Source organism: Felis catus, chromosome C1 (assembly GCF_018350175.1).
Source record: "Felis catus isolate Fca126 chromosome C1, F.catus_Fca126_mat1.0, whole genome shotgun sequence".
In the NCBI taxonomy this organism is placed as follows: Eukaryota; Metazoa; Chordata; class Mammalia; order Carnivora; family Felidae; genus Felis; species Felis catus.
The window spans coordinates 92,756,581-93,044,938 of record NC_058375.1 but is presented as its reverse complement, the minus strand read 5'-3'; the positions used below and the strand labels follow the sequence as shown (position 1 = coordinate 93,044,938).

Sequence of the window (288,358 nt, the reverse complement as noted above, 5' to 3'; positions counted from 1 at the left end):
GGAAATGAACAAAGAGGGGAAAAAGAGAGAGAGAGGCAAACCAAGAAACAGACTCTTAACTATAGAGAACAAACTGGTGTTTTATCAGAGAGGACGTGGGTGGGGGGATGGGGTAAATAGGTGATGGGGATTAAGGAGCACACTTATCACGATGAGCACAGGGTGATATATGGAAGTGTTGAATCACTGTATTATATACCTGACACTAATATAACACTGTATTTTAACTATACCAGGATTAAAATTTTAAACTTAATAAAATTTTTTCTGGGGCGCCTGGGTGGCTCAGTCGGTTGAGTATCCAACTTTGGCTCAGGTCATGATCTCACGGTTTGTGAGATCAAGCCCCGCATTGGGCTCTGTGCTGACAGCTCAGAGCCTGGAGCCTGCTTCACATTCTGTGTCTCCCTCCCTCTCTGCCCCTCCCCTGCTTGCACTCTGTCTCTCTGTCTCTGTGCCTCTCTGCCTCTCTCTCTCTCTCAAAATAAATAAACATTAAAAAATTAAAATAAATAGAACTTAATAAAATTTTTAAAAATGTAAGTGTATTAAGCATTTACAATATAGGATTTTCAATATTCTAAGTTTTGTTAAAAATGAAGCAATGTCAGTTGCTAAATCTGGTGGTTCTTAGTTTATTTTTTAGAGTGTAAGAAATAAGGAACATGAGAACAGAAAGAAATCTGTACCTTATGGTAAAACAAAGAGTTATTTTGTCTTTGAAGTGCCAGTCTGTCGTGTGACAGTACACAGTAAGCATTTCTGAAAAGATAAAAGGAGCAAAGAAAAGAAGGCAATCTCTCCAAACTCCACATCTTCATCGCCCTTCCAGCTCACTGAATGAAACTTTTACTACATGGTCTTCCTTTAATCAGTCTCAATTCCTGAGTTACCACTAACTCACTGTGGAAGCTTCATTTTAACTTCTTCAAAGACTTTGAAAGACAAGATAGAGACATGTATCTCGAACTTTCCATAGATTAGTTCTTTCCTTCCTTCCTTCCTTCCTTCCTTCCTTCCTTCCTTCCTTCCTTCCTTTTATTAAGACATAATTGCCATAGAATATTGATTTGACACAAGTCAAATTTTTTTTGCACGCTACAGAAGGTGGTAAAAGCTGTGCTGTGTAAAGGCCTCACTGCTCACAGGGTGTTATGAATAAGGTGCTCACAGGGTCACAGACTAAAGGCTCAAGATGCTCTTTATTTTGTAACATTTGAAACTAATAACTCTCCAACTATGAATCCTGCCTTGTTTGTGACTTAGTTAAGTGCAGTAGTGGTGTGATTGCCCTTTAATTTCTGCCTTTGAATTTTTGATCCAAAATATTTGCAGCAGCATGAAATGGCTGAACATAACATTCTTTTAATATCCTGTAAAGCCTTTCACATTACTTTCTTTTATACTGTCAGCAAAGGTTCACAGGGATGAACTACAAACAGTTTATTTTATCCAGCCTTAAAATTTTTTTTCAACGTTTATTTTATTTTTTTTGGGACAGAGAGAGACAGAGCATGAACAGGGGAGGGGCAGAGAGAGAGGGAGACACAGAATCGGAAACAGGCTCCAGGCTCTGAGCCATCAGCGGGGCTCGAACTCCCGGACCGCGAGATCGTGACCTGGCTGAAGTCGGACGCTTAACCGACTGCGCCACCCAGGCGCCCCTATCCAGCCTTTAGAAAACAAATAACAGGGAAGCCTCTGGCACTGTTAGTGGGAATGCAAACTGGCGCAGCCACTCTGGAGAATAGTATGGAGGTTCCTCAAGAAACTAAAAATAGAACTATCCTATGACCCAGCAATTGCACTGTTAGGTATTTATCCAAAGGATACAAAAATACAGATTCAAACTATTGACAATTTAGCAGCATTATCAACAATAGCCAAACTGTGGAGAGAACCCAAATGTCCATCGATTGACAAATGAATAAAAATGTGGTATATATATACAATGGAATATTACTCAGCCATCAAAAAGAATGAAATCTTGCCATTTGCAGTGATGTGGATGGAGCTAGAATGTATCATGCTAAGCAAAATAAGTCAATCAGAGAAAGACTAATACCATGTGATTTCACCATATGATGGAATTTAAGAAACAAAACAGATGAACGTATGGGAAGGGGAGGGAAGAGAAGAGAGGGAAACAAACCATAAGGGATTTAAAAAAAAATTTTTTTTTTTACATTTTATTTACTTTTGACAGAGAGAGACAGAGCACAAGTGGGGGAGGGGCAGAGAGACACAGAGACACAAAATCTGAAGTAGGCTCCAGGCTCCATGCTCCATGCTCCAAGCTGTCAGCACAGAGCCTGACGGGGGCTCAAACTCACAAACCGTGAGATCATGACCTGAGCCGAAACTGGATGCTCAACGGACTGAGCCACCCAGGCACCCCTGTAAGGGATTTTTTATTTTTATTTTATTTTAGTTTTTAATTCTTTTCTTTTTTTAGTTTTTTTAACGTTTATTTATTTCGGAGAGAGCACGAGGAGGGAGGGGCAGAGAGAGAGGGAGATACAGAATCTGAAGCAGTCTCTAGGCTCTGAGCTGTCAGCACAGAGCCCAATGTGGGGCTCGAACTCACGAACTGTGAGATCATGACCTGAGCTCAAGTCGGTCGCTTAACCGACTGAGCCACCCAGGCGCCCCTGTAAGGGATATTTAAAAAATTTTTTTTTCAACGTTTATTTATTTTTGGGACAGAGAGAGACAGAGCATGAACAGGGGAGGGGCAGAGAGAGAGAGGGAGACACAGAATCGGAAACAGGCTCCAGGCTCCGAGCCATCAGCCCAGAGCCCGACGCGGGTCTCGAACCCACAGACCGCGAGATCATGACCTGGCTGAAGTCGGACTCTCAACTGACTGCGCCACCCAGGCGCCCCAAGGGATATTTTAAATGATAGAGAACAAACTATGGGTTGACAGCTGGAGGTAGGTGGGGGATGGGCCAGATGGGTGATGGGTACTAAGGAGGGCACTTGTGATGAGCACTGGGTGTTGTATGTAAGTGATGAATCACTGAATTCTACTCCTGAAATCAATGTTGCACTGTATGTTAACTAACTAAAATTTAAATTTAAAAAAAGGGGGGGGGAAGAAAACAAATAACAAGTTCCATGATTAGTGAAGACTGCTTTTTAAAGGGAACAGAATCTTCCTTCTGCATTGTTTTTACATATTCATTTTGAAAGAATAAAAGTCAGGTAGGAGTAAACGAACATCTTATCTTGAACACCTTTATTTTCCTAAATGTTTATAAACCAAACATCTGATTTTATAGGAAAAGGTCCTGAGGGAGAATAATAATCACTTAGAAACCTTTCAGTTTCCTAAACCGCCTGATGCCTGTTTTGTTTTTTTGGCTTTGCTCCTGTGTCATCTCTGGCTCTGACCCACTGGTGTCCTCTTTCAATATGATGCCATCAGCTCGCGTACACCTTACCTGGTTTCCACACAGACTGAGGGTAAAGTGATGGAAGTATTTCAGCCCTTTGGAAGTGAAGCTTGGCCCTCCAGCCAGAGAGACGGTTTTTGCCAAAGCCAGGAAGTTGTAGTCCAAAACCCTGGTCGGAGTGCTGATCGAGAAGGTGCAGTCATTGTAGCACAGAGAGTGGATCTGAGGGGAAAGGGTCCGTCAGGCCCGCTGCGTGGGCAGCACTTGGAGGAGACTGTAGTGGAGAGGGGTGGCTATCGTCCCCAGCCTGGTCGAGCCCAGGGGTGAAAGAAGCGGACGTACAGATTGAGTGGACATTAAAACAAGGCAAATGGGCTAGTGGGGGTCATGTGCATCTCACAGTTCAATTATTAGCACATATATGATGTACAAACGCAAATCTACTGTTTTCCAGTAAGGAATTCGGTCAGATTTTTATAGCCTTGTCCCTCAGCCTGGATATAGAACTCTCTCAATACACAAGGTAGCCCGTCTTGCTTTTAAGCAGAAGACAAGAATTGCTAACTGGTAGAAGGGTGTTCAAGATGGCAGAGGAGGAAATACAAGCCTTGCTCCCTCCCCATCTAAAACTCACTGAACCCTGCCTCCTCTCTCCCAGGTTCTCTGCAGGACACTGAGCTTCAAAAGTGGACTTATTTCCCATAACCACCCCCCGCCTTGCTCTGTTTTAGGGTCCCCGTTCAGCAGCAGCCACATGCAACTGCCACTCCCTCCCACAACGGCAGAGGGAGCCCCAGGGGAGGAAGTTAGTGGCAAAAGTCTAGGGTGCCCAAAAGAGGTTGTCTGGGATCTGCAGAATTGTGGCTTTTTACTGCACAGCTAAACTGAGCAGCATTCATGGGCTGCATAAACAATGCCTTACAGATGTTTGTGTGTTTGTGTGGTTGTGATCAATAAAATACAAATTCATTTAAAAGCATTAATGAACACCTAAGAGCTTTCTGTCACAGAACTTTCTTAGCTTTAGAAAGTACATGGGGGCAACAGCACTGCTTTTCTACTTTAGAAGAAATCTCTAGGATAAAAGAGAGCAATGCCAATTAACTGCATGTCCCAGCAAAGGTGGGTTGCCTTCCCAAAGGACTCAGGGCAAATACCCATGACAATTGTCTGGATTGAAGTAGGCTGAATGTGAACCCGAGCTCCTATTCCTTTCCTTTAAGTCTCTGCAGAGATTCCAAATAACCCTCTGGACCAGACAGTCACAGATCTCCCTAACCCATCTCTTGAAGATGAGACTTGTCCTTGACTGAGGCCTAGACCCTGAAAACCAATGTCTACAGCTAAGAACTTGCCGTCCATGGTCACAGCCTGGGTGGGTGTCCTCAAGGACTTAACTGGGAGTAAGCTACAGGGAATGCTTGGGTATCAGCCCCTCAAAAATCCCACCCAGGTCGTGGAACCCTCTGAGGTGGTTCATCCAGAGGGCCAAGGTTAGGATGCATGACACATTGCTGGCACCTTGTTGCTCTTGGTCCCTGGACCACAGGGCATGCAGGCCTGGATGCCATAAGGCTGGTGTGCTTTCAGGATTGTGTTAGGGGGGCAGGAGTGGCAGGTTCCTGAATCCCGATCAATGTAGTAGCCAGCAGGACAAGCGGTGCAGGAGGAGCCCATGTCAGAGGCTTCCAGGGCACAGGGACGGCAGTAGGAGGCCACCCCATCCATGACGTTGGTGACATTGATGGAGTAGATCTTGGCAACGTCATTGGTATACTTCCTGCCCTGGAAACAAGAGGAAAGAGGGCAGAGGCCTGAGACACCAGCAGCAATTGAGTTCTCTAGAAATAGCAAATTACTACTTAACCCTCTTTTACCCTGTAATACTTGAGAAAAGTCTTGGAAGAATCCTTTTTTTTTTTTTTTTCTCACTAAATAGTAGCTCTTTATGTACATTTTGTGTCACATTAAACCAAGACTAACCCACTCTAAATGTTGTATAAAAATATTAAGTGCCATGGGGGAAATATGCAGTAGATAATGATATATGAAAAAAAGCAGGTCTGTTCCTTGTGAAAGGGGAAAAAAGTATTAGTACTTAGAGTGTCATCTTCCCTGGAAGTCATTTGGACAAGGCTGGGTGCTTCTCAGGGGCTGGAGTAGGCAGTTCCCTGCTGGACTCCTTAAGATCCTTCTAACCCTTGGATTCTGAACCTCACACTCATACTTAAGCTAATGCCAGGGATCATCCTGACTCAGAGGTGTCTCCTGGGAGCCAGGGGTCTGCGGAAGGGGAGGAGCTTACTGTCTCATGAAAAGTAGTCCTCTGGAAGGCCCAGGTGAAGCTCATAGTAGCATTCTCCTCGATGATATAGGTGTAGGATTGTTTGCCCTTGGAACCTTTCCATGTCTCTACGGGAGTGTTGGTCCTAGAATTCACACCCTGAACCCAAGACAGACAAGTGAAGACAGTACAATTGCTGGGTGGCTGGTGAGGGGCAGGGCGCCCATGCTGCTGCCATCCCAGGGCCCATTACAGTTGGTCAGACCCATGTTAAACTGTTAAGTTCCTGATGGACAGTCCAGGCCCTTCCTCTGTGAAGTCGCTATAAGCAGTTGTCAGTTATGTTCATGTGCCAATGGGGAAGGGGGGGGCAACCCTCCCCATAGTCCCTGGAAGCCCCATAGCAGACAAGGAAAGGGAAACATACCACCATGAAGTAGAGCTCACAGTTCACAGAACAGATGGTCTCAAAGACAAATGTGATCCTGGCCACCTCTTTATTCTCTGTGTCTGCCATCACTGACTGTGGAGGTCTATGGCGCAGAAATTAAAAGTCAATTCCAGAGGTCAGGCAATGCTTATTGAAGAGCCCAGACAGCAGCAAAGGGTCTGCTGGGGGGACAGGATTAAGTTCTGAGTATGTTGGAAACAGCATGGATTAGGTCCAATTCTGCCACCTAGCTATGTGACCTTGTCCTAGCCAAATTGTAGTTTTCTCATTTGTAGAATGAAGGTGATAATATCTTTCTTATTTACCTTCCATCATTGTGGTGAGATCCAAAGGCATACCAGATGTACGAGTGCTTAGTAAAATGCTATATAACCTCACTGGCAGAGTGGGGTCCCCAGACCAGCAGCATCACCCTAACCCGAGCTTATTAGATGCACAGAACCTCAGGCCTCTCCCCAGACCCACTGAATCAGAATCTGCACACTAACAGGATTCCTAGGTGATGCATAAGCACATTAAGGTTTGAGAAGCTCCACCATCATAAGATGTAAATTACCTACATTCACTTAGCAGCTCATTCTCTGGGGTGGTGGGAGCTTTTCCTGGGTCAAATGAGCGGATATTTCAATTTATCATCTCTTCAAGCCAAGTTTTTAGTCTGGTCCTTCTTTTGGGAAAGAGATCCATGCCCAAGGGGGCAGGTAAGGGGTGGTGGTGAGTGGGTGATTTGAGGAAGGACTTTACCATAGCAATCAGATTTTAAAATTGATACGTACTTTTAGGAATGTTATCCCCCCAAAAAGCCTAAAAATTTTGCTCACCTTGCAAATGGGATATAACTGCTCATCTCTGAGTAGTGTAAATTAAGGGAAAGGAAATGAATACCTTTTGAGCAACCACTGTGGGCTGAGCACTGTGCCAGGGATGGAAAGGAGGGAGTTTGAAGAAGGTAGTGGAGAAGACAGACTGGAAATAAGGAAACTCTTCAGTGGTCCCCCCCCCCCCATCCTGAAAGCACATATGGGTACAAGAATTCACTTTGGCTTTGGAAATCCTTTTATGGCTTTTCTTTTGGCTTTGGCCATTTGCTCGTATTCTAAGTACCATCAGTCCCAGCTCCCGTCTATACAGTTGTGCCAACCACTGGGCTGGAAGAATCATCTCAACCTGAGTTAGTCCAAAGTCACAGAATGTGACTTGTTTTACAGATGAGGAGTCTGAAGCCTATAGGGGGAGCATGGTGACTTTTCCAAGTTCACAAAGCCAATAATTGGCAAAGTTCAAGTGTCCTGTCTTCAGCCTATTATTCTTTCCACTGTACCACACTGCCTGTAGTATTTTTTTTTTAATGGCAAACAAATTGCTTAATGTCCTAGGTCTTCTTGGGATATGGGGATCAATATGACAATGAGAACAATCCATCTCAGTCTTCTTACCCCAAATAAAGATGAACTGTCTATGGGTATTTCTGGCTCTCCTTTTTAAAAAGGTTTTTGGTTTTTTGTTTTGTTTTGTTTTGTTTTGTTTTGTTTTTGGTAACATTTTATCTAGATGCCGTGAGGAGGACAAATTTATTTTTATTTATTTTGAGAGAGAGAGTGTGTGTGCGCACATGTGCAGTGGGGGAGGGGCAGAGAGAGAGAGGAAAGAGCACCCCAACCAGGCTCTTCTCTGACAGCACAGAGCCCCATGTGGTGCCTGAACCCACCAACCATGAGATCATGACCTGAGCGGAAACCAAGAGTTGGATGCTTAACCAACTGAGCCATCCAGGCACCCCCAGGAGGAAGAATTTGAGTAGCATGTGGCCAATAGATGAGAGAAGCCAGATGAGAGGGAGCGCGACCAGTAGGTCCGCCAGCATGGGCAGCAACTAAGAAGCCATATTAGCATTCAGATTATCTTTGTCAGACCATTACCATTGCTCTCCTCTATTCTGAACTCATACTTCTGCATGCCAGAAGCCCTCTCCTCTACAACCTTCTAAGCTCTGTGGGACTTGATTGTGGCCAAGGTGGTGTGGGATTCCCCTGGGTTTTGTATTCCTCACCTGAATCCTGGCACAACCAGAGTGAGAATCATGAAGTCATTGTCTGAAGCTCCAACTGCTGTATAAATGTGATCACCAGCCACCTCCCAGCCTGGAAAAAGAGAGGGGAGAGTTAACACCCCAGTGGTCTCAGATGAAGGGCAAGCATACACCCAGATGACATGCTGAGAGAACACTGTCCTTTGAGGCATCCAGAACCACTAACCCAACCAAGTCATGTTATTTATCCTGCTACTTGGGTCAAAGCCTCTGAAACTCTCAGAGCAAGCTCTTTGGAGTGTGCACTTTGCTTCTAGTTCTGGCTTTGTCTCTAAGACTAAGTTTTGGAGGATAAATGTCTGCAAGGAGTGGAACTTTAGAGAGAATGCATGGCATGATTAGCTCATTTCGTTGTAGACATCACTATTATGAAGAAATGTGAAGTGGAGGAGCCCCTGTAGGGCGAGCAGGGAGCCGGCAGCTCACAGTAAGTGGGGACGCACTTACCGGTCATGCCCTTGTACTCAAAGTTGATCCCACTGAGAACGGTGGTTTCCATGTTTGAAGGCAACGTGTTCCACCATTTGTATTCGAATCCCACAGCAGGCTCAGTCCCGGCTGGGCAGTGGGTGCAATCTGGGGTAACCACAAGATCCACACCTTCAGCGGGCAGGCCGCGGCCACCCTGACCAGAGCTGCTGTCACACAGATTAAGTGGCGACAAGGGCAGGCAGCCAAAGGAGGGTGATGCTGAGCACCATAGCACGGTTATATCGAGTTGACTCAAAAACATTCTGACAATGTATTTAACAAACTCAGGACGTAAATTCTGACCCTGAATTCCAAAACTCCAGCTGTCCTACTTGCTCACCAAGTTCTTCATTTTGAGACTTGAATGTGTCTCCTAGCCTGATGCATGTAGTTCATATTATTTGTCACATTATTATCAGTAAATGCATTTACATGAATAGGCACACAAATCCTCCCAGCTCCTTTCTGCAGCATGGCTTATGGCTCTGATTGTTTCAAGCTGGCCACCCCAGCTTCCCAGACCTTCTGGTTAGCATCCCTGCTGCATGCTAGCAGTCTCTGTGGTGAGGACTGGGTACTTCAAGCCCGAGTCACATTCGCAGTTGGAATAGGGAGGAAGGCAGGCAGTTCTCAAGTATGACTCTGACCTGCAGACAGGTCCCACCCTGCCCTCTCTTCTCCTGAACTTAGTCCACAGAGTGGCCCAGTCCTTACTGCGTCCTTGGAAGGACAGAATGCACATTCAGCTGACCACCCATGTGGGTGATGTGGGAATGGGTAGAACGCAGATAAAGAGGTTACCAGAGCCGTTGGAGTAAGAGCCATAAGGGCAGGGCTCGCAGGCGCTGTTGTTGGTTTTGGAAAAGCCTGGGTTGCAGGGTGGGCAGCGGGTCTTCACGCCAGAAGCGGGCAGTTTCACGGCCCCCTTGAGATCTTCACCACAGATTTTCGGCTGGGCCCATTTGTACATGAGCTGTGTCTGCAGAAATGGATTAAGAACGCTCAGCCTGTGTGGCATTTGGCACATCTTTAGGAATTTATCTCGAGAATGGGGTGAGGTGGGAGGACTCTGGGCTATAACGAAAGTTCCACCAGGGTGGGGAACTTGTTTTGGTTACCAGTGCCTCCCATGACCCTAGCCCAGAGCCTGGCACATGGTTGTGCTCGACAAATATTTGCTGAATGTTGACTGGATGAAGAGGGAAATACTTAATGAGGACTTGTGTGACAGAAAGAATGGTCATGGGAGGACCAGCTGTCTCCAGAGAAAGCTCTGATTCCAATGTAGAATCTTATCACTACTAAGGTCACAGGAAAAGTAGCTGGTGAAAACCCCAAAACATAGAAAGGGGTGTCCCAATGTGTCTTCCAAGTATTTTCTTTGCCTTTTCATTTACTCAATAGACATTTTAGAAAGCCTAATACACCTGTGTGCCAGACCTGGTGGCTCAGAGATGAATGAGACATGGCCCCCTGCCCTTAAGGTGCTCACCATCTAGCAAGGGCAACAATCACATAATAACAATCTATGGCTACTGTGTTCTCTGAGATCAAGGCAGAAGGGACAATGTTGGCCAAAGGGTATAAACTTGTAGTTATAAGACCAATAAGTTCTGGGGATCTAAGGTGCATCAAGGTGGTTACAGTTAGTAGTACTGTATTTCTGTATATACTTGAGAGTCGCCAAGGGAGTAGATCTTAAATGTTCTCACTGCAAAAATAAAAAGGGTAATTAAGTGATATAGTGGAGGTATTAATTAATGCTATGGTGGTCATCATCTTGCAATATACAAATACATCAAATCAACACACTGTACACCTTAAGCTTACACAATGTTATATGTCAATTGCATCTCAATAAAGCTGGGGAGGAGGGAAGAGGAATGGTCAGCTATCACATCAGTGGGGAAGGGAAGCATTGTATCTGTCATTCACTAGGGCCATCCCTACTCTTCTGATAGAGGCATCTATACAGAAGAGGGGTTGACCTACAGGAGGGTCCTGGTTCAGCAGCTCCAAGCCTCCTATGTGGTCCTTGGGCTGAGTCAGAGACAAAAAGTACTTCTGTGGATTACGCTGATGTGATAATCTGTGCAGCACTACCATATATGTGAAAAGGTGGATGAATAAGGCATCTTTCCATTCTATTCAGGATAAGAAGTGACAAGTCTTAAAAGGAACCTGTGCTGTCTTTGCTGACAGTGAGTGCTAGAGCTCCTCCTCTCCCTGCTCAGCTCAGCTGTGAAGAGATTCCTCCCTTGGAAGAGCAGCTAATGGCCAGAGTCCTCGGCTTGTGCTCTAACCTAGGCGCTCTCAGCCTGTCCCCTTGAGTCTCATGGAGAGAAGGGTCTGGGGAGCAGGAAGACTGACTTGGGCCATCCCTTAGAGCAGCACATGCAGCAGCCCCAGTGAATTGGCCAATCTAGTCCCTGAGAAACCGCCGAGGCACGGCAAAGGTCACCAGGGCAATCATGCGAGTCAGCTCGAGTTACGAGTTACAGCCCTTGATTTAAAAATACAGTTTAGGGGCGCCTGGGTGGCTCAGTCGGTTGAGCGTCCGACTTTGGCTCAGGTCATGATCTCACGGTCCGTGGGTTCGAGCCCCATGTTGGGCTCAGTGCTGACAGCTCAGAGCCTGGAGCCTGTTCCAGATTCTGTGTTTCCCTCTCTCTCTGACCCTCCCCCATTCATGCTCTGTCTCTCTCTGTCTCAAAAATAAATAAACGTTAAAAAAAATTTTTTTTAAATACAGTTTAGGGGCACCTGGGTGGCACAGTGGGTTACGTGTCCGACTCTTGGTCTCAGCTCAGGTCATGATCTCATGAGTTGGAGCCCCACGTAGGGCTCTGGGTTGATAGCACAGAGTCTGCTTGGGATTCTGTCTCTCCTTCTCTCTGCCCTTCCCCCGCATGTGCTCTCTCTTTCCCTCTCTCAAAATAAATAAACTCTAAAAAATATTTTTAAAAATACAGTTTAGAAGGCAAAGTGAAATCATGAGACTCAGCAGAACCAGTGTGGGCATGAGGCACAAATCACAAGAGTTCTGTAAAGCATTCCTGATGAACCCATGTTCATGTGCACTCATGCTTCAGGGCTCCTCCCCTGAGCCTTAGCTGGGCTGCTAAGGCAGAGCACTGGTTCTGGCCCTACTGAGCATCCAAAGGCAAGGGCAGACAGCCAGGCTGGCAGGCAGCAGAGCTCACTACAGATTTAGGGGGCCTTGGCCTGGGCCTGGGAGGGGAGAGACTGGGGCAGAAGGAAGCAAAGAGCCACATTCAGTCATATGTTATGCCAAGCGGGGAGAAGAGGAGCAGGATTAAGTGTCCTCATTTAATTAGTGAGTCAACTGATGCCAATAAAATGAAAATAATTTTTTCAAGGTCATACAGAACCCCAAACACTGCAGAACTGAATGTAAGGTACAACTGATGATATGTGCAGCCATTCTCCCTTGGCTGTTGGGCAAGGGAATGGTGCTCCAAACATGAAGAAAGGGGTGGGGGAGGGTGGAGAGTAGGAGATGATTATGAAAAACAGCCACTGCTAAGGACCAGACTTTATCCCGTGCTTATTTGGCAAAAGGAGAATCTATCCAGCCATCCAGCCGGCAAACACCTATGCACCCTAAGAGCCATGCACGTGCTTAATGCTGAATGCAGATTTCCCAACTTCTCATTCTCTCTGCCTGAGAGGCTGTGGTTTAGGGATACAGATACAGACAACTCATCTAGAACGTCTAATCTAAGACAAATCGTCTTAGGACCTCCACACCTGCTGTGCCCTCTGCCTGGAAAGCGCTGGGGCCCCCACTCATCTCACTCAGGTCTCTGTTCAAATGTCACCTCCTCAAATGTCGATCCCGACCCTCTCTAAAATAGTATCTCCACCCTCTGTCATTCTCTGTCTCCTAATCTTTTATTTTTTTTTTCCCTCCACTTACTGATATAGTCTAATTTGTTGTTATTCTGTTGTCTCTCTCTCTCTCCACTTGTGCCCCAGCAAGAATTAAGTTCCATAAGAGTAGATGTTCCCTCTGTTTGGTTGACTGTTGTATACGGAGTGCTTAGCACCATGACTGACTGTTGAAATGAACACATGACCGCTGAAAGGCCTTCCTGGACCCCCAAGTCCTGGTCACTCCTCTCCCGGTTTCTCCCAGGGCCCTGCGCATCTTTCTTCTTGCTTTGGTCAGGCCCTGTTCTCCTCCCTCACCCTCTTTCTTAGGACTGTGAGCTCCCCGAGGGCAGGCACTTCTGTCACCGCAGAGTCCCCAACTTGAGCACCAAGCCTGGCACTGCATTAATACTCAAAACACGGCTGCTGACTCAGTGGCGATGCAGACTACAAAGGAAAGTCTTTCTGAGGCAGAAAGCCTGGGGGAAAGAGGGAACCAGCAAAGACCGAACAGTCAGGCCATTCTCCAGTGAGCCAGGAAGTAGGAATCAATTCCCTTTGCCAGCCCACAAAAGCAGCACCAAGGGGACAAGTCTGATGAGTTCCATGAGGAAATAAGTGTACATGGACAGGCAGTCATTGCCCAGAGGGGCTAATAAGCAAATGGAAGAAACCAAGCAAAAGAAAATGAAATGGCTTTTTGCAACAGAGCACATGTAACTAAGGAGCGGAACAAATGGGGCAAAAACAAGTCTCTGACCTGAAAATGAATGAGGCCGTCTTGTTTTGCTTCCCCCCTTGGCCCCAGGGTCACTGCGGAGGTCTGTGGGGTTTTCTCTGGTGCCAGCTTCGCTGACCTCTGGAACTCCAAGTGTGGTAAAGCCCAAGGAGCAGGCAAAGGAACTATCTGGGACAAAGGGGTTCCAAGATCACGCTACCCACCTCTCCGTTGGCATCACAGGCTGTGTGAGTGTAGAAGTAGTCTTTGTCTGTGCAGGCTGGGCGTACTTTGCAGGAGGAAGATCCTTTTTCTAAGTTGCAAAAGTAAGGACAAATAGTTGAAGTTATATAAGAAAGCAGAGCTCTTGCCCACTTGCTCATGACCTGTGACCTCTAAGACCCAGGGGTATAGCACAACACAGGTACTGACGGGAGTAGAACACCCTGCATACCCCCCCTTCCCTTTGTTTCACTTCCGGTCCCTAAAGCCCTGCTCAGATACCCCCTTTGCACCTCTCCCTAGTGCTATGAGAAGCCACTGGGCCCGCACAGTGGGGAGGGGCAGAGAGAAGGGGACTGGCCAGGGGACCAGTGAGGAGGGCGACTAGCTGGAAAGAGCATCTTACAGGTTAACCGCCATTAACGTAAGTTCCTGAAACCCGCATCCTGTTTTCCCTTTTCCATGCAACCATCCTACACAAATGAGCTGATAATTTCCTCTGACTCCACTTAAGACATGGAGCTCTTGGGGTGCCTGGGTGGTTCAGTCAGTTAAGCATCTGACTTCAGCTCAGGTCATCATCTCACGATTCCTGAGTTCAAGACCCACGTCGGGCTCTGCTGACAGTTCAGAGCCTGGAGCCTTCCTCAGATTCTGTCTCTGTCTCGTTCTCTGCCCCTGCCCTGCTCGCGCTCACTCTCTCTCTTTCTCAAATATAAATAAACATTAAAAAAAAAAAAAAAAGATATAGAGCTCTTCCCACTTTCCCTACCCCCAAACATCCTGGTGCCATCTCTAACCCTGACCTGTTCCTAATAAAAACCGTCTTAACTATCATTTTATTTATTCTACTCTCTGTATGTCAGTTTGCTTTAACCCTATGAGTGCCTTGATAGCAAGAACTATTTCGGTGTATCCCTCTTTGAAACAATGAATTTCACCTTTTCTGAATTACAAACATGTTGAGAATTTGCAAAAAGACCTGTTTCTTCTATCCAGAAAAATATACATAACTTTTGAAAATAAATTTTTAAAAATTTCCAGGGACTTTACTTCCCCAAAATAAAAGTCATGGCTTTATAGAGTGCCAGTACAATACTACCACTACACCTGTCTCCATCATTTCTACAGTGACTATTGTTGTCACCTGCAGGTAAACATTTAATACAAGCGAGACCTCCTAACTCTATATGTTATCTGACAGGCTGTGTGATAGAGTGGACTGAGATTTTAAGTTAGACAGAACTGGGTTTGGATCCTGCTTTATTTCTTTAAAAAAAATTTTTTTTAATGTTTATTTTTGAGAGAGAGAGAAAGAGAGAGACATGGCGTGAGTGGGGGAGGGGCAGAGAGCCGGAGACACAGATCCGAAGCAGGCTCCAGTCTCTGAGCAGTCATCACAGAGCCTGATGCGGGGCTCGAACCCACAAACCCTGAGATCATGACCTGAGCTGAAGTCAGACGCATAATCTACTGAGCCACCCAGGCACCCCAGATCCTGCTTCATTTACCAGCTGTGTCACTTCAGGCAAGTTAATGAACCTGAGGCTTAGTACTCTCATCTGTAGAGCAGGAATAATAATATCCACCTCACTGGAGCCAGCACATCCCTGGCACATCGTAAGTAGGGACTCACTAAATGCCAGTAACTATTATTACCTGGGTTTGTGCGAATGATTTCTATCTGGTAACTGTCATGGGATTTTAAATAAGGATTGAGGAATTTCTTTCTCTCTTTCCCAGCGAAGGCTTATTTCCCAACTGATCCCTTCTTCTTTCCAAGGCACCAAATGAGTTCCTAGATCAGAGAATCTCCTAGTTACAGCTTCCTTGGCCTGCCCTGGGGGGCTTCCTCAACCACGCATTCTCACACCTCTTCTGTCCCCGTCTTATTAGTCTGGGCAAGAGGGAAATACTGCCTGAGAGACAGCTGGAGTCTTCTCAGCTCATTGACTTGGCTAACAAGCAGAAGGCCTCATTCAGCACAGAGAGATCCAGGGACTCCTGCTTTTGACAAACTGGGCCAGGAGAAATTTGGGGGGAGATGCTGAAAACACACCAATTCCTAGGACCTTGCATACTGGGTCTAGCAAATTGCAAGTTGCATGGAAGAAAGTACATTCTGCGCAAGGACTTTTCTCTGTTTGTCAAATATTTGCTCAACCTGATGCCCTAGCTCCAGGTTTCAGCAAAAAGGGTCCAGCTGTTTACACACTGACAACTGCTAAGGTAGTTTTAAGAAATGATTAACCCAAATGCTGAGACGGACCTTACTTCCCTAGCTCAGGTTTCATCAAAGTGTTTAAGTTGGGTACTAGTCAAGTTTGAAAGATCGGCCTAGACGGTTGGTGAGGGAGTGAAAAGTGATTCCTATAGCATTGGCCCCAGGGCAAAACTGTGAGAAGATAAAGTTTATCATGGGGGCTCCAGTTTCTCTCTTTGAGCCTCCCACCTCCTTCCAGGACCTTCTCCCCACCTCTAGGAGTACAAGGTCTTGTCATCCTGATCCACTGCATCACAGGAAAACATTTCCCCTGAAGGTTCAAGCATCTAATGAATATTTGGCCCAGGTCAGACCCCACTTCAGACTCTGGGCAAATCCCTCGAATTCTCTGTGCTGCCCTTTGTTCATTTATAAACAGGGAGATCAGTCCTGCACTCTGCTGTGAGTAATACATGAGAAAATGTTTGGTAAATTGTAAAGTACCATCCAAGTGACGTGTTACTGTTGTTACCTATGCTAAAAGTACTTTCATATTAAACGAAGACAGCTGGGACTAGCCTTGACGGAAATGAACACAGTTGACCCTTGAACAACACAGGTTTGAACCAGGAGGGTCCACTTATATGCAGACTGGGTTTATACATATATATATATATATATATATATATATATATATTCAGTATATATACTGTAAACGTGTTTGCTCTTCCTTGTGGTTTTCTTTTTTTTTCTTTTTTTATTAATATTTTATTTATTTTTTAATTTACATCCAAGTTAGTTAGCATATGGTACAACAATGATTTCAGGAGTAGATTTCCTTGTGGTTTTCTTAATAACATTTTTCCTCCAGCTTCTTTTATTTTAAGAATACAGTATATAATACACAAAACATACAAAATATGTGTTGATCAATTGTTTTTGCTAGCAGTAAGGCTTCCAGTCATTAGTAGTTAAGTTTCTGGAAACTCAAAAGTTACATGTGGATTTCTGATTACCTGGGGGGTGGGTACCCCTTGTCCCCATGTTGTTCAAGGGTCAGCTATGATAAAATACGTGCTTACTACATACCGGGCACTGTTCCAAATCCTTCATCTGTAGTAATCAAATGATCCACACAGTAACACTATGAGGTAGATAGGATTATTGCCACTCCCATTTTATACATGAGGAAACTCAGGCACAGACAGGGGACTTGCCCCAGGTGACACAGCTAGTAAGTGGTGGAGCAGGGATTTGAACCTTAGTAATTTAGTCCTGGAGTCCATGCTCTTAAACCCAAAGCTGTTCTACTAGGAAATAAGTCCCTAATATTCAATGTAACACAAAGGAATTCATCTTAATGATCAAATTTTAGTTATCAATAAGAAAGATGCGTTTAGTCAAGTCTTTGTCCTTAACAGATACAGGCCCATCAGCTCCTAGTCTAGGTCCTGGATACCGGCAATGATGCCTGTTGCAAAATCTCTGGACTGTGGCGTCCACCTCCAGTTGTTCCATTCCTCATCCATTTTCCAAATGGCAGCTAGAGTGGTCCTTCAAAACCACAAGCCAGATCATGTTACTCCCCAGCTAAAATTCTTTAATGCCCCACCCCCACCCCATCCCTGCTGATAGGATCAAATCTCAAATGTTTAGCCATGACACAGAAGGGCTGGTGGATGGCCTGTTGCCTGCCCACCTCTTGGCCTTGGATGCTAGGTCTCTCCAAGTCAGTTCCTGCCATGCCAAGTTTCTTCAAGATCCCTGAGCCTTCTGGCTTTGGCTACACTTCTAGAACATCCATCAAATCACCAACTCATCTTTCAAGACCACAGCCACTGAACCCTTTCCTGTCTCCACAGTAAAGGACTGACCAGTTCTCTTCTTTGCCTCTACTGTGTGCTACACTCAGAGCTCCTATCCCAGCAGCTACTGCACCATGGGGTTACTAAATTTAGGTGTTCCTATAATAGCGTTCCTACTTTCTGACATAAGGTAGAGGGTAGGCACCAGCTCCAACTCTAGCACCAAGCCCAAGCCCTGGCACCTGGCCAGCACTCAGGACTTAGTTGTAAATAGATGACTAAATGTTCACAGGGTCTTCTGACCTCCCTTTACGCATAGTCCATCATAGGCTCTGATCTCTCCCCCACCCCCACCCCCGCCTCTCTCTCTCTGTCTCTCTCTGTCTCTCTCTGCATTTCCCTAGCCTCCCACTGACCCTGTATTCTGGAAGAGTCAAGTCATTGTAAAAACTCACTTTCTAGTCAAAGAGGTGGATTGAGAACCTGGTGGCAAAAGTTCAAAAACTCAGACTCCCAACCGAACACTTTCGTAACAGTTGTCTGGATGACAATCAGTTTACATACAGAGTTGATCAAAACATTCCCAGGCGGTTTCTCTAGAGCCACCTTGCCATTCAAACTCTTGTACAGCTGCTGGGCTGGAAAGGCAGCTGGAGACTAAGACCAACAAAGGCTGCCATTGATAGAGCAGGGAAGGAGAATGAGAAATGCAAGTGGAAAAACAGGAATTTAGACTTATGGATTAAAAACATCCCTCAAGATCTCAACATTCCTGTTCTTGCTGAAAACTATACTCATTTGGCAAGATCTGTGTAGATAAACAGGACTGTTGTTTTAGGAATAGTGTAAAAAACAAGCGGTTCACATGGTCAGTGGCTCGTCTTGGCCGAGCAAACACATAGTGTAACACCTGCTGAAGGGTGTGTCTGTGGACAGGTTTGAGTGTCTGCTTGAGAGAGAGCCTTGAGCTTGGTGTGTATGTGAGTCTGGGTAAGAAAAGGAAACTGGAATAATTATGAGTGTTTGTAGGGAAAGCGAAGGGACTCCTTCTCCCTCCCGGCTTATTTGTTTAGAACCTGTCTTAGAGATTGGCCGCTGTGCCAATGCCTGGGGTGCCTGAGCAGAGGGTCCTCTGGGGAGACTGCCCACCTTACACCATAGCCCTGCTACCCTGGGACTCCCTCAAATGACCAGTTCTGTTTCTCAAGTTGTGATGCTTTAGGAAGCTACTCAGAGACTAGCAACAGCCTGCTACACCTGTCCCCTTATTTTCCCTTAGAACACTCGTTTTTAAACTATGTTCCAAGGAACCCTGGATTTCCTGAAAAGGCCTCCCTTGAATTCAATGGATGCTCAGGCTGCTAAAAGTAGTAAAAAGATTGTAACTTCCATCTTTAGCCCTTGCTATCAAAAATGTTTTGCTCATCAATACAGCCTCATGGCTCTTCTAAATTAACTTTGATAATAATTGTTAAGAATTAAAATATATAAACATATACCTTTTACTTACAGTATCTATTATTTATAACTATAATCTTTTTTAAATGTTTATTTATTTTGAGAGAGACAGCATGAGTGCAAGGGAGGGGCAGAGAGAAGGAGAAAGAGAGAGAATCCCAAACAGGCTCCGCACTGTCAGTGCAGAGCCTGACACGGGGCTCGAACCTGTGAACCACGAGACCATGACTTGAGCCGAAGTCAAGAGTCAGACGCTCAAATGACTGAGCCACTCAAGCACCCCAACTGTAATCTTATATAAGGTTTCGTGTCTACAAATTTCACTGCTTAGGAAAAAAATAAAAAGATTGCAACCCCTTTCTCCAACTTTCCTAATCCCTGTAACCCTGAACTGCTTTTTCTTTTTGCCACAGCCCCCTGCACATTTTACTGTCTAATGTACTATAATTTATTATATATTTATTATCATTACTGTTTATTGTCTGGCTCCCCCGCCCCCCCCCTCCCCCCCGCCACCAGAATGTAAATTCCATGAAAACAGGGAGCTTTGTCGATTTTGTTCACTGGTGTATTCCAAGCACCTAGGACCTGGCACATAGTAGGGGCTCAATAATTACTTGTTGGATGATTTCATTTTTGTTTCCAGAGTGATCAGTGGAGTGTGGATCAGCAAGGCTCTTCCAGTGTCCAGGAAACCAGGGTTTAAGAAGCATCGTCTTTAGCATGGTCAGAAGGATGCTCTCCTTCCTGTTTTCTCCCCATGTTTGTTGGTTATCACCCCCTCCCCACCTCCACCAAACTCTACCCACCCTCAGAAACATCACCTGAGTATTTGTCAGGGTCACACTGGTGGCAGGAAGTCTCTCCCTTATTTGAGTAAGAGTTGGCTGGGCAAAGTTCGCAGAAAGAGGAGCCCTGCTTGTCTGCATATGTGCCAGGTTTGCAGGGGAAGCATTCTGAAGTGTAGGCCACCCCTAGGGAGGATGAACAACATAGAAAAGCAATGGTTGAGCCTAGAGACTGAGGCCTGGACACCGGCCCTCACCAGCACCCCCCCCCCCCCCAGAGTTAGGAAATCAGCAGCAGATGCTGGACCCAACTCCCCCTTGGTACCTGTTATGGCGATGTTTCTCACCAGCACAGGCTTGGAAACTTTGGACCACACTGAGAAGGCTGTGGTTCTCCAATAGAGGACATTATTGCCTCGGTTTAGCTCGACCTAGAAACCGCAAACAGGAAGTTCATTTAGCTGCTGAGATGGATATCCCTAATCCATCGGATTAGCCTGTTGTGGGGATCCTTCTCCTTACTGTCTGCGTGGAGGCACCTCTTCTGATCCCTTCCCTCAACTTCCTCAGCTCTGCCCTTCCTCCCAAATCAGCTTAGCTCCTCTCTGCCTTGACGCCTCCTCTTACAACCCTCATGGCCTCTCCCTCACCCACATATACCACGAGTATCTCCAAGGTAAGACCCATGGAGGAGCCTGAAGGTGCAGACAGGAGGGTGAGTGGACTTCCCTCACTCTTCTCTGGTTCTGTGTATCCCCAGAAGACCTGGCTCTTAACCCTACGAAGCTGCTGGTCCTTGGGGTCGAGCCATGGGAGCAAGTCGGCCCACACCCATATTCTGTCAACTCAAGAGGACAGAAACTATGGCATCCTCATCATGTCAGACCCCTGCCTTCTAGGGACAGAGGGGTGGGAGGCCCAGACCAGGAGGAAACTGTCCTTGGAGGAAAAGCCCTTGATCCCTTTTCTGGTATCCCCAGGAAAGGCTCCAAGAAGGCTGGTATGATACTTACACTGTGGAATTCCCACCCTTTCTCTGTGGTTTTCATCCACCTGGAGTCATCCACGTTGGGCTGGCACTGGTCATTCTGAACCTGAGGCGGCAAGAGTTTGGGGACAGAGTCAAAGCTTTCCAAGAAAATGGGTTCTTCACCCCCCCCCCCCCCCCATGCTGCAACAGCCTTCCAGAGGGCTCTTCTTATGGGGGAAGAGTTTCCAGTTTCCTTTGGGGACTGAGCTCAAAACACGAGTCCTGAAGCAGGGCAAGAGCTAGTTATACACACAAAACGTCAAAGCAGGGGTGCCTGGGTGGCTCAGTAGGTTAAGCATCTGACTTTGGCTCAGGTCATGGTCTCATGGTTCGTGGTTCAAGCCCCGCATTGGGCTCTGTGCTGACAGCTCGGAGCCTGGAGCCTGCTTCCGATCCTGTGTCTCCCTTTCTCTCTGCCCCTCCCCTGCTCACACTCTGTCTCTCTCAAAAGTAAATAAACATTAAAAAAAATTTTTTTTTAAAGGCAATGCATCAACACTGAAAAAATAACTCATAACTCAGAAGCCTTTACATGCTGTTTTCATGTCTGAGCAGGCGGAATGCCTAGGGTCTCCTGCCCCTGCAGAGTCCCCGAACTTCTGCCTTTCTCCCCACATCTTGAAGTCTCAGCCCATTTGTCCATAGTTGTCTCCAGAGGGAAGACAACTGTGGAAAATCCCCAACCGGAAATGTGCTTGTGATCCTGTAAATGAATCTGAGCCTTGGAGAGCCTTTACCTCCCAGCCTCCCCATGGCCAGGGGCTTACAAAAAACTCGAAGATGATGCTGGAGTCTGGGTAGTAGTACTCGAAGTTGACGGAACCAGACTGCTTCAAGTTGACAGCATACATCAGCGTGGCTGTGCATTCATCTGTGTTGGAGGAGATGTAGTCACCCAGGGGAACCCACTTGGACCTGTGAGGGAACGAGAGCCAAGTTCACTGGCAGGCGCACGGCCCATCATGCTTTGTGGGAAGTGCAGGTCTCATGTCCTGCTGGGTCTCGGTGGAATTCCAGACTCGTGACTCGCAAACGGGAGTTTAGTCACAAACATGCTCAGTAAAGAATGACCTCTGGATCAAGGAAGCTGGAGATACAGCCGACATGAGGAAGACAGGTAGGTGTACCCCCACCTGTCTTCCTCCCAGGTACTGAACTACACGTCTTATATTCATGATTTCCATTCATTCCCACTTAATGGATGGTAAAACTGAGGCTCAGTGAGTACCTTGCCCGGTATCACTCAGCCAGCAAGTGGCAGGGCTGAGATTCAAACCCAAGTCTGCCTAATTCTGAAGCTGTCAACGAAATTTAGCAGACACTGCTGTTTTTCAGAAACCAAGAGTCCATCCAATCTATCCCACCTGTTTTTCTGGAAATGCCCACTTTTAGATGCTGCATGTAACTGGCAACTGGGAAGAGGGAAGGGCAGAGAACCTTCTAGACTCCAGCCCTGCAGCATTTCTTTCACTTTTTTGCCAAACTTTCCCTCCCCCTGGGTATTCCCACATGCTGTTCACTCTTCCTGGAACAAACTACCTCCTCTCCCCCTCTGTTTACTTCCTCCTCATGTCTTAAAATAACATCACCTCATCTGAGAAGTCCCCCTTGACTCTACTGGCCTCTGCTATGTGTACCCTGAGCTCTCACAGATTCTCTTCTGGTAGCCATAACTCTCCGCTACTTCACTTACACATACTATGAGAGATTGAAGACCCCCACCCTGCTTAAGAAATACAATATAGCAGAAGCCTTGGTGTACACCCAGCTAATCTCAAGCCCTTGACTACCACCTGCTCCTTTCAGCCAAGTAACAACTTTCCAGAATATGGTGCTTACCATCTGCACATGTTCCTTATCCTTTAATAATCATGCAGGTATTTCTAAACAATATGCCCTACGATCATGGTTTTGCACGTTTTCAGACCTCATGTAAATGGCATCATATTTATGTGTGCTGAAACTTACTTTTTTTGTTCGTTTCAGTGTGATGATTGTGGGATTCATCCCTATTCACACAGTTATGTTTTCATTTCTGCTACTCTATAATATTGTCTTGCATGGTTCTACCAGAGTTATTTACCCATTACTCATTGGTGGACTTTTAGGTTGTTTCCAGTGTTTTGCTCTTGTACCCACTCTGTTAGAAACAGTCTTGCTCTGCTCCTCGTACGCATGTCTGAGGGAGGTGGTTGGGAGAACAACCGCTGGGTTAGAGGGCGTGTGAACCTCCAGCTCTCCCAGCTCCTGCCATACCGTCTCCAAAGTAGTTGCTACCAACTTGCGCCCGCCAGCACGTGAGAGAGTTCCTGTTCCTCTACGTCCTCCCCAAATTTGGAATGGTCAGACTGTAAAGTTGTTGCCAATATGACGTAGTAAGAGACAGTGTCTCATTGGGCTTTACATCTTATTTCTTTGATTATTAGTGAGGCTGAGCATCTTTTCTTTATTTGCAATTCGGCTTCTTCTTCTGATTATATTCATTTTTTTTTTTTTTTTTTTTTTTTAGAGAGAGAGCATGAGCAGGGGAGAAGGGCAGAGAAGGAGAGAGAGAAAGAGAGAGGGAGAATCTTAAGCAGGCTCCAGGCTCAGCACAGAGTCCAACAAGGGGCTCAATCCCATGCCCCTGGGATCATAACCTGAGCCAAAATCAGATGCTCAACCAACCGAGTCACCCAGGTACCCCCTCTTCTGATCATATTCTAATTCTTCTTTAATTCTTCTTTAATTGTCTGTCTTTCTGGCTGGCTTACAGATGCTGTAAGGGCAGAGACCAAACTTATCTTGCTCACTAATGTAGCCCCAGGACCAAGCCCTGTGCCTGGCACATAGGAGGGACTCAGAATTATATAGATTAATGTAGAAAATGGTGACCAAAGATAATCCCACTCTTTCATTGTTTTGCCTGAGACCAGCCCAGGCAAGTATTAACAGTGGTCTGTTAAGGGGACCTGTGTTTGTTAGAATAATAGCATGTATTTCAAGTTCCTTATTTATTTATTTTTTTAATGTTTATTTATTTTCAAGAGAAAGAGAGAGAGAGAGAGAGAGAGAGCAGGGGAGGGGCAAAGAGAGAGGGAGACACAGAATCCAAAGCAGGCTCCAGGCTCTGAGCCGTCAGCAAAGAGCCCCATGCAGGGTTTGAACTCAAGAACTACAAGATCATGACCTGAGCTGAAGTTAGACACTCAACTGACTGAGCCAGCCAGGTGCCCCTCAAGTTCTTTAATAGTGTTATTCTCAGGGCACCTGGGTGGCTCAGTTGGTTAAGCGACCAGCTCTTGATTTGTGCTTAGGTTATGATCTCACGGTTCGTAAGATCAAGCCCCGCATTGGGCTCTGCCCTAACAGCCTGCTTGGGATTCTGTCTCTCCCTCTCTCTCTGAACTCCCCCGCTTTCTCTCTCTCTCAAAATAAATAAGTAAACATTAAAAAAAATAGTGTTATTCTCAAATACCTACGCTGAGCTCATCCCAGACACCCCAACTAATCGAATGGTATTGATTTCTCCTGCTAAAAGAGACAACGCTTAATGCTGATGTGCTCCATGGCATCTTCCATAAGTAACTCCTAGAGTGAGATGAATAATTAAAAGGATGCCATAAGTGGGCTACATTTGCAAAAGGCATCACGATTCTGGGTTTTGTCAGAGTTGTCTCTAGTGAAGATCATTTCACATTCAATAATAACAACATGTGTTGATTGATTTCTAGTGGCAGGGATTGCTCTGAATTCTTCACATGGATCGTCTCATTTAGTCCTTACCACAACCTACAAGAATACTATTTTTAACACTGTTTTTTTGTTTGTTTGTTTGTTTTGTTTTTTTTAGGATGGGGAAATCGAGGCATGGAAGTGGTTAGGAAACTTAACTAATCGCACAATTGATCACATAGTAATAAGTCTGCTAAGTGCCATAAGGAGAAATACAAGATGGTGCAAGAGTGTGTATGTGACGGGAATCTGTGGGGTCAGAGCCGGCGTCTCCGAGGAAGTGACCTTCAGGCAGAGACCTGAGTGTGAAGCAGCAGTGAGCCAGAAGAGCTGGAGAAGAGCGTGTCCAAAGGCCCAGGAGGGAAGGAGTATGGCGGCCACGTGGCTGGAACACAGTAAGCCAGAGGGAAGGCATTTGGGTGAAGCTGGAGAAATGGGCAGAAGGCAGAGGCCAGACCAGGCAGGCCACGCAGGCTGCGGCAAGGTATTGGATTTTATTCCAGGAGCAACAGGAATCCACAGAATCTGGAGTTTCGAGTGGGGAAGTACGGTGGTTGGACTTGTGTTTTTTCGGTCTGGCTGCTGGCAGCCAGTGGCATGCAGAGGCTGGAGCAGAGGCTGAGACGAGTTGGGGGCGCCGGAGGCAGAACAGCGGGGAGGCTGGCTCTGGTCAGGTTGGAGACAGTGGACATGGGTTCGGGTAACATCTCGGTACTAGCTCAATCATTGCCTTTCTGAGGGCGGTGAGGAAATCACACAGCCTCTCTAGATGGCCATTTCGTCTCCATTTCTACAGAGGAGAAACATTCTTTCTCCCCTCCCAGGGATGTCTTGGATGCCTTAAGATCCAGGCCCTGAAGCAGTGTGTGCTATGGAAACACAAGTTGTTATTAACTGGCCCACATCCTGTCTTGCTGAGAGGTAATGATTTCTGGACTCTCAGTGAGGTCCCCAGAGAGAGAAACCCTTTCTTCAAGCGGGTAAGAATTGATTGGGTGACCGGGCCTGCACCTTGTTGCAGGGGTGGGGAGGTGGAGTCAATTACATTCTCTATTAGGACGTAAATGGGTCTCCTTTCAGCTTTAATCCTCCCTGGCTTTATCTCTGTTGCCAACGTTGTCATGCCAATGATTTTGACACATAATATTAAACTCTAAAGTGACATTAAAATCGGACTATAAAATACCTGTTGCCTGGCTCCGCTAATGGGCCTTCTTTTTAAGTGTAGGAACGGGACACATTGGTCCCAGTTTTAGAGACCCAAGTGTAAACAATCATTAACTCCTTTTATCCTTTTGATTACTTGGGGGTAAGAGAAACTTTCAGGTACTTTCCTCGCATCTTATTTGTCAATATTTAACAAAGAGCATCTGTGCACCCCTCTGTTTCTCCTCCCTAGGACCCGACATTGCCTAGCATACACTAAATGTTATCTGAGGGTGGCTTCATGGGGCAGTAGAGAGCTTGGGACTGGGTTTGAATTCCAATGTCACCAGTTCTAAGCTGGGTAACAAAGGACAAGTCACTTAACCTTGCTAAGCCTCCAATTCCTCATTTGTGTAAAGGAAATAATGATAACCAATTTCAGAGGGTTCTTGAGAGAATTATAGAAAGTAATATATGTAAAGCATCTAGAATAGTGCCTGACACATAGAAGGCACATCATTTAATTCCTGTCCCTGGAATTAAATATCGAAAGATATGATAAGGGTCGCTCACCAGTTACTCAAGCACCTGGGGCTGAGCTTTTCAAGTACTGAAAAGATCTCCTTCTGAGCTAGAAAATTTTTTCTGGTCACCAGGGTCTCAAGAGGTTTGGAAGATCCCACCCACCACTGACCAAAGATCTGGCCCTAGTCTATCTCCCTCAAACCTAAAAACTCAGGTTGGGCTGACCAGTTTTAGAAGTTAGCACCAAAGCCAGGAAGATACCTAGCGCTTTACACATTGGGTTGCAATCAAGTTGAGGCAGCTTATTGCTGATCCAAAATCCCATGGCAGAAATCCAGTTAGGTTCTATTTTAAGTGGACGGGGCCATTTAACCCTTATCCACCGTATCCACCCCTCTCTATTTCCCCCTGTTCTTTACCCCTCACCAACGCCTGTCAGTCACTGTAAGCTTGGATCAGTAAGAGTGGGCTGAGGTGGGCGTTATGTCCAACAGTCCTGTGCGAAGCTGCTCCAACCTAACCCTTGGCTGCTTGGCTCCCTGGTTTCCATCCTCCCCAGCCCAGCACAGGGGAGGGGACTATAGGGGGCACTCACGCAGTACAGTTCTCTGTGGACTCGGTGGTGGTGTCCTCGATCTCCATGTTGGTTGAGAGGCTGGCAAAGCCATGGGGCAGCTCATCCCACTCGTCAAACCGGATTCCCGTGCCAAGGGAGTAGCGGCCCTCAGCGCATGGCTTACAGGACTGGTCCTTCATGTCCAGAAACTCCCCGGCTTTGCAAGAAAAGGCTGGAACGCAGAGAAGGGACAAGGGCAGGGTGGTGAGGCCACTGCCACCAGGAGGAGTAGGCAACCTGTGGGCACCCTAAAATGAGGAGCAGAGGATCAAGATCCAGAAGTTGACCCACTAAGATTTAAAACATCTTGTATGATTCCCGTTATATGGAAAGTCCAAAATAGGAAAATCCACAGAGACAGAAAGCAGATCTATGGTGCCAGGGGCTTGGGGGGAGGGGACGTGGGTAGAGATTGTTCACGGATATGATGTTTCTTTTGGGGGTGATGAAAATATTGTGAAGTTAGATAGTGGTTGTACAACTGTGAATATTCTAAAAACTAGACTTTACACTTTAAGGGGGTGGATTTTATGATATACAAATTATATCTCAATAAAGCGGTTATTTTAAAAAATAAAATTCGGGGCGCCTGGGTGGCTCAGTCGGTTGAGCGGCCGACTTCGGCTCAGGTCATGATCTTGCGGTCCGTGAGTTCGAGCCCCGCGTCGGGCTCTGTGCTGACAGCATAGAGCCTGGAGCCTGCTTCAGATTCTGTGTCTCCCTCTCTCTCTGACCCTCCCCCGTTCATGCTCTGTCTCTCTCTGTCTCAAAAATAAATAAACGTTAAAAAAAAATTTTTTTTAATAAAAAATAAAAAATAAAATTTAGGGCTGTGGGAGCTCTGCTTTAGTGAACTTGTCCCTGACGGTTTCGTTTCCTGAGGGACAGCCTTGGCCATTCCGAGAGCTCTCCAGTAGAACATACCATGGTCTTCTGAACGGTGCCCAGCCCTTCAGCCATGAATTTCCCGAGTCTCTGGTCTCTGTCTCCTTTCTGGCTCCACTGCCACCATGCTGGTTGGGATTCTCCTGGCTGTTAGCTCAATGATTACAGAGTCCTCCTAACTAGTTCCCTGTTTCCTGCTTTTGCTCATTCTGTGGTCAGAGGTATCTTTCTAAAACACGGATAGGTACTATTATTCCTGTTATTTAAGAGATCATCAGGCACTCCCCTTGGGTTATAGAATCTAAGCTCTCAGCCAGGCATTCAAAATCTTCTGCAATTTTTTCCTCAACCTAACTTTCCAGCTTGATCTCCCACTACAGGCTTTGCTCCACTACAGCCCCATCTGTCACCGTCACCTTCCATGCGTTGCCTCCACCCCAGACCACATGTTCTTCCCTGAATGTGTCTGGTGTTCTTCCACCTGGAAACCTCTGCCCAAGTAGTTCCCCGAGCTGTTCCTGAGCCCTAGGCACCCGTACCTCCTGTCCTTTGTCATCTCATATGAATACATCATATTGGTGTGTGCCTGCTGCTAGGCTCTGAGCTCCTCTGGGGACAGTGGCTCAGTAACTGGCACAGACATAGTAGGGGCTCCATATAGTTTTGCTGAAAAAATGAATGGAGGAATGAATGTCTGCTTCTTCCACCAGACGTTAAGCTTTTGAAGGCAGAGACTGTGCCTTATATATCTCTGTGGTTCACAGTGCATGCACATAAGAGCTCGGTTAAGCTGGCAGAGTTACCTGAAGATGGCTCACTTGTTTGCAGCAGTCACACCTCAGTCCCGCTCAGATCTTCACAATATCTGTTCAGTAGTTTAACAAGCATTTATTTGCTCACCGACTGAACCAGGCACTATGTAAGTTTTTGGTTTTTTTTTTTAAGAATTTAAATGCCCTCGGGGTGTCTGGGTGGCTCAGTTGGTTAAGCGTCCTACTTCAGCTCAGGTCATGATCTCGCGCTCAGTGGGTTCGAGCCTCGAGTCAGGCTCTGTGCTGACAGCTCGGAGCCTGGAGCCTGTTTTGGATTCTGTGTCTCCCGCTCTCTCTGCCCCTCCCCTGCTCATGCTCTGTCTCTCAAAAATGAATAAATATTAAAAAAAAAAAAAAAGAATTTAAATCTCCTTTCCAAATCTCCAAGTATTCCTTGATTCTAGTCCCTGTTTTATCCCTTTACACTGCTAAGAAGAACAGTGGAGGGGAAATAGCTGCCAATTGTAGAAAAATTGTGACTACAGAGTTGCAGAGGTGGGGACAGAGCTGCAGACAAGTCACGGCTTTTCTGATCACATAGTCAGCTCCACAGCTGGGCAAGGTTCTTGTTCCCTGAAGTGATGCCCAGTGCATTTTAAAGGTCTGTCTGTGCAGAAATTTATCTTCTCTGGCTTCCTTTTCAAGAACAAAAGCAAATCACAGTCTTTTCCTAATGCCTGATTGTGGCTGGTAAGTGCAGACTGGAGAGAGATGCACAGGCACAAAAGAAAATGTATGCAAACAGAAAGAAATCGCTGACTGGCACACAGCTGGAATTGCTCATACTTTATCCCCTGATGGGATGTAAATTTAAAAAAAAAGAAAGAAAGAAAGAAAGAAAGAAAGAAAGAAAGAAAGAAAGAAAGAAAGAAAAGAAAAGCAAATTTAGATACCCAGTTTGCATCCATGAAATCACATTTCTGTATCAAATCTCAAAGGGGCTGGGGACTAACTGGGGGAGAGATCTGATTCCTTAAGGCAGCTGCGCTGTCAGAGAGGGCCTGGCTTGGATGGCAGGAGGCTCGGGGCAGAGGCCAGAGGTGAGCGGCAGGAATGCTTACAGCACTCAGTGCCCTTGACAGGGTCGGGGAGGCTGGTGCACAGGCCCGGGGTGTGCGGCACGGCGACCCTCCACCTGGATCCCGTGCTGTCACACGCGGTGTACTCGTAGTGGTACTCAGACTGCAGGGGAGACAACAGTGGGCAAAACGTGCATTAGCAGTGACCAGACATTAACAGCTTTCCACCCACTTCCCGCCCAGCATGAGGGCGCCTGGGGCCCAGCGCCTGGGGCCCCAGCAGGGAGCAAGGATCATGGTGCCCGAATGTTTGTTAGGAAGCCCACAGGAGCTGCAATGATTTGGATCACTCCTCTCCACCCAACCACAGTCCAGTCCTTAGAAAGCCTTTCTGTGTGGTGACTCTCTTGCTGTTGCATATAGATAATGACCCAACGGACCAAAGGAATGTGAGAAGGAAACTACAGAACAGGCTGGAAACAGGTGCTGGCTTTCTTGTCCTAAACTGTAGAATTATGAGCAAGAACTGGTCTGTGAAAAATGTGCAAAGGATTGTCACAGAAGCTGTATTTTCCTGTTCTTCACACTCCCTTCTGCCTGGAAAGATGATGAGTTCCCACCTTACATTTTATGAAAACATCCTATCTCACCCAGGCAGCTCTCATCACCTGAACCTATTCATGCCTAATTTCTCTGTGCAGTGGGACACTCACAGTTCAGTTGCTTTACTGAACTAACAATAACCTAAATAAGAGCCACAAAACAGCCCAATCAAGCATTAAATAGAACAACAGTAACAACAAAAGTAATAAAAAGCACTACTCGGGAGGATAAAAAAAACCCACAATAGATCCATCAAATGCCCTTAAACATTTCTCACTCTTCTAAATCTCGTAATAAACAACAGATCACAGAACTATTATCATTTTGGCTCTGACAAGTATTTTATAATCCGCCCTTACCTAAATCTATATTCAAGTGCAGGGAAGTACTTGGTACTATTGTGTCCATAAGAAAAATCGATTTAATGTCCCCTTTCAACCCACACAAGAGCATGATTGCATACCACGTGTAAATGCAAGGAGCTGAGACTAAAAATGAGACCATTTTGAAGTTTGCTAACCTAAGAATGCATCAGAACGAAAAGCAGGAAGCTTTACCTTTTGGAAGAGGTAAACACGCTGCATTTCATTTATTCTAAAATGCATATTTATTTCACATTTTAACATCTGTGAAATCAAATAACGAAGCCCTGTGTCATATTTTAACTGATAAAGCTTTTCCTCTCTTTGCAATACGTAAAAAACGGTGGGTCTAAGCAGCAATGGCATCTCAGATTTGTGGAAATATAGTGAACATGTTGTTTCTCGAGCTGTAGTTTCAGAAACTCAAGATGATAAGAGAACAATTTTATGTCCCTCTCTTTTAAATATTTACCAAATATATATTCTATGCCCAGCCATTAGAGTTACTAAGTGCTGTGCCCAGTATGGCTCAAGATAGCAACATACAAACTCAGCAATTTCATCCGAAGGGAGAAGATGCGGAGAAGGGGAAAATTGGGGGAACTGTTTTGGGAGTTCTAATTTTTTTATGTTCGTTTATTTATTTTGAAAGGGAGAGAAAGTGCATGCAAGCAGGGGAGGAGCAGAGAGAGAAGGAGAGAGAGAATCCCAAGCACGTCCTGTGCCGTCAGCGCAAAGCCCAACACAGGGCTCAATCCCACCAACTGTAAGTTGAAATCAAGAGTCGGATGCCTAACTGACTGAGCCACCCAGCTGCCCCAGTGAGCCTAATTTTGATGAGAATCTTCGGCTTTGGACTTAGACATCAGTGTCATCTAGGAAAGAAAAACGTCAGGATTCTTCGTGCCCTTGGGCTACCATCTCTCTGGGTCTATTCCCCCCACCCCCAATTCCAGTCTTTTCCTTATCTCAGAGGACTCTAAGGTGAAGAGAGCAACTACACATATAGCAATTCCAGGTCTAAATATGATACTCCCCAAAGGGTTTTACTGCAAGAATGAGGGGTAAAATTCACAGTATGTACATTAAATGCAGAATTGAGTGAACCGGGCAGAAAGGATTTGATGTCCCCACTGTGAGCATGATTAAGCTGGTCATCCGCATAGTGATTTTACGGTTCCCAAACACGGTCTCATTTGATCTTCAAATTCCCCATAAGGCAAGCAGAGCAGGAGTGCTTCCCTCACTGTACAGGTGAGGAAACACTCACACAGGGGTGAAATGGCCTAAGTTCACACAGCTGGTAAGTCACTGAGCTAGAACCCAGGCCTTCCCACCAGAAATCCACCATCCCCATACACCCAATCAAACACAGACTCACCCTGGGCCAAATTTAACAGCCAAATCTAAAAATTAAATAAGACAGTGTTGGTTGTGTGCCAGCTGACAGGCTTGCTTCGGAGGCCTGCGAATTGGTGTTAAAATATCTAATCTGTTCGGGCAGATAATTTCAGTTCACTCTGACTACATTTGGCGTTTTGGAGACACACGGGCCAAGTCCATTTCTTTTCATCGCCTTTCATTTGGTGTCCCCTGGGTGCCACTTGGGTGGGGGGTTTGCCGGGAAAATGGTGATTCCAAGCCTTAGAAAATTCCCTTTTCAATATGTGCTAATTGATTTCATGTCACTTGGGGATATTTCCACCATCCAAAGTGGCTGGGTCTACTGCAGCTGTTTCAAATCTAAACTATCCTTTGAGATCTCACTATTCACAATATAAGCTTAGACAGATAGTTAAATCAGAGATATAAATGGCAGCGCTCCTGGGCTATATTCAGCATTCTGTGAACAAATCAAATCCCCAACAGTACCTCAATTCACCCAGTGATCTTTGAAAGCGTACAGTCTGCATAACATACAGATTCACAAAGGAGACCCACAAATATATTCAGCATGTATGTCTAGCACACAGTTCCTCACTCCCCCCGTGCACATATCCAACTCACAATTTCAAACAGGGCACAGTAGGCAGTGGCTGCTGCCTGTCATCAGGAAAAGAAGGGTAAGGTTTGGAAATGAGGGGTGGGCACCTTAGTTAAGCTGCCCTCCCCTAAATCCTCCAGCCACATGCGATACTCCTGGGGAATATGAGAGACGAGAAGAAAAAAATCCCTAAGTTGGAACTTCCTTGGTCAAATGCTGAGCTGTCTGTTGCTACAGGAAAATTATGCCAATTGTATTAAGCCACTCACCAAAGGACAAATAGTGTATGATTCCACTTACATGAGGTACCCACAGTACCTCTCAAATTCATAGAGAGAAAAAGTAGAATTAGTGGTTGCTGGGGACTGGGCCCCTGAGTACAGAATTTCCGTTTTGCAAGATGAAAAGGGTTCTGTCAATGGATGGTGGTGATGGCTGCTTAATGCCTGACCTGTTCAGTTACAAATAGTCAAGATAGGGGCATCTGGGGGGCTCAGGCAGTTAAAGCGTCTGGCTTTGGCTCAAGTCATGATCTCGTGGTTCGTGGTTTCGAGCCCCACTTCGGGCCCTGTGCTGACAGCTCAGAGCCTGGAGCCTGCTTCAGATTCTGTCTCTCTCTCTCTCTCTCTCTCTCTCTCTCTCTCTATCTCTTTCGCTTTCTGCCCCTCCCCCACTCACGCTCTGTCTCTAAGATAAATAAACATTAAAAATTCTTTTTAATGTTCAAGATAATTTTATGCTATGTGTATTTTACCACAATTTAAAAAAAAATAATTAAAAAAAAGATTATGCCACAGGAAAATGCCCAACCTCTGATTTATCCTATTAAGTACCCCAGAGAGTAGAAATCTGTGATCTGGTAGTTGCATTTAAGAAATATCCTCCCAGGGGTGCCTGGGTGGCTCAGTTGGTTGAACGTCTGACTTCGACTTAGGTCATGATCTCGCGGTCTGTGAGTTTGAGCCCCGCATTTGGGCTCTGGCCTGACAGCTCAGAGCCTGGAGCCTGTTTCAGATTCTATGTTTCCCTCTCTCTCTGCCCCTCCCCTGCTTGTGCTCTGTCTCTCTTGTCCTCAAAAATAAATCAAACATAAAAAAGAAATTAAAAAAAAAAGAAATATCCCCCAAAGTGTATATCTCTCTCTATATATGTATATATATTTTTAAATATATATATTTAAAAAGTATATCTACCTATATATATAGGTAGATATATATAGATAGATGCCAAATTCAAAAGACACCAAGAGGGAGGAGTGGAGGAAAAAGTGGAAGGCAACAGACAGAGTGGACATCATGACAGTCTCACTGGATATGCCCATGGCAGTTCCCTGGTGCTTATGTGTTGGCTAATGACAACTGTTTGGAAGCATCGTGTCACAGTTGTACAAATAAATATTAAGTGCTAAAAAATAACTGTTTTTCAAACATTCTGCTCTTTTGGAACTAAAATGTTTAAACTCTGGGAATACCGTTAGCTTGGAACATGTCGGGTCTTCCACATTCTAGGAAAATGGTGTTTACTTATATACCGCGTTCAACGAGTAGTTACTGAGGGTCTCTTATGTGCTAGTTTCTGGTGAAGCAGTGGTATCCGAGACAGTCACCGCTCTTAAGGGTGTAGATGTGGGCATGGTGGGGAGTGTGCTGGCAGGGATGGCACAGGGAGGAGACGGACCATAAACACGTAGGTAGGCTTATTTCTGGTCTTCCACCATTCTCTACAGTTAGTTATCATTGCATACTCCTGCTTGCCCCCACGTTCTCCAGAGAAGGTTTTGATAACTGTTATGGGCTGCACATTTGTGCCCACCCCCAACCAATTCATATGTTGAAGCCCTGATAAGATAGTATTTGGAGGTGAGGCCTTTGGTGGGTAATTAGGGCCTGAGGGTAGAGCCTTCAAGAAGAGATTAGTGTCAGGACACCTAGGTGGCTTAGTTGGTTAATCGTCCCACTTCGGCTCAGGCCATGATCTCATGGCTGTGGGTTTGAGCCCCGCATTGGGCTCTGATCCTCTGTCTCCCCCTCTCTCTGCTTCTCCCCCGCTGGCACTCTCTATCTCAAAAATAAACATGAAAAAGAAAAAAAAAAAAAAAGAGGAACAGAGCCATGTGAGGATACAGTGAGAAGAGGGTTATCTACAAACCAGGCAGAGTGCTCTCACCAGACCATGAATTTGCCTACACCTTGATCTTTGACTTCCTAGTCTCCGGAACCATGAGTAAGAAACGTTTGCCTTTTAAGCTACCCAGTCCGTAGTGTTCTGTTATAGTAGCCAGAACGGACTAAGACCATGTGTAAGGACTCTGGCAAAGACTGTAACACGTCTCTTGCCTCCAACGTGACACTAACCTTTGAACTGCACTGTTTCTTTTTCAACTCATGATGGCCTGAAAGCCACAAGGCCAGACCCCACCAACATTTAACCTCACTCCTTAGAAGTAACCACAGGAGAACCGAGTAGGCAGGGATAGTTGGCTGGAACTGTCAGAGCGAGAGGCACTGAGTGGCTGGCCTTCTTCCTGTCAGGTCATTTCTGCAGCTCCGCTGGCCAAGGACGCTGGCAACGGGTGGCCTAGACTGGAAAGACAAAAGGCTGCTCCCCAAGCGGGGCCTGCAGGGGTTAACACGGCACACTCTGGAGCTGCGAAGTTCCTGGGAGGGAAGTAAGGGCTCCGTGTGGTGCTAAAACAAGCAGTCTGGGAGACTGACAACAAAGAGCCGAGGGGGTCGAGGGGGTCGTTTGACTCTTCTGGGCCTCAGTCTTCTCATCTGTAACTGAGAAATTTGGATTTAGGCCACTTGCAAGATTCCTTCCAGTTCCAGTACCTTACTATTTTACGGCTAGGACCTGCATGGAAATCTGTTCTTTCTTCCACCTTTTCCTCCTGCTTCCTTCAAAATGGCACTTCTCAGTCTTTAAAATAATTGTCAAAGTGCTCAATGTGCATTGTAGAAAAGATGAAAATATAGGCTAGAATTAAAATGAAAATAAAAATCTACAAGCCCAGCAAACAGAGATCACTACTTTAAACCTATGATTGTATTCCTTTCCACATTCTTTTTCTATACATGCACCTGCATTTCTAAAAACCAAATGAAGATCATACAGTGTGGAGTTTTGTACTCTTTTTTTTTTTTTTTTTTTACAATTTCGGTCACAAGCACTTTCCCGTGGCTTTAATGATTGCACTGCAGTTCCTTTAACATGGAATTTTGTCCAACTTTTTCTTATTTTAAATAGCACTACTATGAAGCCTTCTGTGCATCTCTCGTTATTTGATTTGGATACATTCCCAGAAGTGGAATTACTAGGGTAAAGGGTATGAGTTTCTTCAAGATTCTTGAGTGGGGAAGGGGCATGTAGGGAGACTTCTAAGAGAAAACAGACATCTCTAAGTACTTTTTTTCTTTTTATTGTGGCGAATGTCAAAACAAGAATTTTGGAACAGAATATGATGACCCCCACCCCCCCAGCTTCAATTCTTAATTTCTGTCATTCTTCATCTACCTCTACTCATTCCCCATTTACTTCCACCCACTCCTCCCTTCTGGAAGTTGTTGCTGTTTTTTTTTTTTTTTTATTTTTAGGTAAAATTTATACACATTGGAATGTACACATCTTAACTGTTCATTTTGGATAAATGGCTCCACTTGAGCAAAACATTGACAGGAGGAAGGATTACTGCAGCAACTACAGTGGGGGGAAGAGGATACATCCCCCACCACAGGCAGGAGAGACAGAGCCAACCAGGGTCTCATATCCCAAGTCCGAGAACCACCAAGTCACGCAGCATAAAGTCACAACCACCCAAGGAAGCAGGAGAGAAACACGACTTGGGTTTGTCTTGGCTGGGATAGGGCCTGCGTCAAGAAACAGGTTCTTAAGTAAACCCGGATTTTGACTACAGGCCTTGGGGTCTGGAGGAGGCCGCCTCCTGCTCTTCCCCCAACTGCAGGTTCATCCCCCTGTCCTCTCGCTGTCCCTGAAAACCAGATCCTCCGAAGAGAATGTCAGGATGGAGGCGAGGTAGACCAGTTAAAACGCCCCAAGCTTGGTACAGCGGGATCAATAGGTTATTTGTTGACTCAGTGGCGAATGCTTCTTTGCTTGGAAAGCACCTGACCCAGATGGGAGCAGATCCCATTAAACAATCCTGACTATTAAGGAGACACTAACCCTTTGCTAGGAGGGAGGAATGACCTCTCCTTAGTACAGAACATAGAAAACCACAAATATCGGAATTTGAACATCAGTGTCCCAAATGAGACTCTTTCTTAGGCCCAGTCTTAGCTGGATGGTGTCCTGAAGTACTGGTCTTTGTTCTTTTTGCTTTGGAGTGCCCTATTTGAATTTTGAGTGAAGGGCCTGGCTGAGGCTCAGGGGCACAAGTAATGTCAGTTTCCCATTACGAAGGGCAGGATGGAGAACACAGGGTCTTTCCCATTCTCCAGCTTGTCAGACTAGAGGGGGAAAGCAGGGCTTCTCTCTCTCTCCCTCCCTCTTCCTCACCCTCATAAGGGCTGCCAACTCACAGCAGTGTCTCCTGGGCCTTAGGGGCTAGACAAACCACCTCCAGAGCCCTGATGCCCATGCCTACCTGATCATCACAACTGCTTGGAGATCATGTTAAAAATACAGACTCCATCCCCAAGATTCTGATTCTCCTCCCTCCCTCCTTCAAAACTCACTCTTCTCAAGACTTTATTGTCCCATTTGGAAGTAAATCAGATAAACAAATGTCCTGAAAGACAGAGAGCTCCTTAATCTATGGTCTACGGACAACTTCCCCAATACAACCAGATGCAGAATTTCACGTATGTGCATTTTCCTGGGCAGAGGGTGTACAGATTTCATCAGATCCTCAGAGGAGTCTGTTCTCCACCATCCCTACCCCAGCAGAAAACCATGAAAATCTATCATAACATATTAGTAATTTTTAAATAGCTTAATATTGGGGCACCTGAGTGGCTCAGTCGGTTAAGCGTCTGACTTTGGCTCAGGTCATGATCTTGCTGTTCCCAGGTTCAAGCCCCGTGTCAGGCTCTGTGCTGACAACTCAGAGGCTGGAGCCTGCTTCAGATTCTGTCTCCCTCTCTCTCTGCCACTGCCCCACTTACGCTCTGTCTCTCTCTCAAAAATAAATAAACATTTAAAAATATAAAATTAAAATAAAATAAAATAAAATAAAATAGCTTAATATTTTGCTGAACAAAGGCTGTTCACTTTTTAACAGGGGGCTGAAATACTTTAAGCCAAGGATTTTCAAATTATGGTTCAGAATCTAGGGGTTTAGAAAGCCCCTTCAGCCGGGAGTGGGGATTCCCCCCTTTAATGAAGCAACATTTCCCCCCCTAAAATCTCTTCTGCATATTTATTCTTCTCAGTTAAGATTTTGTTTTAGCCCCCAAAAAGTTTGACACCACAGACTTTGCTTAAAGGAGCAAATTGCTAAAGGTGGAATTGCAGGCCCTGAGGCCGGCTCAGAGTTAAGGATGGCTTTTTGGCTTTCCTTTAATAACCCTACACAGTCAGGTGTTTGCTTCCAAGTGACACAGTCTCTCCCCCGGAACAGGTACCAGACCCAGCAGCAGCCAAAGCAAACAGACCCCAGGCAGGCTGGCCCCTGCTGGCTGCCCTCAATCTGTGTGCTGTTGCCTAGCAACACGGAGCTGGGAGCCCCGGGGCTCCCAGTCTGAAGGAGGATGGGGGAGCCTTGGCCTTCCGCTGCCCCTTCTTTCGGCATTTTCTATTCGACTCTGGGGTTTTCAACTCCCATTTTGATCAAAAACCGCAGACGGCACTCGGTCACCCCAGCTCATTTGACCATGGGCACATTACACAAAACTGGTTGCTGGGTCTTCACACCCAGCTGGGGCAGTTTGTGCCACCAGGCCCTGGGTCAGGCAGGACCCTGCTGTCCAGCCTGTCTGGAACTAGAGCTGCCTGTCCACTTTGGGCACAGGAGATGGAACTGGTGTGGTAACGACAGCCGCCATTAGTGACACTACAAGCACCCTTGCACCCGGCTCTGGGGCTCCTCTCTTTACGTGCATCCTCCCCTTCAGCCCCTACCAAGGCCCCTGATATTATTCCTCCTGCTTCCACCTCCCTATTTACAATTGTAATTCCTCCCCTCCCACCCTATCGATTTTCAAATCCTAAGAGACTCCTTTCTTCTATACACTTACCACCTTCAAACACACTTTCTAACTTAACTTTTCGTTGTGTTTATCGTCTATTTCTGCCCTTGCCCTCACTGCAGAGCAGATGGAAACAACATAAGAAGAGGCATCTTTGTTTTTGTTCACTGATGTAGCCCAAGGGCCCAGAACAGTGCCTGACACAATCACTATCAATTAGTATTTGTTGAGTGACTGAATGGTGGCAAAAGGGCAGACTCTAGAGTGGTTCTGGAGTTGTGCAAGGCGCTCTGGATTAGACCCCAGGGATCCAGACTCTCATCTTGTCCTGCACAACCGCGGACCCGTTGTTAAACCCTGTGCCCATAAAACAGGGATGACAATGCCCTGCTAAGATGATTGAGTGGATCCCACCCACCCACCCAAACTGAGTAACATCAAATTCTCAGGACAATTAGGAGATTATGTTCAGCTCTTTGTAAATTGGCTAACAAAAAGAAAAAAGAAAACAAAGCCAGCTGACCCTGCCTGCAGAGAGCTCATGGAGGGAGTGCCCAGGCTCTTCACTCCTCTTTCTGTGAGGGCTATGAGGAAGGAGCCATTTCTGGCCTAACAGCAATGATGACAGCAGCAGTTAGACCTCCCTGGTTCCCCTTGCTGTTTACCACCCGTCTTGACTCACCCCCTAATCCCAGTCTGCTCATACATATGAAATAACATCTGTCCTTTTTCCACTTTTTCTCCCCCAACAACTCCTCCAAAGCTAATCTCTCCAAGAGAGAGGCTGGTCGCTGACATTTAGACACTTGGTACCTGCAGCCAGTCTGTCAGGTGCAGAGAGCTTTTTGGTATTGCTTGTAAATATCCCTAGGATTGAAATGGCTTTGTCGCCAGGAAACAAAATGTCCCTTTATAAATTTCAATCCCTTTCTGATAGGTGAAAATTTGGTACACACATCTGTCTACAAGCAGGGTTTTATGAGATTATATTTCAAAGATGTGCTTTTCTTGGTTTTTAATGAGATCAAAATGTTCCATCAAATTTTTTTCACCTGAGCTTTTAATCATGCATGAAAGACACAGGCCAACTAGGTTGGCCTATGCAAAGCTCTCCAAGGACAGCTTCATATTCAGATGTGTTAGCTGTTTGTGATGGAGAACTTGACCTGGTGGAGAGACTTCCAGCCTGGAGAGCCAGGTCAGCAGTCAGGGCTTCAATAATTCCAATGAAGCAAACATATCTGAACAGCTGCCATGCCACAATCTCTTAGAATATTGTTTCTCAAACTGGGGGGTTAAGAGTCCTCAAAATCTTACCAATCAACATTCACTCTCCATCTTCCCCTCCCCCAGCTCCTGGCAACCACCAGTCTACTCTATGTGTCATGGATTTATCTATTACTGACATTTCACATAAATGGCATTATACAATAGGGTGCCCGTTTTATTTTATTTTATTTTATTTTATTTTATTTTATTTTATTTTATTTTATTTGTAATCTCTCCACCCAACATGGGGCTTGAACTCATGACCCAGAGATGAAGAGTCTCATGCTCTACCAACTTAGCCAGCCAGGCGCCCCCAATAGACAGCCTTTTGTATCTGACTTCTCTTACTGAGCGTAAGGTTTTCAAAGGTTCCTCCATGTGGTAGCTTGTATCAGTATTTAATTTCTTTTTATGGCCCAAAAACATTCCATTGTATGGATATACCACATTTTATTTATCCATTCATTACTCGGACATTTGGGATGTATCCACTCTTTGGCTATTGTTAATATTGCTGCTATGAGTATTCATGGACAAGTTTTTGTGTTAACATATGTTTCAGTTCTCTTGGAAATATAGTTAGGAGTGGAATTGCTCAGTCATATGGTAACTCCACGTTTACTTCTTGAAGAACTGCCGAACTGCCTTCCACAGTGGCTGCACCATTTTATATTCCCAGCAGCACTGTATGAAGGTTTCTACACTTGACCTTGGCCAAAAGGCCGAGAAGCGATGTATGAAGGTTTCGATTTCTCCACTTCCTTGTCAACACTTGCTGTCATCTGTCTTCACAGCCACACTAGTCGTTCACTTTATCTTCAATGTATCCAACACCACTCCCAGATAGAACCCTCCCTCTCCATCAGGACTGCGTCTAGCTGTGGGCTAAGTTCACTTGCTCACAACATGAGCTTACAACAGCTGATTGTGCTCATCTGTTCCCAACCCCATGCTCAGTGACGCTGATAGCTTGCCAGTGACTCTAATGGGAGCATTTATACCATGGAAATCAGCAAACGCGATAAACCAGGGTTTCCCTTCACCTCTGAAGAGCAAGTTGTTAAACACTGGCCAGCGCACGGCTAACAGTATCCACTTAACCTTAACACCATAGCTTTCTTTGCTTTGCTCTTTTCCTCAGTTTGTAAATCCATCCTTCCACCTACACATCTTCTAGTTCAATTAAAATCCTAGACTTTCCTAAAGCTCAGTTCAAATCGCTTACACAAAGCTATTTCCAAAGTTTCAATTGCCTTCATGGACTGATAATTCCAAGTTTATACCTTGAGCTCAGCCCTTACCCCAGAGCTCCTGATCCTTATCCTTATTTTTTTAAGTTTACTTATTTATTTTGAAAGACAGAGAGTGCTCACATGAGTGGGGAAAAGGCAGAGAGAGAGGAAGAGAGAAAAATCCCAAGCAGACTCCGTGCTGTCAGAGCAGAGCCCAAGGCCGGGCTTGATCCCACAAACCTTGAACCGTGAGATCATGACCTCAACCAAAATCAAGAGTCGGATGCTTAACTGACTGAGCTGCCCAGGTGCCCCCGACCCTTAGCTTTAATTGCCTATGCAGGTGTTCGTCAGGCACACCAGAACCAACATTTTAAAATAGTTCTCAGGGTGCCCGGGTGGCTCTATATGTTGAGCATGTGACTTTGGCTCAGGTCATGATCTCATGGTTTGGTTTGTGAGTTCGAGCCCCAAAACAGGCTTGCTGCTGTCAGCACATAGCCCGCTTCAGATCCTGTGTCCCCCTCCCTCTCCACTCCTCCCCCACTCATGCCCTCTCAAAAATAAATAAAACATTAAAAAAAATAATAGGGGCACCTGGGTGGCTCAGTTGGTTAAGCATCTGACTTCAGCCTGGGTCATGATCTCGTTGTTCCCAGTTTGAGCCCCGCGTCGGGCTTTGTGCTGACAGCTCAGAGCCTGGAGCCTGTTTCAGATTCTGTGTCTCCCTCTCTCTCTCTGCCTCTCCCCCACTCATAGTCTGTCTGTCTGTCTGTCTGTCTCTCTCTCTCTCTCTCTCAAAAATAAATAAAACATTAAAAATTTTTTTAATAAAAAGTAAAAAAATAAATAAATAAAAATAGTTCTTAACTACCCTCCCCACCTGGTGTTCCATACCTAACTGAATGATACCGTAATCCACCTGTGGTAGCAATAATGGTCTTTAGGGTTTGTTGAATAATACTTTATTTTCATTAATTTTATCTGCTAACAATTTATATGAGAATGATAATAATGTTTATATTTTTATGAATGTGATTTACTTAATGTGTTATAGAAGGTGCACTTGAAAAGTCTGACTATTTAGTGGGGTGCTTGGGTAGCTCAGCTGGTTGAATGGGGGAGCCTTGATTTCATCTCAGCTCATGATCTCATGGTTTGGGAGATCAAGCACCGAGTTGGGCTCTGTGCTGACAGCGCAGAGCCTGCTTGGGATTCTCTCTCTCCTTCTCTCTCTGCCCCTCCCCAACTCATGTGCACATGTCCTCTCTCTCTCTCAAAATAAATAAAACTTCAAAAAATGTTTAAATATTTAGTTTTACTTATTTCTTTAAAATATTTAATAAATTCCAAACACTTTTTTAAAGTAGGGTTTTTTTTTAAGTTTATTTATTTATTTCAAGAGAGAGAAAGAACATGTGCTCGTGCACATGTGTAGGAGGGGCAGAGACAGAATCCCAAGCAGGCATCACACTGCAGAGTGAGTCAATGCAGAGCCTGACTCAGGGCTTGATCCCATGAACCATGAGGATCATGACCCGAGCAGAATTCAGGAGTCTTATGGCCAACTGACTGAGCCACCCAGGCACCCCCCCCAAAACACTTTAAAAGATAAAATACCAGTCTTGGCATTGTCTTTTTGCTCTGATATTGAAACTGCTACATTCAGTACTTGTTCAAGCCAGCAACTGTGTTCCTGACACCTCTCTTAGGCCCCACGTAATCACTGAGACCTATCTGTTTTCTACCTCCACAATATCTTTTGAGTCAGTCCACCTCTCTCCATCCACACTGCTACCAATGAAGACAAAACACAATTACTTCTTGCCTAGAGGAGCCTCCTCACTTGTCTCCTGGGCTTGGCTCCCTCCTTTCCTCCAAGCCACTCTCCAGGCCACAGCCAGAGTGACCCACTTGAACCACAAAACATAACGTACCACTGCCCCACCATTGCCCTCAGAGTAAGCACCGGATTCCCTGCAAGTTTCACTTCACTCCCTGGCCCCTGCTTACTTCTACCGTATCTCTATTCCGACCCTATGCCTTCACCATAATCCTTTGAGATGTTTCCTGCTTTACTTCAGAGTAATTCAGCTAAAATATTTACTATGGATATGGTGAGGAGATACCAATATGATCAAGGCGGTCCCGGCATATATAGGCACCAGTACAGTTTTCATTTTACAGGACGAGAGAGGGAGAATCTGTTCCATGCCTCCCTCCTAGCTTCTGGTGATGGCCGACAACTTCTGGGATTTCCTTGGTTTGCAGCAACATAACCCCAATCTTTGCGTGGCATTCTCCCTTGTGTGTGTGTGTGTGTGTGTGTGTGTGTGTGTCTGTGTCCAAATTTCCACTTTTTATAAGGACACTAGTCATATTGGAATAGGGCCCACCCACATGACCTCATCTTGACTACAGTCTGCCAAAACCCAAATTTCACATAAGGGCACATTCTGAGGTGCTGGAGGACATCGGGGTTACTCCAAGGTACATATGAGTTTTGGAGGACACGACTAAACTGACACCAGTGCCCATACCTCAAATTTTCTATCTAGACAAAGAGAGAAGTATGACTCTAGGCCCTATACTATAAAATTTGAGGATGACTCTTTTGGACACCCCCTCCTGAAAAAAGTAAAAGCAGCATCATGTGACCTCCTCTGAGGGAAATGAAATGAATATTTAATAGACATCTCTCAGGGTCTTCAAACTTTGCAAATTTTCTCTTTTTAATCTTTACAACTACCCCAAATCCCTTGACATCAAAGATGGTCTCATTCATTGTCATGTCCCCACCAGCTAGCTTAGAACCTTGGTACTGCAATAGTTATATGACAAATATGTGTTGGATCAATGAACTGTGGGGTAGATATTATTTACCCCATATTAAGAATGAAGAAATTAGTTCAGAGATGCTCAGGTATATGCCCCAAAGTCACATGGCTGGTAAGCTGCTGGTTTGGGACTCAGGCCCAAACCCACCTGTCTTCAAAACTCTTATCCTTTCTATTAAATTTATTATTATTTTTTCAGAGCTTATTTATTTTGAGAGACAGAGTGTGTGCAGAGAGAGAGAGAGAGAGAGAGAGGAAGAGGGAGAGAGGGAATGCCAAGCAGGCTATGTGTTTTCAGTGCAGAGCCTAATGCAGGCCTCAATCTCACAAACTCTAAGACCATGACCTGAGCCAGGCGCCCCTCCTTTCCATTAAATTTAAAGCAGTGGTTCTCAAAGTGTGGACCTAAGACCACCAGCCTCAATAAGTTCATGTGAGAAATGCAAATTCTTAGGCCTTTTCATTGACCCACTGAATCAGAACCTCTAGGGTGGGGCCAGCAATCTGGGGTGTAGCAAGCCCTTCATGTGCTGCTCATACCAGCTGCAGCGGGGAGCCCCTTCACTAAACCAGGAAGCTGGCTGGGAGATGTTGAGAGTGGGTGGGGATTGGCTTAGAGATTGGCTTGGTCATTTTTTTTTTTTTGAGTCATCTATGCAGTTATAGGATTTCCAGAAACCTCGTCTTCCAATTCCCACCATTGTCACTGCTTTTTATGCTGAAAAGTTACATGGCTCCAGTGTTCTTATTTTTTTTTTATTGTTTTTTTATGGTTTTTAAATTTATTTTCAGAGAGAGAGAGAGCACACGTGCAAGCAGGGGAGGGGCAGAAAGAGAGGGAGCCAGAATCTCAAGCAGGCTCTGAGCTGTCAGCCCAGAGCCCCACGTGGGGCTCAAACCCACAAATTCTGAGATCACGACCTGAGCAGAAATCCAGAGTTGGATGCTTAACCGACTGAGCCACTTAGGTGCCCCTACTCCAGTATTTTTTAAAAGGAGGGAGGAGAGGGGTGCCTAGATGGCTCAGTGGGTCAAGCATCAGCTCAGGTCATGATCTCATGGTGATTCCTGTGTTCGAGCCCCAAATTGGGCTCTCTGCTGTCAGAGTGGAGCCCACTTCAGATCCTCTGACCCCCCCTCTCTCTACTCCTTCCCCCCCCCCCCTCAAAATTAATTAATTAATTAATTAAAAGGAGGGAGGAGAGTGCCTGGAGGTAAGTGTTTAAATCTGAACCCTTTCTTCATGTTTCTTTGCTCTGCTGGAAGTGATGAGACATCCCTGGGAGAAACTCTGATGAAACACCATGGAGGACTTTCCACTGGGAAAGAAGAGCTGACAGGCCTCTCCAGGGCAAGAAGCTTTGAAAGCTGCCAAAGGACTTCAAAGCTGCATGAAGTGAAGATCCAGGTGGAACCAACTAGCTGCACAGCTGCATAGTCATGAAGAAAAGACCAGAGCAGGAGACACAGCAGCCAACTGAACAGATTAACTGCTTGTTATCGGTAAACCGAGGAGACCATCATAGAGGCCATCTGTTCATGGGACAGAGGGCCAGGACTCAGCAATCCTTTGCAAGAGTGAGCTGATTCTTAAAGGAAGTCACTCTTCTTTCTAAGGGTCTTGGTGGCAGACGAGGGTGGCAGCCAGATGCCAGCCAGGGAGAGGTCCCGGAGCCCTGTGAGGTGGAGAAGGCCTGTGCGTGGCCCAAACCAGAGTTCCACCGCTGGGCTCTGCCTGGAGCAGGCTGTGAGGCTTTGTCGAAGAAAATCTGAAAACCTAAAGCTAAAGCAAGAGGCTGGAAGAAAGAACAGGGTCCAAAGCAGAATGCTCAACTTCAAGCCATTTGCCTAAATTCACTTTTTCAGATGGCTTCTGCTAGGAGGTAGAAAATGAAAGGCTTCTTTATGCGGTACTAAAATTGGTAACAGAGTTCCTCCCGCCCTCCCGCATCCCCCCACCCACGGCCAGGCACCTGATGGTGCCTGAGGTTCTGGCAACCACTGCATACAACAATCTCGAAAGGTTCCCCTGGGGCCAGCCTGGAGCACCATCACTGGGAACACAGCTCACATCAGCACCCCTTGCTTTGCCAAAGCAGAAATGGCCTGGGTCCAAGAGTGAAATCTGATGGAAGAAATTAAAGCAGGATGCCATTCTCTCTAATTTTCAGGAAGGCCTCAGATGATCCTGCTTTTTAGCAGGAGAAATCAGGACAAATCCCCTACTTCTTTATTTTTACACTTACTGATAAACAAGCCATCTTGTTTTTTCCTCTCACTCCAAGCAGTACCAACTTCTGTAATGGTTAATAGATAGCAATCAAAACACTGTATCCCCTGCGATTTCAATTGGAGACCAAAGGAAATTATCTTGGCTTGAAAAGAAGATATATTCCATCTCTATATCATATACATATATACAAGAGACAAATAATAATCACTGGTCCCATAACAATCTCCAAAGATACTGAGAGATAATATCCACAGATACTATAGAGTCTCAGTAATATATTAACTAATCAATGAATCTCTCTGCAATGTCTTCCTCTGATGTTCCTAATCCTTCCCATTCTCATGCCACAGCTGCCCTATCAGTACCTCTTTCTGTTGCATCTTCCCGCTAAGTAATTTTCTCATGTGTTTTCTTAATGGGCTCTGAGAATGTTCTGTAACGTTTTCATTTTTTACCTTGGCCACCAGGAAGCTCAGGGTCAAGTTTCCAGTCCATTTGCTTGCATAGGGTTCATATATTCATTTAATTATTTTTTCTGGATTTGTCATTCTAAATTGTATTTTTCCTGCCATAATCTTTATTTTATATTTGGCTTTTACTATTTTGATGGAATATTTCCTGAAAACTGAAGTCCTTATAGGTGGAGGCACTGCTAATTACTTAATTAAAATAAGACCATTCATGGTTTGATTGACTTCCTTTCCTTTCTTATTTCTCACCATGTTCTCCTTCCCTGCTCCTTACACTATACTGGCCTTCTTTCAGTCCTTTGTACTCACTTCAGGGCCTTTGCATGTGCTGATTCCTACCCCTTCATGGCTTATTACTCCTGGACATCCTTCAGACCCTAGCTGGGTTATCACTGCCCTGAAAAGAGTTACCTGAACTTCCTGCTTAAGTCAAATCCCCTAATAGGTGCTCTCATTGCACCGTGTACCTTCCCTTTGTAGCACTTGTCACAGTTGTAATTTTATCTCTGTGATGATTTCAGATATGTGTATATCCCATTAGACTATAAACAATGCCTGGCAACATAGCAGGTCTGCAGTAAAGTTTGTTGAATGAATGAATGGGTGAATGAATTAGTGAATGAATGAGTTCATACATACAGCTACACTGGTTTCTCTGGTCTAACTTTTTCTATTCTCCAAAACACCTATCTAAGCATTCGCTACCCTCCTGAAAAAACTCCAGTGTGTTCAGAATCAAGTTCAATCTTTCTCCCTAATACTGTCTATTCTATAAGAGCCTCTAAGACCGGCCTCAATCCATCTTCCCATTCCCTTTCCTTCCCCTTCCATGAAAGCCACCCTGGACAACCTGAAAATCCCCCATACAAACCTTGCACATTCCCATATCCTGGCCTAGAATGTCCCTCCCCAAAGACCTTCCCAGCATCTACTCTATACCAAGAGGTGGCTAGGCTTGAGGTGTTACCCTAGGCCCTCAGATACCACCTACCCCTAAAAGCCTTCTCTGATTTCTGCAGTTTCCTTCTTATAGTGCAAACGCAAAGCCTTTTGTTTATATTCACTTTTGTCACTTATATAAGAGCATTATATTTATGACATAGTCCCTCTCCCACTAAACTATAAACTCCTTAGAGGCAAGCATTGGACCAATGCATTCCAAATCTCTAGCTGCAAGCAGTGTCTGGCATACTGTCAGAGTTCAAAATGATTATTGTATTAATACATAGTAATAATAACAACATGGAGATTTAGGAACATCAAATTTAGGAAACTAGTCCAACAGTTAAAGGAATGGATGATTTCATGATGTACTATGATGTGGTGGTTTTAAAACATGTCCACACATTTTTGAACGCTCCTCCTTCCAAAGGAAGAAAGAGCTCAATCCTCCCCCTGAGTTGGGGCTGGACTCAGCGATTTGCTTCTAAAGAACAGAAAGAATATGGCAAGAGTGATAGTGTGTGACTTTTTGAGATTAGGTCATAAAAGGGTCCCTGGATGCTTCTTTGCGCTCTCTGTCTCTCACTCTCTCTCTGACTACCTGCTCTGGAGGAAGCTGGCTGCCATGTGGTAAGGGCGCTCTGGCAATCCTATAAAGAGACCCATGTGGGAGGAACTTGCTCCTGCCAATAGCCATGTGAGTGAACCATCTTGGAAGCTGATCCTCAAGTTCCAAACAAGCTTTTGGGGACTGCAACACGGGTTGACATCTTGCCTGTAACCTCATGATAGACTGAGCCAGAATCACCCAGCTAAGCCACTCTTAAATTCCTGACCCACAGAAACGGAGATCATGAATGTTTGTTATTTTTAAGCCACCAAGTTTTAGGGTCATTGCTTATAAAGTAATAGATAATAGATAACAATAGACAATATATGTGCTTATCCATTCAGAAAAAGATTGTAGTTGTTAACTCCTGTTGGAACAAAGGAGATTTGTCTCATTAATAGCTGATTTTACACGGTTAATAGTCCCATTGTTAAAATATTGATATGCCGTTCTCCTCCCCCACCATACCTACACCTTCAGTTCTTATCTAAATTTTACCACTTCTCTAAAGCCCTGCTTGGCCTTCTCACATCTTTGGAGAAGCTCTCCTTAACCACACCAGCTTGTACTGAAATCGCTTTTCTCGGTTCGTTTGCACTTTGGCTCTTGGTAACCATAATCACTTCAATTTACTGAGTACTTACTGTGTGCTGGTGTACTGGCTGAATAGTGTCCCTCCAAAAGTCATGTCCACCCAGAGCCTCAGAAGGTGTAACCTTATTTGGAAATAGGGTGTTTGCAGATGTCATTGGTTAAGATGAGGTCATACTGGAGTAGGACAGACCCTTGATTCAATAACTGATGTCCTTATAAGAAGGCCATGTGAAGACACAGAAACACACCAGGAGAAGACCATGTGACAAAAGAGCAAGGATTGAAGTGATGCTACCAATCAAGGAGTGCCAAGGATTTCTGGCAACCACCAGAAGCGAGGAAGAGAAGGGAAGACTCCTCCCTAGAGCCACCACAGAGGCACCGCGACCCTTTGAATTTGAACCTCTTGCCTCCACAACTGTGGGAGAATAAATTTCTGTTGTTTTAAGACATCCAACTTGTGGTACTCTGTTACTGCAGCCCTAACAAACAAATACAACTTGTCACTGTGCATATCTTATTTCTCATTTCTAATTTCACAAAAATCTTTCAAATTACATATGATTAGTTCCTTTGACAATTGAGTCTGACAGCCAGTGAAGCTTCACCAGGGATATGAACCCGGCTCCAGGGGCAGTGCTCTGCCCACTGCTCCTTCCGATCTGGCCTCATCCTATCATGCACTGATCTCCGTTTGTAACTGCTTGTTCCTTGAAAGACTGTAGGTGGCATCGATGTCAGTTTCATGTCCTATCATTCTTCCAGGGTTCCTTCAGTGCATGATGTTCAATAAATACTTGGTATGTGAATTATTTTAAATTTCAGAGGATTAAATATGTAAGAGAAAAAAATAAGTATTTGGTGGAGAAAACTTGACGATGGCCCATGATCTCTAGAGGAAATCTGTCATTAATGTTTTCAAACTGTGAGTACTCTAACGATAACTGTTCTCTGGGCCTAGGTACCAAAAGGGACAGTATCTGTCAATCTTCCTAAAGAAGGAAAAAAACAGAAAGGGTCTAGGGTGGAGGAAACGAGTGTCATAAACAATAGGGACATCAGAGGACCAATTATGTTGCTTCATAATTACAAAGTTTAGAAAAGAATACTTTTTACCCCAATAGTAGGGGGTTCACTCTAGAAATAGTGAGCCTCTCATTATCTGGGGTGAAAAGTACTTTTTTAAACAATTGTAATTGTTAAGCAATATAACCCACCTGAGGATAAGCACCATTCTACTATCTTAGGGAGCTAGTCAGGATGCCTTATGTCTGGATGGCTACTGAGATCCACCTTAACAGCAGTTTTTTGTGAGGTCACAGTTTTTTTTATATCTAAACAACACTCCCCAGAGTGAACCAACCTGTTGATCTCCTTGGGCCTCAGTTTCTGCACATATAAAATTAATATTTTAATGGAAATGGGGTGATATCAATAACTTCAAAAACAAAGCCTGAGATTTTTAAGTTATCTAAAAATTAAGAGGATGTCTCCTCTTTCAGAGAAGCTCCTGAGAATCTGTTGCATATTCCCAGCGGTACCACCTTTTTCTGCTCACACTCATTCATCCCCACTCCGTTTGGTCACTCATCATCTGACTAGAATGAGAGTTACATTGAACACAACCAAGTACATTGGCCACAATCACACATTCTTCTGAAACCTTACCTGAATCTATCCCCACCTAAGAAAAACTAGCTGGTGAATATAAAAATCAGGAGTAGTCTTTTAGATAACCTAGGGCTAAAAACACATGTGATTGTTTAACAACATGTCTTCCCCTCCACCCCCCATAGTTCTTTGTTTTCTTACGACTTGCTGCTAAGCTGTTATTTACTTTATATTTGGTCATAATCCCATCTTTTCTTTTCTTTTTTTAAGTTTTTAAAAAATTTTTTTACATTTCAACAATAGCCAAAATATGGAAAGAGCCCAAATGTCCATCTATGGATGAATGGATAAAGAAGATGTGGTATATATATATATACAATGGAGTATTACTCAGCAATCAAAAATAATGAAATCTTGCCATTTATAACTATGTGGATGGAACTGGGGGGTATTATGCTAAGTGAAATTAGTCAGTCAGAGAAAGACAAAAATCATATGACTTCACTCATATGAGGACTTTAAGAGACAAAACAGATGAACATACGGGAAGGGAAACAAAAATAATATAAAAACAGGGAGGGGGACAAAACAGAAGAGACTCATAAATATGGAGAACAAACTGAGGGTTACTGGAGGGGTTGTGGGAGGGGGGAATGGGCTAAATGGGTAAGGGGCACTAAGGAATCTACTCCTGAAATCATTGTTGCACTATATGCTAACTAATTTGGATGTAAATTTAAAAAAATAAAAAAATAAATGAATAAATAAAAAGAAAAATAAATTTACGTTTATTTAGTTTTGAGAGAGAGAGAGACAGAGCATGAGCGGGGGAGGGGCAGAGAGAGAGGGAGACACTCAGAACCCAAAGCAGGCTCCAGGCTCTGAGCTGTCAGCACAGAGCCCAACTCGGGGCTGGAACTCGTGAACCGCCAGATCATGACCTGAGTTGAAGTCAGACACTTAACCAACTGAACCACTCAGGTGCCCTGTTTAAACATTTTTTTTCTTTAATGTTCATTTATTTTTGAGAGAGAGAGAGTGCACGTGTGCAGGAGTGGCAGAGAGAGAGGGAGACAGAGGAGCTGAAGCAGGCTCCGCACTGACAGCAGAGAGCCCAGTGCGGGGCTCAAACTCACGAACTGCGAGATCATGACCTGAGCCAAAGTCAGATGCTTACTTAACTGACTGAGCCACCCAGGTACCCCACAATCCCTTCTTTTCTTTTACAGATGATTTATACATACAGCTGAATGTATGCAAATGGGAGCTCTAGCACTGATTTATTAAAACAAATGTTTTACAAGGAAAGTAAGTTGACCCATTAATTCAAACTTTATGGAGCATCTAGTTCAGCACAGGGCTTGGCAGGCCTGACTTCCAAAGTGCTATCCTGAGCCAGCACCATCCTTATGAGAATCTGAACCAAGTCAGATGAACAGATACAATTGATGCTTCCTTTATCTTTCCTCTTGGTGGATTATTAGCCACTCTTTTATTTTCACATGATTGAGGTTGGAGGGCAAAGTAATCAATTTCAAGCAGAAAATTAGCCAATTTCAGTTTCCTTTCTAATTCAGAAACAGGTCTCCTTGACTGTTGTGCATTCAGTAAAGAGAGGATACTCCAATTAGCACACGGGCTTATTAAAGTCCAATTATTATTACTAGTTTTGCATTTTATTTTGTATCATCAGTACAATTCCAATTTAGAAAATCACATTCTAGGCCTGTGAAAATCAGCGTATTTATTTTTTCACCCCACATAGTTCTGTGGGTCTTTTATAAATGCCTTTAATAACACATGTCAAATTGAAAGAGAAGAATGGGTGATAACCTCATATTATGGCTCTCAGACTTAAAAAGATTTTGAAAAGTGGAGAGCTCGGAAGTATGAAAAATATATTTTCTTTTGGCAGCTGTCAAGCACTAACTATAATTATCTGTTCTGTGCTTTATCTGGTATGACATAGAAGGAGAGCTTAAGAAGAAATGTGACAAATGGCACAATTTTTGTCACTTACAAGAGGAATGATACAGACTGAGAAAAAGCTATAAATTGGACCAAATTATTTTCTGAAAATCTGGCAAAATTAGCCATCAGGCCCATCTGCCCTGACTCGGAAAAGCTGGCAGCTTGATAAAGCTGACAGGCTCTTCAACTCTGCCCTCTGGGTCTCAGTGATTCCCAGGGGGGGGAATAAATTGGCAGCAGTCTTACCAGGCAAGGCCTCCCTCTTCCTCCATCTGACTGCAGGTGGAGAAGGCTAATGCTAGCTTTAAAAACCCATGCTCCCAACCTGACACACATCTATTGAAATGTTAAACACTTGGACTCTTTGACCCACTATGTCTACATTTAAGAATTCATCTGATGTTTATACCTGGGATGCAGGGCTGGTTCAGTATCCACACGACAATTAATGTGATTCATCACATCAATAAAACAAAGGACAAGAACCATATGATCCTCTCAATAGATGCAGAGAAAGCATTTGACAAAATACAGCATCCTTTCTTGATAAAAACCCTCAAGAAGGTAGGGATAGAAGGAGCATACCTCGGGATCATAAAAGCCATATATGAACGACCCAACGCTAATATCATCCTCAATGGGGAAAAACTGAGAGCTTTCCCCCTAAGGTCAGGCACAAGACAGGGATGTCCACGTTTGCCACTGTTATTCCACATAGTATTGGAAGTCTTAGCCTCTGCAATCAGACAATACAAAGAAAGAAAAGGCATCCAAATTGGCCAGGAGGAGGTCAAACTTTCACTCTTCACAGATAACATGATACTTTGTATGGAAAACCCAAAAGATTCCACAAAAAAAACTGTTGGAATTGATTCATGAATTCAGCAAAGTTGCAGGATATAAAATCAGCGCACAGAAATCAGTTGCATTCCTATACATCAACAATGAAACGACAGAAAGAGAAATCAAGGAATTGATCCCATTTACAGTTGCACAAAAAACTATAAAATACCTAGGAATAAATCTAACCAAAGAGGTGAAAAATCTATACACTGAAAACTATAGAAAGCTTATGAAAGAAATTGAAGAAGACACAAAAAAATGGAAAAAGATTCCATGTTCCTGGATAGGAAGAACAAATATTGTTAAGATGTTGATACTACCCAAAGCAGTCTACATATTCAATGCAATCCCTATCAAAATAACACCAGCATTCTTCACAGAGATAGAAAAAATAATCCTAAAATTTGTATGGAACCAGAAAAGACCCCAAATAGCCAAAGTGATCTTGAAAAAGAAAACCAAAGCAGGAGGCATCACCATCTCAAACTTCAAGCTATACTACAAAACTGTAATCACCAAGACAGTATGGTACTGGCACAAGAACAGACACTCAGATCAATGGAACAGAATAGAGAACCAAGAAATGGACTCACAAACGTATGACCAACTAATCTTTGACAAAGCAGGAAAGAATATGCAGTGGAATAAAGACAGTCTCTTCAGCAAGTGGTGCTGGGAAAACTGGACAGTGACATGCAGAAGAATGAACCTGGACCACTTTCTTACACCATACACAAAAATAAACCCAAAATGGATGAAAGACCTAAATGTAGGACAGGAAGCCATCAAAATCCTTGAGGAGAAAGCACGCAAAAACCTCTTTGATCTTGGCCACAGCAACTTCTTACTCAACACATCTCCAGAGGCAAGGGAAACAAAAGCAAAAATGAACTACTGGGACCTCATCAAAATAAAAAGCTTCTGCCCAGCAAAGGAAACAATCAGCAAAACTAAAAGGCAACCGACAGAATGGGAGAAGATATTTGCAAATGACATATCAGAGAAAGGGTTAGTATCGAAAATCTATAAAGAACTTATCAAACTCAACACCCAAAAAATAAATAATCCAGTGAAGAAATGGGCAAAAGACATGAATAGACACTTCTCCAAAGAAGACATCCAGATGGCCAACCGACACATGAAAAAATGCTCAACATCACTCATCATCAGGGAAATACAAATCAAAACCACAATGAGATACCACCTTACACCTGTCAGAATGGCTAACGTTAACAACTCAAGCAACGACAGATGTTGGCGAGGATGCGGAGAAAGAGGATCTCTTTTCCATTGTTGGTGGGAATGCAAGCTGGTGCAGCCACTCTGGAAAACAGTATGGCGGTTCCTCAAAAAACTAAAAATAGAACTACCCTACGACCCAGCAATTGCAGTACTAGGCATTTATCCAAGGGATACAGGTGCGCTGTTTCGAAGGGACACACACATCCCCATGTTTATAGCAGCAATATCAACGATAGCCAAAGTATGGAAAGAGCCCAAATGGCCATTGATGAATGAATGGATAAAGAAGATGTGGTATATATATATACAATGGAGTATTACTCGGCAATCAAAAAGAATGAAATCTTGCCATCTGCAACTACGTGGATGGAACTGGAGGGGATTATGCTAAGTGAAATTAGTCAGAGAAAGACAAATATCATATGACTTCACTCATATGTAGGATTTAAGATGTAAAACAGATGAACATAGGGGAAGGGAAACAAAAATAATATAAAAACAGGGAGGGGGACAAAACAGAAGAGACTCATAAATATGGAGAACAAACTGAGGGTTACTGGAAGGATTGGGGGGGGCTAAATGGGTAAGGGGCACTAAGGAATCTACTCCTGAAATCATTGTTGCACTATATGCTAACTAATTTGGATGTAAATTTTTAAAAATAAAAAATAAAACAAGTTAAAAATAAAAAATAAATAAAATAAGTAAATAAAAAAGATAGCAAAGACAAAAAAAATTCATCTGATGATGTGGAGAAAGGGGAACTCTTTTGCACTGCTGGTAGGAATGCAAACTGGTGCAGCCACTCTGGAAAATGGTATGGGGATTCCTCAAAAAATTAAAAGTAGGACTACCCTACAACCCAGCAATTGCACTTCTAGGTATTTATCCAAAGGATACAGGTGTGCTGTTTCAAAGGGACTCATGCACCCCAATGTTTATAGAAGCGCTATTGACAATAGCCCAAGTATGGAAAGAGCCCAAATGTCCAATGACAGATGAATGGATAAAGAAGATGTGGCATATATGTACAATGGAGTATTACTCAGTGATCAAAAAGTGAAATCTTGTCGTTTGCAACTACGTGGATGGAGCTAGAGGGTATTATGCTAAGTGAAATAAGTCAGAGAAAGACAAATATCATATGACTTTACTCAGAATTTAAGATATAAATTTAAATTCTATATAAATATAGAACAGATGAACATAGGGGAAGGGAAACAAAAATAATATAAAAACAAGGAGGGGGACAAAACATAAGAGACCCTTAAAATATAGAGAACAAACTGAGGGTTGCTGGAGGGGTTGTGGGTAGGGAAGGGCTAAATGGGCAAGGGGCATTAAGGAAGATACTTGTTGGAATGAACACTGGGTGTTATATGTAGAGGATGAAACACTAGGTCCTACTCCTGAAATTATTATTGCACTATATGCCAACTAACATGGATGTAAATTAAAAAATAAAAGTAAATAATAAAAAATAATAAATTAATTTAAAAAAAAAGAATTCATCCGATGAGGGACGCCTGGGTGGCTCAGTCGGTTAAGCTTCCGACTCTCGGTTTCAGCTCAGATCATGATCTCACAGTTTCTTGGGTTCGAGCCCTGAGTCGGGCTTTGTGCTTATAGTGTGGAGCCTGCTTGGGATTCCCTCTGTCTGTCTCTCTTTCTCTCTCTCTCTCTCTCTCTCTCCCTCCCCCTCCCTTGCTCACACTGTCTCTCTCAAAATAAATACATAAAAACTGAAAAACAGAAAGAATTCATCTGACAGACTCAAGCAAACAATTATGCCTCAAAACACACAGGAGGATGTTCACTGTGGCACTGTTACCATAAAAATGACTGGAATTGACCTATTCATCAAGTTTCTGTTTCAATAAATCATAGCGCATGCTTATAATGAATCACAATTCAGTTGTTAAAAATAAAGACATGGGCCTAAAGTAAGGAAAACAGTAAATTATAGAACAGGACAAATATTCTGATCTGATTTGTATAGAAGGTAAAAAGAAAAGACAGATGTGCTTGTACAGGCATAAAACATTTCAAGAAGAATATATTTAAGCAGGAGTTGACAGAGGTTAGCCTTTGGGGATTTGCAGGGAGGAGGGGAAACCTTTACTTCTCAGCTCATACCCTCTGCACAATTGGGACTGACATGCAGAAAACAGCACGGTGATTAAGAGCTCAGCTGCCTGACTTCTTGCTCTCTTACCAGCCAAGTGACCTCTGGCAGTCTCATCTCTCTGTGGCAGGCACTGGAAATGTGGCAAGGAATAAAACATACAAGAATACCAGCCCTCAAGAGTTTACATTCTAGTCGGAAGATATGGACAATTTAAAAAATCTGGGTGTGGGGCGCCTGGGTGGCGCAGTCGGTTAAGCGTCCGACTTCAGCCAGGTCACGATCTCGCGGTCCGGGAGTTCGAGCCCCGCGTCGGGCTCTGAGCTGATGGCTCAGAGCCTGGAGCCTGTTTCCGATTCTGTGTCTCCCTCTCTCTCTGCCCCTCCCCCGTTCATGCTCTGTCTCTCTCTGTCCCAAAAATAAATAAACGTTGAAAAAAAAATTAAAAAAAAAAATCTGGGTGTATATGCACACATATGTTTATATGTAAAATATATGCCAGATGGCAGAGAGTGCTGTAGAAGAAAGTGAAGCAGGTAAGAGGACAGGAAACCATGGGAAGTGGAATGGAGGTTGGGTATTAACAGCCTACCTCATAGAGTTCCTGTAAGGACCAAATGGATTGCTTAGAGTTCCTATAAGAACCAAATGCCTGTAGGTCACTTAGGGCACTCAATAAATGTGAATGATTATTATGAGCATATATTACCTTAAAATGCAAAAGTAAATAACAATTGTTAAACAAATCCATGCCAACAAGGACTTTTAATTAAGATCTCGTGTCTTCCTTTAATAGTTTTGAAACTTCGAAATGGGGATATACATTCTTCATTTTGCAAGTATAAAATCATGTTGTCAGGCCCTCTGGCCCTCTCTCTGTCCTGAAGCACAGACTCTTTCCTGCCTGCAAACTTGTCCACTCATCTTCACCTGCCAAACTTCTCCAAACCTTCAGCTCGCCACTTAAACCCACTCCTTAGAGTGGCCAGCTCTAACCTTCCCAATCTATAATCTAGGTTAGGCCTCCTTGCCACAGCTTTTGCTTTTCTTTCTTACCACTTAACCAAATTTGTAAGTCAATTGCATTGGTAATTTGGGAGTATACAGTCTGCCTTCCAAACCCAGTTCCACCTCAGAACCATTTAGGTGGGGAAATGTGAAAGAGAGTTTTCATTCATTCCTGGCTGGTGGAGGAAGCAGCTGTGAAGCGACTTGGATGATGTGTAGGGATTTGTTTATATTGTTTGCTATAGAATGAGGAAGATTCTGTCTCTCAGTTGCAGTAATAACTTCCAGAAACACTCTAAGGTAGGTTGGGAGCTCTAGGTGGGGTCCTTCTTGAAACAGGAGGGGTCCTTCTGCTATGGACCAAGCAAAACCAAAGGGTGTGTTTGTGTTTGTGTGTGTGTGTGTGTGTGTGTGTGTGTGTACGTGTGTGTGTTTCCTACTGATTTGTCAAGTTTGAAAGGACTGACAGTATTGCCAAAGGTATGAGAAAAGGTGAGGACATTTACTGGGAAATAAAATTGGTGCAATTTCCTCAAAAGAGAACTTGGATAATATAGAGCAATATAAAATATATGCGCTCTTGGGGCACCTGGATGGCTCAATTGGTTAAATGTGTCTCTTGATGTCAGCTCAGGTCATGATTTCGTGGTTCGTGAGTTTGAGCCCCACATCAGGCCCTGTGCTGACAGTGCAGAGCCTACTTGGGATTCTCTTTCTTTCCCTCTCTCTCCCCTTCCCCCGCTCTCTCTCTCTCAAAATAAATAAATAAACCTTAAAAACATATTTTAAAAAATATGTGCTCTTTGATCAAGGAATCTCCATGTCTAGCAATATAACTTAAGGAGTTAACAGGATAACAACTGAGCAAGTATTTACAGATATATGCAAAAGCATTCATTTCAGTATTGTACATAGTAATAGAAATTAGAAGTCATTTGAATTGGTTAAGTTGATTAAATAGGTTATATTATATACATGCTACAGAACTCTATGCAGCCTTAAAAATGATGAAGTCAGGCCTATATTTATTAACAGAAATGTCTCTTGTAAATTATTGCATGAAAAAATTAGGTTATAACACAGCATGTGTGATATGATTCCACTTTTGGAGAATTATATACTTATATCTATACATCTAAGTGTAGAAGTATAGAAAGTCTAGAAGTATAGAAAGAAGTCTGGAAACATGCAACAAAATGTTTATGGTGATTTTAGCTGGTTACAAACTTTTGGGTAAGTTTTGTGTCCTTGTATGCATTCTATATTTCTTGAAATTTTAGAATAAGAATGTATCATTGTTACAAAAATAATAAAGCTATTTAAAAATAGTATTCAAGGGGCATCTGGCTGGCTAGTCAGAAGAGCATGAGACTCTTGATTTCGGGGTTGTGAGTTCAAGCTCCACATTGGGTGTAGAGATTACTTAAATAAATAAACATTAAAAAATTCAGTAGGACAAAAGGGAAATTAAAAAGTATTCAATAGGACAAAAGGGAATAAAGTATTCAGTAGTATTCAAAATAGTATTCAATAGGACAAAAGGGAATAAAGCAATCTGGAGTTCAGTCCCATTCCTAAGTTTTTAACAAAGATTTCATAAAACAGTAACAAACACATTTATTAAGCACTGACTATACACTATGCATTGTGCAAAGCACTTTAATCCTCCCCCAATCCATAAAAGGTAAGAACTAAATTATCCCCACTTTCCAAATGAAAAAACTGAGGCAAAGAGAGGTGAGTATCTTGCCCAAGACAATGCAGTTGAAATGGTAACTAGGATTCAACCGCAGGTGACAAACTCACACAGCCATCACCTCCAGGCCACCATTGTCCCTTAGAAACACTATGCTAGCCACATGCAAGATTTTAAAATTTCCAGCAGGCACATTTGAAAAAGTAAAGAGACACAGGTGAAATTAATGTTAATAAGGGGCACCCGGGTGGCTGAGTCAGTTAGGCATCTGACTTTGGCTCAAGTCATGATCTCATGGTTCATGGGTTTGAGCCCTGCGTTTGGCTGTGTTGACAGCTCAGAGCCTGGAGCCTGCTTCAGATTCTGTGTCTCCCTCTCTCTCTGCCCCTCCCCGACTCGTGATCTGTCTCTCTCTCTCTCTCTCTCAAATAAATAAACATTAAAAAAAAAGAAGTTAATTTTAATAATACACTTCAACATGCAATCAACATGCAATATTACTGAAGTATTCTGCATTCATTTTTTGTACTAAGTTTTCCAACTCTGGTTTGTGTTTTATACTTTATCGTACAACCGAACTCAGATGCTACATCTTCATCAAAAATACTTGATCTCTATTTAGATTTCATAAATTTATGGTTATGAAAGTACCCAAGTAGTTCCAAACACAGCCAATAATTTTTCAATGATTGAATAGAGTGTGCATTTTAATTTCAACTTAGGGGCGCCTGGGTGGCGCAGTCGGTTAAGCGTCCGACTTCAGCCAGGTCACGATCTCGCGGTCCGTGAGTTCGAGCCCCGCATCAGGCTCTGGGCTGATGGCTCAGAGCCTGGAGCCTGTTTCCGATTCTGTGTCTCCCTCTCTCTCTGCCCCTCCCCCATTCATGCTCTGTCTCTCTCTGTCCCAAAAATAAATAAACATTGAAAAAAAAATTTAATTTCAACTTAATTAAAATCACAAAAATTAAGAATTCATTTCCTCACTGCACTAGCTGCATTTTTATTTCTTGGTAGCCACGCACGGCTAATGGCTACTATATCTAGATAGTACAACTCCAGACCCTTAACTGCTATGCTTTCTTCCCTCTCTTGGCCAAATTCTACCAACTTTGTCCTCAGAATATCTTTCACATCTACTCTTTTCCCCTTTCCAACACTTTTACCACCATTAAATTCTTATTAATTTTTTACTACCTTAAGACCATGTTAATCATAGTTCCACTAAAAATTCGTAACAGCTAATGTTTATTGAGTACTTATCATGCACCAGTAACTGTTCTAAACACTTTACATGTATTAACTCACTTAACTGTCATAATATAGTAATTAAGTGGTCTTTATTAATATTCCCACCACAATGATGAGGAAGTTGAGTCCTGAGGAGATTAAATAATTTCCCCAAGGTCATACAGTTACTGAATGGAGGAGCTGGAAACTGAACCCACCCCACTTAGTATATCCAGACCCCACTCTCTGTACCACTAGTCTGCCTCCCTCTCACAAATACATACATAAAAAATGATGGTTTGAATGCTAGGATTATAGGTGATTTCTACTGTCTTCTTTTTATTTATTTTTTCCAAGTTTTCTGTAAATGAAATGAGTCACTTTTACAATTTTTAAAGTTTTTCTATTAAAGTAAGGCAGATAATGATCAGTCTGGTTCAGTTTTATACTCCTACCTTGAGACAGGAGAGTAGACAAAATGACTTCCTAACTGTCTTCAGATCTCAAGAATTTATTACTCTTTAGCGCCCTCTGATATCAAACAAAAACAGAACCTCTTGCAACCCTATAAATACTTCATGATGAATGGAGACTTTCAATTTCCCCTGTCCACCAAATATGGCAGGATGTTTTAAACATCCAACCTTGATGATTCCCAATCAAAGGAGTCACTTTAACTCTTATGCTTTCAGTGAAATATTTCCTGAAAGCTCAGAGGTCCTCAATGTTTTCTAGATCAACTTGTTTCCCTGTGGAGTTCAGACCTTGAATAACGAGTTAGAAGCAAATACAGGAGGAAATATAGAAGCCCAGAAGCTATGATCAGAGGGTAAAGTGTGGTGCCAGGGTCTCAGGCTATTCTCCCTCCTGGTACAGGGGCTGACTCTGGGGAAATCAGAGCTGCAAAAGGCCATCACTCTGATTCAAGAGCTGTTCTCTCTGCATCTCCCATGCCCACTCTAAAACCCTGACCAAAACCCTCAGCTTGCCCCTTTTCTTCACCCTGCACTTAAAGTCAGTCGCCAAACCCTCTAGCCTTCAGTGTATTTTTCATATCTACACCTCTATGTGTCCCATTACCACCAGCCAGCACAGTCCCTCTGTTAGCCCCCTCCCTGACCAGTCTCCTTGCCCCCATCTCCTTCTCTCACCTTTTGGCCTACCTCAACCATGTTTACTTTTCTTTTAAAAAAAATTTTTTAAGTTTATTTATTTTTGAGAGAGTGACAGAAACAGAGTGTGAGTGGGTGAGGGGCAGAGAGAGGGAGACAGAATCCGAAGCAGGCTCCAGGCTCTGAGCTGTCAGCACAGAGCTTGATGTGGGGCTTGAACCCACGAACTGTGAGACCATGACCTGAGCCGAAGCGGGACTCTCAAACCGACTGAGTCACCCAGGCACCCCAACCATGTTTACCTTTCATTCATGCTAATCTGCTCTGAGCAGGCCACTACCTCCGCCAGAAATCCTTCAAGGATTCTGCACTTCAGGTTTCTAACTCTCCAACCTTGATTTCTACTGTACCCCACACCGACTCCACATTCCAACCTTATCTCCCATTGTACTCACACCTACTTCACATTTCAGCCACCTGGTCTACTTGCTCTTCCCAGGATCCCTTGCATTTTCCTGGTGTACCTTTCCACAGGCCCCTCCCTCTATCTAATCCATCTCTGCCCATTGCAGTCCTACTGATTATTCCAGAAGTAGGTCAAGTGCTAACTGTTCGAATATGTTTTCTTCTTTTCCTATTCACGTCTATATTGCCACTCTTGCATTGTTCACCACATGTTAACCTTATGTTATCATTTATGTATCATTATTTGTGTACTTATTTCTTCTGCCTACCAATATTTCTCTTTTTTTAAAGTTTATTGATTTATTTTGAGAGGGAGAGAGAGAGGGAGGAAGGAGGGAGGGTCAGAGAGAGAAGGGGAGAGAGAGAATCCCAAACAGGCTCCGCACTGTCAGTACAGAGCCCAATGAGGGACTCGAACTCAGGAACTGTGAGATCATGACCCGAGCTTAAATCAAGAGTCAGATGCTCAACTGACTGAGCCACCCAGGTGCCCCTGCCTACCAATATTTCTTAAGCACCTATGACATGTCAACGGTATGCACTAGGCGTTTTTACATGTGTTATCTAACTTAATCCTCACAACAGCTTTGTGAGAGTAAGAATAATGAAGAGTATTATCATCCCCACTTTACAGATCGGGAATCTGAGGTTGCAAGAAATTAATTAACTTGTTCAAAGTAGCATCCTTACTAAGTGGCAGAGTCATCACTCACTCAATTGAATTTTATTACAATCCAGGTATGCCAGATTCCTAAGCCCTACAGACTTTTCAGTATAGATTGGGAAGTCCCTTTGGGGCAGTTAATGCTGGAGCCTCAGGACAAGGCAGATCTGTTAAGAAGGTTTTCTGCTCCTCTCTCATTAGATTGGGACTCATCGTACTATAGGAAATGCTCCTTTGGCTCTCAGTCAGCACTTGGCCCAGGTTAGCACAGGGCTAAAGAAATGATTCATGAAAACAAATACCATACAGGATTCTTAGTTCCACTGGTGACCCTGATTATTATAAAACTGTGAAAGGAAACGCACGCCACACCCTGGCCCAGGTTTAGCAACCTAGAACGCCCAGTTCTCTGTCACCTTAGTCTAGGCCTCATGCTAAACCTCTCTGTCTCCTGATTAGATCCAGAGGGATACCTCAGATTTGAGAAACAAGGCTGCAACAGTACTGTTGTTATTAGGGTTGGCCTAATGACTCTGATAAGAGTCCCTGTCAGTAATACCCAAATTGGACAAACAAGAAATTCATATGAAGATTAATAGTAGAGAAGGGTTAGTCTACCTTGAATTGTTTTTTCACCATTTAGGGTTGGAAGCCCCCAAACTTGTTGCGTCAGTTCATATTGCCAAATGAAGAACATTATAACAATGGGCTTATTCTCTTCCTTATTATTTTGGCATCACGTGTGTCCAACAGCCACTGTTTGCTCAAGGAGAGTCTCAACAGGACTTGCTGATGCTTGTGGCCAATAAGCATGGTTCCTAAGCCACTTTCACTCTGGCACGGGGTGTGGATCTAATGGTAAAGAAGCTGAATGGGAAAGGAGGTTAGGTAACGCAAATTTATGTTTTTATTTTTACTCTCTCTTTCAGTACTCAAAGCAGTCCTTTTTCAGGTAGGTAATACTGAGACATCCATCCTACAAATCCTGGTAAGTGACAGGCAGGGAGTGGAACCCTCGTATAACTGAGTTGCACGGCCTTGCACTCTCCTAAGCTCGTGCTCTGTGGCAAGACCTTTTGTTTAGGCAAATGTCAGCCATTTAAAAAGGACTAAAGGCTAAATTTGTACCCAAGTTATAGTTCTCAAGTGTCAATATTCTTCCCTCCCTCCAAACCAAGATGATACAACATGTTTAATTTCTCGAATGTCTCATATTTTCCAGAGCTGACAAGATCTCACCAAGAAGTAGTCACTGCACTGTAAGACTCTTACCTTTCACTCAGAAGACTCCCATGTTGGAGTCTTAGGTAAGTGGGCTTGCTTGAACTAGTTATCTCAGTTGGTTAGACCACAGGCCACCAAGGACAGTCAGCCACAGTCACGGACAAAATCATTCTGTTCCCAGCCATCTTTAAAACAGGTCATGGGGCGCCTGGGTGGCTCGGTCGGTTAAGCGTCCGACTTCAGCTCCTGTCATGATCTCACAGTCCGTGAGTTCCAGCCCCGCGTCAGGCTCTGGGCCGATGGCTCAGAGCCCGGAGCCTGCTTCAGATTCTGTGTCTCCCTCTCTCTCTGCCCCTCCCCTGTTCATGCTCTGTCACTCTCTGTCTCAAAAATAAATAAACGTCAAAAAAATTAAAAAAAAAAAACAACCAGGTCATAAAGTGGCTGAGTGGCAACACAGATGGCCCAGGGCAGGTCATCAAGGGGACTGACGAGAGTTACCAGAACTGCCATTAACTGCAGCCACTTGTATCATGTTCATGAATTAAGTAAAAAATTCTAAGGGGTGCCTAGGTAGCTCAGTTGGTTGAACATCCGACTTCAGCCTAGGTCATGATCTCGTGGTTCACAAGTTCAAGCCCCATGTCGCACTCTGTGCTGACAGCTCAGAGCCTGGAGCCTGCTTCAGATTCTGTGTCTCCCTCTCTCTCCGCCCCTCCCCTGCTCACACTTTGTCTCTCTCTCTCAAAAATAAATAAAAACATTAAAAAAAATTCTCTCTCTTCCCATCCCTTCACTTCTTGATCTGTTATGTTGTAGACAGTGTAATGAATAGAGCACCTTCATAATAATGTATGTCCATATGGGAGGGGGTTATTGTTACTAATCAGTCAACATTGACAACTTACAAAAAGTATTTCAACCTCTCAAAACTCTAGCCAAGTATGACACTGGAGATTCCTTTTACGGGGCTAAACTATTGGTGCATTACAATTCTTTCACATTTCACAGAAATAACAGAACAACTTTTATTTTGCCTTCCCCAATGCAGTTCTTGTATTTTGTTACTGTCTCTGCCATATGGTTAAAAAGGGTTACTCAGAGAACAACCAAATATTGTTATTTCAACACTATAGAAACTACTGAGTTTTGTTACTCCTTAATACCTTGCGTATCCCTCCAAAAAGAATGCTCAAAGACATTTTTAATTGGAAGACATTCACTACCTATTGTCTGAATTGTGTTGGCAACGTTTGAGTAGCACCTTGAAAAAAACTCATGACGTACGTCAGCAGAAGTCCAGAAAAGGAAAGTAGAGATTTGTGGAAAGCGAAATATTACAGGACTCAAAGTGTGGTCAGAGGTGGGTCTTGTGCTATCAGGTATACTAAACAAAGCGCACTGGGAAAGGCAAAGCATTTAGCAGTCTGCAAGGTAAATGGATGTTTGACACGGGGCGGGGAGAGAGAGGTGATGGGTTCCTTCAGTTCCCCTCACACATCTTCCACCTTCACTCTCCTTTTTTGAAGCCATGATGAAACCACAAGGATTCCCACTTTGCTCCCCTACTTTCCTCTGGCCTTCCTAACTCTTCTCTTACCCCACTTCTTCTCACTCACTTTCCATTTTGCCCCTCTGTACATAATCTTTTGTTTTCAACTAAAGGTAATTTCATTGCAGCTGGAAAACAACCCATGCCTTCTTCTTCCCTCATTCCCGAGTCCAGGGACCTGGGTCCCTCCTGGGCTCCTTGGAGCTGGGACCTTCCCCCCTGAGCTCAGCAGCCCAAGCTGTGAGGATGATCTATTTCGTGAGTCCTCCAGTAGGCTGGCCTCTCCATGACGCCAGTCTGCTCCTCTTCCCTCCCCCAGCCCCACGTCTCATCCCCAAAGAAACCTAAACTCCGTGGCCTCTGAAACTGTCTGTGCCTGGGTCCTCAAGGTCTCCGCCAGGATCCAAGATTTTTCTAACCAAAGTGGGGTTGAATCGGGGAAGACAGTACCTCTTTGCAGGCGTGAAGCTCCGGTCCCGCTGCCTGGGTCACCTGGAAGGCGGTCCCAACCCAGAGCAGCAGCCGCAGAAGCCGGAGTGTGCGCCGCTCTGTTCTTCCCCTGCGTCCGGAAGAGGGATAGAGGCTGCGCCCAGGCTCAGCCATAACGTTGTCCTGAGCGAGCGGCAGCAGCGGCTCAGGTGCTGCGGCTGCTGCTACTGCTGGCAGAAGGCGGAAAAAAAGGGGAGGGAGGTTCACAGGGGGAGGATGCAAGGGGCTGGGCTCGAGTCAGTCACCTCCCTGCGGCTACGCCGAGGCCGCCCATCCTTCCTCCTCCCTCCTTCCTCTTCTCCTCCTACCCACGTCGCCTTGGCAACCGCCTCCTCTTTCCCTCCGCGCGGGTGGGTCAGGGACCACGAGCTCCTCTGCCGCTCACCTGCCGGTCGCCATGGCAGCCGCCGCCGCTGGCGCGCGCCGCGTGGGAGGGCGCGCGCCCGGGGTCTGCAACCGGCCCAACAGGCGGGCACGGGGGGCGTGTAAAGAACGCAGTAGAAACATCCTCCAAGCCATCGCCACCAAATCCACCTTTTCCATTGCCCTTTTGTGCCATGGGCCTTTTATGAGCACCTCTAATTTTGCAGACGTGGCGTTCGACAAATACTTATTTAGCACCTCCTGTGTGTGGAGCGATAGAAGGAAGATTGAGACGCCATCTCACCTCCAGAAGTTACAGTTTGGAAGAGTGGCCCCGGTACGTGTTACCTACTGCAGCAGCCTCTTCTGGAGATCTTAACTTCCGTCCCACCAAATTCAGCGGTGCCTTTACAACCGGCTCTGTGAGAAGGCTTGAGACTGGCATAAACGGGTTTAAGCAAGGAGTGTTTGTGCAAGACACTTGGGCTCTTCCGTCTCCTGACATCCTCATTCTCTCATTGCTTTGAAAAATCCTTCTGTTAGATGCGAGGTAGAAGGAAATTCCTGGGTCATCTTTTAGGACTTCTTTCCCCAGATGAAGTCTTTTGCAGAAGTCCTGCACGCCAGGAGGCCGGCGTTTTTCAACTAAGCCTCCCGAATGCAAATTCAGGGCTCCCTGGTACACTCGGTGACACTTTCCCTCTGCGTTCCCAGGAGCTACCTCGCAAGGGGTCTCCCGCGCTGCACCGCCAGGTGGCGCCCTTCTCGAAGGGAACTCACCTCAGTCACAGACGGTGGGGCAGTTGCTCGGCAACCGAAACTGGGCGTTCCAAACAATTGGGACCCGGGATCCTCCGCGTGCGTTGTGTGCGGCTGCGCGGGCCCCCCGTCCTTCACACCAGCGCCTTTTTGCCATGCCTTTCACGCGAGACCCTTTCCAGCACCCTACGTTGGATAACGATGATTCCTACTTGGGAAAAGCCCGAGCTTCCAAGGTACTGTGGTTTCTTGCGCAAATTCCCACCAGGGTCGATGGCACTCTTCTTTCTGTTCGCCTAATGGGCAGAGATGGTAACTTAAAGGATTCTGGTGAGGACACTGAGTCAAGTACCGGATAAGTTTGCTTTCTGCCTGCCTCCTTGGCCCCATATTCAGGTCTGCTAACGTTTCAGAGGTGCTTTTGAGGAGAGTGAAGTAGAGCTCTAGCCCAGAGGAACAAGGGGCTCTCGTTGCCCAAAGCAATGCTGTGTAGTGTGGCTTAAACAGTGGCAGGTCCCGCCACACCACCCTTTGCCCTGTTTGGAAAACTGTTCTCTGAAGAGACATGAGATATGGAATGGGAGAGAATCCTCTGGAAGCCACCAGGTCATGCCTTATACATCTGCCTTCACACCATCTCTGTCTTTTGGTTAATACTGGAATGTGTGTGTGTGTGTGTGTGTGAGTGATTTGGGAATTTAGATGATCTTTTTTTTTTTTTCTGGCAGGGGTATTTGGGATGCTTGAAGTGGTGTGAAATACGGTGAATTAAATAGTAATTGTGGCTTAAATAACAGGATCAAAGAGCTTCCTTTGGTTTATTCAACATTTATCATTTACCATATGCCAGGCAATCTGCTCAACACTGAGGATATATAGATGAATTAGATATGGCTCCTGCTCTAGAGGAACTCTGGTAGAAAAGCTTACTGACAACCACAACAGCAAGAATGCCTGCACAATAGCACAGGTGTTATGACAGAGTTATATGTTGTGTATCAGGAGAACTGGGAGCTTAAAGGAAAGCTTCCCAGAGCAGGTGAGTTTTCACATCCAAATAGCTGGGCCAGGTGAGGGAGGAGGTGGAATGTGAGTTAGGAAGAAGGAAACAAGAACCAGCTGTTCAGGGCAGAGGAGGCAGCGGGTGCCCATACATGGAAAGGAGAGAAAGAGTGGCCTGTTGGGGACCAGAGTCCAGAATGGCTGGAGCATCAATGTGAGATGGAGGAGGGGAGAGAGCAGGAGCTGGAGTGACCTTGTTGGACTGGATGTGCTGTGTACACCATGCTAGTGAGCTAGGATTCCACGCTGGAGGCACCGGGGCATCATGTCAGGATTTTAAGCACTACAATGACACAATCAATGGATGTTTCAGAAAACACAGTGACAGTGGATTGGGTAGAATGGGAGTTAGGACAAGAGGAATCAGCAAGGAGGCAAGAGCCTCAGGAGGCAGCAGTCTCCAGGAGGAATAACGGATCTAAAGCAGGGGGTGGCAATATGGTGCAGATGTGAAAAAGATGCAAAGGGCAGGACTGATGAGACTTTGTGGCTGGATATGGATGCGCCCAAAAGAAGGGACAAGTCTAGGATAGCTCCTAGGTGTCCGAGGACTTAATTGATGACATTACTGAATGAGGGATTCAGGGGAAGCAGGTTTGGGGAGAAAGATGTTCAGATAAGTTATGTAGATGTTGTTTTGTGGTGCCTGTAAGACTCTTTAGTGAACATGAATAGCAGGCAACATGCTTGAGAGTTCTAGGTTGAAGATGTATATCGGGAAATCAAAATAGCCATGTGGGGTTGAAGCCATAGGAAGGAATGAGCTCATCCAGTGAATGTAAGAATACAAAAAAAAAAAAAAAACAAACAAACAAAAAAAAACAAATAAAAACCTTGGAGAATGCACTAAGGGGCAGAGAAAGAGAAAATAGTGCTGACAAAGGAGCTAAGCAGTTACGACTAAACTCAAGAAGAAAACAAGGAGGAACTGGACCCACAGAGCATGGAGAGAACATTTGAGGGAATCTGAATCATGGTTCCAGAAACTGCAGAGGTCAAATAAGATCAGGTCTGGAAAGGATCCTCCAAACCTAGCTAAAGATAAAGATCACTGGTCACTAGCAAGAGCAGCATCAGTGCTAGCTTGAGAAAGAGGCCTGACTGCAGTGGCTAAAGAGGGGACGGAAATGGGGAGGAAGTGGAGATAGTAAATGTCAACTCTTGAAGTCTAGTTCTGCAGGGAAGGTGATAGAGTGGTAGTGAGATGGTGATAAAGGAACGAGAGAGAAGCTGAGTACAGGGGATGCTAGGATGGTGTAGGTCTCTCTGAAGCACAAGGCTAGGTTCAGGGGGAAAAGGTTATTCCTTTTTATTATTATTTTTGAAGTATAGTTGACATACAGTGTTATATTCATTTCAGGTGTACAACATAGTGATTTGACGATTCTATTCATTACTCAGTGCTCACCACAGTAAGTGTAGTCAACACCTGTCACCGTACAACATTATTACAATATTATTGACTATATTCCCTATGCTGTACTTTTCATTCCCGTGGCTTTTTTGTTTTATAACTGGAAGTTTGTATATCTTAATTTTTTCATCTATTTCACCCCTCTCTCTACCCACCTTCCTTCTGGCAACCTTTAGTGTGTTCCCTGCATTTATGGGTCTATTTCTGCTTTTGTTTTGTTTTGTTTTTCAGGCTCCACATATAAGTGAAATAATATGGTATTTGTCTCTCTTTGTCTGACTTCTTTCACTTAGCAGATATCCAGGCTCCAACCATGTTGTTGAAAACAGAAAGATTTTTCTTTTTTATGACTGAGTAACATGCCGTTGTAGGTGGATGGATGGATAGATAGATAGATAGATAGATAGATAGATAGATAGATAAAGAATAAAGATATAGGGGCACCTGAGTGGCTCAGTCGGTTAGGTGTCCGACTCTTGATTTCGGCTTAGGTCATGATCTTACAGTTGGCAGGATCGAGCCCCATGTTGGGCTCTGTGCTGACAGTGTGGAGCCTGCTTAGCATTTTCTCTCTGCCCCCCCCCCACTTGCACTGTCTCTCGCTCTCAAAATAAATAAACATTAAAAAAGAATAAAGATATATAGATATATAGATATCACATTTTCTTTATCCATTCATCTATTGATAGGTGCTTGGATTGCTTCCATGTCTTGGCTATTGTAAATAATGCTGCAGTAAACATAGTCCATATATCTTTTTTAATTAGTGTTTTCGTTTTCTTTGGGTAAGTACCCAGTAGTGGAATTATGGAATTGTATGGTATTTCTATTTTTAATTTTTTCAAGGACCTCCATACTGTTTTCCCCAGTGACTGCACCAATTTACATTCCCATCAACATTGCACAAGGGCTCCCTTTTCTCCACATCCTTGCTGACACTTGTTATTTCTTGTCTTTTTTTTTTCTGGTCTTTTTGATGCTAGCCATTCTGACTCGTGTGAGGTGATACTTCATTGTGGTTTTAATTTGCATTTTCCTGATGATTAGTGATGTTGAGCATCTTTTCGTGTGACTGTTGGCCATCTGTAGGTCCCCTTAGGAAAAATGTCTATTCAGGTCCTCTGCCCCCTTTTTAATCAGGTTTTTTTTGTTTTGTTTTGTTTTTTGGTGTTGAGTTGTATAAATTCTTTATATATTGTGCATATTAATTATCAGATATATTATTTGCAAATATCTTCTTCCATTCAGTAGGTTGTCTTTTCATTTTGTTGATGGCTTTCTTTGTGAACAAGCTTTTTATTTTGGTGTACTCCCAATTGTTTATTTTTCTTTTTGTTTCCCTTCCCTGAAGAGACATATCCATAAATATTTTGCTAAGGCTAATGTCCAAGAGATTATTGCATATGTTTTCCCTTAGGAACTTTATGGTTGCAGGTCTCACATTTAGGTCTTTAATCTATTTTCCTTTTGTTTTTGTTATGATATAAGAAAGGGGCTTAGTTTCATTGTTCTGCATGTAGCTGTCCAGTTTTTTTCCCAGCATCATTTATCAAAAGAACTGTCTTTTCCCCATTGTATATTCTTGCCTCCTTTGTCATAGATTAATTGACCATAAAAGCATGAGTTTATTTGGGGGCTTTCTATCCTATTCCATTGATCTATGTGTCTATTTTTGTGCCAGTACTATATTGGGTTTGGTTTTTTTTTTTTTTTTTAGTTTATTTATTTGTTTTAGTAATCTCTACACCCAGTGTGGGGCTTGAACTCATGACCCTGAGATCAAGAGTTTCATGCTCTTCCAACCAAGCCAGCAAGGCACCTAAAGTACTATATTGTTTTGATTACTATAGTTTTGTACATGTCTTGAAATCTGGGATTGTGGTACCTCCAGCTTTGTTCTTCTTTCTCAAGATTGCTTTGGCTATTCGAGGTCTTTTGTTCCATAAAATTTTAGGATTATTTGTTGTAGTTCTGTGAAAAATGTTATTGGTATTTTGATGGGGATTGCACTGAATCTTTAGCGTGCTCCGGGTAGTATGGACATTTTAACAATATTATTTCTTCCAATCCATGAGCATGGTATATCTTTCCATTTGTGTTGTTTTCAATTTCTTTCATCAATGTCTTAATAATTTTCAGAAAAGAGGTCTTTCACTGCCTTGGTTAAATTTATTCCTAGCTATAATATTATTTTTGGTGCAATTGTAAATGGAATTGTTTTCTTAATTTGTCTTTCTCCCACTTTGTTATTGGTGTATAGAAACAATGGATTTATGTATATTAATTTTGTATTCTGCAACTTTACTGAATTCATTTACTAGTTTCAATAATTTTTTGGTGGAATCTTTAGGATTTTCTATACATAGTATCATGTCACGTGCAAATAGTGACAGTTTTACTTCTTCCTTACCAATTGGGATGCATTTTATTCCTTTTTCTTATTTGATTTCTGTGGCTAAATCTTCTAATACTATGTTGAATAAAAATGGTGAGCACAGACATACTTATTTTGTTCCTGATCTTAGAGGAAAATCTTTGAATTTTTCACCATTAAAATTGATATATACCTTTATGATGTGGAGATACATTCCCTCTAAACCTACTTTGTTGAGATTTTTTTGTCATGAACAGATGGTGTATTTTGTCAAATGCTTTTTCTGCATCTATTAAGATAATCATATGTTTTTTATCCTTCCTCTTGTTAATGTGATGTAACATATTGATTGATTTGTGAATACTGAGCCCCCTTGCATTGCTGGAATAAATCCCACTTGGTCATGGTGAATGATCCTTTAAATGTATTATTGAATTTGTTTTGCTATATTTTGTTGAAGATTTTTGCATCTATGTTCATCAGGGATATTGGCTTGTATTTTTTTTTTTTTCATTTGTATTGTCTTTGATTTTAGCATCAGGGTAGTGCTGACCTTGTAGCATGAATTTGGAAGTTTTCCTTCCTCTTCTATTTTTTTGGAATAACTTGAGAAGAATGGGCATTAACTCTTCTTTATTTTCCTAAAATCTTTATTTTTGGGAGAGAGAGAGAAAGAGAGAGAGAGAGAGGTAGACAGAGAATCCAAATAAGGCTCCTTGCTGTCAGCACAGAGCCCAATGTGGGGCTCAAACTCATAAACTGTGAGATCATGACCTGAGCCAAAGTCAGATGCTTAACTAACCGAGCCATCCAGGTGCCCCAACTATTTTTTAAATGTTTGGTAGAATTCACTTGTGAAGCCATCTAGTCCTGCACTTTTGTTTGTTGGGACTTTTAAATTACCATTTCAATTTTGTTACTAGTAATTGGCCTGTTCAAATTTTCTATTTCTTCCTGATGTAGTTTTGGAAGATTCTGCATTTCTAGGAATTTATCCTTTTTTTCTAGATTGCCTAATTTGTTGGCATATAGTTTTTCATAATATTCTGTTGTAATTATTTCTGTTTCTGTGATGTTGGTTATTGTTTCTCCTCCTTCGTTTCTGATTTTATCTAAGTCCTCTCTTTTTTTTCTTTTTCTTGATGAGTCTAGCTAAAGGTTTGTCAATTTTATGTTTCTCATGGTTTCATTGATCTTTTTGTGTATGTGTGTGTATGTTTTAGTCTGTATTTCATTTATCTTTGCTCTGATCTTCATTTTTCCTTCCTTGTACTAACTTTGTTAGTTCTTTGTTAGGGTTTGTTTGTTCTTCTTTTTCTAGTTTCTTTAGATCGTTTGATTATTTTTCTTGTTTCTTGATGTAGGCCTGTATTGCTATAAACTTCCCTCTTACAACTGCTTTTGCTGAATCCCAAAGACTTTGGACAGACAGCTGTGTTTTCATTTTCTGTTTCTTGATTTCCTGATTTCTTAGTTGACCAATTGGTCATTTAGTAACATGTTGTTTAGCCTCTGTGTGTTTGTGTTTCTTTCAGGGTTTTTTTTTTTCCCCCTTCTAATTGATTTCTAGTTTCAGCACTATTGTGGTCGGGAAAGTTGCTTGTTGTGATTTCAGTTTTCTTAAATTTGTTGAGACTACGGCGCCTGGGTGACTCAGTCAGTTAAGCTTCCAACTTCGGCTCAGGTCATGGTCTCACAGTTCGTGAGTTCAAGCCCCACATCAGGCTCCATGCTGACAGCTCAGAGCCTGGAGCCTGCTTCAGATTCTGTGTCTCCCTCTCTCTCTGCCCCTCCCCTGCTTGCACTCTGTCTCTCTCAAAAATAAAAAATAAAACATTAAAAAAATTTTTTTAATTTTTTTAATTAAAATTTTTTTTTATTGAGACTTGTTTTGTGGCCTAATATGTGACCCGTCCTGGAGAATGCTCTATGTGCTCTCAAAAAGAATGTGTAATTCTGGTGCTTTGGATGGAATGTCCTGTATATATCTGTTGGGTCCATTTGATCTAATATGTCATTCAAAAACATCATTTCCTTGTTGGTTTTCTGTCTGGATGATCTATCCATTGATATAAGTGGGGTAAAGTCTCCTAGTGTTATTGTATTACTATCAATTTCTTGCTTTTTTTTTTTCAATTTCTTCCTTTATGTCTATTAAGATTTGCTTTATGTATTTAGGTACTCCTGTGTTTGGTACATGGGTAATTGTAATTGTTATATCCTGTTGTTGGATTGATCCTCTATCACTATGTAATGCCCTTATTTGACTCTTGATACAGTCTTTGTTTTAATGTTTGTTTCGTCTGATATAAGTATTGCTACCTGGCTTTTTTTTCTTCCATTTGAGGGGAATATGTTTTTCCATTCATAAGGGTTATTCTTGAGTAAAAGGGACATCTCTTTCTTTGAGATGGAAGGACATTGGATGTGAGGATGGTATTCATGCTCAACAGTCTTGACTTTCTCAGTGAAAGACAGTCTCATCCACTGAATGAGGACATGACGAGACTTCTGTAGCTTTTGAAAAGTGGGAGGAAATCTGCCTATGCTTGCCTCATATATTTGTAGTTTTCTTGTTTCATTTGTCATCTTTTTTGCTGGTGGCACACTGCCTGGAACATAGTATTCAATTAATGTATAACTGACCTGAGTCACACAGCATTTCGCCATATATAGAGGGGAGGAGGGCTTCAACATTGGATAGGTTGAATTTGATTTCTACTAGGTTGGAGTTGTACTCACTAGAATTCAGTCATCATTCAAACAGTATTTCATTTTTGAATGCCATGTGTTAGGTTGCTGTTCTAGACACTAGGGATACAATATAGCTTTACATACAATGAAGAAAATCAGTTATGTGCTTTTCACATTCATGCTTATGCGGTTCTATTTAGAAGATTGACTAACCAGTGTACTTTTTCTTTGACATTTCTGCAGTCACAATAACCCTTCCCTGCTGATATTTTTCTCTTCCTGCTTAGACACTGCACTCTTCTGATTCTCCTGTCTCTGATTGCCTTAGTGTCCTTTCTCTTTCCTCTCCACCCGCCCCCCCCCCCATTATAATATTATACAGTCATGAGCCCTTTTGGCCACACTCCTTTTGCAGGCTTCAGCTACTACTTCATGCGGACGACCATCAAACCTCTATTACGTGTTCTGAGCTCTCTAACTTGCACACTTCCCATTTTCTACCTGTTGACTGCAATCAGATGTCTTGCCTATTCTTCAAACTCAGGACATCTAAGCCTGAGCTCATCATCTTACCTCCTCTGCACTCTTTACCCCCTGTCCCACTTCACCCCTTTCCCTGTATTCCTGGCCTACTTCTGCCAGTTCTAAGATTGAAAACTTAGGAGCATCTAAAGTCTAGGAATCTTGCCTCATATTGTTCCTCCCTTGGAAGATATCTGAGGTTCAGTTAAAATAGGATGGAATAAGGAGATGGTGTCACTGAAGCCATCACATCAGCAAGGCCTCCTGTAACCAGGTCCTGTGTGTGGTTTCTCTTTTGCAGAAACTGCCATATAAGAACCCAAATCACCTTGCTCAGCAACAGGAACCCTGGAGTCGGCTCAACTCAACTCCCACAATCACCTCCATGAGGCGGGAAGTTTATTTTTTTGATCCTGAGGTACCTAGTATTGAAATGCTATTTCTCTTTACATCCGCTTAAGACTCGTGACTATCATTTTTGGAAAGGTAGTCTGTCCTTAACTGCATCACCATCTTTATTTTGTCCCCAATCCAAGATCCTACCAAATCCAAAACCAAATATTGATTTATCTGGCCCCTGGGAAGTTGGAAGGCTTCGGTTTTTTCTCCAGTTGATTATCTGGAGCAAGTTGTTTTCTTACCAGACTTCTCTTCTGATTGTAACCATAAATGAAGTAAGGCCCATTAGGCCCAACTAAAGGACAGTATAATTATTTCCATATCTCCAGTAAGAACTCACCCCTCCTTAGGCCTAACCATGACACAATTCTATATTGACAAGAGTTAAGATGTCTTTGGTGTGTAAGGAGTTGGTGGGTCTCAGGCACAAAAAGGGTTCGCTCTGCTTTTGGGGAAAAGTAGAGCCCAGCAGAACTGACTAGAGTTGGAGTAGAGGTGGCAAGTTAACCCTGGGGGTGGGGCGTATTGACTTCCTCTGTAGATACCCAAGGATGACCTGGATTTCCGCTTAGCAGCCTTGTACAACCACCACACAGGGACATTCAAGAACAAAAATGAGACACTCTTACATCAGGAGACCACCCAGGATACCCATGGGTAAGTGGTGGAGGTGGAGCCTCTCCGTCCTAAGGACAATGCCATCCAGTCAAGTAAGGTAATGTGTTACCTGAGAAATAACAACGATAACCAAGAGGTGCTCATTTGTATACAGATTTCTATATTTTTTACATCTGTATCTGTAATGCAATTTCTATATTTTTATTATCTAAAATGAATAGCGATCCTCCAGGATTGTTCTTATCTGTATAAACAAACAAAAGCTTCAGTTGATTCCACTGAAAAAGATAAAAAGGATCTTTGGCTGCATTATTTCTGAGGCTGCATGCAACTCTTTCCCTCCTCACCTTTCTCCTTCTGATTGATTTCACTCTCCCCTGTTCTTCCCCATACCATCTTCCAGAATCATCAAGACCCAATTCCCTGGAGAACCTTTACCCCCTCCTCTGCCACCTTCCATCACTTCCCAGGCTAACATCAGACACTGGATCAACCCTAAGAAGGAGTCTATCCACAGCATCCAGGGATCCATAGGTAAGGGTTAGAAGACTGGGGGGCAGATGGGTGGTACAAGAGTTTTTTTAAAATGGACCTAGGAATCAGGGAGTTGAGGTGATTGGCCATTAGAGAACTTAAGGGATAACTTAGGATCTAGGAATAGCAGTGACTAAGTTGACATACATCAGGCTAAACCCAGGGGACATGCTGCCTATAAGCTAGGAAATGAGTTCAATTTTTCAGAGCCTTTAACTCAGCCTTAGGTCTAGAGAACAAAATTTCTAGCAAAGGGCGGAAACCTGGGAATGAAAGACCTCTAGCTATCTCCCATTAATCCCCTATATGCCAGTTTCCCAGCTGTTACAAGACAGCTTGTTACTGCTCCACAGTACCCAGAAATGTATGGATGATTACAGGTTCCCAGAAAAGGCAAACAATTGAAATTCACAACCTACTCCCTCTTCTCTTTTCTCCACAGTGTCCCCTCACACTGCAGCCACCAATGGAGGCTACTCCCGAAAGAATGATGGTGGCTTCTTCTCTACCTAGTGTTGACAGGCCCCTGGACTAATTAATCATAGTGGAACGTCCTTTCGCCCACCTCCATTAAATAGATTTGTGCTGGATGAAGCTTGAAGTGTGTTGCCCAAGGACTAAAAGTTGACACTTGACTACTCTTAAAATATGGAAGTTTCCCAACTTCTAGAAGTTAGTCCTGTTGGACATATTTGCAATTTGGAGTCATTTTGCTGAGAAGATAAGGATTTAGAAGTCATTCCAAATATTGATGTATCCATTCAACATTTCTTGCGAACTTTTATGTGTCAGGCACTGAGCTAAGTGTTGAGGAAACAAGAATGGACGTAGCTCATTTTCTTAATGAGCTCACACTGCCATGATTCTGGTAGTTCTATGTGGCATTAATGGTTATGATGAGGTCACACTTAACATACTTCGGACCAAGTGGATTTTGTCATCTACTGGACTCTACCTTGCCATGAGGGCTCGATCTGTCTGGTCCAGGCTCCTTGCCATTGCTCATTCTCTGACTCTGCGGTCTTCTTGCCGGGGAGTCAATTCCCTTCTTTGTCAATTTGTGCCGTGAAATACAGGCAGTTCTTCTAAACATGGTTCAATAATCTGGTGCTTGGGCTTGAGGGGACCTAAAAACTGATGCAGTAATGTGGTTTCTAAAATTACAAGTCACTCAGGGGGACCTGCTGTTAAATTGGGCAAGAAATGGCAGACCTTTTAGAATACTGTAGGGTAAACTTCCATTTCTAAGTTTGGACAGCATGTGCATTATTGAATAATGCAGATATGAAAAGGACTTCTTCCTGTTACTTAGGTACACACGGTCCTTAAATCCCACCAATCTATCACAGCCCCTCTTCCACAGTTACTCCACCTATTCAGATAGTATCTGCTGCCAAGTGACAATATGAAGTTTCAATTCTCATTATTTATAATGGCTGAAAGCGGCAGAGATGGGTGACTCTCCAGATAATCATCTCATGCAGGTTATTTGATACTGAAATATTTAAAAATTTAATACTGTGACCCATACATCAAGGTTTTTAAAAATACAGACTCGTTGACCTCCCTAATAAATCTAATTCAGTAAATCTGGGGCGGGTCCCTGGAATCTGAATATTTACAAGCTCTCCAAGTTCTCTTACGGATACTCACACACGCGATATACACGCGCGCGCGCACGCACATATAGGCGTGCATATATACATAGAGCCTTTAGCGACAGACGCTGTAGTGTGCTTCTAGATCAGCGGGCACCAGTGTTGGTACCATACAAACGGTCATCACAAGGCGGGACTAAAGGAATAAAGGGAGGGGTGCTAAAGAAAAACACTGAAGCGGCAAACACGACTTCGTGCCCTTCCAGCTCCAGGGGGCGGAGCGATGTCTCCTCAACCGCGCCTTCCCCACCCGTCAGCGCCCCTGCCGCCGCCTATTGTAAACGCTTAGCCCCAATGCCACGGGTGGCCGTGCCCCAGGGCCGGGCTCAGATCAGAATCGCCTCGATAATCAGTGGCCCGGGACTAGCCCGGCCTCGTCTATCTGATCAATTCATCATTTCTGAGCGCCGGGCCCCGTAAGACCGGCTCCGGGGCCGCAGCGTCGCCGCCGCCAAAGGGGCCTCGCTGCACAGCGCCCCAGAGGAGGGGGCTTCGCAGGAGGGGAGCTTTTCATATCGGGTCGGCCCCGCGGGGCAAGGGTCACGACCCGATCAAATAAGATCAAGGTGTAGGCGGGGGAGAGTGGCTCAGGGACGGGCGCACACACTCGCCTTGCACGCCCCACGCGCACACTCACAGTCACGCACCCACTCACACTCAGCCCATACGCGCCTTCCATTCAACACCAAAGCACCACACAAACCACCTCGCCCTAGGCCGCTCTCCCTCCGGAAAGAGAACGGAAGTCCGCATCCTCTTTTAAATCCCTCCGCCCCTCCCCACCTCGGAGGATTCTGGGAGGAACCACTGAGCATAGGCCCTCGTGACGGTATGCGTTTTGCTGCCCTCGCGTGGCTCGGAGGGGAACGAACCCAGGTCCGAGGGAAAGGCTGGACAAAATCCTGCAATCCTAAATCGTGCTTGTCTTTTGGTCTTTGTGCAGCAGCATATTTATATCCATATCTCTAGTTTTTCTTTGGTCTTTGACCCAAGTTCTGGATATAAGATGATTCAGTCTCAGATTTATAGGTGGCTACTTTCCCATGGAGAAGGCAAATCCCGGTCATTAACCAGTATCAGGTTCTGCAGGAGTTCCTCCCCCAAGGGAGAAGGAAAACATCATTTTACCAAAGGGAAGGGTGAGAATAGGTTACTTAAATCCAAGGGCTTGGTAGTCATGATAATTGTGAGATGAGTAAAAGTAGGAAGGCACATCCCTATCCTCATTCACAAGAGCCCTCTTGCTACCTGGAACTTGGTTCTGTGGCAGTCATATTGCTGAACCTTCATTAACTTGCATGTCTGTTAAAGCATGTCTAACTTTCCAATTCCAGAATAAGTAGTGAAAAAAAAAGTAGTGATTATATAATTAGTATTAGCTCCTTTCATATCAAGGAACACAATTTTAATGTCTGTTACCTTCTCTTTTTTCAGTGAAAAAGGTATGGATGAGGGTAAACCAGAAAAATATTGTTAATTTATAATTTGTAACTGTACCAATCCCACCGTGCACTTATAAACAAATAGGGGGAAAGTATCCATTTATGTGCCAGAATCCCATTGGCTCAAGGATTGCCTAGGTTCATAGCTGGTTAACCCGATAACCTCATTTGAATGAAGGAGTTTATGACTGGCAATGGCAGGTGATACTTGTATTTTAATAGTAGTGGTAGATAAAATGTTTTGAGGAGTGCTATTTACCTTATTTAATACACCTCAACACTTATTCATGTATATATGCTGATATATATGAATGCTGATGCATGTATGAGCTCCCTCAAAGGAGAAAAACACATGCTCATAAATTATGAACTATATCGTATATGCGGTGACCATCACACTAGGTTAACAGGAATGATGGTATTCACTATGATGTAAACTAAAAAGGTATATACCATGGGCAGAACCCAGAAGAGTATTGAACAAAGTTCAATGAATTCATGTGACAAATAAAATGGACAAAAACGGTAGGGAAAGGAATTTTATTTTCAAGGATTTGTGCAGACAGTGGTGAATAAAAAATTGTATTTCAATTATAAAAGGCTGACTTCATTCCACCCTGGCATTCAGGGTTTATGGTGATGCCAGTTTGAATCTGAGGCAATATTGCTATCCCCATTCTCCTACCCCTAAGACTTCCTTAGGGGAATAACGTCCTACAATTTTCAGTCAAAAAATATATGACACACCAACCAAAGTAATGAATTAAACAGGTTTCTGCTTATCTGCTTACATAAACACAAGAAATGAAATAAGCTGTGTTATTTGTTTCTTGCTGCAAATTACCTTCATTCTGTACACTTTTTGGTACATTCTCATATGAAAACACCTCAAAATATAACAATTTAGGGCAAGATGACCCACCCAGGAGGCTGTAAAAATTGGGTTTGAACTGGAACTGTGAAATGAGTTTAAAATGGAAGCAGCTCTATTCACCAAGCTTAGAGACATTAGCCCTGTTGGAAAACAAGTCATTAAAGCTACAGAATAACAAGTGCAAAACATGCTGAACCTGTATTTCCAGGGAGTGGCACTCCTGCTGGCCAACAGGTCCCAAACTCACACCTACAAGGTGTAACTCTTCCTTTCTGTTCTAATAGGTTTCCTTTCCCTCATGTGAAAGATCCTCAGGAGGGACACTGGAAACCATATTAATCAGTGAAATGTACCCTCTGGGCCAATTCCTGAAGAGAAAAAAGCACAACTCCGAGAGGATGAGATGTGTAGTGTTTACTTGGTGACCTGCTACACCTCTAGAAACCCTCAAAGCACTAAACTGCCTGTTTTGAAACCTAAACTTCCTAGCAGCTTTTCTTTGGGGATAAGACAAAAGACGATTTCCTGCCACACAGAGGTCAACTACAGCTAACTTGTCCACAATCACGTTTTACTGTATGGGTGATTCAATTGGCTCCTATGTCTATGCCTGTTTTTTACAATAATGTAATTTTAGACCAACTCTTTTTCATTTTTTTTAATGGAGAAGTCATCCCTTCAAATGTTGAGTCATCTAAAATGATTTGCGCAAGAGTTACCACATTCCATGGGAAAGCCCATCAATCTCCCTTGCAAACATCTGTTTTCCTTTATTCTCGAAAACACCCTCATTTCAATCATGGATTCTGTGAACTATCCAAACATGCCTATGCATATCAGCAACTTCTCTCTCTCACTTGAATTTATCATGTTCTTGTAACACAGAATTTCCAAGGGATAGCTAAAAAGTACTGCAATATGAGGCAACCTAAGAGTTGCCCAAGAAAAACAAGTAATCAATTAAAAACTGCCATTATAAGCCAGACTTAAACACAGAATAAGACTGTGGATAAGTCTTGGATAACGTGACATAATGTGGATAATCCAGTAAGTCTTGGATAACGTGACAAAACGTCCATCTAACATCACAGTAAATTCTTATACTAGATGACTTTACTAGTGTATGAATTATATACTAGATTTCTTTTACCCTAACTGCAAATATATTAAAAATTATTTCTTCAATACTTTCTCTTTCCCCTACCGATGGCATTTAACACTGAGTGACACTTATTCAGCACTCAGTAATCTAAAATATATAAAAAGGCTTTAGGAAAATTGCAACACTAGATTCATTTTCCATCTACCATTTGATGGGGTGAAGTCTCCTTTGGGGGATACTGGTGAACAGAACATTTTTCCTTATCTAAGTTACTGCTTTCTGGTCTCATCACAGATAAATCTTACACAGGCCCAGATTTTCTTGGCAAACTCTTAAGCTGCCAGCACACAGCACAGCTATATCATCTGTTCTCCTTTTGCAATGAGGACCATGCCTCTCTCTTATGTTCCCATATGAGTATATGAAAGATAAATTTCCAAAGTCAAAAATTTTCTTGGCATTGTTTAACTCCTCTTTCTCCCACCCACCCACCCACCCACCCCGTTCCCATCAATTTGCCAAATGCAAATCAAACAGTGAAAAAGAAAAGTCAAGTCTTGAAAATTCTCTCTCCTTCCAAGAGGTGTGAACACAGCCTATGTCCTTCCCTAATGAGTCTCAGTTTGAAAAGCTCCTGATGAGGGACTGAAGAACAAAATAGGTGACAGGTTTTTATGCAGGAGGTATATGTAATCTTATCACCGTGGAGTGTAATTTATCTGGACATTATATGCTCTCTGCTGAGGACTGATTCACACACAGATCAAAGGAAGTTGGCTTCCTCGAGTCCCCTGAAGCATAAATAATGTTTGTAACCATGAGGAGTTTTCCCCACATATGGTAGGAGCAGATGCTGTGGTGTCATCTTGGGGACTTTGATGATTTTAGCTGAGCTCTCTCACGTTGGGCCCAGGCCCGGGACAGGTTCTTCACCCTCATCCTCTTGGTTGGCAGCTGATGAGATGGATGCGTTGGAATTCATTTTACAAACAGGACGTAAAAGGCCATTACAACACAGGCGATTGCCACAGCAGCATGCAGCCTGGTTCCAATCACAGCGGCTAGCAGACAAAAGCAAAAAGAGAAAAGAAATCAAACCCCGCCCTTCATGTAAGTCCCCAATTTCAAGGTGATGCCCTGAAATCTCTAGTTACACGAAGAGATCTATCAAGATTTTCAAGAGCCCACCCGGGAATGCATTTAAAGACTATCCTTAAGCTATAGGTTCTAGGTGGATATACTGTTTGTTTATATTTTGCTCTATTTTGAAAAGAGATTTAGATAGGTAGGATTTATCTATAATAAAAAATAAAAAAGCCTCTGAGTTAACGAAATCAAAACTTAAAAGAGACTCCAATATATTCTTCCCAGAAATTCAGAAAAACTTTTCACTGGGAAAATATTCCAACAATTCTAGTCCAGTCTAAAATTCTTTATCTATTTTTACTCCGTGGAGAATATTAAAATTACCTTGAAGCTAAAATAAACAATTACATAAATGTGGAACCAAATACAATGCCAGCCTATCCCCACCCCCACTTTGTAGCACCTCACTGTCCAGAGATGGCAATCTCCATTCACTGTCTAGCTATGATCTTACCTTTGTAAAACACACCCCAAACTCCCTTCTTCTCTGATAGCAGCCAGGTTTTGAGACGAGGTACTTTCTTGAAGTAAGCACAGGTGCAAACAAAGAGCAAACCAAACACCAGGATCCCATCCAAGGAGTACACTGTTACAGAAAGAAAACAACAACAACAAAACCTTTGATGCTAATCTAGTTTGGGACAGGTGATAGGTGATCCCACTTGAGAACTCAAGAACAGAGTGTGATATAATATCAAGACAATAAACACAACTGACAATGCCAACCCTTGATAAGAGGGAGCCCAAATCCTGGGAGTAATGAGGTTACTTTATTGTTCCTCAAACTGCTTGTAGACAACCCCCGTACAAATATTTCACTGCACCCTCTCCTCCCCTTTCAAGAACTACGAGTTCTGAGAAAAGGGTATCAGTTTTACGTGGAATCAACCTCCTAGGAATGGCCAGTAGTGGTAACAGGTTGAGAGAGGCATAAGAATCCTTGGAGCCTGAGCTAACAAAAGTACACATGTTCTTATGATCAATCACTCATGTGATAAAGGAGAGCCAGATGTTTAGCCAAGTCTCCCCAATCTGCATTTGTTGGTGAAGAATATGTTAAAGCAAAAAGTAAAGCTTAATGGAAATAGCAAGAGTTAGAATTCAGGGATGCCTGGATGGCTGTCGGTTAAGCGTCCGATGTCAGCTCAGGTCTTGATCTCACAGTTTGTGGGATCAAGCCCCGTGTCAGGCTCTGTGCTAAGCCCCGCGTTGGGCTCTGTGCTGACAGCTCAGAGCCTGGAGTCGGCTTCGGATTCTGGGTCTCCCTCTCTCTGCTCCTTCCCTGCTCGTGCTCTGTCTCTCAAAAATAAACATTAAAAAAATTTTTTTTTTTTAGATTTCCTAAAACTACAATTATCCTATGCTCATTTCACACCTCAGGCATAGTACTCTACTTACAAACCAAATTGCTGGTAGAATAACAACAGACTCTTGTAAAAAAAAAAAAAAAGTATCTGAGGTTTCAACATAGCGAAACAATTGTGGGAATAAAGCTTTCAACAATTAGTTCTATTTCTTACATATATAAAACAAGCTATTTCTTGCACACGTAAGCACAATGAGGCACCTAAAAAAATAATCAGATAACAAAAGGAGGGAAGGTTAAAAATTACTCAGTAATTATTCTGTATCAAACATTATTATTCTATTTCCTGGTCCAGATGATGTCTTCCTCCAGGTGATGTAACTTCTGGTACTGTGCTTAGTAACCTCATACCTATGACTTACCCAGGAAGCTCCAAAAGGATATTTTACACAGTATCTGCCAGTTCTAGACCACTCTATCTCCCTCCAGTAAAACTACCTCACAGCCAGGTGTCGTATGACAAAGGGTCCAGTAAGTCAACACATACACTAAGTTCTTATGAAGAATGATACCTTAGTGTGTTCTTTCACTCTCACAAGTTCTTGCAGACAATGCCAAAATTCACAAGGAGGTGAAATTTGAGTCACCACTGCCAGGCTTACAGAAAATGTACTTTTGAGAAATACTTTCCTGTACCCCTCAAATCATACCAAGAGGCCTTCTCTTCTTTCCTGTAAAGTTGACTCTAAAGACCATAAAATCCCTGCTTCCTGCCCTTCCCTGGAATTCCGGAAATCATCTCTATCAAGTGTATGAAGACGTTTGGAAAACTAGTTTGGATAAACAGGGCTGCAATTGCCACATCGTTTAGAAGAGGCAGTGTCTAAATCCAACCCTTGCAACACTAGCCAGGGTCTCCAGATGGGATCACCCAGGCAGGACTTTAGACATAGCTTTCTGGAGAACTTTTTTTTGTTGTTGTTCCAATGGTCTATATTTGCATCCAAAAAATGTGAGACTTGACATCCTCTGTGATTTCTTGGTCCTCCCAACAAGCCTACGTAGGGGGCTGGGAGGAGGATCCTCTCTTTTTCCTGGTGCTAAAGCAATAGTTCAACCGGGACTGGCCTGCCCAAGAGTCTTGTAATGGCCAAAACGAACTTCTAGGAAGGAGAAAGAGAAAGTACGGGGTAGAGACCGAGGACCCGGCGTGTGGGCACATGAGACATATGTATTTCTAGATGCGCACGGGACGGGGGAACCTGCGGAAAGACTTGGGGGATGAGCGACAGGGGCAGCAAAAGGCCATGGTGGGGCTGGGCTGGGAGGGGGCGGGGAGAATGGCCACGTCAGTCCGGGTCCCGCCCGCCACGTTTCCCCTCGTCCTTTACTCCCATTCTCCACTCTGGGCACTGGCTCTCACCGTTCGTCATGGCGGCTGGGCCCGGGCCTGGTTAGGGGGTCCGGGATCGGCTGAAGGTGGTAGCCGCGAAGACTGGGGAACCCAGCTCCGTGTTGACACTTCCCGATCGGGGCCGCGGCGACGGGTACGAGGCGTAGTACGCAGGCGCAAGGGCAGACAGGCGAGCGCCGAACGCAATCAGGAGTGGCTAGCTGATTCCCAAGCTACGGGACTTGTGTGGGTAGTGGCACTTGCTTGCCAACGCGAGCGTAAGAGTGCCATCCGGGAGGCTTCCTAAGTGGCCATGGTAACCAACTTTCCTTGGTGTCCTGGCAGCAGTAGTGCTGGGGGCGTAACCTGACCTTTCGCGTCAGTGTAGTTGGAAAGGTAAAGCTTGCAGCTTTGCACTTTATTTTGCGCTGTGGCAGCTGGTGTGTGTGTGTGTGTGTGTGTGTGTGTGTGTGTGTGTGCGCGCGCGCGCGCCAGCAGCAGCCTTCCTGTGATGGGGAGGTCTCGGTCCCGCGCTTACAGTTAAGAGAACCCTGACAGCGGAGGTCATGAGGCGGTCCCTACGGTCTCCAGGAAGGACTTCTTTTGCTTCGCGGCTCCTTTCTTTTCTTTCTTTCGTTTTTTCCTTCCTTTCTCCCTTCTTTTTTGCTACCGGGTATACCAGAATCTTCCCCCCCCCCTCCATTTTTTATTGAGAAATAATTGACCTCATCACTTCTTTCTTACTCCTTATGGAAATCAGAATAATTAGGTTCCGTCTGAACTTTCGGAGTGAAATAAGAAACATTATAACAGAAACAAGTCACATATTTCAGATCCTAAAGCTCCAGTCTGTCGGGAAACATTCAGGTAATTGCCTGTTTGTTTCTGTGGATATTTCTTTAAACTTTCAGTAGAGTCTCGATGATCTCCTGTGTTTAGTTAAATGGTAGGGTCAACTTGGCCACTTTAACCAAGAATTGGCAATATCTGGACAGCGCTTCTCACAAAACTTTCACACGCTGAGGAAAGATACCAGTTTAATGATGAAGGAGAGTGGAGGAGACAAAGCCACAGATTCCATTCTGTAAATCGAAATCTTTAATTGTGCACAACCCGACCTGCTTTATTAAAATAAGGGCGAAAGTGCGACTCCGCCTTCCCAGGCTGAAATTACAAGTTAGGTTCCCAGTCTGTAGTGGTTGACAAAGGTCCTAAAGGAACTCTGTGCCTCTCTTGCTGCAGTGCCATCTGCTGACTGCAGACGGCTTGGTTACAGGAAAAAAAAACCTACCAGAATGCCTCCTTCTAAGAGCTGGAGTGGAGAGACAAGCTAAAAAAAAAAGTCTGATGGAAGACAGACTCCTTGCAAAAATATGCATCAGTGCACGAAAAAAAAAAAACAGGAAAATATAGGGGACAAAATCTAAGATAAGGCCAGATATATTTATGTACATATACACACAGACAAATCCCCCTGCCCAGATGAACTGCTCAGTACCACTCAAAAACAACTGAGTTTCCCCTAATTGTCTTGGCGTTTGAACCTTTCATCAATTGTTATCTAAAACAACATCAGTACTAATATCATCACTAGCAACTGACTGTTAATTCCCTGCACCATGGCTGGATAGAACTCAAACCAAGTCCTAAATAAATTCATGTTCACCAATTTAGTTTGAATCGTGTAGCTCATCTTCAGCTAAAGAAAGTCTCCTGTTTTTTGGATCCTATTGAACTGTGCTAGCCTCGCTGACCTGCACCTAATTGTTCTCTTTACTTTGGTTCTTCTATCTAAATATAGATGTTCCTAAGAAACCTGCATCCTCTTTTTCTCATTATTAACTCTCACTTGGCGACCTATTCTTTCTGTTCATGGTTTCAACTGCTACCTCTTTGAAAAGTTCTTTCAAAATTTTTTTTAATGTTTATTTATTATTTTTGAGAAAGAGACAGAGTGCGAGCAGGGGAGGGGCAGAGACAGAGAACAGAGAATCTGAAGCAGGCTCCAGGCTCTGAGCTGTCAGCACAGAGCCCGATGTGGGGCTTGAACTGACAAACTGTGAGGTCATGACCTGAGCCAAAGCCGGATGCTTAACCAACTGAGCCACCCAGGCACCCCAAAAAGTTCTTTTTTTAAATATATTTTTTGACACCTGGGGCTCAAACTCACAAACCATGAGATCATGACCTGAGCCGAAGTCAGACACTAAATCGACTGAGCCACTTAGGCACCCCGTCTTTGTAGACTTCTTAAATCGATGTCCTATCCAAGCTCCAATCCTACATTTCTAATAGATGTTCTTCTGATAATCTGTAATGTTTAAAGCCAAAAGCAATTCCTTCTCACCAATTTCCCAGTTTCTAGGGTTAATATGCCTTTTCCCCTAATTACCAAAGTTTAAATTTGTAAATTATCTTTGAGTCAATTAACTTTTTTCAGAACGTCATTCAGATTGTTCCCTTTTCAATCCTGCAGCCATCATGTTAGTGATTTTACCATTTCAGTCTTCTTTAAGCATCAATTTTATCCTCCAGAAGTGAAAATGTACATTTGTATGACATTTTGACATTTCAAAAGCCAAACACACCTTGTTGTATGATCTTATTTAATCCTCACAAGTGCCTTATTACCCTGTTTTAGAGATAAAGTGAGCTTTAGCCTAAGACTACCCAGTATCACACTCAAACAATAATACTGGTCTTCTGAACTGAGGACTGGAAAATTTTGCTCCAAATCACAACTGTTGTTTCTTGTAACAGCAACCACCACCTGGTAAATATTGTTGAACTCCTTAGCTGTTATCATGGCCTTCTTGCAGCATTTTCCACTGTTCTGTGTACACTTTAAGCTTCAACTGTGAAAAAACTTTTCTGTGTTCTTCAAATGTGCTCTTTGCTTTCACAGTTTTTGCTCATGCCATTTACTCTTTTTTTTAATATATATTTTTTAATGTTTATTTATTTTGAGAGAGAAGCAGAGAGACAGAGTGCAACCAGGGGAGGGGCAGAGAGAGAGGGAGACACAGAATCCAAAGCAGGCTCCAGGCTCTGAGTTGTCAGCACAGAGCCCTACACTGGGCTTGAATTCGTGAACTGTGACATTATGACCTGAGCCAAAGACAGATGCTCAACTGACTGAGCCACCCAGGGGCCCCTCATGCCATTTACTCTTTTGGTGATAACTTTATCTCCTCATTTTGTACTAGATGGAAACCACTCCAATTTTTTGTCATTCTCTGAAAGACGTCTTTTTTCCCCCATCACTCACAGAATTTAGGAATAAAGTTTGAGGACAAAAGAATCACAGTTGAAGGGCAGAGAAGAGTAATTGAGTAGTTGGCTAATTACTATTTCAAAGGACAGTGATACACCACAATGTCTTACTCTGATTAAGTAGTTATTTTTTACACTGCTCAGAATTTACACATTTCTGTTTCTTCTTTTTCCATGTGTCTTTCTTCTTCTTCCTACTCTTTCTTCCCACTTTTACATTTATGTCCTTTCTTCTCTCTCTACCACATTTGTTCCTTTCCAGGTTTTATAAAGCATTTTATGTTTTTTTATTGAATAAAATTAATCTCACCAGATTTTTGTTTAAAAATCTGCTATATTAGGAATTTTATATTTAAAAATATTATATTCTGTTCTCTCTCTTTAAAATTGGGTTGTATTGGTTGCTCCTTTCTAGGGTTGTTGAAGTATTAAATGAATTACTATTTATAACAATAGCTAGCATGAAGTAGGTGCCCCATAAATGCTAGTTATTACTGTTGTTGTTGTTGTTGTTGTTATTGTTGTTCATTTGTTTAAAATATGTGTACTATGTGTGTACATAGTGTGTACAAAGTGCTGAGCACTTTGCTAGATTTTGCAGGAATAGAGGCAAAAAGGAGTCTCTGCTCTCAGGGAACAAACTGTATTGGGGATGATAGATGAATAAACACATTTAATAAAGCACAGGCATTATGTATGTAAAGACATTATCTTTGATCTTCACAACTGTTTTGCAGGTTATTTTTATTTTTTATTTTTTTTATTTAAAGAGAGAATACGAAGTGGGGAGAGGGGCAGAGAGAGAGAGAGAGAGAGAGAGAGAGGAGAGAGGGACAGAGAGAGAGAATCTTAAACAGGCTCCACACTCAGCATGGAGCCTTATGTGGGGCTCGATCCCATGACCCTGGGATCATAACCTGACCTGAAATCACCAGTTAGACACTCAAATGACTGAGCTACCCAGGAGCTCCTGCAGAATATTTTTAAAATGAGAAACCTGAGACTTAAAGAAGGCACATGGGTGACATCACATGTCCAGTTAGGATCCAGACCCAAGTCTATCTGACTTCAAAGCCCCCTTCCCCTTGTCTTCACACTGCCTCAAATTAGGATAGTTTCCACTGATGCTAATCTTTGATGGTTTTGTTCCAAGCATTAGTGTTTCTGTCACTGTGGAAAGCATCATAGCCTCACATCAGGTCAAATCCGGGCCATTGGCTCTTGCAGCCAAACTGCAAGGAATAAATAGAGCCCCACTGACTAGGGACTCAGTTCAGACAGTCCTTCCTCAGTTCATTTCAGCCTCCATGAGAAGACAGGCAGTTGTTGCCAAACACCTGCCAGTCAAGAACAGTGGCCTGTTTGTTAGGGTTGTTGTGGTCACTGTGGTGAACACTAATCAGTATTGGGACCATGACTATGGCATTCTGGTCTAACCAAAGAGTAAGTTTATTCCCAAAGGCACAGCTTGCCACAATAGCTTCATTTGAATTACAACATATTTGAAAAGGGATGTCAAACAGGCATTAATTTATGCTACAAATATTTGTTCCAGGACTTCTAAGCCTAAGGAATGTGCTAGCTGTTGGGAGCTCAAAGATGAATGATAAACACTCTGTTTTTAATAAGATTTACTAGACAAGATAAGCTGTGTGTACAAATAACCAGAAAATACAGTAGAAAGTGAGAAGGAAAATGAAAATTAAGCGCTGTGGGAGTGTAAAAGAGAAAGTGCTTTGAGCTGGAGAGCCCAGGGAAGGCTTAGTGGAGAAGCAGATGTTTTAGCTGGGCTGAAAAGGCATGTAGCATTTCAATAAAAAAAGAGGTATTCTAGTGGGAAAGGAGAACAGTGATCAAAGGCCTGGAGAAAGGAAAGCACAGGACAAGTTTGCGGGCACAGCGTATTCTTCCCTTTCTCCTTCACTGACTAACTCCATTCATCCCTCAGGTCTCAGCTCAAACCTCACTTGCTCAAGGAAGGCATCTCTGACCTTCTTGGGCTGCCTTCCCCCATCATAAACTATCAGAGCATACAATATCTATTTAGTTCATGTCCCCCTGCTACAGTGTAAGGTTTGTGAGCCTGGGACTGTGCATTTTCATTGTTTTTCATTTTATCCACAGTCCCATACAAGCGCTGCACACTTTATAGGTGCTTGTTAAATATTTGTTGCGTGAATAATTGAATGTGGTTTTGTGGAACTAGAATGTAGAGTTCATGAAGGAGAATAGAAGATACTGCTGAAAAGATAGGTTCTTGAACAAAAACAGCTGACACTCACAGAATGTTTACTACCTGCCAGGTACAACTCAAAGCGTCTTATGGGTGTTAACGCATCCAAGCCTCATAATAACCTTATAAGGTTAGTAACTGTTTAAAGCTCCATCTCACAGATAAGGAAGGGATGTATTGAGAGGTCAAGTAAGTTGTCTCAAAAGTGACATAGCTGGTAAGTAATACAGCTAGGATTTTAAAACCAATTTATCTGACCCCAGAGCCTGCTAGTTGAACCAAGGAGTATAGGTGTTCTTTAGTAAACAAACATGTGGTTAAGATTGCACAAGATTATTGTGGAAGTTCTGAAAGCCACTTAAAAAAAAAATGACACTACTTCCCTAAAGCCCCTAACAGTGAGTAGCAGAGGTCTGTACCCTGGGGTGTAGGGGTGAGAGTGGGGGCGGGGTGAGTGTGGGACTGCACTGCTTCTGGATTTGGGGTCTACTTGGTACTCCCTGCCTGCCCTCTCCCATCCCATCACTACTACATGCCTCAAGCGCGCCACCCAGCCTCTGCTTTCCTCATTTCTGATAGCCCCTCCTACTGCCTTTCTGTCCAAATTTTTCTCCCACAACTCAGCTCTACTGCTTCTTTCTGTCAGCTACTGCTGTCGGCCTCTCTATGGACTCCATTCTTTTGTGAACAGATCTCTTTTGTCATTAACCTTTTCTTTAGAAGCTCATTCCATTTCTTTGCCATAACGAAAACCTGGATTTCCTAGCAGTTACGTGTCTGGTGCAAGTTCACGGCCTTACTCATTCGGTAGTCATTTATTTAAAGTCCACCTTCCTTCACCCTACTGCCCTCTAAGGCTATTTTCCTCTCCTTGCTTTTCTACCCTTCACTGTCCAACTATACACTCATTCCTTAACCACTTATAATCTGGCATCTGCCTTCACTATTGCCCTCAAACTATTTTGTCCAGATTATTCCACCACCTCCTAATTGTAAAATCCAAGGCGTCGTTTTAAATCTCTTAAACCCTTACTAATTTGGATGTAAATTTTAAAAAATAAAAAATAAAATTCAAAAAATATAAATCTCTTAAACCCTTAATCTCTGTGGCACAGAGCACTCCTGACCACTTGCTTCTTTTTGAATTTTTTTCTTTTGGCTTTCAGAATATATTCTTCTTTTCATCATTCTTCTTTTATCTTTTCCTACTATTAAAGATGATTAAAGAGATTTAGTAAAAGGCCTTGGATTTGAACACTTAATGAAGTAGTCTCCTTTCAAAGAACTGCAAAATGGGGTGGCAGGAAGAATGCTTTTATAGGATGAAGAATAAAGAACAAGAAAGAAAAATTAAAATATCTGATTGGCTGGCTGATAGTCAACCTTGGTTGGAGTAAGAAGGCCCAGAGTTTGCTTGGCATTTGGGGATTGGCTGAGGAATATGCTGCATTTCTGGTAAAATAGAGCATTTAAGTTTCCGTTTGCTGACATGGCACCAGGGGCGGGAATGGCTCCATCGTGGGCCTAGAGATTTATTTCAACACTACCTCCTGAACCATTCCTTCTGTCTTTCTGTTTCCTGATGTACTGTTTCTAAGGATCTGCTCTTTGGCTCCCTTCTTTCTTAGACTTTGTTCCTGTGCAGTCTTTTTTTTTTTTTTTTCTATATTTATTTATTTCTGAGACAGAGACAGAGCATGAGCAGGGGAGGGACAGAGAGAGAGGGAGACACAGAATCAGAAGCAGGCTCCAGGCTCTGAGCTGTCAGCACAGAGCCCGACGCGGAGCTCGAACTCACAGACCGTGAGATCATGACTTGAGCCGAAGTCGGCCGCTTAACCGACTGAGCCACCCAGGCGCCCCTCCTGTGCAGTCTTTAAACTATCACCTTTGTGTTGATGTCTCCAGTGCCATTTTCTTTGGTTCTAATTTCTCTGTGGATTTCCAGGCCTGTCTATAGGACATCTCTAGACTCTTAGACCGAGTTCATTTTATTCTCCCCACCCCACCCCCAGTTGCTTTCCCATTTTACTTTCCAACTTATATTAATAACACATTCCATCTATCTGTATGTAAACTTCTCCACAGCTCTCAGATTCATTCAGACACAAAGTCCTGCAAATTCTACCTTTGAAAGTTCCTTCTTTGTAATTCAGGTTTTAATCATCTCTCATCCTAGGTCTCCCTGCTAAAGTGATCTTTTTAAAAAAGATAAGGTCATATGCCTCTTCTGCCTAAAGACCTCCCAGGAACTCTGCAGTATGAAGTTTAGTCTCTGAAGAGAACATTCCAGGCCTTTCACACTCTAACTCCAGCTTCATTCCAGCCTCATTTCCTGCATCCCCACCTAACAAACTTGACTCTGGTAATCCACCCAAAACATCTTATGGAAGCACACCAGGACTTTTCACTTTCTGTGCTTTATTTCTGATCTGCTCATAACTGCATGTTCTTCCCTATATATTCTGGATCTCAGGTTTTGAAGTCTGAATTATTGATGCTCTGCAGTTGATGACATAGTATTGAAATTGGCCCTTCCAAAGTCCTTCACTTGCTGTTTATCTGTGCATTGCCCCACAACCTTTCAATGTATTTAATCTCTATGCTTTTTCATTTGTTCCTATTTTTTGTGTGTATGTATATTTAATTTACATAAATGGTATTGTTATAGATCTCATTGTGTTTCTTTTTAAACTTAGCGCTGTGTTTCTAAGCTCTGTCCATGTTGTTAGTCTATTGCTTCTGATTGCTGCATAGTACCTCTTGGTCTGCATCTGGCACATTTTATCCATCTGCTGACACTATGAATGTTTTATACTCAAACCCAGAGTTTCATCACTACCTAACACAGAAGTTCTCAACCTATCAGACTCAATAATCTTTCTTAAATAACAAAAGTATTATAATGTCTCCTTTATTATTCTGCAATGACATTCACAGATAATATAACCTACTGTGGTGGGCAGCCTCTCAGAGAGCCCCCAGTGATGTCTGCCTTCTAATATACTCATCCTTATGTAATCCTCTCTCTTTGTGTATGGGCTGCAATTATTGATTTCTAGTAAACAGAATAGGACAGAAGTGATGGGATGTCACTTCCAAGGTTAGGTTACAAAAGAGCAACAACAACAACAACAACAACTGTGGCTTCTGTGTCTTGGATGTTCCTGGTTCTCTCCCTCATCTGTGCTAATTGAAGCCAGCTGCCATGTTGTAAGCTGCTGTGTGGAGAGGACCATGTGGCAGGAAACTGAGGGAGGCCTCTGGCAATAGCCAATGAAGAACTAGGCCCTTAGTCTAACAACCTAAAGGAACTGAATCCTGCTGACAACCGTGAGAGTGATTTTGGAAGTGCATCTTTCCCCATCAATACTTCAGATGAGACTGCAGCCCCAGCCAACACCCTGACTGCAATATAAGGGACCTTGAGCCAACTAAACTGCACCCAGATTCCTGAACCACAGAAACTGTGTGATAGATGTTTGTCTTAAGCCACTAAGTTTGGAGAGAATTTGTCACACAGCAATAAATAACAAATGTATTTAACTACCCAATAATTTAAAAATAATATATAATGCCCTAATGTAATATAAAGGTAAAATACAGACAGTGAATTATAATACGTGTTTCAATATGTGAATGCTCAGGCATGACTACAGTAGGGGGTATAATGGTTTCAGATGCTTGGACCTATATGTAGAATCACAATGAATGTGGGAGCTACAAAAGCATTATCACCCAGTGAGTATGGGCTACCCAAATTATTACAAGTGATTTGGCCTTTGGTGACGTTATTTCCTGAAATGGTTCACAGCTCTTGGTAAGTTTCAAACAAAACAAAGTATACACGTCTCCACTTCTATGGTACTTGCTATTTTGGGAAAAACCCTGGTTCATTCTTCCCTGTATCTTTCCTCTTTACTTTCACACAGGACACTTCACTTCTGACACTTCTGGTCACTAAATGTGGGTTTTTTTCCCACAGCAAACAATTCTGTGACACTGTTGGGTGTCCTACAATTTAATTCAAGTCTAATTTAATTCAATTAGATCCCACGAGTTAAGGGTGCAGTTCCACCAGACTGCTTCCCACTTTAGATGCCAATTACAAGTAGTAGGTGCCAGAGTCCCCACCTTCTGTCCAACTTGGCTATAAATCAGAGGTTCCCATGACTTCCTCCCCCTTGGATTTATTTGCTAGAACACCTCACAGAACTAATGGAAACATTTACTTAGATGAACAGCCTATGATGAGAGCGAGGTCTGGAAGGGTCCTAAGTGAAGAGCTTCTCTGTCCTTGTGGAGTTGGGGGTGTGTCATTCTCTTCGTAGGTGGGTATGTTCCCCAACCTGGAAGCTCTCCAAAACCCCTACTATTGGGATTTTTATGCCTCATGTAGGCATGATCAATTATTAACTACATTTCCAGCTTCCCTCCCGCGTCTGGAGAATGGGAGCTGGGGCTGAAAACTCCAACCTTCTAATCATGGCTTGGTCTTTCTGGTGACCAGCCCCCATCTAGGATCCCATCCTAAATTGCCTCATAAGAACAAAAGATGCTCCTATGCTCTTATCACCAAGGAAATTGCAAGGGTTTTAGGAGTTCTGTGCCAGAAACTGGCAGCAGAGACCCATAAATATTTTTTTCTATTATCTCATAGTTTCATTCCTAGAAAATTAAATGTAAGTTAAAAGCATAGGACATGCTTTGTGTCTATATTTTAACAAAGGTTCTAGGTTCAGATAATTACAGAGTTTTCACTTGCATGAATGTTTAGCAGGACATTCAGAAACATTGTGGAACAACTTTTCCTTGCGTGGTATCGTGTCTTGCATTGCATAACATTTTATATCCCTACCTTTAGCCTTCTAACGCCGGTGTTTTTCCCAATTACTGTTCTGATCAAAAAACTCCGCACAAATATTGAATCCTCAGTCTAAGGGGTAGTATCACCCCCTTAAAAACTAGTAGCGAAGAAAAACACACCCGATAACCGGTATAGTGCTTGGCAATTAATAATAGTGTAACTGAAAGTTGTTAAAATCGTTTAAGTACACTCTTCGGGCAGCCCAAGGACTGCTAGGACCCCCAACGATGCATAACTACACAGCCCCAAATCAGGAAGAGGTGATTCGATATATAGAAGCAAATTCAGGGTCACAAGGAGATACACGTCCCCTTTACTTTGCGAATGTTTAATTAATCTGTGATCTTGAACACAGAGCCTAGAGCTCATCCCTCTCTCCCTAAACTCGGCTTGGGTCCCCCGTTAGTTTGTCTCCGCGCATTTTCCACCCCAGCTGGCCGGCCGGGACTAGGCTCCGTCTCGTCCCGCCCCTCCCTGCGCGTCACCGGAAGTGAGGCCGCGGATATAGTAAAACCCGCTGGGAGCGAGGCGGCTGAGCCCTGTAAGCTGGCTGGTGGCATGGCAGACGAGGAGGAAGATCCTACCGTGAGTGACCACCACTGTTACAACCCAGTCCTTTCTTCACTCCCTGGGGTGCAGAAGTGGAACTCGAGTTCAGAGTCACTCGAGGTTTTCCTTCGCGAATTCACTGGAGAGAGTTCGGGGACTTCACGCCGTGCTAGCCCTTCCCTCCCGATTCATCTCTTAGTGTGTGGGGCAGGACGTGAAGAGTGGGAAGGTGGCCCCTTGCCCTTTGCTTTTGGTCTCTATTTGTCAGACACTCTTTGAATCGCCTGGAGAATCATCATAGGACGAAGCTAATTATTTTTAGCTCTCATTATGAACCAGCACTTCAACTAGTAACAAAACTATATACTTACTGTAAAGTAGTGGGAATAATGGACCGAAAGTCAGGAAATTGGTGTTTCAAAATCTCTATTATCTGTGAGCAAGTTACTTAACTTTGAGCCTTGGTTTTCGTGTCGTAAAATGGGGTTAAGGCTTACTTGAAGAAAGTTCCTGGCACTGTATAAGCAATGCTTAATAAAAAATAAAGATAGTTTTACTTACTTCGATTCACTCTTAACAGTAAAACTGTGTAGTAATAGGCTAACTAGTTGGTTTAAAAAAAAAAAAAAAGTACGGTCATTGAAACGCTTCCAGCAGAGGCAGTAAAATTATTTGTTAGGGACACTGTAGGAGAGCCATTCCTGCATTGAGTGGGAAGTTGGACTGGATAGTCTTTAAGGCTCCTAAAATGCTAAGGTTTCATGATTTTTTTTTTGCTGCATGTTTTAGGCTTTCTGGCATGATAATTAGTGTTGAAAGTGGAAAAAAATTAATGTTAATTGCTTAAAAATCAAATGCAGGGGCGCCTGGGTGGCGCAGTCGGTTAAGCGTCCGACTTCAGCCAGGTCACGATCTCGCGGTCCGTGAGTTCGAGCCCCGCGTCAGGCTCTGGGCTGATGGCTCAGAACCTGGAGCCTGTTTCCGATTCTGTGTCTCCCTCTCTCTCTGCCCCTCCCCCATTCATGCTCTGTCTCTCTCTGTCCCAAAAAATAAGTAAACGTTGAAAAAAAAATTTTAAAAATAAAAATCAAATGCAGTGCTTGACATTTCTGTATATACATTTTTAACTTACAGTTTGAGGAAGAAAGTGAAGAAATTGGAGGAGGTGCAGAAGGTGGACAGGGTAAAAGGAAGAGACTTTTTTCTAAAGAATGTAAGTAATATTTGACAATGATTTAATTATAGATGATAAAAACTTTTGGACATGTTTGTTCAAAGTAGATAAATGTTCTGAATGTGTTTCCCTGTAGGGACAATATTCTCAGACTTGCCTGTAAGATTGTTTAACTTGTGAATCATGGATAGTAATGATCCTGACCCGAATTTATATGTTTGTATGTGGGTAGGTGGGTTTTGTGTGTACACATTTTGAAAAATTTTTATTTTAGAGAGAGAAAGAACGCACATGCTGGGGAGAACACACATGCTGGGGGGAGAGAGAGAGAGAGAGAGAGGGAAACTCAAGCATGCTTCACGCTCAGTGTGGAGCCCAACTTGGGGCTCAATCCCACGACCCTGGGACTGACTACAACCTGAGCTGAAATCAAGAGTCAGTCACTCAACCAACTGAGCCACCTAGGTTCCCCCACATTTTTTTTTAATACACAGTTTTTTAAAATGAGGAAATGTGATCAGTGTTTCAACTCAGGGACTAAGAACATACCTCCATTACTTTTTATGTCCTTTACTATTGCAGCAGTAGGAGCAAGGACTCCTTTGACTGTAAGTCAAAAATTATAATGGATCCTGGAACAGGTGCTGAGGGTAGGAATTAAGTTGGGGCTGGGGACTAAGGCATTGGAAAATACAGAAAAATGGTGAACAGTGTAAGGCATTACAGTGGCATGGAAATTATAATGTATTGATTGGTTCTCTAGTGTATTCCCTCAATAGACAGGTTTGACCCTTTTTGGCAAGTAAGTGGAAGAGCTGCTGTGTCTAGTGATGGTCAAAGCCAGCCCATGAAAGGCACTGTGAGAATGCACTCTCCAACCTGTGTCCTTTACATATAGTTATGGCTGAGTATTAACAAATGAATATATGGTTTATTTATGCTGGGTCAGGCTCAGTCATTTCCAAATGCTCTTGAAACTGCAGGCAGTATGTCTTTTTATTTTTATATTTTTAATGACTCAAATCCTCCATATCTCAATTTCTCACCTAAAGCTGACCACTGTTTAATCCATCTCTGATACTGTTTACTCCATTTGTATGTGTTTTTGCTTCTTAATCAGCATAAGAAGGGGATTCCCACACTAGAGCATCTCAGTGTGATGTTTGCATAGTCAATTGTTAGCAGAAACCTTTGTTCTACTTGAATTGCTTTATTTTTGTGATGATAAGAATTTGGAATCTTCACAGCCTTCTGGTCTTACCTGAATCTTGATATGTTACTGGCCAAGATCTGTTCTCCTAAATCTTCTTCTTAAAAAATTTTTTGCTACTATAACACAAAGTTTCAAAGCATTCACTGATATTTGTATCTTTACAAACCTTTTAACCAAGTGCAGTTTACATACATACTGGTGAATTATGCCCATCAAAATGTTCATGACAAAGTATCTTACTCAAAATATTTAAGGAAAAATAGTAAGCTTACAATGGAGAATCCTGGCAGACAAGTAATGTCCAAAATGTTAGCTAAATGATCAAAGTCAACATCACCAGTAATATATATTAACATCACGTGATGCATTAAGATTGCACATCAGGGGCGCCTGGGTGGCTCAGTCAGTTAAGAGAGCACATCACCTCTATGGTATCCTTTCTACTAATGGGTACCCACAGCCTAATAATGAAAGAACACCAGACAAACCCAAATTGGGGAACACCACAAGATAACTAACCAGGAGTCTTCTACAGTGTCAAGGACATAAAAGACTAGAAAAGTCTGAGGAACTGTCACTGATCAGTGAAAAGTAAAGAGGCATGGTAATTAAATAACGTGGGATCTTGAAATGGAAAAAGGATATCAGTTGAAAAACTGGTACAATCTGAGTAAGTTCTATATTTGTACCAATGTTAATTTCTTAGTTTTGATAAATGTCTTTGGTTATATAAGATGTTAAAATAAGGGGAAGGTGGATGTAGGGTATTTGGGAACTCTACTATTTTTTGCAACTCTTCTGTAAGTCTGAAATTATCTCAAAAAAAAAAAAAAGCAAAGTTGTCAGAATCTAAAGGAGAAAAAAAAATACTTGTTTTCTACTCCCTGTATCTGGACATAAAGGCTCTTACCAGTTTAAACTCTAGGGATACCTCTGTCCCAGGCTAACTTCCAAGTCGCCCCTTTCTTTTCTTCCCTAGGCTTGATCTATTCTATTCTCTTTTCAGTTCTACCAGCTTTTGCTTCTCCTAAATAGAAATTATTCTTTTTTTTTTTTTTTCCAACGTTTATTTATTTTTTGGGACAGAGAGAGACAGAGCATGAACGGGGGAGGGGCAGAGAGAGAGGGAGACACAGAATCGGAAACAGGCTGCAGGCTCTGAGCTGTCAGCCCAGAGCACGACGCGGGGCTCGAACTCACGGACCGGACCGCGAGATCCTGACCTGGCTGAAGTTGGACGCTTAACCGACTGCGCCACCCAGGCGACCCAGAAATTATTCTTAATGTACTCATTTCTTCATTATTTTTTTTAACTTTTTAAAATATTTAATTTTGAAAGAGAGACAGACAGACACACAGAGCAGGAGTGGGGGAGGGGCAGTGAGAAAGGGAGATACAGAATCCTAAGCAGGCTCCAGACTCTGAACTGACAGCACAGAGCCCAACGCGAGACTCAAACCCATGAACTGCAAGATCATGATCTGAGCTGAAGTTGGCCACTTAACCAACTGAGCTACCCAGGTGCCCCTCATGTCTTCCGTTAGAAATGTCCTAGGAGTTCCTTTTTTTTCTTTACTGTACTTAAAATAAATTGTATTAGTCTTAAATGAACAACTTAATGAATTTTACTTATTTACATATGACCACCACTCAGATCCATATACAAAACATTTCCAACCTGTGACCTTTTTTTTTTTTTTAACATTTATATACCCCTTTCTGAACTGTTAAGAACAGATTGTTCTTTCAAGAAAAATGCGCACACACAAATAATGTATAAAATTTTGCATTTAATTTCAGAAGGCCTCAAGGATTTCTTAGAGCCTATCCATGGACTAACTGGGAGTTTATAGACTATAGGATGAGAATCCACATGGATTCCATCTGCCTTAAACTACCAAGAAGTGTAATACTGTTAAGAGGAGGAATATTGACTCTGGAGCAAGATCGGTTGCATTCAAACTGAGGTTCCATCTCTTACGTCTGTGTGGAAAATCACTTAGCTTGGGTAAATCACTTAGCTCAGTGCCTCCATTTTCTCATCTATACGGAATAGGGATAATAATAGTATCTACTTCAAAGGATTGTTGTGAGGTTTAAATGAGTTATGTATGTGAAAGGCTTAAAACTATATCCCTGGTACATAGTAAGGTCTATGTAAATTTTAGCTGTTAGCACCCATTTTTATTACTCTGTATTAGACTTTTCTTCTCTTTTGCATTTTCTGTGGTTCTTTCGGTTGAAGCCTGAAAGGACTTTATTAGCAGTGCATTGATCTAGGAAATGAAATGTCAAGATTCCACATAGTTCGCTTTCTCCTTTTGATTACTGTGTTCCTCCTATAAGAAGCAATTAGAGCACTTTCTTTCATGTCCTTTTTTCTATGTTAGTATCAGAAAGGATTTTGCCTTCTCTTTTCCAATGCCCCCCTGCCTGCCCCTCCTGTCCACCACCCCCCTCACTCCCCACTCCATACACACATAGAATACTCCCAGTAAGAGCTGAGCCATTGCTACTCATCCTGTCCCTGGCATGGAGTTTCCTAGTTACAGGTATTCTGGGGTTGTTGGTGAATAGATAATAGAGATTAGGGAAAGAATATTGATATCAGGGTTCAGTGGCTGGGAGGGAACAGGAGTTCCTAGTAGGGAAGGACAGGTAGGAACAGTTGTAGGAACAGTTGGTTATGAGATTGTGGTTAAAAGTCTTTTACACCAAAATCCATACTTGCAGATAACAAATATATAATATATGTTTATACAAGTATCTTGTCTTATTTGGTCCATTTCTAATTTGAAAAAGGTATTGGTAAAATTGTTAAATTTGTTCAAGTAAACAAAAATGATTGTTCTTTTGCAGTGCGATGTATGATGTATGGGTTTGGGGATGACCAGAATCCTTATACTGAGTCAGTGGATATTCTTGAAGACCTTGTCATAGAGTTCATCACTGAAATGGTAAGATTTTTTTTTTGTAATTTGTCTTAGTTAATTGAGTAATAGATTTGAAACTCCTTATTTTTTTTTTTTAAGATTTTATTTTTGAGAGGGGGAGGGGAGCACACACGCACATGGGGCAGGGGCAGAAGGAGAGGGAGGGAGCATCTCAAGCAGGCTCCATGCCTCATCGCGGAGCCAAACATGGGGCTCTGTCTTAGGACGGGGAGATCATGACCTGGCTCAGTCGGTTAAGCATCTTGACTCTTGGTTTCCTCTCAGGTCATGATTTCATGGTTTGGGAGTTCACACTTGAGCCTGCTAGGCATTCTCTCTCTCTCCCCTCCCATTCTCTTTGCCACTCCCCTCGTCACACTCTTGAGTACTGTCTCTAAATAAATAAATAAATAAAGTTAAAAAAAATATTTAAGATATATATATATATGATATATACATATATAAACACACACTCATGTATATGTGCACACACAATATTCTACCTTCTCCTGAATTTTATTTATAAGGACATAATTATAAGATTCTAGAATAAAATTTACAAATATTAACCATAATCCCATTATCTAATGTAAGATCTCCCCTTCCAGTTTTTTTTTTTAAATGTATACAGTGCTTAAAAAAAAAAATTATTAAAAAAAGGGCGCCTGGGTGGCTCAGTCGGTTAAGTGTCCGACTTCGGCTCAGGTCATGATCTCACAGTTCACAAGTTTAAGCCCTGCTTCGGGCTCTGTGCTGACAGCTCAGAGCTTGGAGCCTGCTTGGGATTCTGTGTCTCCCTCTCTCTCTGTGTTCATCCCCTGTTCGTACTTTGTCTCTCTCTCTCTCCCAAAGGTAAATAAACATTAAAAAAAAAAATGTGTACAGTGCTTACATGTAGTGGTAATCATAGTAAACATTTCTTTTACTCAGAGTTTTATAATATATATTTTCTACATTCTAATCATAATTATTTTAGTAGTTAGATGAAATTCATTTAAATTGTTTTCTAATATATTTAACCATTTCTCTCTTGCATAAGTTAGATTATTTTGATCTAAATAGATATGATCGTATTCATGAAATTTCCTCCCATCTCCTCCTTGGATATATTCACAGGGATAGGAATACTGAGTTTGGTTGTGTTCTTGTGAGTTTTTACCCTGTGTTATGGATTATTTCCTTAGTATAGAATAATAGAAGTAAAATTCCTGTCAGAGAGTATGCATTAATTTTTTTTTCCATTTATAAAAAGAATATTTGTTAAATTTAGGAATTATAAAAAAGTACAGGAGAGAAAATAGAAATCTGTAATCCTGCCATCTAGACAACTAATGCTCAGATTTTGGTGAATACTTTTTTGGTTTTTTGCACATATTTTTAAACTTTATTAAATTGAAATCATATAGTGTATTTAGTCTTAGAGCCTTCTTTTTCACTTACGTAAGTAGAACACTTTCCCCATGTCATTGCATAATATTCTATAAATATTTTTAATGACTTCATAATATCAATTGGTTGGATGTACCCAAATTTGTTTATTTAATGCCTTATTAAACACTTAATTTCCCCTTTTTTAGTCCTTAGAAATAATATTATGATGAACCTTTGTTTTTGCACAGGATGAATATATGATAGGAGATGAGATTTATTTGAATTTAAGGGGAAAACTCACCACGGTTTGTTTGTTTATTTTTACTCACCGCTATTTATTCATTACTAGACAAAGCTTAAACGAAATATGCAGTTACAACAAAATTATAGAATTATTTTATACAAATGAAGACAAAGACTAGGTATACCAAAAAACAAAAAAAAAGAAACAATAAATTTGATAGTTTTAATGTCATTAGTATTAAAAGATGTCTATAAAACATTAAGCATCACTATAACACAGTAGCAAGTGGACAAAGGACATGAATATAAACACAATTCACAAATGAATAGCTATAAATAGAAGAGAAAGTCTTCAAACTCACCAGTATTAAGTAAATGCAAATAAAAAGTAAAATATTAGATTTTTTAAAATTAATTTATTTCTTTGTAATAGACTCACAAGGCAATGTCAATCGGAAGACAAGGTCGGGTACAAGTTGAAGATATCGTCTTCTTGATTCGAAAGGACCCAAGGAAGTTTGCTAGGGTTAAAGACTTGCTTACTATGAATGAAGAATTGAAACGAGCTAGAAAAGCATTTGATGAGGCAAACTATGGATCTTGACACCTTTTGTACTTTCTGAAGCTTCATTATCTTCTGGGGAAAGCATATATAATAACTGTATATTTTCCACTGTAAGGTCTCTATATCTAGCCATGAAGGTGAAGGATGGAGGAACACAAAGTTTTCCATTTTTTTTTTCATGTCTTCAATTTTAGAATGATATTTGAGCCTTGAATTGTCTGCCATTATACTACTATACTTGAATTACTTACTGGGTTTTAATGACCACATGTAAGTTGAAGTACCTTGCAAACCATGCAGTTCCTTCTGACTTTTGACTGTCTAAATGATGAAGTAGTATTTATGTATTAGGTATTTGTGCCATTAGGTGTAGGCTAAACTGTAGCTGTTTAATATATGAAATCTAAAGGGCACCTTCGACTATGATAGCTAAGACGTGTTTCATGTCTTCTAAAGTTTTTAGACTATAGTAGTCTAAGAGATTATTAAAAGATAGCTGGTTTGCTTTTTTTTAGGGAGAAGATACAAAAAAAATAGTCTTTTGTAGGAGTGTTTATAGTAGTCTAGGAGGTTATTAAAAGATAGTGAACTGGTTTGTGTTTTTTTAGGGAGAAGATACAAGAAAATACAGTCTTTTGTAGGAATGTTTATCTGTCTTGAGATATTTGTTGTTTAATATTCTTTTCTTTAGATAACAAGAGTGTTGGCTTTTTTTTTTAACTAAAAGTTTCATGTGAATTCTTCCGTATTGGAAGGCTTTTTTGATTTAAAACCTTTTGAGCTTATAATATACTAGTTGTCAAGTTTTAAGAGAACTCATTTTCCCAGGTTATATTAAAGCGTCTAAAAATAAATGTTTTCAGTAACAGGAAGGTATTGCTTAAAAAGCTGATGGCAGGATAAGCATTTAGGATAGTGTTTTATTAACATACTTGTTAGTACTTGTTCATTGTGGAAATGTGTACTTGACTAAAACCATGTATGGTTGTGGAAACCACTTTTGTAGTTCAGGATATACAAGTTTTGTGTGCGTTCAGCTTATTGTATTAAATTATTGCACTTAGTTTAAAATAAGGATTAAAACTGCATTTAATGGGATCACTGAATATTACTCTGTGAAACAATGTTTTGTGTGCTGCTTGTAACATTATCTATAAATCAATATGTAAGAGAATTTTGCTTTCTTAACCTGTTGATACAAGAAATAAAGTCAAAAGTTAAAAGGATGAACACATGAATTTGACTATGTGATTTATCAGCTTTTCCTCTCCATTACTAGTAATGTAATTCTGGCTGCTTAATCTCAGTAAAGACTTTTTCTATATTGATAGAATTTTTCTGATTTGATGAGATTCAAGATAGCTGGGCAGAGCGTTTTGTTACTTAAAAAAAGTAAAAACCAATTGAAAAGCTACTCCAGTCTAAGCTGAAATCAAGAATGGGAATGGAATAATAAAATATATTACTATTTTTGCTAATCAGGGTCAACTTCACCCTGAAAGAACTGGTAGTAACTGGCACTAGGAGAGCTATACTGGTACCTGTCTGAGCTAGGGCTGCCGTAACAAAATATCGTAGACTGGGCAGCTTAAACAACAGAAGTTTACCTTCTCATGTTTCTGGATGCTGGAAGTCCAAGATCAGGGTGCCAGCATGATTGGGGTCTCCTGAGGACTTTTCCTGGGTTGCAGATAGCTCCTTCTTGCTGTGTCTTCACTTTTCCTGAGAGAGCTGTCTTGTTTCTTTTCTTATAAGGGTACCAGTTCTGTCAGTTCAGAGGTCCACCCTTATGGCTTCATTAACTTTAACCACCTCTTTATTATTTTTTAAAATATTTATTTGTTTTTGAGAGCACAAGCAAGGGAGGGGCAGAGAGGATCTGAAGCGGGCTCTGTGCTGATGGGCTGACAGCAGTGAGCCTGATGTGGGGCTCGAAGTCACGAACCACAAGATCACGACCGGAGACGACTGAGCCACCCAGGTGCCCCTTAACTTTAATCACCTCTTTAAAGGCCCCATCTCCCATATTGTCAGATGGGGGTGGGGGGTAGGGCTTCAACGTAATGAATTTTAGGGGGTTACAATTCAGTCTATAGCAGTGCCATTAATCTTACTATTTTGCTAGTGACCCTGGCATTTGTTTAGTTTTGTGTGTGTGTTTTTTGTTGTTGTTGTGGGTTTTTTTTAAGAGTCCAGTGAGGCATTTTATTTGCATGAATGTATTACATCCCTAGAGAAAAAAAATCCCAGGATTTTCCCTCCTGTGTATTTTCATCTTGCTTCTTCATGGTCCATGCTACCAGCTGAGGTTGTCAGTACAATGAAACCAAACTGGCAGGACAGAAGCAAATAATTCTGCCATTTTTCTAGATCTTTGCATTGTACATCAAACCTGGGGCTGATCACTCCACACTTGTTTAACCTGCCCATGAGGTTCACAACAGTTTTTCCCAGTTCTGTGATCATCGATGATTTCAAATTTGTCAGTGTAACCATGCTTCATCATCCACAGTTAAAAATCAGATGATGACTTTGGAGCATGGCCTAATAAGAACCTGGCGTTTGCCTGTCTTTTCAGCATTGTTAATGCTCTTCAGAGTATCCATGACAACATTCATGTGCACCATTATGGTAGCACGGAAAAATGGAGTTAAGTTTTTTGTGGGACATTGTATTGTAGGTTGCAAATGATAGAACTTGACTCAAAAATAACATAAGCAAAAGAGGAATTTATTGTTTTTATCCAGCTGAAACAGGGGAAAGTAAGGATGGTATTGACTCCCCAGGGTTGACTAGGTCTAAGAACTTGAGAATCAAGACTGTCCATCTTTGTCCTAATTTTGATTTTACTCTCTCAGAAACCTCAGTGTGTGAAGAGAATATAATAGCAGTTCTAAGGTTTCTAGTCGTACAACTGATGGAGGGTACTACTTCACTTACCAATACAGAAAATCCCCAGAAGTGATCAGGGTGGGAGGTAGGAGCTGGATAGTATTAGGAAGAAAGGGAAAGAGAGGCTGGGCAGACAAAAATAGCAGATGTGTGCTGACTTGATTCACAAGCTTACTTATTTGAATTCTAATAACAAGACATCATGGCTCTCTTCTAATATCTAGAGCTGCACTGTGTAATATTGCAGCCACTAGCCACATGGGACTATTTATTTATTTTTTTAATGTTTATTTTTGAGACAGAGACAGAGCATGAATGGGGGAGTGTCAGAGAGAGAGGGAGACACAGAATTCAAAGCGGGCTCCAGGCTCTGAGCTGTCAGCACAGAGCCCAACGCGGGGCTTGAACTCACAGACTGTGAGATCATGACCTGAGCAGAAGTCAGAAGCTCAACCGACTGAGCCACCCAGGAGCCCCAACATGGGACTATTTAAATTTAATTAATTCAAATTAAATAAAATTAAAACTTCAGTTCCTCATTTGAAGTCCTCATCAGTCCCATGGCCGGTAGCTACTGCATTGAACAGTGGAGATGCAGGACATTTCCATCATCACAGAAAATTGTTTTGGACAGTGCTGATCTGTAATATTCAGGTGCTCTTTCCTAAGTTAATTCACTTAAAAAAAAACTTACTATGAAAAATCTCAAGTATACATAATAATAGAATAGTATGAGCCCCATCTTCAACAATTAACTCATCTTTTGCCAATTTTAATGTCTTATCTATACCCCCACCTTTTGGGGGTAAAGGGACAGTTTTTTAAACCAAATCCCAGCTTTCATTGTATCATTTCATCTATACATATTTCAGTATGTCATCTCTAGCAAAAAGTTTTAAAAGGTAGCCCAGATACTATTATCATACTGTAACAAAAGTTAGTATTAATTCCTCAAGATTCCATTTAATACCTAATCCCTGTTTAAATCTCCTAGTTTGTCTCAAAATATCTTTTTGAGTTTTTATATTTCTTTTCTATTGTTTCTATAACAAATTACTGTAAATTTAGTAACTTCAAACAATGTAAATTCATTATCTTACCAGGTCTTTAGGTCAGAAGTCTGACATGGGCATCCCTGGGGCTAACATCAAGGTACTACATTCCTTTCTGGATATTCTAGGAGAGAATCTGTTTACTTGCCTTTTCCAGCATCTACAGCCTGCATTCTTTGGTTCTTAGTCCCCTTCTGCCTTCCAAATTAGCAATGTTTCATCTTTTTGACTTTCCTTCCATAGTCGTATCTCCCTCTGACCCCCGCTGGGAAAGGTTCTCTGCTTCTAAGGACCCAAGTGATTATAACCCAGAATAACCTCCCCATTTAAAAATCTTTAACATAATCACACTAGCAAAGTCTCTGACCATGAAAAGTAACATATTCACAGGTTCTGAGGATTAAGATGTGGATGTCTTGGGAGGGGCTATTATTCTGCCTCCCACTGTTTGTCTGCAGTGGAATATTTTTTTAAAGTAGGCTCCATGCCCAATATGGGGCTCAAACTCACAACCCTGAGGTCAAGAGTTGCATGCTGTACTGACTGAACCAGCCAGGCACCCCATGCAGTAGAATCTAAACAAGGTGTCCCCCATTGCATTTGGTTGCCCATTGATTGCATTGGGTAAAGTCTAAATCTCTGTTAATCTCTAATAGCTCTTCCCCCCACCCCACACTTTGTTTAATGAGGCTCTCTCTTTAAATAAATTATAACTTTTTTCTTTAACAAGCACGCTTATTTGCTGTTCAAGCAGAACATCTAATATAATCTGTGATTCACTTGAAATGGGCTTTACTGTATTTAAACTGATTTTCTTAAGTAAAAGCTATAATATTAATACTAAGGGTAGAAATTTTAAAGTGGAGGCCATAGCTCACTTGACTTCACATCAGTGGAGAGAGGTGGTATCTGGAGAGTCTGTTGGCCACTTCCCAAGAGGCCTCTGAAGGTTGCATTACTTGGGTGAATATGTGGTCCAAAGTTTGATTTGCATCACTGCAGGCTTGGAAACTGATTTTGTTAGCAAATGGAAAGCACATCCATCTCTCAGGGTGGACTCACAGAAACCAAGCTAGTAAGACCAATGTACGAACATGGATGCCAATTTACAGATGTAGATAAAATCTGTATAGGTTTGATCAGCCAATTTTTCCTTTCCCTAGGCAGACAATGTGGGAAATCAAAACATAAATATGAAGGTGAATTAGAATGAGGGGAATTGGATGAATGCATTGCCTAGAGCACCAAATAAGAGGATAAAATTAATACAGAATCAGGAAGAATGGCTCCCCAGGGCCCAAAGCAATGCACTGGGGTATGTTTCCTGAGGAGCATCCTTTAAGATTCCTTTGTCACTGGTACTGGAAAGTTGGCTTGAGTTTTCATTTCCAGTGACAGTAGGCATCCAAGCATTGTCTGTTTGTGGCTTTCAGGTGACTTTGTGTATTTCTACTCTAATGTATTCAAATGTTGAGCTCAGAGGTAATTCAGAGAGGGGAATTTTATTTTCAATATCTTCAGGGAAGCTTCGTAGTTGTTCCCAAGATCTGACGACGCTAAACATTGTGCCTGAAAATCAAGAACTTTTCAAGAACTCTGCCTGTATCCTAGAACATTCCTAATCTCTAGGCCTGATTTTTCAGAGGGCTCTATGTTTACCTTCTTCTTTTTTTTAATGTTTATTTATTTTTGAGAGGGGGAGGGGGCAGAGAGAGACACACACAGAATCCAAAGCAGGTTCCAGGCTCTGAACTGTCAGCACAGAGTCCAACGAGGGGCTCGGACTCACAAACTACAAGATCAGGACCTAAGCTGAAGTTGGACGCTTAACTGACTGAGCCACCCAGGCACCCCCCTATGTTTACCTTCTTAGCACAGAGACTGAGAGGTGGATGACCAGTGAGCAAGGTATTAAATGGGTTGTTATAGGTTGCTGCTTTTCCTGGATCCTGGTAAATGACTACATGAGCTAGATTGTTATATTATGATTGGGAAATGCTAGGATAAAATAGGCAGAGAGGGAAAGGTTAGGACCTGAGGTCCCTGGGTGGGGGAAAAACACATATTTTGGAACAGTGCTGGGAGCATTTGACCACAGCAAACCCCCTCAGGCTTAAGGTTCCTCTTAAGAACTTAACAGACACCACCTACTCCCCCTCAGGTTCCCATCAGGAATTTGACTATCAAAATACCTAACTAACAAAAGTAAACCATAAAACTTGTGTTACATGAGGGACAGTATGACCATAGTCTGACTCCTCACACAATGGAGTACGAGCCAATCAGGAATGGACAAGCCAGCACCTAGAGTTATCTAGTTAGTAAGGGTAGAACCTGAAAAGGAACGAGGGAGAAGGGAAGAGAGGGCTGTCCAGAATCTTATAAAACAAAGACCCTTGCCTATTGTTGCAGAAATTCACTTTCAAAATGTCCCTTCTCTGTAAAAGAGCTTTCATACTATTCTTCCTTTCTGATCTTTAATAAACTTAAAAAAGATTTTTTAATGTTTATTCATTTTTGAGAGACAGAAACAGAGCACAAGCCAGGGTAGGCCAGAGAGAGAGAGGGGACATAGAATCCAAAGCAGGCGCCAGACTGAATTGCCAGCACGGAGCCTGATGTGGGGCTCAAATTCACAAACTGTGAGATCGAGATTGTGACCTGAGCTGAAGTCTGATGCTTAACCAACTGAGTCACCCAGGCATCCGTACTCTATTACACTTTTGCCTGCTGCTCATTTTGTTTTGTGTCCACCTCTTCATTCTTCAAAGCGGTGAGAACGAATCCCAGGTATTGAGGTAAAAAATCCTGGAACATTATGGGATAGGATCACAGAAAATATTTTGATATGTCAGCATGTATTTATTAAGCACCTATATTTTATTTGAGACATAGCACTGATACTATTTTGCTATATGGTATCTGTATGAGTGGAATTCTAAAGTTATCGAAATAAAGTAAGGAGAAATTTCTTATGTTACCTGTAGATTGGTAAGAGTTTCAGTTTGAACTTTTTTACAAAATCCCAATTCATGTGTAATTGGTAGCACTGAGACTTCTATGCATATGCTCACTATACTATACTTACACAGAAACCCTGGTAAACTGTTGAACTTGGGTGCATTCTTTTAGGATAGGAAGAACAATCACTGAAACATAAAGCATTTTGTCATTTGCCTTTGTGTGGCTATATTTACTTACTTACTTACTTATTTATTTATTTATTTATTTATTTATTTATTTATGTATTTATTTATTTATTTATGAGCCAGGGAGAGGGGTAAAGGGGGTGAGAAAGGCAGAGAGAGATGAGAGAGAGACAGAGAGAGAGAGAGAGATCTTAAACAGGCTCTGTGTTCAGTGCAGAGCCTGACTCAGGGCCCAATCTCATGACCTTGGGATCATGACCTGAGCCAAGATCAAGAGTTAGACACTCGGGGTGTCTGGGTGGCTCAGTTGGTTGAGCATTCTGACTTCGGCTCAGGTCATGATCTCACGGTTTGTGAGTTCAAGCCCTGCATCAGGCTCTGTGCTGACAGCTCAGAGCCTGGAGCCTGCTTCAGATTCTGTGTCTCCCTCTCTCTCTGCCCCTCCCCTGATCACACTCTGTCTCTCTCTGTCTCTCTCTTTCAAAAATAAATAAACATTAAAAAGTAATTAAAAAAAGAAGTCAAACACTCAACCAACTGAGCCATCCAGGGGCTGTGTGACTATTTCAGATAAATAACTCAAAATTTAGTTGGAAAGGGCCAATTTAGTTACTGACCAAGCTCTAAAAGAAATGCTAATATGATACTTAATTTTTCTGAAATAGGATTTTTATAAATATTTTGGGGGCATATGACTTACAATAAGACACCTACCTAGACTCATTTTGGTCAATCTCTATTTTTCTTTGCTCTTTCTAGCAAGTTCTATTAAATAGTCTCAAGATTATTACTAGAAAGTTACTAACCTTACCCTAAAATACCCATCCAAAATTATGATGCTTAATGTGATTTATGTATTAATATTTTTAATCTGTAGTTTTTAATATTTTTAATCTGTTTTTGACTTTGAAGTATGCCAGTGGTTTCATTAAAATAGGGTGAATTTTTTTTTTCAAAACAGAATATTTAAAAATTTTTATTTTTGTTTTCAGTAGAACATCCAATTATTTACTTAACATAAAAAAGCACATCTCTTTTATGTTGAAACAAGAATGTGTGTGTGTGTGTGTGTGTGTGTGTGTGTGTGTGTGTTGCTAGGTTTAGTCATTGACATATAATTTAAGCTTTTGTTTAGGGGTCTGGAGAGGAGTGCTGGTAGACCCAGGTGTTCTACCTACCTAATCTTTGAGACTATTTGAAAGAGAAGCAGTGGTGGTCTCTTGTTTGTTCTCCCAGAGCCAGGGCACTGCTGGCTATAAATCACACAGCTCTTTGGTGTGTGTATTTATGTGTGTGTTCTAATAAGGAGAATGGAACTTTTAAAACAAGTGCTCATATCCCTGTTGAACTTCCCCTGAACAGCTTGAGGCAAGATTTCCTATTTTAGGCTTGTGCTCAGATTCCTTTCCACTATTTGGGGAAAACCAAAAACTTCTATTTCCCTTTTTAGAAATGAGATTTGAGAATCTTATTAAAAGGGGTACACCTTAGCCTATAGGCATTTAAGTCATAAGCACTATGAATCATTCTGTCAAGTTAGGACCTGCATTTTCAAACGATGCCTAACCTAGTTCCACATCCAGAGTAGGCACTTGATAAATATTTGGTGAATGATTGAGGCAGTACCTCAGAATCCAAGGACAGTCCTTCAACTGAGAAAGCCTTGTCCTTTCTGAACAATTCACTGCTTTGCAGCAACTAGAGTGAAAGACAAGAAGATCTAATCTTAATCAGTGTGGCTGAGTATAGAAGGAAAGGTGATACCTTAGGCTAACAGCTATTAAGGTTGTAGTGTAAAACTTGATGATGTTACATTAGGAAGTGAATATACAGTCAATGCATTTATTACTGAACAAGATGTACCAGATGTCATATTTCAGTGCCTGATTTCTCCCTTTTCCCCACCCCCTTTTTCTGGAAATACGGTTGTGCGTTTGCTTCTAACAATTCTGAGGACTTGTTCAAAATTTAGACACAGGTAACACTGCCACAGGATATGGGGGATATAAACATGAATAAGACCTTATTCCCTCTACCTTTTCAGGATAAGTCCATTTTTTTCACACTAAAATATCCAGTTGATACACTGAAGTAGAGTGCAAAAAGAAGGGTTTAAGAATCGTATTGGTTGAAATCTTAGCTCCCCTACAGATCAGCTATTTGCCCTTGGGCAAATTATCCCTTAACGTCTACAATGGGAATAGTTAACAGGCATCTTAAGGGAGATTGTGAAGCTTAAATGAGAGCATAAGTAAAGTACTTTATTTTATGAATGCCCAAACCAATCTAGTACCAGATCACGTTCTTCCTTTTATGTAGCACTCTGCCTCTAATAGGTGGTCAAATGTTTGTCAGGCTCCCTGATTAGTAACTCTTTCTAGAAATGATGTGAGAAACAAAGGCAAGCTGAGGGCAAAGCACAAACTAACAGCTACCCCCCCACCCCCCAAGGTGGGATATGTGTGACATTTCTCAAGCACTCCTGGCTGCCCAAGAACAAAGGAAAGGGAGAAAAAAGTGGTTAACTGATAAAGATCACAGTGATGCCTCTATCATGAGCCTCTATCAGCTTGCAACAGTCTTTTTTTTTTTTTAAGTTTATTTATTTTGAGAGAGTGAGAGAGCACAAGCAGGGGAGGGGCAAACGGGGGGGGGGGGGGGAGAGAGAGAGAGAGAGAGAGAGAAGATCCCAAACACTCTGTGCTGAGCCGATGAGAGACTTCATCTCATGAACCCATGAGATCATGATCTGAGACGAAATCAAGAGTCTTAACTGACTCTTAACTGAAATCAAGATGCTTAACTGACTGAGCTGCCCAGAAGCCCCAGTTTGCAACTGTATTAATGATTTACAAGAAAAAAGCAATCATCAATAGTCAAACTTCTAGAAACCTATAGATTGAATTTCCTAGGACCCTGACACCACCATCCCTTCCGTAGGATAGAAAAATCTTATATAATCAGTCACTCCTCACAACCCAAGGGCAGCTATTTCTGTCCTCTGTCAATGGGTCCTGTCCTTGTGCTTTAATAAAGACATTTTTTTGCACTGAAGGCGTCTCAAGAATTCTTTCTTGGCCATTGGCTCCAAACCCCAACACTTTAAACCACATCAGATCTAGCTGAAAATTTAAATAAATAGTGCTTGGTTCTTGCAGTGGTATTGAGAATCAAATTTAAGAAGTGGACTCTCAGATGAACTATACTGGCAAAAACCATACTGGCATTCCCAGGATATATTGTATCTGCCCACTTTTCCAATTTAAATACTCCGTAAATTTTTTTTTTCTTTTTGATATCAAGACCCTGGGTAACATTAATTTGTGTTTATATTCATTTGCCTATCACTTATCACTGAGAGAGTTTCTTAATGAAGACTTTCTTATAGGAGTTAATCAGGACTAGGTAAAGTTTTGCATAAACTGTTTTCCCTGAATTCGTAAATACTTTTCTTAGAACCTTTCCTTCACACGATCGCTTCTTTTATCTTGAATTAGATTAAATTTTTCCTGTTCATAAGTGTTTTTGATGTTTATTATTACCACTCTCTCTTATGTCCTTTCCCTCAGTCTGGAGGCCCAGCTCACTCTTGGCATTTGGCCCTTATGAAGGCGAGGTTCTTACAGGTTTGTATCACTGTAGTCTTAGCTCTTCTACATCGTTATACCCACTGAATACTCAATTCAGCTGGGTTAAGCATCATGTATATTTGTGGAATCGACCGCACTGGTGGGGTCGGAAAGTGAGGTTCTGTTGTCATGGGCCTTGCAACTAATAAAAAGGGTAGTAAAAAAACAAATCTGTGAACAACTTAAGTAACTGTAAAATGCTCCAAGGCATATCAGCATCACAAAAGGAGAAATCAAGAATGGGGCAAATAAGCAGCTGGAGTTTTCAGGAAGAAAGTGAGGCCAGGAAGAGCGGAGAGAAAAGGGCAGGCTAGATTTATTTCATTTGCGTTCAGTAATAAATTGTCAGGGAAGAGTATTATAGAGGCGATTCTAATGAGCAGAGGACTTCTCGATTCCGAGGCGACAGCCCCCTCCGCGCTATTTCGGGACGCGGGGTCACCGGCCAGCGACCCGTCTGAGTCCCGGCTGCTGGTCTCTCACCCAATCGCCAGGCCAGCTCTTCCTCCTAGTCCAGCAGGTCCTTGGAGGGCAGGCCAGAGCCCGTCTGTCTAGGCGGGTCCCCACCTCTCCAGGCTCGGGCCCGCCCAGCCGACTCTCCCTTTGGCTCAGGCACCTGCCTGGCCGCCCCTCGGCGGGGTCCTGAGGCGCCTCGGAGGAGCGCGATGATTGGTTGCCGCTCGGGGCTGGAGCTCTGCTCCAGCGCCGCTTGACAACCGCAGTCTGCAAGAGGCTGAGCCGAGCGGTCCTCCGGGAGGGGCAGACGCGAGGAAGGACGGCCTGAAGATCTGATGGATTGACGCGCGGGCGGCAGGAGGGAGGACCGACGCCAAACCCAGACATAGACCTCCGCCCTCGCGCTCCAGCCCCAGCCCGGACCCGGCCGCGTCGGGGCCCCGTTCGCCGGCCTCACAGCCGCTTTCTCCTCAGCCGCTTCTCTGGACTCGTCCGGGAACCCTCAGGTGAGTGACTCCGGGAGGCGGAGGCGGGGTCGGCCGCGTCGCACCTCGGGTTGCCATGGTCACCAGTCGCCACCTGTCACCAGCTGACAGGGCTCCGACCCAGGCGGCCCTTGGCCCAAAGGGCGGCGTTTGCGGCCCGGGAGAAGGGTCTCGGGTAGGCATCGGTGCCTCCTGGGTGGGGACTGGGGTCGTGAGTGAGGCCCCGGCGCCGCCGGATGAGGACCTGGGAACTGCCGGCCCCTATTTCGAGGCCGCCTGTCCTGGACCACACCTTCCCCTCTCTTCCAGCCCGGCTCTGGGTTGGAGCTACACCCCTCGCCTGGTACCGTCGGCCCCGGAGCGGGGAGCAACGCAGGATCAGTGCCCACCTCGCCGCTGCTGAGAGGCGGGAGGGGAGCTGGCTGCGTTGATTTCTTCCTTCCTCGCCCGCGGCCGAGCCCTTGCGAGAACTGAGGGGCGCGCTCGCGTCCCTGTCTGGGCACGCCTTGGCCGGGAGGAGGGGAGGAAGCTGCGGGGCTGGGAGCCGAGCGGCGGCGTGGGGCAGCTCCGCGGGGCCGGCTTTGGCCTTTCTTACGTCAGTGGTTCTGTGGGTGCAGCCTTTGGGGGTCTGGGCGGGGGGCGGGGAGAGGGGAATCGACTGGGTTTGGAACCCGGCTTTGCTGGGGCTGAGGAGCGCCGGCGTAGAAGAGGCGGGGGGCTGTAGAACTCTAGGGTTCAGCCGGTTCCTCGTATTGGGGAGAAAGATTGGGGCTCCAGCTCTGGGGCGAGGCCTTGGGCAAAAGGGGCAAGGTAGCCTGGGCGGCATTTGAACAGCATTTGATTTTTTTCATCTCTATACCCAGACGTGCAGTCAGTAACCACGCATGGTATCTGAGCGGAGCGTTTTTGGCAACTTGGTTCTCTGCATAATGAAAGGAGAAGCCTTTGTTCCACCCAGATTCATAGGTTGTGATCTAACACTTATTTGCCTCCCTTTGTTGTAGACTTCATAGAATGCTTCAAGAAGTTAATGGCACAGAAATTAACATGTAGGCTTTAAATATGCTACAGATCTTTTTTTTCACAGTAAATCCAAGTGGAATCTTTTTTGTCTCCGGTGTTGGCTTGAGTTGCATTGAAATTTTACTAGGAAGGAGAAACGCCTAAGAGCCCATTTTCCTTTATATGGCATATTCTAGGGGTCTCATTTAGGACAAAGATGTAATGAACAATTTTACCTTAGGTTTTAGGGGGTAGATTGCTTCCACACAAAAGGAAAATTACTATACAGTGCAGGAAAAGACAAGCAATTAAACCATTAGCAGTATATTGTCAGGTAAAAAAAAAAAAGCAAGCACCACAGAACACTGGAACTTATATGCCATAATAATATGTAATTTTTTGTGAAGGGATTTCAATATGTTTACCTCTTCTTCCTACTTCCTAATTCTTTTCTCTCTCTCTCTCTCTCTCTCTCTCTCTCTCTCTCTCTCTCTCTCTCTCTCTTTTAAAGCCAGTATTAGGACTATATCATTAGAGAACAGGGGTATTATTCTAAGTTCCTAGTTACATACTTGTGTTCAGCCTCTGTTTCTGTTTGTGAAATTATCAGTTACTGAATGGACAGCATGGGATATGGTTGATATATACTGTAGTTTGAGAAATACTTCAAAATAAGTATGAAAAGATGCAGTTTTCCTTAGCAAATCAGTAAGCTGGAAATCAGATTGCCTGGATTTAAGTGTCATTTAGCTATCGATTACAATCATGGAAGAGCTACTTAACCTACTGTTGAGTCTAATATCTAGATCTGTAAAATGGGGATAATACCTACTGTTGTTTTAGTCTGGAATGGACTCTAAATTGAACAAGATAGTCTGTTTGAAAGCACTTTGGAAAAAAATTAAGGCATCTGTTGATTACCTCTTAATAGAGTGGAGCGTTGGCAAGGATAATTAAAATACTCTGCATGATCTATTTAGTATTTTGAGGCCCAGGACCTTATTTCTTATAATGGCTTTACAGGGCTCACGGGAACTATTAAGGTGCATCCATCCTTACTCTTTGATGGAGGTTCTTTATTACCATGGTGACATGGAAAAAGGGTGTTTCTTTCCTATATGTGTGCAAGGATTGCTTTCCTGCTTGCAGTACGATTTTCTTATATTTAGAGAATATAAGGTAGATTTCAGAGACTTCAAAGAAATTTCATGCTTAAGGGACCCTGGGGATGTGTTCGGTCTTTTTCTGCCCCTATGGAAAAAAATTTAAGAAGCATTGCCTTAGACTCACTCAGCTAATGAATCACTACTTAGCACAGGAAATAAGTTGAATTTCAATTTCTAAAACTTTGACACTAGGCTTATTATTCTGATTATCCCCTCTTGTTCCCCCTGCCTCCTGTAAATGTCAGAATATTGTAGTGGAAAGGTCAAAGGATTTTAGTCATATAGACCCTCTTGTCCCATTCATAAATACTGTATAGGAGTATTGAGGGCCTGACATAGTAAATGCACAGTACATGTTAGTAGCTTTTCCTTTCCCATCTCTGCATATTAGGATATTAACAATCTCTCAAACCCATTCTTAACAGGAAACCCTATTATTCCTCTGAACTTCCATGGCATTTCATTTGTAATTCTTTTATGGTGCTCTTTATATTTTATGCATATTACTTTTATATAGAAGACTTGAATCCAGGTCTTCAAACTCCAAATCCAACGCTGGCCCATGCCTAAGGATACTTTTTTATTCTGTGTAATTTTGAGACCATTACATTGAATAGTCAAAGCTTATATATTTCAACTGATTTTTCTTGCTTTTTTTGTTTTTTGTTTTGCTTTTTGCTTTTTAATTTGTTTCTGTTTGGGTAAAAAGCTATCCTTACAAAACACCACACACTACCTTATAAATCTTGCCTTCATGTTTTATCGTCTTCACTGTAGTAACTCAGTGATTGTATTCCTGGGACGCAGCATGGTACTAGCACAGAGTAGATACTCAAATATTTTTATTATTATTATTTTAATGTTTGTTTATTTTTGACAGGGTAGGGAGAGATTTAGCAGGGGGGGGGGCAGAGGGAGGGGAGACAGAGGATCTTTGCTTACAGCAGAAAGCCCCATGTGGGGCTTGAACTCACGAACCAGGAGATCATGACCTGAGAAGAAATTGGACACTTAACTGACTGAGCCACCCAAGCGCCCTGATACTCAAATATTGTTAAACAAATACTGACCTCAAACAAACATTATCATAAGTAAGAGTCTCTTCATGTGGCATCTGCAGCATAATTTGATCTAATCAAGCTTCCCAATATTTTGTTTTATTTTTTATTTTATTTTATTTTTTAATTTTTTAGAGAGAGAAGAGAACATGTGAGTGGGGGAGAGGAGTAAAGGGGGAGAGAGAGAACCTTTTTTTTTTTAAATGTTTATTTACTTTGAAAGAGAGAGGGTAAGAGAGTGCGTGCATGTGTAAGGAGGGGAGTAGAAAGAGAGAGGGAAAGAGAATCCCAAGCAGGCTCCATGCTGTCAGTGCAGAGCACTGATGTGGGGCTCCATCTCAAGAACCACAAGACACAAGATCATGACCTGAGGTGAAATCAAGAGTCCGGCACTTAATGGACTTAGCCACCCAGGGGCCTCAAGCTTCCTAATATTTTAAAATTACACCTAAATATATTTAAAACCAGGGTTAACTTTTTCTAAAGTAAATTTTTATACTTTATCCACAGCACAGTAGCTCTCTCATAGCATGGTTTTAGTAGCTCTTTTGTCATACTGGTTTTACCATGGGTATGAACTCTGAAGGGGAGAAACTTATATTTATTAAGCACAATTCACATGCTTGCCACTCTGCCTGGACCTTTATCTTGTTTTGCAAGTCAACACCCTATTTTATAGAGAAACAGTACTACATGAAAAAGGACATAAACATTTTATACTATTTGATACATTGACTTAAATAATGAATTCTATAAAATGAACAGATTTCTATGGCTAAGTATGTTTTGTGACTTTTGTTGATGTATTGGAAAAGAAAATAGAATCTTGTAATAAAATTTTTGAGAAAACTTTACAGAACTGAACTAAAATTGGAGCCTTAATGTCCATTTTTTGGTTTAACCTTTTTTAAAATGTTATTTTGAAAGCCTGGAAATTGCGTTGGATTGGTTTTCTTTCCAACTTCAAGAGAAGCTTTAGAAATTAAATTCTGGGAAGTGCAAAAACAGTCTCTGATGAGCAGATGATGATGTAAAGCAACTTTAGGTGTTTGGGCGTGTTTATTATATAGTGCGCGCATCATGGGAAGTGTTGATTTCAATGTATACATTGAAATACCATACCTGGAGTGTTGTATTCTATTTTGGATGTTTTAAGAGAGTGATTAACACATGTTAGGAAGAGAATGATTAGAATGGTAGGAGTTCTGTAAGCTGTATGAAGAATTGCTAAAGCGTATAGGAAAATAGACATGATTATTGGTCAGATTCAAATGTGTGAAAGTTTGAAACATAATAAACTTGTATCATGATGACCCGAAGACGTGAATAACTAGATGAAAGTTGCAAGAAAGTAGATTTCATTTCAGTATTAGGAAAGCAAAATTTTTATACTTGTGAAAAAATTAAATGAGTGTTATCTATTGTTACAAATTACCTTTTCCAAAACAGTGACTTAAAACAACAAATATTTATCTCACTGTTTCTGAGGGTCAGGAATCTGAGCACAGACCTGCTGAGTGCCTCTGATTTAAGATCTCTCTTGAGGTTCGGTCAAGCTGCCACAGAGGCTTTGGTGTCATCTGAAGACACAAATCAGGGACGATCTCCTTCTAAGCTCAGTGGCTTGGGTCTCTGTTCCTGTGGGCTGTTGGACTGAAGGCTTCCATTCCTTGCCAGCAGGTGAGTGGAGGCTTCCCTCAGTTCTTTGTCACTTGGATCTTTCCACAAGGTTGCCTCATGACATGGCAGCTGGCTTCCCCCAGAGTGAACATTCTGAGAGAGAGGACACACACCTGCACTCAGGACTCACACTACTATCTTTTTACAAATCTTGGAAGTGACAGCCCAACACTTCTGCTATGTTCTTGGGTAGAAGTGAGTCACTAAATCCAGCGCACATTCAAGGGCCAGTGACTACAGAAGGTTGTAAACACTAGTAGGCTCATTGGTGACCATTTTAGAGACTGCCTTCCACAAGTGGCTTGTAAGGGGGGCATAAAAATTTTCTCTCATTGGAGGCATTTATGTAGAGATTGGCAGACCACATGTTAGAGGTAAGTTTTGGATATTCTGCATTATAGGAAAGTGGACTAATGTACCTTCCGACTGAATTCTGTGATGAATATATAAAAGGTAAAGAAGTAGAAAAGCTAAGGATGAAAGACTTTAATAGGTAATTATATAGTATATATTCTGATGTACTTAATTTAGTAGTTAATGCTTATATAATTTTGACTTTTTCAGTACATTTTCAAGTTTTTGTGATTCTTCGTTCAGTACATTTCCTGCTGTGTTTCTGTATGTTGACCTACTGACTTTAAAAAAAAAGCCATTTTTTATGTAGTTCAATTTCTGAAGTATACACAAATACCTTAAGTTCTGTTTTTCCCTTTGAAAATAATAAAGTGTGTATGGGAGTAAAACAACATGAAGGACTTTTTTTCTTTTTTTTTTTTTTTTTTTTTTAGAGAGAGAGCTCGAATTGGGGAGAGGGGCAGAAGGAGAGAGAGAGAATTTCAAGCAGGCTCCACGTTCAGTTTAACCCCAGTGAGGGGCTGGATCCCATGACCCCAGCGTCAGGACCTGTGCTTTAATCAAGAGTTGGGTGCTTAACCAACTGAGCCACCCAGGCACCCCATGAAGGACATTCTTCATCTGTTTTACAAAGCACACTTCTGTACCTTGGCTTTAGGTGTGACAGAAAACGATACTAGAGGTCTCATATAATGAAAGGTGAAATTGTGTTCTTAGATAAAACATCATTTTTACCATAAATAAATAAAGTAGAAACACACAAATAAGAAAATAAATAAGGAATATAGTATGAGTTTATATGAATATTTTACTTTGACCTTGGTTGATATAGCATTAATTTGTGCTTGGAGTTAATTTTTATTACAAATATTAAGATTATAAACTTTCTAGGGACACCGGGTGGCTCAGTTGATGGAGCATGTGACTCTCAATCCCAAAGTTGAGTTCAAGCCCCATGTTGGGTGTGGAGCCTACTTCAAAAAAAAAAAAAAAAAAAGAATATATACTTTCTACATTTCTTATTTACATCTTTATAGGTTGAAACTCTGCCTAATAAACATTTGAATTTTTACCATGAGCTGCTGTGATGATTTAAGTAATAAATCGTTTAAAAAATCTTTTAATTCTTTGTATGATTAACACCTAAAGCTTTTGCCTGTGAGTCAGGAGACCTGGAATTCTTAGTTCTGCCTAATGTCTAATAATTGTGTAATCAAGCAGTGGCACTGTTGCTCACTAGTAAGTGGGATTCTCATTTTAAATTGTTTTAAAGAATAGACTTGCTTTGGTCTGCCCATACCTACTGCTAGGTTTCTCTTGAGTTCAGAGACACCATCTGTGAGTTTTCTGACGAAGCTGTTCAGTCTGAGACCAGAGAACACAGCAAAGGTCTGATAGTTTTTTTTTTTTTTAATATTTATTTATTTTTGAGAGAGAGACAGTGTGTGAACAGGGGAGGGGCAGAAAGAGAGGGAGACACAGAATCTGAAGCAGGCTCTAGGCTTTGAGCTGTCAGCAAAGAGCCTGATGTGGGGCTCGAACTCATGAACCTCAAGATCATGACCTGAGCCAAAGTCGGATGCTCAACTTACTAAGCCACCCAGGAGCCCCTGATAGGGTTTTTTGTTTTTTGTTTTTTTAGTTTATTTATTTATTTTGAGAGAGACAGAGGCAGTGCAGGGTGAGGGAGGTGGGCAGAGAGCAAGGGAAAGAGAATCCCAAGCAGGCTTCATGCTGCCAGCACAGAGCCCGACACAGGGCTTGAAATCTTGAAACCAGGAGGTCATGACCTGAGCCAAAACCAAGAGCCAGAGGCTTAACCAACTAAGCCACCCAGGTGCCCCAAAGGTCTGATAGGTCTTAAAGAGATCTGCCGAACCATGTTCTAGGCAAGTGAACTAAAAATGTATTACTTAAGAATAAAAAAAATTCTCTACACATTTTGTTTTTTGATCTAAAATTCTTACGCAGTAGGGGCTCCTGGATGGCTCAGTTGGTTAAGCGTCCAACTCTTTGATTTTGGCCCAGATCAAGATCTCAGTTCGAGAGCCCCATGTTGGGCTTTGTGCTGACAGGCTGCTTGGGATTCTCTCTCTCCTTCTCTTTCTGCCCCTCTCCTACCCCCTCTGTCTTGCTTGCTCAAATGCTCTCTGTCTCTTTCTCAAAATAGATAAACATTAAAACAATTTTTTATATAAATAAAAATAGGGGCCCCTGGGTGGCTCAGTCGTTTAAGTGTCTGACTTCAGCTCACATCATGATCTTGTGATTTGTGGGTTCGAGCCCAGCGTCAGATTCTGTGTTGACAGCTCAGAGCCTGGGACCTGCTTGAGATTCAGTGTCTTCCTCTCTCTCTGCCCATCCCCCACTAGCACTGTCTCTCTCTCAAAATGAATAAACGTTAAAAAAATTAAATAAAAATTCTTATGCTTTAAATCAACACTGATTTTGCTTTTAGTTGTGCTCTAAAAGCTAAATTGTGTTCAGAGTGAAGCATTTGTAGCAACACACTGTTAAATTTATCTAGGTTTATCTAGGTTTCCCTATATTTGGTGTGGTTTTCATAGATATTTTAAAGACCGAGGTCCATTTTAAAGTTGAAAGTTAAACTCTAGAGCTCTTAGATCTAATTTTTTCTTTTCTTTCTCCTTCCTTCCTTCCTTCCTTCCTTCCTTCCTTCCTTCCTTCCTTCCTTCCTTCCTTCCTTCCGGTTCCCTTCCCTCCTATCAGTTTCAATATTCCTTATTTTTTGATGGCAATATTCATTTAGATAACAATTTTAAATTAAGTGGGGTTGATTAAATAAGGGTTAAGAAATATATTTTATTAGACCTGGAGAGATTTTTTTTAAATGATAAGTAGTATCAGGGCACCTGGGTGCCTCAGTCAGTCATCTGACTGTTGACTTTGGCTCAGGTCAGGATCTCATGGTTTGTAGGTTCGAGCACCATATCCCACCGTTTGTGGGGATTCTCTGTCTTTCTCTCTCTCTGCCCTTCCCTGGCTCGTGTACTTGCTTGCTCTCGCTCTCTTGCTCTCTCAAAATAAATAAACTTAAAAAAAAAAAAAAAAGAACTGAGGATCTCCCGGAAACCTTTATTAAAAAAAAAAAAAAGAGAAAAGTAATATCTAATTTTATTTTAGTTTCTTACACAGTTGGGCTAATCCTTTTTGTCTCTCCTATTAAAAGTTTAAAATTCTGGTTAGACTGTTATTAATGCAGGATTTTGTCTAGAAGTCTATTTACCCTATTAACATTGTTTAATAGAAAAACAATGTGAAAGATCATAAAATTAGGGTCCTCAGTTGGAATAATTTATTTTTATTTTTTTTTTTAACGTTTATTTATTTTTGAGACAGAGAGAGACAGAGCATGAACAGGGGAGGATCAGAGAGAGGGAGACGCAGAATCTGAAAGAGGCTCCAGGCTCTGAGCTGTCAGCACAGAGCCCGACGTGGGGCTCGAACTCACGGACCGCGAGATCATGACCTGAGCCGAAGTCCGCTGCTTAACTGACTGAGCCACCCAGGCGCCCCTGGAAAAATTTTTAAAAATTATTTCACTACTGTGAAGTTTTTTCCTTTAACATGTTTAGATGACTCTTTCCTTATTTTTGTGAAGTATCTTTGCCCTTCCCTTTCTTGGGAATTAGTGTGATATAGCAGAAAGAGCTTTAGCATCTCACAAACTATGGTTCCATTCTTGCCCAGGGTTGTAACCTTTGGCTACTGTATTTCCTTCTTTCCTTTTTCCTACCCTTTCTCCTTTTCTTCCTCTTTTCGCTCTCTGCCTGTCCTCTCTGTTTCTGTATTTTGGTCTCCCTTTCACAGTCAGAAATTCTAATTTTCATTGCTGCAAAGCTTAGGATTTGAATTGGGGAGGGGGAGACAATTTCTTGTCTGGCTACCAAGATAAGGCAGCCCAGATGCTTATGGAAAAAATGAAGAGTTGAAGAGTTCTACTTGCTCACATGTTTGAGGAGCTAATGAAAAATTGATCTAAAGATTAATCATATATATATATACATAATAAAATTAATCATGATTAACATACAAAAATTAATCATATATAATATATACGTAAATATAAAATTTGCCTCCCCTTTGTTTTGCTACCCTGTTAAATAGGTTCCCTCTGGTACTTTTTAAAGATTTCCTGATTGACATGGATGCTGATATCAAGATGTATGTCCTGATGTACTTCTGAAAGAAGTATTCAGTTGCTGGTGAAATATATGTTTAATCTTTTTTTTATTAAAAATCTTTTTTCATGTTTGTTTATTTTGAGAGTGGTGGGGGAGGGGCCAGGGAGGGGAGAGGAAGAATCCCAAGAAGGGTCCCTAGTGCCAGCTTGGAGCCTGACACGGGGTTCAAACTCATGAACCACGAGATCATGACCTGAGCAGAAACCAAGTTAACCAACTGAACCAGCCACCCAGGTGCCTCTAAATTATTATTATTATTTTAAAATTATTATTTTTAATGTTTTATTTATTTTAGAGAGAGAGAGAGAGAAAGGCAGAGTATGAGCAGGGGAGAGGGAGACACAGACTCCGAAGAAGGCTCCAGGCTCTGAGCCATCAGCACAGAGCCCGACATGAAGCTGGAACTGGTGAACCGGGAGATCATGACCTGAGTTGAAGTCTGATGCTTAACCGACTGAGCCACCCAGGCACCCCTATTATTATTATTTTTTAATGTTTATTCATTTTTTGAGAGAGAGAGAGTGCATGTGCAAGTTGGGGAGGGGCAGAAAGGGTGGGAGGCACAGAATCTGAAGCAGGCTCCAGGCTCTGAGCTGTCGGCACAGAGCCAGATGGGAGGCTCGAACCCATGAACGGTGAGACCATGACTGAGCTGAAGCCAGATGCTTAACCAATTGAGCCACTCAGGAACCGCATTTTTATTTTTTTAATTTAAATTTTATTTAGTTAACATAGAGTGCAGTATTGGTTTCAGGAGTAGAATTCAGTGATTCATCACTTAACACCTAATGCTCATCGCAAGAAGTGCCCTCCTTAATACCCATCACCTGTTCAGCCCATCTCCCACCCACCTACCTCCATCAACCCTCAGTTTGTTCTCTATCATTAAGCATCTCTTGTGGTTGGTTCCCTTTTCTACCCACTCCACCCCTATATGTTCATCTGTTTTGTTTCTTAAATTCCATATATGAATAAAATCAGATGGTATTTGTGTTTCTCCAATTGACTTATTTCTCTTAGCATAATACATTTTAGCTCCATCCTTATGTTTAGTCTTAATGTAAATACTGGGTTAATTTCTTTTTTGTTGTTGTTTATTTATTTTTGAGAGAGAGAGTGAGACAGAGCATTAGTGGGGGAGGGCCAGAGAGAGGGAGACACAGAATCTGAAATAGGCTCCAGGCTCTCAGCTGTCAGCACAGAGCCGGATGCGGGGCTCAAACCATGAACTGTGAGAACATGACCTGAGCCAGAGTCAGACACCCAACCGACCAAGCCACCCAGGCGCCCCTGGGTTAATTTCTTAAACTTACAAAGCCCAATATCTTCATCTGTTAAATGGGGATGAAATTGCCTATCTCATAAGACTGTTATAAGGATCAATTAAACAACGTAAGTAAAGATCTTAGAATAGTACCCAATAATTATTTCATTGTAAACATAGCAGTTAATCCTATCTTTAGGATTCTATTCTAGTTACTATCTTGATATAGAAGAGAACCTTTGGAATCTAATCCTGTAATTTTTCATAGTTTTTTTCTTTTTAGAGTTAAAAATTGTATTCATGTAAGAAATGTATGTATAAATATACAAGTAATGCATGGATATATATTGGTTGTGAACCATTCTGATAATACAAATGATGAAGAGTAAAACGGTCCCCCTTCAACTCCTTTCTCTTCCTAGTTTCGTGCCCTGCATCCATTACAATTCCTGTCTTCAGAAGTAACCATTCTGTCCAGTTTGATATGTATCCCTCCAGACCTTTATTTATTTAGACAGATATCAAAAATAAGTGGATGCATTTATATTTATAAAAATATAAAAATAAGTGGATGCATTAAAAAAATAAGTGGATGCATTTATGTTTATCCATTCAACATGTTTATTAATAGCTATATCCTGTGATGTGCCTTTGCACTGTGAGGATGCATTAGTATTCTGTACTATGAATTTACCATAATTTAACAATACTGCTATGATGAGAGCTCAGTTCATTACTCATTTTTCTCTATTACAAGCAAATCTTCAAGGAACATCTTTGTATATGTATCTTTGTGTGTATTTGCAAGTACTTTTTTGGGATCAGTTTCTAGAAGTAGAATTAGAATTGGTGAGTCAAAGAGTATAAACATTTAAAATTTTTATAGAGGGGGTGCCTGGGTGGCTCAGTCAGTTAAACGTCCAACTTTGGTTTAGGTCATGATCTCACAGTTCGTGAGAGCCCCCCGCGTTGGGCTCTGTGCTGACAGCTTGGAGCCTGGAGCCTGCTTTGTATTCTGTGTCTCCCTTTCTCTGCCCCTCCCCTGCTCATGCTCTGTCTCTCTCTCAAAAATAAATAAACATTAAAAACATTTTTTTATAGATAAGAATTTCATGCTGTCAAAGTCTCTTTCAAAAAGTTTGTCCCAATTTACATTTTTAACACAATGTGTGAAAGGGCATTTACCCACACTCTTGCCAAAACTAGGTATTATCAGGTAGGCCAAAATTAGTAGGCCATAAATGGTGTCTTGTTTTAGTATCACTAGTGAGGTTGAACATCTTTTCATAAATTTTTGGTCTCTTTTGTAGTTCTGTGAAGTGTCTGTAGTCTTTGCTCATTGTTCAACTGGAATTTGGGGGGGGGGTATTGATTTGAAGATGCTATTTGTTCTCATTGGTAACCATTTAACCGTTTATGTGTGTTGTGTTTATTCCTGATTTGTCCTTTGTCTCTTGTTTATGACAACTTCTATTAAATGGAAGGTTTACAGTTTACATTTTTAGTACCAGATTTGACCATTTTTTCCTTTACATTTTCTGGGTTACAAGACTTAATTATACAGTCTGAGTCAAAACTAGTTTTGCTTATCTTGTAAATTTTTAGTTCTTTAGCAATTAAATATGTTTTTTAAATTTTTGTGAGTTTCAATATGGAAAGAACACACATACTTTAATCTCATAAAGAAAGATTGAAATAATATTTGAATCAGATCTGAGAAGAGGTCTTGTGTTATAAAAAATTTACAAATCATTCTGAAATATTACTTCTTTACATACCTAATGAATATATTATGTTCATTTTATTACTAATACCTTTCATTTACTTGCAATTAGAATTTTCAAGTAATTTGCAATTGGAAATTCTTACTTATACTTCATATTATTATTTAAATTTTTTTGAATAGGTAATATTTGTACATAGTACAAAATTCAAAAGGTATAAAAAGGTATGTAGTGGAAAGTCTTACCATTTCTATTCTTTAACTATCCAGTTTTCCTTTAAGACCCTTTAAGAACCATTTTTATCAATTTTTTGTGTCTTTTTCCCCCAGAGATATTTTATGCAGATACACAACCTATAGTTTATGTTAATTGAATTCTTTTCTTTTTATAGCTATATTAAGCAACACCTGCTTAAAGATAATTTGGTCTTTAAGCCAAAATTATTCACAGTTCCAGAAAGTAAATTAGAATAATTGATGAATAGAAGAACAGCTGTCAACAATAAGAAGGGACACATGCTGTATCCATGTTATAAACATTAGTTGATTAACAGACATGACAGAGCTTTGCAGTTTGAAGGGCTTTTGTTTGCTTGCTTATATGATTTAAAACAAATCTATTTTCTTTTTTATTAAACTGACCTTATATGTTAGAGACTTCTAATTATTCAAGACTTTATATTTCCCCCTAAGAATATATGTATATCAATAACAAGAAGTATATTGAAATGTGACTTAAAGCATATTATAAAACTTAAAGGGAAATCCTAGAAATTGCCCAAACTAACCCTCTTATTCTATTTTTAATATATTTTTTATATTTTTAAAACAATTTTTAATGTTTTACTTTTGAGAGAGAGAGAGTAGGGGAGGGACACAGAGAAGGGGACAGAACATCTGAATTGGGCCCTACCCTGAAGGCAGCAAGCTCGATGCCAGGCTTGAACTCACCAACCACGAGAGCCAAAGTTGGCTCTCACCAACTTAAACTCACCAACCTGAGCCAAAGTTGGACACTCAACCGACAGAGCCATCCAGGCGCCCCTATTTTTAAAGATTATTTATTTTGAGAGAGGGAGAGGCAGGGAGAGAGGGAGAGGGAGAGGCAGGGAGAGAGGGAGAGAGAGAACTGCAAGTAGGCTCTGCACTGTTAGTGTGGAGCCTGATGAGCAGCTTGAACCCATGAGCTGTGAGATCATGACCTGAGCTGAAGCTGGATGCTTAACTGGTTGAGCCACCCAGGTGCCCCTAACCCTCTTTTTCTATGTACGAAGAATTGAGGCCCATAGAGGTTAAGTGACTTGCAACATCACATTTATAATTCTGAAGGACCAGACATTTACAGTTAACTGACCTGGCAGCAATGTAAGTTTTTAGAATGCTATTTTATTAAATTTATTGCTCTATTTTTTAAAGGAAAAGGTGCAGTAGTTTTATGTTACAGTTTGGTATTAAAAGGTGTTACAGTTTGGTATTAAAAGGGTTCATGTACTTCATTTTCTTATCTGTATTTTTGTCTGTAAACAGGAATCTTAAGGCAATGTAATTCATTGTTACATGCTCTGTAATACTTGGAAGATTAAAGAGGGTAGTTTTTATTGTGTGGGATGGAGTTGGAGATTAATGGAACTTTTCTTCAGCATTCTTTTCTTGACTATAAAATTTATAATGACTGTACCTTGATTCCCTCAATCTTGTACTTGTGAGTCATTCTTAGTTTTGTGCATTTTTCTTCCTTCCTAATCTGTATTACAAGTGAGTAAAGAAACATTTCAAATGTTCCTCATTGCAAAGGAACATTTAAATCCTATCTATTTATATTTGATTAGAAAGTTACCACTGATATTTTTTTCATAAAACTTTTTCCATATCCATGTATAGAAATATACATAGAGGTCAATATATTTCTGTTGACATTCTTTTTTTTTCTTGTTAACATTTTATCTTTAATATTAGATTTCTAAAAATAATTTTATTTCTTGCCCCTTAATATAGTCTTCTAATCTTGTTTGACTAAGATAGGAATCAGCATGAGTATAGAGACAGCATCTGGAATTTAGTTTCTGTAGATATTAATTGTATCTAAGTACTAAAATATTAACTACCTTCCTGCTGGTGTCCAGATATACTTATTATTAAAGAAAACATTTCTTTATCTCACCTAGTCCAGGATTGGATATAAGTAAAAAGTTCTTTTTTTTTTTTTAAGCTTATTTATTTATTTTGAGAGCACACAAGAGAGGGGCAGAAAGAGAGAATCCAAAGCAGTCTCTGCACCAGTAGCATGGAGCCAGATGTGGGGCTCAAACTCACAAACTGTGAGATCATGACCTGAGCCCAAACCAAGAGTTGGACACTTAACTGAGCCACCTAGACTCCCCAAGTAAAAACTTATTTTTTTTTAAATACATAGAGATGTTTTTGTGATTTTTTTTTTATAGGTAAGTGTGTCATTTATTATGGAAATACAGAAACATTCTGATTTTTTTTTTCATTTTGTTTTCAGTTTTCAGCAGAATACACTTTATTGTTGGCTCTACATAAATTCTGCCTGGTGAGTAATTGTTCACATGCACCATGCGCTGTCATATCTAACCTACAGTATTGTCAGAGCTGACTTTGGCTTAAATAGGTTAAAGGTCCAGAGTTCTGTCCTTTTGAATGATTTTTAGAATAGTTGCAAGCAAAATCATCTACTCTGTACCTTTTTTTTTTTTTTTAATTTTTTTTTTCAACGTTTATTTATTTTTGGGACAGAGAGAGACAGAGCATGAACGGGGGAGGGGCAGAGAGAGAGGGAAACACAGAATCGGAAACAGGCTCCAGGCTGTGAGCCATCAGCCCAGAGCCTGACGCGGGGCTCGAACTCACGGACCGCGAGATCATGACCTGGCTGAAGTCGGACGCTTAACCGACTGCACCACCCAGGCGCCCCTACTCTGTACCTTTTAAGAGGCATTTCTTCATTGATTTTTGCACCTTAAGTTAATTCAAGTAAACTTTATTGTACACTTATGTACTGTACATCTCATTTAAAAGATAATTTTAGTTGTTTCTAAGCTAGTTAACTCTTACTGTTTTATATCTTCCCTGAGAAGGGAGGATGAAACATTTATTATTGAATTCTACTCTTCTGAATTAGAGAAAAATTCTGCTTGGTAGTGATTAATAGCTTAAGGAGATTAAGAATGTGAATTATGTTTTTATGTGTTATCTTTAAAAGTTATATTTATAATAATGTATTTAATTTCTAAATTATATAGCTGGGATTTGGGGAGCCTCTACAAACGTTTCAGTAACACAGAGTGGTTAGAAAAGAGTAACGAAGATATAGTCATTAAGCATGTGCCTATGTTATATATGCTATCTAGCAACAGTGAATCTTATAAGAATTAAAATTCTGGGTTGAGTGGTTAAAATAGTATACTTTTCTGCTAGGAATTTCACAGTATAGAATTAAAGCTTGTCTTTTAAAAACCGTGAACAATTCTCCGTTAATTAGTATACATTTTTTGTATTTATTCAAAGTTTAAATGTAAAGTCAGTATAAAAATATGTATTTGTAAGAATTTATTTCTTCTCTTGGACTTTGTTAATCAGAAATGATGGTGGCATTGAACTTATAGTTATGATTTATTTTATTTCTTTAATGTTCATTTATTGATTTTGAGAGAGAGTGCGCGTGAGCACAATTTGGGGAGGAGCAGAGAGAGAGGGAGAGAGAAAATCCCAAGCAGGTTCCGCACTGTCAGCGCAGAGCCCGATGTGGGGCTCAATCTCACCAACTGAGAGATCATGACCTGAGCCAAAATCAAGAGTCAGGTGCTTAACTGACTAAGCTACCCAGGCACCCCATAAGGTGAAATTCATAGTAACTCTAGAGTTCTCCCATATTGAGGCTGAATGTAAAATAAATTGAGGCCTATAAAATGTTCGATATCATTGGGTATATTCAACAACAATAGAAAATTGCATCTCAACTCTGCACCAAGTTGTATGGTTGGTACATAGTGATATAAGTGAAGTACCCACTAAAAAATTAAAAGATGGAGGGGGCAATTTTTTTTCTAATAATTAAATTAATAAAAGCCATTCTTTTGCTAGTAAAAATTATATGAAGATTTGGGGAATGCTAAAACCACTAACCCTTGTGCTCTAGGAGTAATCTTAGGCACCTCTGAAATGTAAATAAAATTTAGTGAGCAGAAATACCACTAATTTTACTGTATCCTTTTTTGGACAAAATCTGTGAACAGGAGGATGGTCAGCTCAAAAGAGAGCAAAGAGAAACCCAAAGCACGCAGACTGATCAGCTGCCCTTTTGAGAGAGAGATTGGTGATCTGTTTGTTTCTTGAGGCAAGCATGTCCTTATTGTGGTGATGGATGTAGGAGATTAGCCGGATGTAGGAGATTAGCTTAATTTGATGTCATTAAATATTTGAGTCATATGATATCTTCCCATGTTCTGTCCCTTGTTTACCCTGCCACCTTCTCTACCTAAAAGAGAAAATCTACTCATCTGATATGAGCATTATAGTCTGCTGGACATTTACACTTCTCATTGTAAAGAAAGATTGACAAGATAATAAACAAATTGGAAAAAAATTAACACGTTTGCATACATATGTGTGTTTGTTTCTGTGAACTTGGTTAAAGTTAGTTGGTCCTATGAGAAAGATGTGCTTACAATAGTGTGCTTCATTGATGATGTGTGATGATGTGTCTTTGCAGCTAGTCCCTTTATCATGGTAGTCTTTTGTACTGCTGTTAGCCTTAACATTTGAAAATTCCAACAGCTTAGGCCATTTAACTTGTGTGATCTCATCTGTGAAATGATCTTCAGAATTCCTCCTAGTTCTAAATCTTTATGAATTCATAACCTATGTGCTCAATTGTATCACTGCAAACTTTTAGGTAAAAGTTAGAAGAGATTGTAGAGAATTGAAATATCTTTGTTCATGTTTAGGTTGATATGAGTTAAAGTTGTACTTTTTAATCAGCCTTGTTTTGTTTGACTCCAAAGTACAAGATATAATAGTTTGTGTTGCTATAGACTATAAGCTTCTTAAGGACAAGGCCCGTGTCTCCTAAGTATAACAGTGCCTGTCACAGAGAAAAAGCTGCTTATTGAATGAGTGTATGCCTACGGCAAGGTATTTAGGACATGGCTAAACATGGTTATTAATGACTTTTAAAATGTTCTTTTTTATGACAGATTTTAAAAATGTGTAAGAATAGATAGAATAATATTGTCTCAGTCCATTTGGGTTGCTGTAACAGAATACCATAGACAGGGTGGCTTATAAATAGCAGAAATTTATTGCTCACAGCTTTGGAAGCTGGAAATCTAAGATCAGAATGTTCACATGATCAGGTTCTGATGAGGACTCTCTTTCTGGTTGCAGACTAGTGACTTCTCAATGTATTCTTACAAGGTAGAAGGGTTGAGCTGTCTTTCTGGGGCCTCTTGAAGGACACTAATCCCGTGAAGGACAGAGCCTTCAAAATCTAATCACCTCTCAAAGGCTCCACCTCCTAATTCTGTCAATATGAAGATTAGGATTTCAACAGATTAATTTTGGGAGGACACAAATGTTCAGACCATAGCAAATATAAGTGAATCTCCCTCCATTTACCCATTACCCCACTTCAATAGTCATTATTCTTGTTTCATCTTTACCTCTTCCAATCCCCTCTTGTATTATTTTGAAACAAGTCACAGACTTTATATCATTTAATTTGTATTATTACAGTGTGTATCTCTCAAAGATAAGGACTTAAAAAAATTATAGCCATAACCTTTATTCCACCTTAAAGAATGACTGGTTTTGATAAATATTAAATTAATTTCAAAATACCTATAGTAAATATTTCCAAGAAACCTATTATGTATAGTTTCCAGACAGTTAATAACACTTAGAAATAAAATAATAGGACTAATTTTTGTTTTTGTTCTGTTTAATATTTAGGCTATCAACATGACGGCTGAAGAAACAGTGAATGTAAAAGAGGTTGAAATTATTAAACTAATTTTAGACTTCTTGAATTCAAAGAAACTTCACATTAGCATGTTAGCCCTCGAGAAGGAAAGTGGAGTCATAAACGGCTTATTTTCAGATGATATGCTTTTTCTGAGGTATGATTTCATTAGTTTTATAAGGTTTGTAGCTCCTTCAAAGAAGTGTTAAGTATTAATGAAATAATATGTGTATTTCAGGTGGGATATTTATAATCGTGAAAAGGCCATATAATTTGTAAAAATAATGTTTGTTTTTATAATAGAACATTTACAAAGTCATGTTTTCTATAGAATCTTTTCAATAGTAAGATCAAGAAGTCCATTAAAAAAACTAGAGTCACAACTCCATTGTGGTTGTGGCATCATCATGAAAAATTCTTGATTTAAAAAATAAGAGACTCCAGAAGGATAAAAAAAAAATTCTGAAATACCATCTTTTTGGCCATAGAAATGAATATAGATATATTCATTATAGAAAATATAGAAAAGGAAAAGAGAAAAATACCCGTCACCCAGACACACTACATGCTGATGATTTTCTGTGCATATTAAAAAAAAAAAAAAAAAGCAATTCTGTTACATTCTATTAGAAGGATAACTTAGTATCCTTCTTTATCCATTAACATTATAAGGATTCTCTGTGTTATTACAAATTTATACTTAAAATTTTTTGATTTAATTGATTTCCTAGTGGTTCCCCAATTTTAAACAAATTATTTCCAATTTATCTTAAATAAATGCTCTATTGAACATCTTTTATACATAGCGCTTTTTCTGTATCTTGAATTATTTCCTTAGAACAAGATTCTTGGAATTGCAGAGCAAAAGAGAATTAACATATTTGCCAAATGGGAAGCTAAATATATCCTAACTTGAATTAGATGGAAAAAGAAAAACCCAGATTTCCAGACAGAAATGCGCTCTCTGCTTATGTGATACTGAATATCCTTGATGAAGAGTACAGATTCTTGGACATGTGGCATTTTGTGACTTGGAAAGCTTTAAAAAATGAAGCATTCCTAAGTCATGAAAAAGGAACTTAAAAAAAAAAACTTCAATGTATTAAGAGTTTATTTAAATTCCTTGAACTTCCTTGTATTTGGTGTTATGAATGTCATTTAGCCCTGGGGAGCTTAGTCAATATTCTCAGGAACCAATACTGAGGCCGTTCCGGCCCTGTCTTTCAAGCATTGCTACTCCTGGAATTTAGCAGTGGCTCTCAAATATCCCCCTCCAAGAATCAGCTGGGTTTCTGATGAAGTTTTACTGGTCTGAGGTAAAATGCAAAGAATTGTAGAATAGTTAAGTTTTTCATTAAATTAAATGTATTCATCTTAAAGGACTAACCTTTGAAATTCTGCCCTTTCTTTTTAAATATTAAAATGCCTCTTTGTAAAATGATTATGATATATTATGATTGCTTCTTACTAATATTCCTTATTTGCAGGCTTAAAAGTTGGCAATCTTATTTAGATCCTCCTGCCCATCCCTTTTTAAATTATATTGTTCTAAAAATCCAGAAGTAGGGAAATTGCTATTATAAAAGAAGAACAGCAGTAAGAATGCCTTATAACTTTTGGAAATTCCCATAGACCACTAAAGTGGAATGAAACCTGATCTTATTCCTTGCCGTTTTTATTCTCAGAGTATACATTTTAGTGTTATATGCCTGAAAGATGTAGAAATCACAGTTGAGAGCAGGATTTCTCAACCTCAGCAATAGTAACATTTTGGGCCAGATAATTCTTTGTTCTTTGGGGTTGTGGGGGTTTTCCTGTGCATTGTAGGATGTTTAGCAACATCTCTGACCTATACTCAGTTGATGTCAGTAGCACCCCCAAATTGTGACAACCAAAATGTCTCCAAACATTGCCAGATGTCTTGGGGACAAAATCACCCCCAATTAAGAACCTCTGATTTGGTGAGTCTGAAATATAGCCATACATTGGCCCCTAAATAATACAGAAGAGCTTTAAAACTGTAAGATGAGTAGGAAAATAAAGGAACGTTTAGACTTAGCCCAGTGTTTTTATATAGGTGAAAAAAAACCCACATATATATTAGAATGAGAAGTGGATGCAGATTCACAAATTCTTCTCATATAGGATATGTTGTTACAAATAAGTTGTGAAAAATTTATTTTAGTATAGTGGTTGAGGATGTTAACCTCATTACAGACTTTAGACTGAAGTTTTAATGCTTCATTTATTCTGCTTATCATTTATTCTTATCATTTATTCTGCTTTTATTCATTCTTATTTATTCTGCTTTTAATTAGTATAACCCAAATTTGATAACATGCATGTGTTTTTCTTTCTATAGGCAGCTAATCCTTGATGGTCAATGGGATGAAGTTCTTCAGTTTATACAGCCTCTAGAATGTATGGAAAAATTCGACAAAAAAAGGTAAGATTTAATCAAAATTTTTTATTGTCTTATCACTGATATAGGCATAGCAAAACAAAATAATAAACAAAAATTTAAAAACAAGACTGTTAGCTTTCCTAGAAAATAGTATACTCAATACCATTGAGTTGGAGCACTTCTAGAGGACAAGTTGTATGTACTTCAGTTGGTTGAAAATCTGATTTATAAACCTACCTTTTTTGACAGTGTATACAAAAAGTCACAAGGGCCATATCTGAGACAGTTGTTTCTTCATAATTTATTTATTTTGAGAAAGAGAGCATGAGCTGGGGAGGGGCAGAGCGAGAGAGGGAGAGGAGACTCCCAAGTAGGCTCCCATATCATAATTGAGAGATCACAACCTGAGCTGATACAAGAGTCCCAACAGAGCTCAAGCAAGTGAGCCACCCATATGCCCCAATAATATGAAGATTTGAAAGATGTCATTCTATTGTCTCTTCGCCTCCATTATTTTCTGATGAACACTTAGCTGTGTTTGTGTCTGGATTCTCTTGTATGGTTGTGGTTGTTGTTGTTGTTGTTGTTTTTGTTTTCTTTTTTAGTTGCCTTCAAGATCTTTTTTTTTTAATTGAGGTGTATGTGTGTGTGTGTGTGTGTGTGTGTGTGTGTGTGTGTGTATTTTTTTTATGTTCTTTTTTTTTTTATTTTTGAGAGAGAGAGACAGTGCGTGAGTGGGGGGAGGGGCAGAGAGAGGAGACACAGGATCCAAAGCAGACTCCAGGCTCTGTGCTGATAGCACAAACTCATGAACTGTGAGATCATACCCTGAGCTGAAGTTGGCGCTTAACCAACAGAGCCACCCAGGTGCCCCTGTATATATATTTTTTTCAATGTTCATTTATTTTTGAGAGAGAGAGACAGAGCATGAGTGGGGGAGGGGCAGAGAGAGAGAGGGAGACACAGAATCTGAAGCAAGCTCCAGGCTCTGAGCTGTCAGCTCAGAGCCGGATGTGGGGCTTGAATTCACAGACTGCGAGATCATGACCTGAGCCAAATTCAGACACTTAACCGACTGAACCACCCAGGCGCCACTATTGAGGTATATTTAACATATAAATAACATTATATTAGTTTCAGATGTACAATACAGGGATTGGATATTTGTATATATTGTAAAATTGTGATCACAGTAAGTCTAGTTAACGTTCATCCCCATACATAGTTATAAACACTTTTTTGTGATGACAGTTTTTGTTTTTTTAATTTTTTTTAAACATTTTTATTTTTGAGACAGAGAGAGACAGAGCATGAACGGGGGAGGGTCAGAGAAAGAGGGAGACAGAGGATCTGAAACAGGCTCCAGGCTCTGAGCTGTCAGCACAAAGCCCGACGCGGGGCTCGAACTCACGGACCACGAGATCATGACCTGAGCCGAAGTCGGACGCGTGACCGACTGAGCCACCCAGGCGCCCCTTGTGATGACAAATTTTAAGGTCTCTCTTAGCAATTTTCACATGTGCAAAACAGTATTATTAACTATATAATGTACACCATGCTGTACATTACGTTTCCATGACTTACTTTATAACTGGAAGTTTATATCTTGGGACCCACTTTACCCAATCTGCCTACCCTTCCAACTCCTGCCTCTGGCAACAAGATTTTATCATTTGCTTTTAGCAGTTTGATTATGATGTGCTTAAGTGTGGTTTCTTTGTATTTTTCCTGCTTCGGGTTTGCTGTACTTTTTGGATCTGTAAGTTTATATTTTTCATCAAATTTGGGAAGTTTTTGGCCATTACTTCTTCAAATATTTTTTTTTAGCCCTTTTCTCTTCTCCTTCTGGGACTCTATGCAGTATTAGATAACTCAGTCCCACAGGACTGAGGTGCTATTCATTTTTTTAAAACTATTTTTGTGTGTGGATTGTGAGGGAGACACAGAATCTGAAGCAGGCTCCAGGCTCTGAGCTGTCAGCACAGAGCCCGACGCGGAGCTTGAACTCACAGACTTTGAGATCACGACCTGAGCCGAAGTTGGACACTCAACTGAGTGAGACACCCAGGTGCCCTTTTATTTTTTTAAACATATCTAGTCACTTTTAAAATATGGGGCACCTGGGTGGTTCAGTAGGTTGAGTGTCTGACTTCGGCTTAAGTCATGATCTCACAGTTCATGAATTCGAGCCTTGCATTGGGCTTTGTGCTGACAGCTCGGAGCCTGGAGCCTGCTTTGGATGCTGTGTCTCCCTCTTTCTCTGCCCTGTTCCCACTCGCACTCTGTCTCTCTCTTAAAAATAATAAATAAACATTAAAAAAATTTTTTTAGTGTATTCTGCACATTGTGGATTCATTGCTGAGGCTCTGGATTCTGTTATCTGCCTTTGAAAAGTGTTGACTTTTGTTCATGAGGTAGTTAACTTGGTTACACTCCCACTTAGTGGATGCCAGCTGAGATCTTTGTCAGTTAATTAGCCTTCCATCTGTTGCTTTCCCTGGGCTCCTTGGAGTCTCCCTTGCATCTTCACAGTTTCAGGGACAGCCAAAGATTTTATCTGAGTTTGTACAGTAGATTTTGGTGTATTTTTCATTATGGCTTCCTTTGTGTTTGGATGTCCTCCTGCTTTTCAGCTACTCTTGCAGTACCAAACTTTTTGCTGACTTTTTAAGAAAGTGAAACTGTAGCTTTCTACTTGAGTTTTAGCTCACATTGTGTTGACTGGAGAGTGCCCCCAGCTGGAAGACCTTATACCCTTGAATCTCACTCCAAAGGTTTTTAATCCCCGCCCCCCACCCCCGCAAACCTCCCCCCCACCCCCGGCAAAGATTGACTTCCGTCTAGTTGTACCAGCTTTTTTTTTTTTTTTAATTTTTTTAATTTTTTTTTTTTCAACGTTTATTTTTGGGACAGAGAGAGACAGAGCATGAACGGGGGAGGGGCAGAGAGAGAGGGAGACACAGAATCGGAAACAGGCTCCAGGCTCTGAGCCATCAGCCCAGATCCTGACGTGGGGCTGGAACTCACCGACCGCGAGATCGTGACCTGGCTGAAGTCGGACGCTTAACCGACTGTGCCACCCAGGCGCCCCTAGTTGTACCAGCTTTTTGTTGTTCTTCATTGCTTTCAAATAGTTACTTTTAAAATTTTATCTACGGTTTATCATTTTATCTGTAGAAAGGTTAGCCAGATAACAAGTGACTCTACCATCAATGGAAGTACAACCTTATATTGTTTTTTGATCATCTGTTCATACCACTGGTGCTATTTGATACCTGTTTGCTTTTGCACATTCTTCATTTATTGGAATAGTATTCCTTTCACCATCTCCTGCCTTTATACAGCACACACCTGATCATCTTCTGAGAGTCAGCTCTTATAAAACTTGCCTTATACTTTCCACCCCTTCTGATAGAATTGTTTTCACATTCCTTTGAGACTTTGCTGAAACAGTGTACATATTTCATACAACTTATTAGATGACCCTCTTTTTGAAGGCAAGTATTTTGCTTTATTGGACATACATTTGCTACTGTAACAATGGTTGAAAGAATGACTAAAGTTTCATTTTCTTTCAGTCCTTAAAAATAATTTTTCTTTAAGGTGCTTAAAGCATCCAGAATTTTTTATTCTTAGGCAACTCAAGTAGACCTCTCCCTGAAAAATCTCTGTTAAAAAGCTTTAAAGTTTATGATTATTTTAAGACTTCAGAAATGTTCATTTCTTCCTACTCTTTCAGCCTGATTTTTATTAGACTTTTCTCATGTTCGAAAAGAAAAAAGGACATATTTTGAATAAAATGCAAAATAATAAAACAAAACAAAATAAAACAAGACATTTTGAATGTAAAGGATTTTGATTTCATATTAGATTATAATTTTCATCTTTCATAAAACTTGGCTTTTGGTTAGAATTAATATTGGAAATAGAAATCCTTCAAGTACTAAATTGTATTTACTTACTGAAATTATTTTAATTGTGGCTCCAATGTGATAAGCTTTTAAGAATTTTAAGAATTTTGGGGCGCCTGGGTGACTCAGTTGGTTAAGCTTCAGCTTAGGTCATCTTGCAGTCTGTGGGTTTGAGTCCCACATTGGGCTCTGTGCTGACAGCTCAGAGCCTGGAGCCTGCTCCAGATTCTGTCTCCCTCTCTCTCTGCCTCTCCCCCACTCATGCTCTGTCTCCATCTCTCAAAAAAATGAACAAATGTTAAAACAAAATTAAAAAAAAATAGTAATTTAAGAATTTTAAGAATTTTTTAAAAGTTTATTTATTTCTGAGAGAGAGAGAGCAGGGGAGGGGCAGAGGGAGAGAAAGAATCCCAAGCAGTCTCCGCACTGTCAGTGCGGAGCCTGACATAGAACTCAGTCTCATGAACTGCGAGATCAGGACCTAGGCCGAAATCAAGAGTCAGATGCTCCAAGTGCCCCAAATTTTAAGAATTTTTTGAAAGCAGGGGCATCTGGGTGGCTCAGTTCATTATGCATCCAACTTCTGCTCAGGTCATGATTTGTTAGTTCAAGCCCCACCTTGAGTTCTCTGCTGTCAGCACAGACTCCACTTCGGATCCTCTGTCCTCCTCTCTCTCCGCCCCTCCCCAGCTTGCCTGTGTACGTGTGTGTGTGTGTGTGTGTGTGTGTGTGTGTGTGTGTGTGTGTACGCACACTTGCTCTCTCAAAAATAAACATTTAAAAAATAATTTTTTGAAAGCAAAGGTGGTTATAGTAACTTATAAGGGCATTTGATTTATGAGACATTGGAAAATTAATTTTTCTTAAAAATCTTTTTTTAGAGGAAAATTAGCCCTTTAAGACAAACTTGGTCTGTTTTACTCTAAGAACCTGGGTTTCATTTCTAATCTTTGACTTTGTCGTAACTCGGCTTTTTAATCATTTTAATGTTTTGTATTTTATTTTTCACAGGTTTCGTTATATTATCCTGAAGCAGAAGTTTTTAGAAGCCTTGTGTGTTAATAATGCAATGTCAGCAGAAGATGAGCCCCAGCATGTAAGATTTTTATTCCTGAAGGTTTGCGCTATAGTCTTGTTTCAGTCATAAGTATTTTATTTACTAAAACAAAAGATTAGTATCATGAGTTTTCAAAGTTTTTATGAGCTGGGATGGAAGAAGATCTACTCTTTTGCAGCTGGAGTACTTTCAATCTATAATGCTTTTGAACTTGTTCCAAGATTTAGACACAGACGATAAATGAATGGCTGGCTGGTTGGAGAGTGTGTGCTTTTCCTGTTTAAGGTGATTTAGATTACAGTAGATGTTTGATTTGAAGATTCTACATCATTGCTTCTTTTTTTATTCCAGAAGTGGATTATGTTAACTTCCTCGTTTTGTTTTTTCAGTATTTACATTGATCCAGAGGTGTTTTTTTTTTCCCTCCAAGTTTTTATTTAAATTCCAGTTAGTTAACTTACAGTGTAATATTAGTTTCAGGTATAGAATCCAGTGATTAATCGCTTACATACAATACCCCAATGATCAGTACAACAACACAGGTGGTTTTTGATAAAATATGTGTGTCTTTATGACAATTCAAATTTAAAGATACTAAGGGTTTTTTTGATTAGAGAGTTATTTTTAAAGTTTTAATTATAGTATTGTTATATCCCAAACCAAGGAAACTTATTAAGTGCCAGTAAGTAAGTGTTCATTGAAATAAACTCAAAAGATATTACAATGAGAGCTTTCATATATAGTAAGAGAAATGTTTGCCAGACAGTAATGGTTATTTTATTTATTAATTTTTGAAATTTATTAATGTTTATTTATTTTTGAGAGAGAGTGACAGAACATGAGTGGGGGCGGGGGGACAGAGAGACACACACAGAAATCTGAAACAGGCTCCACGCTCTGAGCTGTCAGCACAGAGCCTGATGCAGGGCTCAAACTCCAGCTGTTAGATCATGACCTGAGCTGAAGTCGGATGCTTAACCCACTGAGTCACCCAGTCGCCCCCACAGTGACGCTTAAATTTGAAAAGAACACTGTAAGTCAAAAGACTTAATTTTTACTTTGTCTTTGTCATTAACCAACTGAATTACTTTAGTTAAATCTGCTCCCTAACTTTTCCCATATGTAAGCTAAAGAAAGGTGAATTCCATAAACTCTGAGATTCCTTACATCATTAAAAGCTTATGATTTAAGATAATATTCAGTACACAAATTACTGTAATTTTTCTCTCAGCTAAGCTTTCTTTGTTCTGTCTTCATACTAGGTTTTTTGTTTTGTTTTGTTTTCTTTTGTCTTTGAGAGAGAGAGAGAGAGAGAGCATGAGTCAGGGAGGGACAAAGGATGGGGGCGGAGAGAGAATATTAAGCAGGCTCCACACCTGTCATGGAGCCCAATGTGGGACTTAATCTCATGACCATGAGATCATGACCTAAGCTAAAATCAAGAGTCAAACATTTAACTGACTGAGTCACCCAGGCACCCCACATACTATTTTTGTAGCAAATGAACTGTAAACTGTAGAGTCCCCCCCCCCCCCCCCCCAGTTTGCTTTCTTTCCCCACACAAATTTCTCCTACAGCAAGTTTAAGAATGACTTTTTTTGCTTTTTGGGTAAGCTGGAGTGATAGCAAGCTTCATAAACCATTGAATATTGGCATGCTTCAGTTTTCATTTGTAGAGTGCTCAATTATTCTTGACCTTAAAAAAGTATACATTTGAGAATGATAGTCCAAAGCCTGAACTAGAACAATATTTTAAAAAAATGTTTACTTATTTATTTTGAGAGAGAAAGAGTGCTAGTGGAAGAGGGGCAGAGAGAGAGAGAGAGAATCCGCTGACCGCACGGAGCCTGACTCAGGGCTCCATCCCACGAACTGTGAGATCATGACCTGAGCTGAAACCAAGAGTATGTGCTTAACTGACTGAGCCACCCAGCACCCAGGCATCCCTAGAACACTATTTTTTTATATCTTTTTTTTAATGTTTACTTATTTTTGAGAGAGAGAGAGAGGGAGCACAAGTGGGGGAAGGGCAGAGAGAGAGAAAGGGAGACACAGAATCTGAAGCAGGCTCCAGGCCTGGGGGACACAGGGTCGAATCCACAAACTGTGAGATCATTACCTGAGTTGAAGTCGGACGCTTAACCGACTGAGCCACCCAGGTGCCCTGAACACTATTCTTATAGTAAGAGTTTAATTTGCTAAGTAACCAAATTATTTCATATTTTTATTTTAATAGTGAAAAAACATTTTAGCTCCTGACTTTAGAGTTGTTACATAGCCTGCAAATTATATAAGTACTCTGTGACACTAGAATTTATCCTTTTGCAATTAAAGTTTATGAAAGCTTATAAAATATTTGATTAAATATTTTTTAAAACATTTTATAAAATATTTTATAAAACATTTGATTAAATGTATTTGATTAAAATACTCTTTTCATATCTCACAGCATCTTTCTTTGTAGTGATCACTTATATTTTTCTTACAGCTGGAATTTACCATGCAAGAAGCTGTGCAATGTTTGCATGCCCTAGAAGAGTACTGTCCTTCTAAAGATGATTACAGCAAGCTCTGTTTGCTTTTGACTTTGCCTCGTCTGACCAATCATGCTGAATTTAAGGACTGGAATCCAAGCACTGCACGAGTTCACTGTTTTGAAGAGGCTTGTGTCATGGTTGCAGAATTCATCCCTGCTGATAGGAAGCTAAGTGAGGCTGGGTTTAAAGCAAGTAACAATCGTTTATTTCAGCTTGTAATGAAGGGCCTACTTTATGAATGCTGTGTAGAATTTTGTCAAAGTAAAGCAACTGGAGAAGAAATTACAGAAAGTGAAGTACTTCTTGGCATTGACCTTTTATGTGGTAATGGTTGTGATGACTTGGATCTGAGTTTATTGTCATGGCTTCAGAATCTCCCATCTTCTGTCTTCTCTTGTGCTTTTGAACAGAAAATGCTTAATATTCATGTTGACAAACTTCTGAAACCTACAAAAGCTGCATACGCTGATCTTTTGACTCCTCTTATCAGCAAACTTTCTCCCTATCCATCGTCTCCAATGAGAAGGCCTCAATCAGCTGACGCCTATATGACCCGCTCTCTGAATCCTGCTTTAGATGGCCTCACTTGTGGCCTAACCAGTCATGATAAGAGAATCTCAGACCTTGGAAACAAAACGTCTCCAATGTCACACTCCTTTGCTAACTTTCATTATCCAGGGGTACAAAACCTCAGTAGAAGTCTCATGCTTGAGAATACAGAATGTCACAGTATTTATGAAGAATCCCCTGAACGGTAAGTATTTCCTCATAAAAATTAGAAATTATTCAGAGTGTGAGGTTGTGTGTGTGTGTTTAATGTTCAAGTCTCTTTAGTTGAAAGTTAGTCCTTAAACTTTATAAAGCATTTCTAAAATAAATTTTGATAATTAAAATTATCAATGAGAATCTTTATTTTTATATCCTGTATTATTATTTTGCTTATTATTAAGGCAATGGATGTGCATTGAAGACATTTTGGAAAATACAGGAGAGTATAAATATGAGAATTAAAACCCCATGTAATCTCACACTTCGATGATGTCTTTTTTCTATGAATACATTTTCAAAGATTGGGAATGTACTATATATATTCACATAATTTGCTTTTTAAAATTTGATCTTGAATACTTTCTCGTATTTTTAAACATTTATTGGGATAAATGATTAATAATGTATGCAGTATTCCACTGTATGACTGTATCATAATTTTACCTAATTCCTCATCATAGGATGGCAGATTATTTCCACTTTTTTCTCCTATATGAATAGTACTGAATAGTAAATAGTATTGAATGTGTGTGTGTAAAAATCTCTGATTATTTCCACTCTGATTATTTTTTCTAGTAACTCTTTTTTTTTTTTTAAGTTTATTTATTTAGTTTGAGAGAGAGCAAATAGGAAGGGGCAGAGAGAGAGGGAGAGAGAAAGAATCCCAAGCAAGCTCCACAGTGTCAGTGCAGAGCCCGATGCAGGGCTCAAACTCACGAACTATGAGATATGACCTGAGCCTGAGTCAGATGCTTAACCGACTGAGCCACCCAGGCATCCCTCTAGTAACTCTTAATATACATGAAGGAAATAAGGGTTAGAGCCAGCACTCAGTTTTTCTTTCAAACTTGGCATGAAATAATAATTTCCTGGTTAGCGGTTCTTTATTTCAAGAGTTAGAAAAGTTCTTCCCTCACTTTCTAGGAAAAACCACTGGGACATATGGCTGGTTTCCTATACTCAGAGTTGATACTATGAAGTATGATACTATGAGTAGGGAAGAGGCAGAGAGAGAGGAAGAAAGAGAATCTAAAGCAGGCTCTGCACTGTCAGCACACAGAGCCTGACACGGGACTCAAACTCATAAACCACGAGATCACGACATAAGCTGAAATCAAGAGTTGGATGCTTAACTGACTGAGCTACCCAGGCACCCCAAGCGTAGGGTGACTTAAGAGTCATCTTATTGCTCTACTTGAAAGATAGAGATGATATCTAGTAATGAAAATGGATGAGTATAACTTAATATCGAAGGATCCTATTATCTAAATCCCAAAGGAATAGAGTCTTGAACATTGGTAGAGACTATCTTAGCCTTTTCTTGGACTTTCCAATCTCTTTAAAGAAAATTTTCATTGTCTGGTATGTTGGGCTTCAATTCTAAGGGACTGTTGATACTCTTCTGAGGAGAACTGTTGATATTCTTCTGGGTACGTAAGATGATTGGAACTTCTTCATCAGTATAATGTTTGGACTTGTTCACCAAAGGGATTGTCTTTCTTTTTTTCTTAATTTTTTTTTTTTTAATTTACATCCAAATTAGCATATAGTGCATCAATGATTTCAGGAGTAGATTCCTTAATGCCCTTTATGCATTTAGCCCATCCCCCTTCCCACATCCCCTCCAGTAACCCTCTGTTGTTCTCCATATTTATGAGTCTCTTATGCTTTGTCCCCCTCCCTGTTTTTATATTATTTTTGTTTCCCTTCCCTTACGTTCATTTGTTTTGTCTCTTAAAGTCCTCATATGAGTAAAGTCATATGATACTTGTCTTTCTCTGACTAATTTCACTTAGCATAATACCCTCTAGTTCCATCCACGTAGTTGCAAATGGCAAGATTTCATTCTATTTGATTGCCAAGTAATACTCCATTGTGTGTGTGTGTGTGTGTGTGTGTGTGTGTGTGTGTGTGTGTGTATATATATATATATATATATATATATATATACACCACATCTTCTTTATCCATTCATCCATCGATGGACATTTGTGCTCTTTCCATACTTTGGCTATTGTTGATAGTGGTGCTATCAACATGGGGGTGCATGTGTCCCTTCGAAACAGCACAACTGTATCCCTTGGATAAATACCTAGTAGTGCAATTGCTGGCTCGTAGGGCAGCTCTATTTTTAGTTGTTTTTTTTTTTTTTTTAATTTTTTTTTTTCAACGTTTATTTATTTTTAGGACAGAGAGAGACAGAGCATGAACGGGGGAGGGGCAGAGAGAGAGGGGACACAGAATTGGAAACAGGCTCCAGGCTCTGAGCCATCAGCCCAGAGCCCGATGCGGGGCTCGAACTCACGGACCGCGAGATTGTGACCTGGCTGAAGTCGGACGCTTAACCGACTGCGCCACCCAGGCGCCCCTCTATTTTTAGTTTTTTGAGGAACCTCCATACTGTTTCCCAGAGTGGCTGTACCATTTCGCGTTCCCACAAAGGGACGGTCTTTCCAAAGAAAAGAGACACAAAAATCTAGCCAATTCTGACTCTACATGTGCTGTTGCCTATGTAAAGGAGTAGTAGAAATTGAGGAATGACTAAAGACAGAAAGAAGTGGAGTATAAGCTACTAGACCATTATAGAATAAGTAGAGAGGTAAAATGTGACATATTAAAATGTGAGTAATACATGTGTTACTAGCTGAGCAGTAGCATAACCAAGAAAATATCTGTCATGCCTGTGAAATTGGAAGACTTAAGAGGCAAAACAGTGTGGAATAACGAATGGTCTTTGGAGTCAGACTTGGACTTGAGCAAGAGCTTTGCCATTTACTAGTTGTGTGACCTTGGGACCGTTAATACTTAGTCTCTCTGAGCCTAAGTGATCATCTGTATAAAATAGGGTGTTGACTTGCAAAGTGAGATAAAGTTCCTAGCAGAGTGGCAAGCATGTGCATGGTGCTTAGTAAATACAGATTTCTCCCCTCTGAGTGTCATACTCCTGGTAAAGACAATATGTCAAAAGGGCTGCTAATAGCATGCTATAGGTAAGCTACTGTGCTGTGGATAAAGTATAAAAATTTACTTTGGAAAAAGTTAACCTTGTTTTTAAAATTATCTTAGGTGTGGGGTACCTGGGTGGCTCAGTTAGTTAAGTGCCCAGCTCTTGATTTTGGGTCAGGTCATGATCTCACGATTTGTGAGTTTGAGCCCTGCATCCGGCTCTGTGCTTATTATATAGTGTGAAGCCTGCTTGGGATATTCATTCTCTCTCTCTTTCTCTCTCCCCCACTGCCTCTTTCTCTCTCCCCTTCTGCTTCTTTCTCCCTGTCTGCCTCTCTCTCTCCCCCTCTGCCTCTCTCTGTCTCAAAACAAATAAACTTAAAAATATTTTAGGTGTAATTTAAAAATATTGGTAAGATTATTACACAATTATCTTGAAGATGCCACTTGAAGAAACCTCTTATTTGTGGTGATATACGTTTGAAGTCAGTATTTGTTTTTAAAGTATTTTGAGTGTCTACTCTGTGCTAGCGTCATGCTGCATTCCGGGGATACAGTGATGGAATTACTATGGTGAACAAGAAGATAAAACACAAAAGAAGGGTTTATAAGAGAGTGTGGGTTTTGTAAAGATAGTTTTTCACTCAAATATAAACAAACTCCAAACAAAAAAGGAAGAAAAATCCGTTGAAAAAAATATAAGCTTTGGCTATTCAGTGTAATGGTCTCAAAATTAAATGGCAAACAAACAAACAAAAAACAAACAAACAAAAAAAAAACCAACCCAAAAACATCTCAGGAACGAATCAGCATTGGATTTGGAACCTGACAATCTAGATCGAAATCCTTTATTTACTGGCTATGCAATTTTAGGAAAATCACTTTATTCGTCATCTGTGAAATGAGAGTTACAACCTATTTCACAAGTTACTGTGCAAGTTAAATGAGACAATACATATGGAAATGTATAGATTGCAAAATTAAATGTTACATTATGAAGGTCATTTTATTTTATATATAGTTAATAACTCTTATTAAATCTATCTTGTGGGCATAAAATTGGGCTTCTTATGGGCATTAGCAGGTTACAGCAGAGATTGGTCCTGAAAACTTCTCCAAGTCTTTCTCCTTCCTCTTCTGGGTGCATGTGTATATATGTATGTTGAGGTACTTATCAGTTAGAAAGCTTCTGACCAATGGTGCCTTTATGAAGATGACTATTTAGCTCTGCTTCCTGACCTCTACAACTGTAATTTGTTATGTATTACATACTCTGCCTGGAGAGGCCATTATGAGGCCCTCTCATAATCAAATTCCTTCAAGGCAGAGGTCATTTTACTTTTGTATGTGTTCCCATGGTGCCTTGTGCCAACAGGTTATCTGTGTAAGTGTCTGAGGTATTCATCATCTTTGGATGATGTTAGTTATTAAAAATTTTGAACAGAATAACTACGAAAAGTAGAAATTGCTAGTGTTCAGAAGAATATTAGGAACCACCTGACAGAGATGTTAAGCTCACTAACTAGTATACATTAAAAATATTGGAAACATGTATGTTTAGCTTTTATGTTAAGTGCAAATAAACCAAAGAAAGCCTTTTAATAAATAGTTCTTAAATTTTTGTTGAAACATATTGGAGGGGAAAAATGAATGTTTGGGTAACAGAATCACAGATTAAGATTCATAAAGAGAATTTAGGCATTAGGTCATCCAGCTTATTATTCAGTTCAGTTTATAGATGAAGCTGAGCCACAGAGAGTGTAAGTGATTTTCCAAAGACCACAAATCTTGTTTTAGACTGGACCCCCTACCCTCCTGGATTAATAATCCAGTGCTCTTCCATTATAGGCATATTCTATTAAAAAAAAAAACTTATATATACACTTAAGAAAGGAAAATTAAAAAATCTATTTTTGAACATTTGGTAAACATTTAGACTAAATAGTCATTATTTTAATTAAAATTTCTCTGAAATATCTTTTCCTTCACTCCCACCTCTTCCTTTTTGTTTTTTGCACTTTTCTGGAAGAAGTGATACACCTGTTGAGGCACAGCGGCCTATAAGCAGTGAAGTCCTGGGCCAGAGTTCAGTTTCAGAAAAAGAACCTGCAAATGGAGCACAGAATCCAGGACCAGCTAAGCAAGAAAAAAATGAGGTATTATTTAATACATCTAGTGTCTTTTAGAGTTGTTCTCTTTGTAAGAAATAATAGTGTTTGCTTGAGTAAATGTAAATGGAATTTTTTAATATTTGAGAGTAGGTGAGAGAATATCTAGACTTACTAAGTCATTTTCTCCCTTAAGGATATATGGTATCTTTAGTTGTCATGTATTTTGGAGAATTTTTAACAGGTGAATTTATTAACAATCTAAAATACCACAGTTTACATTAATCTTACATATCTCAAGACTCAAGTAATTGAACTCACATTAAATGTGGGTAGCTTGATATGCTCTATATTTTACTAATTAGATGTAATGAACAAGAAATGACATTTTAAAAAAATTTTGTATTTTTTATTTTTGAGAGAAGGAGAGACATAGAGTGAGCAGGGGAGGAGCAGAGAGAGAGGGAGACACAGAATCCGAAGCAGCCTCCAGGCTTTGGGCTGTCAGCACAGACCTCTGAGCTGTCAGCACAGAGCCTGACATGGGACTCAAACTCATGAACTGTGAAATCATGACCTGAGCCAAAGTCGGATGCTTAACTGACTGAACCACCCAGGCACCTCAGAAATGACATTTGTAATAGAAAATACTTTTATCCAAGTCTTTCTTTTTTAACGTTTATTTATTTTTGAACGAGAGAGACAGAGTTTGAGCAGGGGAGGGGCAGAGAGAGAGGGAGACACAGAATCCGAAGCATGCTCTAGGCTCCGAGCTATCAGCACAGAGCCCAACGTGGGGCTCGAACTCATGAACTGTGAGATGATGACCCGAGCTGAAGTCGGATGCTTAACCTACTGAGCCACCCAGGCGCCATTTTTATCCAAGTCTTTAGAGTTCTAAATTATTTTTCTGTGGTGTTTTAGAAAGGAATTTGTATTATGAAGGAGATTATAAATTTTATCTTATATATTATGCCACTTAGAAGAAATGAAGAGGTAGTTTTAAAACGTTCAATAATTTTTTTTGTTTTCAACCAAATATTAAGAATGAAGCAGAAAAATTATTGTTAAAAATACATATAAGGGGCACCTGTGTGCCTCAGTGGTTAAGTGTCTAACTCTTGATTTTGGCTCAGGTCATGATCTTACAGTTGGTGGGTTTGGGCCCTGTGTTGGGGTCTGTGCTCACAGTGCAGAGCCTGCTTGGGATTCATTCTCTCTCTCTCTCTCTCTCTCTCTCTCTCTCTCTCTCTCTCTCTCTTTCTTTCTCTGCCCCTTTTCTGATTATGCTCTCTCTTTCAAAATAAATAAACTTAAAAATATAGGGGCGCCTGGGTGGCACAGTCAGTTAAGCATCCAACTTCAGCTCAGGTCATGATCTCATGGTTTGTGAGTTTAAGCCCTGTGTTGGGCCCTGTGCTGATAGCTCAGAGCTTGGAACCTGCTTCAGATTCTGTGTCTCCCTCTCTCTGTCCCTCTCCCTCTCACACACACTCTCTCTCTCAAAAATAAGTAAAGATTAAAAAAAAAAAAAATTTAAGGGGCGCCTGGGTGGCTCAGTCAGTTAAGTGTCCGACTTTGGCTCAGGTTGTGATCTCATGGTTCATGGGTTCCAGCCCCACATCAGGCTCTGTGCTGACAGCTCAGAGCCTGAAGTCTGCTTTGGATTCTATGTCTTCCTCTCTCTCTGTCCCTCCCCCACTTGCATTCTGTTTCTCTCTCTCTCAAAAATAAACATAAAAGTTAAAAAAAAGTTTTTTTAATATATTTAAAAATATGTATGAATATGCACCAAACAGTAGAACCCCAAAATCTATGAAGCAAACATTGGCAGAGTTGAAGGGAGAAATGATAGTTGGAGACTTCAATACCCTACCTACTATAATGGATAAAACATCTAAACAGAAGATCCGTAAGGATACAAAGTACTTGAACAACACTATAAACCAACTAGACCTAACAGACATCTGTAGAATACTCCAACAATTTTGTTGCTTTGGAGGATGCACCTTTTTAAAAAAAATTTTATTTATTTATTTAAAAAAATTTTTTTTAATGTTTATTTATTTTTGAGACAGAGAGAGACAGAGCATGAATGGGGGAGGGGCAGAGAGAGAGGGAGACACAGGATCGGAAGCAGGCTCCAGGCTCTGAGCCATCAGCCCAAAGCCCGACGCGGGGCTCGAACTGACGAACCGTGAGATCGTGACCTGAGCCGAAGTCGGCCGCTCAACCGACTGAGCCACCCAGGCGCCCCCCAAAAAAATTTTTTTTTAATGTTTGTTTATTTTTGAGACAGAGACAGAATGTGAGTAGGTTAGGGACAGAGAGAGAGGGAGACAGAGAATCCAAAGCAGGCTCCAGGCTCCAAGCTTTCAGCACAGAGCCTGATGCAGGGCTTGAACCCACAAGCTGCGAGATCATGACCTGAGCTGAAGTTGGTCACTCAACCAACTGAGCCACACAGGTGCCCCACTGCACCTTTTTTTTTTTTTTTTTACCCAAAGGTGCCTGTATCAGTCTTTTTAGAGAAAGTTGTTTTCTTAGGCCCTCAGGTCAGTGATTGTATTCCAAGTGTTTGTAACTTGTTTTGTGAATATGTGAATATTAACAATATCTGAATACAAATATGTAAATAAAGTGATACTAACAAAAAAAAGAACACTTCAGCAATAGCAGAATACACATTTTTCAGGATAGACTATATATTAGGACCCAAAACAAATCTCAATAAATTTTAAAAAATTGAAATCACATGAAGTGCCTTCTCTGACCGTAATGGGATGAAGCTAGAAATTAATAACAGAGGGAAAATTGGAAAATTCACAAATGTGTAGAAATTAACACACTCTTAAATAACCAGTGGGTCAAAGAGGAAATCACAAGGGAAATTAGAAAATACCTAGAAACTAATAAAAATAAATACAACATACCAAAGCATACAACATTCCAAATTGATGAGATACAGCAAAAGCAGTGCTCAGGGGAAATTTATGCCTGTAAATGCTTACATTAAAAACGAAAAGGGGTGCCTGGATGGGTCAGTTGGTTAAGCATCCAACTCTTGATCTTGGCTCAAGTCATGATCTCACAGTCTATGAGATTGGGCCCTGATTTGGGCTCTGTGTAGACAGCATGGAGCCTGCTTGGGATTCTCTCTTTCCTCTCTCTCTGCCCCTCCCCTCTCAAAATAAATAAAACTTTTTTTTTTTTAATGTTTTAATGTTTGTTTATTTTTGAGAGAGAGAGTACAAGTGAGGAAGGGGCAGAGAGAAAGGGAGACACAGAATCCAAAGCAGGCTCCAGGCTCTGAGCTGTCAACATAGAGCCCAATGTGAGCTCAAACTCATGGACTGTGAGATCATGACCTGAGCTGAAGTCAGACTGAGCCAACTTAACTGACTGAGCCACCCAGGTGCCCCATAAGTAAATAAAAATTTAAAAGAAGAAGAATAAAGTCCTCAAAGTAATAACCTAACTTTATGCCTTGAGGAACTAGAAAAAAGAAAAACAAATTTTAGCAGAAGGAAGTAATAAAGATTAGAGGGGAGATAAATAAAATAGAGAAAAGGAAAACAATAGAGAATCAATAAAATCAAAAGTTGATTCTTTGAAAAGATTAACAAAATTGACAAGCCCTTAGCTAGACTAACCAAAAAAAAAAAAAAAAAAAAAAAAAAGAGAGAGAAAAGACACAAGTAAAATCGGAAATAAAACTGGGGACTTTCCTGTCAACCTTACAACAACAAAATGGATTGTAAGAGAATACTATGACCACTGTAAGCCAGCAAGTTAGATAACCTAGTTGAAATGGACAAATTCCTAGAAATCACAAATTACCTAAGCTGACTCAAGAGGAAATAGAAAATCTCAACAAACTTACAATGAGTAGAGATTGAATCAGTAATCAAAAACCTTCCAACAAAGAAAAATCCAGAATCAGGTGGCTTTATGGATGAATTCTACCAAACATTTAAGGTAGGGTTAACATCAGTCCTTCTCAAAATCTTCTAAAAGTATTTAAGAAGAAGGAATACTTCCTAACTCATTCTGTGAGGCTAGCATTACCTAATACCAAGGCCAGATGAAGACATTACAAGAAAAGAAAATTAAAGCCTGGGTGGCTCAGTCGGTTAAGGTCTGACTCTTTGATTTCAGCTCAGATCATGATCTCATGGTTCATGGATTGGAGCCTTGTGTCAGGCTCTGTGCTGATGGCCTGCTTGGGATTCTCTCTCTCCTTCTGTCTCCTCTCCCACTCACACACTGTCTCTCTCTCAAAATAAACTTTTATGTGTATTATTTTTGAGAGAGAGAATGCAGAAGCCAGGGAGGAGCAGAGAGAGAGGGAGACACAGAATCCAAAGCAGGCTCCAGGCTCTGAGCTATTAGCCCAGAGCCTCACGCAGGGCTTGAACCCACAAACCGTGAGATCATGACCTGAGCTGACATCGGACACTTAACCAACTAAGCCACCCAGGTGCCCCTCACACTAAATAAACTTTAACAAAAAGAAAGAAAGAAAACTACAGACCAATTTCTTTCATGAATAGAAACTAAAACCCTAACAAAATACTAGCAAACTAAATTCATCAGTATATTCAAAGGATTATGTACCCTGACCAAGTGAATTTATCCCAGAGTGCAAGGTTAATTCAACATTAAATAAATCAATGTAGTATGTCACATTAGTAGGATAATGGACAAAAAAACATCTGACCATGTCAATTGATGCAGAAAAGGCATTTGACAAAATCAGACACTCTTTCATGATAAAAGCTCTCAGAAAACTAACAATAAAATGGAATTTCCTTGGCATGGTAAAGTTCATTTATGAAAAACCCAAGCTAACCTCTTACTCATTGGGGAAAAACTAAAAGCTTTCCCCTAAGATCAGGAACAAAGACAAGGATGCCTATTTTTACCGCTGCTATTCAGCATTTCCTGGAAGTTGTAGCTAGAGAGATTAGACAAGGAAAAGAATCAAAAGCCGACCCAGATTGGAAAGAAAGAAGTAAAACTATCTCTATTTACAGATGACATGATCCTGTTTATAGAAAATCCCAAATAATTCATAAGAAAGCTACTAGAGCTTACAAACGAGTTTAGCAAAGAGCAACAATAAGAGTTAGTTGTGGTTCTATACTACCAACACTGAACAATCTGAACAGGAAATTAAGAAAGCAGTTCCATTTACAATAGCATATAAAAGGATAAAATACCTGGGAATAAATTAAACCAAGGAGGTGAAAAACTTGTATGCTAAAATCTATAAAACATTGCTGAAAGGAATTTTAAAAGATCTAAATAAATAGATATCCTGTGTTCACACATAGGGAAACTTAATATTGTTGTCAGTACTCTCCAATATGATCTACAGATTTCATGTAATTCCTTTAAAAAAATTCTGCAACCTTTTTTGCAGCAGTGAAAAGCCAGTATTCAAGTTCATATGGAGTTGTAATGTGTCCTGAATAGCCAAAACAATCTTTAAAAAGAACAAAGTTGGAGGATTCACACACAGTTCATGATTGCAAAGCCACAAAGCTACGGTAGCTACAAAAGCTACAGTAATCAAAACTGTTTGGTACTTGCATAAGGACAGAAATATAGACCAATGGACTACATTGAGAGACTAGAAGTAATCCCATATATCTGTGGCTAATTGACTTTTGTCAAGGATGTCAGGTCCATTCAACGGGAAAGAATAGTCTCTTTAACTGATGATGATGGATCAGCTGGATTTGTACATGGAAAAGAATGAAGTTGGATCTCCACCTCACATAATGTACAAAAATGAACAGATCAACAACTTAATTATAAGAGCTAAAAGTATAAAACTCTTAGAAGAAAACATAAGGGCAGATCTTTGTGATCTTGGATTTTGTAATGTATTCTTAGATATGATACTAAAAGCTTGAGCAACAAACGTAGAAATTGATAAATTGAGCTTCATCAAAATTAAAAGCTTTTGCGCATCAAAGGACATTATCAGAAAAGTGAAAAGACAGCCAGCAGAGTGGGAAAAATATTTGCAAATTATATATCTAATAAGGGTTTAATATCTAGCATATATGAAGAACTACAACTCAACAACAAAAAGACAATTCAACTTATGAAAAAGGAGTTGAGGGGCATCTGGGTTGCTCAGTTGGTTCAGCATCCGACTCTTGATCTCAGTTTAGGTCTTGATCTCAGGGTTATGAGTTCAAGCCCCTCATTGGGCTCCATGCTGGGTGTGAAGCCTACTTAAAAAAAAAAAAGTCGAACAAACATTTCTCCAAAGAATATATTCAAATGGCCAATAAGCACATGAAAAGATGCTGAATACCACTCGTCATTAGGGAAATGCGAATCAAAACCCCAATGAAATATAGATTCACAACTACTAGGATGGCTGAACTCAAAGCAGTGGAAAATAAGTGTTGGTGGGGAGTGGAGAAATTTGAACCCTCATACGTTGTTGATTTGAATGTATAATGGTGCAGTCACTATGGATTGGTGGTACCTTAAATATAGAATTAAATATAGAATATAAATATATAAATAAAATATAGCTTAAATATAGCTAAATTTAGAATTACCGTATGACCCAGTAATTCCACTCAAAAACATTGAAAGCAAGGACTCAAACAGGTATCTGTACATCCATGTTCATAGAGGCATTATTCACAGTAGCCAAAAGGTAGATACAACCCAAGTGTCCACTCACAGATTAATGGATAAACAAAAGTGGTATATCCATTCAATGGAATATTATTCAGCCACACAAAGGAATGAAATTCTGACATATGCTACAACATGGATGAACTTTGAAAATATCATGCTAAGTGAAATGTCAGATATAAAAGGACAAATATTATATGATTCCACTTATATCAAATATCTAAAATTGACAAAATCATAGAGAAAATAGAATAGAGGTTACCAGGAGCTTGGGGGAGGGAGAGAAATGAGAAGTTACTGCCTCATGGTTACAGAGTTTCTCTTTAGGGTGATGAAGAATTTTGGAAATAGTGGTAATAATTGCACAATGTTGTGAGTATAGTTAATGCCACTGAATTGTACACATGAAAATGGTTAAGATGACAAGTTTTCTATTTTACCAACAATAAAAAATTTAAAAGAACACAATTTTTTCTCAGAGTTATTGCTATTAAGTTATGAAATGGAAGAGGATTGTTACTATTTCCTGGAAAAGGGAGACAGTTTTAGCTTAAGTTAGTTGTATAAGACTCTTGGCTAAGCTTATTGTCACTGTTGGCCAATTTCAAAGATAATTGATTAGTTCCAGGGTAACCCTGGTTCACATGATCTTTGTAATATGACCAGACTCCACCTTGGCAGAGAAGTCTTTCTTTGCCAATATTGGAATTTACTGAATATCCAAGTCCTGTAAATTTTTTTTTTTAATTTTTTTTTTTCAACATTTATTTATTTTGGGGACAGAGAGAGACAGAGCATGAACGGGGGAGGGGCAGAGAGAGAGGGAGACACAGAATCGGAAACAGGCTCCAGGCTCTGAGCCATCAGCTCAGAGCCCGACGCGGGGCTCGAACTCATGGACCGCGAGATCGTGACCTGGCTGAAGTCAGACGCTTAACCGACTGCGCCACCCAGGCGCCCCCCAAGTCCTGTAAATTTGAATGCTATACAGTTCTTTGGAAGAATGAAGCAGGAATGTTGGGATTAAGTTTACCATTCATTTATTCTACTTTCTTGTGAAAGGTCGTTTGAAACCTGAATTAAGGTACTGTTTTTGAGGGAAATTTTTAAAGTTTCTCTCTAGAGTAACCTATTAAGCCATTTACCTGCTTAAATTAAGTGTGTTGGACAAGGCTAATACTGTGTTTATTAAATCCTAATGTCTTCTCTTAGTATTTTTTTCAAGCAATACAGATCTAACCCCCTTGTGACAACTATAATATATTTTTCTTTTGCATTAGTCAAAGATCCAGGGTAACCATTCATTTTGGTCAGTCTTTTGCTATAGAATAAAGTAAATTAATTGATCTACTTGATTATAAAAACTCATGGATACTATGTTATTTTTCAAAGAGCAATATATTAAGTATTTTCTAATTGTTAAATATAGCTACTTGCACATTTCATCCAGCGTTTATAGAAGTTACTGTTGAGTAGGGACATATATTTAATCATAGTCTGTTAAAATATATTTTCTAATATTTTTAAGCTTCGAGATTCAACAGAACAATTTCAAGAATATTATAGGCAAAGATTACGCTATCAACAGCATTTAGAACAGAAGGAGCAACAGCGGCAGATATACCAACAAATGCTGCTCGAAGGAGGTGTGAATCAGGAGGATGGTCCCGATCAGCAGCAGAATCTTACGGAACAATTTCTTAATAGGTATGTCTTTCAGTCATTTTTTAAAATGTAAGGAATTATTTCAAAGAGATTACAAGCAGGCAATGACTGCTGCTTTCCATGTATAGTTTGTAATTTTAAAGTGTTTGAAGTAATACAGAGTTACAGAATATCTTCTTGTCACAGCATTCTGAGGGTCCATCTAATTTTGTTCTTCTTTCCTTTAAATCTTTTTTCACATCGAAGCAACAAGAGCAGAAGTGTGGTGGTTCAGCTGACAGCTGGAAGCAAATGGCTAGGTGGATCCAGCTCTGTCCCAGGGTAGTTCAGGTCCTAGGGGTCCTAGTTACTTAGCTTCGTTTTGCTTGTTTCCTCATCTGCTGCACAGAACAGCCATGAAGATGAAATGAGTTAATCTATGCAAAGTACTTAGAACAGTATCTGGCATATAGCAAGCACTGTGTTAAGTGTTCACTGTTGTTTTTATTGTTATTTTGGGTGCTTGAACTTCCAGGTTCTTTTGAATTCAGTATATTAAAATTATTATTGAATTCAATATATTAAAGTTATTCTTTCTTATAATTTCTGCCAAGGTAATATGACCTTACATTGCTTTTAATTATAGGAGGTGTGTGTGTGTTTCTGTGTGTGTGTGTGTGTGTGTGTGTGTGTGTGTGTGTGTGTGTGTGTGTTTGTATGTATATGGACAGGTAGATAGTAATGTGTCTTTTTAAAAATCAGTAAACTAGAATATATGTCTCTGAGCAAAGCTTGTTGGAAGATTAAATGAGTTAATATATAAAAAATTACTTAGAATAAATCCTGGTGCATATAAGAAGTGTACCATAAATGTTGGTTATTATTGTCATTATGATTAGGCAATTCAGTGGTGACTATCAGTTCTTTATTTGGTTCAATAATATTGGAAGTAATCTGCTTGAAATTCTGAGGGTTGGGCAAGTCAGTGAGCCTGAAATTGATTCTGTCTTCAAACCTTCAGGAATGTTTAGTGGTAGTCTAGAGTCTAAGTAGGCTTTTGAACATTGCATTTGAGGATCATTTTCTTATCTCCTCTGATAAGTCCGTGGTTTATTAGAATTATCCTAATTTGATGAACTGCCATTTCTGGTTCTTGGATGTCTTCTTCATATCCATAAAGGTCATGGTTGCAATTGGATTCTCTGACCATTTTATTTTGCAGTGAAAACAGATAGCTGGCATTAAATCAGAAGATAAAATGTCAAGGTTCTGTGATCCTAACAGTGGTAAAGGATGTACTTCCTCAGGAAAAAACTATTCAGGATGGTTTATCCTTCCTTTAAAGGCCATTATAAATAGAATTCAAGTTCTTTCTTGTTATTTAGCTTTTGAAAATTAGTTTCGTATAAATTCTGTTGTTCTCCTGGCCCTCTCTTATCTATTGTTTTCTAACCCTTTAATATTTTATTCAATCCTTTTTTTCATATATCTGAGGCCGTACCAGGACTTTATTTACTTTTTGAAAAATTTTTAAATGTTTATTTACTTTTGAGAGAGAGACAGAGCATAAGCAGGGGAGGGGCAGAAAGAAAGGGAGACGCAGAATCCAAAGCAGGCTCCAGGCTTTGAGCTGTCAGCACAGAGCCCCAATGTGGGACTCAAGCTTATAAGCGGTAAGATCATGACCTGAGCTGAAGTCAGATGCTTAACCAACTGAGCCACTCAGGTGCCCCGCTGTACCAGAACTTTAAAATACCTAATACCATGGACAAATTGAATAGAGATAGAATCTATAAAATAAAATATCCTTTCCCTAAAATGTTAATGTTGTATTTCTTCAAGTCATTCTAGCAATAGAGCATAGTTTCCAGATTTAAATTTTGCATCTTTTTTCCAAGAGGCATAGACAGAGGGAAAGAAGTGAGTCATGTTACATAATAGATCTTATTGAAGAAAATAAACTAAAGCATGATAGAATTTTTATTAACCATACTGTGTCACTACTTTATACTTCTTGATATTTTGTTTCTTCTAATACTAATAATCGGCACTGCTGATTTGGCACTTAGAGGCATATTCTGCCACATCCCCATCCTCACCACTTTAGAGAGTCAAAATGATGTTAGCATTTTACTCTTTATACTTAGCACTTCCCAAATTTACTTGACCTCAGACTCATTTTTTATGAGGAGCATTTCACAGGATTAGTGTTTCATAGAACACAATTTGGAAAATGCTGCCTAGTTAAAATTTTTAACATAAAAAATAATGGCTGGCAGTTCCTTTAATAATATTGAGTTACTTTTTAAAAGTCTTTTCTGGGGCGCCTGGGTGGCTCAGTCGGTTAAGCCTCCGACTTCAGCTCAGGTCACGATCTCACAGTCCGTGAGTTCGAGCCCCGCGTCGGGCTCTGGGCTGATGGTTCAGAGCCTGGAGCCTGCTTCCGATTCTGTGTCTCCCCCTCTCTCTGCCCCTCCCCTGTTCATGCTCTGTCTCTCTCTGTCTCAAAAATAAATAAACGTTAAAAAAAGAAAATTAAAAAAAAAGTCTTTTCTAAGCCCTAAACATACACACACACACACACACACACACGCACGCACGCACGCACGCGCCAGTGTTTAATGTAGGAAAACTTTCAAAATACAATAAACCACAGCACCTCTTGGAATTCATACCCCTTGTGACTCCTCTCTCATATTGAATCTAAGCTGTAAAAAGTGATGCTGGGCCACAGTCTTTTTTTTTTTTTTTTTTTTAATTTTTTTTTTCGACGTTTATTTATTTTTGGGACAGAGAGAGACAGAGCATGAACGGGGGAGGGGCAGAGAGAGAGGGAGACACAGAATCGGAAACAGGCTCCAGGCTCCGAGCCATCAGCCCAGAGCCTGACGCGGGGCTCGAACTCACGGACCGCGAGATCGTGACCTGGCTGAAGTCGGACGCTTAACCAACTGCGCCACCCAGGCGCCCCTGGGTCTCAGTCTTAAGAGAGCTTGTCAGCTTCCTCTTTGTGCTCTTTGGAGCCCTGAGTCCAACAAAAGAAGTCAGTCTATCCTGATGTAGGGAGACTTGTGATGAGGGAAAGACCTTGAGGCTCACTTGCTTTGCTTTCTCTTTTATCCCTCTAGTACCTAGATCAGAGCCTGTCAGAAAGTCTGTGTAGATTGAATATGTGAATAATAGGATGCCACTTGACTGTTCCATCATGGCCTGCTCTAATCATACATTTCCTACTTGATGTGATATAACTACAGAGATGAAATGAAAATGATTTGTTTTGTTGGTGAGAAATTTTGGTAGTGGTGATATTTTTGTTGACTACTTTGGGAAATTAAGTTTTAAGTGGAAAATTAAACCAGTTAATACTGTAGAAGAAACAGATTTTTTTTTCTTGCTGTTATGGTAAAAGGTGCTTTTAGGCCTATATCCTTCTACAGTGGCATACTTTAGGAAAACTTGGATCTTCTTTTGGTATCTTGGTTATGTCTTAAGCTAATGTTTTAGTACAAAAAAATTACCATTTATCTATTACCATTTATATATTTCATATATATATATTACATGTGCATGTATTTGCCTTCTCAAACTTCTAATAATCTATATGTTAAGAATGTGGGGCACCTGGGCGGCTCAGTTGGTTGAGTGTCTTGACTCTTGACAGTTCAGTTCAGGTCATGATCCTCAGGGTCGTGTGATCAAGCCCCATGTTGGGCTCTGTACTGAGCATGGAGCCTGTTTGAGATTCTCTGTCTCTTCCTATGCCCCTCTCCCCCACTCATGCTCTCTCTCTTTCTGAAAAAGAAAAAGAAAAAAAAGGAAAGAATAATTGCGGTTCCTGGCTGGCTCAGTCAGAAGAACATTTGACTCTTGATCTTGGGGTTGTAAGTTTGAGCTCCACATTGGGTGTGGACTTTACTTAATTAAAAAAAAAAAAAGAAATGTGATTAAGTTTTTTTTTTTAATATAATTGCACTGTTTTATTTTATAGGTCCATTCAGAAGCTTGGTGAATTAAATATTGGAATGGATAGCCTTGGTAATGAGGTATCAGTGCTCAACCAGCAATGTAATGGGAGCAAAAGCAATGGATCTAATAATTCTTCTGTAACTAGTTTTGCTACACCTCCCCAAGACTCTAGTCAGAGATTAACACATGATGCTTCAAATATTCATACAAGCACCCCTCGTAATCCTGGATCAACAAATCACATACCTTTTCTTGAGGAGTCACCTTCTAGTGGAAACCAAATGTAAGTACTTTATAAAACCTGGAAATATTAACTTCCTGCTAATGAATGGAAACCTAAAAAGTTGAACTTCTCTTTGGGGCCTTACAAATAAAAGTTTTTGGAGCTCATGGGGCACCTGGTTGGCTCAGTCAGTTAAGTGTCCGACTCTTGGTTTCAGCTCAGGTCATGATCTCATGGTTGTCATCAACCATGTCGAACCCCTTGTTGGGCTTGACACTGATAGCACAGAACCTGCTTGGTAACCCCCCCCCCCCCCCCCCCCGGCCTCCTCTCTCTCTCTCAATAGACAAATTTTTAAAAAATTTTTAGAGCTCATTACCTACTGAATCTTTTTCTAATCCGTCTTTATGTTTTTCTACTAACTTCTAAATTTCTTAGTAGTCTTTTTTCTCCTGTTTTTATTTTTGCTTTCTCATCACTACCAAGAAAATTCTATCTTTTAATACATTATTTTACTCAAAGATCTTACAGTTTTATCTTCTCCCTGGTTTTCTTTTTTCTTGCCATTGGTACCTTTCAACAAATAATATTTAATTAACAGATGTTGAGAGCACAAGATGTTTTATAACATGTTGGGATGATTGCAGCAAGACACTCTTGGCTGTTCTGGCAGTTACAGCAATTGAAGGCATTTTGCATATTTATGTTTTCACTAATCAGGGAAGAGTTTTGTCTTGCTGTCATTAGTAAACAAGTGTTAATTTATGCAATGGGAATAGTTAAGGAGCATTTCCTTCATCTATTCTTTTTTTTTTTTAATCCCTCCTTAATCCCCTTCACCTATTTATTTCACCAGTCCCCCTACCCACCTCCCCTCTGGTAATCATCAGTTTGTTCTTTATACTTAAGAGTCTGTTTCTTGGTTTGTCTTTTTTTTCTTTTGCCCCCCTCCCACCCGCCCCCACTTTTTGCTCATTTGTTTTGTTCTTAAATTCCACACAGGAGTTTCTTCATCTATTCTCAGCATTAAACACCTTTGAGAGTGGTTCATTTAAAAATGGATAACTTGCATTTGGCCTTTGGATGCTTATAGGAATTAGATTAGCTTTATAAATTTTGTATCAAGAGTTCTAGTTTTGTTATTATTTATTATTTATTAAATAAATATATATTCATTATTTAGTATTTATTATTTATATATTATTTATTATATAAATATAGACTGTATAGTCTATATTCATTATTAAATATAAATATTTAAATTTATTATCTATTTTATTATTTATTATAAATAAAAATTATTTATTTTTCTATTTTTATTATTTTATTTTGAAAAATTCTAGTTTTATATATAAAAGCATAAGTTCATCTAATATTTGCTTCCTTATTAGTTTCAACAACTCTATTTTTGCACTCCCAAAACTAGAACTCAAAGTTTAAAATTGTTTTTGTTTTTTTTTTTTAATTAAAGTAACCTACATACATGATTTAAAAAGACAAATAGCACGTGAAGGTAATCTTACCCATCTTTATCTATGATTTCAATTTCTGGTAGGCTGCTGTTTTCAACCCAGTTAGCTGGGTTTTTTTGCTATATATTTCCACATTTCTAAATAACATAGTTCTGTTACTATTTTTATTATCCATTGACTTCCTGCTAATTAGATTTAGCTACCATACTCCTCACCCACAATACATTTACTTTGTCTACTCTTTCTTTCCAATATGTATCAAATTTTGTTTAAATCAGTATTCAATGTTGATGGTCACGTAATGTGATACCTGACTTGTGTGATATAATAAATATGATTATGTTTTCTTTTCATATAACTTCTTATTTTTCATGGAGACAGTAATTGCCTCATTTTTGGTGTGCCTTTGTGGGGCTAGAACTCATGAACCACAAGATCATGACCTGAGCTGAAGCTGATGCTTAACCAACTGAGCCACCCAGGCGCCCCTAGTCTCTGACTTTTATATAGTAGACTTTCTTAAACTATCTGGAAACCTTTGACTGTCTATAAAGAGTGCAGCATTAATGGAGAAAAAAAAAAGCCAATTGGAAGGTTATGGACATAGATGGAACATGGCAAAAAGTAATTAAGGAAAAACACTGTTTTATTGTAGGACTTGAAACTGTCAGTTTCTGTAGTCTTTTCTCTTGGGCCAGAGAAAATTTTCCTAAAGAACAATCTAAGTTCCTGTCTGGGGTAGCATTTAAGCATAGCATCCAGGATTCTAAAACTTAGCAGGAGAAAACTACTTGACATCTCACTATAAAATTTATGGATTTTGACTCAATCTCTTTTCCAGAATGACTTCTCACTTCTACTTAAAATGGTGTTTGGTGTCATTGAGTCCAGAATCTCTTAATAAATGGCTTCAGAGCGTAACTTTGACTGGGGTCAGTGCAGGTCGTTTGCCAAAAAAAATTTGGAAATTGAAAGGATAAATTAATTCAGTTTGTTTTGATATTCAGAGTAAACTTTATTTGAATTTCTATTCATACAGCTCATCAGAACATTCGGTCATTAAACCACCTCTTGGAGATTCTTCAGGGAATCTATCAAGGTCAAGAGGGGAAGAGGTAATACTTTGGGGAAGGAGGTTTCATCATTATTTTTATATATACTTGCAAATTTTGCTAAGGAATTCTCAATTCATAGAACTATTTTTAGAAATAATCATTATTATTAATGCTGTTATTTGTCTCAAGGTAATTGAACATTCACTGGGCTAAGTGAAGAGGTTGCCTCAGAAAATACTTGCAAGTATTCATTTTAATGGTCCAGTAGCAATCTGGGCTCCTGAGTTGGGCCTGTGCACTATTCTCTGAACCTTGTGGTTAATTTCTTTAGATATTATTGGTTTTTCCTTTGGGCTTATCTTCAGTGCAGCTATTTTTTTGCTTTGGAACCAGATATCCTTACCTAATTACTATATAACTTCATTCTATCTTATTTCTTAGTTCAAATTTTAACCCCATAAACACAGCCATTATTCCAGATGCTTATGGGCCAGATAACATAAATGAATAAAGTTGGCTATGGTTGTGATAAGCAACACATAAGAATATTTTTCGCTTGCACAAAGAAATCTGCTTATCTAGTATTTCTAGTTCTTTTCATTTTCAAGAAATTGTAGGAATGTAGATTTTTATTTGAAATATATTTTAAAAATAGCAACAAGTTTTTTAAAAATTTCAACACTGCAGATGAGCACATAGAGTTAATTGGTGGCTCTGCTACATCTATTCTAAAGCAACCCTTTGTAATTATTATTCGTGTGCTATAGGCCATTTGATCAGTTAGTCATTCTTCTCCCTTTTTCTCTTATCTACCAATGCTGTTTGTTCGACGGTCACATTTCCTATATGTGGATCAATGGGAAATATAGCATTTCTAGTCAAATAAATTCACATGAGTAATTTAAAAAATTTTTTAAAAATGTTTATTCACTTTTGGGGCACCTGGGTAGCTCAGTTGGTTAAGGGTCCGACTTCGGCTCAGGTCATGATCTCGCGGTTCACGGTTTGCGGGTTCGAGCCCCATGGTTGGGCTCTGTGCTGACAGCTCCGAGCCTGGAGCCTACTTTGGATTCTGTGTCTCCCTCTCTCTGCACCTCTCCCACTTGCACTCTGTCTCTCTCTGTCTCTCAAAAATAAATGTTAAAAAAAAAACAACTTTAAATGTTTATTCACTTTTGAGAGAGAGAGGGAGGTAGAGAGAGAGAGAGAAAGAGAGAATATGAGCAGGGGAGGGGCAGAGAGAGAGGGAGACACAGAATCTGAAGCATGTTCTAGGCTCTGAGCTGTAAGCATATCTGAGTTAAAGTAAGATGCTTACGCAACTGAGCCACCCAGGCGCCCCTCAAATGAATAATTTAAGAAATGAATTCAGTTACATAAGGCAGACATAGTATGATCTATCAAGTTTTTCCCCTATTCCCCCATGAGGATGTATTACATGAAGACATAAAAGTTTGTGTAGGAAGAGGCACGATCTCTTCACTGACTGTGGGTCCTAGAGCTGTCAGGTTACAACCAGAGCGGAAGACATTTGCCTTTGTATGTGTACTTGACATCTGTACTTCCCAAAGACAGGATTTGGTGAGGTGTGTTGACCACACCTAGTCTAGAGGTCCCTGTTCCAGGTCCAGTCCATTGTAGTCAGGGTAGCAGGGTAGTTTCAAACTATACTAATAGCAGGAGTCATGAAAGCTTTTATATAGCCACCCAGGCTTCAACTTACCTTCCTCAGAAGAGGACAGAGTTTGACAGTTTAAAATAAAAATGAGGTTCAAATTAAATGTTCTGATTAAAATCCTTTTCACAATTTTAAAAGAGTATTTTATAATTTCAATTTGAAATATTAAAGTATTCATTGCTAGAGATAGTGAAACTATCCCCCAACCCCCAAGTGGATTGAATAATAGTCTTTTATACTTCCTACTTTTAGAAGCACAAATGATATTCTGTTAACTTTGTGAGAATTATATATGTGGGCTATGTTTTTTCTTGATAGTTAAAGGTAACTATATGGGACTGCATAGTCTTATATTTTGTCATAGTAAGCAAAGAAAAACTTGAATGTCTATGTGCTCTCTGAATTTAGCAATGGGCAGCAAAAAATAGGAAAATTTGGCTTAATTTGAATTTGCCATTTAAAAGAATATGTGATTGTAGGTAGTGATTTATGTGTGATTTATTTATATGTGATTTATTTATCACATAAAGTGATAAATAATGTAGTTCAGATGAATTTAAAATGGACTAAAGAGGAATTCTTTTAAATTCGCTTTTTTCATAGAATGACTTTCATATTTATTCTTTCCATAGGATGACAAATCAAAAAAACAATTTGTTTGTATTAACACCCTAGAAGACACACAAGCTGTTAGAGCAGTGGCTTTTCATCCAGGTGGTGGTTTATATGCTGTAGGTTCAAATTCAAAAACTCTGAGAGTATGTGCCTATCCAGAAGTAATCGATCCAAGGTAAGTAAGGATAGATGGTTTGTACTGTCAATCCTTAGTTTTTAATTTAGCTATATTAGTTCTTTTTTCAGAATTGCCATTCGGTAGTGTTTAATTTTTATTTCTCTTTATTAAACATTAAAATTTTTATTTTCAATGCTTAGGAAATACACATCAGAATTGTCAATTAATTTTATAAGTTTTTGTCATAAAATGTTTTTATTGGGCCATGAATTCAATGTGCAACTGAAAAGAAAATCTTTTGATCTGATCTATTTTCTAGATCAATATTAAGTACCTTCTAGGTATTGGCAATTTATCAGTCTTCTTTTCTGTTTTTAATTACGAAACTTTTCAAGCACACACAAAATTAGATGTCAGTACAGTGCAGTGCAGTAATTGTTGAGATTTTTGTCATATTTGCTTTATCCTTTTTGTTAAAATAGTTTAAGGTAAATCCTGGATGTGTCATTTCACCCTTTAGGATGACTCTCCAGTTCTTAAAGACTTGATGTTATCATCATACCTAATGAAATTTTTAGTATCCTAGTGTTAGTCTCTGTTTTATTTTTTTTAATTTATTTTATTTTTTATTTTTTAAAATTTACATCCAAATTAGTTAGCATATAGTGCAACAATGATTTCAGGAGTAGAGTCCTTAGTGCCCCTTACCTATTTAGCCCATCCCCCTTCCCACAACCCCTCCAGTAACCCTCGGTTTGTTCTCCATGTTTATGAGTCTCTTCTGTTTTGTCCCCCTCCCTGTTTTTATATTATTTTTGTTTCTCTTCCCTTATGTTCATCTATTTTGTCTCATAAAGTCCTCATATGAGTGAAGTCATATGATTTTTGTTTTTCTTTGACTATTAGTCTGTGTTTTAAAATGCAGGTAAGATCTATTACTCCACTAAACCAATGTTTGACTCCCATTAAAGGCCAAACTTATGAGCATGACATTCAGGACCTTCCATAACTGTGCCTGCAACTCCTCACCTACCATGTCCATCCCACTCAGTCTGCAGCTGGGCACTTGCCATACTATATTTTATCTTCACTGGAGTGATTCTGCTGTCATCTTTTTCTGTAAAAATTCTCCCTGTCCTTTAAGGCCTTGTACTTTTGTACTGGACCAGAACACTTACACTTGCCTTACTGTTTGTGGGTAGTCATGACAACATCGACCCTTGCAAGATTTTTTTTTTTTTTTGAGAGAGAGCAGGAGAGAGAGTGTACATGCTCATGGGCTCACGGGGGAGGAGCAGAGGGAGAGGGAGAAAGAGAATCTCATGTAGGCTCCATGCCCAGAGCAGAGCAAGATTATGACCTGAGCCAAAATCAAGAGTCGGATGCTTAACCAACTGAGCCACCCAGGCACCCCAACCTTTGTAAGATTTTAAACTCTAGAAAGAACTCTCGCCTCCTTTCTTTTTGATTCATCCCTTGCATTCCCTCAGCCCCAGCCAATTGCTCATATTATATGTTTAATATAATATTAATATATGTTTTTTGAATTTGGAAGCTTTAGTAGCTCTTTTTTTTCATTCCTCTGTGTTTCTGAGTTAAAATCTATGAAAAATATGTGAAATGGAGATTTTTTTAAATGTTTATTTTTGTGAGAGAGAGAGAGACAGGGCGCAAGTAGGGGAGGGGCATAGAGAAAGGGAGACAGAATACAAAGCAGGCTCCAGGCTCTAGGCTCTGAGCTGTCAGCACAGAGCTAGACGTGGGGCTCAAACTCGAACTGTGAGGTCATGACGTGAGTTGAAGTTGGACACTTAACTGAGCCACCCAGATGCCCCAAGTGAAATGAAGAATTTTGAAAAAATAATCTTGTTCCTTATGTGGTCTGAAATAGAGTTAGGTTAGTCTAATAATAGTTTATAATTTTACTTTTCAATTTTAAACATACTTTATTTATTTATTTTTTTAAAGTTTTTTTTTTTTCAACGTTTTTTATTTATTTTTGGGACAGAGAGACACAGAGCATGAACGGGCGAGGGGCAGAGAGAGAGGGAGACACAGAATCGGAAACAGGCTCCAGGCTCCGAGCCATCAGCCCAGAGCCCGACGCAGGGCTCGAACTCACGGACCACGAGATTGTGACCTGGCTGAAGTCGGACGCTCAACCGACTGCGCCACCCAGGCGCCCCTTTAAACATACTTTAAATTCAGAGTGCCTGGGTGGCTCAGTCGGTTGAGTGTCTGACTTCAGCTTAGGTCATGATCTCGCGGTTTGAGTTCGAGCCCCGCATCGGGCTCTGTGCTGACAGCTCAGAGCCTGGAGCCTGCTTCGGATTCTGTGTCTCCCTCTTTCTCTGTCCCTCTCATGTTCATGCTCTGTCTCTCTCTGCCTCTCAATAATAAATAAAACGTTAAAAAATAAATAAATAAATAAATAAATAAATACACTTTAAATTCATTTCTTTTACTTTGAGATTTTGAAGATTGTTATTGACATGTTGTCTGATACACTTTTTTGCTCCCTCCCTCAAGACAATCATAACATAGAATTTCATCAACTTTGGCAAGCAAAAAATTGAAATGTCTTTCTGTAATGTTTCTGTTTAGTGCACATGATATCCCTAAGCAGCCAGTGGTACGTTTTAAAAGGAATAAACATCATAAAGGATCCATTTACTGTGTGGCCTGGAGTCCTTGTGGACAGTTATTAGCAACAGGATCAAATGACAAATATGTTAAAGTGCTGCCCTTCAATGCAGAGACTTGTAATGCAACAGGTAGGTCCCAAGTATGTAAGCAGTAGTGTTCTTAATGTTTCTTAATGTATTCTTAATGTTTTCCTTATGTTCTTTGATATGTCTCTGTTTTATTTTCAATAAAATCTAAGAATATAGCCTTTAGAGTTTTCTTGTAATTGCTTAGTTGCATTCATAAGGCATTATTCTTTTTTAGTAAGTTCTTAATCAGTGTTGTCTAATTCTTAGAAAATTATTGTTATTCAGAAAGATAACTTTTGGGGTGCCTGGGTGGCTTAGTCGGTTAAGCTTCCAATTCTTGATTTTGACTTGTGTCATGATCTCATGGTTTGTGAGTTCGAGCCTCACATCAGGCTCTGTGCTGACAGTGAGGAAACTGGGATTCTCTGTCTCCCTCTTTCCCTGCCCCTCCCCCACAGACGCACGCTCACTTTCTCTCAAAAATAGACATTTAAAAAAAAAAGGAAAGATAGCTTTTAAATAACTACCAGCAGTGCATTAATGAATATGTTCCAGAGAGTACCTGTCTTCTCTTTCTTTTTCTTTGGCATAAAAGAGAGGATAAGTCTCTAGCTGTTTTAAGGATGATGATAACTGAATCAGTACTTTGATTTCTTGAAGTTTTTTGCTCTTTAAGTAAAATGAAATTGATAATAGTATTATCCCTACGTGAAAATATAAACCACTCCTCTCTACCATTATTCTTGCTTAGTTTTGAGACAGTTTAGCAATACCAAATTATCACAGTAAGTTGAGCAGCATCTTTTTTTTTAATTCTTATTGTTGTTTCAGGACCGGATCTGGAATTTAGTATGCATGATGGGACAATTAGAGACTTGGCATTTATGGAAGGCCCAGAAAGTGGTGGAGCTATTTTAATAAGTGCTGGAGCAGGGGATTGTAACATTTATACAACTGATTGTCAAAGAGGACAGGGCCTGCATGCTCTGAGTGGACATACCGGTATGTGATAGTTTCAGATGCTACTTTTCTTTTTGTTCAACCTGTGCTTTTTCCCCTCTCTGCATTTTCATTAATGGGGTATATTTTATCAAAAGTGACTTCTTCAAGACAGGAAATTTTTATTTTAAAAGTTTTAATTGGGAACTTTAGATAACAACACAGTAACAATAGGTAACATTTCCCTGTGCGCTAAATCCCTTGCTTATACACATAATTTAATCCTTACAATAATCTTATATGGCAGGAAGTTGTATCTTCATCTTATATATGAAATAAACAAAATTTGAAAAGGCAAAATGACTTGGCCAATATCTTACAGCTGAATATGGTAGAATTGAGATAAGACCTCAGGTCTGCCTCTTGCAAAGCCAGTGTTCTAACACCATGATCCTGTGCTTTGCCATAATTTGCCATAATTTCAAATGATATTTTTTTCAGTACTAATTATGGTATCCTGAAATGGTCAGTAACAAGATTGTTTAGTATGATTTTGATGTGCAGTTTACTGAATTTTAGTGTTTTGAACATTGCCAGTATATTTGATATATATGGAAAGTCTCTACTACCCAGTGTATTTGATTAACCAGACCATCACATGTCTAATAATGAGTACCTCGCTTTGAATGTGTTTAAGAAAAGTACTGTTCACCATAATAACTGAGTATATGATCTTTTATAGGGCATATTTTAGCACTTTATACCTGGAGTGGCTGGATGATTGCATCTGGTTCCCAAGATAAGACTGTTAGGTTTTGGGATCTTCGAGTACCAAGCTGCGTTCGTGTTGTTGGCACAACATTCCATGGAACTGGTAGGTTTTTCAGGAATTTAAATGAATTTATATGACAAAGAAACTTTGTAAAATGCGCTTGTCTAGTTCCTCTCCCTTGCAACACATCTGTTAAAAAAAATAGGAATAAATAGTAAAACAAATAGTTGGTATTTTACAGATTACCTTAAATTCTCTCAAAATACTTTCATCTTACTTTCTTTGTAAAAATAACATTCAGCTTAGGAAACTGAGGCCCAGAGACATTAAGTGTCCTGCGCCAATTATTCTGTCAGCAGGGCTCTTTTAGAACTCAGACCTTTAAAAAACATGTTTTAAAATACGGCAGAAATTGAAATTGAACAAGATCATTTTCTTCTCACTCCCATTCCTTGGTATCTTTCCCTAAGGAACCAATTTCTTATTTATTCTTCTATAAATATTAAGTGTATAACCAAGAAATTTGTATATATCATAACCTCCTGTCTTCTTTAAACATATGTCTAAAGAATGCACACAGAAATGGTAGCATATAATACATGACTTACTTTTTGAACTTAACAGTATACCTTGGATTGTTCCATGTAAACCGAGGGTATTGCTCTTTGTGTTATGTCACCTTTTTAATTTTTTTTAATGTTTATTTTTGAGAGAGAGAGAGAAAGAGACAGGGTGTGAGCTGGGGAGGGGCAGAGGGAGAGGGAGACACAGAATCCAAAGCAGGCTCCAGACTCTGAGCTGTCAGCACAGAGCCTGACACAGGGCTTGAACCCACGAATGGTGAGATCCTGATCTGGGCCGAGGTTGGATGCTTAACCAACTGAGCCACCCAGGCACCCCATGTTATATCACCTTTTAAGAGAAGCACAATATCCTGCAATTGTTTTTATTTTAGAGTCCCTTTTCTGCTTTGTAGTTTTTATGGCACTGTTCAAAATGAAAAGGACTACTTTTCATTCTTAATTTTTGGTGGTGTTTTTGTTTTGTTATTTTAGTGCTTTATCAATTCTCTTGGCTTTCATGGAACTTTTTTTCCCCCAGGAATATTTTACTTACTATTTTAATAAACCTTCATTTATGACTAGAGGTGGCATAAAATTACCAACCAGCTATCAATAAACAGCTCACTAGGGACTGGCATTGACGCAGCAAATATTGCTAGGTGTTTCACTTGAGGTTCACTCAGTGCTTTAGGTTTTTGGTTTTTGTTTTTTTAAGGTTTTATTTTAATTCCAGGTAGTTAACATGCAGTGTTACATTAGTTTCAGGTGTATATTATGGTGATTCAACTATACTGTACATCACCTGGTACTCATCAAAAAGGCATTCCTTAATATCTCCATCATCTATTTAACCCATCCTCCCAACCACCTCCCCTCTGGTAACCATCAGTTCTCCATAGTTAAGAGTGTGTTTCTTAGTTTGTCTCTTTTTGTCCCCCTATGTTCATCCGTTTTGTTTCTTAAATTCCACATATCAGTGAAATCTTACAGTGTATTTCACTTAGCATTATAGCCTCTAGCTCCATCCATGTTATTGCAGATGTCAAATTTTCATTTTTTTTTAATGTTTATTTTTGAGAGAGAGACAGAAAGACAGAACTTGAGCAGGGGAGGGACAGAGAGAGAGGGAGACAGAATCTGAAGCAGGCTCCAGGCTCTGAGCTGTCAGCACAGAACCTGACGCAGGCCTCAAACCTACAAACTGCGATATCATGACCTGAGCTGAAGTTGGGTGCTTAACCGACTGAGCCGCCTTGGTGCCCCAAAGTTTCATTGTTTTTTATGGCTAAGTATTATTTCATTGTGTATATATATATACTGCATCTTCTTTATCCATTCATCAGTTGATGGACACTAGGGCTGCTTCCATAATTTGGTTATTGTAAATAATGCTGCTGTAAACATAGGGGTGCATGTGTCCCTTTGTATTAGTATTTTTGTATTCTTTGAGTAAATACCCAGTAGTGCGATTGCTGGATCATAGGGTAGTTTTATGTCTAACTTTTTGAGGAACCTCCATACTGTTTTCCAGAGTGGCTATATCAGTTTGCATTCCTACTAACAGTACACAAGACTTCCTTTCTTCTTCACATCCTTACCAACACCTGTTGCTTCTTGTGTTTTTTATTTTAGCCATTCTGACAGGTGTGAGTTGATATCTCATTGTAGTTTTGATTTATATTTTCCTGATGGTAAGTGATGATGAACATCTTTTCGTGTGTTTGTTGCCATCTGTAGGACTTATTTGGAGAAATGTGTATTCATATTTCTGCCCATTTTTAATTGGATTTTTTTTTTTTGGTGTTGTGTGGTGTAAGTTCTTTATATATTTTGGTTACTAACCCTTTATCAGATATGTCATTTGCAGATATCTTCCTCCATTCTGTAGGTTGCCTTTTACTTTTGATGATTATGTCCTTCAATATGCAGATGCTTTTTATTTTGATGAAGTCCCAATAGTTTGTTTTTGCTTTTGTTTCTTTTACCTTACTTAGTAGACATGTCTAGAAAAAAGTTGCTTTGGCCAGTGTCAAAGAAGTTACTGCCTGTGTTCTCTTCTAGGATTTTTAAAAAAAATGTTTGTTTATTTTTGAGAGACAGCATGAACAGGGGAGGGGCAGAGAGAGTGGAAGACAGAGGATTTGAAGCAGGCTCTGTGCTGAGAGTGGAGAGCCAGATGTGGGGCTCGAACTCATGAACTGTGAGATCATGACCTGAGCTGAAGTTGGACACTTAACCGACTGAGCCACCCAGGCGCCCCTCTCTTCTATGATTTTTATGGTTTCAGGTCTCACATTTCGGGCTTTAATGCATTTTGAATTGCTTTTTGTATATGGTGTAAGAAACTGGTCCAGATTCTTTCTTTTGTGTTTTGCTATTTAGTTTTCCCAACACCATTTGTTGAAAAGACTGTCTTTTTCCCATTGGATATTCTTTCCTGCTTTGTTGAAGATTAATTGACCATATAGTTGTGAATTCATTTCTGGGTTTTCTGTTCTGTTCTGTAGATTTTTGTGCCAGTACTGTAGTTTTGATTACCAATGCTTGGTAATAAAACCTGAAGTCTGGAATTGTGTTGCCTCCAGTTTTGCTTTTCTTTTCCAAGATTGCTTTGGCTATTCAGGGTCTTTTGTGGTTCCATACAAATTTTGGAATTGTTTATTTTAGTTCTGTGAAAAATGCTGTTGGTATTTTGATAGGGATTGCATTAAATGTGTATATTGCTTTGGGTAGTATAGACATTTTTACTAATATTTATTCTTCCAGTCCATGAGCATGGAATATCTTTCCATTTCTTTGTGTCATCTTCAATTTCTTTCATCAGTGTTCCACAGTTTTCAGAGTACAGGTCTTTTACCTCTTTGTTAGGTTTATTCCTAGGTATCTTATTATTTTGGGTGCATTTGTTAAGATTTTTTTTTTAAACTTCTCTTTCTGTTGCTTTATTATTTGTGTACAGAAATGCAACAGATTTCTGTACATTGATTTTTGTATCCTGTGAGTTTACTAAATTTGTTTATTAGGTTCTAGCAGGATTTTGGTGGAGTCTTTCAGATTTTTTTTTATAAATAGTATCATGTTATCTGCAAGTAGTGAAAGTTTTACTTCTTCTTTACCAGTTTGGATGCCTTTTATTTCTCTTTTGCTGTTTGATTGCTGTGGGTCAGACTTCCAGCATTATGTTGAATAAAAATGGTAAGAGTAGACACCCTTGTCTTGTTCCTGATCGTAGGGTAAAAGATCTCAGTTTTTTCCCATTAAGGATGATACTATCTATAGATTAAAAAAAAATTTTTTTTTAGCGTTTATTCATTTTTGAGAGACAGAGACAGCATGAGCGGGGGAGGGGCAGGAAGAGAGGGAGACACAGAATCCAAAGCAGGCTCCAGACTCTGAGCCTTCAGCACAGAGCCCAATGCGGGGCTCGAACCCACAAACCATGAGATCATGACCTGAGCTGAAATTGGACACTTAGCCAACTGAGCCACCCAGGTGCCCCAATTACTAATTTAGTATCTTTGCTGGTTATCAGTCTGTTTAAATTTTCTATTTCTTCCTATTTCAGTTTTGACAATTTATATGCTTCTAGGAATTTATCCACTTCTTCCAGGTTGCCAATTTTTTGGTATATAATTTTTCATAATATTCTCTTATAATTACTTGTATTTCTGTGGTGTTGATTATTATTTCTCCTCTCTCATTTGTGATTTTATTTATTTAGGTCCTTTGTCTTTTTTTTCTTCATAATTCTGGCTAGAGGTTTATCAATTGTATTGATTTTTTTTCCCCCAAAGAACCAGTTCCTGGTTTCATTGATTTGTTCTATTGTTTTTTTTAGTTTTTACATGGACCTTTTTCTATACTTTGATTCCAACCAGATATGATTTGTTCTAGCAAGCTTGATTCTGGAATACACACACATGTGTATTTTTATATATGAACATGTGATCATTGATTTGTTAAACTTTAGTTTGCACTGTCACCAAAGTTAATGTGTAACATGGTTTAAAGAACCAAACAGTTCAATAAGGTTTGAATAAGAAAAATATCAGTACCCTGAGAATTGTCCCCTGGCCTTCAGCCATTGCCTCGCTTCCCATTTCTCCAAGGAAACCTTTTCTTTCATGTTTATTTATTTTTGAAAGAGAGAGAGAGTGCACACGTGTGCATGTGTCACATGCACAAGTGGGGGAGAGGCAGAGGGAGAGAGAATCCCAAGCAGTCTCTGCACTGTCAACGCAGAGCCCGACATGGGGCTCCGTCTCATGAACCTCATGAGATCATGACCTGAGCCAAAATCAAAAGTCGGATGCTTATCTGAGTGAGCCACCTAGGATTCCCTCCAAGGCAACCATTTTAAACTTTTGTAGTAGTTGTATTTTCATAGTTTCCATATTTCTAAATAACATACCCATAATCATAGATTTTTAGGATTGTTTATTCCCTTAACACCATAAAAGATGAAGGTTTAACTTTTCATGTCCCTTTCTGATTCCTGTTGTTCCTCATCCACTCACATACTTTCTGTCTCCTATCTTTTCAATATAGCTGTACCATTTTTGGTTAGATCAGTATTCATTCTTTACATTGTTTTAACCACTCTGAGCACTTACTGTGCTATCCATATCTTTTTTTTTCCTTTTCTTTCATATCTTTTGTTTTTCTTGGTGTTAATAATTGTATTTTTTGGTTTTCTTTGCTTAGTTTCTATACATTTATCTCACTGACTTATCTCCAAACTTTCCCCTAGTTGTCTAAATTATTCCACCCCCTTTTCTCTCCTTTTCAGAGACTTCAACATTTTGGTCATCTCCTCTCTCTTGCAACATTATCTCCTCTACTGGATCTGCCCTTCTTTCTTGTCTACCATAGACCTACAAAAATGTTATAGAATTGGCAATGCCCCAAAGTTCCTCTGTTGACCTCCTTATCTCCCTCCCAATTTTTTGCTCTTTCTACCCAGATGTCTCAGAAGTCTTGCTTACATATACTGTTTCCATTACCTCACCCTTAGTCTTCCACCTATTCCAGTCTGTCTCTTGCTTCCTCCACTCCAGCAAGAGCTACATTTTTCAAGGTCACCAACAATTTCATTTTGTCACATCACCTTTTTTTTTTTTTTTAAGTTTATTTTTGAGAGAGAGAAAGAGAGAGAGAATGAACCAGCGGGGGAGCAGTAAAGAGAGAGGGAGACAAAGGATCCAAAGCAGGCTCTGTGCTGAGAGCAGAGAGCCTAATATGGAGCTCGAACTCAAGAGCCATGAGATCGTGACCTGAGCCACAGTCTGACGCTTAACCGACTGACCCACCCAGATACCCTTGTCGCATCACCTTTAAGTCCTTATTTTACTTCAGTTCTCGGTGACTTGCAGCAGTTAACCTCTTTCTCTTTTCTTTTGGGCTTTTTATTCTCCTTTTACCTTTCTGTATAACTGTTCCTTTGTGATTCTTTCTTATCTGCTTAGTCTCTAAATTTGACATTCCCTAGGACTAGGACTTTTGTCTCCTTCCTTTCTCTACTTGACTACATCTGTTCCTCCAGCTTTAAGTGTAACTCATATGTTGACAGACCTAAAATTTTTGTCTCTAGCCCAAACTTTTTCTGCATGGCTGGCTCATATTTCTAACCTCCTTTTGGATATCTTCTAGGATATGTCAAACTTAACGTGTCTTAAACCAAACTATTGAATCAATGACCTCTCTCCTTAAACAAAACTGCCCCACACCTCCTCACCTAAGTGGTACTACCACCCATTGTCCATGCCAGAAGGAGTCTCCCCAGATCCCTCTTTCTCTCCTTCCCTCCAGTAATCAATCCATAAACAAATTGTTGTTTTAGCCTCCAAAATTTATCTTAAATCCATCTACTGCTTTCCGTTTTTATTGGCACCACTCTAGGATAAACCACCACCATCTCTCAACTTAACCACTGCAAGAGCTTCCTTAGTCTGCACTTACACTTTTGCCACCTCCAGCCCACGGTCCACACAACAGCCAGAGCACATCAGACTCTGCTTACAGCAAGCACTTCAGTGCTTTCTGATTGCTCCTAGGTTAATGTGCAGACTCTTTACCATGCCCCCAAGACCCTGCTTGATCTGGCATTGTGTATTCCTCTAGTCTTAACTCAGATCACTTGTTTTTCCTTTCATTTCCTGGAATGTACCAAACTTCCCACCTCTAGTGAGTTCACATGCTGTTTCCTTGACCTGAAATGTTCTTCCATTTGTCTTCTCTTGGTTAGGTCCTTCTAATCTTTACGTCTTAGCTTCAGTAGCACCTTGCCAGAAAGGCCTTCTTTGCACTAATTGGGACCTCACCATTATTTTCTATCACTGAACTCCATTTGTTGACTTCATAGCTCTTATCACTATTTAGAATTATATATTTGTGGGGCTCTAGGGTTGCTCAGTCGGTTAAGTGTCCGACTTCAGCTCAGCTCATAACCTCGTGGTCCGTGAGTTTAAGCCCTGTGTCGGGCTCTGTGTTGACAGCCCAGAGCCTGGAGCCTAACAGACTTTCCTGGATTTCTGTTGGCATCATCAACTTTGCATGTATAAAACTAAAGTCATTATATTTCCCCTGCAAATCAGTTCTTCTTCTCATTTCCCCTTTTTTGGATAACGATTCTCTTATTTCCTCATGCAACTAGATTTGAAATCTAGGACTCATTTTTTTTTCTCCTTTTTTTGCCCCATTGAGGACAAGACTGTTGATTCTTCATTCAATTTTTTTTGGTAAAATGTGTCCGTCTTCATTTAGGTTCTTATTCTCTTGTTATTCTATTAGTTGTCTTGTCTTCTAGAGGTTACCCTTTTAGACTTCAAAGTCTATTTGAATTTGAAACACATTTTCACATAGATTAATCTTTTCAAAGTACTGATTAGACTATATAATTCTCTTGCTGGGAAATTTGCAGTTATGTTTCACTGTGTATAAGAACAAGTTCAAACTCTGCAGTTTGACACTGCAGATGCCTAAAAGTCTGGCCCTAACCTGCCTTTTTTTTTTTTTTTCCATGTTTGTTTATTTTGAGAGAGAGAGACATAGCATAGAGCACAGCAGGAGAGGGGCACAGAGATAGGGAGAGAGAAAATCCCAAGCAGGCTCCACACTGTTAGTGCAGATCCAGATGTGGGGCTTGATCTCATGAATCATGAGATCATGACCTGAGCTGAAATCAAGAGCTGGACACTTAACGGAGCCATGCAGGCACCCCTTGACCCTAATCTGCCTTTTATGGCTCAGCTACAAACTACCTTTTATGTTAATTTGTTGAACCAAGTGACTCCAGGAAACTAAGCCACCTGTCCTTAAACATTTTTATACTTTTCCTCTAAATGTTATTTCATGTAATTCCGTTTCATGTAATAGCCCTCATCTTTTCTCTATCAAAATCTTAGGCAAAGATTATTTTTACATATGTGTATAATAAATACAGTTTCTCTCTTATTTATACTATTTACTGTTCTTTAAAGTCTAACTTATGTCCCTTTTTTCTGTGAAGTATTCCCAAGCCACGTCAGCCTAGAGCAGTATTCTTCAACCTTATTTTCATTATTGCCCCCTGCGAGGAGAAAAACGAAATTAAATTTTTTCCTAACAAGAGAAATTAAATACTAAGGAGTAAGATTTTGTTTGGTGAGGTTAAGCTTTGGGGGGTGGGGGTGCTAACAAACTTTTTTTAATGTTTAAGAGTTTTTCTATCCCCTGGAAACCATTTTGCACTCCCTTGGGGGCATTATTACCCCCATTGAAAATGCCTAATCTGGATTTAGGGATGCAACCTGTGAACTCAGCACTTATTTTCATCCAGTTCCTGCTGGCAGTTATTCTTATGTTGCTTAGACACATTTCCTCTACTATGTCCTAAAACATATTTTGTTACTTAATTTCTTATTCCCTTAACTAGACTCTGAGCTGGTTACGGGAATATTTCTGGACACTTACCCAGCAGTGATAGCACTGCCTTAGGAATAGTGGCTCATCTATTGTACTATTGTGTTATAGGTAATGGTGTCCCAGGGGGTTCTCCCAGATGATAAAAAAAAAAAAAAAACAAAAAAAACCAGACTTTCTTGTTTCTCATAGAATCTTGCTTACACTTTGTCTCTAAAAAGGATGAAAGTATTTATTGGTTGAATGTTTTTTTTTTAATGTTTATTTTTGAGAGAGAGAATGAGAGTGTATGCATGCATGGGGGGGTTGTGCAGAGAGAGAGAGGGAGACAGATGATCTGAAGTGGGCTTCTTGCTGTTAGCACAGAGCCCTCTGCAGGGCTCGAACTCATGAATAGCAAGATCATGACCTCAAATGAAGTCAGACACTAAACTGACTGAGCCATCCAGGTGTCCATGGTTGAATGTTGATTTGGATTTTTCCTTAACAGTATTGACAAGCTACATTAAATTAAAAAAAATTTTTTTTAATGTTTATTTATTTTTGAGAGAGGCAGAGACAGAATGCGAGTGGGTTAGGGGAAGAGAGAGAGGGAGACACAGAATCAGAAGCAGACTCCAGGCTCTGAGCTGTCAGCACAGAGCCCGACGCAGGGCTCAAACTCACAAGCCGTGAGATCATGACCTGAGCCGAAGTCGGACACTCAGCCGACTGAGCCACCCAGGTGCCCCAGCTACATTAAATTTTTAATGTATGGTTCCATGAACACAATTAGCTGTTGTAGTTTAGCTGTATTGGTTTTTCCATGTGAAACTTTTATTCTGTCTTCTATACAGGCAGTGCAGTGGCATCTGTAGCTGTAGATCCCAGTGGACGTCTCTTGGCCACAGGACAAGAAGATTCTAGCTGCATGTTGTATGACATAAGAGGAGGAAGAATGGTACAAAGTTATCATCCTCATTCCAGCGATGTTCGCTCTGTTCGATTCTCTCCTGGAGCTCACTACTTGCTAACAGGATCCTATGATATGAAAATAAAGGTGACAGACCTGCAAGGTGAGAGAGATTGACTTTTTCCTTTTTTGTGGTCTCTCCTATTTGGGATTTTTTTTTAATCCACATATTTTTTTTAAATTTTTCTTTTTAAATTCCAGTATAATTAGCATATGGTGTTATATTACTTTTGGGTGTAAAATATAGCCATTCAACAATTCCATACATCACCCGGTGCTCATTGAGATAATTATACTTGTAATCCCTTTCCCCTTCCTTTATTTCATCCATCCCCCATGCACCTCTCCTCTGGTAACTATCAGTTCTCTTTAGTTAAGACTCTGGTTTTTTTGTTCCTTGTTTTCTTTGTTTTGTTTCTTAAATTCCACATATGAGTGAAATCGTATGGTATATGTCTTTCCCTGAATGATTTATTTCACTTAGTATTATACCCTCCATCCATGTTGTTGGCAAATGCCAAGACTTCATTGTTTTTTATGGCTGAGTAATATTCCTGTGTGTGTGTGTGTGTGTGTGTGTGTGTGTGTGTGTGTGTGTGTGTTCCATATCTGTTCATCTATTGTGGATATTTGGGTTGCTTCCATATCTTGGCTATTGTAAATAATGCTACAATAAATACAAGGGTGCGTATATCTTTTGAATTAGGGTTTTTGTGTTCTTTGGGTAGATACCCAGTAATGGAATTACTGGATATGATAACTCTAGTTTTAATTTTTTGAGGAACCTTTGTACTGTTTTCCATTGTGGCTATACTAGTTTACATTCCCACCTTTTGGGTGCACAAGAATTCCTTTTTTCTCCACATCCTCACCAAAACCTGTGTTGTGTTGTTGATTTAGCCATTCTGACAGGTGTGAGTTGATAACTCATTTGTAATTTTGACTTGTATTTCCCTGATGATGAGTGATGTTGAGCATCTTTTCATGTGTCTGTTGGCCATCTGTCTGTCTTTGGAGACATGTCTGTTCATGTCTTCTGCCCATTTTTAATTAGATTATTTGGGGGTTTTTTTTATGTGTGTGTGTGTGTTTGTGTAAGTTCTTTATTATGTTTTAGTTACTAAGCCTTTATCAGATATGTCATTTGCAAGTATCTTCTCCCACTCCATAGGTTCTCTTTCTGTTTTGTTGATTGTTTCCTTTGCTGTGCAGAAGCTTGTTACTTTGCTGTAGCCCCAGGAGTTCATTTTTGCTTTCATTTCCTTTGCCTCAGGAGACATACCTAGAAAAATGTTGCTACTGTTGATGTCAGAGAAATTACTGCCTGTGCTCTCTTCCAGGATTTTTATGGCTATTTGGGATGTTGTTGTTAATCCACTGTAATCGACTATATAATATTTTCAAATTTTAGTTTTATAGTATTCAGTGGTCAAATTACTGGCACTGTATTGATGTGACTTATAGAAAATTATTAAACAGATCAAGTAAATAGTCTTATTAAGTAGTTCTTAAAATATTGAAAAGAATCAGCACTTATTACAATGAATCATTTTGAGTTCAGTGATGGTAGATGTTAAAATACACATTTATGTACTCCACTTTGCTTCTACTTTAAAGTTTATTTATTTTGAGAGAGAAAGAGAGCTCAAGCATGGGAGGGGCAGAGAGAGAGAGAATCCCAAGCAAGCTGTGCACTGTCAGTGCAAGCCCAACACAGGGCTTGAACGCACGAACCATGAGATCATGACCTGAATCGATACCAAGAGTCGGCTGCTTAACCGAGTGAGCCACCCAGGCACCCCTGCTTCTGCTTTAAAAAATGTATAATATGTGTAATTATATCTTCAGCATCTAGTTTTATTTTTAATTACTTAGTAAGCAATCATTTATTTTGTATCAACTAGAGACAGAAGAGAGATGAATAAGACAGGGAACTTCCTCCTTGATGGAGCTTACATTTTAAATATATATTTTTTAATATTTATTTATTTTTGAGAGAGACAGAGTGGGAGCAGAGGAGGGGCAATAGAGAGGGAGACACAGAATCTGAAGCAGGCTCCAGGCTCTGAGCTGTCAGCACAGAGCCCAACGTGGGGCTTGACCCACGAACCATGAGATCATGACCTGAGGCAAAGTCAGACGCTTAACCGACTGAGCCACGCAGGCACCCCTGGAGCTTACATTTTAGAGGTCAATAAAAAGTAAACCAGATAATGATGTAATTTCAAGTATTGGTAAGTGCAGTTAAAAAATTAGCAAGGTGGGAGAGAATGGGTGGATAGGGAAGGCTATTTTAGGTAGGCTCAGGTAGATCTCTCTAGGGAAATGCCATTTGTGCAGAGACTTGTGTGATGAGAAGGCACAGCCAGGGCAGGACCCCAGGAGGAGATCGTAGCTTCTGGAGAGGTGCTGAGGCAGGAGTGAATTCAACATGTTCACGAGGCTACAAGAAGCCAGTGTGGCTGGGACTTAGAGAACTAAGGGAGTGAGGGACAGAAGAATAAATCTGAGGCAGGGTTTTATAGGCATGTTTAAAAAGCATAATGGGAATCCTTTGGAATATTTAAAACAGGGAGTGATCTGATTTGATATCTATTGATATTGTTCAAAAGGTAATTTTGAGTTCTGTAGGGAGAATGGATTATAAGTATAAATATCAGGAGATTATCAGAACAGTTCAGTTGAGAGATTGATAGTAGCTTGGGCTAGGGTGGTAGAGGTGGAGGGTGGTGCAAAGTGACTGAATTTGGGATATATTTTAATTTGGATTAAATTTGAGGAGTTAGCGGAATGCTGATTCCTAGGTTTTCCGCATGAGCAACTAGGTGGTGCTGTTAATTGAGATAAGGAAGATAGGAGGAACAGGTTTGGGCAAGAAAATCAAGTGTTCAGTTTGAACAAATGAAGATGACTATGAGGCAGTCAAGTGAGATGTCGAATAGCTATTTGCATTCTAGTCTGGAGCTCAGGTGAGAAGTCAAGGTTGGAGGCGAAATGTGTGAGTCATAAGTATACAAATGGCCATGGTATCATGGTACTAGATGAAATTTTGTAGGAAGTGGATATAAAGTAAACAGGAAATTTGAAGGCTGATTCCTGGGAAAGGAACAACAGCAAACCAGCAAAGGAAACCAAGATGTAGTGGCACCAAAGTCAGAGAGAAGTTGAGAGATAGTTTCAAGGAGAGAGTGGCAGCTGTGTCCAATGTTGCTGTGTATATTTTACCCAATCCTACTAACAGATATTCAATAATTTATCCCTGTTTAAACCTTTAAATGTATTAAATTGATGTAGTTTAGGACTTTGTGTACTATAATGTCTTCAAGTAACAGGAAGTGTGTGAAATCTATACATATACTTCTTTTGTATTGTAAATCAGTATCTCTCTTTTTAATTTAGGAGATCTCACTAAGCAGCTTCCTATCATGGTGGTAGGGGAGCACAAGGACAAAGTGATTCAGTGCAGATGGCACACCCAGGATCTGTCCTTCCTGTCGTCCTCTGCAGACAGAACTGTAACCCTCTGGACTTACAACGGATAGAGTAACCCAGTGTCAATCTATGCAGTGAAAGCACAGAGACTTAAGACTACTGAGTTGTGAAAATAACAAATCTGAAGAACATAGACTGACTGGGAAAGCGGCTTAGCACGAGGAGGCCCCTTATTACCATGTATCCCTTTGATAGGAACTGTTGGGTGGAGTTATTCTGCAGTGCTTTCAGTCTTCCACGTGAGCTCGTGCTGCTGTGATCTGCTGTATGTAGTCTTGTTGCCAAAGTCTGCGGAAGAGCTCTTATGTTGTCAGTGTGCACTCCGAGGTGGACGATGTGTTTACGGTTTAGTATTAAATGCATTCCTTGGTCTTTGCCTAAATAACAGTTTTATATACACATTGAAATTGAGCTATACTTTAAGCATACTATTACATGTAACGCAACCAAGCTCTACACGAATTAAACATAGGTGTTCAGAAATTACTTTTCTCACAAGCCCATGATACTGTATCACTTGTCAGCTAGAGGTCAGAATTTTTTATGTCTCTCAAAAGTTACATGGTTATTTTCACTAAGGATCATTATGGAGTTGAAAGATGGATGGAAAACTGCTTCTTAGTTCATTATGTGGTATTGGCCTTTTCTTTCTCAAACCCAGGGATATGATTACTATTTTGTCACATTATTTCGTTTCAGGCTTAAAAGGTAAATATGTTTGCTTCAGAAACTTGTTAATTTCAGTTTTTTGAATGCAACAGGATACCTCCCTTCTAAACTGTACTGTAGAAGCAGAGCAGCAGCGCTATGTGATGCAACACTTGATGGTACAGTAAACTGACTGGCTAGCATTTTTCCTCTTAAAAATAAAAAATTTGCCATAGACTATAGCATGGTTTGAAATGCTATGTCTGCATGATAATTTAAAATGGAAAAATTTAAACTTTGCACTCCAAAAGCTTATTTGGATTTGTTTCTTGCACTGTTTTGTGTAATGCAGAATAATGATTTTATTTCTATGGCATTGTAGATCCTAACATTTATGTATCTTTATTTTCATATTGTACAGTAATTTTACTTTAAATTATTAAATAGGCTATTTTATTTATTTCAAATGCAGTTGAGTTGGTTCTAATTATTGAACTGTCTGTGCACTGTATGTAGCAAGCATTTTTAATCTATTGTATACAAGTGGAAAGGATATTATTAGAAGTGTAACTGTGCTATTATTTCAATAAAGACCTCTTGACATCTAAAAGAATTCCTCTTCCTCAGTGTCTGTGACTTTCAACTTAGAGTGTTATTTTTTCCAGTTTACTTGGAAGTGTTGTGGCCAGTGGGTGAACCCCACAATCAATTTCTTAAATTTCTTCCTATAGTTCTACTAACTTACTTTTTAGTTTATTTTTATTTTTTAACTTGAGAGAGAAAGAGAACATGAGCAGGGGAGAGGAGAAGGGAGGGGGAGAGAGAGAGAGAGAAAAAAAAAAAGAATTGTAAGCAGGCTCCACGCTCGGTGTGGGAGCCTGATGTGGGGCTCGATCCCACAGCCATGAGATCATCACCTGGGCCAAAATCAGGAGATGGACGCTTAATCCACTGAGCCTCCCAGGTGCCCCTACTAACTTACTTTTTAACCCCTGGCAACTGCCTAACTTTTGTGTGTCTCCTATTTCTTTTATTCACAGTCTAGGGAACTGTCCATCCTGGATATATTGTGAAAGTTGATTAATAAAAGCCCAGGAAAATACATAAATTGTAAGTTAGACTACAAATATGTTGAACTGAGTGCTTTGGAAAGAAATGCAATCTAATTAGTTGTGTGTATTCAGCGGGTACACTGTTTTCCTACCTTTGCAGAAGGGAATTCTGTTAAAATTTGCCACATCTCTTCAGTTTACTTCCATGCTTAATTTTACACATTCTACACATTACAGCAGGTCATTAGTGTTAAGTTTAAAACTAGGAAAAAAGGCATTTTCCTGATACAGACCAGTTCAACTTCATGGTAAAAAAGTGTTCATAAAATTATTCCATCACTATCAAGGAGAGAACTTTATGATCCTCCTATATATGGGATATAGAATTCATTTTGCAGTGCATTAGATAATAAGCACTAGAAATTACTTTAATAAACATCTTATTATACATTTCCTTTTTCCCATGCCTCCACACTGTCTTCTCCATGGCATGGAGGCGAATAGATTCTTAGAGGTTCATGTAAACAAGAAAATAAGAGAATTGAGGTATCTACATTCTCTAAACCCTTCTCAGTGGGTTGGGGAAGGACAGTGAGGAAGGGAGGGGGTGCAGAAATGTTTAACCCCTTCCTACAGAAGTATCAGAAGTCTGATTCAAATCTTATTTTTTTAAAAAATATTTTGAAAGGGAGAGAGAGTGAGCAGGGGAGGGGCAGAGAGAGAGAGAGAATCCCAAGCAGGCGCTGCACTGACTGTGCAGGACTGGATCTCAAGAACTGTGAGATCATGACCTGAGCTGAAATCAAGAATTGGACCCTTAACTGACCGAGCCACTCAGGTACCAAAGGACAGAATCAGCAGGGAGAAAATGCAACCTACAAAATGGGAGAAAAGATCTGCAATCATATATCTGATAAAGGATTAATATCCAGAATATATAAGAACTATAGCTTAAAAACAACCCAAAAAACCAACCAGATTAAAAAATGGGCAAAGGGGGGCATCTGAGTGGCTCAGTCAGTTAAGCATCCGACTTCGACTCAGGTCATAATCTCACATTGTGTGCGTTCGGGCCCCACATCAGGCTCTGTGCTGACAGCTCAGAGCCTGGAGCCCGCTGCAGATTCTGTTCTCCCTCTCTCTCTGCCCCTCCCCTGCTCGCACTCTGTCTCTCAAAAATAAACATTAAAAAGCATAAATTTAAAAAATGGGCAAAGTATTTGACTAGGCATTTCTCCAAAGAATGTAGACAAATGATCAATAAGCACATGAAAACATGATTAACACTTATTCATTAGGGAAGTGAAAATGAAAACCACAATGAGATACCACCTCACACCCATTAGGATAGCCATTATCAAAAACACGAGATTATATGTGTTGGCAAGGATGTGGAGAAATTGGAACTCTTGCATAAAATAGTGTAGTCCCTATAGCAAGGGAAAGGCCACTACCCTGACTCTATCTAATTCCCAGGCTCTTAGACTTAAATCATGCCCAAGTTGACACAATGAGGAAGAAAGCTAAAAGCCAAAGTGAAAAGATATCCAAAAAAAAAAAAAAAAAAAAGCCTTTCACTTTCAGTTCAAGCTAATTATACTTCCCAGTCTGCCACCATCACCAGAAAGAGTGGTTATTGCTTCAATAGATAACACTCAGCAGAAGCTGGCTAAGATCATACTGGAACTTCAAAGATACAGTATCAAAGATACAGTAAAATAGAGTGTGGTCTATGTACAACTGGTGTAGGAACTGCAATGGCCCAGAGTTTAGAAGTATTGAAAGACCCCATCTTTCCATTCTGTATCTGCCACTAAGAACTTCCTGGTCTAAAACAATGGTTTTGCATTTTGTTTTGTTTTGTTGTTGGTTTTTTTTTTTTTTTCAACGCTTTTTATTTATTTTTGGGACAGAGAGAGACAGAGCATGAACAGGGGAGGGGCAGAGAGAGAGGGAGACACAGAATCGGAAACAGGCTCCAGGCTCCAAGCCATCAGCCCAGAGCCTGACACGGGGCTCGAACTCCCGGACCGCGAGATCGTGACCTGGCTGAAGTCGGACGCTTAACCGACTGCGCCACCCAGGCGCCCCATGGTTTTGCATTTTGGAAAGTGAATTGTGCAAACTCCAGGAAGCACTGAAGGACCATCTTGGAAAATTTGACCTGTCCGAGCTCTGGTCAAATGTGTCACATAAGTGGTAAATTTACAAATGTGCCTGCCTGTGTCCTAACCATCCCTGGAGAATCCTGAGCTGCACTTCCTCCCATGCTGCCACAGCCGGCCAGCCATCTTCCTCCTCATCCAATTCTGTCTCCACTCCCTCCACCTCCTCCTCTGCCTGTACTTCCACCACCTATAGCACCTTTGCTGCTCAGAAATTCTTTTTTTTTTTTAGTTTATTTTTATTTATTTTTTTTTAATTTTTTTTTCAACGTTTACTTATTTTTGGGACAGAGAGAGACAGAGCATGAACGGGGGAGGGGCAGAGAGAGAGGGAGACACAGAATCAGAAACAGGCTCCAGGCTCTGAGCCATCAGCCCAGAGCCCGACGCGGGGCTCGAACTCAAGGACCGCGAGATCGTGACCTGGCTGAAGTCGGACGCTTAACCGACTGCGCCACCCAGGTGCCCCATTATTTTTATTTATTTTGAGAGAGAGAGAGAGAGAGAGAGAGCAAGCAGGGGAGGGGCAGAAAGAGAGGGAGAGAGAATCCCAAGCAGGCTCCGTGCTGTCAGCACAGAGCCTGAATCAGAGCTCAAACCCATGAACAAGGAGATCATGACCTGAGTCAAAACCAAGAGTTGGATGCTCAACTGATTGAGCCAGCCAGGTGCCCCTCAGAAATTCTGACTGTATTAAAACACTTCAGCCTGGACCATTAAAAAAAAGATGGATTCATGCAGCCAACAATTAAAGATCTACTTACTGAAATTAAAGAAGACAGGTTTTTTTTTTTTTTAATTTCTTAATGTTTATTCATCAGAGAGAGAGAGAGAGAGAGAGAGAGAGAGAGGGAGAATGAGTGGGGGAGGGGCAGAGAGAAAGGGAGACACAGAATCCAAAGCAGGCTCCAGGCCCTGTGCTGTCAGCACAGAGCCCAATGCGGGGCTGGAACTCATGACCTGTGAGATCATGACCCGAGCAGAAGTCAGATGCTTAACCAACTGAGCCACTCAGGCACCCCAAGACGACACAGTTTTGATGGAGATGTTTGTACCAGCACCAAAGGCATGGAATCCACTAGTTACTGTCTCTGACCTGCAGGGTGTTATCCTGAAACCCAACTCCAAAGTGTAACCAACTCAACTGACAAATGTCTTACTTATTCCTGGTAAAAGCCAGATAAATCTGTGGAAACTACTTAGGAAAGTCGCTGTAGAGAGGAGCCCAGGTGGAACCTCACTTACCAATAAAAAAAATATGGAAACAGGAGCTAGGTTGACTCTAGTCATGACCTGGGACTGAAGGAGAAAGTGGAGTGGAGACAGTGGAGTCACCTTAGAAGCCCAACTCAAATTCTGCCACTTTCTATAAGCAGCTTTGTTGAACAAAACTGATGCCAACTCTGCCTGACTGCATGTGATGGTCCAAAAAAATACACAGATAAAATCAGCCAACCTTTTTTTAATGTAGTAGAGTATGTATAAATAACTATACTAGTCTATAATTCTATCTGAAGGATTAAAGTATGTTTGGAGCCCATACATACTGTGGTATAAAGTGGGTATTTGGATATTTTTTGTATGAACAATAAGAGAACAGATTGGAGAAAATGCAATCCCCAAAGTGATGTTTATCCTGCAATTACCCAAATTAGGTTGGAAACATTGTTCACATTTAACTAGATAATTAATTTGTACTTAATAGGTACACTTATGACATTAAGAAATTTCCATTCATCTTGAATATTCTTGGGTAATTAAAAATAAAAGTATTTCAGCCTATAAAGCTAATGCATTCATTAAGTGCTGAAACTTGATCAGTAAAAAAAACCCTCTAGATTTGTTTTCTGTTCTCTATAAGCAGTTAAGAGGTAAGACCATCCCCCATCCAAACCCAATTATTTTCCAAAAGGATTTGAAGCAAAACGTCCAATGTCACCTTAAAAGTCAGACTGTATCATTTCTAGCATCATAAGTAGGTAGTTCTATCTGGCTCACTGAAGTCTGAAATTTTCCTTACTTTGATATCTGCTGTCCACATTCATGCGGCTATATGTAAGTTTCACGAGGACCTCAGCATGAACCTTGCTTGTATTTCCCACAATTCCCCGAAGGATTCTCTGAAGTCCATAACATATTCACTGTGAGACCTAATTCTCTGTCCTCAACAGCCTGTCAATTCAATAACAGTAACAACGCACACCTCACTGGATTTTTGTTCTTTCTTGCCAGTCCAGAGTTGCCACACTCAGTAATTATAAATACACGACACAAATCAAATTTTTATTTCAGATAAACAACAAAAAACTTTTTTTTCTTTCTTTTTTTTTTTAGAGAGAGAGAGGGAGCATGCGAAGCAGGGGAGGAGGGGAGAGGCAGAGGGAGAGAGAGAGAATCTCAATCATGCTCCACAATCAGCTTGGAGTCTGACACAGGGCTTCAACTCACAAACCATGAGATCATGACCTGAGCTGAAGTCAGATGCTCAACCCAGTGAGCCACCCAGGTACCTCACAACAAATAACTTTTAAGTATAAGTATGTTCCATTAAACAATAGATGATTTCTTTTAGTATAAGCATGTCCCAAATTTTGCATGGGACATAGTTATACTAAAAAAATATTGATTTTTCATCTGAAATTGAAATTTAACTGGGCATTCTATATTTTATTAGGCAACCCTATCAGTAAGTCCCCTACAAAGTTGCCAAGTATTTCTGGGAGCCCCCCGTTTGTCAGATATATCTATTTAGCAGTGGACACTACTATAGCTTCAGCCAGGATCCCCATCACTAATGTGTTAAGTATCATGGAGGAAGGGGAACTCTCATTAGGGGTGAACGTGACTGAAGGCACAGGATTAGCTTTGATGGTGATAACCTCCCCTTGCAGTTCCAAGAATAAAGATAGCAGTGCCTCATGGATAGGAAACAAGGGGTTTTAGATCTTCACTGAAATTCTAGCCTGACAGGAAGCAGCTATATATACGGTATCCTTGAAATATCCCCCCAGTTAGCATAGGCTAAAAAAGGTATTTTAGTAATTTCCCAGAAATGCCTAGATTTCCACAGATAAATACTGCTTTGAGATGCCAAATACAGTGAGTGTTGTGGAAAGTCACCAGCCTGGAAAGCAGACCTAGGGACAATGTTGTGTTCTTAGGAGACCCACATTTATGTTTACAACACATTTATGAATGAAAATTAAACAGATGATGAAGTTATGAAACATACATGATTCTAGTTTGTTTCAAAAAACCTGCTAAATACATTTGTATTATGTGAGAATACAGGGAATAATCACTGAGAATAAGACATTTGAGTATTTGTAACAATATTTTATGGGGGCACTTATAATGTTTATAATAAAATAAACCAGTATGTACTGTCTCTAAATGATGATTTGATCATTCTTGTGGAATAATGGTTCATAAAAGACGCTATAAAAAAATGCTGCAGAAATCCTATAAATAAATACTTGTAAGGCTGCCATTTGCCATTGTACCAGTATTAAAATGTGTTCTGCCTTGCATCTTTTACTGATTTTGATAGCAGGTTTTATATGATTCCCACTTGAGAATCCTTTAAATGCTATGGCTTCATTAAACTGTTGCTAATCATATTAAAATGGTTCATGCACTGTAGAAAACAGCATGGTGGGTTTCAAAAAATTAAAAATGGAAGTACTATGTGACCCAGCCATCCCACTTCTGGATATATGCCCAAAAACATTGAAAGCAGAGTTTGAAGAGATATCTGCATGCCCATGTTCAGAGCAGCAACCTAGGAGTTCATGAATAGATAAATGGATAAACAAACTATGGTAAACAATGCCATGAAATATTATTCAGCCTTTAAAAAAGATGGAATTTTTGACATGTTACAACATGGATGAAACATGAGGACATTATGCTAAGTGAAATAAGCCAGTAACAAAAAGACAAATACTGTATAAGTCTACTTAAGTACCTAGTGTGGTCAAATTCGTAAAGATACAAAGTAGAATGGTGGTTGCCAGGGGCCAGGGAAAGGGGGTGGGGAAATGATGAGTTGTTTAAAGGGTAGAGTTTTCATTTTGCAGAATGAAGGAGTTATGGAGGATGGATGGTGGTGACTGTTGCACAACAATATGAATATACTTAATGACCCTGAACTGTATACTTAAAAACGGCTAAAATTAGGGAGCCTGGGTGGCTCAGTCGGCTAAGCTTCCCACTCTTGATTTCAGCTCAGGTCATGATCTGAGGGTTGGTGGGATGGAGCCCCCTCTACCAGCAGAGTCCCCTTGGGATTCCCTCTCTACTCCTTCCCCGCTTGCATACGTGCTCTCCTCCCTCTCTCTCTCTCTCTCTCTCAAAATAAGTAAACATTCAAAAATATTAAAAAGTGTTAAGATGGTAAACTTTACGTGAGGTATATTTTAATCTTAAAAAATTGTAATAAGCAACATGCACACTTAAAGTGTACCACATTACACATTTAAAAAGCATTCAAATTTGTTGCCAGTAACTCTTGTGTACTTCTCATTTCTTCCTAGTTTGTAAAACTCATCATTTCGTCTTTGGAGAGTTTCCTGAAACTGTCGGGGCAGCAGTTAAAGACAAAAACAAACAAAATTTCCAATTTCCAATTACACCATAGTGAGCATGTCCTCCTCCACGCCCATACATAGGACTATCCTCGTCGTTCATTATACCTTACTTAAACAATTATTGTAGATGTTGCACATTCGGACTTACAAAATACATCAATACTAAGAGAACACGCTTCCCATTCGTATACATTTGGCTTCACTTGCAGAGAGCTCAGCTAGCTGATCAAAGTAAAAAACCCTGGCCTAAACCTAGCCGACAGAGCCAGGTCCCGCCCCCTCGGCGGGCCAATCAGCCGCGCGCCCGGGAAGGACTCACAGCTGCCAGCCGAGTAAGTCGATGAGGCGGTGCCAGAAACCAGGCTCCCGCTGAAGCGTTCGGCGGCTCCGCTAGGCGGCTCGCCATCTTTTCCAGCAGGCCGGGTAGGTGCCCTTCTTCCCGAGACGCAGGCTGGTGACCCGGCCTTGAGTCGGCGCGGTCCGGTGTTTGTGCGGGGGGCGGATTACGGCTTCGGCCCCGGCGGGTTGGGCGGGCGCTGCCCGGGGCAGGGGGCCGCGCTCTCCCGGGCTGCTGTGCCTGGATCGGCGAGGACTGGCCGCCTTATCTTCGGGAGCAGCGCGGGCTGCTGGGGAGTTACACGGTTCAAAGAGCGGCCTAGGGAAAGGGGCAGCAACTGCAAAGCCAGAGTCGAGCGAACGCTGAATTTCCTGGGCTTCAGTTATCTCTGAAAACTTTACGCAGCGTTTGATCGAACACCGCCAGCGGAATAGCTCGGGTTTGGTTGTAGTTAATTTTTTAAAACTTCAAATCTGATTTGAATATAAGGATTAGAGGTACATGTTTATGAGTGGGGGGTGGAAAACAATTCATATTTTCTCCATGGCAGTGGTTATGAAGGTGTGGTCCCCAGATTAGTGTCATCATCGCCATCTGGCAGGTTGTTAGAGACGCAGATTCTCAAGTTTGAGAGCCATGACTCCAGCAAACCAGACATAGGCACACGAACTAAATTGCGAACTCCTGACTTTTGTGCCATGCAACTTCTTGGTTAATACAGAATTTGACTCAAGTTAGTCTTGTCTTTCTCATACATGTGTAATTCATTGACATCAGATACTTTGCTGATTTCCACTCACTAGCTGTAACTTTCCTTGGAGATCTCAGTCTTTCTTGGTAGCTCTCCACTCAAGTTATTTGTTATCCCAAACTGTAAAATGAAGATGACAGTACTACTTCCAAGAGTTTTTGTGAGGACTGAATGAATGAATGGATGTAACAGTGTTTGGCATGTAGTAAGAGGACTATATATAATATTTATTATATATGTTTTATTATATTATTATATATTTATATTATATATACTTGTTATATATATTTATTATATATATAATAATTTTGATATTAGTGTCAAAGCCTGAAGCAGATGAGAAAGGTGATTTAAAGTAAGCTTATTAGTCACTGTCAAGTAGTAGAATCACAGGTGCCCCTCATTAAACTAAACCAGCACAGGATGGTTACTTTTCCTTAACACTTTGCTGCTCAGAGTGTGGTCTGTGAGCCAGTGTCTCTGCCATCACTAGGAGCTCTTAGAAATGCAGAATCTCAGGCCCACGTCAGATGTGTTCAATCAGAAGCTGTTTTTAACAAGATCCCCAGCAGGTTTAGATGCAGCTTTGTTTGGAGGAAATCAGCTATGAGATTGCTCAAGGAGTTACAGCCTTCAGTCAGTGACCACCGGGATTTGGCAGGAGGACTTGAGTTTGCAGCTGGTTCCACTCTTCTACCTCAGCTCCTGGTCTTGCATAATTTTTCATTTCTAATTCCTAGTCCTGGATAAAGCTCTGGATCTGCTGATCATTATTGGAGAAAGTAGCATAATTGCTAATAGCATGACTTTGTAGGGGTCATAGTCAAAACTCAGCTGCTCAAAAGGTTGTGGTTTTTTTTTAAGAAGTGGCTTTTTTTTTAAATGTTTATTTATTTTTGAGAGAGAGAGTGTGCACAGGGGAGGGACAGAGAGAGAGAGGGAGATAGAGGATTCAAAGAAGGCTCTGCGCTGAGAGCAGAGAGCCGAACGTGGGGCTTGAACTCACAACCTTAGCTGAAGTTGGGTGCTTAACGGATTGAGCCACCCAGGTGCCCCTGCTTGAAAGGTGTTTGATTCATCTCCCTTTACATAATGCTCCCTACAGAGCTGTTTTCCCAAATCTCCATTCCTGCATCCCAGCTTCCTCACCCAGTGACATTCCTTGCTTCCTAGTGGATCATTTCACCATCTTCTTGATACATGTAATAATGTGAACTCTGTCAGCTTCTCCTTTTTGCTTTAGAACCTTTATTTCCATTCCTCCTTATTCATTTCTGTTTATGAAGGAGGGTAAAATCTTGTTGCCTATGAAAAGCCTTTTCTGTAGACTTGATTTTATACCCTGCCATCTTCTCAGAGCTTCTGCTCCATTCAGAGATGCCCTTTGTCACCTACCTAGTTCTTCACTGCTTAGAATTAGGTTTCTCCCTATTAGTCTGTGAAAGTCATTTCGCAGATGACCAACGAATTAAGCAATCCTGTGTGTTTTTTCCCCCAGACTTTATTTTTCTCAGCTTCTTTGAAGTATTTATTAACAGTTGACTAATGCCTCTTTCAAATTAAGCTCCTCTCAGTTTCTACACATTGCATTTTTTAGCTTGTCGTCTGCCGTGCTTATTAGTCTTAAGTGTTTTCTTTTGTGTTTGGGCCTCCTCAAGGCTTTATTCCTTAGTTTAACTCCTCCTGCCCCCCTCCCCAATAAAGTATACAGTCATCCAGTATTTCTAACAGTCTCTAGAGCGTGACAGGGATCCTAGGATACCTTTCCCACTGTTACTTTACTTCGTATTTGGGTTTTACATTTTTTTTACATTTACATGGTGGGGGGGGGGGATGAGAGCGAGCAAGCAAGCGGCGGAGGGACAGAGAGGTAGTGAGCAAGAGAGACAATCCCAAGCAGGCCGCTGTACTGTCAGCACAGAGCCTGAGGTCAGGCTTGATCCCACGAACCATGAGATCATACATAACCTGAGCTGAAATCAAGAGTTGGATACTTAATTGACTGAGGCATTCAGGCTTCCCAGTTTTACATTTTTAAACATAAAAAGTTGTGGGGTAAAAAGAGTTGTGGGTGTTTTGTTTTTATTAGTGGTTTACTTAATTAGTATATTTGAGGGGCGCCTGGGTGGCTCAGTCGGTTAAGCGTCCGACTTCAGCTCAGGTCACGATCTCATGGTCGGTGGGTTCGAGCTCCGCCTTGGGCTCTGGGCTGATGGCTCAGAGCCTGGAGCCTGCTTCCGATTCTGTGTCTCCTTCTCTGTCTGCCCCTCCCCCATTCATGCTCTGTCTCTCTCTGTCTCAAAAATAAATAAAAACGTTAAAAAAAAATTAGTATATTTGACCAGTTCCTTTGCTCATCATTGTTTCTTTTATTCACACCTTTTCTCATTGAGGTTAAACTTCTTTAACATATCAAGAGTCTGTGGGTTGGAATCTTTCTTAGTCTTTTTATGTCTGAAGAAATCTGTGTTAGTTTGCTATACCACATACCACCAAATTCCACAGATTGGTGGCTTAAACAACAGAAGTTTATGTTCTCACAATTCTGGACACTAGAAATCCGAGATCAGGTTGTCGGCACAGTTGGTTTCTTCTGAGGCCTCTCTAGGCCTTTGGATGGCTGCCTTTTTCCTGTGTCCTCCTATCTTCTCTCTGACCTGTGTCCAGATTTCTTCTTCTTATAAGGACACCAGTCATATTGGATTAGGGCTGATGCTAATGACCTCTTTATGACTTAATTACCTCTTTAGAGACACTATCTCCAAATACAGTCATATTCTGTGAAACGGGTTTAGGATTTCATCATGTGAATTTTCGAGGTATACAGTTCAGACCATAACGGTATCTCATTCTTTCCCATTTTAGAAAAGGCTTTTGTAAAATCTGAAATACATACACAGAAAAATGTCTAAAATATTAATGTTCTTATCAAATTTTTAAAAAGCATACACCTATGTGACTACTATCTAGATTAAGAACTAGAACACTTTTTGGGGCACCTGGGTGGCTCATTTGTTGAGTGACTTCAGCTGAGGTCATGATCTCTTGGTTCATGGTATTGAGCCCCGATTCGGGTTCTGTGCTGACAGGCAGAGCCTGGAGTCTGCTTTGGATTCTGTGTTTCCCTCTCTCTCTGCCCCTCCCCAACTCATGCTCTGTCTCTCCCCATCTCTCCATGAATAAATGTTAAAAAAAAAAAAAAAAAAAAAAAAAAAAAAAAGAACTAGAACACTGTCAATATCCCAGAAACCTTCCAGAGGTTTTCCCTTGTCTCCTTGATCTCAGAGGGAAAGATTTCAGTATTTATCAAGTGTAGTGTTTGCCTGTAGTACTCTATCTGGCAGTTTTCTTTTATTCGTGGTTTGCTAAGTGTTTTAATCAGGAATAAGTTTATCCTGTTTCATTTTTGATTTGGGGGAGGGGCTTCTCTTTTTCTTCATTAATCTTACTATAGGTATATCAAACTTTTTTAGTCATTTCAAAGAACTAACTTTTGGCTTTATTTTCTCAATTACAAGTTTCCTAAATTTTTTACTCATGTTTATTTTTTAATTTTTTTTAAAGTTTATTTGAGAGAGAGAGAGAGAGAGAGAGCACACACGAGCGAGCATGAGTTGGGTGAAGGGAGAGAGAGAATCCCAAGCAGTCTCTGCACTGGTGGTGCAGAGCCAGATGCAGGGCATGGCTGATTAAGTCATTGGCCATGTGATTGAAATCAATCTCCACTTTCCTTCCCTCCCCTGAGGTTGGATGGATGAAAGTTCCAACCCTCTAATCCTGTGCTTGGTCTTTCTGATGACCATCCTCCACCTTGAAGCTACCTTGGGCCCAACGTAGTCACCTCATTAGCACCTCATCACAGACACTGCCATCACTCAGGAAATCTCTACGGCATTTGGAGGAACTGTGGTCAAAGACCAGATATCCTTTATTATGTGGCAGGGACCCTCTGCACATAATAAAGGGGTTCTGTCTCTCTGCAGCTTTCTCTGCCTTGGTCCCCCCAGATACTCAGCTCTGTTTCCTCAGTTTTCTGGGCTCTGCCTGAGTTCCCCCTCCCTGTGCTCATGGCCTGGAAACTGTTAAGACAGTAAGCTGGGGCAATGGAAGGACTGTCTGTGTTTGTTTCCCATTTTTCTTTCTTTTTTTTTTTTTAATTAAAAAATTTTTAAATGTTTTATTTATTTTTGAGAGAGAGTGGGGTGGGGTGGGGGACAGAGAGAGGGAGACACAGAATCCAAAGTAGGCTCCAGGCTCTGAGCTGTCAGCACAGAGCCCAACACGGGGCTCAAACTCATAAACTCTGAGAACGTGACCTGAGCCAAAGTTGGACGCTTAACTGACTGAGCCACCCAGTCGCCCTTTTCCCAGTTTTCAAAGACAATTAGCCTTGCTCACCTAGTATCCAATGTCTTGAAAATTGTTGTCTCATAGATTTTGTGCAGAGGTTTTGGTTTTTCAGGCAGGAGAGTACATTTGTCCCCTGCTACTTCATCTTGGCCAGAAGTAGGAGTCTAGAGAGTGCTTTGGAGTACGGTGTACTGTGCACCTTGACCTTCCTGCTCTTTGAATGCTTCAAATTTTCTCCCCACTCTGATCTTTACGCTTGCTATGCCCATTCTCTAGATGTTCTTTTCCCAAGTCTTCTAAGGTTAGCTTCTTACCATTTTTCTGCCTAAATGTCGTTGTGGTTATCTACTGCTGTGTAACAAACCACCTCAAAGTTTAGAGGCATTTAAACATTTTATTCTTATGATTCTGTAGGCTTATGGGGCTTGACTGGACTCATCTGTGTAGCTCTTTTATTCCACATGATGTTGGCTGGGTCACAGGTCCAATACTGTGGGATTGGACTGGAACTACCAAGACGGCTCATTCACATGGCTGGCCATTGATGTTGGTTGCCAGCTGGGAGCTTAGCGTGTCCCAACACATGGCCTCTCCATGTGGCTAGGTCTTCTCACAGTATGGCAGCTGAGGTCCAAGAGCAGGTGTTCCAAAGTGATAAAGTAGAAGCAGCTGGGTGTCATATAGGCCAGGCCAGGCCCGGCCCAGAACCAACACAGCATCACTTCTGCCACAATATTTTGGCTAAATATTGTGAACCTGTGTAAAACATTTGTGCATAAGAGACTTCATTTTGTGACTGAAACTTCATCCTGTTTTTATTTATTTATTTTCTTCATTGTTTAGAGAGAATGCAAGGGGTGGGGGGGAGAGGGACTGGGGTGGAGAGAGAATCTTAAGCAGGGTCCGTCTGGGGCTCAAGTCTGGGATCATGACCTGAGCTGAACTCAAAGAGTCAGATGCTCAACCAACTGAGAGCCACCCTGGTGCCCCATTCATTCTGTTTTTGAAACAGGAATTGCATTCCACCGTTGAACTGGGCAAGGGCATATGACTGAGCACCTGACTGCTGTATCTGTATTTTTAACAAAAATTGGTCACTCTGCAAAAGGGACTTTGCTAGCAACTAATACAATATATCTAGAAAGCCGATGAATTATAAATTGTAATAGTATCTCCCAGTTACAATACTTGGGAAACGACTGATGTAAGGTATTTTGTTTCCTCCTTTTTCTTATAAAAACCCCTTTTTCGGGGTGCCTGGGTGGCTCAGTTAGGTGGGCTTCTGACTTCGGCTCAGGTCATGATCTCACGGTTTGTGAGTTTGAGCCCCGCGTCGGGCTCTGTGCTGACAACTCAGAGCCTGGAGCCTGTTTCGGATTCTGTGTCTCCCTCTCTCTCTGACCCTCCCCCGTTCATGCTCTGTCTCTCTCTGTCTCAAAAATAAATAAACGTAAAAAAAATAAATAAAAGAAAAACCCTTTTTCCCTGCAGTGGGGCCACAATTTGGGCTTCTCCCCAAATTATAGTTCTAAGCCCAAAGTAAATGCTTTTGTATCAGTTCTTCCTCTCTTCTCGGTTGACAGTGGTCACAAGGTTAGCCCAGATTTGGGAGGAGGGAAAATAAACTCCGTCTCTCGCTGGGGACTTGACAGCATTTGTGGCCATCTTTAATCTCCTCAGAGACCTTCCCTAAAATACTCAACATTTCCTAACTCATCCATACCATTGTCCCCCTTTATTTTTTTCACAGCACATATCACTGCCTGAAATGATATTTATTTTTTGGTCAAGTTATTGTCCCATCCTGTCCCCCATCCCCGTGTGCTCCTCCCTCCATGTAGCTTCTTAACAAATCGTGGCCGGTCTAGTGTCTTGGTATCCCTGTCACATAAGACAGTGCCCAGTATCCAGTAGGTATTTAGTAAATGCTGTACAAACGAATGCCTGACTTTCCCCCAAAACCATGTACTCATTCTCAATTTCTTTTTGAGGTTAATAATACCATGTTTTTGTAGTTGGTCAGCCTTGAAATCTTGGTCATGCCTGCCATCTTTCTTCTCTTTTGTGCGTTCAGTAGCTGAGGCCTGTATGTATAGCCAATCTTCAGAATGTGATTCAGCATCCTTTTGCTACTTCAGCCTCCTTGGAGGACTCTCAGAATCCAGCTTTTCCCCCTCATTCTGTACACTTAGTGCTACCTTTATCTTCCCCAAATGTAGCTCCCATGCCTTTGAGAACTATTAGCCGAGAAGTCTGGCCATAACTTTTTACATCAGCATTGTCACTACAGCGTTGCCATCCCGCCATCTTCCTGTCTATCTCCCACCATGTCCATCCTCTGATGGTTTCGAAGGTTCACTTTGCTCCTCTGCCTCCCTTACCTTGCACACTTCCCGGTCTATTTCCCACACCCCATTCCTCCATGAAATCGTGCCCGTGTCTTCCAGTCAGAGTCTGGCCTCTGAAGCCTCTAAACCTCTAAAACCTTGTGAATCCCTGTATGGCTTTGACCATTTGCAGCTTAACACTTACTGGGTATCTCATGCACCAGCCACTGGGCTAGGCCTTGGGCTTGGAGAGGTGGAGGGGACAAGATGGAGAGCCATCAGGAAGGTGAATTCCGATACCTTCCCCTGGAAAAGTTCACTTTATAGCACAGTGGTTTTCTATCCTGGCTGCGTATTGAAACCACCTGAGGCGCTTTAAAATTCCAGTGCCTGGGTCCCACATTTAAGGGATTCTGATTTAATTGGCCCGAGATGTGGCCAGAAGATTGGGATTTTTAGAAGCTTGTCAGGTGATTCTTAACACAGCCAAGATGGGCAGCCACTGTGCCAGTGGAAGAGATTGGCCAATAAGTGGCTAATTTTGTTGTGTGTTGTGCTGGAAGAATAAAGAGAGCACTCGGGGAGCACAAAGAAGTCTTTAATTTAGCCTGGAGCTACTTTATTTCTACAGGTAGACTATAAGCCCAGGGCTTTCTCATCTTAGAATTCTCTTATTTGATTTTTATTCATAGTAGGTATAAGATAAGGTGTCCAACAGAACTTTCTGCAGTGATGGAATTGTTCTATGTCTGTACCGGCAGGCACAGGCCCCGTGTGGTGTGTGAACACTTGAAATGCTGCTAGCATGATTGAGTAACTGAATTTGTAATTAATGTAATTTAAATTTAAATAGCCACATGTGCTTGGTTGTTTATGTAGTGGACAGTGTTGAATAGAAGAGGTATTAAGTATTGAAATGATTTGGGGCACCTGGGTGGCTCAGTCGGTTGAGCATCCAACTCTTGATTTTGGCTCAGGTCCTGATCTCAAGGTTTGTGGGTTTGAGTCCCACATTGGGCTCCGCGCTGTTGCTGTGGAGCCTGCTTGGGATTCTCTCCCTCTCTCTCTCTCTCTCTCTCTCTCTGCCCCTCCCACACCCTCCCTCTCTCAAAATAAATAAATAAACTTAAAAAAAATGATTTGACAGTGTTTCTGCCGAGGCTTAGCTGAAGCAGGTTACTTTCTCTGAAAGGTTTGGGAGTTCAGTCACCTCATTTGAATCTTAATTTTATACCTTTCTAATTTTCCATGTGTTAAAAAAATTGGGGGGAGAGGGTTTGGTTAAATCCCTGTTTATTTTAAAGCAGTTTTACTGATAAATGATTCACATACTGTATATAATTCACCGATTTAAAGAGCACGACTCAGCGGTTTTTAATGTATTCACAGATAATTGCAACCATTACCACAGTGAGTTTTCGATCATTTTTCATCACCTTAGAAAGAAGGCCTGTATCCTTTAACTACCAACCCTCTGTTATATCCTCAGCCCTGAGGACCTACTAATCTACTTTCTGTCTCTCTAGATTTTCCTGTTCTGGCCATTTCACGTAAATGGAATCATATTATGGTCCTGGGTGACTGACTTCTTTCACATAGCATAGTGTTTTCAAGATTCGTCCATATTGTAGCACTTACCAGTATTTGATTCCTTCCATGGCCTAATAAGATTCCTTTGTATGGCTAGACGACATTTTAGTTATCCATCAGTTGATAGACATTTGAATTGTTTCTGCTTTTTGGCTATTGTGAATAATGTGGCTGTAAACATTTGTGTATCAGTTTTTGTGTGGATAGGTATTTTCATTCCTTGGATATAAACCCGGGAATCGGATTCTTCTGAGTCTTATGAAAAATTCTTACTTTCTTTTTGTCTTGGCAAAAATATGTGTGTATATGTTTATATGTGAATACCGTTTTACTGAGTATTTTTATTTCAGTTATTATTCAGAAAGAAAGCATTATCTTAACACTAGAAGGAAGTAGATAGCCTTTATTACAAAACCATGTCTTCTAAAAATAATTCTATTTCATTATATCTATTAATTTTTTTTTTTTTTTTTTTAGCCTTCATGCAGGATGCTGTATTCTCTGCTCCTTTGTGAATGTCTGTGGCTTATAACTGGTTATGCTTCTGATGATGACTGGATTGATCCCACAGACATGCTTAACTATGATGCTGCTTCAGGAACAATGAGAAAATCTCAGGTATTAAAAGAAAAGCGTGTGTGTATGTAAGACCTGCCCAGGTCTGTACTGGAGATAGTCCACTTCGATTGCTGTTTTTCACAGAGCTGTGAGAATTGTGTGTCAGTGACTAGTAGCCGTGCAGATTATCTCCCTGACCTGCTTAATCTAAAATGATTTCAATCCCACCTGGTTATTTTTGTTTTGAATTGGCACGTAAAGCCCATTGAGCAGCAACTAATTTGATTTTAGCTCTTAGTATAGAAATTTGAGACTCTTTCTTTTTTGATGGTTCAATACAGTTGAAGAATATAACAAAGTCATAAAATGAAGTCAAATTTTAGTCTTAACTATAGGTTTTACAACTTAACTATAGGTTTTAGTCTTAACTATAGGTTTTATAAAGGAAATAAAAATCTCTGTTTTGCTTTAGGTGAAATATGATGTATCAGAGAAAAAAGATGTCAGTCCTGACTTGTCATGTGCTGATGAATTGTCGGAATGTTATAGCAAACTTGATTCTTTAACTCATAAGGTTAGAATTTTTTTTAATTCATGAATTTTATATTCATAGTATGTTTAATTGCTGTTTCCTATATTTGCTAACATTATATATGCTTCTGTGTACTGTACAATTGATATATAATTTTTTTTAGTTATTCTGAACTTTTTTAAAAATAGTACTTTTATTTTCCTGTAATAACATTTATTTCACCATGTTGTAATTATTTCTTTATGAGATGAACATTTCTTTTTTTTTTTTTAAATATATGAAATTTATTGTCAAATTGGTTTCCATACAACACCCAGTGCTCATCCCAAAAGATGCCCTCTTCAATACCCATCACCCACCCTTCCCTCCCTCCCACCCCCCATCAGCCCTCAGAGATGAACATTTCTTGGGATCAAGAATGTTTTATTTACTTTTTTAAGATTTTATTTTATTATTTTTAATGTTTTATTTATTTTTGAGAGACAGAGTGCGAGTGGGGGAGGGGCAGAGAGCAAGGGAGACACAGAATCCGAAGCAGGCTCCAGGCTCTGAGCTGTCAGCACAGAGCCGGATGCGTGGCTCAAACCCACGAACCGTGAGATCATGACCTGAGCTGAAGTTGGACGCTTAACCGACTGAACTACCCAGGTGCCCCTATTATTATTTTTTTATTTTTAAGTAATTTCTACACCCAATATGGGGCTTGAACTTACAACCCCGAGATCAAGAGTCCCATGCTCTACTGACTGAGGCAGCCAGGCACCCCTGTTTTAGTCATTTTTGATTCTCTGTCACCTGTCACAGTGCTTGGTCATAGACTCATGACAAATGTAGCCCACGAAGAAATGGGCCTATGATCATCTGATGAGCATAAGAATTACTCTTGCAAATATAAGGGATTATTATAATTTAGTGTGTGGTAGCTATTCCTTCATTTATTCAGTCCTTTTATTTGTGTGACTGAAGTAGAGATGATGAGAAAGGAAATAAGTCACTATTATTAAGGGTTTGAATGTGTGTTGTGGGGTGGGAACCAACCTCTTGGCTGTGGAGACCATGAGCTGGTGGCCCCATGGAGAGGCCTTGGAAGGAGAGGGGGTGACAGGGGCCCAGCAGTGCTCAGTGCTCCAACCAAGGCAGTGACAAGGGTTGAAGAGGGAAATGTGGGACTTCTTCAACATGGAATAGGCAAATTTGGGTAGCTGAGGGAGAAGGGAAAGGGATGGAGTGAAGGACAGAGGTTTCCAGCTTGAGACACTGGGAGAGCTTGTGAATGGAGACACAGAGATCTCGATTATGGATCTGTAAGCACTGCTGTGGTGCTAACCGGCTGTGAATGCTGTCTCACCCAATGCCAGTAAAGTAATGCTTGGATAAGATTTGCCTCAGTTTAGTTGTGTTTTGTAGTATCATTGAGTTTCTTTGGCTGCACACTAGGAAATGTAGAAATGCCTTTTTACAGAAATTTTTTATTCCATTCTTTGCAGCATGGGCTCAAAATTGTAAAAATATGATTGGCAAAATGGAGTCTTGAGTTCTTATTTTTTTAATTTTTATTTATTTATTTTAATATTTATTTATTTTTGACAGATAGAGAGGCAGAACATGAGCAGGGGAGGGGCAGAGAGGGAAACACAGAATCCAAAGCAGGCTCCAGGCTCTGAGCTGTCAGCACAGAGCCCGACGTGGGGCTCGAACTCACAGACCGTGAGATCGTGACCTGAGCCCAAGTCGGACACTCAACCGACTGAGCCACCCAGGTGCTCCTTGAGTTCTTATTTTATTTTATTTTATTTTTTTTTATTTTTTTTTTTTACTTTTTTTTTTTTCAAGGTTTATTTATTTTTGGGACAGAGAGAGACAGAGCATGAACGGGGGAGGGGCAGAGAGAGAGGGAGACACAGAATCGGAAACAGGCTCCAGGCTCTGAGCCATCAGCCCAGAGCCCGACGCGGGGCTCGAACTCACGGACCGCGAGATCGTGACCTGGCTGAAGTCGGACGCTTAACCGACTGCGCCACCCAGGCGCCCCAAGTTCTTATTTTAAAAAACATTGTCTTTGGGGCACTTGGGTGGCTCAGTCAGTTAAGTGGCCATCTTTGGCTCAGGTCATGATCTCACAGTTCGTGACTTCAAACCCCACGTCAGGCTCTGTATTCACTGTACAACGCTTGCTTCAGATCCTCTGTCTCCCTCTTTCTGGCCCTCTCTCTCTCTCTCTCTCTCTCTCTCTCTCTCAAAAATAAACGTTAAAAAAATTATAACATTCCCTTTTGGACGCCTGGATGGCTCAGTTGGTTAAGTATCTGACTCTTGGTTTCGGCTCAGGTCATGATCTCAGTCTGTGGGGTGGAGCCCCAAGTCAGGCTCTGTGCTGACAGCGTGGAGCCTGCTTGGGATTCTCTCTCTCCTTCTCCCCCTCTCCCACTCATGCACATGCTCTTGCTCCCTGTCTCAAAATAAAACAAAAACAAACAAAAAAACCCACACATTCTCTTAAAGAGAAATTTAAAAGGTTTTTAAACCTTGCTTGCAAGCAGAGGAAGCTGCCACATGACTTCTCAAGTGTCCTTCTATCCTAAGTCTGAGTGTAACGCTCGGCTATTCTGTTTATCATCTGAAGCCCGTTTCCATGCTAACTCAACTCATGGTCCACACTCAATTAGAAAATAAAAGTTGCTTATCACAGGTTCTAATGTCTGTAAGATAGGTACTACCCTCACCTAGCAACTTGACCACTGTGGTGTCAGTAGAGCTAGGTTCAGAGGAAATCTGAATGATGAATTACATGCTGAGGGGTTGCAATGTGTAGGACACTCTGGAGAAGCCATGTTCCTGCCCTTCTGAAGCAGCCCATACATAGAGTTGGGGATGATCGACCATTTACAGGAAAAATTGATAAAAGGCCAAAAGTAATATGCACATTCAAGAAACTCCTTGCTGGGCCCTTCATTTCAGCTTCTGGCTTCCTCTTGTGTGTTTCTCTTTCTATCTCTCTGTTTCTTATTCTCTTCCTTTCTTCTTTTGTTCCTTTGTTCATTGAATCATTACTTTGGAATTGGGAAGAGGCAGATGGTCCTAGATGTTCTGCTCATCCACATCTCTGCCTCCTTGCTTCATGATTTTTAGCTTTAAAATTGCCAGAGCTAAGTGCTGAACGCGTGTTCCTCATTTGTTGCCTTCCTGCCCTTTGCAAAGAGAACCCACGGAAAGTAGGAAGTTCTACATTTTCATATAGTTGATAATCATAAGCTCCTACCTTGATCTTGATGGGATCTCTAGGCTAGAAACTTGACCCTTACATTAAACTTTGATGCTAACTAATGTTGAATTTATTCTGTGATTACAGATCAGTGAGTGTGAAAAGAAAAAGAGGGAAGACTATGAAAGTCAAAGCAATCCTGTTTTTAGGAGATACTTAAATAAAATTTTAATTGAAGCCAGGAAGCTCGGACTTGTGAGTATTGATGTGATATTCATCAGTGTGGTGGATCTTTTCATTATTTATTAATTTCACATGGGAGGAGGTGCTTTAAATTTGCTATTTGAACTTTACTAAATGGTTGGAAATGACTTGGCAAGGAAATTCTATGCTGGCCCTTATTTTCTACTACTTACACACTTTCTCATTCTTGTGATGTAAGATCATTCTGTGTTGAGAAAGACAACAATGTTTTTTAAGTAGTTTCCCCCCATCGCGGAAGCTTTTTACTATGTCAAGTACTACTTTGTAGAATTGCATATCATGTGCATATTTTTCATAATTAATGTTAGGATTCCAGTTTTTAGAGTCATTGTCTTCACTCTGGAGATTCAAAACATCAGGAAAAGTGAATTTTTTTTTTAATGTTTTTCTTTCATTCAAGAGAGACAGAGAGTGAGCGTGGGAGGGGTAGAGAGAGGGGGAGACACAGAATCCGAAGCAGGCTCCAGGCTCTGAGCTGTCAGCACAGAGTCCAACACGGGGCTTGAACTCATGGACTGCAAGATCATGACCTGAACTGAAGTCGGACACTTAACCGACTGAGCCACCCAGGTGCCCCTAAACATCAAGAAAAGTTTTAAGGGGAAAGGAATGTTAGATGAATATTTAATCATCCCACCTTATTTTGGAAGTGAAAAAGCAGATGTTCTCATACACGCACCATTTAATTCAAGTCTTACAAGTGTGTGGGGTGAGGACACAGATGAAGGCAGAAAATACCTACGATGGAAATATTTAATGTAGTGTTTTTTAAAAATAGTAATCGATGACTGCTTTTTTAGCTCAGTGACGACGTGATACTACATGACACTTTGTTTTCTTCTGATTTTATATTTGCTTTTTATATAAATATCTGTATTCTTAGAAAAAAAGAATATTCTATTTGTGTTAACTGGTTAATGAAAGTAAAATGTTTGTAATGATTTTGCTAACCTGAATACATGCTAATAAAAATAGTTATAAATATGTATGTTCAGGGGCGCCTGGGTGGCTCAGTCAGTTGAGCAGCCGACTTCTGCTCAGATCATAATCTCATGGTTTGTGAGTTCGAGCCCCGTGTTGGGCTCTGTGCTGACAGCTCAGAGCCTGGAGCCTGCTTCGGATTCTGTGTCTCCCTCTCTCTCTGCCCCTTCCCCACTCATGCTCTGTCTCTCTCTGTCTCAGAAATAAATAAACATTAAAAAAAAAATTAAAAAAAAATATGCATGTTCATAGAAACTCCAGTTGGGCTGTTTTTCGAGATTCTTTTTCTCTTTTGTATTACTGCATGTTTTAGGACTTTTGAAAATTCAGTCAGATGGAAAGTCATAAATGAATCCTAAAGTAAATAGCTCATGTTCGTTATTTGTGGATTCCATATTTGCGAATTTGTGTACACACTGAACTTCTTTTGTGACCCCAGAGTTAATCCTTGCAGAGCTTTTGTGTTGCTCAGACATGCACAGAGCAGCACAGCATTTGAATTGTCTGGTGCACCCATTCCCAGCTGAGGCTGCGCAATGCTGTGTTTTGCCTTGTTTCAGTTCTCAGACTATAAACAATTACTTTTTCATGCTTTATTTAGTGCCACATATTTCACACTTACGCTGATGTTATTTGGCTGTTTAAAACAATGCCCAAGATTAGGGGCACCTGGGTAGCTCAGTTAAGTGTCCAGTTCTTGATGTTGCTTCAGGTCATGATCTCATGGGGTTGTGGGATCGAACCCTGTATCAGGCTCCATGCTGAGCGTGTAGCCTGTTTTAATTTTTTTTTTTTTAATGTTTATTTATTTTTGACAGAGAGAGCATGAGCGGGGGAGGGGCAGAGAGAGAGGGAGGCACAGAATCCGAAGCAGGCTCCAGGCTCTGAGCTGTCAGCACAGACCCTGATGAGCTCGAACTCACAGACTGCGAGATCACATGTAGCCTGCTTTAGATTTCTCCCTCTCTCCCTCTGCCCCTCTCCCCTACTCATGCACTCTCAAAAAAAATTCCCAAGAAAAATCCTGTCCAGTGCCTCCGAGCACATGAAGACTGGGATATGCCTTACAGAGAAAAATATGCGTGTGAGATAAGCTTCATTTGGGTATGAGTTACAGTGCTGTTGGCTGTGAGTTAAGTGTTAATCAACAACATTAAATGAGGTATCTTTAAGTAGAAACACACATTAAAGGGCTATGCATTGACAGGCTGATGAAAATGTGTTTGGAACCTGACCGTGTATTTCCTGTAGGATCCATGGTTCAGTATTTGTTGACTAGCGTCCGAGGTGACTTTATAGAACAAAATCTCTGGTTTGTATGTGAGAAAAATAGGTGGATAGTATTATCCTTATTTTATACATGTGAAATAAGAATCACATACATATTTAGTTCCAGACTGGCTGTTGTCTTAAAATGTTTCTCTCTTCTGTTGTTTGTTTTTGGCAAATTTAATTCAGCCTGAAGAAAACAAAGGTGATATGCATTATGATGCTGAGATTATCCTAAGAAGACAAACCTTGTTAGAAATACAGAAGTTTCTCAGTGGAGAGGATTGGAAGCCAGGAGCCTTGGATGATGCACTAAGTGATATTTTAATTAATTTTAAGCTTCATGATTTTGAAACATGGAAGTGGCGATTTGAAGACTCTTTTGGAGTGGATCCGTATAATGTGTTGATGGTAAGATGGGATGAGGGGGACGTAAGTAACAGCTCAGCTTTAAAAATCCCTTAAAATCTCCACCATGATTGTTAGGAGCCTGTATGGAGACCCTCCTGCTGTACTGAGGAGCGTGCGGCAGAAGAGTACACACGATTCGGCCTAGGAGTCCGGTTCTTTGGTCTCTGTTGACAGTTCCCATTTTCTGGTGGGGAGGATGGTGTGGCAGTAACTTTGCTTTCCCCTTCTTCCTGTTTTTGAGGTGCTTCTGTGTCTGCTCTGCATCGTGGCACTGGTGGCTACCGAGCTGTGGACCTATGTGCATTGGTACACCCAGCTGAGACGGGTTTTATTCATCAGTTTTCTCGTCAGTTTGGGATGGAATTGGATGTATTTATATAAGGTATTAAATACGTGGGAGGCTTTAAAACGTTCAGATGTCATTTCATAATAGAAGAAGAAGACCGTGCATCAAGAGCTGATACATAACCTTCCTGAGGGCTGGAGGCAGTGGCTGGAGATGAGGCGGGGGAGGAAACTGGCAGCTGCTCACCTGCACCTGGTGTTTTGGGTCCTTGACCAGCTGGCGTGGTCCTCGTCCTCACAGCCCAGTTCCTGACGGTGGCAGCTGGGCAGCTAAATCAGAATAAAGCTAGGTAGATAGATTGTTTAAAATTTTATGTAGGTAATTTAGGGTATGTCCTTTTATTCTTTGCCAGAAAAGATATCAAAAGATTATTTTTTAAAAGTTCGGTTATTTTCTGAATATGAAAGCGATATGTTGATGGTAGACACACCATCAACAAAAATAAAACATAAAAAAAATTTTTTTTTAAATAAATTTCAGTTCTTTCAAAATTGGGATCATACTGAATACAGAAAGTCAAATGAAGCACTATTCTTCTTGCCAAAATAGCATAACCAATGAAGGGCAATTTCGGATCGTTTTCGCAGGGTGAGTCAGGTAGCAAAGTGTTTTTGATGCATTTATCTGATTTCAGTCACTGTGATACATCCTTAGCTTTTTGCTCTAAGTTCTGCAGCTTCTAGAACTAATTCTTCACAGATTAAAGGAAGAAAGTTTGGTTGAATATTGTTATCTTGGTGATTCCCCCCAGGGCTTTTATATATAAAAGATATAGTATCTTTATATGGACCATTTGTGCTGAAAATCATCCAGAGTAAAACACTTTATTGTGAATTGTAAAAAGAAAATGAGAAGTAGTTATTTAATGTATATATTTTGGGATGTGCTGTGAATTATATTTGAACTGATATTTAAAATTTTTTTTTTAATATTTATTTTTGAGAGAGAGAGGTGGGGGAGGGGCACAGAGAGAGGGAGACACAGAATTGGAAGCAGGCTCCAGGCTCTGAGCTGTCAGCAGATCCCGACATGGGGTTCGAACTCACGAACCGTGAGATCATGCATGACCTGAGCTGAAGTTGGACGCTTAACCGACTGAGCCACTCAGGTGCCCCTTGAACTAATTTTTTAAAACAATCTTTTTAGTACAAAGGTTTTCCTTTCTCATCAAAAGTATGTACAAAGAAGGCAACTATAATTCTTTATCCTCACTTGTTGTATTAAGACTGTGCTTTGAGGGCACCTGGGTGACTCAGTTAAGCGTCCATCTTCAGCTCAGGTCACGATATCACAGTTCGTGGGTTCGAGCCCCACTTCCAGCTCTGTGCTGACAGCTCAGAGCCTGGAGCCCGCTTCAGATTCTGTGTCTCCCTCTCTGTCTGCCCCTCACCTGCTCATGCTCTTTCTCTGTCTCTCTCAAAAATAAATAAATGTTAAAAAAAAAATTTAATTAAAAAGAAAAAGAGACTGTGCTTTGCCATGAACTGAAAAGAGCTACTATTTTAAAATAATACGGTTTTTTTTTTGTATCGAAAAAAATGTGAACAGTCTGGGGTCTGGTACAGACACTCTTTGAAGTAAGGTTTTGGATATGTAGACATAACCTCCTGTTAGTGGCCGCTCACAGCTCCCTCTTGGTGTTGGTCAGCTAGCCTTCGCACAGCATCAGGCCGAGGTTGCCAAGATGGAGCCGTTAAACAACGTGTGTGCTGAGAAGATGGACTGGATTGGAAGTCTCTGGGGTAAGGTGTTGGTTCACTGGGCCTTATTTTGAGTAGAATTTCCGAGAAGGAGAGAACATATTAGTAATTACAGAGAAATGATAAAATGCTGGAAAGACGCTTCCCATGACCAAATGAATCTTCAGTATCAGAAGAACATGCCAGAAGCGTCAGGTTTCAGACCGTGACATCATGTAACATCACAGGGAAGGAATAGGAACTGTCTTTGCCGGCTTCAGTGTCACCTGTCTTCTCCATTGGACCGTGATGGAGCCTGTGCTCATGTCGTTCATCTAGTCCTTAGGAAGAGGGTTCGGCATGTTTATTAAAGAAGTGAATCGTGTTTATATAAATTAATATCCAGCTTAGACTTAATCTCCTGATAATGACTTATGAAACCTTATATTGTAACTTTACTATACATTTTTTAAATAAGAGGAAAGTTATTTGACTTTTTTTTAATCTCACAGACTTTATAAATATTCTCACTAATGTGACTGTCTTTACTTCTGTATATCTAGCAATAGGAATGGTTTAGTGCTCAAAGGCACTTTATAAATGCACGTCTGTAATAGCTGACCCAGAATAGACTCTCGGCAGATTATACAAAACAGGGTGTCCAAACTAGCGTTTCTTCAAAAGTTACAGGAACTAAACCAATCCAGCCTTGCTTCCTGGCTGCAGGAGACAAGTGAATATATCCTCTAGCCCAGGCTAGTATGCAATGTACTGTGTACATACATTTAGAAAAATTGGGAGAACTAACGTTCTTTATTTTGTAAAGTAAGAATTGGTTTCTTTTCTTAATGTTTGTTTATTTTGAGGGAGAGAGAGAGAGAGAGAGCAAACAAGTGGAGAAGGGGCAGAGAGAGGCAGAGAGAGAGAATCCCAAGCAGGCTGTGCACTAGCAGCTTGGAGCCTGCTTGAGATTCTCTCTCTCTTCCTCTCCAGAGCCTGCTTGGGATTCTCTCTCTCTTTCTCTGTCTGTCTGTCTGTCTCTCTCTCTCTGCCCCACTCCCACTTATGCTATCTCTTTCAAAATAAATAAAACTTGAAATTTTATTGAGATAATTCTAGATGCACACGTAGTTGTAAGAAGTAAAACAGATCCTGTGCCCCCTTTCCCCATTATCCCCAGTGGAACCATCTTCCACAACTATAGCAACACAACATCACAGCCAGGATATTAACTTCCACATAATCCAGCGATCTCTGATTTCCCGTTTTCCTTGGATTCATTTGTATGTATAAAGAACAGTTGTTAATGTTTACTGTTTAGAAATTTTCATAAAGTATGTTTTATCTGCATAAGACTCGTATAATTTGAGGGGATTTTTAAACATTTTGGGCATAAGGTGAAAACTTTTTAAATCAGTGTTATAGGGAGTCTATTTGTACAGCAGTTAAAATTGGTTGGCGGCAGGGACAGGGACAAAACCAAAATGTCTTCTTTGGGAATGAAATGCAACTTTTTTTTTAATGACTCAGTGTTTTGTCTGTTTCTCTAAATAGAAGTGTTTAGAAGTTCATGGACCTATAAGGATGACCCATGCCAAAAATACTATGAGCTCTTGTTAGTCAACCCTATTTGGTTGGTCCCACCAACAAAGGTATAGAACACATTTTGTCAAAATTACTTATACAAAGTCAAAAATCCCTTGTATTTATTAAAAGTTAGTGTTTTTACCGTCATTTTGCTAATAATAAACCTTTGCTCTAGAAAAAATACTTCTGTTACAAATGATTTTCACATTAAACACATTTCAGTTTATGAACATAATTTCATCCCGGTGCACAGCGAATTTTGGCTTGTTCTGTGCACTCAACCATTTGAGGGAAAAATTAAGTTGCTATTATGTCTTGTTTTAGGCACTGGCAGTTACGTTCACCAACTTTGTCACGGAGCCATTGAAACACATTGGAAAAGGAGCTGGTGAATTTATTAAAGCGCTCATGAAGGAGATGCCAGTATTACTTCACATTCCCGTGCTGATAATTATGGCACTGGCTGTCCTGGTTAGTACACAGCACTGTTGACTGTTAACAGGACTTGCAGGAAAAAGGCAGTTCTAAAATTGCAGACTTTTTTTGCTGTGGTAAATCAGGCTAAATCATGCTTAATGGTATGAAAAGATGATTTTAAAGTGATGCGGATTTATTTATACTTACGTATGTATTCTTACGTGTATAAGCAAGGAGATGATTCTCAAGTTTGATTGTGGGTGTCATGGCAGGGACTTCGAGTAATAACACCCTTTTAAATTTGTTCTTTAACTTGTTGAAGTAATACAGATGAAGTCAGTTGTTTTGTCCTCTTTGAGAAAGGGGGCCTTGTTTCAGTCTGAGTTTTTGCAGCCCGGAGAAGGGAAGGGCATTGGCTTGAGCGCAGAATCAGGCAGGGATGTAGAAGAAGGTGCTGTACTGGGAAACAGTTTGGGGATCCAGGAACAGACATTGATTATGTAGAAACATTATTTGTCATTCATCCACGGCCTCTTCAGCTTTCTTATTGTTGATTTTCAGCCCTTACCCTAATGAAGTAGTTGTCACATAAAACAAAATACAAAGAACCCAGATGTGCCATGGGAAAAGCCAAGTTTGTATCTGTAAAGAAATTAAGCTATTTAAAATGTACAACTTTAAATAATTTGCAGCATTGACTTTCTATGTTGGGCGTGAATATACACAACACGTGAGCAATTATCAGACGATTAGTACCTTCCAATTTTAATTTTTTTTTTTTTTTTAAATTTTTTTTTTTCAACGTTTATTTATTTTTGGGACAGAGAGAGATAGAGCATGAACAGGGGAGGGGCAGAGAGAGAGGGAGACACAGAACCGGAAACAGGCTCCAGGCTCTGAGCCATCAGCCCAGAGCCCAACGCGGGGCTCGAACTCACGGACCGCGAGATCGTGACCTGGCTGAAGTCGGACGCTTAACCGACTGCGCCACCCAGGCGCCCCTAATTTTAATTATTAAATTAAAAAGGATTATCTTCCCTAAGGGTACAAAATTTACTATGCTTTATTCATTTTGAAATTGTTCCTGTTTTGTTTTTGTTTTTTGGGCTTGTGATTTTAGGAGTCAGGTTTAGGGGGATGATTTTGTTAGGTGACATTAATTGTGTAGTAGTGCAGATTTCCCTTGACTTACGGGGTTACATCCTGATAAACCCATTGTAAGTTGAAAATACCATACGTCAAAAGTGCATTTACGATACCTAGCCTACAGGACGTCATAGCTTAGCCTAGCCTGCCTTAAATGTGATCAGAATGCTTGTGTTAGCCTGCAGTTGGGCAAAATCATTTAGCACAAAGCCCATTTTATAGTACAGTGTCAAATGTCTCGCACAGTTTATTGAATATTGTACTGAAAGTGAGAAACAGAATGGCTGTGCGGGTAAGGAGTGATTGAGGTGAAGGGGTTGTTCATCCTTGTGACCGCGCGGCTGACCGGGAGCTGCCCTGCCCGGCATCACCAGAGAAGAGCGTACCTCAAATCGTTAGCCCAGGAAAAGATCCAAATTCTAAATTTGAAGTACAGTTTCTGCAGAATGTGTATCACTTTCTCACCATTGTGAAGTCTAACAGTTGTAAGTCGAACCATTGTAAGGGGTGGACTCCCTATAATCTAGTGTCTGACAAAAGCCCATCATCTCTTGATTCATCTGCCTGCGGAAAGGGCTTTTACTGCTTCTGTCTTCAAATGGTTTCTCTAGCTCAGTGATTTTCAACTTTCTTATTTTCAGGACCTTTTTGTACTCTTAAGAACCAAAGCCCACAAAACAAACAAAAACAGAGGACCACGAAGAGCTCCTATTTATGGTGGTTTTGTTCATTGATAGTTTACCATATTAGGAATTAAAACTAAGAAAAATTTAAAATTCACGTCTACACGAGCACACTGTCCATGAGCTGTCAGAGTGAGGAAGTCATTCCAGCCCCAGAAGATTCCACACTCAGAAGGGAAGAGTGAGAAAGACTAAGGTCTTTGAAGTAGAAAAAAGTTTGACCTCACAGAATCCCTGAAACTGTCTCAGGGATCCCCCTCGGGGTCCCCGGGCCACACATTGAGAAATGCTGCCTAGGTTTTCTCATGAAATGGGACTCAAAGCCTGTTGGAAACTTACCCTACCTGAGAATGTTTCCATAATGATGTGCAATTCTGACTTTTAGCAATTACCTTATATGGTGGGTGTGAAAATAGACAACTGATGAGCAGTTATCAGTTAGTACCTTCCAATTTAAGTTTCTAGACTTTAGCCAAACTTCCCTTGGGACAATTCATTCAGAATGTGTTCAGCTGATTGAAATGTCTACTTAAATGTGATTTCTCACATTTTATTGGCTATTCTGGCCCAGTATTAATCTAAAGAAGAGATCTCTAATGAAACAATAGTGAAATGAATACGTCTCCAAATGCCACAAGTCAAGTTAGGTAATTTTGTTAGCATCCTGAATAATTTCATTGTGAGTCAGCCATTAAATACTCAGGACTATGTATTTCTTTTCCTTCTAGAGTTTCTGCTATGGTGCTGGAAAATCAGTTAATATGCTGAGACAAATAAGTGGTCCCGAGAGAGAACCACCCCGGGCACTTGAGCCAGGTGACAGAGGACGGCAGAAGGAAGTTGATTATAGACCCCATGGTGGAGCAGGTGATACAGATTTCTATTATAGAGGCCCGATCGGCCCCGTTGAGCAAGGCCCTTATGACAAAACTTATGAGGGTAGAAGAGATGTTTTGAGACAGACAGATGTTGACTTGAGACTTAAGACTGGCAACAAGAGCCCCGAAGTGCTCCGGGCATGTGATTTACCAGACGCAGAGGCGAGAGAGCATCCCAAGGCGGTACCCAGTGTAAGTCAGCAACTGTTCATTTTGCCGTCCTGTCATGCTAGGCTTGAGTGCTTCCTACAGAGCTTCTGGTTAAGCGTTTTTTCCTCTCTTAACTTTCACAGTTAATTATATCGTTATTGATATAATTGTTTACTCTCTCCTCCTTTCTAGTCAAAAGTTTGGCCTTCTCAGAAGAAATAAAGCTAGATTTGATTTTTATGTCAAGTACTATTTAACAAGTTAGAACAGGTGGTAGTTCATAGGAAATTTCATTAGGAAACCGAGCAAGCATGACTAAAATTTCTACCCGTAAAGAGCTCAGAGAGAAGTCCCCACTGAAGGCCTGGAGCCCTGGGGAGCCCGCAGGAGAGCCCTAAAGGCTCAGCTGGGCGGAAGAGTGGGCGGGGAGGGGCCACACCACACTTTCCCAAGTCTTTGGTATCATTGGCTGGCTAGAGTCTACTTTCTACCTGCCGAATGTTGAGGTGTTTTCTCTACACTATGGGCCATTTGAAGAGACATTGCCATTTCTGTTTGTGAGAGGAATTTATAGTGTCATTTGCAAAGTTCAAGTTGCAACTGTAAACCTTTGAGAAATAGCTGTGAGTGCAGAATCTAGGAAATTATAGAATCCCTTCCATGGAGTTTCTTATAAGAAGAATAAACGTACCTGCGTACATCTAGAAAATTTTCAGATGTGCCTTTCAGCTTTAATAGGTAACGGTAAGATACCGTTCATCCCAAGCCTCAAGTGACTTCCCATCTCACTTAAAGGGAAAGCTAGTTATCATGGTGACCCGGGGCTCTCTTGATCTGCCCACAGCCCGGCTCCGTTGGCACATGGATCTCTTCTCCTCCTGCTCTCCTGCTGTGCTTACTCTCCTTCAGCCACAGGAGCCTCCTCACTATTCCGTGAACTTACAACCTTTGTACTTGCTGTTCCCTGTCTAGAATGCCATTCCCGTATATTCACATGGTTCATTTCTTCAGGCCTTTACTCCTGTATCACCTGATGTAAACCCAGTATGTAGTTTGTTAATTTGTTGCTTCTTTCCCCCAAGCTAATTGGAAGTTCCAGTGAGGGCGCGGGTTTTGTCGGTTTTGTTCCAGCACATAGAACTTAATACAGACTTAATAAATAATTCAAATGAATTAACTCTCACCAGGCAAGAGGAGTTAGCAGTACTGTTTACCAGTCCTCTTGTCCCTTCCTAAACCTGGGTCACTAGACCACCTGCCATATCCTCCGTGCCCCTGCCCCATTCCTCCGTGTATAGTTCTGTGAGGCTTAATAACATCTGTATCCTTACAGTACAGCACTGGAGCTGAGATTTGAAAGAGTTCCAAGTTTGATACAACAGATTTGCATAGGAACTTGTTAAACATGTTTGATTGCATTAATTAAACAATTAAAATGTAATTCTCTACAGCATAAATTTCCTGTTTTGGATGCAAAGCCCAAAGAGATGGGAATCCCAGGAGAAAGCACACTGCCAGAAAGCAGCACTGAAAGCAGCCAGTCCACTAAGCCTGTCTCTGGTGCAGAGACATCAGAGAAGGCGGAAGGTACATCTGCGGAGGAAAAGGGCCAGCTCAGGACCGAGGCCAGAGGCAGCCCAGAGGAAGGCGGTGGTGCATCCAGCCCCGCCAGCTGTGGAAAGGACCTGGATGCTGGCCCATGTGGCTAGAGGAACACAGACTCGGACCACAGCTCCAAGGTCGTCTTTGGGTTTTGTAAAGTATACTCTTCACAACCGTGCACTCTTCTCTACACATATTCTGACATTTACTATACAGGTGCCAACTTCTACATTAATATTTTTATTGACCATCAGGACGAATGAATACACATGTATTTCTGTTTAGTTTTTAATCTTTTGTCAGTTTAATTTCATTTTCATATTGAAACCTCCCAAAAAGTTTTAAAGTGTTAATTTTGGAACGGGATCTCATCGATGAACACATGGCAAGTATCACTGATTTCAAATAAAGAGGTCAGTTTGATTCAGGGGACAGTGAAAAAGTTGATGGTTCACAGGCTTAGATAGGAACCAACTAGCCAACGTGCGTGGTGCCTAGCGGAGAAGCCCGAGGACACCTACCTTAGTTAATAATTTGTTAGTCGTGCATTGGATTCGATATGTTTCTGCAAGTGGGAGTACCCAAAAAGAGTTTTTAAGGAGAGTCCACTGTGGTCAAGTTTACTCTCGTCATGCACTTCGGTGTCTTCATGCAGCCATGGAGTGTGTGTCCGTTTGTCTCTGTGTAGGCTGCCTTAGCTCATCATGGCTTTGTCATTCCCTATCCCATCTCCATCTCTCAACTCTCCCAGCGATGACTGGGCCCGCTTCCTGGCCACCTATCTTACTTTACCCTCAGCTAAGAACTGAAGATTGCCAGGAGAATTTAGTTATTAGCACAGCTTAAGTCGGTAATCTGGGTTTTACATAGTCCGTAGACTTTGAGAATAGCTCTATTTCAATATGTACTTTACACATTGGTCAAGTACATTATTTTTGCTAAACAGCATAATCTCTCTACATCCCTGGTCAAATACTAACAAATGCCACTGTCAAGATTTTTAAAAACTTACCTCAGCAAGAGGGTGTCAAATTTAACGTTAATATTATTTTCTAGTTTAATCTTGCAAACATCTTTAGTATTTCATCAAAAAGGTAGTATTTCCCCCCCCAATACAACAGAATTTTGTATAAAAATTTGTAACATAGTAGGTATGTAATATATGAACTAATGCAAAGGATGCCTGCAGTTTGGGGATTTTTGAACATCAATACATATAAAGGCCTCTCTTGTGGCACCTGGGTGGCTCAGTTGGTTAAGCATCTGACTTCAACTCAGGTCATGATCTCACAGTTTGTGAGTTCAAGCCCTGCACGGGCTCTGTGCTGACAGCTCAGAGCCTGGAGCCTGCTTCAGATTCTGTGTTTCCCTCGCTCGCTCTCTCTCTCTCTCTCTCTTTGCCCCTCCCCTGCTCATTCTCTCTCTCTCTCCCCCTCTGAAAAATAAACATTGAAAAAAAAGCCTCTTTGAGGGCCAGACCTGTTTATGCTAGTTGGTAAATATGCACCTAGGGTGGTTAGGTGTCCTTTGAGCTGTGATTGGACTCTAAAGAGTATCGAATGCCTCAGGTGACAGACTGTAATAATGAGAGTGGAGTTAATGCTGTTTGAACTCCTTTTTATCAATCTAAAAACGAGTCTGTAAAAAATTAAAATATCGTCTTTGTATTCTTTCATTACAGATAACTGTTGGTGGAATGCAGTCCACTTTGACAGCTAGCAAAGCAACATACATTCAACTGCTGTCGAATGACAGCAAATAGGGAAGACTAAAGCAAACTGAACAGATCAAGGGCAGTCTAGAACTTGGGAGTAATAGGCTTGTTTATTGTCCAGCTCATACTTATCAAAATCAAGAATTGTAGCAACAGGCTTTTAGGAGAATCAGTAGGGTATACAGCTTTTTAAAAGCAGTTTTTAAATGGAATGAATGTTTACAGGCTCTTAACTACAGTATACACAAAATACTTATTTTACATTATTGTGGTTTGGTATGCTGTCTTTGCTCATTGAATATGCTTATAAGAAAAAACCCATGAAACTTACATACAGGTTTTAAAAGGACGCTATCTAGGACATTATATCCTATATATAATATATACATCATAAAGTGATCCAGGTGTTAACAGAGTACTTTTGACAAAATTTGATCTTAGAACCAAGAATACTTTTTTTTTTTCCTGAGCCTTTAATGTGATTCCAGATCGAGTAACTTTCTTCTGTTTTATTTTTGTGAACATTGGCCATTTGGAGAAGTGATTCTCACTGCCCATCAAGTCACCTGAAGGACTTTGAGAAAGGACAGAGGCCCAGAGCCCCAGATACCATCCCAGCTGTGCAGAATCAAAAGCAACCAGAGGTGAATGAGTTCTGGGTGTGGGCATTTGCATTTTACAGTTCAGCCTTAGCCTGTCCCATCCTTGCTGTCTTCTTTTGCTAAATTTACTTCCTGTCATGTTGTATTGTGTACCCTTGTAAACTGCCTTCAGTTCCTGAGATGAAGGGAGGCTTAATGACGACTGAGAGCTTAACCTACATCTTTCATACTTAAATTTTGTGAGTTTTCATGTGTTCTCTATTTTCATGGCCTAGGTTCTTGATACAACCACAGGAGTTTGGGGTTTTTTGTTTTTTGATATTAGGTCTTAAACAGTATTTTGCAACAGAAGATATAATTTTAAGCCACACACACTTTAAAAGTCAAGGGTCCAGAACATGCTAAAAGTTTATTTCTTAGAGTTGTTTTTATAATGGGTTTGAACTAATAACATACTGAAAATAGGATTTTTAGCAGAAAAAAGATCTAGATTCTTTTAATAAAGACTTTACACATTGGTCAAGTATGTTATTGTTTACTAAACAGCCTAATTTCTTACTATATCCACGGTTCAGTATTTAAAAAATGCCATCATCGAGTTAAAAAAATTATCACTTTACAAACACTACGTAAAGGAATCTAAAAAGTTGCCAAAGAACACAATCCCAAGCATTATTCAAAAAAGTTGATGAAGCACCTTGTATAAGACACCTCCACCCTGAAACAAGTGAGTGTCCAGAGAAATGTGAATTAATGCTATACATTAAAGGTTAAATATTTACATCATTCTAAAAACATTTTAAGCTGTATTACAGTGCTATAATTTCTCCTTTTAAGGAAAAAAAAGAGTTTCCCTGCAGTGTTCTGAAAGGAAATAAGGTCGTTTAAAAAAAATATATCCGTAATAACTAGTGGTTTATTTTTTTCCTGTATTTTTAAATTCCAACAAAGCATTACTTTGCAAAATGTCTTTCAGCCCAAATTCAGCGTCTCTGTTTTGATCTCTTTGTAAAAGAACTCTCTGTTCATCCATTCTTTTCGCCTGAGAACGTAGAATCAGGCTAAAAAAGTCCTCGTCTGGTACTGTTGGTCCCTTTGTGGTGGCAGGTGGTGGAGCACATCTTTGATCATCTAATCTGGACCCCTGAAAATTTATGAGAGAGATTGAAACACAAATATTGTAGGGAAGGAGAACACCAGGTTACATTATGTTGTCATCACAAGAAAAACATTTTTTTTTTGCCTTGTCTCAGAAATTTAATCTTTAGACCTGAAACCTAATAAAACCTTTTCAAAGACTTACATAATCAGAACATAACAAGTACTATGTAGAAGTATAGCCATAAGCTCAAGACTTTGGTAAGATTACTTAAGATACTAGGTCAAATCTTACATAATCGGCATTGACAACTTACCAATCCTTAGAAATACAATGTTATATATAAAACCCCTGCAGCACTACTGTGTCAGGTCAGGGGTCAGCAAACCATAACCTGCTGCCTGTTTTGTGCATAAAGTTTCCTTTCCGTTTCACCACAATACTCATGTGTCTACTAATTATGAATTAAGTGTGGCTGGCAGAGTCCAGCAGTTGTAAGGGCCTGAAAAGCCTAAAATATTTTCTATGTAGCCCTGTACAGAAAGTTTGCCTCGCCCTATCTTAAACATTTAAATCTGTTAAAGAAACAAGCCAGATTTTTTTCCTTGAAGTTCTAACTTCTGATTCTTCTTTTAGAAGTACATTACAAATGTTACCCATCAAATAAAAAATATAAGCATTTAAATGTGTATAGTATAGTATTTGGTATTGTAGCTCCAGAGTGGGACTGTGACAGCTGACATTTGAGTGCCTACTATGTTGCTGGGCACCGTGCATTTATATGCCTTAACCTTTCGCCCCACAGCCAGCCCTGTGACTCTCAGTGGCCGCCTTGTCAGCAGCCCCCCACCACCCACACACCTGGCTCCTGCTTCTTCATTTCTCTTGTCTTTAAGTTGGGGTGATTTCATTGTTCTCCAATTCATCCAACACTTCGGTACTTCACACCTTAGACCTCCTCTCCTCTGGTCTCCAGTCTTCACCTCTGCCTTATCCATTAAGCTCCCATCGTCATAGGCCAGACTTGGTCATTCTCAATAACTGCACTGTCTTGAAAATCAGGATTTCAAACATCTCATGTTGACTGCCACCTCCAATTTTCCAGATCAGGCTAGAGAGTACTCCCCCAGGAATTTTTTGTTAAATTGTGGTAAAACAGAATGTTTACCACTTTAACCATTTTTAAGTGTACTGTTCAGTATTAAGCACATTCATACTGCTGTGCAGTCATCAGCATTATCCATCTCCAGAACATTTTCATTCTGCAAAACCAAAACAGTAGCTCCCATCCTCCCCTCTCCAGCCCCTGGTAACCACCATTCTTTGTCTCTGTGAATCTACTTTGCCTCATGTGAGTGGAACTGTATTTGTCCTTTTGTGACTGCCTGCTTCTCAGCATAATGTCTTGAGCCATGTTGTAACCTGTGTCAGAATTTCCCTCATTTTTAAGGCTGAAAAATACTCCATTGTACATGCACACCGCATTTTATTTATCCATCTGCCAATGGGCACTTGGTTGCTTCTACCTTTTGGCTATTGTCAATAATGCTGGCTGCCTGAAGGTAGGTGTACAAATATCTGCTCATATCCATGCTTTCAACTGTTTTGGGTATATACCCAGAAATGAGATTGATGGATCATATGGTAGTTCTGTTTTTAAATAATTTTTTGAGGAATCACCAAACCATTTTTCATAGCAGCTCCTCCATTTTGTATTCCCACCTGCAGTGCACGACAGTTCCAATTTCTCCACATCCTTGCCAACTGTTTAATTTTTTTAATGTTTATTGTTTAGAGAAAGACCAAGCATGAGTGGGGGAGAGGCAGAGAGAGAGAGGGAAACATAGCATCTGAAGCAGTCTCCAGGCTCCAAGCTGTCAGCACAGAGCCCTACCTGGGGCTTGAACTTGTGAACTGTGAGATAATGACCTGAGCCGAAGTGGGATGCTTAACTGAGTCACCCAGGCACCCATTTTTTTTTTTGTTTTTTGTTTTAATGGTAGCTTCCCAATGGGTTCGTGAGATGGTATCTCATTATGATTTTGATTTGCATTTCTCTAATTTGTGATGTTGAGCATCTCTTCCTGTGTTTATTAGCCATTTGTAGATCTTCTTTTGAGAAATATCTATTTGGATTCTCTGCCCGTTTTTGGAATAGGGTTTTTGTTTCTTTTTTTGTGGTTAAGTTTCAGAGTTCTCTATATTCTGAATTAATCCTTTTATTGATTATATGTTTTGCAAGTATCTTCTGTGGATTTCACCAAATTAATCTGAATTAATCCTTTTATTGATTATATGTTTTGCAAGTTGCCTTTTTACTTTGTTGATAGTGTCATTTGATGTACAAAAGTTTTAAACTTTGATCAAGTCTAGTTTGTCTATTCTTTTGTTGCCTGTGCCTCATAACTAAGGTCTTATAACTAAGAAATCACTGCCAAATCCAAAATCTTGAAGCTTTCCTCTTATGTTTTCTATAAGTTTAAAGTCTTAGCTCTTACATTTAGGTCTCTGATCCATTCTCAGTTTTTACATATGGTGTTAGGTAAGGGCCCAGTTTCATTATTTTGCATGTGGATAGTTTTCCCAGCAGCATTTGTTGGTGAGACTCCTTTCCCCATTTAATAGTCTTGGCACACTTGTGGAAAATCATCTGAAGACACATTCAAGGATTTATTTCTGGGCTCTCTTTTCCATTGGTCTATATGTCTGTCATCATGTCAGTACCATACTGTTTGATTACTGTAGCTTTGCAGAATTTGAAATCAGGAAGTGGGAGTCCTCCAACTTTGTTCTGCTTGCTCAAGATTCAGTTATTTGGGTTCCCCTAAGATTCTATAGGAATTTCAAGATGGAATTTTCTGTTCTGTAAAATATCTTATTTACATTTTGATAAGGAATGCATTATGTGAATCCATAGATTACACTCTGGGTAGTACTGGCATTTTAACAATATTCCCATTTATGTAGTGTAATTTCTTTCAGAAACATTTTATAATTTTCATTGTTCAAGTCTTTCACTTCCATGGTTAAGTTCATTCCTGCTGATGCTGTTTTAGCAAGGTTTTCTTAGTTTCCTTGTTGGTCTATTCACTGTTAGTGTATGGAAACACAACTGATTTTGGGATATTGTTATTTTGAATTTGTTTCTTAGTTTTTTTTTAACGTTTATTTTTGAGAGAGGGAGCGAGCGCGTGAGTGGGGGAGGGACAGAGAAGGAGGGAGACACAGAATCGGAAGCAGGCTCCAGGCTCCGAGCGCTCAGCTCAGAGCCCGACGCGGGGCTCAAACTCACAGACTGTGAGATCATGACCTGAGCTGAAGTCGGACGCTCAACCAACTGAGCCACCCAGGCGCCCCATGTTTCTTAGTTCTAACAGGGTTTTTTTGTTTGGTGAAATCTTCAGGATTTTCTGCACATAAGACTCCTTTCTGAACAGAGATAATTTTACTTCTTTCCTATCTGGATGCTTTTTCTCTTGCCTGATTGCTCTGCTCGAACTTACAGTACCATTTGAATAGAAGCGGTAAAAAATGAGCATCTTTGTCTTATTCCTGCTTTTAGAGTAAAGCTGTTGTCATTTACCATTGAGTATGATGGTAGTTATAGGTTTTTCATAAGTGACTTTATTGCGTTGTGGTAGTTTCTTACTATCCCTAGTTAGTTGAGTGTTTTTATCATGAAAATGTGTTGAATTTTGTCAAATGCTTTTTCTGCATCAGGTTTGATGATCAGGTGTTTTTTTCCCCCCCTCTTTCATTCTATTAATGTAGTGTATATATTACATTGATTATTCCCCTATGTTGAACCATCCTTGCATTCCAGGAACAAATTCCACCTAGGCATGGTGTATAATCTTTTAAATATGCCATTTGATTCTGTTTGCTAGTATTCTATTGATGATTTTTGTATCTATATTCAAAAAGGATATTGGACACATAGTTTTCTTGTAGTGCCTTGTCTGGCTTTGTTATCAGGGCAATATTGGCCTCACAGAATGACTTAGGAATAGGAAGTATTCCCTTTTTTTCAGTTTGGTAGAATTCACCAGTGAAGCTAGCAGGTCCAGGGCTTTTCTTTGTTGGGAGGTTTTGATTACTGATACAGTATCCTTATAGATTATGAGTCTGTTTTCTATTCATGATTAAGTCTTGGCTGATTTTGTTTCTGGTTATTTGTCCATTTCATCTAGGTTATCCAACTTATAAGCATGCACAGTATTATCTAAAAATTCTTTTTATTTCTGTAATCAGAAGTCATGTCCCTACTTTTGTTTGTAATTTTAGTAATTTGAGCCTTTGTCAGTTGTGTTAAACCTTTTAACTAACCTGCTTTTGGATTTTTTTTTTTTTTTCTGTTCTTCATTTCCTTCTTTCTGCTAGTTTTAGGTTTAGTTTGTTCTTTTTCTAACCCCTTAAGCTATAAAAAACTAGGTTGTTGATTTGAGATATTCCTCTTTTAACATAAGCATTTGCAGCTCTAAATATCCCCCCGAGTACCGCCTTCCCTGCATCCCAAGGTTTTAGGATATTGTATTTTCATTTTTATCAGTCTCAGGGTATTTTCTAATTTCCCTTGTGTTTTCCTCTCTATCCACTGGTTAATTTCCACAAATTTAGAGAATTCTCTAAAGTTTTATTTATGTAGAGAGAGACAGTGTGACCCAGGGAAGGGGGAGAGAGAAAATCCCAAGCAGACTCCTCACCTTCAGTGCAGAGCCCAGAACGGGGCTTGAACCCACAAGATCATGACCTGAAATGAAACCGTGAGTTGGATGCCCAACCAAGCCATCCAGGTGCCCCTCCTTATTACTTATTATTTTAACTCCATCCTGTTGCGGAGATGTGGAGAAGATACTTTGTATGGTATCTAATCTTTTAAAATTGTTGAGACTTGCAGCACCTGGGTGGCTCAGTTGGTTAAGCATATGACTTCGGCTCAGGTCATGGTCTTGCAATTTGTGAGTTCCAGCCCCATTCTGGCTCTGTGCTGACAGCTCAGAGCCTACTTCGGATTCTGTGTCTCCCTCGCTCTCTGCCCCTCTCCCACTCATGCTCTGTGTCTCAAAAATAAAACTGTTGAGAATTTGTGGCCTAACATGGTCAATCCTGGAGAATGTCCCATATGCATTTGAGAAGAATGTGTATTCTGTGAGAACTAGCTGATTTATTGTGTTGTTCGTCATCTGTCTGGTTGTCCTACCTATCACTGGGGTGGAGAGTCTTGAAATCGCCAGCTATTTTTATAGAAATGTCAATTTCTCCCTTCAGTTCTGTCAATTTTTTCTTTTCTTTATGTTGATGGCCTGTTACTAGGATTTCAGTATTTTTTTTTTAATGTTTATTTGAGAGACAGGGAGGGAGACACAGAATCCAAAACAGGCTCTGAGCTATCAGTACAGAGCCTGACACAGGGCTTGAACTCACAAACCATGAGATCATGACCTGAGCCGAAGTCTGATGCTTAACTGACTCAGCTGCCCCAGGTCTTCGCTATTAAAGCCACCAGGATTACTGACAGTTGTCACTTCCATACCCTTCATCTTCCTACCTCCTTTCTTAGATGCAGCCTAGGTTCCAAAGTCCATTATTAAAATCATTTCCTGGCATGTGCTTCTCTCCTCCTCCATCCTAGTCTATCAAATTACTGACCCTGATTAAATCTCTATCCTTAAGTAGCTGGTTATGCCTTGAGAAAATACATCACTGTACTTACTTCAGTGACTGTGAACTTCGAAGGAGTCCTCAGCGTAGTTCAATAATCCTATTACTTTTTGCTGGTCAACATACTTTCAGTTTCTCAAAGTAACTATGTTCTATTCTCTTCAAAATTACAATGCTCCAACCCCAATCCGTTAACGGCCCTATTTCTTACTTTGCTAAGAAAAGAAAAACCAGAGAATTCCTACCTGCACCTACCTCCAAATTTGTACACACATACTCTGCTGCATCACTGGTTCCTCCCTCTACTTGATCATTTACATCAGCAGACATGAGGTATTAACTCCCAAAATAAGAAAAGAAAAAAACCAACCTCTATATACTTCATCTTTAACTCTTTGAAAATCCCTTGAAAGTTTTGTTTACTGTCTCCCCTTTAACACTTTCCATTTTCTCAACCCCCTCAATCCTTTGTCCCCATCACAGTATCTTTCAGAATGACTAATAATCTCCACATTGCCAAAGCTAGTAGATCAGTCATCATCTTACTCGGCTTCTCAGCAGTGTCTGACACAGTTGAACATTCCTTAAAACATTTTCTTCGATTTGCTTCTACCACTCTCCAGGCTGACTGCTGCTTTGCTGGCTCATCTTCCTCTCTTCAGGTAGATTTTGGAATGCTCAGGGCTTAAAGTCATTTCTCTCTGGGGCTATAGGTTTTTTGGGGGAAGGAGGGGAGAGTGAGTATGCATGAGCCTGGGAGGGGCAGAGACTGCGCCGAGTGTGAAGGGGGCTTGATCTCATGACCGCAAGCATCACAACCTGAGCCCCCCAGGGGCTCCAGATTTTTATATCCAGTTGTCTACTCAACATCTCCACTTAAATACCTATTTATGTAACTCAAATTTACATACCGAAAGTAGAACTCCTGCTTTTTCTTCCCAAACCTGTCTCCTCTCAACTTCTCTATTTTAGTAAACTGCACCATCCACTGACAACAGTTATTCAAAGCAAAAAAGGCAGGAGCCCTTCTTGATTGTTTCTTATACCATCTGATTTATTAATAGGTCTTGCCAATCAACCATAACTTCAAAATCTATCCCTGTTCTGACTGCTTATCATCACTACTACCACCACACTAGTCAAAGTCATATCTTGCCTGAATTACCACATTGGTTTTCTAGCTGGTTCTCCTACTAACAGCCTTTGCCACTCCACATGCTTTCAGCAGTAGACAGGATGATCTTTCAGACCCTCCAGTGTCTTCCTATCACATCTGGAACACAAGACCTCATCATGGCCTATAAGATCATAAGATCTAGGCTGGTTACTTCTCTATCCTTATCCCCTACCACTCTCCCTTACCCTTTATTTACTCCATGCCAGTCACACTGGCCACCTTGCCATTCCTTGAACCTGCTTTTATATCCAAGAAGGGACTTGTCTCTGCATAGAATGCTATTTCACTAAATATTCACATGGCTATTTCACCTTATTCAGATCTCTGTTCATCTGTCAATCCAAGAACATCTTCCCTAACCACCACCCCTGGCTACCCCACCCTTTTATCTGGCTCTAATTTTCTTTATAGCAAGTATCAGTACCTGTCATATAGTATCTATCTCTACACGCACAGAGACTTACTTATTGTCTCTCCCATTAACACATAGGATCCTTTAAAAGCAAGTACATGGCAGGGCACATGGGTGGCTCAGTTGGTTAAGCATCTGACTCAGGTCATGATCTTACAGTTTTGGGAGTTTGAGCCCCATGTTAAGGCTCTATGCTGACAGTGTGGAGCCTGCTTCAGGTTCTCCCTCTTTCTCAAAAATAATAACTAAAAAACTTTAAAAGCAAGTACGATATCTCCATAGTAAGTGCTCAGTTTTTTTGCTGAATAAATGAGAGGTTGGTAGTACGTATCATCATCTCCTCTTTTTATGAATGAACTAGGGTCAGGCAGTGGAAATGTCTCTTTAGTGAAAATAAGGATTATTTTTCTCATGGTCGTGTTCAAGCCATCTGAGGTATTCCTTAACCATTGTGGCAAATAATTATTAAAATAAAAAATGAAAGCTATCTCATTTCTCCTAAAGCTCTCAACAGCATAAAGGGCCCCAGCTAGACTCTCCCCATATTAATCACTGGTTGCTCCCGATACTAACATTCAGGAAAGCGGGGCTCTTTTCTAGGTCTCCTCCCAATGCCCTTCAGTCTCCTCTCCACCACAGGTCAGAGAGAGGCATCAGCAACACCTTACCTTACCAACCAAAATACAAAATAAGAAACTATCACAGGGATCTATAGTGTCTGAAGGATCCCTAAATGATAAGTGTGTCCCTAATACAAAATGAGCCTTTCCCAAATTATAATCAAAATACTGCCAAAGCTCTCAACAGCATTTGAGCTACACACAGACCAACAAAAATATGCATACATACTTGACATTTTACAAGGATGTCAAAGAAGTCTTCATCAGGCTCTTTGTTGTCATTAGTCATCAAGTGGCCAAGTACGGACTTATTGTTGTTTTGTGTCAGACGAAGCCCTGGCAAATTACTGAAACTGGCCCTTTGGTCATCGAGACGACGGCTCTGTGAGCTGGCAAGAAGGTCTAAAAACTCATCTGTGTTGGGGGACACCACGGAAACAGACGGTGCTATGAACAGGGGAAAAAAGTCCCAAACATTATGAAAATATTTAAGCATATTTTTAATATACATCTGGTTCTTTCTGCCTTTTTCAGTCCCAACATCCACTGCCTCCTGCTTTAGCTCTGAGAGGCTGGGGACTGACCAGATGGGCAGGGAGGGAAGAATAAATCCCAGAATACTTCAGGTGATTCACTTGGAGGTTATTCAGATTTGACTATCTTTCCTTTTATCTACCACCTGCTCAAAATGTAACTTTACAAGATCTTGGGCTAGATTTCAGAAGGTAAATAATCTCTCTTACATAATTTCTCATGTGAGGATGAGACTGTTTTTATTCTCTGCCCTGCATGGGAACCACTTAGCTAACTTAAACTATTGCTGCTAAGTCCTGGTCTACAGAGGAAATCTTCTGGTAGCTGAAAGAAAATCTTAGGTAATCCATTTTAGACCTTTCTAAGGCTCAGGCAGGCCTTAGCTTCAGCCTGAGTTAGAGGTTCCTCTTCAGTCCGTCTTGGCTTTTCTTTTTAATCCAGACAGAAAGCATTTGTCTTTTACATAGAATTATAACTAAATTTTTTCCTATTTTTAAAGTTAGATTTTTTTTTTCCTCCAGTCCCAAAGAATCTAGGGAGGAAATATGATATAGTTAGTAGAAAGTACCTGGACTAAAATACAGATAAACCTAGGGAAACCGAAACAAAACCTTGTTTCGAACTGAAGAAATACCAGCATTTCAGATACACCTGGATTCAGGCTCATTTACTGTACCTGCTCTGATGAGAACTAAACTCTCAGAAAGAAATCACAAGAATATCAAAGGGAACTACTAAAATTGGGGGAGAAGCACAGATCACTCACCTTTCATCATCACTCGAGGTGGAGTGGAAGAAGCCGCAGCTGAAGCAGTCCCGCAGCTCTGTTCTTGTAAGTAGCACCTCTGATCATCCATCCGATTGCTCTGAAATCGGCTTACCAGGTCAAAGAACCCTTCGTCTCCAATAATATCTGCACCGATTTTCTGAAATATTGAGAGAAAATCTGAATATTCCAGCATTATCATGAGATCAATGGAACAATATCATGATATATATGCAAAAGGGTTAAGATTAAAAATTGACACTTTTTTTTAAAATTTTTTTTTCAACGTTTTTATTTATTTTTGGGACAGAGAGAGACAGAGCATGAACGGGGGAGGGGCAGAGAGAGAGGGAGACACAGAATCAGAAACAGGCTCTAGGCTCCGAGCCATCAGCCCAGAGCCTGACGCGGGGCTCGAACTCACGGACTGCGAGATCGTGACCTGGCTGAAGTCGGACGCTTAACCGACTGCGCCACCCAGGCGCCCCAAAAATTGACACTTTTGGGGTGTGTGGGTGGCTCAGTCGATTAAGTGTCCAACTTTGGCTCAGGTCATCCTCTCGTGGTTTCAGTTCGAGTCCTGTATGCAGCTGTCTGCTGTCAGTGAAGAGCCCGCTTTGGGACCTCTGTTCCCCGCCCCCCCCAAAATAAATAAACTTTAAAGAAAAACTTACATTTTCATTATAAAGAATTCAAGATGGCAACCCTGGTAATCAAGTTATTTTAATCCAATTAACAAAAAGCATTTCTAGTTATTTTAGTTTTTAATCTCTGTATTTCCAAGGCTAAAGAATAAAGAAATGTACCTCAACTCTGGGGAACTGCTCCAGATATCGAATGAATTATGTAAATATTAGTGATCCCAGGCTCAAAGTTTGGTTCTAAGATTCTACAACAGAATTTAAAAGTAAACTAAGAACTGAAAACTAAGAAAGCACACTGATTTCCAAGATCCTTTATTATATTTACAGATTTGAAGATCTTGAAAAAAATGTGAACTTCAAATAAATGAGTATTTGAGGCAGAGGGGAACTGGTCATACTTTATTTGGAAGGCTTCAAAGCTTAATATGACAGATGCAATGTTTAATACAAGCTTCATTCTTCACAATGATGTAAATATTATAGTAGATATATATATATATATATATATATATATATATATATATATATATATATAGTCCTAGGCCTCAGGAAAAAGGCAGAACTAATTCTTCAGGGAAATAGGGGAAACTGGTATTTGAGTTGGCTCCTGAAGAATGAATAACAATTAGGGCAGATATGTTTCATACTGATTAATGTGAAATTCCAAAGGTCTGTAGTATTCAGGGGATTAAGAACTGAAGGGTTGGGGAGGTGAAGAAGGAAGAAGCTGCCAAAACAAGGGCCTCTGTGTGATATACAAGTTATACTGTGTGAAACAAGAGAAGCACTGGTAACAATTTTAAACAGAACTGGCACCTCCAAAAGGTTGCAGAAATTATGTAGGGAAAGAGATCAGGTTCAGGTGCCTATTCCAAAAATCTGGCTAAGAGATGCAGTACTGCCCTAAGAACTAAGACACAGTAGCAGAGGTTTATTTTCAAAAGGTGGGGGTGGGGACAGATCTAAGGGATGTAGGGATTGATTGGATATGGTTAGGGGGAAGGAGTCTAGAATGACACCTAACTTGGGTGACCGAGTACATAGCATACATAAAGGAAACAGGAGGGTTTGAGAGAGTACAGTCTTTAACATGCAATCTGAGGTTTGGGATTAAATATATACATACGCTATAGTAAGATGTATTATCACTAACAAGACTTTCCTAGGTGCAAAAAAGGCTCAAATTCAAACTTCTAAACATTAAAACACAGGAAGGGTCCAGAAGTGGACGTTTTTCAGTTGAGCTAAGTGGGCTTCGTTAAAACCTGAAATCTTGAACAAAGGGTATGCCTTTGAGATCTGCTCTAGGTCTATAAAAATATTCCTGAGCCATTTTTATATACCCATAAAGTTTCCTTTTGTTAGTCATACACATAAAAAACTGGTAAAAATCAATACAAAAGACACTACCAGGGTACAGATATGATGGGATGCTGACAAAAGGACCAAGAGAAATTGGTCAAAAAAATAAAAGACCAGCAGTTTTTCCAAAAGCTCTCACTGAGGGGTGCCTAGGTGGCTCAGTCGGTTGAGTGTCCAACTTCAGTTCAGGTCATGATCTCATGGTCTGTGAGTTCGAGCCCTGCGTCGGGCTCTGTGCTAACAGCTCAGAGCCTGGAGCCTGCTTTGGATTTTGTGTTTTCCTCTCTCTCTGCCCCTCCCCTGCCTGCACTCTGTTGCTCAAAAATGAATAAACAAAGAATTTAAAAAACTCTCATTGGAAAATGGACTTGATAATTGGAAGTATCATCTTTATAATTTATTTTGGTTCTTTTATCAGAGTGTAGGGTAGCTAGATTAGAGAAATTCCTGATATTTTCTTATTTCTAAATATTTTAGGTTATATTTAATAAGATGATTCCTGTGATCATTTTTCATCAAAGCAGTTTTTAACTGTTATAATTTCAACATAAATAGAAGTTGATGCTAGCAGATACTATTTTAAATCAGCATTTTAAAATCCTTGAACCTATGAATTTAATTTGTTCTAACTTCTACAATGAAAGCAGTTTTACTAGGAGACACTGTAGTAAACTAAAAGGTAGTATTTTTGTAATTAGTGACAAATAATTACTGTCCAGAGCAGTGAAGCAACATATCCATGAATGGAGTAACTACAGTTTCTAGCTTTGAAGAAGACAGAAAAGATAGGGAAATATGGAAGACTTCTTTGAATAAAAAAAGATATTTTATATTAAATGTCTAATATAATTTATCAAATATTCAGTATGAATACAAGAAAACTAAAGTGTAGGTACTCAAAGCAGAATACTCAAAAACTTATTTCATACATACCCTCTCAGAATTTGGAATTCGATTATCAATGGAATTACTGGCATCTTGGAGAACTTTAGTGGAGGAATTAGTTTTGCATTTTTTCCCCTTCAATCTGTTGACAAAGAGCAGCTTCGCAGAAGGTTTGGCAATAAGAGGTTTTTGTTTAGCAAGAATTTCACTGTTCCAGTTCTGTACCTACAAAATTATAAACAGATATGGAAAACAGGGCATGAAAAAACCAAAGCTATTTCTGGGTTTCTATCATATCAACCTGCCATTGCCACTCCTCTAGTGTGGGGTGCAGCTAGATCTCTTAATAAATTCCTTTTTGCCAGTATATCTATTTTCAACAGCTTGTACCAAATGCATACTGTGAATTTTTCATCACCAAAACATTAAAATGGTGACTTTTAGGAACTTAAGAGTAAGAAAACAGGGGCACCTGGGTGGCTCAGTCAGTTAAGCATCTGACTCTTGATTCTCACTCAGGTCATGATCTCAGAGTTTGTGGGATCAAGCCCCCATTGGGCTCTAAGCTGATAGTATGGAGCCTGCTTGGGATTCTCTCTCTCTGCCCTTCCCCTGCTTGTGCCCTCTCTCTCCCTCTCAAAATAATTTTTTAAGAAAGTAAGGAGTGTCTGGGTGGCTCACTCGGTTGAGCATCTGACTTCAGCTCAGGTCATGATCTCACAGTTCATGGGTTGATCTCACAGTTCATGGGTTGGAGCCCCACATCAGGCTCTGTGCTGACAGCTCAGAGCCTAGAGCCTGGAGCCTGTTTTGGATTCTGTGTCTCCCTCTCCCTCTGCTCCTTCCCACTCACACTCTGGTCTCTCTCTCCTTCAAAACTAAATAAGCAAAAAAAAAATTAAAAAAAAAAAAGAAAACAAAGTTTGCCAAAATCCCATAAAAATATGAAAGGTCAAAGAGCAAATTTTATTCTGGATGTGAGTTAATCTGTTACAACTGGAAATTCTGGATATATGTGGAATTTTTAACGGTATAAATTAACATCTAAGCCATACAGCAGTAATTTTTTTTTGTCATTTTTTGTTTTCACTAACTACTAAATTCTCAACAGGGAAAACATCAGTCATTTATATAGGTCTAGACCTGGTTTAAATATACTTAACCTCTAAACAACAGACTCAATATAACAAATATTTACTGGGGGTTGTGAGAGGGGGGATGGGCTAAATGGGTAAGGGGCATTAAGGAATCCACTCCTGAAATCATTGTTGCACTATATGCTAACTTGGATGTAAATTAAAAATAAAGTTACTAAAAAAACCCCAAACCCTAAAATAGTAAAAGAATGACTAAAAACCATAAAAAACAAAAAACAAATATTTACTGAGTGGAAAGGAAAAACACAGTATGTATAGTAGCTACATGACATTTGCAGCTTTAACATTCGGTCTTAAGTGTTTGTAAGTCCAAAGGTCTATAAAGTTACATCACATGAGACACAAATTAGGATAAGTCTTGCCCTGAGGCTATTGTACCTGAGTGAGAGATAGCTAGTGAGTGAACAAGCCAGCTATCTGGGTAAATTCTGGGTAACAAATGAAGTTTGTTTTATTTTTTTCCCCTCTGTTCCTTTTCTCATACAGGTGATAAGGAGAAACTATTTGTTGGGGTGGACTACAGGGTCTATTGACTGGAGAAAAGTAAACAAGCCCAATTATTAGAACATAAAACTCAGGGTGCCTGGGTGGCTCAGTCGGTTAAGCACCTGACTCTCAATTTGGGCTCAGGGCATGATCTCATGGTTTGTGATTTGAGCCCCATATTAGGCTATGTGCTGATAGCCTGGAGCCTGCCTGGGATTCCCTCTCCCTCCCCCTCCCTCACTCATGCTCGCTCTCTCTCTTAGAAATAAATAATAAACTTAAAAAAAAAAAAAACAAAACCATAAAACTCTACCTAAATCCCAAGTGGAAATGTGAAAAAAAAAAAATTAATCTTTATTTTTTAGAGAGAGACAGCGTGTGAGCAGGGGAGGAGCAGAGAGAGAGGGAGACACAGAATGCTAAGCAGGCTTCAGGCCCTGAGCTGTCAGCAAAGAGCCTGATGCGGGGCTCAAACTTGTGAACCTCAAGATCATGACCTGAGCCGAAGTTGGACGCTCAACCGACTAAGCCACCCAGGTGCCCCAGAAATGTGAAAAATTTTTAATGTTTCCTATATACTTATTTGGACTTCTCAACAAAAACACTGAAGAATACAGACTGGAACAATGTCTTCAAAATTATGTAGGAAAATTATTTCCAATTAGTAATTCCATAGTAAGAATTATCAGTCAAATGTGAGAGTAGCAAAAAGGCATTTTCAGACATCCAGGGTCTCAAGAGTTCCCTTCAACTGTGTTCTTTCCTAAGAAATATCTTTAACACAGAATCTCCTTTTTTCTTTACATATGCTTCTTAGCTTGGTCGAGAATAATGAAATAATGAATCGCAACTTTATTATGAGGGAAAGAAAACACAGAACTAATTCCAAACATATTTTAGAGACAAAACTTTGCCATTATTTGGCTCTTAGAAAATTAAAGGGTTGAATCTAGTCAGCTTCTTAATGAAATCTATTGTTAGTACCACTTCAGAGCTAGGCACAGGCAGCAAATTAATTTTGCTAATTAGTATGTTCCTACAAGAAATAGGAAAAGAGACCTAAATTGACTTAAAAGGTGTTTGTTGTTTTTCTCTTAATAATTTGCAGGGGTGCCTGGGTGGCTCAGTCGGTTAAGTGGCCAACTTTGGCTCAGGTCATAATCTCAAGTTCATGATTTCAAACCCCAAGCCAGAATCTGTGCTGATAGCTCAGAGATTCTGTATCCCCCTCTTTCTCTGCACTTCCCCTGCTTGTGCTCTGTCTCCCTCTCTCTCTCTCAAAAATAAACAAACATTAAATAAATAAATTGCAGATTAGCCTAATTAATTAAATTGCAGATTAGTCAGATTTGCAAACTGACAAGATAAGATGTAGACAGATATCTGGGGAAATCACAAAGTCCTTCAGGAGTTAACTAGGATTTCTGAAAAACTTTATATATATCTGGCTGATTTGAACTTATGAAAACTTTTCCCACAAAAAATGTCAATATTAAAAAATCATATGCCTATTATAATAGGGCAGAAAAATGTTTAATAACATGGAAATAATAACTACACATTATAAAATATCTATAAAATATTAATATTCACATGAAAATGCAAGATGAATAAATACCAAAATATTACTTGTAGTTACCACTGAGGGTAGGATTACTGATAATTTTAATTTCCTTGTTGAAATTTTCTGAAGTTATTATAAAGAACCTATTTTATAAAAAGTATTTTAAAAAATATACCATAAAAGAACAACAGCCTGCTTTAACAATGTAAAAAAGGTGGAAGAAAGGACCTAGATTTCTTTTCTTCACTAATCTTTTCCCTGGGTGGGGGGATGGGTGAAATAGGTGATGGAGATTAAAGAGTACACTTAGCATGATGAGCACTGAGTAATGCACAGAAGTGTTGAATCACTATACTGCACACCTGGAACTCCCATACACTGTATGTTAACTACACTGGAATTAAAAACTTAATAGAAAATTATAAAAGAAAAAAATAACTTTTCTAATTATAAAGTCCCTTCTCTGTTACTGAAAACAAAAGCCTAAGGAAGATGCATCTTGAATAAACAGTTGTTAGTGAAGAAAATGCTTTTAAGAAATGCAACCAGAAAAACTAGCTTGATCATACATATCACTTACTAATAATGTTGCTGTTACTTAGTTGGGGGAAAAAAAAGCTTCCTAACCCTTTAATTTTCCCATTAAAAAAAAGTAATTAAAAAAAGTAATACACGTACATGTTAAAATGTTCAAACAGTTCAAACTAAAACTGTGTACAAAGTATCTCTTCTGAGACATCCACTCCTTTTCCCAGAAGCAATTGTTATTTTTATTAGCAGGTTTCTTAGAGATTCTTCCTGAAATGTTTTAAGCATCTACAAAGGATATAGATGCATAATGCTTCTCTTAAACAGATGGCAGCATATTAGGCACATTCTTTTTAGACTGTACTTTTTAAAAATTCTTTTTAAAGGAAAATTTTAAAGTGATACCCATACAACACAAGGTTTATTTAAACTATTCATGTAAGTTAAAAGTTACTTAAATATTTGATTATAACAGTTCAAGAAATTTAAAAACCTAAAGGCTGCCAACCTTTTCTGGTGTTAACTTCATAAGTTCCATGTTTTCCATACTGTGTCGGCGTCCAAACTTCGGGCGTGCACCTTTGTAAAAAAAAAAAAAAAAAAAAAAAAAAAAAAAAAAAAATTCAAATACATGGGAAGTCCTTAAGACTACAAATTGAGCATGACTAGATTATTCAATTTTAAAGTCTGTTACACAAGCCCATATGGAAGGAGGAAACATACAAACATGTATTTTTTTAAGAATAATAATTTTCCATACCAACTACATAAAAATAGAATATACACTCCCTCTAAAATGCTTTGATGTAGGGAAGTTACATTTTGGTTGGAAACTAACTTTGGTTACTGACATTACCCCTTAATTTAGAAAAGGCATTTCATAATAACTGGTTTTATACTATCCACAGAAACTCTTAAAAGAAAATGAGAAGGACAAATCCCGTATGATCTTATAGTGGAATCCAAAAAGAAAAAAAACAACCCGAACTAGGAAAAAAAGGGATCAAACTTGTGATTTACCAGAGGCAGAGGATTACGGAGGGGGAAAGGAAGAAGGTGGTCAAAAGGTACAAACCTCAGGTTATAAGGTAAATAAGTACTAGGGATAGAACGTACATCATGATGACTACAGTCAACATTGCTGTATGACACTTAGGAAAGTTGCTAGGAGGGTTTATCCTAAGAATGTTCATCATAAGAAGAATATTTTTTTCCCTTTTGCTATCTGTATGAGAAGATGGATGTTAACTGAACCTACTGTGGTGATCATTTCACTAGGTATAAATCAGGTCATCATACTGTACACCTTTAATTTACAATCATGTATGTCAAATATTTCTCAAACTGGAAAAAACACAAATTTAAAAAAAAACCACTAAAATGATTATAGTAGGGGAAAAAACAAACTGTAGGGTAGTTTAAGTAAGTAAAAACCAGTCGGTTAAATGTCCGACTTTGGCTCATCATCTCATAGTTCATTGGTTCGAGCCCTGCATAGGGCTCTGTTTTCAGCATGGAGCCCGCTCCAGATCCTCTATCCCCCGCCTCTCTATGGCCCTCTCCAGCTCATGTTCTATCTCTCAAAAATAAATAAACATTAAAAAAAATAATAAGGGGCTCCTGGGTGGCTCAGTCGGTTGGGCATCCAACTTCAGGTCAGGTCATGATCTCACGGTTCGTGAGTTCAAGCCTCGTGTCAGGCTCTGTGCTGACAGCTCAGAGCCTGGAGCCTTCTTTGGACTCTGTGTCTCCCTCTCTCTCTCTCTCTCTGCCCCTCCCCCACTCACATTCTCTCAAAAATAAACAAACAATAAAAAAAATTTTTTTAATTAAGTAAAAATCCAAGGAAAAGGCTTTCGGCCTTCAATTTCAAGGTAAGAATCAAAGGAACACCTCTAGTTCTATATTGTTACTCATATTCATTTTAAGATCACATTAGATGAGAGATTTAATGCTGATCAGGAAACATGTTAAATAAACATAAACATGGTCCTCAAAAGTTTTTTCAATAAAGTTAGCATTGAATATAGAGAAATATGTTTTCATATCCATTTTCACATTTTCATATCCATTCAATATTTTAAAGATTAAGCAATATTTTAAAGGCATAAGGAATATATGATACCTAATACCCAGCTTAACAAATAAACCATCAACATATTAACTCCTCTGTGACTCTCTGAAAATGTGCCTCCTCCTCCCTATAATTTTTTATATTTTCATATATTTCATATGTTTCATCTATATATTTACGTATGTATAGATCTCCAAGCAATTTAGTTTATTTTATAATAAATGCTCTCATACTATATATATCATCTAACTTGCTTCCTTTGAGGAACTTTATGTTTGTGAGATTCAGCCAAGTTCATATGTGTAGTTTAATTTTGACTGCCATTTTAGGACTAGGAAATTCTTTATCTATTCTACTGGGGACAGAGATTTAGAGTGCTTCTTATTTTTTGTTATCATAAGCAGTACTATTACAGAAATTCTTGAAAATGTCTCTTTCTCTTAGTGACACGACCAAGTGTTTCTTCCAGTTTGGATATCAGTGGTATGTAACTGGCAGTGGAAATGCCAGATCATATGCTCAGTACATCCTCAACTTTACCAGAATGTTGCCACGTTGTTCTTGAGAGTAAACACATCTCTATCACCGTCAACACTGAATGAGAGCTTCCATTACCCACATTTCAATACTGGTATTTTCAGACCTTTTAATTTTCATCTAAGAGATAACCTTAGAAATGAAACAAGAGCTAAACAAAAATCAAATATGTAAAAACATTTGAATCAAAAAGAATAACTAAACAATAAAATATTTTAATTTTGTCATCAAACATTTATAAATTTGAGTGACCCTAGAGAAAATTATCATACCTTTACCATTCCTAAGTTCAAGATAACAACCGTAAAATACCATATTCTATAGTGATACATCAACAGGACTATGGTAAAGCAAAAAGGTATTATAAAAATTTGAGCTTCCTAAGTTATATATTCTCTCTGGAGATGGTTAACATGTGATGAGTAATTTAAATGTAATTGAGGATAAAGAAATTGGGTTTGAAGACCTGTTACTTACCATGCAAATTGTTATCAATTTCAATATTTTCAGACATTATTGAATTATTTGTGCTGTAGCTCAGACCAAGAACCATTTGAAGATCTGAGAGATTCAGTCGTGCTGTTAGTTCACCACTTCTATCCCCAACCTACAACCAACAAGCATTTATATTTTAGAGTAGTATTTAAAGACAATGGTGAAGATTAGCTGAAAATGTTATGAACCTAAAACTGGAAGAAAATAGAAATGAAAACAGACTATTAGAATTAAGAGACTGAATGAAATGGGTTTTTCCAATAATAGTTGCTTTAAAGAAAAGGGAAGCTTCTAAAATATGGCAATAGGAAAGCTGATTACCTTCTACCAATACTTCCATTCTCTAAATACTAACTGCTCTTAATCTCTACAATCATATTTAATAATAACGCAGGTTATTCTGTGACACATTAAGTTGTCAACACATGAATAAAATTTCCTTAGAATATTGTTTCCATACCATAGTAATAGTATCTATTAAGCCAGCAATAGATATTACACTAGGCACTTTTACATACACTATCTCTAATTCTTATAATGATTTGCAAGGTAGATGTTATTCTTCCCATTTTACAGATGAGAAATGAGGTTCAGAAAAGATTTCCAAGCTCAAATAGCCAGAAAGCAGAACTGGAACAGGAACAGATAACAATCTTTTTTTTTTTTTTTAATTTACTTTTTTAATGTTTATTTATTTTTGACAGAGAGAGAGACAGACAGACAGACACAGAGCATGAGCGGGGGAGGGGGCAGAGAGTGAGGGAGACACAGAATCCGAAGCAGGCTCCAGGCTCCGAGCTGTTAGCACAGAGCCCGACGTGGGGCTCGAAACTCACAGACAACGAGATAATGACCTAAGCCGAAGTCGGACGCTCACCGACTGAGCCACCCAGGTGCCCCAGGAACAGATACAATCTGGATTATAAATCCTTGATTATAACAACCATGTTAAAAAAAAAAAAAAAAAAAAAGACAACAACTACAACAACAAAAAAAAACCCGTTTTTTCTTTCCATACCATGCTACTTTTCCATGTAGAGACAGGAGGCATATTTTAGTAATCTTTCCATTCCCCTATGCCTGGTCTTACCTTCCTATCTTACTACATCAAAGCCAATGCAAACAGACCTCTGATCTGTATCTCAAAATGCTTTGTGCAGTTTTTATGCCAAGGGAATAACATAGATTTATTACTAGGTTATACAGGAGAAATCCAGAGAAATAATAGGCCTTCCCCCCCTGCTAATTTGTGAATCACATAGCACAGACAGCCGTTTTTTAGTTACATACCTCTCTTGAAATTTCCAAGTGCTTTTCAGCAAAATGCATTGCTTGATCATGATTCCCTAGAGCTGTGTATGCATTTCCTAAGCTCCAACATGCTCTTCCTTCACCAATTCTACAAAACAATTCAAAGCTAAGATATAGTTATATGAAAGGAGAGCTGTGTATAGAATAAAAGCTATTTAGCAGTAATTAATGGTATAAACAATGTTTTGGATTTATTTTTTTTTAAATATATGAAATTTATTGTCAAATTAGTTTCCATACAACACCCAGTGCTCATCCCAAAAGATGCCCTCTTTAATACCCATCACCCACCCCCCATCAGCCCTCAGTTTGTTCTCAGTTTTTAAGACTCTCTTATGCTTTGGCTCTCTCCCACTCTTGGATTTGGTCTTTCATATAAAGAACATACTATCACATCACTGGAGACATATTAGAATACCCAGATAATACCAAACTCAGAGTCAAGCAAAAAATGGGAAACATCCTTTTCAAACATACAATTTATTATAAAATAATAAAATCTAATAGGTCTTCTAGTTAAACTGCCCATTTTCTTTCCATGACAGCCCTACCAGGTGATCATTCAGTCCAGGTTTGAACACCACTGGGGAGAGAGAATGTACTACCTCTTGAAGTAACATATTTCATTTTGAACAATTACAGAAAAGCAGTTCTTCATACTGAAGTAAAAATCTCTTTCTAAAGCAAACATCACAGACTAAATGCCTGCACAGATTCTGTTTTATCATACAGTTTTTTATTTAAAAAAAATAGCCACCAATATTTAAAAATCAGAAGATTTCAAATAAAACTCAGGACTTCCAGCTTCTCTTGAAAACAGAGGAGTACCTGGACATTACAGACCCTTGGTCCTGCCTGGCATCAGTTAGCTGGAGCTGAGTAACAGCTGTCCCCTTACGCTGGGCCTTATCTCTAAGATCACCACAATTCCCACACTGTTCTAGTCAGGAGGACCTTTGCAGGCAACCGAGTTTGTGACCTACTTATTGATCTTGGTTCAAGGCTATATGGACCATCGCAAACTCCTATGACATGCTAGTCCTTCAAGCAGTAACGTACAGAGAAGGTAACTAAAACAGATGAAATTCCTTAAAAAAGAATTAAAAAGAAAACAAAGGAAACAAACTTAAAAACAAAGGAAAAATTCTAAGGATTCAATAATGCATCTATATTTTACTATAATTATAGTAGGGAGCTGTATAACTTACCTATCATTTAGCTCTTGAGCAATTGCTAAGTGCTTCAGATGATAATCGATGGCCTTTTCATAGTCTTGAAGCAAAGTGTATGTATTTCCGAGACTATAGCAAGACTGTGCTTCTACAGCTCTGTCTTTAAGCTGTCGAGCCAATAGCAGTGTCTTTCTAAAAAAAGAAATTAATTCTTACATAATGATCATTTTTATTTTTGGCTATAATAATCATAAAATAAAACACTCATTTTTCTTCCTGCCTCTAAAGTAAATTTATTTTAGAGTTTAATATCTCATACTTTCTCCATTACTTTCAGACAAAATGAAGTTGTTTTGGAAACACAAAAACCAAATCTAGACTCTCAGAATAAATTTGAGAGCCCTATTAAATATTCTTCAGAGAAAAGGAATACTGACACAAGACCAAGTGTCTCTAAAAAAACTATCCAAGTTGTAGTGGCAATAGCTTAAAAGTAAGAAAATTTTGTCCACATAACCTCTCTTTTCAATTATACTGTTGTCTTTGCATTTTGTCAAAATTCAAAACATAGTACTCAAAATTCTAATGTGTAGAATGTGTACAATCAGTAGTCACTGATTCATGAAAAATATTAAATACCACATTTAAACATTAACCAGATTCTACCTAACACACATTGAATCAATGAGAACCTAGTGTCCCAGTTAAGAGTGTGGACCCTAAAGTTAGAATGGGTTCAAATCCCAACTTTGGCAATTATTAGCTCTGTCACAGGGCAAGTCACTCAAACTCTCTGTTTCCTCGTCTGTAAAATGGGGAAAATACCTCATAGGGTTTTGTGAGGATGAAACAAATTAGTATATATGAAGTGCTTAGAATGGCATCTTGCTCACAGGAGATGGTAACAAATGTAAATACTGTTTTGATTATTATTATCAGCACTTAAGCCTACAGATGCTTTAGATCCAGTAACTTAAAGGACTCCTACAGTTTCTGCCAAATAGTACAAATATTTCATGTGATTTATAATTACACAAAAAATAGGTATATGATAGATAATATAGTTTTAAGCAAACAAGCCTGAAATTTTATATTTAATGGTGATACCTTCAAAGCTGTCACCTTGGGAGACCACACACTTATTCTAACACTGCCTCCTCTCAAACATTTTTGCAAGACTTCTGGAATTGCTTTGAGGTCCTGGAGTATTTTTCTGGCACACCATTATTCTTTGACGATATAATTTGTAAATATTCAGAAGTCCTTCTGGAACAAATTCAATTGCTAAAGTAGGTTTACCAAACTGCTACTACTACTGCTTTCTATCCTGAAGGATAGCGATTTAAAACATTAAGATAGCCTTCTTGTGCAGTCCTGAGAGTTCTGAGTTTTAGCCTGCTTATGGAGAGGGCAGCGGGAAGAAGTTTCATTACTTCATACTCCTGTTCTTTACTCAAACAGCCACCATCCACTTTATTGCAGAACTTTTAAGTATTTAATACAAGTAGATCATCTATTAATTAAGACATTTCCATATCTTTTGGCTTTAAAATATAAGAAACTTTTATATTTAAAATCAAAATATAGGGGTGCGGGCTGGCGCAGTCAGAACAGCATCCAACTCTCAGGGTCAGGAGTTTGAGCCCCACATTGGGTGTAGAGCTTACTTAAATAAATAAAACTTAAAAAAATAAATCTAAAATCAAAATCAAACTACGTATTCCTTATATAATAATGTATTTTATTTAGGAGGATACTTATATCTAACTAATCAATGAACAAATATTAACCATTAGTCATTGTTTAAAGTAGGGTGGGATGACATTCTAGTTTTTAAGATGGGCCTAAAGCAATTTTACCTTTTTAAAAAAATTTTTTTTTTCAACGTTTATTTATTTTTGGGACAGAGAGAGACAGAGCATGAACGGGGGAGGGGCAGAGAGAGAGGGAGACACAGAATCGGAAACAGGCTCCAGGCTCTGAGCCATCAGCCCAGAGCCCGACGCGGGGCTCGAACTCACTGACGGCGAGATCTTGACCTGGCTGAAGTCGGACGCTTAACCGACTGCGCCACCCAGGCGCCCCATACCTTTTGTTTTTAGATGACAAACTATCCCAAACCCTCTCACACTGGATTCTTTAACAATAAAATACAACTCAATCATTGTATCTTTGGTTCAAACTGGCTTCTGCCTAAGGTCTATATGGGCCTTCAATCCCCACTAATTAGAGAAAACTCCAAACTAGAAAGCACAGACCAGACAATCTCAAACAGTCTACACTTTCCTATTATCTATGTGTCAAGTCTATTTAAAGACCAGAAAGACCCTTCCCAGAAGAAGCTAGGTTTGCCAACTCCTCAGGCAAATGAATGGGGGCCTCAGTTTATGGTGAGGATCAAAGATGGGCAGGAGAGGGTGGGTGAAATGTTCAACATGAGGGTACAATGGTGGGGAAAAGAATTAAGTGATCACTGATGAAAACTAGGGCATATTTTTGTTACCAGACTTTCTTGTGGCTTTTTGCAAACACATAACTGGGTGAAAAAAAGCATATAAATATACATACCCCACACACTAAACAGGTTTAAAAGACTTTAAAAGTTTAGAATTTCATTTAAAAACAGTTTTAAAGATAAAAACTAACAAAAATATAAAGGAGTCATACTGCTATGATTAAATCGAAGGTACAGTATTTATTTAGGACTATGTGCCACGTCCTATGCAAAGTAAATGTTTAATATATTCTTTCATTCAATCCTCACAACAATCCCAAAAGCATCGTCCGTTGCTTTTGGGCATCATCCGTTACAGATGAAGAAATTGAGGCTTAGAAGTATAAGTTCCTGCTGCTAGTATGTGCAAAAAGCAAGTTTTAAACCCAAAGTCTATGATTTTATAGGACTGCATAACTATTCATTTTACATTTATCTATAGAAATATTAGACTAACTTGTAGTATTCAGAGGCAGTTTCAAATTCACCAAGAAATATATATGCATTTCCAAGGTTGCTATATGCTCTTCTTTCAGCTGCTTTATCTCCAAATTCTTTTGCAATAAGGAGACGCTGAAACAGAAAATTCTAGTTAGATATAGCTATAACAAAACTAAAGAATAATCACTATTCAGAACACTGATGGGGAAAATGATCTGGCCTCAAAGCCTTGCACTATACCTGTTCATGGGCTATAACCGCATCCCTGAAGTTGCCAAGGAGGTAATGTGTGTTTCCAAGATTTCCAAAGGCACGTCCTTGGGCTGCTCGGTCACCCAAAGCAGTCACTAGTGATAGGTTTTCCCTAAATGATAACAAAAGTTGTGAAAAAATACGTTTGAGAAAAAAATGTATTGATTTAATTTACAAATCAAATTCTTATCAAAAAAATTTCTAAGCTTACAGTCATAGTGTAAATTTTAGAGGTATATGTATGATGGAGGATGATTATGGGAAATAAATGGGAACACTTTACTGAACCATTCAGGCAGGTTTCTGTCCAGAGTCAAGGACAGAGTCAATCTTGGAACCGTTACAGCTAAGAAGTTCTATGAAATTCTACTGATAAAACTAAATTTACTCCAAATAGTTTAGACTAACGATTGATATTTCTTGTTTTTGCCACTAAGTGGCACCGGTTAACAATTTAAAGGAAAGCTTTCCTGGGGAGGGGACTACTCTATTCCAACACTGTAACATTTCAGCAGCGATTTGATGGTTTATTTTTACTTGCTAGTCCAGAATTCTAAAACCTTTCCCAAACTTAAAAACGTATTACTGGATAAAGAATGTACAGCAGGTCCAAGCCTTAGGTGGGCCACAGGACTGCATCAGTGCTCCTTACTCATAATAATCCACAGCTGCCTGCAGAGCATTTCTCACGTCTTCTGGAAATTCTCCCATGTCTTGAGGACCAGGGCAGGCAAAACTTTTCCCTTTGGCATGATACACATTTCCAAGATTGTAAAGTGCTCTTGCTTCTCCCACCTAGATGAAGATATCAACAGAGTTTACATTTTGAAATCAGAAGCCAGGTATTATAATGCTTATCACATACATTTATTTATAATTATCCTTGATGGTCAAGAGAAAGAAATGTTTACGATGGTCATCCATACAACCAAATAAATGATTACTTATGAAAGAATGTCTACTATTTTTTCTCCACTATTTTAAATTTTTTACTTCTATTTTTCTATGAATATTTTCTTCATTGGTATTAACTTTTAGATAAACTACAGAATAATTAAGTAAAAATTAAAACACAAAGCAATTTCAAATAAAACATTTGGCCCACTATGTAATATTCCTTATTACCTTGTCATTAAGCTCTCTGGAAATATCTAGGTGTCGCTGACAACAAACTACAGCTTCATCAAAATTCCCAAGAACTTTTAAGGTGTTTCCCAGATTACCGCTAGCTTTGGCTTCCCCCAGCTGATCTCCAATAGTCCTGGGCGGGGGGGGGGGGGGGGAGAAAGCAAATGGTATTAAAAATAAAGCAAGCAGCCAGAGTATAGTTTTCCCTAGAGGACAACTGACATGCTTTAGGTAAGAAGGACCTGTTATTAGCCCTGAAACCTACTTTAAATAAAAATGTAAAACTTATGTTTCTGTATTTAAATGTAATTAATTTTCATTCATTTAATTAAACTCTAGTGTCATTTCACTACTATTAAATCATTTAATTACACTGTGATCAGCCTAAAGTTTTAAAATGCAGTGCTACTGAATCAGAACTCACTAAAATGTATTAAGTTCATTTTTTTAAATTGAATAAACATTTTTTAAGAAACATTCAAGGAGAAAGAGTATTAAAAAGCTTAAATTAATTACCTTGCTAGAGTTAAATCATGATGATGGTATTCTAATGCTTTGGCATAATCATGCAAATAGAAATAAGCATTGCCCAGCTGGCTGTAAATAGCACTAAGTGTTTTTAGGTCTTCAGTTCCAACTTGAACTGCAGCTTCAAAGAAGGACACACCAGCACGGCAGTCTCCTGACTTACACAGACGTTCCCCTTCCAAGGCCAGTTCTAGGCAAGAAGCTTCCATTCTATAAAATTACATAGGACAGACATTTACAACATTATATTATAACTGCACCACAGTTATTTTTAACTTCAGGTAATACAATTTTAATGTTGGCTGTGTCTACTCTTGCTTAGAAGAGCTGCCTCTATAATTAAAGTATATATACATTATTGATAAAACAGTAAACTATTATTTATAGCATGAGCTAATTTGCCTAATCAAATGTCTCTGAGCCCCAGATGTCTTTTATATAGGATAGCTAAATACCTCTATATGGAGCCCATTTTAATTGGCCCACCCAGAGCAACCCACTTCACCAATGAGAGAACCTAAAGTAGTGTTTCCTAAAGTATTCTGAGTTGTGGCAGACTTATGGACTTCCTCAGAGTGTGGGAGAAAACAGGTACCTGGGGAAGGTGATGTCCTATAATTAATACTCTTCTCTATCTAGGTATCTAAGTGATCTACTCAGCCATACATCAAGCCCTCCTACCATCCCTGTCTCTTTCTCTGTCTCACTCACACACACTCCTTTCTGTCCTTACCACCACATGATATCTCTACCTCAGAAAAAAAAGGAGCAAAGTATTTTGATCTATAAGGCATACTTCTATAAGAGAACTAAGTGACAAGAGACTTTGTTAGAAAGCAGTAATTTAAATATTTTCAGAAATTCTAATTCTCAAAGTCTGTCACTGGATTTTTAAAAGCTAGAAGAATTAAGTTATTTTAAATCTACATTGGAGAAAAAGCAATGATACTTTAGGTTCTAATCCTAGATTTTAGAAGGTGACTTTTACCAAAGTTGCCACTGTGTTTAACATTTTTATGATTTCTGCCATGTTTATATTTTACATAATCATCCACTTAAGTGTGTTTCTACAATTTGGCAAATTTCTTTGAAATTGGCACATGTAATTTTTAAAAATCTGGCTTCAAAGCAGTATCCATGGAACTGTGAGGAGTTTGGTGTGATACTTATTTTCTAATGCACATTAAAACAAATATGTAAGTATTAAAATAAAAAAGTAAAATTACCTTATGTAACACCAGTGGTAGGGACACATATCACCCTTTGGGAAACTCTGATTAAGCTCATCAAGCATTCTAATTTTGTTGAGCAGCATGAAATTACTCCTTACTGGAATTAGCTTTGAACAACTCTAACAGAAGAGTGATTCCTGATCCTGGCTGCACCACAGCAGAGCTCATATGGAGTGCTTTTTAAAGCTCTCAATGCTGGGTCCCACTCTCTAGGTATGAGGTCTGGCTCATAGTATTTTTTAAACACCCCCAAGTAATTCCAACATATAAGCCAGAGTTGAGAATCACTGCTTTAACAAGAAATAGAAATTAAACCACAACTCACCCTAAAGTCATTCAAATAGGATTATACTTTTGTATTTCTAGTAGCAGGCCAATCAATTAACATGTTTCTTCAGATGCTGTCTTTTAGCCTATAAAACTTCAAGGTTCCTTAAAGCCATAAATTAAAATGGGATTGCAAAAGTGGAAAATAAATCTGATTAAGAGAAAAGTCTGGACTAAGATTAACAGATCCAATTGCAAAGGTTCAAAGCAGACTTTTGGTTATGTAGCAGATTTATGTAGTCATCTATGATAGGTAAATTTCAAGTTTTACATCCAGGTATCCTTTTTTTATAATTCAAGTAATTAAGTAAAAGGATACAGTGTGATCACAATTACACTAGTGATTTCACCCCCACTTAATGGATTTAGGCAAAATAATGCAAGTGAACCTCTACTTAACATTTTGCTTCAACATTAGACCAATTATATACAAAGAAGAAAGATATAAAGCACACAGAAAAATTAATCAGTTAAACCAGAAAACTTAGAATTTTTGCTATATTTACTTACTTATAAATTTTTTTTAATGTTCATTTATTTTTGAGGGGGAGAGAGACAGCACAAGCAGGAGAGGGGCAGAGAGAGAGAGGGAGACACAGAATTCGAAGCAGGCTCCTGGCTCTGAGCTGTCAGCACAGAGCCTGACACTGTGCTCAAACTCCGAAACTGTGAGATCATGACCTGAGCCAAAGTTGGACACTTAACTGACTGAGCCACCTAGGCACCCCTGCTATATTTATATTTCATGTCATTTCAAATTAATAAAACCAATTTTCATCTTTCACAAGTAAAAACTGCCCTTTAAAACTGTATTTTTGAGGGGCACCTGGGTGGCTCAGTCAGTTAAGCATCCGACTTCAGCTCAGGTCATGCTCTTGTGGTCTGTGAGCTCAAGCCCCGCGTCGGGGTCTGTGCTGACAGCTCAGAGCCTGGACCCTGTTTCAGATTCTGTGTCTCCCTCTCTCTCTCTGCCCCTCCCCCACTCATGCTCCGTCTCTCTGTCAAAATTAAATATTTAAAAAAACTGTATTTTTGAAAATTAGGGACTTCATAAAGAAAAAGGTTATTTTTGAGGTTTTATGAGGTTATTGCTGTGTTTTGTGTATGAAGAGAAATGAGGCAGTACAAAGACTACTATGTAAAAAATGTGATTTTCTTAAAGGATTCTTTTGCTAGACTGGCTACCTAAACTAGGTGTCTTTATTTGTCTGAATACTGAAACCACTGAACTTTCAAGAATTACTATAGGAAAAAAAATTGGAAAAGATATTTTTACATATAAAATACTTTTTCTATTAAAAATTTTTAACTTAAGCATGATTCTAATTATGGAAGAAAATTATATATTGAGCAATTTCACTGGTAGGAATTGATCTTAAAGTTTTATGTACACAAATTCAAGAATATATATGTGAAAGGACATTCACAGCAGCAAAAACACACACACACACACACACACACACACACACACACACACACAACTTAAATGTCCATCAACAGAGTATTAAGGAAAATTACACGCCACTGTACAATTGAATACTAATAATGGCACATGATTTCACTGAACGAGAAGTAGAGAAATAGTTACATACAGCAGCACCATTAGTTCAAGATGATTAGCTGGCTGGCCAGGAAATTAGGGACAAGGCAGAACTGGCTATTCATAGATAAGACATGTAAAAATTGGAAGTTTACAACATGTTTGCCTATATCCATATAAACCAGAGAAGTGTCTTCTTCAAATAAACATCTTCACCACAAATATTTGACTTTCTGGTTTGAAACTTACACAACGTTTTACCGGAACCATCAATCCAAATTATGTATGTAACAAAATTTAGCTGCAGGCTGAATTTATAGCTACAAATTTTTAAAAAGACATTTTAGATAATTTCATTAGAAAGAGTGACAGCAAACTGGAACCCTGCTGGCTGCTCAGCTGTCTCTGAAGTCCATGAAGTAAGAATGTCCTATAAGAGAAACTACCTTGGAAAAGTTATTTCAGTAAGTAATTCCCAAAATAAAGTCCCCAACTCTCTAGTAATGATTAATTCTGAGATATATTGTAGCTCTGGTATGTTTTATTAGAAAAGAAGTCAACATTTTGGCAAAATCTCCAACACCCAAAATCAAATATATCTAATTGCATAATAGTCAAGGCAGGTTGGCTTATAAATTTTTTAGAAGATCATTAAATAGTAAGAGAGAAAGTAATTTCATATCCTCTCTGTCTCTATGAGAGAATAGAATTACTTCATTTGTTTACCAGCTGGGTTGGAAACAAAGAACACACTCAGAGTAGAAGACAAACTGGGAAAATACCTCCATTAAAATACATCCCACATACAAAGTTTCTTTTATTCTTCCTAATGGCCTAACTAGTTGTAGAATCAAAGAAAGTACATTCCTAATAACTACAAATAAGCACAGTACTACTATACTTAACTGAAATGTTTTCATTTTGCCAAAATGTTATAGTTATAATTCCTCATTTTTTGCACAAACCCATGTCATTTCAATTTAATTTTTATATTTTTAATTATTATTACTATTCACTTTTCTTCCACGCTAGATTTTTCCTTTACCTTAATTTTAGTTTCTTGTGTTCATAGTATATCAATGAAAGCGAGAGGATTAAAACCTCAATGCTGCATCATTTAAAAAGATTTCATACAGATTATGTCCAAATTTGACCCTCCCCTCAAAAGGTTTACATACTATTTAAGTATAAACAATGGGATTGAGGTCTCAGGCTTCAATACAAGAGTGTTCTGCATCTTCTCCACTGTGCTGTCTTCTATAGCTGTCAAATCTCTTTACAGACCTTAGTTCCACCTTCCATGTGTTCTAATTGGGCATGGATCTTTTCCATTACCAATCCTACCTCCCACAAACAATTTTCATCCATTCTGTTTACCACATATATCTATTCTAGTTTACTTGCAAAAGGGAAAGTAGTATAAATTTACCTTGATTTAGATTTAAGTTTTGATTGGTAACTTAGTTTTAAAAGTGATTTTACTGTATATTATATTAAGTTAAATTCTCAAAATAAACTTCTTGAGAATTACTGTAGAGGTATTACTACAGAAGAGGAAATTGATGCTCAGACAGGTTGAGTGACCTATTAAGATCATAGGATTGCAAAGCTGAGAAATGAAATCCTGTCTTTGTCTCTAAATCCAATGCTCTTTCCACTATTCAACATTACCTCAAACTCAATATTCCTCAAATACTCTTCAGGAAAGAATATTAACCACTACATTTACCTAGCAAAATTAAAGAATTCAACACCAAAACTGTATTCCTTTACAAATTGTGTGCAATAGTCTAATTTTTACAATATGAAAGTTACTGAAGTAGGAACGAAGACATTTTTCAAAGAAATACAAGAGAAACTAGTTTACTAATGAACCTGATACATCCATCTTTCAACATCAACAATTACCAATATATAATATTACCAGTGTGTTTCATCTCTATTTCCATCCTCACTCTCTAACCCTAGATTCTTTTAAAGTAAATTCCAGAAAGCATATGATTTCATTTGTAAATATTTTAGTAGGTATCTCTAAAAGAGTCATTTTCAAAAAAAATTAATACTATCATGCCTAAGAAAACTAATTATAATTACTTTAAAAATAATCGTATATTGTTAAAACATTTTTTTTGTTTATTTTTTAGAGACAGCATGAGTGGGCGAGGGGCAGAGGGCGATAGAGGCACAGAATTTGAAGCAGGCTCTAGGCTCTGAGCTGTCAGCACAGAGCCCGACGTGGGGCTTGAACTCATAAACTGTGAGATCATGACCTGAACCGGAGTTGGCCATTTAACCGACTGAGCCACCCAGACACCCCCATCATATATATACTGTTTTAAAGCTTAGAAACTAACTTCATTTTACTATCAGTCTCCATTTCTCTCTACCTTCATAAATAGGTCACAAAATATTTCATAAAGTATTCTAATATCTCTCAGGAGGTTCCTTAGTGTCTAAAGAATTATTCTATTTCAAAATTATAAACTCATTGTGTCACAGAATGTTCTCCAGGGATGGATGAAGACTTCCAAAATGAAAGAACAAGAAGGATAAAACAATATATGCTACCTGTTTACCAGAGCAGAGTAATAACTTATACCAGGCCATGAGTCCTAACATAAAGGATAAAAAGTATTACCTGCAATTATACAATAATCCAATATACAGAATATATATCAATATACAGAACGCTGATCCTAAAGCACTGAAGAAGCTAAAGCTTTGTTTGGCATATTGGGATTTGGTTTTTTGTTTGTTTGTTTCTGTTTTTGTTTAAGCCTAATCTCATGACCTTGAGATTAAGACCTGAGCTGAGATCAAGTTGGATGTTTAACTGGCTGAGCCACCCAAGTCCCCTGTGGCATATTCTTACTAAAAATAGTTACAGTGTTTAAAGTTTCATTTGGTGAAGTCCTATACCAATACACAACTATATCTGACCTATGCTATATCATAGAAAAAGGACAAATCTAACTTTCCCATAGGTAGATGTATAATCCACTCCTCCTTACCTGCTGCTCTTACACAGTATTAAGAAGTATACCACTCTTGAAAATGTTTAGCAAGACAAAATCTTACTTACTAGGTTCAACTGATAGTTATATCCAATGAAGTTCAATATACATTCCATCATACGTGCACTATGAGTCAGATAACATGCTTAGCATCATGGCTGCCCTAAGGAAGTTAATGGTCAAAGGGAGGGGTCAAAGAGGACACAAACTTATAAACAGATCAAATGAATTTTAATATAGTTGATGCAAAGAAAGAGATATGCAAAGCATGTTATGGGAGCAAACGGAGGGCACATAGCCAAACTATGGCATTTGGAAGTGGTTTCCAAGAGTAGATAATTCAAGTCATAGAGTGCATCATGAGCAAAGGCACGGAACAGCAAGACATGTATAGGAAACCAGAGCTCAAAGTGCAAGGCTAGGACTGGAAGAAAGTAAGAACAAAGGAATACACAGAAGCTAGAAAAAGGAAGATATTGTATACTATGTTAAGCTTGGCTCTGCCCTACAGGTGACTAGGAGGCACCAGTGATTAAGCAGAATTTGCACAGTTAGCTCTGTGTTTTTAGAGTGAGCCCCCTAGTGGCAAATTAAAAAGATGGCTTCTAAGAGGTGAGAATTGAGAATGGAGAATGGAGTGAGTCTAGAGGAAGATGAAGGGGGCCTAAACCACAACAGTGATAGGGAGGATACAGATGGGGTAGATAATTCCGAGCAACATTTAGGAGATAAAACTGACATGACTTCACAATGGATACAGAGAGTGAGAAGCGGAAAAAAGCATGTAAGATAACTCCCAAACTTCTGGAACCATGCCCAAAAGGGTAGAGTTATATTAAAAGCTCATTTTAATTATGTTGAATGTCCCCCATTTCTTTATTCAAAACTTTTTTATTTTTATAAATTTTTTTAATGTTTATTTAAAAAAAATTTTTTTTTCAACATTTATTTATTTTTGGGACAGAGAGAGACAGAGCATGAACGGGGGAGGGGCAGAGAGAGAGGGAGACACAGAATCGGAAACAGGCTCCAGGCTCTGAGCCATCAGCCCAGAGCCTGACGCGGGGCTCGAACTCACGGACCGCGAGATTGTGACCTGGCTGAAGTCGGACGCTTAACCAACTGCGCCACCCAGGCACCCCTTAATGTTTATTTTTGAGAGAGAGAGAGAGAGAGAGAGAGAGAGCGCGCGCGCGCATGCGCAGGGGAGGGGCAGAGAGAGAGGGACACAGAACTCAAAGTGGGCTCCAGGCTCTGTGTTGTCAGCACAGAGCCCGACATGGGGCTTGAACTCACGAACTGTGAGATCATGATCTGAGCTGAAGTCGGACACTTAACCAACTGAGCCACCCAACTGCCCCTAAAACTTTTTTATTTTTAATAGAAATACCCTCATATTACAGACTATACAGACTTCCTTGGCACCATGCCCTAACACAAATCTGCTCCAAAGTACAATACATCTATTTCTTAAATGTGTGTTAAGATATCTAGGATTTGGCAACCAACACCTTCAACTTATTAGATATGCTGAATAATCCTCACTGCTACAAGTTTTATTTACTATTAGCTTATGACATTTATGTTAAAGAATCTATTAGTATTCTAATCACCTTACTAATGGTCACATGCCTTTCATTCTAATATTTATGTTTATGTTCATTATATAGTTTAGTGCAATGACCAGAACTTCTAGAATAAAAGTTAAATAATGACGGGGGCACATGGGTGGCTCAGTCAGTTAAGCATCTGCCTTCAGCTCAGGTCACGATCTCACGGTTCATGAGTTTGAGCCCCACATTGGGCTCTCTGCTGACACTGCAGAGCCTGCTTCAGATCCTCTGTCCCCCACCCCCCCACCTCTCTGCCCCTCCCCTGCTCATACTTTGTGCTCTCTTTCTCTCCCTCTCAAAAATAAATAAACAGAAATTTTAAAATAAAAAAGATATCATTGCTTTGCTCCTAAATGTATCCGAAATGTCACTAATATTTTATCATTAAATATTAACCTATTAGTTTATCATGTTAAGAAAGTACCCATCCATTCCGTTACTGACTTTTTTAAAAGTTCACTTATAAAAGATCACAAACAAAAACTGAAACATAAAAATTAGGTCATTCACATATGGTCCTATTACAAATCCGGCTTTTACCTCAAACATTTAGAAACAGATTTTTATTTTTATACCTGTATTATAAGTTACAAAACATAAAGTAACTACTCATAAATTCTTCCAAAAAATGTTAATAAATGATAATATATAATTGATCTCTACCACTATTTTCCTATAGAAAGGATATAAAATCTTACCACAACAAAAAGAAAATATAGTTTATAGGAGATACTAACTACAGCTAGTATATTTTGAATATATTCAAATTTAAATTTGAAATGATCAGAGTGAAATACATGTTTAATAAGGATTAAAAGTCACCCACTAAGAAAGTAGTGGTCTTACCTGTAACGAACATGAAAAGAATGGTCTTCCCTCATGCTTATCAAATTTTCCTCCATCGAGTCATATTATAAGCTGAGTAAAATATGAAATTATTTTATTTTCAGCCAATCCAGTTCTTTACAATGTAGAATTGTTGCAGAACATTGTCCAGTTAGTATATTAATGAGTTGGTGTTAATACATCCTAAGCTCCTGCTTCTTCTTTATTAATAATGAAAGGAGGTCAATGTCAGACAGCTTAAAGGTTCAAAATGTGTCCCAAATCCTTGCATCTTTGGCCCTTTCAGCAGCACTTCAGCAACATTTCTGCAAAAGGAATACAAGATGCTTTGCTTGAAGTCCTATTTTCAAACAATAACCTAAAGTAATTCCAAGCCGTACATAATCACACAGACTGCTGTCATGTCAATCATGGGAGAAAAACAGCAGAGGGCTTAACTGTCATCACACAGCTTCTAAATAAGGATGTGAATGAATAGATGAGATTCATCTGAGGCCTGTACTTTAATTTTTTAAATCGTCCTAAAATACGATAATTTTATGTATTATTTTCTATTTATACACAAATTTAGGAGAATGTGTTAGAGTATCTAAAAACAAAATTATGATACTTCAAGCTTTTAAAAATTGCTATTGTAACAAGTTAAATGAAAAATTGGTAATTATTCGAACAAGTCAAATCCAAACTTTAAATTTATGTCTTCACTATATTTGTGCTGATCATTAGATTATATTTGTATTCCTTTGTTCTCAGAGCATATTCTATTTTTACTTTTTAAGATCTTTAAAATGTTTTTATTACTATTAAGTACAAAAGAAATTTAGAAAATATGTGTATAGTAGAATAACATAACATTTATATAACACCACCCAATTTAAGAAAAACAACAATATTATCACTGCCTTTGAAGTCTCCTGGGTGCCTCAATCTAACCCATCACATCTTCCTTTCCCCTCTAGGGTGATCTCTAAACTGAATTTTGTTCATTATTCTTTCTTGCTTTATAAGTTTTGTACAATGCTTATATAGGCCTAAAAATCATATCATTTAGTTTTATGTGGTTTTACTTAACATTATGTTTCTGAGATTCATCTTGTTGCACATAACTACAGTTTGCATATTTTTACTGCTGTGGACCAAATATATTTTTATTCTGCTACTGATGGGCATTTGGATTGTAATTTTTGGATTTTTTGCTACTACTAAAGTACTGTTATGAACATTGGTAGTAATAACTCAATGTACTGGTTAAAAACTACAGCAGATAAGCTAAAGAGAGAATGAATGAACTAGAAGGATATCTGAAGAAATTATCCTGACATTCACAAATAGATTAAAGAGACAAAAAAAAAAAAAAAAAAAACAAACCACTGAAGAGCAGTTCAGAGAACAGGAAGACAAAATGAGAGGCTCTGACAGAGGTCTAATTATAGTACTAGATGGAAAAAACAAAGAAAAGTAAAGGCAAAATCTTCAGTGATAAAGAGAATTTTTCAGAATTAAAGACAGATTTGAATTAGCAGATTGATAAAGCACACTAAGTCCTAAACAGGATAAATAAAAATGAATCCCATACCCAGATCTATCACAGAGAAACTACAGAACATCAGATATAAACTGTATCTTCTAAGGTAACAACTGACAGAAACAAAGAAGATATATGTATGTGTATACATAAATAGATGTAATTTATAAACACACACACACACACACACACACACACACACACACACACACACACAATTATTAAGTCCTGGAATCTCAATGTTATAAACAACACTATAGGTAAATTAGTCTAACATTTTACTACCTCATTCCCGGAAAAGTCTTAAGGCAGCTAATCCTAATTTTGAATAGTCCTTTTAGAAAGTTGTTCCATACTTTGAATAATCTTTCCATTTCTACCTATTTTTTCCCTTCTCCATCCAATAAGCCTAATTCCTTTTGCACATCATCCTTTTAAATATTTCAATTAGGGATGCCTGGGTGGCTCTGTCAGTTATGAGTCTGACCCCTGCATTGGGCTCTGTGCTGAAGAGTGCAGAGCCTGCTTGGGATTCTCTCTCTCCCTCTCTCTCTGCCCCTCCCCCATTCAGGCTGTCTCTGTCTCTCTCAAAAATAAACTTTTAAAAATAAATGAATAAATATTTCAACTATAACATAAACTAGACTCTAAATCACACATACCCACTGCTTTGTTAATCAAGTATGGTTTGAGAGAGGTTAGTAGGAAACAGAGCAGTAAGGATTCCTGAGGAGGAAGAAGGTAGAAGGTGGAAAGGACTAGCTTTGGGAATATTGACAAGCTTCCCAGAGGAAATGATGTTTTCATATTAATAACCAGTTTGACACATAAAAAACACAAAATATTATTCCTCTTATCCTTCCCTTGGCCAGCAAAAGAAAGTGTCTTAAGAAATGATGAAAAGGGTAGCAGCTATTAATCCAACAAACTTCTTTTTCTTTTGTTCAGAATTCCATTGTGCCTCCTTAATAATAAAACTCTATTAACACTATTAGTGTAGATATTAACAGCAATAGCTTCAATGTACATCTAGATTACACAACAGCTAAACTGTCAACCAAAAGGTCTTCCCCTATCCACATTGTGGTTTAGGCTATTTAGGCTGTTATTTATAAAATGGGGCAGAAGGTGAAGTACTAGAAAAAATTAAATTTTGAATTAAGTTATAACTTAATTGGAATGTTATTTTATCCAGATTATGAAATTCCAAATTTTAGCAATCATTAAAACTATATTTTCATACTTATTAAAATGGATACATGTAGTCAAATTAACAAATGTAAATAAATGGAATTGTGAAATACCTTATTTAAGACTGCATAGAGAAACATTTTAAAAATAATTAAAACAAGCAAGAAGATAGAGTGTTATTCACCATTTGTGTATGGACAATTTATAACATGGTTTTACTATTCCCAAAAGAAATGTATACACAAAGAAGTCACTCTTTCATCTACAATCTCCATAATAAAGTAGCATTTCTTATCTTATAATTATTCACTGAACAAGTAATTCTTGATTCAATGATTAATTCTGAAAGAACTCTCTGATTTAGTAACAATGTGTTCATTTACGCTCCACATTACAAAGAGTTAACCCACTTCATATTTAACACGCAGTTTATATATTACCAGTGTGACAGTAATAAAATCTGTAATAAATATTAAGTTATGTTCATTAGGATAAGAAAATTTAATGACAGGACCAGGAAATGGAATGGAAATTATAGGTTTGAAAAAATATTAAGAAGTCATCAAATTTAATCTCCAATCTCCATTAAGACTTATAACTAATACTTTACAAGGAACATATACGTGCTTAGTAGTATCTCCCAGGTTTTAAAAAACAATGCTCCTAAAACCTCACTGCTAACAAAAACCCTCAGCATCTTTTGGTCTGACCATACAGAAATGAAGAGAAAGATATATATTTTTTTCTATATGCTAGAAATTGACAAAAGCATATTGAAAGATAAGCTAGTATATAATTCTGATTGCCTCAATTTTTTTTTTTAATTTTAAAAAAATATTTATTTATTTTTGAGAGGGTGAGAGAGAGGGAGAGCATGAGCAGGGGAGGGGCAGAGAGAGGGAAACACAGAACAAGAAGCAGGCTCCAGGCTCCGAGATGTCAGCACAGAGCCCGACGCGGGGCTCGAACTCAGGGACTGCGAGATCATGACCTGAGCCGAAGCAGTTGGCTCAACCAACTGAGCCACCCAGGCGCCCCAGCCTCACTTTTAATTACCTGATTAGGAAGTCAAAATAGGCAGACTCCCATTACACAGCTAGGTGGACTTCTAGGCACTGTCCAAGGTATGTAATCAGAGTAAACAATAAATCCTATCCTTACTTTACTCCATCAACAGTAAAATATTTGCAAACTAAGCGATGCGGAAACATAGTACACAGTTACATGTATTATCATTTGTCCTTTCTTTCAATTTATTCAAACTATCCAACTTAAATGCCGATAACCTCTGGTCTGATTCTTTAAGTATCTCTATAAACTGGTAACACTCATCAGACAATAAATATAACTTACTTTTTTTGCCTCCTGGTTAGATAATCTAAATTCTTTAAACTTTTTATCCTAATAATTCCCTGTAAGGAGCAACAGTCAAATTCTCCAAATCCCTTTCAATTGTAATGTTTCAAGTCAGATACAGTAGCCCTTTAACAATTTGGGCAGGGATAAATATGTACAAAGAATCAAGAACACACTTAAAATGAAGTTCTTTTATATTAGACTTAAGGGTACAGGTTATAACAAATACACATCACAGTAATAATGGAGGTAATAAAAAAAGAATGCCAAAATAAAGTCCAATAGAGAGAAAAGTTCAGAGCTTGGTTTTAGTGTGGCAGGTGCTGAGGGAACAAAATAAAAGCAAGAAAAATTATTTTGACATGAGAATACATGACTGACATGGGAAATTAGTGCCTAAAGCAAGGGAAGTCAAACCCTAGAATGGCTGGGTACTTGATTAGGTAATCTAGCTAGGAATACCTAAAGAAAAATGAAAAACAATGGCCACTGATTAGATACGAGAAGTGAAGGTCAAGCAGTAACAAAGAGCACGCCAATATTTCCAATTTTCAAGGTAGATGGAACAGTAGCATTGCACAGTGAATGACAAATCGGATTGCAAGAGGGATACGTCCAAGGTGAGAAAATGGAGTCTTAGACTTTGAGGAGGGAAAAGTGTAATACTTCTTTTAAACTTGTACTTGGTAAAGTCCTATATTCACAAATAATAGCTGGAAAAAATAAAGATATCAAACGAGATAATTTGAAATCATATAAAATTTGATAAATGGGAAAGAATCTTAAGGGTAAAAAAGTAGAACTGAGTGACCGACATTACTGAATTTTTGCACAATTTACATTAAAAACTATTAAAGTACCAATGAGATCTAAATGTTAATCCTGCAATAAGTCAGCGGCAAAATTAAAGAGAAAGTGCAATGAAATAAAAATTAAAGCCATGCATAAAAGTTCTGATTTTTTCAACATACTCAATCTCTAAACCAATACTATAACCAAATTTTTACATAATACTCTGAACTAAAGTTAACTCAAAATTATACCTGTGTGTGTATCCATATATAATCTATGTATAGTGTTGAACATGGTTTTAGTATCAACTGATAATTGTCATATATAGCAAATGTAAATTACAAGATCCCAAGTTAATAAAATAAATAATCACAGTGCTTAGTTAAGCAAATCATTCTATTCTCTATCATTCTGGAGAAATGCAAATTTACCACAGATTATGCTGTAAAACTGTATGAATAAAATGTTCCTTAAGCAAATACATAATCCCAAATACATACTCCAATTAAGGCTAAGTCTTAATTTATTGTAAATTTTTAAATCTGCAACAATCAATGTTAGTCTGTGAGACAGGAGGCCAAGTTAGTTTAGAAAACAAGCATAGCTAACAGTGTAACTTTCTAAAGAGCTGTTTGTGACTATCAATCAGCTAAATAAATAGAATAAAATTCAAAGAACAGATTAATGGTTCTAGATTCCAAATAAATCTTAAAAAGGTATACTACCAGTCAGAAGGCTTTCCAAGTGTATTTGAAATTAATCCTCAAGGTCATTATGAAAGATAGCAAATCTATGCAAACTAAAGGCACTATTTCAAACTTTTTTATTTATTTTTAAGTTTATTGGTTTATTTTGAGAGAGAGAGAGAGAGAGAGAGAGAGAGACAGACAGAGACAGCACGCATGCACAAGGAGGGAAGGGACAGACAGGGGGAGAGAGAGAATCCCAAGCAGACTCTATGCTGTCAGCACAGAGCCAGATGTGGGGCTCAAACTCACCAACAGTGAGATCATGACCTGAGCTGAAACCAAGAGTCAGATGCTTAACCGACTGAGCCACCCAGGCAACATTCTCATTTTTATTCTTGGCAGGTTAAAAAAATATATTATGATCCAGGGGCTTCTGGGTGGCTCAGCCAGTTAAGCATCTGATTCTGGATTTCGGCTCAGGTCATGATCTCACAGTTTGTGAGTTCAAGCCCCATATCGGGCTCCTTGCTGACCGTGCAGAACCTGCTTGGGATTCTTACTCTGTGCCTCTCCCGCAGTCATGCTCACACACTCTCAAAAAAAAAAAAAAAAAAAAATCTGGATATACGTGTGTGTGTATACATATATCCAGAGCTATGGCCTTTAGAAATGTCAAAACAACAAATGCAACCATTTCAGAGTACTATAACCTAAACAATTTTAATGATATACAGTAAGAATTCCTTTTCATGTTTTCAATGTTTACAACTAAAAGCTCACCACTCTAAACAACTAAACTACGCATAATCTTCCTTTTTTGATGGGGAAAATTTATACTTAAAGACTCCAATGAATTATTCCTGGATAACCAAATACAAATATATATGAAATTTCAAATTAGATAAATACTAAAAGAAAATGTAATGTAGAAGAAGAAAAAGATTTGAATATTTCAAACCTTCATCTTAGCATTGTTGTTAAACAGCGAGAAAGGACCAAGTATGCATCTACTTGTATGAGAAATGCTGAATGTTTGTAGGTCAACAGCAGTTTCCAAAAGTCTCCACACAAAGCACTATGGATATTATTGCATGAGCAAACTCAGTGTCTTTGGTTTGGCAGGCCATGATAAATCAGGAAGAATATTGAAGATTTTTCTGGGGGGTGATAAACTAGAAAGGGGCTCCATTTTTATACTATACATGGAGTCAATCTGAATTATGCCAATCACTACACCAATCATTAAAACTGCTGTTTTGTAATTACAATCCTCAGTGATTACAATAATTCAAGAGGATGAAATAGTTGTTTAAAAATTTCAAGGACAAAAGACAGATTACTTTTATGTAACATCCCTAATCTTGGTTTCCTTTTTTCCCTGCAAAGCAGTTAACTGAATCACAAGTACTGCTCCAACAAGACTTTATATTTAAAAATATAGGTAAAGGAATAGGTATGTTCGTTAGATAAAATTAGTATTTTTCTCCCTATTACTCGGCTTTCTCATCAAACTAAAGCCCAGAGTTTACAAATAATGTTAATTTTCTCTCCTACAAAACAATGTTAAATATAGTCCTTTTAATCTATTAGAAAATTAACAATCTTCTGAGTTTCAATGAGACACATAAGAAAAATGATTTATAGTTAACTGTTATAAACACATAAAAATGGGATTCATAGAAGTATTACAATACCAAAGTTACAAAAGACATTGTAAGGACTGAGGAAAAAAAACACATTCTAAATTTTCATCATTCCCAATTATATATTCAGTGTTTTCCAAATGACTACTCAGGTTAAAAGACCAAGAGATCACAAGAATATGTCTGCAATCCAAAAACACTGACAATTTACACTAAGCCCAATTTCTACCAAAAGAAAACAAAACCCTTAAGTGTATATATATTAGTTCTTGCCCTTTCTGATCTGTAATTTTTTGTTAATGAATGAATGAATGAATAAATAAATAAATAAATAAAGTAAGTTTATTTAGGTGTTTTTCTTTTTTAGGGCCTATATAAATTTTGGACAACCATGAGGCAGTTAACTGGAGCTCAAAGAAACAAATTAAAAATACAGCTTTAGAAGACACTGCTGTGCCCCCCCCAAAAAAAAAAGAGACAGAAAGAGAGAGAGACAGAAGAGATAGAACGAGGAGAACACAACTCACAGAAAAACTCGTTACCAAGTTACCAGAGAATATTGACTTATAGCTATTTAGTACTATCTGTGTTGGTGAGTCATCAGCTTAAATCAATACATATATGAAAAACTCAGTAGTGAACAGAAGTGGTCCTTTGTATTAGGCATTGTTCTAGAGTTAAGTGACAACAAACTAGTTCTCTTAACAGAAGGACTTTAAAGAGGCATAACTGGTTTCAAATAAATTTTTAAGTAGAAATAAATCCCAAACGCACAATGGTTAAAAATGTCTATAAGGGTCCCTAGACAGTTTGAATTTAGAATTCTTTAAAGGAAAATATAACTTTATCTTCTTCCAAATGTTATCACTATCCTGTGAAAAAATATGATTATTCATGGGATGAGCACTGAATGTTATACATATGTTATATATGTGATGAATCACTAAACTCTATTCCTGAAATCATTATTACACTGTATGTTAATTAACTTGGATTTCAATTAAAATAAATAAAAATGATAATTTTTTAAAATGTGCTTAGTCAATTCAGTAATGCTATGAGATATGGTAAGAATGATTCTAATTTTTTTTTTCTAGGTTTATCTATTTTGAGAGAGACAGAGAATGGGGGGGAAGGGAAGAGAGAGAGAGAGAGAGGAGACTGAATTCCAAGCAGGCTCCGCCCTGTTAGCGCAGAGCCCAACACAGGGCTCAACCTCACTGAACTGTGAGATCATGACCTGAGTGGAACCAAGAGTCCTACGCGTAACCGACTGAACCACCTGGGTGCTCCTGGAATGATTCTAAATAAAAAGGACCAGGGAAAGCTTTTTGGAAGCAAGGAACCCACACTGCACCTTAAAGGATGGGTGGACCCTTGTTAGGCAAATGGAGGAAAGGCATTCCAGTCACAGGGAAATGACTCAAGCAAAAGCAAGGAGGTAGGAATGCACAGAATGTGTGCCCAGGACAAGCACACTGGATTAGGAGTAGGAAAAGACAAGTCTAAGAAGGTACTAAAGTGTACCTCATGATCTCACACTTTCCTGAGTTCAAGCCCTGCATCAGGCTCTGTGCTGACAGCTCAGAGTCTGGCACCTGCTTCAGACTTTGTGTGTGTGTCTGTCTGTCTGTTTCTCTCTCTCTGCCCCCCCCCCACTCTCTGTCTCAAAAATAAACAAACATTAAAGTATTAGGGGCTGTGAATATATATGTGGCCTTGTATTTAACCCTGTAATTTATTTTTTATTTTTTATTTTTTTAACATTTATTTATTTTTGAGACAGAGAGAGACAGAGCATGAATGGGGGAGGGGCAGAGAGAGAAGGAGACACAGAATGGGAAACAGGCTCCAGGCTCTGAGCCATCAGCCCAGAGCCTGACGCGGGGCTCGAACTCACGGACCGCGAGATGGTGACCTGGCTGAATTCGGACGCTTAACCGACTGCGCCACCCAGGCGCCCCTAACCCTGTAATTTTTTCAATGAAGGAATAACAAAGTTGGGTCTGTGTTAGTAAGATAAACTGGCAGCAATGCATACGGTAGAACATGGAGAAAGAAGACAGATACCTCAAAAAATTCTAGAAGCGGGGCACCTGGATGGCTCAGTCGGTTGAACATCCAACTTCAGCTCAGGTCATGATCTCATGGTTCCTGAGTTCAAACCCTGCTTCAGGCCCACAGCTGTCAGCTCAGAGCCTGCTTCAGATCCTCTGATCTCTCTCTCTCTCTGCCCCTCCCCCACCCACTCCCTCTCTCTCAGAAATGAATAAATATTAAAAAAAAAAAAAAAAAAAATTCCAGGAGTACCTGGGTGGCTCAGTCCGTTTAGCATCCAATCTTGGTTTCAGCTCAGGTCAAGATGCTACGGTGAGTTCGAGCACCTCATGGGGCTCTCTGTGCTGACAGCAGGGAGGCTGCTTGGGACTCTTTCCCCTTCTCTCTTTGCCCCTCCCCTGATTGCTCTTTCTCTCAAAATAAAATAAATAAACTTTAAAGTTTTGGAAAAATTCCAGAAGCAACTACTGAATAGGAAATTTTCTCTTGTCATCTCACAACAAACACCAAGCAAATTGCTTTGCACAGAATTGATGGTCAACAAACTTTTGATTTCTTGCCTGTGAAGAAGAACTATGAAGTGGCAAAGAATCCTAGAATAGTGAGAAAACTGGGCCTTAACACATACGTGCTCCACAGTAAAGAGTAAATTCATATTCATGTAAATACCTCAGAAAAGTTTTACTCAATTTTTTACTGTCTTTATAAAATAGATGATTAAAGGATATTGAAAGTGTTACATGATTTAAAAGGTCCTAAAAGGACGACAGTTGTCCTAAAAGGAGGACTGAAATATTTCTGCATGGTTACCAACACACAACACCTAAAGGCATCTTAAAAGTGAATTATGTCCCTACAAATGGAATCCAGAGATCTGGAGGAGATTTAAACAATCGCACAGAAGCAACACAGCGAGGGCTCTGGGATCAGGCCACAGTTTGAATCCTAGCACAGTGACTTATTAGTTACGTGATATTGAGGTAGTTAAACTCTCAGAGTTGGTTTGGGCATAATGACACTTATGCAACATGTGTTGTGATGATGAGAGATAGGATTTATAAAGTACCTAACCCAGTGCCTGGCTCTGGTACTTAACAAAAGTATAAAGTATAGTAGTAATAATGATAGATGTCATTTTTTAAAATGTCTACTATTAGACTAATCTAAATCCGCATCAGGTTTTTGAATTCCAGAAAATTACGAAACTTTACTGTTTGGGTAAATCTCAGACATATTCTATGCTTAAGTACAAGGCCATTTACAAAATCACTATAGGCTGTCTTCGTTGTAATTAGCCTAGCACCAAGTCTGGAATTTATATTAAAATATAATATTTGTAACACTTCATGCCTGACTTAATAACATTAGAAAATACAGCTAAACTGCTGATCTAGCCAAAGCAGATTTGGGGGGAAATGATTCTACAGCAATATCGTACAACTTTTTACTTTGTATCTGCTCCACTGCTTATATTATAAATAACAGCCTAAAGAAAGAGCTTGCCCGAACGAATCCACGGTAAGGTGTAAAGCAGGGGAGGTCCGAGACTGCCCTCGTCCCGAGCCCTCACTCTTCTCACACCCGCCCGGGTCAACGAACAGCGACCGTCCTTTGTTTAGAAGGCGGCGGCAGAAAAACCAACTAAAGCTGTTTCTCCAACAGGGACAACCCTAGCAAAAGTGGTTTTTATCTGAGGTAATCACAGCGGTGGTTATCAGACCGGAAATCTTCGCGCACCCTCCTAAAGTGGCAGCCTGAAAATTCAGCTGGGTTGGTACATTAACCCCCCACACACACCACGAGAGCTTCCAACACAAGCCGGCAGAAAGGAAAGCCAAGAACCTACTCCGCTTAACTCTGTGGCAGGCTTAAATTATGCATGAAGGCAAATAAAATTGCCACCCTTACTCGTTTTCTTGAGCAGAGTTCAAATGCTACTAGTTAACACGATCTAACTAGTTACCATTTAAACAAGGAAAGTATACATTTTCCACTTTTTACTCTTCGTAGGTTTTTTTTATAGATTTTCGGTAAGGGCTTTCTCAACATTCTCTGCTTGCGAAAACTTTCCGCAGCAACTACCAATTTCTACGGTAATTCGACAAGTCTGTGCCCAGAATTCGCGAACTGAAAACGAAGGAGACGCAGGTGTCCGACAAACACTGCCGGCTTCAGTCGGCAAGCGCAAGACTACAAGTGAATGCTGTCCGCCTCGGGTTAATTCCACAGGCGTTCGGGGTTTTAAGCCACTGTTTGTTACACTCAGAATGCGTGAGGAGTCGCTGTACCCTATCATACTTTTTATTTTAAAAAGGGAACAAAGCTCTTAAACTTGTAAAAACTTAAAAAAATTTCTCAACAAGAAAGCACCTCGCACATCAGCCAGCTACTCCCCATCCCGTTTCTGGTTTCTTCACTCGGGTCCCTGGCAGCGCCCGTCCCCGCCGACCACCTCGAACAAAGCGGACGGCCCCGGGACCCCGGACCCTGAACCCACCGCCTACCCCACCGTGCCGCACACACCCGACCCTCCCCGTCAGTTCCCTCCGCGAGGCGCCCTCAGACGCCTCAGAACTCACCTCCCGCGGGCCGGCGAGTCCCGGGAGCGCGGCGGACGCCACTGAGCTGCGGCAGCGGCCGCCTGGGGCGAAGGACGGGTGGCTGTGGCCCCTCCCCCAGGCGAGTCCGCGCGCCGCGGGCGCCTCACCAGGCAGGGGCACCGCGGCAGGCAGGCGCGCGGCCCCCGCCCCAGCTCGCTGCGGGTCACGTGAGCCAGCGCTCCTGCGGCTCTCCTCGCCCCCCTCGCCTCCTTCCCCGGTCCAGGGGTCCCGCAACACCGCCCGGCCTCCGCCGCTCCCTCCTCTGCGCCTGCGCCCCAGCTCGTCTCTCCCATTCAAACCGACACCGCCCCGCGTCTTTCGGACCCGCCAATGGCCGGCGTGGGGGAGGAGGGGCGGGGCGGGCGACGGCGTTTTTGCCTCTGGGGTCCCGGACGGGCGTGCGGGAGGGGAACTGGGCTGAGGGAGGCTTTGGGGGGCTTCGCCCCCTGCCGCTCCGGGGCCTATCCTCAACCGTCAAGTTGAAACTGCACTATTATTTCTTCTTCAGACGCTGAAGGGTGGAGCGATAAATATCTCCCAGCAAAATGTTCAGAGACGGTGGGCGCCGAGAACTAATGCGATCTGCGCTTAAAGCTCCGACGGCCCGGAGAATGAGTTTCCCAAGCGGCATATGCGGGATATTTAAGAAAAAAGAGGGCTCTGTGACAGGAACAGAGGGACCCGTGTCAAAGTCGAACAAGGCAGCCTCAGTTCTTGCGGGCCTGTCACAATTCTGGCGTTGCCATCTGTTAGGAAAGCAAACTTGTGTTGACTGCAGAGTTGCCGGTTCCCAGGAAAACTGGGTGGCAGTCTACTCAGTTTCAGGCCAATGCATTCCAAACACACTGGGAAGAGTAGTTTTATTTCCGTGCACCTCCTCTCCACGTCAAGTTTAACCAAAAAACTGGTCTCAGTGTTTCACAAAAATAGCAAGTCTCTCTGGGCTGAAGAATCAGACGAATTTAATTAGATGATTTCTCAACTATTCCTCCACCAAAATGAAATTTACATGTTTCTGCAGGCTTACAGAGGTGTTAGAGAAATCCCCACTTTCAGTATCTCTCTGAATGATGGCCGTAACCGGTGATCCAAGCAGCATTTCTCTTGCTGGGAATGTATTGCTGCAAATTGGTTAAAATAACAGCCTTGGCATCAGACTAGACCTGGATTCGAGTTCCATCTCTGCCAATTATAGGCTGATTGACCTTAAACGAGTTCCTTATCCTTCTTTAGCGTTAGTTTCCTCAGCTGTAAAACACGGGAAAGAAATCCTGTTGTAATATGAGGGTGGTTGTGATGCTTCAGTGAGGTAAGTTTTGTTAAGGAGTTAACATAGTGTCTGACTGCTTAATATACGGTACTTATCATCGACAACTACCTTTAATATCAGGTACTTATAAATAACAACTGAATTAGATGGCTGTAACATTTCAGAGGTAGGTATTATAATACCATCTTACTCATAAATTCTTTTTTTGGGTGTTGATAGGAAAACCACAAAGGAAGTGCCTCATGTCAAATTCAACATGTCCAAAAATAAATCATTATTTCCCGCCTGCAGATCTTCTCTTACACATAAGACTTTCTATCGCTGGTAGTAGTTATCTCCATCTTACTCAAGTTAAATTAGTTTTTAAATTATCTTTTAAAAGGCATGACTCAGATTATGTCACTCTCCTATTTGAAACTTTTAGTTTTCATTTAGATTACTTTCATTTCAATTTCTCATTTGATTTAAAATAAAATCTAAATTCCCTATCAGGGCCCACAAAGCTCTCAGTCATCTTGCCCTACTCACCTCTCTCCTCTCCTGTATGTCTCTCTCCTAGCTTACTTCCCTCCAAATACACAGGTCATTCCTCCATCCCTAGAATACACTTGATCTTAGCCGAAAGGCCGAGAAGCGATTCTCCATCCCTAGAATAGACCGAGCCTCAGGGTTCTCTCAGGGCCTTCTCCCTGGCAGTTGCCCCTGCCGAGATTTTTCCCCTCCGGCCCTTTAAATGGCTGGCTACTTTTCAGCCCTCAGCTTTCAGCTTATTCATTACAGTATTTAGCAAGTATTTATTAAGTTTCTGCTATGTGTCAGGAACTGTTCTAGGTGCTGGGAATATAGTAATGAGCAAGACCAAGCACAGCCCCTGCTTTCATGGAGCTCAATGAAAATAATGAGAAAAATATCAGGTTGTGACAGGTACCAAGCAGAGAATTCAAAATAGGGTGATGTGAGAATGAGTGACTGAAAGACTGCATTGAGGATCAAGGTAGAAAGAAAGTCCACTTTGGGAAGATGGTATTCAAATCAAGACTTTAATTATAAGGAGCCAACTTTCAAGTAAAGCTCAGGGAAGAGAATATTAGGGAGAGGCAACAGCTAATGCAAAGCCCTGTGAGGGCAAGCTTTGTCTGGGAAACTGGAAAAAGACCACTATGGCTTAAATGAAGGTGAGGTAGAGAAGAACATACAAAGTGAAGTCACACCAGATCATGTAGACCTCTGTAAGCCAGGATAATGAGTTTGGGTTTTATTTTCCAAATGTTATAATAGCCAGAGGACGATTCAAAACTTGAGAACAACTTCATTTGTTTATATTTTTAAAGGAGTACTTTGAAACAAAACCAGAATCTCAGACATTCTGTAAGACAGCCCAGACTCTTCATAAACATCATTGTCATGAAAAACAAACCAATCAAAAAAAGGTACATGAATCTTTATGGAGTCCTAAGTCAGAGAGGGAGGGAGAGAAAGAAAAAGAGAGGGAGAGAGATACACATTTTATTTTATTTTTCAGTAAACATTGAATCCAGATGGATATCTTCTCTTTATTGAATAAGCCAACAGAAAACATTTCATCACAGGGTTTATGAAATCCCCCACAAAATAAAGGAGAGGGAACCTCTTTCTGAATATTCAGATGGAGAGTAAAGTCTGAAACAACTTATTGTAGAAGTACAAGAACATTCCAGGGAACATCTGCATAACGGGATGCAGGAAGACCTGGCATAAATAAGAGAGACACACATTTTAGAAGCAATTGGGGAAATTTGAATGTAGATAATATATTACATAGTATTAGAGATTTACTGTTAATTTTCCTAGAGGTGACATGGAATTATGGTTACATAGGAGAATTTTTTTTTTATTTTTAGGAAATGCAAGCTGAAATACTCAAGGATAAAAAAACCATCACTTCTGCAACTTATATTCAAATGGTTCATCACTTCTGCACCTTATATTCAAATGGTTCAGCAAAAGACAGAGAAAGGAGAGAAATATAAACTAAATATTAGCAATTAGATCTAGGTGAAGACATCTCTCTTATTCTTGTACTATACTATTCATGTATTATTCTTTTACATTTGCTAGAAATTTAGAATATTTCAGAATAAAAAGTAGTGAAGAAAATCACTCTGTAGACTTCCATGTCTGACAGTAGTAAAGCAGATTCCCTGTTCAACTCTCCCACTGAAAACAACTAAAACAACTTAAAATGCTTTTAAATATTTTTTAAAAAATAGAAAATTTATTAATGAACCAGCATTCGGATTAGGATTACTCAGAAGCTAGGAACTAGTAAAATAGATTAGCAGAGGAACTTGAGTTTTAGTTGTCATGGTCTCATGAAGCATGGAAAAAGGAGACAAAGGTCAAATCCTACCAAGATGAGGAATCCAATGAGAGACTCCACACATAGGTCAGGATCCCCTAGATCTTTTCTTACTGTCTTTTACCAGAAGACAACAAAAGAAAATTACCTGTAATCATCCTTAGCATAGAATGAAAGAGGAAATATCTCCTCTGAGATTTTTTTTTTAATTTTTTTTTCCAACGTTTATTTATTTTTGGGACAGAGAGAGACAGAGCATGAACGGGCGAGGGGCAGAGAGAGAAGGAGACACAGAATCGGAAACAGGCTCCAGGCTCTGAGCCATCAGCCCAGAGCCCGATGCGGGGCTCGAACTCACGGACCGCGAGATCGTGACCTGGCTGAAGTCGGACGCTTAACCGACTGCGCCACCCAGGCGCCCCAGAGGTTTTTTTTTTTTTTTAAAACCAAAGGCAATAATCTGCTCTACCTGGCTTTGTCTGAAACTCAAGCACATAATTTAAAGTGGTTTCAGGTTGGTGGTGCCTCCAGCCAGCTGGCAAAGGTAAACCAAATCACCTCTAGAGAAAACCAACTGCTATAGACTGAATATTTGTATCTCCCCCAAATTTTATGCTTAAACTTAATTCCCAAGTAACAGTATTTGGAGATAGGGTCTTTGATTACGTCATGAGGGTGGAGCACTCATGAATGAGATTAGTGCCCTTATGAAAAAAAAAAAAAAGACCCTAAAAGCAGCCTCTTACACAGGGACACAGTGAAATGACAGTGCTCTGAGAACCAAGAAATGGGCCCTCACCAGACACAATCTGCTGGCACCTTGACTTTAGACTTCCCAGCTTCCAGAACTGTGAGGAATAAATGTTTTAAGCAACCCAATTTATGGTATTTTGTCAGCTCAAATGGACTAAGACACCAACTTAATCCAGACCCAAAAAATTTACACAGAGAAAGTTCCAAGAATTATTCTTAAACAAGAATTAGCAGGGAAAGACAACAGAATCAAACTCTTAAAGACATTGAAATTGGAATTACCAGTCATAGATTATAAATATGTTTAATATATTTAAAGCAATAAAAGATTGAAAATATAAATAAAGAGCAAAGTTCTGCCAAAAATCAATAGGCAGACTTAAAAAAGAATTCAAGGGGTGCCTGGGTGGCTCAGTCGTCTAAGCATCTGACTTCGGCTCAGGTCATGGTCTCATGGTTTGTGAGTTCGAGTCCTGTGTCAGGATCTTTGCTGACAGCTCAGAGCCTGAAGCCTGCTTCGGATTCTGTGTCTCCCTCTCTCTGTGCCCCTCCCCACTCAAGCTCTGTCTCTCTGTCTCTCAAAGATAAATAAATGTTAAAAGAAATTTTTTTTAAAGAATTAAAAAAAAAAACCTTCTAGACTTAACAAAAAAAAAAAAGACGTAATAATTAGAATTTAAAAGTCAATGGGCAGGTTTAACAGTGATCAGACATGCTGAAGAGAAAATTAGCAAATTGGAAGCTAGAACCAAATTCATTTTTTCATGTAAAAGAAAAACATGGAGGATAGAGGGAGCTCTAACGTGTCTAACTGAAATTCTAAAATAAGAAAAATGGACAATACTTTAGGCAATGTTTTAAAAAGAAAAAAAGAGGGGCGCCTGGGTGGCTCAGTTGGTTGAGCGTCCGACTTCAGCCCAGGTCATGATCTCACGGTCCGTGGGTTCGAGCCCCGCATCGGGCTCTGTGCTGACAGCTCGGAGCCCGGAGCCTGTTTCAGATTCTGTGTCTCCCTCTCTCTCTGACCCTCCCCTGTTCATGCTGTGTCTCTCTCTGTCTCAAAAATAAATAAACATTAAAAAAAAATTTAAAAAGAAAAAAAGAAAAAAGATATTTACACATAAGATAATGAAAATGCAGAGCACCAAAAACAAGTAACTTTACAAGCTGTACAAGAGAAAGGGCTGACTACCTCCAATGAAACAACACTTAGCTGATAGGTGAGTTTGCAACTGTAAAAATATAAGCCAAAAGAATGTGCTGAGAGAAAATGACTGTCAACCCAGAATTATTTAACCAGTGGAAATATCATTTAAAAAGGAGAGTGAAAGAAAGGCATTTTTAGATGAACAAAAAGTTATTTTGCCATCACAGGCCCTCACTAATAGAACTTATAAAGGTTCTGCTTCAAGAAGAAGGAAAATGAGGGGCGCCTGGGTGGCGCAGTCGGTTGAGCGTCCGACTTCAGCCAGGTCACGATCTCGCGGTCCGTGAGTTCGAGCCCCGCGTCGGGCTCTGGGCTGATGGCTCAGAGCCTGGAGCCTGCTTCTGATTCTGTGTCTCCCTCTCTCTCTGCCCCTCCCCCGTTCATGCTCTGTCTCTCTCTGTCCCAAAAATAAATAAAAACGTTGAAAAAAATTAAAAAAAGAAGAAGGAAAATGATCTTAGATGGATAAAGATGCAGGAAGGAAGTGGTAATCACAGTAAGTGGTAAATATGTGAATAAATATAAACCACTATTAACCAATGTCATTGCTTTCTTTGTAAATTCACTCATTCATCTGTTCAATAACACATATGTTTAAATACCTACTATGTGCCAAACACTATTCTGGGTGCTAGGGACATAGTGGGGTTTTTACTGCATTTCCACATCTCTTGAAAACCCCTCTGGTGTTGACACTGCTGACATTGACACTTCTTGACCATTTTCCAATGCCTTGGAGAAGAGAGAGAGCAATGAGAGTGTGCATAGCCTTACAACATGCAAGGTTGTTAGGACAGCCCAAGCTTAATGTCTTCTTTTTGTTTTGTTTTGTTTTGTTTTGTTTTGTTTTGGGTTTAAGATAAAGCTAGGGTGGCTGGACTCTCCTCTGAGTTATAAAAGAACCAAGTCGAGGCAAATTTGAATAATCAAGGAGAAAACACTTTTTCTTCCCTTTCCAACAAAGTCTATCAGAGTGTAAGAGTGCTTCCTTAATTAAAACCAAGTCATAATATTAGGTATAGGGGTTCCTCAACAAAGATGTGGACTTGGTAGCTCTCTACCTTTTGGAATAAAAGAGGGGGGAAATGAGAGGGAAAGAGTTTTCCAAAGGAATATCTAAGAAAAGGGGCATGGAACGGAGACATCAAAATCCAGGAGAAACAGTCTATTTGTAGGCTTAATCTTCCATTTGAAATGTAGAATGACTTAATAAATAATGATAACTAAGATTTATTGATGCTAAATATGCACCAGCACTGTTCTAAGCACTTTACATGTTTCAGGATTATACCTGGACCCTGACTGATTTAAGGACTAAATGAATTAACATGTGTAAAATGTGTCTGACAATGCCTCACCCATAATAAGTACAAGATACTATTAATTAATATTTAATCTTTACCACAACTCTATGACACAGGTACTAAGAGCATCCCCTTTTACAGAATCTTAAGTTGGTTCCCTAGAAGCAGATTCTGAAACAGGGATTACATATGCATGATTTATTGAGGAAGGGCTTTTCAGGATGAACCTGTAAGGAAAAGAGCAAAACCAGATAGGGAACAGAAAACAGACAAGCAAGACTGTATCTTAGAAAATCTAAGCCTTGGTCTGATTTATACAGGGAGGTAGGTCTCTAGACTGTAGAGCATAAACCATAAAATTAGCCCCCACTTTATAGAAGAGTGGCAGCTTTTTGTATCCCTGTATTGGGATGGGATGGGGTATAACTTCCCCAGCTCCCTGTAGTGCAAACTCTAGAGAGAGGGACAGCTGTAATCCTTAGTAGCCAGCCTCACAGGTCTGAGAGATGTGGGTACTGGTCAGTAAAAGGTATCTGAACAGGGCACCTAAGCAGCATAACCACAGCTAGTAAATGGCAGAGCCAGTCTGTTTCAGGGCCATGCTTTTAACCTTTCCCTATATTGCTTCTTATAAAGTTAAAAGGAAAATGGCAAATGGAGACATGTGATAGGCAAAGGGTTAATTATGAAATACTTATATTTAAAGAGCTCTCACAATGAAACAACCTAACAGAAAAAAGTGACAACAATCCAAATAGAAAGGCAAAGGACAAGTACTAGCACTTTCTAGTGGAATTTTAAGAGACCACAATGAACCCACATATTAACTCCAGCTTCACTAGTGTTGAAATAAATTCAAATTAAAACAATGGGACACTTTTTTTTGCCTGCCAGATTTCAGATGAAAAAGAATAATACTCAATGTTGGTGAGGATATGATGAAATTAGTCCTCTCACATGTTGCTTTTGGGGCTGGATATTGGCATAACCATTTTGAAGGGAGATTTTGTAAGGTATATCAAAAGCTTCAGTACCCCCTGACCAAATAATTTTATTTATGGACTTTACCTATGTAAATGATCAGACAAGTGTGAAAAATAAATGTACCAGATGTTCATCACTTTCATCACACAATCATTTGTAATATGGAAACATGAGATACAACTTATATGCCCAGAGATTGGTAAAAACAGTATTTGTTCATCCATACAATGGAATATTATACAACCATTTAAAGTGATGGCTTAATACACAGTTAATACACAGTGGAATGACCACACACAAAGCCATTCCCTCAAGTTTAGAAAAAGTAGCTTTTCTGCCTAATTCATAGAAACAAACACAAAACATCAAGCAACAAAATATCAGCAAACTGCATTCAATAATATATTAAAAGGATCATATGCCAAGATCAAATAAGATTTATTTCAGGGATGCAAGAATGGTTCAACATCTGCAAATCAATCAGTATAACAAAACACATTAACAAAATGAAAGATAAAAATCATATAACCTCAATAGACGCAGAAGAAGGGGCACCTGGGTGGCTCAGTTGGTTAAGCATTCAACTCTTGACTTCGACTCAGTTCATGATCTGATGGTCATGAGACTGAGCCCCATGTCAGGCCCTGTGATGCACATTGAGCCTGCTTGGGATTCTCTCTCTCTCTCTCTTTCTCTCTGCCCCTCTCCCTGCTCACGAGCATGTTCTCTCTCTCTCTCTCTCTCTCTCTCTCTCTCTGTCTCTCAAAATAGATAAACAAACATTAAAAAAATAGATGCAGAAAAAGCATTTGATAAAATTCAACATCCATTCATGATAGAAACTCTCAAAAAAGTGGGTTTAGAAGGAACATACCTCATGCTTGCTTCAGCAGCACATATACTAAAATTTGGAATGATAGTGGGAATATATGTCAACATAACAAAGGCCATATATGACAAACCCACAGCTAATATACTCACTGGTAAAAAAAAAAAAAAAAAAGAAAGAAAGAAAGAAAAAAACCCAAAAACCTGAGAGCTTTTCTTCTAAGATCGGGAGTAAGGCAAGGATGTCTACTCTTGACACTTTCATTCAACATAGTACTAGAAGTCCTAGCTATGGCAATCAGACAAGAAAAAGGAATAAAATGCATCCAAATTGGTAAGGAAGAAGTAAAACTGTCATTATTTGCAGGTAACATGATACTATACATAGAAAATCCTAAAGACTCCACCCAAAAAACCTGTTAGAATTAATAAATGAATTTAGTAAGGTTGCAGGGTACAAGATTAATATACAGAAATTGGTTGCATGTCTATACAGTAATAACAAAATAGCAGAAATAGAAATTAAGAAAACAATTCAATTTACAATTGCACCAAAAAGAATAAAATATCTAGGAATAAAGTTAACCAAAGAGGTAAAAGAACTGGATGCTAAAAACTACAAAACACAAATGAAAGAAATTGAAGATGACACAAAGAAATGGAAAGACATTCCATGCTCATGGATTAGAAGAACTAATATTGTTAAAATGTCCATACTACTCACAGTGACCTACAGATCCAATGAGATCCCCATCAAAATACCAATAGCATTTTTCACAGAACTAGAACAAATAATCCTAAAATATGCACAGGACCACAAAAGACTCTGAATAGCCAAAGCAATCTTGAGAAGGAAGAGTAAAGCTGGAAGTATCACAATCCCAGATTTCAAGATATACTACAAAGCTATGATAAACCGGTATGGTACTAGCACAAAAATAGACAAATATCTATGGAACAGAATAGAGAGCCCAGAAATAAACCCATGCTTATATATGGCAAATTAATCTACAACAAAGGAGGCAAGAATGCACAATGGGGAAAAGACAGTCTCTTCAATAAATGGTGGCAGGAAAACTGAACAGCTACATGCAAAAGAATAAAACTGGATGGGGCACCCGGGTGGCTCAGTTGGTTGAGCATCTGCCTTCAGCTCAGGTCATGATCTCACACTTCATGAGTTTGAGCCCTGCTTTGGGCTCTGTGCTGACAGCTCAGAGCCTGGAGCCTGCTTCAGATTCTGTGTCTCCCCCTCTCTCTGCCTGTCCCCTGCTCATGCTCTGTCTCTCTCTGTCTCAAAAATAAATAACAACATTAAAAAAACTTTTTAAATAAAAAAATTTATCAAAAGAATTAAACTGGAGCACTTTTTTATACCACACATAAAAATAAACTCAAAAAGGATTAAAGACCTAAATGTGAGATCACAAACCATTAAACTCCCAAAAGAAAATATAGGCAGTGATCTCTTTGACATCAATCTTAGAAACATTTTTCTAGATACTTCATCTTAAGCAAGGGAAACAAAACCAAAAATAAGCTATTGGGACTATACCAAAATGAAAAGCTTTTGCACAGAGAAGGAAACCACCAATAAAACAAAAGTCAATGTACTGAATGGGAAAAGATTATTTGCAAATGATATATCCAATAATGGGTTAATATCTAAAATATATAAAGAACTTATACAACTCAACCTAAAAAAATTACCTAATTCAAAATGGGCAGAGGAACTGAATAGACATTTTTTTTTCCAAGGAAGACACACAAATGACCAACAGACACACGAACAGATGCTCAATATCACTAATCATCAGGGAAATGCAAATCAAAACCACAATGAGATAAATTCACATGAGTCAGCATGGCTATTATCAAAAAGATAAGAAATAACAAGTGTTGGGGCACCTGGGTGGCTCAGTTGGTTAAGCACCCGACTTTAGCTCCAGTCATGATCTCACAGTTTATGAGTTCGAGCCCCACATCGGGCTCTGTGCTGACAGCTCAGAGCCTGGAGACCACTTTGGATTCTGTGTCTCCCTCTCTCTCTGCCCCTCCCATGCTCACACTCTGTCTCATTCTCCTTCAAAAATAAATAAACATTAAAAAAATTTTTTCAAATAGCAAGTATTGGCAAGGATATAGAGAAAAGGAACACTCATGCACTGTTGGTGGGAATGTAAACTGGTGCAGTCACTGTTGAAAACAGAACAACAATTCCTCAAAAATTAAAAAAATAGAAGTACCGTATGATCCAGCAATTCCACTACTGGGTATTTATTTACCCAAAGAAAATGAAAACACTAGTTTGAAAAGATATATGTACCCCTGTATTTATTGCAGCATTATTTACAATAGCCAAAATATAGAAGTAACCCAACTGTCCATCAAGAGATGAATGGATAAGATATCATAATCATATATATATATATATATATATATATATATATGTCAGATACATATACAATATTTGCAATTTGCAATTTGTGACAACATGGATAGACCTAGAGATTATTGTGCTAAGTGAAATAAGTCAGAAAGGGAAAGACAAATACATATGATTTCACTTATGTGTGGAATCTAAAAAACAAAACAAATGAATAAACAAAGCAGAAAAAGACCAATGATATAGAGAAAAAACTGGTGGTTGCCAGAGTGAAGGGGGGCTGTTGAGCAAAAAGTGGTTAAGGGCAGTGGAAGGCACAGGCTTCCTTTTATGGAGTGAATAAGTTATGGGGATGAAAGGTACAGCGTAGGGAATATAGTTAATGGTATTGGAATAGGATTATATGGTAGTTATACTTGTGGTGAGAATAGCAAAATGTATAGAGTTGTCAGAATCACTACGTTGTACACTTGAAACTAATGTAACATTGGGTGTCAACTATATTTCAAAAAAAGATGGCTTAAACATACACTGGTTGACAGATACAATATATTGGATTGAGTTCTTTAAGGGGCACTATAAACAGTTATAAAACACTATCAATACTAGCATTTTCTAACACATTTCACAATGAACATGTATTACTTTTGTAATAAGAAAAAAATTAGTCAGGGGCACCTGGGTGGCGCAGTCGGTTAAGCGTCCGACTTCAGCCAGGTCACGATCTCGCGGTCTGTGAGTTCGAGCCCCGCGTCAGGCTCTGGGCTGATGGCTCGGACCCTGGAGCCTGCTTCCGATTCTGTGTCTCCCTCTCTCTCTGCCCCTCCCCCGTTCATGCTCTCTCTCTCTCTCTCTCTCTCTCTCTCTCTGTCCCAAAAATAAATAAAAAAAGTTGAAAAAAAAAATTTAAAAAAAAAAAAAAAAAAAAAGAAAAAAATTAGTCATATTGTAGATAGTAGATAAATGAGCAAAGGACTGAGGTAATTCACAAATGAAAAAATAAAAAAGACCAATAAACATATGAAAAATGTCCAACCTTACCAGTCATCAAAGTACTGCAAATTAACACAGTGTTGAAATATTTTTTTTTTATTGACTAAGATTTTTTTTAATGTTACTGTTCAGTGTTACAGAGCATATCAAAGTACCACTGGCATGTTGCTGGTGAGAGTATATGCTTGTACAGCCTTTTTGAATTCAGTATTAGGAACATTAAAATGTTTATACTGTGTCCTAACACTTTCCCACATAAGAATTTATCCTGAGGAGATAATTTAAAATATAGGTAAGGATGTTTACTGTTATGTCACTTAAAAATATTGAAAACTGGGGGCGCCTGGGTGGCTCAGTCGGTTGAGCGTCCGACTTCCGCTCAGGTCACGATCTCACGGTTTGTGAGTTCGAGCCCCGCGTCAGGCTCTGGGCTGATGGCTCAGAGCTTGGAGCCTGTTTCCGATTCTGTGTCTCCCTCTCTCTCTGCCCCTCCCCCGTTCATGCTCTGTCTCTCTCTGTCTCAAAAATAAATAAATAAAAAAACATTAAAAAAATTAAAAATATTGAAAACTGGATACAATCTAAATGTCTATTGTTAGAGAAATGATTGCAATATAGCCATGTAGTAGATATAACTATTAAAAAGATATTTATTTCAAAGTATAATATGGGGAAATGTTCTTTATGTCCGGTGAAAAAAAAGCAGGTTGTAAAACTGCTCATTTATTATGACCCCAACTATGTAAAACATGTTTAATAAATAGAAAGAATTATGTTGAAGTTTTCTGACGCTGGACATTTCTGTATTTTCCCATTTTATACATTAAGTTAAAAGCATAAAGCAATAAAAAAGGTTTAAAAACTAAGACAAAATACTATGAAGATGAATATTCGCCCATAAGGGTGCTCTCTGTTACTTCCTTCTGGTGCTTTCTATTTAAAAAAGAGATATGAGGGGCGCCTGGGTGGCGCAGTCGGTTGAGCGTCCGACTTCAGCCAGGTCACGATCTCGCGGTCCGTGAGTTCGAGCCCCGCGTCGGGCTCTGGGCTGATGGCTCAGAGCCTGGAGCCTGTTTCCGATTCTGTGTCTCCCTCTCTCTCTGCCCCTCCCCTGTTCATGCTCTGTCTCTCTCTGTCCCAAAAATAAATAAACGTTGAAAATAAAAATAAAAATAAAAAAGAGATATGAAACAGGAATAAATATTTAGAGGTGAAAGGATAACAGGTTAGGAGTTTGGCAGGGGTGAGGGTAAATGCCATACACTACATTCTTGGACTGAGGGCATCCCAGGATGAGAAATTTTTACTTTAAATCCAGAACAGGAGTTGGTAAAGGCAGGTGAGCAAGCAACCCTTTAAGACTTGCAGAAAAAAGAAGATCCTTTTAAGAAGCCTGTCTGAGAAAGAAAAGCAAGTAAGTAGTTCAGGGCTCTGATCAGGAAACAGCCCTGTGTTGCTTTATAGGGTTAACTTTTGGGGTTCTCGAAATAAAGTTCAAGTGGTCAGTATCACTGCTTAACAGCGGATTTGGAGGCTCTTGATAGCAAAGCAATCATATGCTTTTAATTCCAGTGATGTCAGGCAGAAAGAAGTTGCACAATGAACCTAACTTACTACTCTGTTATTCTAAAGATCACTTAGGGTGGATTGCCTAGAAAGGAGGCGGGACTTTCTTACCTGTTGCAGTCTCCCATGTGTCCAACTTCTAAGAGTCTGTTTGCCTTTAGGATAGTATGCATACTCAGATGTTTCCCTCTAAAGATTATACCCATTATTTTATGATGCTATTATCAGTCTTAATTATGGGATTGCAGATGTGCCCAGAGGTTCCCTTGATGGCAAATCATATGAATCTAAATTGTGGTCATTTAGAACTCTTTCTACTTTAGTGGCTAGAAAAGACACCTCATATAATTTTTACTGACCCTTCCAAGCCTACCCGCCCCTGCCCCCCGCCCCCGGCCCCTTTGGCATCAGTGGGACTTCAGTAGGACCCTGATCTCAGAGACATAAAAGACCAAGTAACTTTTTAGAGGTGACTCACTTCCCAGTTAGCTCATATTGCTTCCAAGAAACCAGGTATAGCCATCCAACATATACTTGTTGCATGCTGGAGGAATTATGAAGAGAAGGTCTTACAAGAATATTGAGCAACACTCCACATCAGTGTCTATGAATTCCCCTCATTGCTTCTACTCACAATCTATTACAACCGTCTACCCCCTGACCATGGGCTTTCTTTAAGACGTTTGTGAGTTCTCAGAGTCACTTAAGTCCATTTAGAAGGCTTATAGAACTGCTCTCCATCAAGCTAGGCATCAAGGTTTTTTTAGTCCAGCATTTACATGCCCTTCCCTCAGGGGAAGAGGAGGGAGAGAGAGAAAGAAGATTTGGCATTTACCGAGTACCCCCCATGTGTCAGACGCTAAACAAGATACTCTGTATACTTCTGTCCTTTAATTGTCACTAACACCTTTAGCCCCATTTTGTGGATGAGGAAACCAAGGTTCAAATCAGTTAGGTAACTTACTCAAGTTCCTCAATTAATAAGGAGCAGAGCTAAGAGTCTGGTTTTTTTCAAATGCGTGTTCTTTCCGGGGCACCTGGGTGGCTTGGTCGGTTAAGCTTTGGACTTAGCTCCAGTCATGATCTCACGGTTCGTGAGATCAAGCCCCTAATGGAGCCCCGCATTGGGCTCTCTGCTGTCAGCATAGAGCCTGCTTTGGATCCTCTGTCCCCCTTTCTCTCTGTGCCTCCCCTGCTCACACACGTGCTCTGTCTCTCTCTCTCAAAAATAAACATAAAAAAAACAAAATGTGTGCTCTTTCCATCCTCCTCAAACAGCCAAATGAGTCTTCTTCTCTGCTTCCCTCCTCCCTCTTTCCCCTTCTTCCTTCCACCAAGGTTTATCCTTGTAATAAAGGCTATTAGAGAGATACACAGAATGCTCTGAAAGCTTATATCAGGGGAAACAGACCCAGTATAGGAGATGAGGGAAGTTCCCAGAGGCAATGACATGCTAAGGATGAGTAAGGAGTGACCAGGTAGAAGGGAGGGAGGGGGAGCAGCCACTTCAGGCCGAGTGAACAGCGTGAAGTGAAGACCCCAGGGTGGGAAGGAAAGGATGAAGTGCAGACAGTAAGAGGGAAAAGTGACACTTGGCTGGTGAAGCAGACAGGGGCAGGGAGAGTGAGTGCTTGCAGCTGGGGGAGAGGATTCTGGTCCTTTCCCTGAAGCACTGAGGATGAGGAATATTTTCAGTCTCTATAAAGAAAACACCCTTTATCTTTAGTGTGTTTTATTTCTAAATGAAGGCCTTATTGGCATCTTGGATGTGATAATTCTTCTTTTTACAGGGCTGCTCTGTACATAGCTTCCATCCGGTCTCCAGGTACAACGTGCTGGTAGCACCTTCCTGGTCAGACAGCACTGTGATAACCAAAAGCACCCCACAGTTTCTGAAATCCTCTGGAGTGGTCCTGCCTCCTACTGACAGCCATCGCTCGAGTTGGGGCCACAGCAGTGTCACCATCACCAACTTCATGACCATGCTTTATCCCTTCATCCACCAGCATCCAAATTCCTCTTCTGGTGGATGTCCTTCCCTGCAGATACCCTAATGGCTCTGATGTTTGTCTCTATGACATACTGGGAGCATTTCTAATTCCATGAAATAGCTGTTGAGTCTCTGCTACATGCCAAGGTTGGGAGTACAGATAGGCTAGTGACAGAGACAGATGTGAAATGATTAGTTACAATACGGTGGGGAAAGTGCAACCAAAGATGCTTGTCCAAGAAATGGAGGTGGTGGAAGAGGAAGTGGTGGCTTCTCTTGGCCAAGGAGGCAGAGAGGACAGCAGCACATTTTATGGAGACATAAAACACCAGGTGAGCTTGCACAGCTATAAATAGCTTGGCATTGTTGAAGCATGAATTTCAAGTCCAGGTGTGGTAGGAAGACAGGTTGGAGAGGTAGGCGGCCCACACAGTTCACAAAGGATCTCCTATGCCAAGCTAAGGAACCGAGATAATATGCAAAATAAGCTCCCAAATGTGTTACACTTGCAAATTTTCAATCATCCTGAAATGATAACATCTGAATGAGGTGTTTAGGAATTTTCTGAAGAGCTATATAGATAAGGTTAGTGAAGCATGACACAAGTTTCTCTCTGGCTCTTGAACCTCATTATGCAGTTCTTGGGTGCCTTGGAGGATTTTGAAGTTTCTTTTCATGTATGTTTTAATACTGTTGTTTATTTATTTGTTATTTTTATCTTAGAGAGAGAGTGAGACCAGGGGAGAGGGGCAGAGAGAGAAAGAGAATCTTTTTTTTTTTAAGTTTATTTATGTATTTTGGGAGAGGGAGCACAGATACACACAGGCATGCATGCGTGTGTGTGCGTGAGCAAAAAACAGAGAGAGATAAAACAGAGAGAGAGAGAGAGAGAGAGAGAGTAAAAAAAAAAAAAAAAGAGATGGGGAGGGGAAGAAAGAGAGGGAGAGGGAATTCCAAGAAGATTATGCTGACAGCATGGAAGTCAACACCAGGCTTGATCCCATGAACCCTCAGATCATGACCTGAGCCAAAACCAAGAGCCAGATGCCCAACTGACTGAGCCATCCAGGGGCCCCTCATGTATTTTTAAACAGCTTTATTGAGCTGTAACATATAAGAAACAGTACATAATTAAAGTACACAATTTGTTAAGTTTGACACTTGTATGACATATTTATACATCTGTGAAACCATCACCACAATCAATATATCCATCAATCCTAAAAATGTTCTCATGTCCCTTGGTAATCCTTCCCCCAGCCTGCCCCTCAACCCAAGGCAACCAGTGATTTGCTTTCTGTCACTATATATTAGTCTGCATATTGTAGAATTTTATATAAACATGTACTCTTTTCTGGCTTATTTCAAATAGCATAATTATTTTGAGATACATCCAAGTAGTTGCATATATCAACAGCTATCATTTTCTGTTTTTTAAACCTTCCATGTTTGAGGTACACCCTCCTATAGTGTTCAATTTGCTCCATGAGATGACAGAGTTCCATTTTAGGAGGGGCTTTGGGGGTAACAGATATAAGAGATACTAGTTGGGTAAGAAATGATGAGGCACACATCCTAGTTTTTTTTTTTAATTTTTTTTAATGTTTATTTATTTCTGAGACAGAGAGAGACAGAGCATGAGTGGGGGAGGGGCAGAGAGAGAGGAAGACAGAGAATCTGAAGCAGGTTCCAGGCTCTGAGCTGTCAGCACAGAGCCTGACGCAGGGCTGGAACTCACAGACTGTGAGATCATGACCTGAACTGAAGTCGGATACCCAACCGACTGAGCCACCCAGGTGCCCCAGATCCTAGTTTTCTAAGAATTCTCCAAAATAGGGGCACCTGGGTGGTCAGTTGGTTAAGCTTCAGACTTCAGTTCAGGTCATGATCTTGAGGTTCATGAGTCTGAGCCCCACATTGGGCTCTCCGTTGTCAGCCTATTAGTGCAGAGCACACTTCAGACCCACTGTCCCCCTCTCTGCCCCTCCCCTGCTTGTGCTTTCCCCAAAATAAATAAATATTAAAAAAAAGTTTTTTCCAAAATATGAAGTACTGTGATAAGCAAAATAATGGTCCCAAAGATGCCTATGTCTTAAGCCCTAGAACCTGTGAATATGCTCCTGTACCTGTCAGAAGAGACTTTGCGGGTGATAAGTTAGGGATTTTAAGGTGAGGAAGTTATTGTAGATTATCTGGGTGGGCCCATTTTTGTAATCACAGGGGTCCTGTTAAGTGAAAGAGGAGGTACCAGGGTCAGAGTCAAAAAGAGATTGAAGAGGCTATGATGTTGGCTTTGAAGATGGAGAAAGGGACCATTGGCCAAGGAATGCAGATTGTGTTTAGAAGCTAAAAAAAGCAAGGGAATGGATTCTCCCCTCAAGCCTTCAGGAGGAATGCAGACTGCTGACACCTTGATTTCAGCCCAGGGAGACCCATTTTTGGACTTCCGACCTCCAAAACTAGAAGATAATAAATCTGTGTTTTTTTAAGCCACTGAGTTTGGGATAATTTGCTACAGCAGGAATAGAAAACTAATTACCAGTCTGTCTTTTTTTTTTTTTTTTTTTAAAGTTCTGGTGAGTCTGAACTTTCTATTTCCTCCCACTTTGTGACACGTGGTCTAATAGGAACAGAAGCAAGTTGGCTTTGGAATCAGACTGACCTGTTCTCAGAGCACAGTAGGGATCATAGAGTATTTATCTCAAGGGCCACAGAGAGGACTGATGAGATGAAATACACAAAGGGCTCAGCACATAGTTGGCTGTCCATAAACACATGCTTTCTTTACTTTCCACCTGATACTAGAATCTCAGGAACCAAACCCTCGCTGCTAGTGACCTTCTGTATAATTTTGGCTAAATTGTTTTTTTTCCTTCAATCTGTTGAGGTTAAAGAGAAATACTTATTAAGTCTCTGAGAGTGTATACTTAGCGTTTGTAATGTGGCTGGAAATGCTTGGTTAAAAAGCAATGTTTAGATGCAAAGTACTGTTATCTTTTGAACAGGTAATTATTTCCTGTCCTAAATTGTTTAGCACTGTACTGAGTTTCCATTTCTGAGATGATGATATTGCTTGAGTGGATGAAGAAATACCTCATCTGGGTATTGTGTGTCTGAATTAATTAGTGTTTATTAAGCCTACACAAGCCAATCATAATTGGCTTAACGTTGAGCATTATTTTCCTTTTGTATCGTTGTCATTTCTAGGATCTTAATATAGCAAGTAAAGTTGTCCAATAAAAATTGGTATTTCAGCATCTGATTAATATTTACTTCATAGTGATGCTGGGGGGAGTCTAACTGATTACTATGTAAAATGCTCTGGGTGTTTTTTGTTTGTTTGTTTTTTAATAAGAAAGGGGTTAAGGAAGTAGTACTAGTATTCTTCTTCAAGGGCATAATTTATATTCTGGCCCTTATCTCCAGGGGTTGCTAAACTTAAGCTAGAAAGTTTAGGGAAAGGACAAGGTGGATGTTTTTGGTTTGTTTGTTTTTAATTATACTTCTTTAAATCAGTGTGCTTTAAAATTTGTTATTAGAGGGGTGCCTGGATAGGCTCAGTCAGTTAAGCATTGGACTCTTGATCCTTGCTCAGGTCATCATCGCATAGTTCGTGAGTTCAAGTCCCATATGGGATCTGGGCTGAGAGTGAGGAGCCTGCTTGGAATTCTCTCTCTCTCTCTTGCTCTCTGCCCCTCCCACCCTCTCAAAACAAATAAAACTTAAAAAAATTATTATTAGAATTATTTTCAGAAAATCAATTGGCAAGAGTTTTCTAAATGTTTCCAAAGCACAGCAAAGGTCCATGGTTCACAGCACAAATTAGACAATCTATGACTATATGGTTATGTCAACGGGAAAACTGGATAAAGAGATAGCACTGATCTCCCAAAGCATAAGAAAACCAAGCAAAGTCTGCTGGTGAAACACAGGGAGGAAGCTTTTCCAAATACTGGTTCACACATAGTTTCAAAAGGGTTTTTTGATCAGATTTTTCAAATAGTTTCAGAATAAATAATTTGTAACAGCTGGTCATCAGATTCATGCACATTCACCTAAGATGGGCTGTAATAATATACCCATATGGCTCTCGAGGGAGCACTGGGTTGATTTGTTCTGCCAACACAGTGTCTCCATTCTACCGCTCAACAACAGGAGGGAACCAGACGCCACGCTGAAAGGTATATGGTTACAGCTATAGACACTGCATTTGTGGGCACCCACATTTCTGAGATAAAGTTAGCTGATAGCATTACCAGCACGTAACCAAATGCAGTCATTGCAGAGGGAACCTGTATCATGTTACCTTTGAAAATATTTGAATCTAGAAACACCGTACACTGGATACAAAATCCATGAATACCTGGCCTCTGGGCGTGGCCTAGGACATATTATTCTGAACGATCTCCTATATGCCTTCATGGGTAAACAGAAATCTTGAG

The 288,358-nt window shown here is 40.1% G+C and overlaps 7 protein-coding genes, 2 long non-coding RNA genes, 1 other non-coding gene and 2 pseudogenes across 33 annotated transcripts in view; 7 read left to right on the top strand and 5 right to left on the bottom strand.

Moving 5' to 3' along the window:
* The window catches only part of ELAPOR1 (endosome-lysosome associated apoptosis and autophagy regulator 1), a 73,341-nt gene extending 6,977 nt beyond the window's left edge, over positions 1-66,364 (bottom strand). For 3 of the 5 annotated variants that reach the window (XM_019837556.3, XM_006934965.5, XM_019837557.3), the window contains exons 1-15: positions 66,001-66,341; positions 29,571-29,691; positions 26,792-26,984; positions 21,579-21,726; positions 20,795-20,875; positions 20,107-20,212; positions 19,818-19,967; positions 13,530-13,618; positions 9,495-9,672; positions 8,670-8,798; positions 8,184-8,274; positions 6,110-6,215; positions 5,704-5,841; positions 4,920-5,183; positions 3,447-3,620 (exon numbers count right to left, since the gene is read on the bottom strand). In XM_019837556.3, coding sequence (XP_019693115.2) covers positions 3,447-3,620; positions 4,920-5,183; positions 5,704-5,841; positions 6,110-6,215; positions 8,184-8,274; positions 8,670-8,798; positions 9,495-9,672; positions 13,530-13,618; positions 19,818-19,967; positions 20,107-20,212; positions 20,795-20,875; positions 21,579-21,726; positions 26,792-26,984; positions 29,571-29,691; positions 66,001-66,153 — 2,121 coding nt within the window. In that variant the 5' untranslated portion in view covers positions 66,154-66,341. The other 2 variants (XM_045033249.1, XM_045033250.1) reach the window with 2 other exon arrangements.
* LOC123378994 lies at positions 31,203-49,262 on the top strand. Its single transcript, XR_006582832.1, has 2 exons — positions 31,203-31,259; positions 45,228-49,262. It is a non-coding gene; the product is annotated as an uncharacterized LOC123378994 (long non-coding RNA).
* Positions 66,365-66,421: 57 nt separating the features above from the next.
* CFAP276 (cilia and flagella associated protein 276) lies at positions 66,422-77,872 on the top strand. Of its 2 annotated transcripts, none has more exons than XM_019837559.3 (5): positions 66,422-66,739; positions 75,529-75,645; positions 76,168-76,283; positions 76,648-76,778; positions 77,221-77,872. In XM_019837559.3, exons 1-5 carry the CDS (start codon positions 66,437-66,439, stop codon positions 77,289-77,291), a joined length of 738 nt encoding a protein of 245 aa, XP_019693118.1. In that variant the 5' UTR covers positions 66,422-66,436; the 3' UTR covers positions 77,292-77,872. The 2 variants fall into 2 exon arrangements, with proteins under 2 accessions (XP_019693118.1, XP_006935028.1); XM_006934966.5 differs by lacking the exon at positions 66,422-66,739 and adding an exon at positions 66,746-67,397.
* An 890-nt stretch (positions 77,873-78,762) lies between these two features.
* LOC111562183 lies at positions 78,763-79,173 on the bottom strand. Its single transcript, XR_002745225.2, has one exon.
* A 1,230-nt stretch (positions 79,174-80,403) lies between these two features.
* TMEM167B (transmembrane protein 167B) lies at positions 80,404-85,888 on the bottom strand. Its single transcript, XM_003990395.6, has 3 exons — positions 85,730-85,888; positions 83,455-83,586; positions 80,404-82,915 (listed from the first exon to the last, which is right to left on the bottom strand). The coding sequence occupies exons 1-3, from the start codon at positions 85,737-85,739 to the stop codon at positions 82,833-82,835; spliced, it is 225 nt and encodes a 74-aa protein (XP_003990444.1). The 5' UTR covers positions 85,740-85,888; the 3' UTR covers positions 80,404-82,832.
* A 10,650-nt stretch (positions 85,889-96,538) lies between these two features.
* TAF13 (TATA-box binding protein associated factor 13) lies at positions 96,539-105,350 on the top strand. The gene is made up of 4 exons (XM_003990394.6): positions 96,539-96,657; positions 97,756-97,834; positions 101,868-101,965; positions 103,989-105,350. The coding sequence occupies exons 1-4, from the start codon at positions 96,631-96,633 to the stop codon at positions 104,157-104,159; spliced, it is 375 nt and encodes a 124-aa protein (XP_003990443.1). The 5' UTR covers positions 96,539-96,630; the 3' UTR covers positions 104,160-105,350.
* A 975-nt stretch (positions 105,351-106,325) lies between these two features.
* Positions 106,326-107,050, bottom strand: LOC109503025 (annotated as a pseudogene).
* An 8,614-nt stretch (positions 107,051-115,664) lies between these two features.
* WDR47 (WD repeat domain 47) lies at positions 115,665-185,975 on the top strand. Of its 10 annotated transcripts, XM_045033247.1 has the most exons (17): positions 115,667-115,804; positions 120,504-120,689; positions 130,742-130,789; positions 134,206-134,372; positions 136,578-136,661; positions 141,542-141,647; positions 144,076-144,878; positions 149,868-149,994; positions 158,141-158,319; positions 162,245-162,505; positions 164,957-165,032; positions 167,283-167,440; positions 169,988-170,157; positions 170,923-171,099; positions 171,779-171,910; positions 181,107-181,325; positions 184,622-185,975. In XM_045033247.1, the coding sequence occupies exons 4-17, from the start codon at positions 134,215-134,217 to the stop codon at positions 184,762-184,764; spliced, it is 2,793 nt and encodes a 930-aa protein (XP_044889182.1). In that variant the 5' UTR covers positions 115,667-115,804; positions 120,504-120,689; positions 130,742-130,789; positions 134,206-134,214; the 3' UTR covers positions 184,765-185,975. The 10 variants fall into 10 exon arrangements, with proteins under 10 accessions (XP_019693109.1, XP_019693107.1, XP_019693108.1 ...); XM_019837550.3 differs by lacking the exon at positions 120,504-120,689 and having other exon boundaries at positions 115,665-115,804; positions 141,542-141,626; positions 149,871-149,994; positions 170,929-171,099; XM_019837548.3 differs by lacking the exon at positions 120,504-120,689 and having other exon boundaries at positions 115,665-115,804; positions 141,542-141,626; positions 149,871-149,994.
* A 1,775-nt stretch (positions 185,976-187,750) lies between these two features.
* LOC101088944 lies at positions 187,751-190,024 on the top strand (annotated as a pseudogene).
* Positions 190,025-193,450: 3,426 nt separating this feature from the next.
* Positions 193,451-222,328, top strand: CLCC1 (chloride channel CLIC like 1). Of its 5 annotated transcripts, none has more exons than XM_006934960.4 (11): positions 193,451-193,591; positions 203,001-203,141; positions 203,554-203,655; positions 206,963-207,070; positions 209,519-209,740; positions 209,982-210,122; positions 211,735-211,828; positions 213,320-213,417; positions 213,677-213,823; positions 216,327-216,668; positions 218,078-222,328. In XM_006934960.4, the coding sequence occupies exons 2-11, from the start codon at positions 203,013-203,015 to the stop codon at positions 218,333-218,335; spliced, it is 1,641 nt and encodes a 546-aa protein (XP_006935022.1). In that variant the 5' UTR covers positions 193,451-193,591; positions 203,001-203,012; the 3' UTR covers positions 218,336-222,328. The 5 variants fall into 5 exon arrangements, with proteins under 5 accessions (XP_006935022.1, XP_019693103.1, XP_006935024.1 ...); XM_006934962.3 differs by lacking the exon at positions 193,451-193,591 and adding an exon at positions 193,638-193,949; XM_006934961.3 differs by lacking the exon at positions 193,451-193,591 and adding an exon at positions 193,639-193,944.
* Positions 220,935-268,605, bottom strand: GPSM2 (G protein signaling modulator 2). 6 transcript variants are annotated; one of them, XM_023258958.2, is made up of 15 exons: positions 268,277-268,415; positions 256,444-256,748; positions 247,860-248,081; positions 247,341-247,476; positions 246,868-247,010; positions 246,204-246,327; positions 245,980-246,095; positions 243,065-243,220; positions 241,836-241,944; positions 240,528-240,657; positions 237,948-238,018; positions 233,753-233,929; positions 230,814-230,973; positions 229,743-229,960; positions 220,935-221,688 (listed from the first exon to the last, which is right to left on the bottom strand). In XM_023258958.2, exons 2-15 carry the CDS (start codon positions 256,497-256,499, stop codon positions 221,461-221,463), a joined length of 2,046 nt encoding a protein of 681 aa, XP_023114726.1. In that variant the 5' UTR covers positions 256,500-256,748; positions 268,277-268,415; the 3' UTR covers positions 220,935-221,460. The 6 variants fall into 6 exon arrangements, 5 of the variants coding, with proteins under 5 accessions (XP_023114726.1, XP_023114727.1, XP_023114723.1 ...); XM_023258959.2 differs by lacking the exon at positions 268,277-268,415 and adding an exon at positions 268,068-268,206; XR_006582830.1 differs by lacking the exon at positions 256,444-256,748 and adding an exon at positions 222,505-222,693 and having other exon boundaries at positions 221,556-221,688; positions 268,277-268,605.
* A 76-nt stretch (positions 268,606-268,681) lies between these two features.
* LOC123378993 lies at positions 268,682-272,155 on the top strand. Its single transcript, XR_006582831.1, has 3 exons — positions 268,682-269,606; positions 270,899-270,997; positions 271,448-272,155. It is a non-coding gene; the product is annotated as an uncharacterized LOC123378993 (long non-coding RNA).
* Positions 272,156-288,358: the final 16,203 nt, after the last annotated feature.

Bases quoted from the DNA above. Each gene is read 5' to 3' on its own strand.
- TAF13 (XM_003990394.6), top strand. From the start codon at position 96,631: ATGGCAGACGAGGAGGAAGATCCTACC. The intron at 97,835-101,867 runs GTAAGTAATATT...GTTCTTTTGCAG, and splicing joins GAGACTTTTTTCTAAAGAAT to TGCGATGTATGATGTATGGG. The intron at 101,966-103,988 runs GTAAGATTTTTT...TCTTTGTAATAG, and splicing joins TAGAGTTCATCACTGAAATG to ACTCACAAGGCAATGTCAAT.
- CFAP276 (XM_019837559.3), top strand. From the start codon at position 66,437: ATGGCAGCCGCCGCCGCTGGCGCGCGCCGCGTGGGAGGGCGCGCGCCC. The intron at 75,646-76,167 runs GTACCTAGTATT...CTTCCTCTGTAG, and splicing joins TTTATTTTTTTGATCCTGAG to ATACCCAAGGATGACCTGGA. The intron at 76,284-76,647 runs GTAAGTGGTGGA...ACCATCTTCCAG, and splicing joins ACCACCCAGGATACCCATGG to AATCATCAAGACCCAATTCC.
- GPSM2 (XM_023258955.2), bottom strand. From the start codon at position 268,590: ATGGGAGAGACGAGCTGGGGCGCAGGCGCAGAGGAGGGAGCGGCGGAG. The intron at 247,011-247,340 runs GTAATAAGGAAT...ATCTTCATCTAG, and splicing joins CCAGAGAGCTTAATGACAAG to GTGGGAGAAGCAAGAGCACT. The intron at 229,961-230,813 runs GTGAGTGATCTG...CCCTGTTCATAG, and splicing joins ACCTCGAGTGATGATGAAAG to CACCGTCTGTTTCCGTGGTG.
- WDR47 (XM_019837551.3), top strand. From the start codon at position 134,215: ATGACGGCTGAAGAAACAGTGAATGTAAAAGAGGTTGAAATTATTAAA. The intron at 162,506-164,956 runs GTAAGTACTTTA...CTATTCATACAG, and splicing joins CCTTCTAGTGGAAACCAAAT to CTCATCAGAACATTCGGTCA. The intron at 170,158-170,922 runs GTAGGTCCCAAG...TTCTTATTGTTG, and splicing joins AGAGACTTGTAATGCAACAG to TTTCAGGACCGGATCTGGAA.
- CLCC1 (XM_006934960.4), top strand. From the start codon at position 203,013: ATGCTGTATTCTCTGCTCCTTTGTGAATGTCTGTGGCTTATAACTGGT. The intron at 209,741-209,981 runs GTAAGATGGGAT...CCTGTTTTTGAG, and splicing joins ATCCGTATAATGTGTTGATG to GTGCTTCTGTGTCTGCTCTG. The intron at 213,418-213,676 runs GTATAGAACACA...GTCTTGTTTTAG, and splicing joins GGTTGGTCCCACCAACAAAG to GCACTGGCAGTTACGTTCAC.
- TMEM167B (XM_003990395.6), bottom strand. The intron at 82,916-83,454 runs GTAAGATCATAG...TTTGTCTGCTAG, and splicing joins TTGGGGTGTGTTTTACAAAG to CCGCTGTGATTGGAACCAGG.